Source organism: Ranitomeya imitator, chromosome 10 (genome assembly GCF_032444005.1).
Source record: "Ranitomeya imitator isolate aRanImi1 chromosome 10, aRanImi1.pri, whole genome shotgun sequence".
NCBI classification, from domain to species: Eukaryota; Metazoa; Chordata; class Amphibia; order Anura; family Dendrobatidae; genus Ranitomeya; species Ranitomeya imitator.
This window is the reverse complement of record NC_091291.1, coordinates 21,323,706-21,546,557: the sequence shown is the minus strand read 5'-3', so window position 1 is coordinate 21,546,557 and position 222,852 is coordinate 21,323,706. Positions and strand designations below refer to the sequence as shown.

The following is a 222,852-nucleotide window of genomic DNA, read 5'->3' as shown; positions in this document are numbered from 1 at the left end:
TTCACAAAAAAAAGATTCCTACTCCACACTGATGAGGGGCAAAAACCCCGAAACAGCTGTCTGTGGATGGATACCATGCTTGGCATAGGTGGCTTTCCTTCATAGGATGCTGCCCTTCCCGTGGTTGTTCCTTCCCGGGGAAAGGCCTGGCTATTCACTGCTTGCGTCGAGAAACATGTGATGGTGTCTCCGCAGCTTCTTTACATGCATCTGCATATTTCCCATAAGGGATGGGGGCAGTGTTCTGGAATCACTGCGTTGAGAAACACGTGATGGTGTCTCCGCGGTGTTGGATGTTTTGGTCTCCCCGAGGCCAATCATCTGTGCCTTTATAGCCTTTTTACTAGGCACTGCTCCTAATAGCCAGATTCCTACTCCACACTGATGAGGGGCAAAAACCCCGAAACAGCTGTCTGTGGATGGATACCATGCTTGGCATAGGTGGCTTTCCTTCATAGGATGCTGCCCTTCCCGTGGTTGTTCCTTCCCGGGGAAAGGCCTGGCTATTCACTGCTTGCGTCGAGAAACATGTGATGGTGTCTCCGCAGCTTCTTTACATGCATCTGCATATTTCCCATAAGGGATGGGGGCAGTGTTCTGGAATCACTGCGTTGAGAAACACGTGATGGTGTCTCCGCGGTGTTGGATGTTTTGGTCTCCCCGAGGCCAATCATCTGTGCCTTTATAGCCTTTTTACTAGGCACTGCTCCTAATAGCCAGATTCCTACTCCACACTGATGAGGGGCAAAAACCCCGAAACAGCTGTCTGTGGATGGATACCATGCTTGGCATAGGTGGCTTTCCTTCATAGGATGCTGCCCTTCCCGTGGTTGTTCCTTCCCGGGGAAAGGCCTGGCTATTCACTGCTTGCGTCGAGAAACATGTGATGGTGTCTCCGCAGCTTCTTTACATGCATCTGCATATTTCCCATAAGGGATGGGGGCAGTGTTCTGGAATCACTGCGTTGAGAAACACGTGATGGTGTCTCCGCGGTGTTGGATGTTTTGGTCTCCCCGAGGCCAATCATCTGTGCCTTTATAGCCTTTTTACTAGGCACTGCTCCTAATAGCCAGATTCCTACTCCACACTGATGAGGGGCAAAAACCCCGAAACAGCTGTCTGTGGATGGATACCATGCTTGGCATAGGTGGCTTTCCTTCATAGGATGCTGCCCTTCCCGTGGTTGTTCCTTCCCGGGGAAAGGCCTGGCTATTCACTGCTTGCGTCGAGAAACATGTGATGGTGTCTCCGCAGCTTCTTTACATGCATCTGCATATTTCCCATAAGGGATGGGGGCAGTGTTCTGGAATCACTGCGTTGAGAAACACGTGATGGTGTCTCCGCGGTGTTGGATGTTTTGGTCTCCCCGAGGCCAATCATCTGTGCCTTTATAGCCTTTTTACTAGGCACTGCTCCTAATAGCCAGATTCCTACTCCACACTGATGAGGGGCAAAAACCCCGAAACAGCTGTCTGTGGATGGATACCATGCTTGGCATAGGTGGCTTTCCTTCATAGGATGCTGCCCTTCCCGTGGTTGTTCCTTCCCGGGGAAAGGCCTGGCTATTCACTGCTTGCGTCGAGAAACATGTGATGGTGTCTCCGCAGCTTCTTTACATGCATCTGCATATTTCCCATAAGGGATGGGGGCAGTGTTCTGGAATCACTGCGTTGAGAAACACGTGATGGTGTCTCCGCGGTGTTGGATGTTTTGGTCTCCCCGAGGCCAATCATCTGTGCCTTTATAGCCTTTTTACTAGGCACTGCTCCTAATAGCCAGATTCCTACTCCACACTGATGAGGGGCAAAAACCCCGAAACAGCTGTCTGTGGATGGATACCATGCTTGGCATAGGTGGCTTTCCTTCATAGGATGCTGCCCTTCCCGTGGTTGTTCCTTCCCGGGGAAAGGCCTGGCTATTCACTGCTTGCGTCGAGAAACATGTGATGGTGTCTCCGCAGCTTCTTTACATGCATCTGCATATTTCCCATAAGGGATGGGGGCAGTGTTCTGGAATCACTGCGTTGAGAAACACGTGATGGTGTCTCCGCGGTGTTGGATGTTTTGGTCTCCCCGAGGCCAATCATCTGTGCCTTTATAGCCTTTTTACTAGGCACTGCTCCTAATAGCCAGATTCCTACTCCACACTGATGAGGGGCAAAAACCCCGAAACAGCTGTCTGTGGATGGATACCATGCTTGGCATAGGTGGCTTTCCTTCATAGGATGCTGCCCTTCCCGTGGTTGTTCCTTCCCGGGGAAAGGCCTGGCTATTCACTGCTTGCGTCGAGAAACATGTGATGGTGTCTCCGCAGCTTCTTTACATGCATCTGCATATTTCCCATAAGGGATGGGGGCAGTGTTCTGGAATCACTGCGTTGAGAAACACGTGATGGTGTCTCCGCGGTGTTGGATGTTTTGGTCTCCCCGAGGCCAATCATCTGTGCCTTTATAGCCTTTTTACTAGGCACTGCTCCTAATAGCCAGATTCCTACTCCACACTGATGAGGGGCAAAAACCCCGAAACAGCTGTCTGTGGATGGATACCATGCTTGGCATAGGTGGCTTTCCTTCATAGGATGCTGCCCTTCCCGTGGTTGTTCCTTCCCGGGGAAAGGCCTGGCTATTCACTGCTTGCGTCGAGAAACATGTGATGGTGTCTCCGCAGCTTCTTTACATGCATCTGCATATTTCCCATAAGGGATGGGGGCAGTGTTCTGGAATCACTGCGTTGAGAAACACGTGATGGTGTCTCCGCGGTGTTGGATGTTTTGGTCTCCCCGAGGCCAATCATCTGTGCCTTTATAGCCTTTTTACTAGGCACTGCTCCTAATAGCCAGATTCCTACTCCACACTGATGAGGGGCAAAAACCCCGAAACAGCTGTCTGTGGATGGATACCATGCTTGGCATAGGTGGCTTTCCTTCATAGGATGCTGCCCTTCCCGTGGTTGTTCCTTCCCGGGGAAAGGCCTGGCTATTCACTGCTTGCGTCGAGAAACATGTGATGGTGTCTCCGCAGCTTCTTTACATGCATCTGCATATTTCCCATAAGGGATGGGGGCAGTGTTCTGGAATCACTGCGTTGAGAAACACGTGATGGTGTCTCCGCGGTGTTGGATGTTTTGGTCTCCCCGAGGCCAATCATCTGTGCCTTTATAGCCTTTTTACTAGGCACTGCTCCTAATAGCCAGATTCCTACTCCACACTGATGAGGGGCAAAAACCCCGAAACAGCTGTCTGTGGATGGATACCATGCTTGGCATAGGTGGCTTTCCTTCATAGGATGCTGCCCTTCCCGTGGTTGTTCCTTCCCGGGGAAAGGCCTGGCTATTCACTGCTTGCGTCGAGAAACATGTGATGGTGTCTCCGCAGCTTCTTTACATGCATCTGCATATTTCCCATAAGGGATGGGGGCAGTGTTCTGGAATCACTGCGTTGAGTGATCTGTGCCTTTATATATTTTGACCTTAAAGACCTTGCCGTTTTTTGCAATTCTGACCAGTGTCCCTTTATGAGGTAATAACTCAGGAACGCTTCAACGGATCCTAGCGGTTCTGAGATTGTTTTTTCGTGACATATTGGGCTTCATGTTAGTGGTAAATTTAGGTCAATAAATTATGCGTTTATTTGTGATAAAAACGGAAATTTGGCGAAAATTTTGAAAATTTCGCAATTTTCACATTTTGAATTTTTATTCTGTCAAACCAGAGAGTTATGTGACACAAAATAGTTAATAAATAACATTTCCCACATGTATACTTTACATCAGCACAATTTTGGAAACAAAATTTTTTTTTGCTAGGAAGTTATAAGGGTTAAAATTTGACCAGCGATTTCTCATTTTTACAATGAAATTTACAAAACCATTTTTTTAGGGACCACCTCACATTTGAAGTCAGTTTGAGGGGTCTATATAGCTGAAAATACCCAAAAGTGACACCATTCTAAAAACTGCACCCCTCAAGGTACTCAAAACCACATTCCAGAAGTTTATTAACCCTTCAGGTGCTTCACAGCAGCAGAAGCAACATGGAAGGAAAAAATGAACATTTAACTTTTTAGTCACAAAAATTATCTTTTAGCAACAATTTTTTTATTTTCCCAATGGTAAAAGAAGAAACTGAACCACGTAAGTTATTGTCCAATTTGTCCTGAGTACGCTGATACCTCATGTGTGGGGGTAAACCACTGTTTGGGCGCACGGCAGGGCTTGGAAGGGAAGGAGCGCCATTTGACTTTTTGAATCAAAAATTGGCTCCACTCTTTAGCGGACACCATGTCATGTTTGGAGAGCCCCCGTGTGCCTAAAAATTGGAGCTCCCCCACAAGTAACCCCATTTTGGAAACTAGACGCCCCAGGGAACTTATCTAGATGCATAGTGAGCACTTTGAACCCCCAGGTGCTTCACAAATTGATCCGTAAAAATGAAAAAGTACTTTTTTTTCACAAAAAAATTCTTTTAGCCTCAATTTTTTCATTTTCACATGGGCAACAGGATAAAATGGATCCTAAAATTTGTTGGGAAATTTCTCCTGAGTACACTGATACCTCATATGTGGGGGTAAACCACTGTTTGGGCACATGGTAAGGCTCGGAAGGGAAGGAGCGCCATTTGACTTTTTGAATGAAAAATTATCTCCATCGTTAGCGGACACCATGTCGCGTTTGGAAAACTCCTGTGTGCCTAAACATTGGCGCTCCCCCACAAGTGACCCCATTTTGGAAACTAGACCCCCCCAAGGAACTTATTTAGATGCCTAGTGAGCACTTTAAACCCTCAGGTGCTTCACAAATTGATCTGTAAAAATGAAAAAGTACTTTTTTTTCACAAAAAAATTCTTTTTGCCTCAATTTTTTCATTATCACATGGGCAATAGGATAAAATGGATCACAAAATTTGTTGGGCAATTTCTCCCGAGTACGCTGATACCTCATATGTGGGGGTAAACCACTGTTTGGGCACTCGGCAGGGCTCGGAAGGGAAGGCGCGCCATTTGACTTTTTGAATGGAAAATTAGCTCCAATTGTTAGCGGACACCATGTCGCGTTTGGAGAGCCCCTGTGTGCCTAAACATTGGAGCTCCCCCACAAGTGACCCCATTTTGGAAACTAGACCCCCCAAGGAACTTATCTAGATGCATATTGAGCACTTTAAACCCCCAGGTGCTTCACAGAAGTTTATAACGCAGAGCCATGAAAATAAAAAATAATTTTTCTTTCCTCAAAAATGATTTTTAGCCTGGAATTTCCTATTTTGCCAAGGGTAATAGGAGAAATTGGACCCCAAATGTTGTTGGCCAGTTTGTCCTGAATACGCTGATACCCCATATGTTGGGGTAAACCACTGTTTGGGCGCACGGCAGGGCTCGGAAGGGAAGGCATGCCATTTGGCTTTTTAAATGGAAAATTAGCTCCAATCATTAGCGGACACCATGTCACGTTTGGAGAGCCCCTGTATGCCTAAACATTGGAGATCCCCCACAAATGACCCCATTTTGGAAACTAGTCCACCAAAGGAACTAATCTAGATGTGTGGTGAGGACTTTGAACCCCCAAGTGCTTCACAGAAGTTTATAACGCAGAGCCATGAAAAAAAAAAAAATAATTATTTTCTCAAAAATGATCTTTTAGCCTGCAATTTTTTATTTTCCCAAGGGTATCAGGAGAAATTTGACCCCAAAATTTGTTGTCCAGTTTCTCCTGAGTACGCTGATACCCCATATGTGGGGGTAAATCACTGTTTGGGCACATGCCGGGGCTCGGAAGTGAAGTAGTGACGTTTTGAAATGCAGACTTTGATGGAATGCTCTGTGGGCGTCACGTTGCGTTTGCAGAGCCCCTGATGTGGCTTAACAGTAGAAACCCCCCACAAGTGACCCCATTTTGGAAACTAGACCCCGAAAGGAACTTATCTAGATGTGTGTTGAGCACTTTGAACCCCCAAGTGCTCCACAGAAGTTTATAATGCAGAGCCGTGAAAATAATAAACACGTTTTCTTTCCTCAAAAATAATTATTTAGCCCAGAATTTTTTAATTTTCCCAAGGGTAACAGGAGAAATTTGACCCCAATATTTGTTGTCCAGTTTCTCCTGAGTACGCTGATACCCCATATGTGGGGGTAAACTACTGTTTGGGCACATGCCGGGGCTCGGAATTGAAGTAGTGACGTTTTGAAATGCAGACTTTGATGGAATGCTCTGCGGGCGTCACGTTGCGTTTGCAGAGCCCCTGATGTGGCTAAACAGTAGAAACCCCCCACAAGTGACCCCATTTTGGAAACTAGACCCCGAAAGGAACTTATCTAGATGTGTGGTGAGCACTTTGAACCCCCAAGTGCTTCATAGAAGTATATAATGCAGAGCCGTGAAAATAATAAATACGTTTTCTTTCCTCAAAAATAATTATTTAGCCCAGAATTTTTTAATTTTCCCAAGGGTAACAGGAGAAATTGGACCCCAAAAGTTGTTGTTCAGTTTCTCCTGAGTACGCTGATACCCCATGTGTGGAGGTAAACCACTGTTTGGGCACACGTCGGGGCTCAGAAGGGAAGTAGTGACTTTTGAAATGCAGACTTTGATGGAATTCTTCCGCGCGGTATTTTCCACACCATGGGCACAGCGGATTTGGTTTCCATATGTTTACATGGTACTGTACACCTGATGGAACACTGCTGCGAATCCGCAGCGGCCAATCCACTGCGGATCCGCAGCCAAATCCGCACCGTGTGCACATGGCCTAATTCTAAAGGTATGTGCACACGCTGCGGAAAACGCTGCGGAGCCGCAGCAGTTTCCCATGAGTTTACAGTTCAATGTAAACCTATGGGAAACAAAAATCGCTGTACACATGCTGCGGAAAAACTGCACGGAAACGCAGCGGTTTACATTCCGCAGCATGTCACTTCTTTGTGCGGATTCCGCAGCGGTTTTACAACTGCTCCAATAGAAAATCGCAGTTGTAAAACCGCAGTGAAATGCGCAGAAAAAACGCGGTAAATCCGCCATAAATCCGCAGCGGTTTAGCACTGCGGATTTATCAAATCCGCAGAGGAAAAATCCGCAGAGGACCAGAATACGTGTGCACATACCGAAACCCTAACCCTACCCCTAACCCTACCCCTAACCCTACCCCTAGCCCTAACCCTACCCCTAACCCTAGCCCTAACCCTACCCCTAACCCTACCCCTAACCCTACCCCTAACCCTAACCCTACCCCTAACCCTACCCCTAACCCTACCCCTAACCCTAGCCCTAACCCTACCCCTAACCCTACCCCTAACCCTAACCCTAGCCCTAGCCCTAACCCTACCCCTAACCCTACCCCTAACCCTACCCCTAACCCTACCCCTAACCCTAACCCTATTCTAACATTAGTGGAAAAAAAAATTCTTTATTTTTTTATTGTCTCTACCTATGGGGGTGACAAAGGGGGGGGGGTCATTTATTATTTTTTTTATTTTGATCACTGAGATAGATTATATCTCAGTGATCAAAATGCACTTTGGAATGAATCTGCCGGCCGGCAGATTCGGCGGGCGCACTGCGCATGCGCCCGCCATTTTGGAAGATGGCGGCGCCCGGGGAGAAGACGGACGGAACCCGGCAGGATCGGTAAGTATGATAGGGTGGGGGGAGCACAGGGGGGGGGGGATCGGAGCATGGGGGGGTGAATCGGAGCGCGGGAGGGGTGGAACAGAGCACGGGGGAGGTAGAACGGAGCACGGGGGGTGGAGCGGAGCACGGGGGGGTGGAACGGAGCACGGAGGGGGGTGGATCGGAGTGCAGGGGGGGTGATCGGAGCACGGGGGGGTGATTGAAGCACGGGGGGAGCGGACAAGAGCACGGGGGGGAGCGGAGCACAGGACAGAGGGGAGCCGGAGCAGTGTACCGGACAGATCGGGGGGCTGGGGGGGCGATCGGTGGGGTGGGGTGGGGGCACATTAGTATTTCCAGCCATGGCCGATGATATTGCAGCATCGGCCATGGCTGGATTGTAATATTTCACCCGTTATAATAGGTGAAATATTACAAATCGCTCTGATTGGCAGTTTCACTTTCAACAGCCAATCAGAGCGATCGTAGCCACGAGGGGGTGAAGCCACCCCCCCTGGGCTAAACTACCACTCCCCCTGTCCCTGCAGATCGGGTGAAATGGGAGTTAACCCTTTCACCCGATCTGCAGGGACGCGATCTTTCCATGACGCCACATAGGCGTCATGGGTCGGATTGGCACCGACTTTCATGACGCCTACGTGGCGTCATGGGTCGGAAAGGGGTTAAAAAGCCCTGTACTTCCAGTTTATTAAAGCATATACTTGCTACTCTTATCACCCCGTAATGTAAATTTGCATTTGGTTCACATACAAGCCTAATATGTCCAGTGACAGATCCAATCCACTTGCTCTTTAACTTGCCATCTACAATTCTTGAGAAAACAGTTTCTCTTTATCAGCTGTGATGCAGTGACCCCTGTTACAGCTAGGGGGCGCTGTATGTGCTCCCCAGGACACGCATGGAGGCGTAATGGGGATAGTGAGACAGTGCCCGGCATTGTGGTGAATGGTCGGTATGTGTCTCAGAGGACGAGGTCTTCTGTGATGTAAGCCTCCCTCAATATGGGGAGCTGCTTCCTGCAATGCAACCCGGAGTATTTTGTCTTTGGTGCACATGAGCACTCAGATGTTGTTTAGTGCATCTCTGTCCCGGTTGCGGGTAGCTATGAGAGATGGGAGGGTCTGGCTACCCATATACCTCACCACTGGGTGAGGTGCTCACTGTACCCTTTTTTTTCCTGTGGGAAGAGGGGGTGTTTTTGAGACTTGCAGTGATGTCAGTATCACGTGACCAGCCCATGTGATCCATACCTCATCAAGGTACATAATGTGACCAGGGTTTGGTCACAGGAGGAGAGTGTTTGGTTCCTGTATGCTCTCTGAGTGTGGACCTGAATGGTTCTGTGCTGGAAGGTCCTGGAAGCCTATGTGTTTGGAGTGTTGTCTCCCTGTAGAGCACGTGGTGGGACTCTGGTACTGGTGGCCTGGGGTGTTGGACGGTCCCAGTTGGGGACAGACGTCCTGAATAGCACCCGGACAGGTCACCTGTGGTGAGGACCTTGGACTGACGAGGAGTCGGCCTGTGGAGCAGGAGCTCCTGAGAGGTAACCCCAGGTATGGGGAAAGGACTATGTGCCTTGATAAAGGACAGTTACTGAACTGTGCAGTCACCCATTGACTGGAGAGATACAGGCGTGACTATGTGTAAACTATTGATGTGAATCATGCAACGCTGACAAGCAGGTACCATAATCCAGACTGTGTATGTTTGGCTCCAGAGCGAGCCTGAATATTGGTCTCTAGCAAGTGTGTATGGTCCCAAACCTGATGGAGCAGAGCCATGCTATGAACAATGTTACTTTGTGCTTGGTGCTACTGGAGTTTATGGAGTAATAAAACCCAGTTGAACTCTTTGAAGAAAATACAGTCTGGCTGTGTGTTCAGAACCGTACCCGTGTGCACTTATATCACTGCCAAGCAAGTGTTCCCCAACACGCTAGTGAGTGCTATCTCACACAGCATTCTGACAGCACTAAGAGTGTTGGAACTTCCCTTTAATTGTTACCCAGCATGCATTGCACATGTCATTGTCATTATCAAATAGTTTGCCTACCCTGAACTGAAATGAAAACCTTCTGCTCTTTTATTCCTGCATGCAATTTGATAGATAGGAGAGCAATGGTAGAGATACACAGATCCATCCTTGCAGGCAGGCAAAGCTTCCTGTAGATAAAATACTAAACCTCACTCTTCTACAGAAATAAAGACCTACCCCCATTTCCTACAGAGAGAAAAATCTACACCCATTTCCTGTAAATAGACATAGACCCACCCCAATTCATTGTAGAGAGATAAAGACCCGCCAATTTACTATAAAGAGAGAAAGACAAGCCTCAGTTTCTGCAGAGATGAAAACCCATCCAACTGCTTGAGGAGAGATAATAACCCACCCTGTTGTTTGTAAAGACAGACCCCTGTTTGCAGACAGACAAAGACCTGCCCCAACTTACTGTAGAGAGATATAAACCAACCCTTATTGCCTGTGAAAAATTAGAGATCGCCCATCTTTCTGGTAGAGAAATAAAGATTTGCCCCCTTTGTGCAGTAAGATAAAGATCAGTCTCCACTTCCTGTAGAGAGGTATACAGTCCCACTTCCTTGTAAAGAAAAAAATATCCACCCCCTTCTGGTAGTAACACAAAGATCAGCCCCTAATTTCTGCAGGGATATAAAAGTACACCCCCACTTTCTTGTAAAGATAAAAAGATCTGCCCCCCATCCCATGGGAAGAGAAACACCTGTCCCACTTCGTGTAGAGAGCTAAAGATCCATCCCCACTTCCTGTAGAGAGATAAATATTGTCCCCACTTCCTGTAGAGCGATAAAGTTCTGTCCCCACTTCCTGTAGAGAGATAAAGTTCTGTCCCCACTTCCTGTAGAGAGATTAAGTTCTGTCCCCACTTCCTGTAGAGAGATAAAAATCCATCCACATTTCCATTTACTGAGATAAGGATCCATTCCCACTTTCTGTAGAGCGATAAAGATCAGTCACCACTTCCTGTAGAGATATAAAGATCTGTTTCCCACTTTCTGTAGAAAGAAAAAGATCCGTCCTTACTTCCTATAGAGAGAATAAGATATGTCCCCACTTCCTGTAGAGAGATAAATATTGTCCCCACTTCCTGTAGAGAGATAAAGTTCTGTCCCCACTTCGTGTAGAGATAAAAATCCATCCACATTTCCATTTACTGAGATAAAGATCCATTCCCACTTTCTGTAGAGCGATAAAGATCAGTCACTACTTCCTGTAGAGATATAAAGATCTGTCCCCACTTTCTGTAGAAAGAAAAAGTTAGAGATAAAGATGCATCCCCACATCCTGTAGGGAGATAAAAATCCGTTCCCACTTCCTGTAGAGAGAAATAGATCTGTCAACACTTCCTGTAGAGAGATAAAGATGTATCCCTACTACCTGTAGAGATATACAGATCCATCCATACTTCCTGTAGAGAGATAAAGATCTGTCCCCACTTCCTGCATAGAGATAAATATCCGTTCCCACTTCCTGTAGAGAGATAAGGATCTGTCCCCACTTCCTGTAGAGAGATAAAGATGCATCCCCACTTCCTGCATAGAGATAAATATCCGTTCCTAGTTCCTGTAGAGAAATAAAGATCTGTCCTCACGTCCTGTAGAGAGATACAGATCCATCTGTACTTCCTGTAGAGAGTTAAAGATCTGTCCCCACTTCCTGCAGAGATACAGTTCCGTCCCTACTTCCTGTAGAGAGACAGAGATGCATCCCCACTTCCTGTAGAGAGATAAAGATGCATCCCCACTTCCTGCATAGAGATAAATATCCGTTCCTAGTTCCTGTAGAGAAATAAAGATCTGTCCTCACTTCCTGTAGAGAGATACTGATCCATCTGTACTTCCTGTAGAGAGTTAAAGATCTGTCCCCACTTCCTGCAGAGATACAGTTCCGTCCCTACTTCCTGTAGAGACAGAGATGCATCCCCACTTCCTGTAGAGAGATAAAGATGCATCCCCACTTCCTGCATAGAGATAAATATCCGTTCCCACTTCCTGTAGAGAAATAAAGATCTGTCCTCACTTCCTGTAGAGAGATACAGATCCATCCCTACTTCCTGTAGAGAGTTAAAGATCTGTCCCCACTTCCTGCAGAGATACAGTTCCGTCCCTACTTCCTGTAGAGAGACAAAGATGCATCCCCACTTCCTGTAGAGAGATAATGATGCATCCCCACTTCCTGTAGAGAGACAAAGATGCATCCCCACTTCCTATAGAGAGATAAAGATCCATCCCAACTTCCTCTAGGGAGATAAATATCCAGCCCACACTTCCTATCTGTTGGTATCACAGAAGGAACAGAACATAATTTTAACTTGCCATTGTCTATTTGCTATTTATCAAATGACAAAAAATTATAGGAAAATACAGATATTGTTTAAATTTATGGATGTAAATTCAATTTCTATTTGTTGAATATTTTTAATTTCTAAAAAAAAAATGCATGTTCTTTTATATACTTTGGTAATTGGCATTCCATAAGCGTTGCTTATCCCTTACTGTAGGATCAGTTGGTTACGGATGACTTTTGAAGAAGGTGACGACTACTGATTGTCTCACATGGACTAGTGCTTTCTCTTTAAAAATAAGTAAATTATAGGGCAATCTGATTTGGGCACCTTTGTGTTCATGGCTCCGATAGCAGTCATCTCGAGTGCCTCTATAACAGCATAAAATATACATGTCCATGACTTTACATTGTAAGAATTTTTATACAAACAGTTCTCATACACTTGTATCTATTTTTCAATAAACTAAAATTTATTTAACAATTAGGAAAATTATTTATTTAAATGAAAAAATATCCCTTTCTTAAACTTTGCAAAAAATTGATAATGTAATGCTACAAACATAAAATATTTTTTATAGAAAATAATGATAAACATTGATCTAAATAAATATATAGACAGATTGTGCCTTGTTATATTCAGACAAAAGTTTCAAACACTCAGCTTATTTCCAGTTATAATCTAAATTTTGTATATATATTTTTTTGTTTTTGCGCAATAATATCTTTTGCCCTCAGTTAAAAAAATATCATGGGGAGAGACAAAAGTGTCATTTTACCTATTCCTTTCATCACCATGACTTACATAGAAAAATATTAAGATTTGAGAATCCTTAGTGGTTGATACCTTTTAATGGTTAACTGAAAAGATGGTAACAAATCGCAAGCTTTCGAGTGTACTATGATCTCTTCATCAGGCATAGAATATCACAAACTCTTAAGAGTCACATATATATGCACAACGGGACACAGGACTAATGCAATAGATAAGTGATGTGAAGCAGAACTATCAGTATGGGAGAGGGAAAAACAGTAGTGGGCGTAAATATTGGAACAGTTTATAGATAAAGAGTGTGAAAGTTTTATTGTCCTGTGATTGAGGTCTGGTCCATGAATATGATGCCACCACAAGGTCTGAGGAGCACATTCCTTAGTTGATGTACAAACATATAAATCCATGCAACACATTCATTCCTGCACTGAATGTGTCAAAGATTGTCTTACGCTTATTCTCCCAGACTCTTCCGTCTCTCTGAGATTTGAAGTTACCTTATAATACTAGTAATTTCATCTCCATAGTTCTGCGATCAGGGATACAAAAATGTTTGGCCACAGGTAGATTTATTCTTTTTTCTTTCATTGAGTGGCGATGAGAATTCATCCTTATTCTAAGTTTTTGTCTTGTCTCCTCTACATACAGACCCCCAGTTGGACATTTGGTACATATCGTTAAGTACCCTACACAAGCTTAATTTCAGTAGTAGTTGACTGTTGAGCTGATGGAGGGATGACATTGATTAAACTGTTCATGGAACGTCTTTAGCTGTGGCTCAGACTGCATCCAAATGATTAAAAACATCGTCAATGAAGCTGTAGTAAGTCAGAGACCTGATGAGACATGAGGACAAAACGTCACTTTCAAGCTTGGCCATGAAAAGATTTGGATACTGTGGAGCCAGTTTACTTTCCATTGCTGTACCAGTCTCCTGTTGATATATCTTATCAAATTCAAAGTAATTGTGGGTGAGGATGAATTTTGAAAGTTTCGCCACAGAATCAGCATCAATTCCTATAATTTCCATGAAGACTTTGCAGCCATTTAATCCATCCTGGTGTGGTATATCAGAGTACAAATATTCCACATCCATGGTGGCCAGGATTGTTCCTTCTGGTAGAGGACCTATTGCTGCTAATTTATTCAATAGGTCAGTTGTGTCCTCCTGAATAGTGTTGAGTGAATTTTTCAAAATTCGATCATTGGCCAGTATTGTTTTTGCATTATTCGCCAAACATCATTGGAGTCAATGAGAGTAGAAATTACCAAATATGTTCGGAAACGATCATCAAACATAAATTCGGCACAAATAGGGTACCAATATAGCACAAATATGGCAAATTCAGATTCTGCGACCGACTCCGCACATATTCGCTCAACTCTAGTCCTGAATGTAGTTGGGTGTATACTTGAACAGTGATATAAGAATACCCTCTACCCATCCAGATACCTGCTCAGTAAGGGTGCCCACACATGAAATAATTGGTGTTCCTGGATTTCCAGATTTGTGAATGTAGATTGTCCCTATTCTTGAACTCTCTGGCATCGGGTCGTCAACTCTTATGGATTTGTCAGTCAGACAAGACTCCAACTTGTCTGTTTGCTTCCTGCATGTAGTCTGATGTTTTCATCATGACTATCGCACCACCCTTGTCAGCAGGTTTAATGATGATTTATTTGTTGGTTTTCAAAGGCTGTATGGCCTTTCTCTCCTGGGCTCTGATGTTGGATGCTTGTCTCCTGTTTGTACCTATGATGGTGGATTTTATCAAATGTCTGAAGGAGTCTATATAGTTATCCAAATGAGGGTTGCGTTCAGGTGGAGATGCCAAATTTGACCTCTTCTTGGTCATAGAGATCCTTCTTTCTTCAGTCCAAGTAGGTTCTCAATCTTCCATAACATTGAAATATTCCCTCAGGCGCAGTCTCCTGAAATAAGTTTCCATATCACTGCAGAGTTCTGTTTTATCTAAGGCCCTAGTAGGACAAATGAGAGTCCTCTAAAAAGCACGGCCAGCTCCACTTTGTTGGGTTTATTTTCTGAGAGATTGATGACGTGGTTAGACGCTTTTGTGTCTCGAATGGGGTGGTTGTCCAAGTAGTCAGGTTTTGGCTTTCTTTCCTAACTCCTGAATTGAGGCGCAATCTATGTAGTTTCTTTACCTTGTTATGAATCAGAAGGGTCCGTAGTTTGTTGTAGTATTGTTCTAATTTTTGCTCTGCGTTTTCTGTAAGTGTTTTCCTCAGAGTTTCAAATTGCCCTTGGACTTTACGCTTGAAGTTGTAGAAGACATGCAAGAGGTGGTTCCTTCTCAGAAGTCTTGTGACAAAGGTTTTGTGCCTAATGAGTATTGTAGGTAAGAAGAATTGGGTTTGCAATCCAGTGTCCTTTCTCTTTTTTGCATTTAAATAAGAAAAAAATGTCGCTCTCCAGTTGTCAAGTTACAAAGGAATATTCAGAAGCTCGAGATTATGAAGATAAGATCTACCGTAAAGCCAAAAGATTTCATCATAGATGTCAATAACAGAAGTTGAAGGCAGGATACATTTTGGGGCACACAACAGGTAAAATAAGGCCGATTATTTTATTTAGGCGGAGCTTTCTTTATTTCTGCATATTCCATCTCAATATCTTCTTGGTTTTGAGGAATCTTATGTTTCAATTTGGAGAATTTAACGCTCGAATACTGAACGTCACCTGAATTCACATAGATAGAGTCATCTACTTCACTCCCTCCTTTTTGTAAAGTCTTTTCTGTCGAAGAAACATCCTAGATGAAGTCAAAAGGTGAAACTGTTAACATTTTTCTCGGTATTAGGCTCACTCACACGTCAGTCGATTTTCTCATGCAAGAGATACGGCCCGATTATGCAAATGTGCATATGCGGAAATGTGCACAGGTGCGGAGGATATGGACAAAGTAATTTCTCCATTATTTCCGTCGCCAGTGTCCGCGGTAATTGATATCGCACTCACTGTAGTCGAAGATTTCACATGAACCCGTAGACTTGCATGGGGGCGTGCGATATGATTCTCCAATTCACTTGTAGCATACTGACATTGTTATCTCAGGATGAAACTGCATGAGAAAATAATGGCTGCCCTAAACTGCACCATTGCATAACATTGGGCGCAGTGTTATGCCCCAAAGCTTCAGATAACACTCAGCTGTGTTAGTGTAAGTGAGGCCTTATAGTAGTTATACTGTTGTACATAGGGGCAGTATTATAGTAGTTATGTTCTTGTACATAGAGGCAGTATTATAGTAGTTCTATTCTTGTACATAGGTGCAGTATTATAGTAGTTATATTCTTACACATAGGGGCAGTATTATAGTAGTTATATTCTTGTAGATAGGGGCAGTATTATAGTGGTTATATTCTTGTACATAGGAGCAGTATTATTGTAGTTATATTCTTATACATAAGAGCAGTATTATAGTGGTTATATTCTTGTACATAGGGAGCAGTATTATAGTAGTTATATTCTTATACATAAGAGAAGTATTATAGTAGTTATATTCTTGTACATAGGGGCAGTATTATAGTAGTTATATTCTTATACATAAGAGCAGTATTATAGTAGTTATATTCTTGTACATAGGGGCAGTATTAGAGTAGTTAAATTCTTATACATAAGAGCAGTATTATAGTAGTTATATTCTTGTACATAGGGGGCAGTATTATAGTAGTTATATTCTTGTACATAGGGGGCAGTATTATAGTAGTTATATTCTTGTACATAGGGGCAGTATTATAGTAGTTATATTCTTGTACATAGGAGCAGTATTATAGTAGTTATATTCTTGTACATAGGAGCAGTATTATAGTAGTTATATTCTTGTACATAGGGAGCAGTATTATAGTAGTTATATTCTTATACATAAGAGCAGTATTATAGTAGTTATATTCTTGTACATAGGGGCAGTATTATAGTAGTTATATTCTTGTACATAGGGAGCAGTATTATAGTAGTTATATTCTTGTACGTAGGGAGCAGTATTATAGTAGTTATATTCTTATACATAAGAGCAGTATTATAGTAGTTATATTCTTGTACATAGGGGCAGTATTATAGTAGTTATATTCTTATACATAAGAGCAGTATTATAGTAGTTATATTCTTGTACATAGGGGCAGTATTATAGTAGTTATGTTCTTGTACATAGAGGCAGTATTATAGTAGTTATATTCTTGTACATAGGTGCAGTATTATAGTAGTTATATTCTTACACATAGGGGCAGTATTATAGTAGTTATATTCTTGTACATAGGGGCAGTATTATAGTGGTTATATTCTTGTACATAGGAGCAGTATTATTGTAGTTATATTCTTATACATAAGAGCAGTATTATAGTGGTTATATTCTTGTACATAGGGAGCAGTATTATAGTAGTTATATTCTTATACATAAGAGAAGTATTATAGTAGTTATATTCTTACACATAGGGGCAGTATTATAGTAGTTATATTCTTGTACATAGGGGCAGTATTATAGTGGTTATATTCTTGTACATAGGAGCAGTATTATTGTAGTTATATTCTTATACATAAGAGCAGTATTATAGTGGTTATATTCTTGTACATAGGGAGCAGTATTATAGTAGTTATATTCTTATACATAAGAGAAGTATTATAGTAGTTATATTCTTGTACATAGGGGCAGTATTATAGTAGTTATATTCTTATACATAAGAGCAGTATTATAGTAGTTATATTCTTGTACATAGGGGCAGTATTAGAGTAGTTATATTCTTATACATAAGAGCAGTATTATAGTAGTTATATTCTTGTACATAGGGGGCAGTATTATAGTAGTTATATTCTTGTACATAGGGGGCAGTATTATAGTAGTTATATTCTTGTACATAGGGGCAGTATTATAGTAGTTATATTCTTGTACATAGGAGCAGTATTATAGTAGTTATATTCTTGTACATAGGAGCAGTATTATAGTAGTTATATTCTTATACATAAGAGCAGTATTATAGTAGTTATATTCTTGTACATAGGGGCAGTATTATAGTAGTTATATTCTTGTACATAGGGAGCAGTATTATAGTAGTTATATTCTTGTACATAGGGAGCAGTATTATAGTAGTTATATTCTTATACATAAGAGCAGTATTATAGTAGTTATATTCTTGTACATAGGGGCAGTATTATAGTAGTTATATTCTTATACATAAGAGCAGTATTATAGTAGTTATATTCTTGTACATAGGGGCAGTATTATAGTAGTTATATTCTTATACATAAGAGCAGTATTATAGTAGTTATATTCTTGTACATAGGGGGCAGTATTATAGTAGTTATATTCTTGTACATAGGGGGCAGTATTATAGTAGTTATATTCTTGTACATAGGGGCAGTATTATAGTAGTTATATTCTTGTACATAGGAGCAGTATTATAGTAGTTATATTCTTGTACATAGGGGGCAGTATTATAGTAGTTATATTCTTGTACATAGGGGGCAGTATTATAGTAGTTATATTCTTGTACATAGGGAGCAGTATTATAGTAGTTATATTCTTATACATAAGAGCAGTATTATAGTAGTTATATTCTTGTACATAGGGGCAGTATTATAGTAGTTCTATTCTTGTACATAGGTGCAGTATTATAGTAGTTATATTCTTACACATAGGGGCAGTATTATAGTAGTTATATTCTTGTACATAGGAGCAGTATTATAGTAGTTATATTCTTGTACATAGGAGCAGTATTATAGTAGTTATATTCTTATACATAAGAGCAGTATTATAGTAGTTATATTCTTGTACATAGGGGCAGTATTATAGTAGTTATATTCTTATACATAAGAGCAGTATTATAGTAGTTATATTCTTGTACATAGGGGGCAGTATTATAGTAGTTATATTCTTGTACATAGGGGGCAGTATTATAGTAGTTATATTCTTGTACATAGGGGCAGTATTATAGTAGTTATATTCTTGTACATAGGAGCAGTATTATAGTAGTTATATTCTTGTACATAGGGGGCAGTATTATAGTAGTTATATTCTTGTACATAGGGGGCAGTATTATAGTAGTTATATTCTTGTACATAGGGAGCAGTATTATAGTAGTTATATTCTTATACATAAGAGCAGTATTATAGTAGTTATATTCTTGTACATAGGGGCAGTATTATAGTAGTTCTATTCTTGTACATAGGTGCAGTATTATAGTAGTTATATTCTTACACATAGGGGCAGTATTATAGTAGTTATATTCTTGTACATAGGAGCAGTATTATAGTAGTTATATTCTTGTACATAGGAGCAGTATTATAGTAGTTATATTCTTATACATAAGAGCAGTATTATAGTAGTTATATTCTTGTACATAGGGGCAGTATTATAGTAGTTATATTCTTATACATAAGAGCAGTATTATAGTAGTTATATTCTTGTACATAGGGGCAGTATTATAGTAGTTATATTCTTATACATAAGAGCAGTATTATAGTAGTTATATTCTTGTACATAGGGGCAGTATTATAGTAGTTATATTCTTATACATAAGAGCAGTATTATAGTAGTTATATTCTTGTACATAGGGGGCAGTATTATAGTAGTTATATTCTTGTACATAGGGGGCAGTATTATAGTAGTTATATTCTTGTACATAGGGGCAGTATTATAGTAGTTATATTCTTGTACATAGGAGCAGTATTATAGTAGTTATATTCTTGTACATAGGGGGCAGTATTATAGTAGTTATATTCTTGTACATAGGGGGCAGTATTATAGTAGTTATATTCTTGTACATAGGGAGCAGTATTATAGTAGTTATATTCTTATACATAAGAGCAGTATTATAGTAGTTATATTCTTGTACATAGGGGCAGTATTATAGTAGTTCTATTCTTGTACATAGGTGCAGTATTATAGTAGTTATATTCTTACACATAGGGGCAGTATTATAGCAGTTATATTCTTGTACATAGGGGCAGTATTATAGTGGTTATATTCTTGTACATAGGAGCAGTATTATTGTAGTTATATTCTTATACATAAGAGCAGTATTATAGTGGTTATATTCTTGTACATAGGGAGCAGTATTATAGTAGTTATATTCTTATACATAAGAGAAGTATTATAGTAGTTATATTCTTGTACATAGGGGCAGTATTATAGTAGTTATATTCTTATACATAAGAGCAGTATTATAGTAGTTATATTCTTGTACATAGTGGCAGTATTAGAGTAGTTATATTCTTATACATAAGAGCAGTATTATAGTAGTTATATTCTTGTACATAGGGGGCAGTATTATAGTAGTTATATTCTTGTACATAGGGGGCAGTATTATAGTGGTTATATTCTTGTACATAAGAGCAGTATTATAGTAGTTATATTCTTGTACATAGGGGCAGTATTATAGTAGTTATATTCTTGTACATAGGGAGCAGTATTATAGTAGTTATATTCTTGTACATAGGGAGCAGTATTATAGTAGTTATATTCTTATACATAAGAGCAGTATTATAGTAGTTATATTCTTGTACATAGGGGCAGTATTATAGTAGTTATATTCTTATACATAAGAGCAGTATTATAGTAGTTATATTCTTGTACATAGGGGCAGTATTATAGTAGTTATATTCTTATACATAAGAGCAGTATTATAGTAGTTATATTCTTGTACATAGGGGGCAGTATTATAGTAGTTATATTCTTGTACATAGGGGGCAGTATTATAGTAGTTATATTCTTGTACATAGGGGCAGTATTATAGTAGTTATATTCTTGTACATAGGAGCAGTATTATAGTAGTTATATTCTTGTACATAGGGGCAGTATTATAGTAGTTATATTCTTGTACATAGGGGGCAGTATTATAGTAGTTATATTATTGTACATAGGGAGCAGTATTATAGTAGTTATATTCTTATACATAAGAGCAGTATTATAGTAGTTATATTCTTGTACATAGGGGCAGTATTATAGTAGTTATATTCTTATACATAAGAGCAGTATTATAGTGGTTATATTCTTGTACATAGGGAGCAGTATTATAGTAGTTATATTCTTATACATAAGAGAAGTATTATAGTAGTTATATTCTTGTACATAGGGGCAGTATTATAGTAGTTATATTCGTATACATAAGAGCAGTATTATAGTAGTTATATTCTTGTACATAGGGGCAGTATTATAGTAGTTATATTCTTATACATAAGAGCAGTATTATAGTAGTTATATTCTTGTACATCGGAGCAGTATTATTGTAGTTATATTCTTGTACATAGGAGCAGTATTATAGTAGTTATATTCTTGTACATAGGAGGCAGTATTATAGTAGTTATATTCTTGTACATAGGGGCAGTATTATAGTAGTTATATTCTAGTACATAGGAGCAGAATTATAGTAGTTATATTCTTGTACATAGGAGCAGTATTATAGTAGTTATATTCTTGTACATAGGAGCAGTATTATAGTAGTTATATTCTTGTACATAGGAGGCAGTATTATAGTAGTTATATTCTTGTACATAGGAGCAGTATTATAGTAGTTATATTCTTGTACATAGGGGTAGTATTATAGTAGTTATATTCTTGTACATAGGGGCAGTATTATAGTAGTTATATTCTTGTACATAGGAGCAGAATTATAGTAGTTATATTCTTGTACATAGGAGCAGTATTATAGTAGTTATATTCTTGTACATAGGAGCAGTATTATAGTAGTTATATTCTTGTACATAGGAGCAGTATTATAGTAGTTATATTCTTATACATAGGAGCAGTATTATAGTAATTATATTCTTGTACATAGGGGCAGTATTATAGTAGTTATATTCTTGTACATAGGAGCAGTATTATAGTAGTTATATTCTTGTACATAGGAGTAGTATTATAGTAGTTATATTCTTGTACATAGGGGGCAGTATTATAGTAGTTATATTCTTGTACATAGGAGCAGTATTATAGTAGTTATATTCTTGTACATAGGAGCAGTGTTATAGTAGTTATATTCTTGTACATAGGGGGCAGTATTATAGTAGTTATATTCTTGTACATCGGAGCAGTATTATAGTAGTTATATTCTTGTACATAGGAGCAGTATTATAGTAGTTATATTCTTGTACATAGGAGGCAGTATTATAGTAGTTATATTCTTGTACATAGGAGCAGTATTATAGTAGTTATATTCTTGTACATAGGAGCAGTATTATAGTAGTTATATTCTTATACATAAGAGCAGTATTATAGTAGTTATATTCTTGTACATAGGGGGCAGTATTATAGTAGTTATATTCTTGTACATAGGAGCAGTATTATAGTAGTTATATTCTTGTACATAGGAGCAGTATTATAGTAGTTATATTCTTGTACATAGGAGCAGTATTATAGTAGTTATATTCTTATACATAAGAGCAGTATTATAGTAGTTATATTCTTGTACATAGGGGGCAGTATTATAGTAGTTATATTCTTGTACATCGGAGCAGTATTATAGTAGTTATATTCTTGTACATAGGAGCAGTATTATAGTAGTTATATTCTTGTACATAGGAGGCAGTATTATAGTAGTTATATTCTTGTACATAGGAGCAGTATTATAGTAGTTATATTCTTGTACATAGGAGCAGTATTATAGTAGTTATATTCTTATACATAAGAGCAGTATTATAGTAGATATATCCTTGTACATAGGGGCAGTATTATAGTAGTTATATTCTTGTACATAGGAGCAGTATTATAGTAGTTATATTCTTGTACATAGGGGCAGCATTATAGTAGTTATATTCTTGTACATAGGAGCAGTATTATAGTAGTTATATTCTTGTACATAGGAGCAGTATTATAGTAGTTATATTCTTGTACATAGGAGCAGTATTATAGTAGTTATATTCTTGTACATAGGAGCAGTATTATAGTAGTTATATTCTTGTACATAGGAGCAGTATTATAGTAGTTATATTCTTGTACATAGGAGCAGTATTATAGTAGTTATATTCTTGTACATAGGGGCAGCATTATAGTAGTTATATTCTTGTACATAGGAGGCAGTATTATAGTAGTTATATTCTTGTACATAGGAGCAGTATTATAGTAGTTATATTCTTATACATAAGAGCAGTATTGTAGTGGTTATATTCTTGTACATAGGGAGCAGTGTATAAGAGACAGCACTTGTTTTCTCAGTTACTTACTGGTTTAGTAAATTCTGCATAGCTGTATGTATCATTTGTATGATTTGCACTTGTGTTTTTCAGGTTCTCATCAGCATTTTGTTTTCTTTTCCTGAAAGAGAAATACTGTATATAAGTAATTAAATATATAGTATATGTAAGATTGAAAACAAATACAGAAAAAATAATTTGTAATAAAAAGGTATACATTGTTACATTAATTTGTTCTTTTGATCATGTGTTATTGCTTAAATTTGGCATTTTTCATAGAATTTAGTTATAGATAAAAAAATTTGTAAAACTAATGGCTCAAACATCACATATTCAATTCAAAATGACCCATCACTATCTTTTCTTAGCTGAAAAAGCTGCATTTCTTATTTAAATTTGCATTTTTATTTATTTTTGTACAAGGTTTATTTTTAACACTGTCAACCACCCCTAATGTATGTTTTATTTTCAGTTTGGATGGAAGCATTAGAGTCACTTACTTTCTGAAGAACAAATATAGTAAAACTCCTATTAATATTATCAGCAAAAGCAAAATTACTCCGCTTACTGCACCCGCAATCACAGGGCTATTTTGTGATTTTGCACCTAAAAAGAGAGAACAAAATATTACTGTTTTTCTTGTTTCATTTTTATTTCAGCAGCTATCTTTTATAGAGGAAACCCGGGTAACATTCATTATAATTGTTTTTATATTTAGAAATTTAAACTTTTTATCAACATCAAAAATATATACAGTACAGACCGAAAGTCTGGACAAACCTTCTCATTTAAAGATTTTTCTGTATTTTCAGGACCATGAAAATTGTACATTCACACTGAAGGCATCAAAACTATGAATTAACACATGTGGAATTATATACTTAACAAAAAAGTGTGAAACAACTGAAATTATGTCTTATATTCTAGGTTCTTCAAAGTAGCCACCTTTTGCTTTGATGACTGCTTTGCACACTCTTGGCATTCTCTTGATGAGCTTCAAGAGGTAGTCACCGGGAATGGTCTTCCAACAATCTTGAAGGAGTTCCCAGAGATGCTTAGCACTTGTTGGCCCTTTTGCCTTCCCTCTGCGGTCCAGCTCACCCCAAACCATCTCGATTGGGTTCAGGTCTGGTGACTGTGGAGGCCAGGTCATCTGGTGTAGCACCCCATCACTCTCCTTCTTGGTCAAACAGCCCTTACATAGCCTGGAGGTGTGTTTGGGGTCATTGTCCTGTTGAAAAATAAATGATGGTCCAACTAAACGCAAACTGGATGGAATAGCATGCCGCTGCAAGATGCTGTGGTAGCCATGCTGGTTCAGTATGCCTTCAATTTAGAATAAATCCCCAACAGTGTCACCAGCAAAGCCCCCCCACACCATCACACCTCCTCCTCCATGCTTCACGGTGGGAACCAGGCATGTAGAGTCCATCCTTTCACCTTTTCTGCGTCGCACAAAGACACGGTGGTTGGAACCAAAGATCTCAAATTTGGACTCATCAGACCAAAGCACAGATTTCCACTGGTCTAATGTCCATTCCTTGTGTTCTTTAGCCCAAACAAGTCTCTTCTGCTTGTTGCCTGTCCTTAGCAGTGGTTTCCTAGCAGCTATTTTACCATGAAGGCCTGCTGCACAAAGTCTCCTCTTAACAGTTGTTGCAGAGATGTGTCTGCTGCTAGAACTCTGTGTGGCATTGACCTGGTCTCTAATCTGAGCTGCTGTTAACCTGCGATTTCTGATGCTGGTGACTCGGATAAACTTATCCTCAGAAGCAGAGGTGACTCTTGGTCTTCCTTTCCTGGGGCAGTCCTCATGTGAGCCAGTTTCTTTGTAGCGCTTGATAGTTTTTGCCACTGCACTTGGGGACACTTTCAAAGTTTTCCCAATTTTTCAGACTGACTGACCTTCATTTCTTAAAGTAATGATGGCCATTTGTTTTTCTTTACTTAGCTGCTTTTTTCTTGCCATAATACAAATTCTAACAGTCTATTCAGTAGGACTATCAGCTGTGTATCCACCAGGCTTCTGCACAACACAACTGATGGTCCCAACCCCATTTATAAGGCAAGAAATCCCACTTATTAAACCTGACAGGGCACACCTGTGAAGTGAAAATCATTCCTGGTGACTACCTCTTGAAGCTCATCAAGAGAATGCCAAGAGTGTGGAAAGCAGTCATCAAAGCAACTGGCGGCTACTTTGAAGAACCCAGAATATAAGAGATATTTTCAGTTATTTCACACTTTTTTGTTAAGTATATAATTCCACATGTGTTAATTCATAGTTTTGATGCCTTCAGTGTGAATGTACAATTTTCATAGTCATGAAAATACAGAAAAATCTTTAAATGAGAAGGTGTGTCCAAACTTTTGGTCTGTACCGTATATAAAAAATAAATGATTTTTTTTTAATACCCAGTTTTACCACTAAAAGGCTGCTGCATTCCCTGCCTCAGCTTTTATACAGGCTATGACAGATCCTCCTGATTAATGAGTGATGTGACTGATGCAAAGCATTTTGGGGAATCCTACCAAAGATCTTCTCTCTCATAATCTTCTGCAATGTGTAAAAATGACATCAGCCATTTTTGGTAATTTGCATAAAAGAATGACATAGTGTTTGAATTTGCTGGTTTCAGCTAATTCCTAAAAAAAAGTTAACACAATTTCGATTGAGCTCTGCTTTCCAGAATTTTCCCATACTTCTGGATAATGTTGACCTAAAGTTACATTAGATTTTCACAAAAGTCGACAAAGAGAACGAAAGCAAAGGAATGAGTTGAAAATATTAGATTTTGTAATTTCTAAATAAGGTAGATGATCCATTAACACGTATCTGTGAATAAGAAAAGTATGAGAACTTTTATGAGTCACATTTAAATGGGTTGTCCGGTCACATGCACTGTGAGCTGTGGGGATTTGCCGGTTTGAGACCAGGGACCGGAGGGTATGTATGAGTTATACATTCTCCTGGCCAATGGGCATGGCATTGCTCACCATACACTTGTCTGGAGCGAGGCTGCACCCATTAGTCAGACATGCCCACTGGCCTTCTGCTTCACTAGTTGGGGACTGGTCGTGGCTCTATACAAGTGCGTGGACCGAGGTCACGCCCACTGGCCGGGAGTATGCATAACTCATACATACCCTCCGGTCTTGTGTCTGAAAAACGGTGAATATCCGCACTACACAGTGCACTCTGAGGGGTTTCATAAGTCTACCATCACACAGAGTAATAGAAGACATCAAAACAAATATTATCTTCCGCAGGAGTGGTTGACCCATGAAGATCACTCTAACACTTAGGCCTCAAGTAGCCCTTGAGGACACAAAGAAGTCCAAGGAAACCTGTAAGAAACTAAGACCTCTATCTTGTTAGCTAAGTTTCATGAGCCCACCATCAGGAAGAAACTGAAAAACAATGGTGTACCAGGAGAAAACTACTGTTTTTCAACAAGAGCATTGCTTGTTATCTGCAGTTTGCTAAGGTTCACCTGGACAAGCCAGAAGGCTACTAGAACAAATGAGGCCAATATAAAGCTTTTTGTTTTAAATGAGAAACATTATGTTTGGAGAAAGAAAAACATGGAATTACAGCATAAACACCCCCTACATCTGTGACACATGGCGTTGGTAGTATCATGGCTACCATCGGTGATGGAACAATGAATTCTAAAAGAAGATGTCAGGACATCTGTTCAAGTCCCGAATCTCAAGAGAGCGGAAGTCATGCAGCAAGACAACGACCAAAAGCCACAAGTCATTCTGCAAAAGGAAAGTTACATACAGAAGGATAAACTTGACTTTAATCCCTTACTGACGTTGGACGAGATAGTACGTCCAATGTTAGTACCACCGCTTTGATGTGGGCTCCAGTGGTGAGCTTGCATCAAAGCCGGGACATGTCAGCTGTTTTGAACAGTGACATGTGCCCGCAGTAGACACGGGTGGAATCGCGATCCACCCGCTACTATTATCTAGTTAAATGCTGCTGTCAAACTCTGACAGCAACATTTGATTCGCGCTTCTGGCCATTGGGCTGGAAATACGCGCACTGCTGACCTCCGTCACGTGATCGACAGTCATTGGTTCGTCGGCATAACAACCAGAGGTCTCCTTGAGACCTCTATGGTTGTTGATGCCAGATTGCTATGAGCACCACCTTGTGGTCGGCACTCATAGCAATGCAGTAATTCTGCCACATAGAGGCGATCTGAGCATCGCCTCTACATAGCACAGACGATTGAGCTATGTCAACATCTAGCCTAACATGGAGGCTATTGAAGCATGCCAAAAGTAAAAAAAAAGTTTAAAAAAAAGTAGAAAAAAATAAAAGTTCAAATTACCCATTCAAAATAAAACAATAATAAAAAAAAAGAAACATACACATATTTGGTATCGCCGCATTCAGAATCGCCCGATCTACCAATAAAAAAAAGGATTAACCTGATCGCTAAATAGTGTAGCGAGAAAAAAATTGAAACCCCAGAATTACTTTTTTTGGGTCGCTGCGACATTGAATTAAAATGCAATAATAGGCGATTAAAATAACATATCTGCACAAATGTGGCATCGTTAAAAATGTCAGCTTAGTGCGCAAAAAATGAGCCCCATCCAACCCGAGATCACGAAAAATGGAGACGCTATGGGTCTCAGAAAATTGCACAATTTTTTTTGCAAACTTTGGAATTTTTTTTCCACCACTTAGATAAAAAAGAACCTAGACATATTTGGTGTCTATGAACTCGTAATGACCTGGAGAATCATAATGGTCAGTTTTAGCATTTAGTGAACCCAGCAAAAAAGCCAAACAAAAAACAATTGAGGACTCTCAATTCTAAATTTTTTTCAAACAAAAAACCAGTATGAGATAGCACTTTTTTGCAATTTCACCGCATTTGGAATATTTTTCCTTTTTTCGAGTACATGACATGTTGAAACTAGGCTTGAGCGAAACGGATCGGACAAATTCAAAAGTCGCCGACTTTTGGCAAAGTCGGGTTTCATGAAACCCGACCCGATCCTAGTGTGGGATCGGCCATGCGGTCGGCGATCTTCGCGCCAAAGTCACGTTTCGTATGACGCGCTTGGTGCCATTTTTTCAGCCAATGAAGGAGCGTGGGCAGAGTGATGACATAGGTCTAAGGGGCGTGCACGCCTATCGCCATCTTGTCGCTTGTGCGCTGTAGCGATTTGCAATGTGTAACACCAGCTTGTCTATTCAGGGACGGAGGAGAGAGAGAGAGAGAAAAAAAATATATAAAAAAATATTACCCATTGACTTTGCATTGGGTTTCGTGTTTCGGTCGATCCCCGACTTTTCGCCATAATCGGCCGATTTCACTCGACTCAACTTTTGAGATAGTCGGGTTTCGCGAAACCCAACTCGACCCTAAAAAAGTAAAAGTCGCTCAACCCTAGTTGAAACCAATGGTGTTGTTCAAAAGTACAACTCATCACGCTAAAAATAAGCCCTCACATGGCCATATTGACGGAAAATTAAAAAAGTTAAGGATCTGGAAAGAAAGGGAGGTAAAAACGAAAGCGCAAAATTGAAAAAAGCTCCTGTCAAGAAGGGGTTAATCCTATAAAATATCTTGGAAGGACCAGAAGCAATAATTTAATGGAAGAAACCAAACAATTTCACAGCTTTCTTCATAAGAAGTAATTGGCTAGAACTCCTTCAAGCCGTTGTGCAGAACTAATCAACAATCACTGGAAACTTTTAGATGAAGTTATTGCTACACAAGGCCACCCCAGACACTGGGATCAAAAGTTCACCTACTTTGGCCACTCATAGACATGTGATATTGGATCTATGTTCCTAATTTTAAAAAAAAATTACACAATTTAATATTTTTGACTCATTTGTTTGATTTGCTTCTTTCTATTTTTAGTGCTTGTCTCGAAATCTGATCTTTTTTTGTACAAATTTATGCCGAAATATGAAAAATTCGGAAGTTTTCTCAAATTTTCAAGCACCACTGAGGTTTACTGCACTGCACATAATGAAAAGGTGAAAAGTTCAATTCATTAGTCATCTTTTCTATTCCTATATCTGTAAAATAAGAAGCGATCTCTCAAAACACAAGAAGAATGTTTTCTACTTACCTCGATATATGATTTGAATGCTCCTATTTGTGACCCCATGTTCATTCATTGCAGAACACTGATATCTCCCGGCATCACTTTTGGTAATGTTGATGAGTTGAATGGTGACGGTCTGGTTACTTATGTTGCCATGAACCACCATGTCTTCTTTATACCAAGTGACGGAAGCATTTGGGTTACTGTCTACAATGCACCGAAAAGTTACAGAATCTCCGTCCTCCACAATCAACGAGATCGTATCATTGATATCAACACCTAAGAAAAGATGAAAAGATGAGTTATATAAAGTCCATTTATTATCTATTATCGATCTACAGTTGCGTGAAAAAGTGTTTGCCCCTTCCTGATTTTCTATTCTTTTGCATGTTTGTCACACTTAAATGTTTCAGATCACCAAACACATTTAAATATTAGACAAAGATAACACAAAATGCAGTTTATAAATGAAGGTCTTTATTATTAAGGAAAAAAGAAATCCAAACCTACAGGGTCCTGTGTGAAAAAATGTTTGCCCCTTCCTGATTCTTTTGCATGTTAGTCACACTTAAATGTTTAACAGCAAAAAACAAATTAAGATATTAGACTGAGACAAATAAATACAAAATGTAATTTTGAAATTAAGGTCTTTATTATTAAGGAAAAAAGAAACCCAAATGACAGTGTTCTTTGTGAAAAAGTGATGACCCCCTTCCCTAAAACATAAATTAACTGTGGCTAATCATATCTTTAGGAAGCTGAGTTCGAAGTTGCCAGCTACACGCAGGGCTGATTACTGTTTACATCTGTTTCGAATCAAGAAATCACTTAAGTAGGACCTGCCTGTCAAAGTGAAGTAGACTAAAAGTTCCTCAAAAAAGCTAGACATCATGCTGCAGTCCAAAGGAATTCTGGAACAAATTAGAAACAAAGTACAGGTAATTGAGATCTATCAGTCTGGAAAAGGTTATAAAGGTTATAAAGCCATTTGTAAAGCTTTGGGGCTCCAGCGAACCACAATGAGAGCCATTATCCATAAATTACGAAAACATGGAACAGTGGTGAACCTTTTCCAGGAGTAGCCGACGGACTAAAATTATCCTAAGAGCGCACCGATGACTCATCGAAGAGGTCACAAAAGACCCAATACCAACATCCAAAGAACTGTAGGCCTCTCTTGCTTCAGTTAAGGTCAGTGTTCATGACTTCACCATAAGATAGAGGCTGGGCAAAAATGGCCTACATGGCAGAGTGCCAAGATGAAAACTACTGCTGCTGAGCAATAAGAACATAAAGGCTTGTCTCAGTTTTGCCAGCAAACATATTGGTGATCCCCAAGACTTTTGGGAGAATATTCTGTAGATTGATGAGACAAAAGTTCATCTTTTTGGAAGGTGTATGTCCCATTACATCTAGCGTAGAAGTAACACAGCATTTCAGAAAAGGAACATCATACCAACAGTAAAATATGGTGGTGGTAGTGTGATGGTCTGGGGCTGTTTTGCTGCTTCAGGACCTAGAAGCCTTGCTGTGGTAAATGGAACCATGAATTCTGTTGTCTATAAAAAATATCCTGAAGGAGAATAATTAAGATCGTCATTTAAAAACTGCATTTGTGATTACTTGTGTGATCTTTGCCTAATAATTACATTTGTTTCTTGATCTGAAACTTTTAAGTGTGACAGACATGCAAAATAATAGGAAATCAGGAAATGGGCAAACACTTTTTTCACACAAATGTTTCCATCTATCTATCTATCTATCTATCTATCTATCTATCTATCTATCCATCTATCTATCTATCCATCTATCTATCTATTATCTATCTATTATCTATCTATCTATCTATCTATCTATCTATCTATCTATCTATCTATCATTTATCTATATATTATCTATCTCTAGAAAAACCTACTTATCTAGACAGATAATTGTAGACTTTATAGGATATGTCAACACATTCATTTACCTTCAGTAGTAATAATTATAGATGGAGAATCTGAAAGAAATAAACAAAAAGTATTTAACAAAGATGTTTATAAACTTTATTAACTGCGTGTCACAGTATAATAATGGAAAGCGTGCGTGTCCCATGCAGTACTGATTTCACAGCTGTTTTATTTGCTTAATTTTTTGCACATATACACCACACTAATACGGCTTTATGCAGCCTGTCACCACTCTTATATTTTTTATTATGTACCCAGCTTAAAAAGAATGAGACTGGATGTCCATAGAAAAATGATTTTTATTATATTTTGAAGTCTTCCAATCTGAAAGCATATTAAATGGATGGGCCTGCAAGGGACTAAGAATCACTAAAAAAATAATGCTATGTTAGCCCTTCACTAACCCCCTTACAGCTCCCCACTATCCCTTCCCTGGCTCCCGAGAAGCTTTGGCCTCTACGCTATTTTTTTATGTTTACTTAGAATTTTTTGGTCCCTCTTTTGGGAAGGGGGAATTATGGTTGAAAGAACAAAAGAATAAGAAAAAAATATGATAAATGAGAATGTGGCAGTAGCAATGAACAGGGGACGGTAAAAAAATACAAAAAAACGTATCTGGTAATAAGAAAGTGCAAACTGCAAGTAGCAGCAGCAGGGTGAGGCCCCTGACACATCATTAAGTAGACAAGTTGGACTACCACATACAGGTCACGATTTTCCTTCTTTGCCTGTAAGCGGTGTAATAGAGAGGAATTGGAGAACAATATGGACTTTACGGCACTTCAGTAGTCTAGGTCACAGCAGGGTGATGATACCATTGACTGTGATTACGGATGTGAGATCCCATAGATGTTCGGGTCCAGCGGGTTCAGCTGAACACTTTTAGTAGATTTTACTTCCTTTTGCAAAAAATATGGCCTGTGTGTTGACTCAATGGAGGATAACTAGCTGCTGTTATTTCCCCACTTTACACTCTCATATGGTGGATGCCAAGTGCCTCTAGTTGGAATTTCCTTTGTGTGGCAAGGTGCTCTTTACCATCAACATGTTGCAACTGACAGCAGCAACTACAGCTAGAGAAAGTGTGCATATTTCATGGTGCACTGATTTAATTATTTGAATGGTGATGATGGACCAGCGCAAGCAGAAAATCAGGCTGGCACCTCCAAGGTTGGGCAATAGGTCTGGTTCCAACCCCATGCAGCACTTATTTCCTACCTTCAGTCATTCTTGTAAACTACAGCACTGCCAAGCTGTCTTTTCAGCTTATGAACAGGAAAGACAAAAGTCATATGGAAGAGAAGTTGCTTTTCTACATTGAGCGGTATATGTAAAGCTGGATGGCTTTCCGTCAAGCACAATTGGTAAACTTACTAAGCGACAATGTCAAATAAATCATGACAGTACTGAGTTTGGGGATAAAAACACATTCTCTCTATGTGGCGCACATACTCAGCTTAATAATACAAGAAAAAATTACCGTAACAAATATAACTGTTTTACAAAGGTGGTTATCATGACACGGAGAATGTGGGCAGTTCGGCTGTCCTTATCTGGCAAAGAACATGCTCAAGGATTACAGACATAGAGCAGTGTGATGGAGAACTGCCTAATTTGCGACATTGCAACATGGTGGAATTCAATACTGTATATGTTGGAGCATCTGTATGAGCAACATAAACCAGTGACTGATAATATTATGCAGAGCCTATACATATAGTTATTTCCTGTTCATACGTCTATAATTCCTGTTATTTAATCACCACAGTAGTCACAGTAAGCAACATACAATGTTGATAGGGCAGACAGTGACACCCGAATGGAAGGTCGTTAAAGCACCTGCTTTAAATTCATCATTTACAATATGCATAATTTAACCAGGTTTCGGGTGGAGTACAGGCTTTAAACTATTCAGGTAGACCCCTACATAATACATTTCATTCGTTATCCTTGACCTAGAGGCATCAATAGCACAATTTTCTTGAAGACAAAACATTGGATAATTTTTGGACCTTATTTATATTATTGTATAAAAAGTCTTTAGGGCAATGTGTTCTTTATTAAACAAGCTGTTTCTCTCCACTGGCAGCCTTGTTACCCACGGGCATATATGTTGAGGTCAGTTGGATAATACAAAGGCGGTGTTTGCGTTAAACAACTTGAAAGGGATTAATTAAAGTCTTAGAAGATCTCAGGGTGTTACATGATTTTTTTAAGTGGCAATTGAAGGCTTTGGAGTACTTTAGATTTGTGGTAAACTGAAATTCCTGGGTAAATCTGATGAAGTTATCCAATTTACATTTCGAAAGAGTCTCTTATCCCTACTATATACAAATACTGTAATTAATAATATTGACGAGCCTCAGATAATTGATCATCTGTAGTGAGTGACTCCTTTGGCCATCCATGCACCATCAAGACTTCGATGCTAGTTTGTTAAGGAAAATATAACATTATGATGAGAATGACTTACATTCGACATTCAAAGTTTGCCTCTCCACTGTGGACATGCCTTGATCGAAAGTCACTCTACAGAATAATGGAGAATTGTTCTGTGACTTTCTTGGTGTGAATGTGATGTTGGAGTGGAAGGTCCTGGTGCCATCTCCATAGGTAAAAATATAGTGCATCCGTCTTGTAACATTCATGGCTCCTTCCCATGATATACGTGGCTGTGCTATATTCCGGCATCTACCAGGACTTGTACAAGTCATCGTCACCTCCTTCCCATCCACCAGCCTTGCAGAAGAGATCGTAGGTTTATCTGTGAGCTCTACAAAAATACAAAATAATGGGAAAACTGGTCGGATGGTTAACTTTCAATCTTTTTTTTTCTTCTTTGTTTTTTTTATTAAGCATGACTTCATAGTTTTTTTTCTATTGCGCTGTTGAAGTGGTGCTTTAAATGCAAGTCCCCTGCCCTTGTCTCATGCTCACCCTCATTTTTTTAAAGTGCCGCTCCGGTCTGTTTCCGGCTAAATGCGGACTGTTGGAGCACTCCAGTGTCTGCTGAAGCACGTCGGAGGTCACTTTTCATTACAAGTCAGAAATTGCGCTCCCAAGATGGTGACCATAGTGGGTCCGGCAAAAGGTGAAGCTGCCAAAAGGTGAGTATAAGAACGGGGGCAGGTGGTTCATATTTAAAGTGACACTACGGCGCGCAAACGCTGGAATAATGCTTTAAAAATTGATTTCTATTATAAATGAAATTGATTGTTTACATAACTTTATGTTTGAAAGTATACAGATAATTTACATTTTTGCGTACTGCTTCAGATAAAAAAGACTTATGCAAGAAGAAGGAGGGCATGGGCTTGAATGTTCACTGTCACTTCGTCATACTTAGGAGTAGGGTTGAGCGAAACGGGTCGTTCATTTTCAAAAGTCGCCGACTTTTGGCAAAGTCGGGTTTCATGAATCCCGATCCGACCCCTGTGCGGGGTCGGCCATGCGGTACGCGACTTTCACGCCAAAGTCGCGTTTCAATGACGCGGAAAGTGCCATTTCTCAGCCAATGAAGGTAAACGCAGAGTGTGGGCAGCGTGATGACATAGGTCCTGGTCCCCACCATCTTAGAGAAGGGCATTGCAGTGATTGGCTTGCTGTCCGCGGCGTCACAGGGGCTATAAAGGGGCGTTCCCGCCGACCGCCATGTTACTGCTGCTGATCTGAGCTTAGGGAGAGGTTGCTGCCGCTTCGTCAGAAGCAGGGATAGCGTTAGGCAGGGTCCATTAACCACCAAACCGCTTGTGCTGTAGCGATTTCCACTGCCCAACACCACCTTCGGTGTGCAGGGACAGTGGAAGCTACTTTTTTTTTTTTTTTTTTCCCCTCAGCGCTGTAGCTCATTGGGCTGCCCTAGAAGGCTCCCTGATAGCTGCATTGCTGTGTGTACGCCGCTGTGCAAACCAACTGCTTTTTTCAAAGCACAAATCCTCTTGTTCCTTCCTTTCTGCACAGCTATCTTTTTTGTTTGTCCACACTTTTTATTTAATTTGTGCATCAGTCCACTCCTTATTGCTGCCTGCCATACCTGGCTGAGATTACTGCAGGGAGATAGTAATTGTTGGACACTCCCTGTTTTTTTTTTTTTTGTGGGAGATTAAGATTGACATTTCTGCTAGAGTGCCATCCCTGTGTGTGCCATCTCTCACTCAGTGGGCCATAGAAAGCCTATTTATTTTTTTGCTTGATTTGGGTTCTAAAATCTACCTGAAAAAATCACTACATCAATCAGTGGGAGAAAAATATTGGCCTCAGGGCTTGTGTGCCACTCCTGACTCCTGTGTGCATCATCACTCACTCAGTGGGCCATAGAAAGCCCTTTTTTTTTTTTTTTTTGCTTTATTTGGGTTCTAAATTCTACCTGAAAAAATCAATAAATCAATCAGTGGGAGATTAATATTTGCCTTTGGGCTTGTGTGCCAGTCCTAAGCGTGCCATCTCTCTCTCTCAGATAGTGGGCCATAGAAAGCCTATTTATTATTTTTTTTTATTGGGTTTATAAATTTTCCCTGGAACAAAAAAAAAAAAAGTGGGAGATTAATATTGGCCTCTGGGCTTGTGTGCCAGTCCTGAGCGTGCCATCTCTCTCACAAATAGTGGGCCATAGAAAGCCTATTTATTTATTTTTTTTTGGTTTTATAAATTCTCCCTGAAAAAAAAAAGGGAGATTAATATTGGCCTTTGGGCTTGTGTGCCAGTCCTAAGCGTGCCATCTCTCTCTCTCAGATAGTGGGCCATAGAAAGCCTATTTATTTATTTTTTTATTGGGTTTATAAATTTTCCCTGGAACAAAAAAAAAAAAGTGGGAGATTAATATTGGCCTCTGGGCTTGTGTGCCAGTCCTGAGCATGCCATCTCTCTCACAAATAGTGGGCCATAGAAAGCCTATTTATTTTTTATTTTTTTGGTTTTATAAATTCTCCCTGAAAAAAAAAGGGAGATTAATATTGGCCTTTGGGCTTGTGTGCCAGTCCTAAGCGTGCCATCTCTCTCTCTCTCTCTCAGATAGTGGGCCATAGAAAGCCTATTTATTTTTTTTTTATTGGGTTTATAAATTTTCCCTGAAAAAAAATAAAAAGTGGGAGATTAATATTGGCCTCTGGGCTTGTGTGCCAGTCCTGAGCGTGCCATCTCTCTCACAAATAGTGGGCCATAGAAAGCCTATTTATGTTTTTGGTTGATTTGGGTTCTAAATTCTACCTGAAAAAATCAATAAATCAATCAGTGGGAGATAAATATTGGCCTCTGGGCTTGTGTGCCACTCCTGACTCCTGTGTGCGTCATCTCTCACTCAGTGGGCCATAGAAAGCCTTTTTTTGTTTTATTTGTTTTCTAAATTCTCCCTGAAAAAATCATTTTATTTTATTTGGTTTCTAAATTCTTCCTGAAAAAATCATTTTATTCTATTATTTTTTTTTCCTAAAGTCTCCCTGAAAAAAAAAAAAAAACAAATCAGTGGGAGATTAATATTGCCCTTTCTGCTTGTGTGCCAGTCTTGACTCCTGGGTGTGCCATCTCTCTCTCTCTCTCTCTCCAATTGTGGGCCATAGAAAGCCTATTATTTTTTTAGCTTGATTTGGGTTCCAAAATCTACCTGAAAAAATCACTACATCAATCAGTGGGAGATAAATATTGGCCTCTGGGCTTGTGTGCCACTCCTGACTCCTGTGTGCGTCATCTCTCACTCAGTGGGCCATAGAAAGCCTTTTTTTGTTTTATTTGTTTTCTAAATTCTCCCTGAAAAAATCATTTTATTTTATTTGGTTTCTAAATTCTTCCTGAAAAAATCATTTTATTCTATTATTTTTTTTTCCTAAAGTCTCCCTGAAAAAAAAAAAAAAACAAATCAGTGGGAGATTAATATTGCCCTTTCTGCTTGTGTGCCAGTCTTGACTTCTGGGTGTGCCATCTCTCTCTCTCTTTCTCCAATTGTGGGCCATAGAAAGCCTATTATTTTTTTAGCTTGATTTGGGTTCCAAAATCTACCTGAAAAAATCACTACATCAATCAGTGGGAGATAAATATTGGCCTCTGGGCTTGTGTGCCACTCCTGACTCCTGTGTGCGTCATCTCTCACTCAGTGGGCCATAGAAAGCCTTTTTTTGTTTTATTTGTTTTCTAAATTATAGACTGGACCACGGTGAGTCATTGGACGTGGTATATCTCGATTTTTCCAAAGCGTTTGATACCGTGCCGCACAAGAGGTTGGTACACAAAATGAGAATGCTTGGTCTGGGGGAAAATGTGTGTAAATGGGTTAGTAACTGGCTTAGTGATAGAAAGCAGAGGGTGGTTATAAATGGTATAGTCTCTAACTGGGTCGCTGTGACCAGTGGGGTACCGCAGGGGTCAGTATTGGGACCTGTTCTCTTCAACATATTCATTAATGATCTGGTAGAAGGTTTACACAGTAAAATATCGATATTTGCAGATGATACAAAACTATGTAAAGCAGTTAATACAAGAGAAGATAGTATTCTGCTACAGATGGATCTGGATAAGTTGGAAACTTGGGCTGAAAGGTGGCAGATGAGGTTTAACAATGATAAATGTAAGGTTATACACATGGGAAGAGGGAATCAATATCACCATTACACACTGAACGGGAAACCACTGGGTAAATCTGACAGGGAGAAGGACTTGGGGATCCTAGTTAATGATAAACTTACCTGGAGCAGCCAGTGCCAGGCAGCAGCTGCCAAGGCAAACAGGATCATGGGGTGCATTAAAAGAGGTCTGGATACACATGATGAGAGCATTATACTGCCTCTGTACAAATCCCTAGTTAGACCGCACATGGAGTACTGTGTCCAGTTTTGGGCACCGGTGCTCAGGAAGGATATAATGGAACTAGAGAGAGTACAAAGGAGGGCAACAAAATTAATAAAGGGGATGGGAGAACTACAATACCCAGATAGATTAGCGAAATTAGGATTATTTAGTCTAGAAAAAAGACGACTGAGGGGCGATCTAATAACCATGTATAAGTATATAAGGGGACAATACAAATATCTCGCTGAGGATCTGTTTATACCAAGGAAGGTGACGGGCACAAGGGGGCATTCTTTGCGTCTGGAGGAGAGAAGGTTTTTCCACCAACATAGAAGAGGATTCTTTACTGTTAGGGCAGTGAGAATCTGGAATTGCTTGCCTGAGGAGGTGGTGATGGCGAACTCAGTCGAGGGGTTTAAGAGAGGCCTGGATGTCTTCCTGGAGCAGAACAATATTGTATCATACAATTATTAGGTTCTGTAGAAGGACGTAGATCTGGGTATTTATTATGATGGAATATAGGCTGAACTGGATGGACAAATGTCTTTTTTCGGCCTTACTAACTATGTTACTATGTTACTATGTAAATTCTCCCTGAAAAAATCATTTTATTTTATTTGGTTTCTAAATTCTTCCTGAAAAAATCATTTTATTCTATTATTTTTTTTTCCTAAAGTCTCCCTGAAAAAAAAAAAAAAAAACAAATCAGTGGGAGATTAATATTGCCCTTTCTGCTTGTGTGCCAGTCTTGACTCCTGGGTGTGCCATCTCTCTCTCTCTCTCTCCAATTGTGGGCCATAGAAAGCCTATTATTTTTTTAGCTTGATTTGGGTTCCAAAATCTACCTGAAAAAGTCACTACATCAATCAGTGGGAGATAAATATTGGCTTCTGGGCTTGTGTGCCACTCCTGACTCCTGTGTGCGTCATCTCTCACTCAGTGGGCCATAGAAAGCCTTTTTTTGTTTTATTTGTTTTCTAAATTCTCCCTGAAAAAATCATTTTATTTTATTTGGTTTCTAAATTCTTCCGGAAAAAATCATTTTATTCTATTATTTTTTTTTCCTACAGTCTCCCTGAAAAAAAAAAAAAAACAAATCAGTGGGAGATTAATATTTACATTTGTGCTTCAGTGACAGTCCTGCGTGTGTGGCATCTCTCTCATTTGTTGCCACCAACAACAGAGTGTGTAACATTGTGCCTGATTTTCGTTGTGGTCTCACTCACCTGTACAGGGGTAGCTAAATCATACTGAAGTTATAGCTCACCGTGTAAGTTGTGTGACAGCAACAAATACCGTTAGTTTGTTTACGTTTTTAAAACAATGAGGAAGTCTGGTGGAAGAGGTCGTGGCCGGGGGCGTTCATTGTCAGCTGGTAATGAGGGTAGTGGTAGTGGTGGAGCATCAGCTGGTCGTGGGAAAAAAAATATTGCACCTAAGTCTGGAGCTGTGGAGCCAGGTTCGTCGTCTGGCTACACAAGGCCTCGAACGCTCCCTTTTCTGGGAGTAGGAAAACCGCTTTTAAAGCCGGAGCAGCAAGAGCAAGTTTTGGCTTATCTTGCTGACTCAGCCTCTAGCTCTTTTGCCTCCTCTCGTGAAACTGGTAAATGTCAAAGCAGCGCGTCGTTAGTGGATGTTCACGGTCAGGGACAAGTCGCTTCCTTGTCCTCTTCAGCAAAAACAACAACAGAGAAGAATGCAGCAGGTGACACAACGGGTTACTCCATGGAGCTCTTTACACATACCGTCCCTGGCTTAGAAAGTGAAGCAGTTAACAGTCCATGCCCATTACAAGTTGAATCTGACATGGAGTGCACTGATGCACAGCCACAGCCAGACTACTATGCTGGTCCTTTGACTCAGACCACAACATTGCCCTCGCAGGGTAATGATCAAGAATCAGACCCTGATGAGACTATGTTGCCCCATCACGAACGCTATAACACCGACCGACACGGTGACACAGACGAAGTTGCACACGAGCTACAAGAAGAGGTAATAGATGACCCAGTTCTTGACCCCGATTGGCAGCCATTGGGGGAACAGGGTGCAGGCGGCAGCAGTTCTGAAGCGGAGGAGGAGTGTTATGTTTGCTAATGACAGGTGTTATGAAGGCAATCCAGAAACACAGTGTGCTTAGCGATCAGAGCGCACACAGTGATCTGACAAATACCCAAAAATACAAGAACGAGCTCTGAGACGTGGAAACTCTGTAGACTGCACACCTGATCCTATCCTAAACACAACTAAAAGCGGCTGTGGATTGCGCCTAACAACTACCTAGGCAACTCGGCACAGCCTAAGAAACTAGCTAGCCTGAAGATAGAAAAATAGGCCTGACTTGCCCCAGAGAAATTCCCCAAAGGAAAAGGCAGCCCCCCACATATAATGACTGTGAGTAAGATGAAAAGACAAAACGTAGGGATGAAATAGATTCAGCAAAGTGGGGCCCGATATTCTAGGACAGAGCGAGGACAGTAAAGCGAACTTTGCAGTCTACAAAAAACCCTAAAGCAAAACCACGCAAAGGGGGCAAAAAAAAACCACCGTGCCAAACTAACGGCACGGCGGTACACCCTTTGCGTCTCAGAGCTTCCAGCAAAACAAAAGACAAGCTGGACAGAAAAAAAGCAACAAAAAAGCAAAAAGCACTTAGCTATACAGAGCAGCAGGTCACAGGAACAATCAGGAGAAGCTCAGATCCAACACTGAAACATTGACAAGGAGCAAGGATAGCAGCATCAGGCGGAGTTAAGTAATGAAGCAGTTAACGAGCTCACCAGAACACCTGAAGGAGGAAGCTCAGAAGCTGCAGTACCACTTGTGACCACAGGAGAGAATTCAGCCACAGAATTCACAACAGTACCCCCCCCTTGAGGAGGGGTCACCGAACCCTCACCAGAGCCCCCAGGCCGACCAGGATGAGCTGCATGAAAGGCACGAACAAGATCGGAAGCATGAACATCAGAGGCAAAAACCCAGGAATTATCTTCCTGAGCATAACCCTTCCATTTAACCAGATACTGGAGTTTCCGTCTAGAAACACGAGAATCCAAAATCTTCTCCACAATATACTCCAATTCCCCCTCCACCAAAACCGGGGCAGGAGGCTCAACAGATGGAACCATAGGTGCCATGTATCTCCGCAACAACGACCTATGGAATACATTATGTATGGAAAAGGAGTCTGGGAGGGTCAAACGAAAAGACACAGGATTGAGAACCTCAGAAATCCTATACGGACCAATAAAACGAGGTTTAAATTTAGGAGAGGAAACCTTCATAGGAATATGACGAGAAGATAACCAAACCAGATCCCCAACACGAAGTCGGGGACCCACACGGCGTCTGCGATTAGCGAAAAGTTGAGCTTTCTCCTGGGACAAGATCAAATTGTCCACTACCTGAGTCCAGATCTGCTGCAACCTATCCACCACAGAATCCACACCAGGACAGTCCGAAGACTCAACCTGTCCTGAAGAGAAACGAGGATGGAACCCAGAATTGCAAAAAAATGGAGAAACCAAGGTAGCCGAGCTGGCCCGATTATTAAGGGCGAACTCAGCCAACGGCAAAAAGGACACCCAATCATCCTGGTCTGCAGAAACAAAACATCTCAGATATGTTTCCAAGGTCTGATTGGTTCGTTCGGTCTGGCCATTAGTCTGAGGATGGAACGCCGAGGAAAAGGATAGGTCAATGCCCATCCTACCACAAAAGGCTCGCCAAAACCTTGAAACAAACTGGGAACCTCTGTCAGAAACAATATTCTCAGGAATGCCATGCAACCGAACCACATGCTGAAAGAACAAAGGTACCAAATCAGAGGAGGAAGGCAATTTAGCCAAGGGCACCAGATGGACCATTTTAGAAAAGTGATCACAGACCACCCAAATGACTGACATCTTTTGAGAAACGGGAAGGTCAGAAATGAAATCCATCGAAATATGTGTCCAAGGCCTCTTTGGGACCGGCAAGGGCAAAAGCAACCCACTGGCACGAGAACAGCAGGGCTTAGCCCTAGCACAAATCCCACAGGACTGCACAAAAGTACGTACATCCCGTGACAGAGATGGCCACCAGAAGGATCTAGCCACTAACTCTCTGGTACCAAAGATTCCAGGATGACCAGCCAACACCGAACAATGAAGTTCAGAGATAAGTTTATTAGTCCACCTATCAGGGACGAACAGTTTCTCTGCTGGACAACGATCAGGTTTATTCGCCTGAAATTTTTGCAGCACCCGCCGCAAATCAGGGGAGATGGCAGACACAATGACTCCTTCCTTGAGGATACCCGCTGGTTCAGATAAACCCGGAGAGTCGGGCACAAAACTCCTAGACAGAGCATCCGCCTTCACATTTTTAGAGCCCGGAAGGTACGAAATCACAAAGTCGAAGCGGGCAAAAAATAACGACCAACGGGCCTGTCTAGGATTCAAGCGCTTGGCAGACTCGAGATAAGTCAAGTTCTTATGATCAGTCAATACCACCACGCGATGCTTAGCTCCTTCAAGCCAATGACGCCACTCCTCGAATGCCCACTTCATGGCCAGCAACTCTCGATTGCCCACATCATAATTACGCTCAGCGGGCGAAAACTTCCTGGAAAAGAAAGCACATGGTTTCATCACTGAGCAATCAGAACCTCTCTGTGACAAAACCGCCCCTGCTCCAATCTCAGAAGCATCAACCTCGACCTGGAACGGAAGTGAAACATCTGGCTGACACAACACAGGGGCAGAACAAAAACGACGCTTCAACTCCTGAAAAGCTTCCACAGCAGCAGAAGACCAATTAACCAAATCAGCACCCTTCTTGGTCAAATCGGTCAATGGTTTGGCAATGCTAGAAAAATTACAGATGAAGCGACGATAAAAATTAGCAAAGCCCAGGAACTTTTGCAGACTTTTCAGAGATGTCGGCTGAATCCAATCCTGGATGGCTTGGACCTTAACTGGATCCATCTCGATAGTAGAAGGGGTAAAGATGAACCCCAAAAATGAAACTTTCTGCACACCGAAGAGACACTTTGATCCCTTCACAAACAAAGAGTTAGCACGCAGGACCTGAAAAACCATTCTGACCTGCTTCACATGAGACTCCCAATCATCTGAGAAGATCAAAATGTCATCCAAGTAAACAATCAGGAATTTATCCAGATACTCACGGAAGATGTCATGCATAAAAGACTGAAACACAGATGGAGCATTGGCAAGTCCGAACGGCATCACTAGATACTCAAAATGACCCTCGGGCGTATTGAATGCAGTTTTCCATTCATCTCCTTGCCTGATTCTCACCAGATTATACGCACCACGAAGATCTATCTTAGTGAACCAACTAGCCCCCTTAATCCGAGCAAACAAGTCAGATAACAATGGCAAGGGATACTGAAATTTAACAGTGATCTTATTAAGAAGGCGGTAATCAATACACGGTCTCAGCGAACCATCCTTCTTGGCTACAAAGAAAAACCCTGCTCCCAGTGGTGATGACGATGGGCGAATATGTCCCTTCTCCAGGGATTCCTTCACATAACTGCGCATAGCGGCGTGTTCGGGCACGGATAAATTAAATAATCGACCTTTAGGGAATTTACTACCAGGAATCAAATTGATAGCACAATCACAATCCCTATGCGGAGGTAGAGCATCGGACTTGGGCTCTTCAAATACATCCTGATAATCAGACAAGAACTCTGGGACCTCAGAAGGAGTGGATGACGAAATCGACAAAAATGGAACATCACCATGTACCCCCTGACAACCCCAGCTGGATACCGACATGGAATTCCAATCCAATACTGGATTATGGGTTTGTAGCCATGGCAACCCCAACACGACCACATCATGCAGATTATGCAACACCAGAAAGCGAATAACTTCCTGATGTGCAGGAGCCATGCACATGGTCAGCTGGGCCCAGTATTGAGGTTTATTCTTGGCCAAAGGTGTAGCATCAATTCCTCTCAATGGAATAGGACACCGCAAAGGCTCCAAGAAAAACCCACAACGTTTAGCATAATCCAAATCCATCAGATTCAGGGCAGCGCCCGAATCCACAAACGCCATGACAGAAAACGACGACAAAGAGCATATCAAGGTAATGGACAGAAGGAATTTGGACTGTACAGTACCAATGACGGCAGACCTAGCGGACCGCTTAGTGCGCTTAGGACAATCAGAAATAGCATGAGTGGAATCACCACAGTAGAAACACAGACCATTCAGACGTCTGTATTCCTGCCGTTCAACTCTAGTCATAGTCCTATCGCACTGCATAGGCTCAGGTTTAACCTCAGGCAGTACCGCCAAATGGTGCACAGATTTACGCTCGCGCAAGCGTCGACCGATCTGAATGGCCAAAGACAAAGACTCATTCAAACCAGCAGGCATAGGAAATCCCACCATGACATCCTTAAGAGCCTCAGAGAGACCCTTTCTGAACAAAGCTGCCAGCGCAGATTCATTCCACTGAGTGAGTACTGACCATTTCCTAAATTTCTGACAATATACTTCTATATCATCCTGACCCTGGCACAAAGCCAGCAAATTTTTCTCAGCCTGATCCACTGAATTAGGCTCATCGTACAGCAATCCGAGCGCCAGGAAAAACGCATCGACACTACTTAATGCAGGGTCTCCTGGCGCAAGAGAAAATGCCCAGTCTTGAGGGTCGCCGCGCAAAAAAGAAATAATAATCAAAACCTGTTGAATAGGATTACCAGAAGAATGAGGTTTCAAGGCCAGAAATAGCTTACAATTATTTTTGAAACTTAGAAACTTAGTTCTATCTCCAAAAAACAAATCAGGAATAGGAATTCTTGGTTCTAACATAGATTTCTGATCAATAGTATCTTGAATTTTTTGTACATTTATAACGAGATTATCCATTGAAGAGCACAGACCCTGAATATCCATGTCCACACCTGTGTCCAGAATCACCCAAATGTCTAGGGGAAAAAAAAAAAAAAAAGTGAACACAGAGCAGAAAAAAAAAAAAAAAAGTGATGTCAGAACTTTTTCTTTCCCTCTATTGAGAATCATTAGTGAGGCTCCTTGTACTGTTATGTTTGCTAATGACAGGTGTTATGAAGGCAATCCAGAAACACAGTGTGCTTAGCGATCAGAGCGCACACAGTGATCTGACAAATACCCAAAAATACAAGAACGAGCTCTGAGACGTGGAAACTCTGTAGACTGCACACCTGATCCTATCCTAAACACAACTAAAAGCGGCTGTGGATTGCGCCTAACAACTACCTAGGCAACTCGGCACAGCCTAAGAAACTAGCTAGCCTGAAGATAGAAAAATAGGCCTGACTTGCCCCAGAGAAATTCCCCAAAGGAAAAGGCAGCCCCCCACATATAATGACTGTGAGTAAGATGAAAAGACAAAACGTAGGGATGAAATAGATTCAGCAAAGTGGGGCCCGATATTCTAGGACAGAGCGAGGACAGTAAAGCGAACTTTGCAGTCTACAAAAAACCCTAAAGCAAAACCACGCAAAGGGGGCAAAAAAAAACCACCGTGCCGAACTAACGGCACGGCGGTACACCCTTTGCGTCTCAGAGCTTCCAGCAAAACAAAAGACAAGCTGGACAGAAAAAAAGCAACAAAAAAGCAAAAAGCACTTAGCTATACAGAGCAGCAGGTCACAGGAACAATCAGAAGAAGCTCAGATCCAACACTGAAACATTGACAAGGAGCAAGGATAGCAGCATCAGGCGGAGTTAGGTAATGAAGCAGTTAACGAGCTCACCAGAACACCTGAAGGAGGAAGCTCAGAAGCTGCAGTACCACTTGTGACCACAGGAGTGAATTCAGCCACAGAATTCACAACAGAGGAGGGGCCGCAGCAGGCATCAACATCGCAACAGGTTCCATCTGCCGGGCCCGTATCTTGCCCAAAACTCGTGGCAAAGCCAAAACCTGTTGGAGGACAGCGTGGCCATCCGGTTAAAGCTCAGTCTGCAATGCCTGAAAAGGTATCCGATGCTAGAAAGAGTGCAGTCTGGCATTTTTTTAAACAACATCCAATTGATCAGCGCAAAGTCATCTGTCAAAAATGTTCAACTACCTTAAGCAGAGGACAGAATCTGAAAAGTCTCAATACAAGTTGCATGCATAGACATTTAACCACCATGCATTTGCAAGCCTGGACTAACTACCAAACGTCCCTTAAGGTTGTAGCACCCTCGGCCAATGAAGCTAGTCAGCAACGCAACATCCCTTCCGGCAGTATAGGGCCACCATTTTCCGCACCACCTGCAGTATCTGTGCAGGTTTCTTTGCCAGGCCAAAGCAGTCAGGGTCAGGGAATCACCAGTTTCGTAGTAGGAAACACTGCATCTAGGGCACCGGCGGCAACAATACCATCTCCCACTGTTTCTCAGTCTGCCATGTCCACCGGCACCCCCGCTAGTTCCACGATCTCCAGCTCTCCAGTCCAGCTCACCCTACATGAGACTATGGTTAGAAAAAGGAAGTACTTAGCCTCGCATCCGCGTACACAGGGTTTGAACACCCACATAGCTAGACTAATCTCGTTAGAGATGATGCCCTACCGGTTAGTTGAAAGCGAAGCTTTCAAAGCCCTGATGGACTACGCTGTACCACGCTACGAGCTACCCAGTCGACACTTTTTTTTCCAGAAAAGACATCCCAGCCCTCCACCAGCATGTTAAAGAGCGCATCGTCCATGCACTCAGGCAATCTGTGAGCACAAAGGTGCACCTGACAACAGATGCATGGACCAGTAGGCATGGCCAGGGACGTTACGTGTCCATCACGGCACACTGGGTGAATGTTGTGGATGCAGGGTCCACAGGGGACAGCAAGTTTGGTACAGTTCTGCCTAGCCCACGGTCTAGGAAACAGTTGGCTGTAGCCGTTCGCACCCCCTCCTCCTCCTCTTCGTCCTCCTGCAGAAGCGAGAGCTCGTCCACAGACCGCAGTCGCACAGCCACTCCATCCGCAGCTGCCACTGTTGCACACCAGGTCTCCCATTATGGGGCAGCTACTGGCAAACGTCAGCAGGCTGTATTGGCTATGAAGTGTTTGGGCGACAACAGACACACCGCGGAAGTTCTGTCCGAGTTCTTGCAGAAAGAAACGCAGTCGTGGCTGGGCACTGTAGATCTTGAGGCAGGCAAGGTAGTGAGTGATAACGGAAGGAATTTCATGGCTGCCATCTCCCTTTCCCAACTGAAACACATTCCTTGCCTGGCTCACACCTTAAACCTGGTGGTGCAGTGCTTCCTGAAAAGTTATCCGGGGTTATCCGACCTGCTCCTCAAAGTGCGTGGACTTTGCTCACATATCCGCCGTTCGCCCGTACACTCCAGCCGTATGCAGACCTATCAGCGTTCTTTGAACCTTCCCCAGCATCGCCTAATCATAGACGTTGCAACAAGGTGGAACTCAACACTGCACATGCTTCAGAGACTGTGTGAACAGAGGCGGGCTGTTATGTTTTTGTGGGAGGATACACATACACGGGCAGGCAGTAGGATGGCAGACATGGAGTTGTCAGGTGTGCAGTGGTCGAAGATTCAAGACATGTGTCAAGTCCTTCAGTGTTTTGAGGAATGCACACGGCTGGTTAGTGCAGACAACACCATAATAAGCATGAGCATCCCCCTAATGCGTCTGCTGATGCAAAGTTTGACGCACATAAAGGATCAGGCGTCTGCAGCTGAGGAAGAGGAAAGCCTTGATGACAGTCAGCCATTGTCTGGCCAGGGCAGTGTACAGGACGAGTTAGCGGGCGAAGAGGAGGAGGAGGACGAGGAGGATGATGGGGATGATTATATTTTTAATGAGGAAGCTTTTCCGGGGCCACTGGAAATTGGTGGCGCGGCAAGGCCGGGTTCTGGTTTTTGGAGGGACACAAGTGACGTGGATTTGCCTGAAACTGCCCCTCAACCAAGCACAACCGCAGATTTGAGAACTGGAACTTTGGCCCACATGGCGGATTATGCCTTACGTATCCTCAAAAGGGACACACGCATAACTAAAATGATGAACGATGACGATTACTGGTTGGCCGGCCTCCTTGATCCTCGCTATAAAGGCAAAGTGCAAAATATAATGCCACATGAGAACTTGGAACTAATATTAGCAACCAAACAATCAACTCTTGTTGACCGTTTGCTTCTGGCATTCCCTGCACACAGCGCCCGTGATCGTTCTCACACGAGCTGCAGGGGCCAGCAGACCAGAGGAGTTAGAGGGGCAGAAATCAGAAGTGGCGTTGGCCAGAGGGGTTTTCTGACCAGGTTGTGGAGTGATTTTGCTATGACCGCAGACAGGACAGGTACTGCAGCATCAATTCAAAGTGACAGGAGACAACATTTGTCCAGTATGGTTACAAACTATTTTTCATCCCTTATCGATGTTCTCCCTCAACCGTCATTCTCATTTGATTACTGGGCATCAAAATTAGACACCTGGCCAGAATTGGCAGAATATGCATTGCAGGAGCTTGCTTGCCCGGCAGCTAGTGTCCTATCAGAAAGAGTATTCAGTGCTGCAGGTTCAATACTAACAGAAAAAAGGACTCGTCTGGCTACCCAAAATGTAGATGATCTAACCTTCATTAAAATGAACCACAACTGGATTTCGAAATCTTTTGCCCCACCTTGCCCGGCTGACACCTAGCTTTCCTATGAAAAGGTCTTGCCTGTGGACTATTCTGAATGCCTTTTCCAATCTCGTAATTTTCTGCACCTGATTGTCCAGCATACGACATGTTTACACCTCACTAAATGGCCAAACTCCCCACACGGTTCCGTGGTATCGACACTTGGCGACAGCACCCGTGAGAGTGCTGTTTGTCTGAAGAGGTGGGTGTGCCCGCTTTTGGTCGACGGCACTGCCACTGGGTCCCTCCTAGTACAATAAAGTGTCTCTGGCGGTGGTGGTGCGCACCCAACGTCAGACACACCGTTGTAATATGAGGGGCCCTGGGCCTGTACCGCCGGCCACAAGACAGTTCCCCCCCCCCCAGCTCAAACAGTGCTCTACCACTTGCAAAATTATCTCACAGCTCCACCAATGTTTAGTCTATGCGCTGACATCCTTCAATGCCTGCCACTGACAATACCATTGTATTGACATTTTTGTTATGTTAGGCCTTCGAAGCCTGTCTGCGGTCACTCCTTCCACTATGCCTCCACTGACCACACCACTGCTGCCCGTGTTCCCCTGGAACCAATTTAAAATTGCCTACAGCCATGTGTTATTATTTTAGGCCTTCGATGCCTGTCTGCGGTCACTCCTTCCACTAGGCCTCCACTGACCACACCACTGCTTCCCGTGTACCCCTGGAACCAATTTAAAATTGCCTACAGCCATGTGTTATTATTTTAGGCCTTCGATGCCTGTCTGCGGTCACTCCTTCCACTAGGCCTCCACTGACCACACCACTGCTGCCCGTGTACCCCTGGAACCAATTTAAAATTGCCTACAGCCATGTGTTATTATTTTAGGCCTTCGATGCCGGTCTGCGGTCACTCCTTACAATATGCCTCCACTGACCACACCACTGCTGCCCGTGTACCCCTGGAACCAATTTAAAATTGCCTACAGCCAGCCCAATTTTTTTATTTTAGGCCTTCGATGCCTGTCTGCGGTCACTCCTTCCACTAGGCCTCCACTGACCACACCACTGCTGCCCGTGTACCCCTGGAACCAATTTAAAATTGCCTACAGCCATGTGTTATTATTTTAGGCCTTCGATGCCTGTCTGCGGTTACTCCTTCCACTAGGCCTCCACTGACCACACCACTGCTGCCCGTGTACCCCTGGAACCAATCTAAAATTGCCTACAGCCATGTGTTATTATTTTAGGCCTTCGATGCCTGTCTGCGGTCACTCCTTCCACTAGGCCTCCACTGACCACACCACTGCTTCCCGTGTACCCCTGGAACCAATTTAAAATTGCCTACAGCCATGTGTTATTATTTTAGGCCTTCGATGCCTGTCTGCGGTCACTCCTTCCACTAGGCCTCCACTGACCACACCACTGCTGCCCGTGTACCCCTGGAACCAATCTAAAATTGCCAACAGCAATGTGTTATTAAAAAGCACAAAATATGAACGGCACTAGGTGTTATCGCAGCAGGCGGTGTAGCCGCAGCCTGAGGATTCCACTGCAAGACTCTATAGCACGTATATAGTCTGCAATGTTCGGGTGGTGCTCAGCATAAAAAGCAGTGAACAAATATCCAAGGAGAAATAATGATGAATAAAGGACTTTGATTCGCAATCTACCTGGGTGAGTGCCGCATTTTCCTTTTTCTCCTTGAGCAATGTGTTATTATGTTAGGGCTTCGATGCCTGTTTGCGGTCACTCCTTCCAATAGTTCTCCACTGACCAGACAAATGCTGGCCGTGTACCCCTGGAACCCAGCTGAAAGTGCATGTAGCCTCCTTTTTTTCTTTGTTTTATATTTAGAAAGCCCAGATGAACTACGCTGTGCAACGGTTCAAGCTACCCAGTCGACATTTCTTTTGCGAGAAAAGCCATCCCTGCCCTCCACCGGCATGAAAAAGTCTGCATTGTCATAGCACTCAGGCAATCAAACAGTAGAAAGGTGCACCTGACAAGAGACGCATGGACCAGTAGGCATGTCCACAAAAAGTTACGTGTCCATTACGGCGCACTGGGTTAATGTGTTGGATGCATGGTCCACAGGGGACAGCCTACAAAGTCTGTCTGCAGTCCCTAATTCCAATTTTCCTCCGCTGACCACACCACTGCTGCCCGTGTACCCCTGGAACCAATTTTACAGTGTCTACAGCCTAATTTTGTTATGTTAGGCCTACTACGCCTGTCTGCGGTCCCTCCTTCCAATACTCGTCCACTGACCACAACACTGCTGCCCGTGGACCCCTGGAACCTATTTTTAATTGCATAGAGCATCCTTTTTTTAATAGTAGGCGTACAAAGTCTGTCTGCGGTCCACTATTGAAATTGTCCTCCACTGCCCAGAGCACTGCTGCTTGTGTACCCCTGTAACTTTTTTAAGCTGCAGTGAGCCACATTTTTGGGTTAAGTCCTACTACCTGTGTCTGTTTGCGCCACTCAATTCAGCTGTGTTCCTTTGAAAAAAGCTGAGCGTCAATAGTCTTGTTTTCAGCCTCTTGGAATTTTAAAACTGCATTGGGGGTACAACTTTGGTAGGGCCTACTAACGGTGTCTGCCTCCCCAAGGTGTGCCCCAGGTTTCCTCGCCATTGCTTCGATCTTAATGCTCTCGTTTAGTAGTTGTTGGAAACTACACTGCATTAGGCCTACAAATTGGGTATGGGGTGTAGAGAGATGGTGTGTTCCACTCCAAGGTGTTCTCCAGGTTGCCTTTCCTGAGCTTCGATTTTCAGGCTCTCGTTTAGTAGTTCTTGGAAACTACACTGCATTAGGCCTACAAATTGGGTATGGGGTGTAGAGAGATGGTGTGTTCCACTCCAAGGTGTTCTCCAGGTTGCCTTTCCTGAGCTTCGATCTTCCGGCTCTCGTTTAGTACTTCTTGGAAACTACACTGCATTAGGCCTACAAATTGGGTATGGGGTGTAGAGAGATGGTGTGTTCCACTCCAAGGTGTTCCCCAGGTTGCCTTTCCTGAGCTTCGATCTTCCGGCTCTCGTTTAGTAGTTGTTGGAAACTACACTGCATTAGGCCTACAAATTGGGTATGGGGTGTAGAGAGATGGTGTGTTCCACTCCAAGGTGTTCTCCAGGTTGCCTTTCCTGAGCTTCGATTTTCAGGCTCTCGTTTAGTAGTTCTTGGAAACTACACTGCATTAGGCCTACAAATTGGGTATGGGGTGTAGAGAGATGGTGTGTTCCACTCCAAGGTGTTCTCCAGGTTGCCTTTCCTGAGCTTTGATCTTCCGGCTCTCGTTTAGTAGTTGTTGGAAACTACACTGCATTAGGCCTACAAATTGGGTATGGGGTGTAGAGAGATGGTGTGTTCCACTCCAAGGTGTTCTCCAGGTTGCCTTTCCTGAGCTTCGATCTTCCGGCTCTCATTTAGTAGTTCTTGGAAACTACACTGCATTAGGCCTACACATTTGGTATGGGGTGTAGAGACGGTGTGTTCCACTCCAAGGTGTTCTCCAGGTTGCCTTTCCTGAGCTTCGATCTTCCGGCTCTCGTTTAGTACTTCTTGGAAACTACACTGCATTAGGCCTACAAATTGGGTATGGGGTGTAGAGAGATGGTGTGTTCCACTCCAAGGTGTTCTCCAGGTTGCCTTTCCTGAGCTTCGATCTTCCGGCTCTCGTTTAGTAGTTGTTGGAAACTACACTGCATTAGGCCTACAAATTGGGTATGGGGTGTAGAGAGATGGTGTGTTCCACTCCAAGGTGTTCTCCAGGTTGCCTTTCCTGAGCTTCGATCTTCCGGCTCTCATTTAGTAGTTCTTGGAAACTACACTGCATTAGGCCTACACATTGGGTATGGGGTGTAGAGAGATGGTGTGTTCCACTCCAAGGTGTTCTCCAGGTTGCCTTTCCTGAGCTTCGATCTTCCAGCTCTCGTTTAGTAGTTGTTGGAAACTACACTGCATTAGGCCTACAAATTGGGTATGGGGTGTAGAGAGATGGTGTGTTCCACTCCAAGGTGTTCTCCAGGTTGCCTTTCCTGAGCTTCGATCTTCCGGCTCTCGTTTAGTAGTTGTTGGAAACTACGCTGCATTAGGCCTACAAATTGGGTATGGGGTGTAGAGAGATGGTGTGTTCCACTCCAAGGTGTTCTCCAGGTTGCCTTTCCTGAGCTTCGATCTTCCGGCTCTCGTTTAGTAGTTGTTGGAAACTACGCTGCATTAGGCCTACAAATTGGGTATGGGGTGTAGAGAGATGGTGTGTTACACTCCAAGGTGTTCTCCAGGTTGCCTTTCCTGAACTTCTATCTTCAGGCTCTCATTAAATTGTGGTTAAACGGAACAACTGCATTTGGCGTACTAGTTGGTTTGGGGCCTACTATCGGTGTCTGCCACTCCTTGCTGTTCTCCTGGTTTCCTGTCCTGAAATTCCATTTTCAGGCTCTCGTTAAGTAGTTGTTAATGTTAGACTGCATTTGGCCTACTAGTTGGGTTGGGGCCTACTATCGGTGTCTGCCACTCCTTGCTGTTCTCCTCCACTGAACAAAGCTGTGCCGCCTGTTTACTACGGTTGCAAATTTTGAACTGCATTTCGACTACTTACTGATTTGGGCCTACTCTCTGTGTCAGCCTCTCATTCCAGTTGTCCTCCACTGCAATGCCCCCTGGTTAGTCCTGTGTTACCAATTTTGAACTGCATTTAGCCCACTTTATTCTTTGGGCCTATATCTGTGTTTCCTCCTCATCCTGCCCATTGCCCAGCCAGTGATAGATGAGTCTGCTGGTACATTGACCCATAACGCAAAATTCCCCGTGCACGCTACACAGCAAGATTGTGACCCTGCTGAAAGTCAGGTTCCTCTTCCCGCATACCATACCACCTTACACGGGGACAAAGAGGAAGGTGCAGATGAAAGTGCAGGTTCCTTCATCAGGTGGGGGGAGGAATACTAGTTGGCGACGTCACTGGCACAGGACCTCTCACAGTACGCAAAAGTGTTGCTGCCGGTGGGAGGCGCCCCCGCCATGCAAACACACCGCTGTACTTTGAGGGGCCCTGTGCCAGTGCCAATGCCAGCGAGTGGGCCCCCCCTGCTTGCTCAGGATCACAGCACTTGCAAAGTTGAAATACTTACCTCTCCGTGCTCCACTGCCGTGACATGGTCCAGATTTATTGGGCCCACTAATTACTTGAACCAGCCCTACCCCCCACAACTTTAGCCAAATGACCCCCAATTTCAAATGCCTTCCAATTATTATAAGGTAAATTACGATTGACAAGCTTCTTTAACAAGAATGGATGTTTTTGCCATTAAAATGGGCAGTGTAGGTGTTTTCCTGGCCTCCACTCACTGCCGACTATGCTCCCCCATTGACTTGCATTGGGTTTCGTGTTTCGGGCGATACCCGACTTTTCGCGATAATCGGCCGATTCCACTCGACTCGACTTCTAAGATAGTCGGGTTTCGCGAAACACGGCTCGACTCTAAAAAGGTCAAGGTCGCTCAACCCTACTTAGGAGTATAAGAAACAGTGCAATTTATTTTATTAAAGAAAAATATCTCTTTTTCCATGTAATTGCTACACCTTCTTTGCCTCCATATCCCAAATTCATCATTCACTATTAAATTCATCTCCAATCTGTCTTGACAGATGAGCTTGACTTTTACCCTGCTGTTGTCTTCGGTCAAAAATGACCGACCTTGAACTTCAATATTCTTTAAAATATTCAAGATGCGGCTCTGAAACCCGTGGCCGACCGACCCATCCTCATTTAAGTCAATCAACTACAAGTTTCAGAACCGCATCTTGAACACCCCAAAAAATACCAAAGTTCAAAATCGGTCTCCCCAGACCGAAGACAACAGCAGGGTTAAAGGGAATCTGTCAGCGGGATTTTACACCCAAAACTATTTACATGAGCATAAAGCTCTTTCAATAACATGACTTTTAAATGTCCAGTCCGTTCCTCTATTACTGAGAAGCAAGTATTTTAATTAATATGTTAATGGATATGATAGATGTGTCACTCCAGCTCTATTCCCTACCCAGCCTTGCCTCCTTCTGCTTCACTGACAGTGATTTTGCATTGTGGATGTAAGTCAAGCAGGAGGAGGCAGCGCTGGGTGGGGAATAGAGCTGGAGAGACACAGGCTTCAGATCTTTAAAGAGCGAAATATATTTTTTAATATATTAAAAAAAATGGAAATGTGCCTGGTCCGGAATGGGATAAAATGGCCTGAACCTGTACTGGTTAAGTAACTGAGGACATTTTGAAATGGAGGAGCTATACATGCAGCTGTAGTTTTTGTTTCACAAATGATATTCCAGTTACAAGGACTTTGTACGAACTCTTCTTGATGAGCCAACTACCGAAAGTGGGCAAAAGATATATGAGAAAACAGGAGAGAAGTGTTTGCAGGTAGGGACCTGGAATAAGGATTTGGGTCCACTGCTGTGCGGGGTCGACCTCGTTAGCACGAGGAACTTTCTTTAGTCGGGGTTTAGCGCAGGAACAGATCTCGTCCTCGCTCTCTAATATTGGAGAACATACAAGGAATAACAAAGTGTCTCCTTGGACGTACCCCAATCACAGTAGTGCTCCATTGGACAAGATTTTTGCAGTGTCTCGGATTATGTGCAGTCGGTTTTAGCTGAAAACAATATTTTCTGTTTTTCAATTTTCATCAGTTACATTGATACAAGTTTATACCAGTAGAGGATTTTTATTAAAAAATTGAAAATAATGTTTTTTATTTCTACGTGTTTAGAGAATGTGCGACATGGATTGAAAACTAAAGAACTAGTGAAGAGGACATCAATTATGGCCACTTATGTTATCGTTACACTCACCTGTTACGGCCACATAAGGTTGGATGTTTGTATAGGTGAACTTTGTCTGAGGAGCCTCCAATCTGAATACATGCACACCCTCATCTGTACTCAGGGGTTCTTCTATGTAAAATGAACAGTCTCCTCTGGTCACATCCCCAATTAGGAGGAAACGTCTATTTGTGTAATATTTAGAATCTACTTGGGAAGCCACAACCTGACCCATTTCTCCAATTAATCTGTACCAGAATCCATTGGTATTTCTACTTAGTCTTATATTTGTGGGCACAGTAAATGTGCAGAGAACATGGGCACATAGACCTCTCTGTACTCGCACTTGTGGGTCTGTTCGTATTTCATAGCCAGGTGTTTGACAGTTTATATCTGTATGGGAAAAAAAACATAGACATGGTGTTAAATAAAATATTTCCTTATTAGAATATGAGAAGTTAAATTTACGACTTTGGTAGTTTTGGTCAACAGGAATGTCGTGAGGAGGGTCCAAAAGTGCCTTCTCCCTCATATCACATATAGGGATCCAGGAGCTGATTCATATACATTTAATTACAACTGGACAAAAGTTTGCTGGGTTTTTTGTGGATAATGGTTATGAGTAGTGTTGGGCATTCCGATACCGCAAGTATCGGGTATCGGCCGATATTTGCGGTATCGGAATTCCGATACCGAGTTCCGATATTTTTGCGATATCGGGAATCGGGATCGGGATGAATATTCATGTGTAAAATAAAGAATAAAAATAAAAAATATGGATATACTCACCCTCGGATGCGCCCTGGTTGTAACCGCTGCAACCGGCAGCCTCCGTTCCTAAGAATGAGCGAGTGAAGGACCTGCTTGTGATTGGACGCGTGAGCGGTCACGTGAGCGGTCACGCGACCAATCACAAGCCGCGACGTCATCAAAGGTCCTTCACCCTGCATTCTTAGGAACGGAGGCTGCCGTTTACTCCGCTAAGGTCCAGGGTCCGCCGGAGGGGTGAGTATATCCATATTTTTTATTTTTATTCTTTATTTTTTACATGAATATGGATCCCAGGGCCTGAAGGAGAGTTTCCTCTCCTTCAGACCCTGGGAACCATTCCAGGATACCTTCCAATATTTGTGTCCCATTGACTTGTATTGGTATTGGGTATCGGTATCGGCGATATCCGATATTTTTCGGATATCAGCCGATACAATCCGATACCGATACTTTCAAATATCGGAAGGTATCGCTGAACACTAGTTATGAGACTAACTATCTCAGATCTTTGAAGAGAACAACGATGAACTTTGTGGCCTACACCAGTCGTACATACATGGGACTGACTCAATTCAACTTCACTAGAAGAAGAGAGAAATTTCTCAGCAAGGCTTGCAAGTGATAGCACCACCATAGGTCACCAGTCTAACGTAGGTGGTTATTTTAGATGACGGTGATCTAACGCTTTGGCACTATCATGTATGATGCCTTTACAAGGTCAAGTACAGGTTCAGCCACTATACATTGTAGTGAAACAGCACCACACATCTCATCATCTGGACTCTTGTGAAAATTTTTAGACTTGGACAAGCTCTATAACAGCATCTCCCACAACCGGCAATTTATATTATCTTGCAGTGTCAATCATATTTTTTTTCCACACACTTATGAAGCAACCCTTAGCTTGCTCACATTTCCTCCCATACCCAGATGTAGTTTATTATCATCTTTATAAAATCTAGAAGTCAACTAAGTGATTAATGAAATATAACTGTGCGATCACGGTACTGGTTCCCAGAAAATAAAAATTACATTATGGGTCTATAGCAGTGACATTCACAAGGGAACTTTACGCATCATTTTTTGACTGTTGAAATAATTTTCCGGTGAGACACACACTAGGCCCAAATGTTGTCAAATAATACAATATAATGAGGCCACAATTATATATTTTTTATTTTCTGTGTCTAAATATTACTCTCAAATATTTTTTTTGCATGATAAGGAGTTTTGTTGATTCCTACTCACAACGCCCACATCATGTGTCCTGGTGGTCGCACATGCTCAGTAGCACTCGAGCAGTAGAATGATTCATAGTAATGGACAGGCCAACCAGTGCACTAAAAATGGCTTTTAGCTGACGCTGGATAAATTAGGTGGGAGTTCAATACCAGGTTCCTTAAAGAGACGTCTCATCACACTTAAATCTGATGATATTAAAGCTCATACTTACTGTTGCATAGCTGAGATATAATCAAAATTAACAGCAAACTGTCCACGAAAATCCAATTTCTTGTAAACAACATATTCTGTGCCCTCTATCTTCATTCTATAGGGCCTGTGGCAAAATAAATAGCCCATGTAAGAAAAACGAAAAAAAAAACCACAAGAATTTATCAAGATTGACATTTCATATTTCGGTCTTGTACTCAAAGCTCGTGGAAATAAGATGCAGCAAATTTCTTAAAAGATGCAAGTTTCAGGCCAGATCTAACTGGCTCTATCGGAGATTCCATCTGAAGTGATCTACCATGATTTTGTACCTGCCTGACAGAGACGGACAGAATCAAAACAGAAGCCAGGCAAGCACAAAAGGAACTCCGTCTACCTTAATATGGTAAATGGCTCCACCGGGGATTCTGTCCAAATCTATAGATGAAAGCCTCAAGGAAGCAACAAATTCTTGGTGCAAAATTTAATGTCCACAAAGTCTTAATAAACTTTGCACATCTTCTTGGCTGAACATGTGGCAGAACATGAAATCTATCCTGCCGTGATCACCGATTATGGTTATCTCTTACATGACAAATGTTTGAAGATAGTAACTGTCGGGTAAATTCTGGGGGAAACTAAGAATGGAAGACCAGAAGGTGGCATAGCTATGTTAGTGAGCATGTTCACTGATGTGGTGGCACACTGGCTGAGTGTCCAGACGGTCTGCGGCATAGGAGTAAGGGCAGCATTGAAATAGCTGGCATAGGCAAAGAAGATGTATGGAAAAACATCCTAAGGAGAGAAAGAAATTGCAAGGGAAACACTGAAACAGGAGGGTATTCTCCGGAGAACGAACACCAGGGAGGTTGGAAGCCATTGATGTCCCCAACATCGAAACAGCAAGAGACAAGATGGCAAGGGACATCATTGGAAGAGAAAGGGTTGGGAGGGCACCTGGCGTACCGACGGCACAACTAACATTCAGGTAAGACGATATAGATCACATTTTTTTAACAATATTCACCAAATTTATCCCAAATTGCTTATACAGGATGATTAAGTTGTCAGATCTTCAGACTATCTAGTGTCTGTTTAAACTGCCTAATGGTTGTCTTAATTTTTCGCACAAATTTGGTGCACTATTTTAGCACATTTTTTGGAGCACGGTATTACGTCAAACAAGTTTCCCTCAAATACAATCCCTTTCTACTTGAAACCACCGCTCTTGTCAGATGGACATCATATAGTGCCCGAAAAACTAAATAAATGAGATGTCAAGCATGTAAAACAATTTTTTTTGGCAAGCTAAGAATCCAAACTAAATTACTTAAACAGTACTGCATCTATCAGGAGGTCATTGTGGAGTTTTCTTGTGAAGATTGTGAATGCAAGTATGAGCATTTGCTGAATAAGAAGTTGTAATGTTCTGAATTAATGGAATCAAACAGCTCCTTGAGAGACAATACAGGGAAAACTAATACAATCATTGACTTATCATATCTCAGTAGCTACATTTTCACTTTGCTGTCTTCAAGTCTCCCCTTCATTAAATAGAGAGTGACTAAATACGATATGTACAACCACCTCTCTTCCAGGAATGAGGGATGAGAGACGCCCAATCTCGGCACCAGTTGGGTCAAACATTCTTAAAAACTTTTCAACATTCTCAATGTACTTATGATATCCTTTAAATCCAGGCAAACTCCAACTTTGCTACCTTAGCCCTTTTTCTTATTATCTTAGATCCTTTCCTTGAACTTTGTAGATTTTTCTCCAACACCAAGAACCCGGCACATGCCCCACCAAACCCCCATTAGCGATATGTCCAAATATATGTCTTAAATGTCTATACTTTGAACTCGTTAATTCTTAGCAACTCATTAGATCCTGTCTAATCAACAGTACTTCGATATCCTATGTTCTTGGGAAATTTCTTCTTACCTTGACTTATCCCATGTGGTACATCATCCTAAAATGTCCAACTTTTAATGCCAAACCTTCATTGTTGTCTTTTTTTTGGAACTTGTTCACATCCAGCTCATGCCTCAGCTTTACTGAATCTATTCAGGGACCTGATGGTTCATGTACCGAAAAATGAGAAGTAAATTGCATGAATTTACGAAACTTCCTCTGTCCTTGGTTATTCTCCGAATGCTTGTGACCACAAGGAATTACGCAAATCATATACAGTAAAGCCTTATACTGTAGCTATTTGTTCACAGTCTATAGAGACAGCATCGCTCTACTGTCCATGCCAGCACTATTTAAAGGAATTTGTACGAGAAAGCTTATTTGGCTTTTTCTGGATTTCTCATACACTTGGAGGAAGTGGGACTCATGAATTTTCCATCAAAACTCCAATCACTGTGTCCCCTCCTTAGTAGTGGGAGGGGAACCAAGGATCAAATGACCACTAATCTAACATTAGAATTAGTTGTCAGCATTGCATTCTGTACTACTTATCAATTAACAACTGACCAGGCACCAATAAACTGAAATAATATCATTAGCTAAGAAAGCAGAGTAAAAGTAAGAGAGAGGGAAATAAACATAGAACAAACATAGAGTCAGTGCAGCGGCGCAGAATCAAGACAATTTAATTACAATGTTTACAGTATTAACAGACATTGACATCAGCATCATTACAAACAGACAGGAACAATTGTTATAAATACAGACAAAACAAATGAAAAATCATCACAATTCATAATAAAGCACAAAATAAACCAAATTTTAACAGCACAATCCTATAAAGGTCAAGCTCCCATTCATATAAAATAAGTTTTATTAATCTTATCCATCAACAATACAATCATAGACATTAGGTAAGATTATTATTATTATTTATTGTTATAGCGCCATTTATTCCATGGCGCTTTACATGTGAGGAGGGGTATACATAATAAAAACAGGTACAATAATCTTAAACAATACAAGTCATAACTGGTACAGGAGGAGAGAGGACCCTGCCTGTGAGGGCTCACAATCTACAAGGGATGGGTGAGAATACAGTAGGTGAGGGTAGAGCTGGTCGTGCAGCGGTTTGGTCGATCGGTGGTTACTGCAGGTTGTAGGCTTGTCGGAAGAGGTGGGTCTTCAGGTTATTTTTGAAGGTTTCGATGGTAGGCGAGAGTCTGATATGTTGTGGTAGAGAGTTCCAGAGTAGGGGGGATACGCGAGAGAAATCTTGTATGCGATTGTAGGAAGAGGAGATAAGAGGGGAGTAGAGAAGGAGATCTCGTGAGGATCGGAGGTTGCGTGCAGGAAAGTACCGGGAGACGAGGTCACAGATGTATGGAGGAGACCGGTTGTGGATGGCTTTGTACATCATGGTTAGGGTTTTGTACTGGAATCTCTGGGCAATGGGGAGCCAGTGAAGGGATTGACAGAGGGGAGAGGCCGGGGAATAGCGGGGGGACAGGTGGATTTGTTGGGCAGCAGAGTTTAGAATAGATTGGAGGGGTGCGAGAGTGTTAGAGAGGAGGCCACAGAGCAGGAGGTTACAGTAGTCAAGGCGGGAGATGATGAGGGCATGAACTAGGGTTTTTGCTGATTCCTGGTTGAGGAATGAACGGATTTGTGAAATATTTTTGAGTTGAAGTCGGCAGGAAGTGGAAAGGGCTTGGATATGTGGTTTGAAGGAGAGATCAGCGTCAAGGATTAATATCAATAACTAAGATCAATAACGTATAACAAATTATAACAGATTAAAAAATTCCCCATGTACAATATTTAAAGCATTGTTTACATATATCTAGCGTCTGTCAGAAGAAAAACAGTAGACAGCACTGCCAATTGTCTGGATTAGGGAACCAGACACACCGGATTGCGGCTGAAGCTTGCCTCTGGATCTTGGGTGCTTTGCCGAAAAAACATTGCAATGCAATCCATAAAACGAAGAGAAAAAAATAAGCAGCACTCACCGATCATCTAAAACAGGTTTGCAAGAGCAACAGAATAGCCGGTCTCAGGAGCGCAGAAGGAGAACACAGACACTAGTTAGGGTAAAACCACAACGTGGTTCAACGGCTAGGAGCGGCTTGTAGCCACCATGTCATAATCATTTGATCAATATTGATACTGACTTATTAAGAAATAGATCTTAGTTGAAATCGAAACACAATATGTCTGTTTTGGAAAGGAGGGTTTTTAGAAATACCCTGGTTTAGGGAAAAAGGGGAAAAAAAGAGAAAAAGGTTGGAGGTTGTAACATCATTTTATAGTGCTTATTGTATTGTTTGTTCTTTTTGTTTTTTTGTTTTTTTGCTACCTGATGAAGGCTGCACTGTAAAAATAGCAGCCGAAACGCGTTGTACTGTTTTTTAAAAATATTTTACAAATATATTTTATTTTTTTATTTTGAGAAAATAAATGAATTTTTTAACATTTTTCACTTGAAGTGGATGCATTAAAAAAATCCGTAGGTGCTTAGCGCCACATTTACTTGGAGTTTTTTTTCCCTTGGAAAGGAGGGTCCTTGATGACCTCAACAAGAATGAGAAAATAACGATCAAGTCGGCAGATAAGGGTGGGGCAGTGATCATTAGGGATACATGTAAATATAGAGCGGAGATCTTACGTCAATTGGATGATGAAGCAGTCTACGGGAAATTATCTTGGGACCCTACTGCCCATTTTCAGTCGTCTCAATTGGTCTCCTTGTACAATGGACTCATTGACCAAAAGCTATCTGAATTTTGTGGATGTAAATATGGATTCTCCTGTGGTACCAGTACTATATATCTTTCCAAAGACACAAGTGGTTCTCACTAAATTAGAATATCATCAAAAAGTTAATTTATTTTAGGTCTTCAATACAAAAGGTGAAACTCAAATATTATATAGAGTCATTACAAACAGGGTGATCTATTTCAAGTATTTATTTCTGTTAATGTTGATGATTATGGCCTATAGCCAATGAAACCCAAAAGTCATTATCTCAGTAAATTAGAATACTTTATAACACCAGCTGGAAAAATTAATTCAAAATAAGAAATGTTGTCCTACTGAAATATATGTTCAGGAAATGCACTCAATACTTGGTTGCGGCTCCTTTTGCATCAATTGCTGCATCAGTGCAGCGTGGCATGGAGGTGATCAGGCTGTGGCGCTGATGAGGGGTTATGGAAGCCCAGGTTTATTTAATAGCAGCCTTCAGCTCCTCTGCATTGTTGGGTCTAGTGTCTCTCATCTTGCTCTTGACAATACCCCAGAATCTATGGGGTTAAGGTCAGGTGTTTGCTGCCAATCAAGCCCAGTGATACTGTTGTTTTTACACCAGGTATTGGTACTTTTAGCAGTGTGGACAGGGGCCAAGTTCTGCTGGAGAATGACATGTCCCTCTCCAAAAAGCTTGATGGCAGAGGGAAGCATGAAGTGCTCTAAAATTTCCTGGTAGACGGCTGCACTGACTTTGGTCTTGAGAATACACAGTGGACTTACACCAGCAGATGACATGGCTCCCCAAACCATCACTGATTGTGGACACTTCACACTAGACCTCCAGCAGCTTGGATTGTGGCCTCTCCACTCTTCCTCCAGACTCTGGGACCTTGATTTCCAAATGAAATTCAAAATATACTATCATCTGAAAACAACACCTTGGATCACTGACAACAGTCCAGTTCTTGTTCTCCTTGGCCCAGGTAAGACTCTTCTATTGGTCATGAGCGGCTGACACAAGGAATGTGACACTTGTAGCCCATGTCCTGGATACGTCTGTGTGTGGTGGCTCTTGAAGCAATGACTCCAGCAGCAGTCCACTCTTTGTGAATCTACCCAAATTTTTGAATGGCCTTTTCTTAACAATCCTTTCAAGGCTGCGGTTATTCCAGTTGCTTGTGCACCTTTTTCTACCACACTTTTTCCTTCCACTCCACCTTCCATTAATATGATCGGATACAGCACTCTGTGAGCAGCCGGCTTCTTTAGCAATGACCTTTTCGGGCTTACCCTCCTTGTGGAGTGCGTCAGTGACTGCCTTCTGGACATCTGTCAAATCAGAAGTCTTCCCCATGATTGTTGAGCCTGCTGAAACAGACTAAGCAAACTTTTTAAATGCTTAGGAAGCCTTTGTAGGTTGAAATAGATCACTTTGTTTGTGATGACTCTATATAATATATGGGTTTCACTTTTTGTATTGAACTGAAATAAATTATCTTTTTGATGATATTCTAATTTAGTGAGAAGCACTTGTACGTAAAAACTTTGAGAACCACACAGGATGCCCCATAGTCTCTGAGAGGGGATATTTATTTAGCATAACGGATATCTTCTCTTATAAAATTTTGCATGACTTTGCTACAAATGCTTGTTCATATATTAGAGACACCAGTGACTTTCTAAATAAAATAAAAAATATAAAACTAACCGATTCCACAATTCTAGCGTCATTTGATGTGGTCTCTTTCTGTGCATCAATTGAGCATGAAAAGGGACTCCAGACTGTTGGATGGGTCAACAGGTTTGAACATGGCATCCGAATGTGCATTTCTTATTCAGGCACTGCTCGAGCTCATGCTGAGGATGAATTATTTCCTCTTTGGAGATGATTTCTTCTTGGTTAAATGGGGTCCAATGTAGCATCCACTTTTGCCAACATCTACACTACGGTATTTGAGAGTAAGTATGTGTACAATGGTGCCATGCTCGTGCTTGGTGGAGATATATTTCAAAACCTGACCGGCACATCCAAACATAGACTCAGTGTGAACAGGTGCTGAACCCAGAGTCACCAACTCGTATATAGTTAAATAAATAAGGCAGCACACTGCAGCGCTGAAACATGCAAATATGAAACCCGAAAATTAAACTGCATTACTGCACTAGAAATATGAAAAATGAGCGCATAAAAATGGCCAATTTTATGTGTACCTGGTAGCCATATTAGGGCATCTCTCTTATACCAGGTCCTACGCTTGCCTTACCTCGCTGAGAATAAACGTCTCCATTTGAATAAGATGGTGGAGATATATTGACAATATTTTTTTATATGGCATGGTAATCTTGATGACCTTTTTGCTTTGCCGTATGAGATTAACCATGTGTTTCCTGATTTGCAATTTACACTCACTAATTCCACAGCTGAGCAACAGTTCCTTGATAGCCTTGTTTATAAAGAGAATGGTAAACTAAGGACAGATTTGTTCATTAAATGTTTAGATAGAAAATGTCTTTTGCGTTTTTATAGTAATCATCCAGAAATAATGGTCAGCTCATTACCGTGGAGCCAATTGATTAGGGTTAGGTGGATAGTTTTGAGTGAGGAGAGAGTTAATAAGAGATTTGAAAGATGCGTAAGGACTTGGACTGTATATCTGTTTCTGTTTGCTGTTTGCCCTCAGTTCAGTTACTTTTGCCTTTACCTAAGATGGAGTCATTGGCCTCACGGGGGCCATCTTGTCCCCTGTCAGATTTTCCTTGTTCCTGTCTGTGGTGTATTTAAGGGAGCTCTGTATATATACTCATTGCTTGAGTATCTTGTTCCTGACTTGTGATCAAGCTGGAAGAACTGCTATTTTGCTGGTTTCTTTGTTACTTTGGGATACTCCGTCTGTCTCCGGTTCTACATCTCATCATTGCAAAGACTTGTTTCCCTGGATCTGCTCTGCACTCGCCTCTGCCGCTGAACTGCTCCCTGCTAGGAGGCCTGGTCTGGTCTCCAGGTCTCTGGACTTGACATACTTGGACTTCCATGGTCTGTACACGTGCTTAATGCCTATCCAGCTCTGTCTGCTACTAACCTGCTGTGGCATAGCTGTGCACCTGCATATCATTATAAATATTCTTGAACTCTTAACCTATTGTCTCTCGGCCTCTTTTCTGACCCATGTTACTGATCTCCACTGCACTTAGCACTAAGTTTATTACAAGATGTGCTTTAAATTTATATCTCGGGAATACCTAAGCAATGAAGTTTGTTGAGTTAAACAGAAGGCACTGAGGCTTCATCATGAGGACCTCTTGGGGGGCACATGCCCTAATTAATCTTTCAAAAGAAATCCATTTGTTATCACTTTTTTCTCCTGCTAGTCCATGGATATCAGACATCATAAACAGTCATTGGCCCCTATTACGTAGGGATATCTCCTTGATTGCTGGCTTCAAATATTGGCCTCTTCTCTCTTACAGACGAGGCAGAAATTTTAAAGGCAAATTGGTTTAAGCAAATTTTGGCCCCATTAAATTGTCATTACAAATTACATTGAGCACTCCCAGGATCGGAAATTTTCCTTGCTTGGATTGTACTTTTTGTGGCAACGTGGTTAATGGAGACTCCTTCTGCAGTCCCCTACAGGAAATCGGTATTATCTAAGAGATAGATATAAATGTTGATGAAGTTTTGTGGTGTATGTGGTCTCTTGTCCATGTGGCCTGTTATTAGTGGAGGAGACCACTTTGGCAATACGAGCTCATATTTCCAAACACAAAAGTAAAATTAGGACAGATCTCACTAAATTATTTGTTCCTAAACATTTTCTGGAGAACAGACATTCAGTGAATCAACTGAGATTTAGAGTAATTGATAATGTCCCTGTCACAATATTGTATGAAATGTTATGATTTTGTAGCTTGCCTGTTAGCCCAGTGGAGCTTTCTTCTCAATGCTCTACCCTCCCCCCAAGCCAGGAAGTCTGGTGGCAGTCCAAAGCACCCTCCAGTTGAAACTGGTCGGATAAGACATGCGGCTCTTTTGTTCTGTTATAGTAAGCTATTGGGCCACCGATTGGGGCTAGAAAAATAACAAGGATATATTGTGAATCTCCATCGACGGATTTATCCGCCACTGTAAGCACTAGCCTCTAATTCCACCAGGTAAAAAAGTACAGATTTCTCTGGAACTACATGTCCCAACCAGCCCAAATTTGGTTTCCTTAGAAAGCCAATTTTAAAATAAGCTGAATGAGGGGTGTGCTGGGATTCTGGCATGTTTTGGAGCGGAGATACGAGCATTATAAAACTTTGTGTTAAATTTGGTATGTTTGGAGGAGATGGGAGGGTCCGAGGAAACCAACCCCTTTTGTGAGGTCACAAGGCTGAAGTATATAAGCCCTACACTTAACCCAGCCTGCAGTCTGAGTTTTTTTTGCCTGAGGACTTGAGCCATACTATGCATTGGGACATTTGGGGGTCTGCCTGCAGCACGGGGTTACCTGATATGAACTGAGAACATGTGAGTTTTACCATTCTTCTTTATTCCCTTTTATTTTATAATTACCTTGTAAATATTTCAATTGTCTCATATTGTAACATCTTTATATGCCTTTTTATAAACACTGCCTTCTTTCGGAGTAAAATATATAAATTACTAGTTTTCGTTCTTCCTGCTCTAAGATGTACCCTAAGTCTTCTGAAGGGACTTACGCTACTGTTTTGGGTTAGCTTCGGACCCATTTAATCGAAGCTGGTGGCAGCATACCTTTGTACTGGGTAGTTGGGAGTTATTGTAGCGACTGCGGCGTTGATAATTATTGTTCCTGCCTGATGTCAGTAAGGGGTTAAGATCGGGGGAGCCTTCTCTTGCGTGTTCTAGACCCGTCACAAGGTCACAGTGTAGCGTGCACAGAGGAGGGAGGAGGCGGGAACAAGCAGGGGACTGTGCCACGTGCCAGGGCACTGAGTAAGCCATCGTTCTTGCATGGAGGGAAAAGGGGACACCATGCAGGTGCTACGAGCATAGCGATACAGTCAAAAGCTTGAGACAAAATGGAGAAATATGAAGAGGAGACTAAAAAATAATGACCCGTATGAAAGAAATTAGACAACGCATAAGAGCAGCGCAGAGTCCTAATGTAAGAGAAATTACACTTTGCATTATTTTTGATGTGTACAGGACGTTGCCTTTATGTATCTGCTCCACTCGGAGTTGAGTCACAATCTGATTCGTTGCTCTGCTATTTATTTGTTCATACTGCCACATGACTGCTCTAAACAAAGTTTGTGAAATATGGAAAATTTGGATAAATTTAACACCAGTACATTGAATCCTGTTAGCTTGTTGTTATTTTAGCTCCTCCGTGGTGCGGTAAGTAAAATAATAAGACTTCCGTTGAGGTTTCCATCAACCAATTTGTAGACAGTTTTTATTGCTAATCGGAGAGATGAACGAATCTTCCAAAATTTGATTCAAGCTGATTCTCTTGAATTCGAAGGCTGGAAAAACAGAATTGCATAGAGGCAGAGAAGACCAGGTCAAGAAAAGTGACTACAATATTTTGTTTTACATTTTATTTTAACCTTTTCCAGCCCAAAGAAATCTAGCAATATGGACACGATTAGCCACTCTTTTGCTAGCTTCGAGCAAACAGAGTCCCCCCCCAAAAAAAATTTGATTCTGCAAGAATCAAACTTTTGCGGGACATTCATAGCTACATCAAATTGATTCGCTCACTTCTAGTGATTAGAGAAGGACACCAATGTCCAATAAGTGGAGGTCTGACCACTACAAACCTTGCCAGTCAATAATTGGCATTATGGGGTTCTTCTAAACCAGACATTCCCATTGACGTAACTTGTTCTAATATATTAACGTCTGTGCCTCAGTTCACATTGAGCATGAAGATAGGTCCAGTAACTACACTACTACTTGAGTTTTGAGTTTGGCTTTGGGAACCACCTTTCCGCTTCATTGCCTATAGCTTTCATTTGACTAATTCTCCTAAGTTAGAGGGACTCTTTTGCATTTTGAGTCATCCTTCCTTTTCAAGAAAGTAGAGCAATTTTACACATTTCATGTTTTATAACAGCCCTTAAGAAAATAATTTAAGAAAATAAGACATTCAACAGAGGTCATCCCATCCAGTCAATGCAAATATTTTTTTTCCATACAAAAGTAAATCAATAAATCCAATGTATCAATTAGATGATTTTATTATCATTTTCTTAAAAATGTTGCTAGATGACATTTTCATAAACATGAGCAACACCAGCATCTGATCCTTCATTATCGGTGTGTGCATGAAACTGTAAAATGAAACAGAAATTCATATAAATATGCAAAAAAAATAATAAAAAAAGATGCAAATAAAATGAAGTATAATCACCAGAAAAATAATAGTTACCAAGAACACATTCATGGTTACCTTTAATTGATTGTATGTTTCTGTAATCTCCGATATCTTTAGATCTGTATATGTGTCTTCAGTCTGCAGGAATAAAAATTAGTTGCACTCAAAAGACATTGAAAGAACAATGAGATAACTTTGAAGAATATAGATTGTTTATCGAATTTAGGTTACAAGTATGAACCTGAAAATGGCCTACCATTTTCTGAGAACAATTTTGGATGTCACTCCCATCCCTCCTGGTGAAGAAGGGTATGACAATGGAAGGGATGATGCCCTGCAGGTTTTAGAATGGCAGTGCACCAATGTTTTGAATAAACAGAGAATTTTGGAGTCTTAAAGGTCTTGCTAGTTGGTGAAGCCATCCAAAGGCGTCCTACCAAGACTACATGGTTGACTTAAAAAATAGTTTTGGATCCAGAGAGGATGCCACCGACCTCCTATATAATCTCTCCTACACCTACCAGGACTCTAGTGAAATGCTGTCTGATAACTTGATCAACAGGATAAGCTAAAGCACAGAATAGTATCTGAGGGCAGACATAGCCCTGGACAAGTTGACCAGTGTCATCTGGAACAATAGCTTCATGGAGCTCTGACTTTCAAAGCCATTTAACAGTGACAGAGGGGCAGATCTACTGTTCCTTCCATCAGTTGTGTAAGTAGGTGTGACAGATGGAAGCTATTCTAGCACCCAGAGAGCAGATAATCAAGCAACTAGCTGCTGTTGCCTTAAATCCCAAGCTCAGTCATTAGGAGGAACAGTTCTTGAAGATCATTGAGAAGTAAAGGGAACAACTTGCCCAAATTCTAAACACCCACGCTAGGGAAATGGAGCGGCTAAAACTAACAGTTCAGTCAGCCAATGAAAGACAGCAACAGTCATTGAGGTAGATGAGTGATGGTCAGCTTTGCTTGTGGGAAACCTAATCACATGTCTTATGAGTGCTCTACACAACTTGGTTTAAAATAGTCTCCATCTTTCGCCACGAGATGTCGTATGGATATGAATAGTTCTGTATTGGGCTCCTTTCCAAATCGGAGGTCCCTAGCTCTAAAATTAACGTTGTGTTTCACTGAAACCAAGATAATATCGTTCCATCAGTAGACAATGCTTAATTTTTGGTAGTTTCAGAGGATGCCTCTGCACATTTGTCCTACCCATTGGCTAAGGGGAATACTTTCTCTCTCCCACCATTGATGCAAAGCCAGGTTCAGAAGTCTCAACAGGAAGATCTTTCTGCTGGAGTAGTTCAATGTTTTTTTAAATGGGCTAGAGGCTTAAGGGGAACACCTTGAAGACAGCAGAGGCTAGTTTGCTTACTCACCTGTAGAGTCCCTATTTGTGAGAAATTGATTACAAAGTTGAGAGGTCAAGCGTCAAAATGGGGACATTCACAGACAGTTGGTGCCTCTGCTCTGTTTTGGAAGATGGTCACCAGGGTGCTTCATGATTACCATAGGCAGTTGGGTGTTAAGAGGACCATTAACGTTACAGATGATCTATTCTACCGGCCAAGTATGAGTCCATAAATTTAGGACTATTGTAACTACTACATACGGTGTGTCCCCAAGTAGACTCACCATTGGAGTAGACTTCGAGAATAAGTTGTGAAGTCCAAGAATGGGAGGAGGACCACCAAAACCTATCTTCATCAATTGGTACTGTCTGTAGGATCGAACATCGGTTAACATCAGCCCCATTGCCCATGCTCCCAGTTGGGGAGAGTTCAGGTGACACAGAATTACCAAGTGAAGGCGTGATTATCATAGGACCTGAGCCTGCAAGTCAAGAGCTAGGGTTTGATCAGGGAATTCCTGTAATACAAACTTGGCCCAAATGCGACACTCAGTCTCCCATAATTTTAAACTATGACTAAAAAGGGCATATTACTGAGATTTCCAGAGTAGTACACCCCAATTATAAATATATGTGGCCGTATTTACCCTCTATATTAATATGTCATTGTAGTGATATGCATGCAACTGGTTGTGGTGTTAGTCAGAATGCTTTACCACAAGTTTGTATTTAAGGTGGTAAGTCATCATTTTGAGCTTCTAAGCCTACAGCAACTCACCAGGGAGAGAATTTAACCCGTTAACGACCGCCGATAAGCCTTTTAAAGGCGACAGTTAAGGGAATATATTCCCCAGCGGCACTTTTTAATGGCACTGAGAAACAAGGTAATTGCGCCCCCTAAAGTTAGAAATTCTCCGGGGTCTCAGCTACCTGGGGTAGCTGATACCCCAGAGAACATGATTCAGGATGGTTTTTACGACCCCAGAGTTGAGATTATTATTATTATTTATTTATATAGCACCATTAATTCCATGGTGCTGTACATGTGAAAAGGGGTTACATACCGGGTTATAGATATCGTTAACAGTAAATAAATTTACAGTGACAGACTGGTACAGAGGGGAGAGGACCCTGTCCTTGCGGACTTACATTCTTCAGGATAGTGGGGAGGGGACAGGAGGTTGGTGTGCTGCAGCACTGGTGGTGGTGATGCGGCAGCTCGGGTGGTCATGGCAGCAGCTCGGGTGGTCGTGGCAGCAGCTCGGGTGGTCGTGGCAGCAGCTCGGGTGGTCGGTGATGTGGCAGCAGCTTGGGTGGTCGGTGACGTGGCGGCAGCTCGGGCGGTCGGTGAGGCAGCAGAATGGTTATTGCAGGCTGTAGGCTTTCCTGAAGAGATGGGTTTTCAGGTTCCGTCTGAAGGATCCAAGGGTGGTGGATAATCGGACATGTTGAGGCATGGAATTCCAGAGGATGGGGGATATTCGGGAGAAGTCTTGGAGGCAGTTGTGTGAGGAACGAATGAGTGTGGAGGAGAGTAGGAGGTCTTGGGAGGATTGCAGATTATGTGAGGGAAGATATTGGGAGATTATTTCAGAGATATAGGGAGGGGACAGGTTGTGGATGGCTTTGTAGATCAGTGTTAGTAGTTTGAACTGGATTCATTGGGGAATTGGGAGCCAGTGGAGGGATTTGCAGAGTGGAGAAGCAGGGGAGTAGTGAGGAGAGAGGTGGATTAGCCGAGCAGCAGAGTTGAGGACAGACTGGAGTGGTGCAAGAGAGTTAGCGGGGAGGCCACAGAGGAGGGTGTTGCAGTAATCATGGCAGGAGATGATGAGGGCATGCACAAGAGTTTTAGTAGATTGCAGGCTGAGGAAGGGATGGATTCTGGCAATATTTTTGAGTTGGAGGCGACAGGAGGTGGCAAGAGTTTGAACGTGCGGTTTGAAGGACAGGGCAGAGTCGAGAGTTACCCCGAGGCAGCGGATTTCAGGTGTGGGAGAGAGCGTGATGCCGTTTACTATAATAGATAGTTCAGGTAGGGGGGATATGCGAGATTGGGGAAAGATGATGAGTTCGGTTTTGTCTACATTGAGTTTTAGGAAGTGAGAGTTGAAGAAGGAGGATATGGCTGACAGACACTTCGGGATTCTGGACAGAAGAGAGGCGACATCTGAGCCAGAGAGGTAGATCTGAGTGTCATCCGCATATAGGAGATCACCGTTATTCATGGAATAATGGAGACCGCAAAAAAAAGTCAAATTTCCCATTTAATTTCTCTCTCCTCCGATATGATCTAGCACATCAGAGGAGAGAGAAATGGGGTCACTCAAGACCCCTGATACCTATGGTGTCCCTGGACCCTCCTGCATCCTCTGGTCTTGTCCCCCAGCCATCAGTGTCTTCTTCTGGGAAGAAAATGGCGGGCACATGCGCAGTGCACTCGCCGAGATCTGCCAGCCGTTAGCCAGCAACAATAGGAAATTTTTCCTACTTGTTCATTTTGATCACTGTGATAGTCCCTATCACAGTGATCAAAATAAAAAAATAGTAAATCAAACCTGCTTTTATCACCCCCTTTGGTAAAAATAATAAAATCATTTTTTTTTCAATTTTTCCATTAGGGTTAGAGTTAGGGCTATGGTAGGGTTATGGTTGTGGTTATAGGTAGGGTTACAGCTAGGGTTGGGCTAGGGTTAAGCTTATTGTTTGGGTTGCAAAAAAGAAAAAAAAGAGCATGAACCGCACATCCCAAAATCATACGTTGGTCTAAAGCCGCTAGGCAAAAATTTATATACTGAATATGAGGTTTTCAGTTTAACATTCTGATCAGACTGTATGAAGCCCACTGTCACTTCAAACCTCGTAGTGGGTCCTACCGCCCTAACGGAGCAGAGCCGTGTGGCGCCCACCGCCACAGCGGCAATGCACCAGCAGGGCAGACGGCCTGTTGCCCCACAGCACCCATGCTGCAAGGCTGAGTCCCCATGACTCCAGACCGTGCCACCCCACCAGCACAAAGCCACAGCAACAATGGCCGCCACACAGCACCAACACCAAAATGAAAGGAGCACTTAAACTCACCTTCCTCCAGCTCTTCAGTGAGAGCCAAAATGGGCTAGACCCCTTACTTTGCAGTCTCCTGCTAATTAAAATCACCTGTGCCAAATGGGAGGAGTGCTGGTCCAAGAAGACGATTAGAACATGCTTTGCAAAAAAGAAAAAAAAGAGCGGTTGTCGCCACACGGCTCCGCTCCGTTAGGGCGGTAGGACCCACTATGAGGTTTGCCATGATGTGGGCTTCATACAGTCTGATCAGAATGTTAAACTGAAAACCTCATGTTCAGTATATAAATTTTTGCCTAGCGGCTTTAGATCAACGTATGATTTTGGGATGTGCGGTTCATGCTCTTTTTTTTCTTTTTGTACAAAGCATGTTCTAGTCTTCTTCTTGGACCAGCACTCCTCCCATTTGACACAGGTGATTTTAATTAGCAGGAGACTGCAAAGTAAGGGGTCTAGCCCATTTTGGCTCTCACTGAAGAGCTGGAGGAAGGTGGGTTTCAATGCTCCTTTCATTTTGGTGCTGGTGCTGTGTGGCGGCCATTGTTGCTGTGGCTTTGTGCTGGTGGGGCGGCGTGGTCAGGAGTCATGGTGGCTCAGTCTCGAAGCATGGGTGCTGTGAGGCAACAGGCCATCCGCCCTGCTGGTGCATGGCCGCTGTGGCAGTGGGCGCCGCACAGCTCCACTCCGTTAGGGCGGTAGGACCCACTGTGAGGTTTGCCGTGAAGTGGCAGTGGGCTTCATACAGTCTGATCAGAATGTTAAACTGAAAACCTCATGTTCAGTATATATATTTTTGCCTAGCAGCTTTTTTCAATGTATGATTTTGGGATGTGCGGTTCATGCTCTTTTTTTTTCTTATTGATTGGGTTATAGCTAGGGTTAGGGTTGGGCTACAGTTAGGGTTGGGGCTAGGGTTAAGGCTGGGGTTAGAGCTAGGGTTAGGGTTGGGCTACAGTTAGGGTTGGGGCTAGGGTTAAGGCTGGGGTGAGAGCTAGGGTTAGGGTTGGGCTACGGTTAGGGTTGGGGCTAGGGTTGTGGTTAGAGTTGTGTTGCGGTTAGGGTTCTGGTTAGGGTTATGGTTGTGGTTATGGTTGGAATTATGGTCAGGGTTCGGATTAGGGTTAGGGGTGTGTTAGGGGTAGGGTTGTGGTTAGGGGTGTGTTGGGGTCTCCAAATGTGACATGCGTCCACCATTGATTCCAGCCAATTTTGCATTCAAAAAGTCAAACGGTGCTCCCATCCCTTCTGAGCCCTGCCATGTGCCCAAACAGTGACTTTCCCCACACACGGGGTATTGACATACTCAGGAGAAATTTCACAACAAATTTTGTGGTCGTTTTTCTCTTGATACCTCTGAAAATAAAAAAAAGTGGTTCCAAAGTAATTTTTTTGTGAAAAAAGTAAAATGTTCATTTTTTTCCTTCTACATTGCTTTAGTTCTCACAAAGCACCTGAAGGGTAAATAAACTTCTTGAATGTGGATTTGGGCACCTTGAGGGGTGCCGTTTTTAGCATGGGGCCACTTTTGGGTATTTTCTGTTATATTGATCCCCCAAACTCACTTCAATTGTGAGGTGGTCCCTAAAAAAATTGGTTTTGAAAATGTTGTTGGAAAAATGATAAATCGCTGTTCAGATTTTAACCTTTAAGACGTCCTGACAAAAAAATTATGTTTCCAAAATTGTACTGATGCAAAGTAGACATGTGGGAAATGTTATTTATTAACTATTTTGTGACACCACTCTCTGATAAAAGGGCACAAAAATTAAAAGTTTGAAAATGTCCTTTTTTTAAGAAAATAAACGCAAGATATATTGAAGAAATTTTACCACTAACATGAAGTACAATATGTCATGAAAAAACAGTCTCAGAAACAGTGGGATACGTTGAAGTATTCCAGAGCTATAACTTCATAAAGTGACACTGGTCAGCATTGTAAAAATTGGCTTGGTCATTAAGTACCAAAATGGCTCTGTCACTAAGGGGTTAATGAGAGCTTTGCATGCAGAAATTATTGCTGCTGGGATTACACAGATATTTACAGAAGCAGACATTAGTATTTGTTTTGCCGCACTGCCCGGAACTACAACTCCCATGAGACTCTGCCCCTTTTATTTTTTTAAAGTATGACACTGAGTCACTTCTCATGGACAAGCCACTAGGCAGGATAGTCAAGGAGTCTATGGTCAAAAGCCAGGAGGGTACGCTGTAATCGGATTCAAGACACAAAGGCATAGTCAGATAATAGTCTGAGGTCAAAATACCAGGAAGCTAGCGCATCATAACAAATGGGTTGAAAGGATGGATGGTGGAATCGTGACAGTACCTCCAGGCTTCCCAAGAATTTTTAGTTCGAAGGCCTTGACTAACCGCTCAGCCTTCACATCTCGAGTTGGGACTTGGGTTCTCTCCTCTGGTCCATATCTCCTTCAGTGGATGAAATTTTGTACGTTAAGAGAATCAACCTTCTGAACCTTAAACTCCAAGCCACAGTTGACAGTAACTGGAGGAGGCGGGGATGAAGGAGATACTGCCAAAGAGGCAAACCCATGAATATGGATTTATGGAACACGTTAGGGATATGAAGGGATGGAGAAAGCTTTAGTCTGAATGCCACCGGATTGACCACCTCCAGGATCTCATATGGACCAGTAAACTATGTACCAACCTCACCGACGGCACTTTAAGTTTATTGTTCCTAAATGACAACCAAACCTTTTCCCCAATCTAAACCCCTTGCCGACATCGGACATAATAGTACGCCGATCTCGGAGTCCCTCCCTTTGATGTGGGTTCCGGAGCTGAGCCCACATCTTTCCCAACTTCTGTCAGCTGTTTTGAACATGTGATCCACCCGTGGCTGTTAACCCATTAAATGCCGCTGTCAAACTCTGACAGAGACATTTAACTCACGTTTCCGGCAAGCGGGCCGGAAATTCCGCCCATCGGTGACCCCGTCACATGATTGCAAGTCACTGATGGGTTGGCATGACAACCAGAGGTCTCCAGCAGACCTCTATGGTTGTCACTGCCGGATTGCTCATATCAAGTGAGCAATTCTGCTACAGACAGGCGATCTGATCATCACCTATATGTAGCAGAGCCGATCAGATTATGGCAGCTTCTACTCTCCCATGTAGACTATTGAAGCATGCTAAAAGTAAAAAAAATAATGCTTTAAAAATATTTAAAAAATTTAAAAATATAAAAGTTCAAATCACCCCCCTTTCATCCTATTCAGTATAAAACAATAAAAAAAATCAAACATACACATATTTGGTACAAAATCAATGTCACCAAGTTCGATTTTTTTCTCTTGCAAGAGATAAAAGGTGGAAAGATTTTTGTCATTGTCTAGAAATAAATCTGAAATTAATTTGATGCCTTTCTTATTCCAGTTTTTAAGATTTAAATGGGATATGATTACATGTAAAATCTTGATTGATACTTCAGTTTTTAATCCTACCGTAGTAAATTTCAATGACTTACACGGGGATTTCGAAGCGTAAATATTTGTTGACTTTGTCGGAGATCTTGGGGTGAGAAAATTATTGTCAAACAAGTGAGCAAAGATCAGGGTTTTTAGATATTCTTATTAAAATATGTTTCTAATAATTACCAACTGCTGTACAAATTATTAGCAGTTTAATCAGTGATGTTAAATAATGGGAAGAAATATTCAACACTCCCAGGTCCTATTTTGAAGTCTTTTCTTAGCGACAAGTGAATATTTACTTTTTCCAGTCAAATCTCGATAACTGAGCTTGAAACTTAGAGATCCATATGTGGCACCCCAGGGTCCGGTTGCCACGGTGACATTGCCTTCCTCTAAGGGGTGATGTCATGCCTGGAAGTGAGAAGGAAGGTCCCCATGCCAGGCAGCACAGTGTACATGTCAATTCCTGCTCCAGGCAAGAAAGGGGAGCTTCCTTATAAATTCTGTCCAGCAGGTGGGGTTAGTGAGACAGAAAGAAGTCAGCTCAGAGAGTAAACAGGGGAGTTGTTAGGAAAACAGGAGCCAGCTGGAGCTCTTGACAGGACAGTGAGAAAGGACCATTGGCAGTTGGTCTGTGGAGAGGGAAGGGACAGAAGCAGAGACAAGAGCTCAGGGGAATAAAAACTGGGTATAGCTGACCGGAGCGCAGATAAAAAGGGATGCCAGAGTCCTTGGCTGGGCGGGTGCTGTACACCCTGACAGCCAAATCTGGAGGGCAGGGGACTGCAAGTTCCTTGGTGACACCAAACACCTGAAGGCATGGTAGCAGACCAAGAGCCCGGGGCTGACAGTGAAAAGGACAGTGCCCATGAAATAGGCTCACGCTATCTGCCATACAGGGCCAGGGCCACTGAAATGGATCACAGCCCCGTGACCTCCCCCATAGAACTGTCCGGTCCGATTTTGGGTACCCCACGGCCCTGGTGGGCGTGTCACATACCTTACTAATTAGAAGATGATTCACTCTGAAGATGTACAGTAATTTGGGTAGTAAAAGCATTTTGTGACTTTTGTTTCTCTCCAATCATAAGAGTTCGTGCTTAGATATTTTCAATAAATCTTCTTGTTTAGTCTACAATGTCTAGGTTAACCTCTATCAATTGTTCGGATCTCTTGTAATTTCGATACCCAGATATGAGATAGTTTGCTCCTCCCATTTGTATTCAAACTCATCCTGAATAATTTATTTTAGCTCGTTGTCTCTGTTTAAGTCTAACATTTTGGATTTAGATAAATTTATCTTATAATATCAGTCTTTAGCTCAGTGTTCCCCAACTCCGGTCCTCGAGAGCCACCAACAGGTCATGTTTTCAGGATTTCCTTAGTATTGCACAAGTGATGGAATTATTGCCTGTGCAGATGATGCAATTATCACCTGTGCAATACTAAGGAAATCCTGAAAACATCACCTGTTGGTGGCTCTTGAGGACCGGAGTTGGGGAACACTGCTTTAGCGAATCCTTAGATTTCTTTAGAAATTTCTCTCAAGGATGATAGTGGATTTGTCAACAAAAGAATGCCATCGTTCGCAAAAAAAACTGATTTTATCATTTCTAATTTCAGTAGCCACCCTATTAATAATGCTATTATTTCTAACTCTTTCAGCAAATGGCTCCAGAATTAGAGCCAAAAGAATAGGGGATAAAGCATAGCCTTGTCTGATTCCATTAGAAATTTTAAAATTATCTGATGAGTGGTTGTTGGAAACCACTCTAGCAGATGGATTATTATAAAGTGCAAAGATTCATTTCAATATTGAGCTGTTAAAGCCAAATTTACTAACATTATTTTGTAAAAAAAACCAGTGGATTCTTTTGAACCTCCCTTCAAGATCCCCAAGTCTCCGCATGATGACCTCCACCCCAAGACATTTTGAACTAATACTAGAAAACTCACCAAAATGGTGATGAAAACCAAAATTTCAGACAAATTTGTGGTTCCAGTACACTGATTTACTAAACTGTTAAAGGCAAACTCAACGAGAGGTAAAAACGAAGACCATTCCTCCTGCCGAGCTGCCACAAAGCACCTTAAAATTTGTTCTAAAGATTGATTTGTCCTCTCAGTCTGATTGTTGGTTTCAGGGTGATAAGAAGAGTAAAATGACAAGTTAATCCTGAGTATACGACAAAAATCTCTTGAATTTAGACTCCCCTATCAGACGCAATGTTGAAAATGATCCCATGTAACCTTGCAATATGGTAATAAACCTAGACAGTGTCTCTGCATTAGGTAATCGTTAATGGACGGCCAACAGAAAAATCTAGCAATGGCTTTCCATGTAGCAGTAACCACAGGATGACTGTTACGGACCTGGTGGTTAGGAGCACCAGGAAAGACCTGATGGTTAAACTCACAGGACAAGCTCTGGGAAGTGGGAACTCTGCTGACCGCAATCCCTAATCCTATCACACACACTAGAAATAGCCGTGGAGTGTACCTAACAGGCCTAGACGCCTCGGCACAGCCTAAGAGCTAGCTACCCCTAGAGATAGAAAGAAAAGCCTACCTTGCCTCAGAGAAATACCCCAAAGGAAAAGGGAGCCCCCCACAAATAATGACTGTGAGTTAAGATGAAATACACAAACACAGGAATGAAAGAGGTTTCAGCAAAGGGAGGCCAGACTACCTAAACAGACAGAGGATAGAAAAGGTTACTTTGCGGTCAGCACAAAAACTACAAAAGACCACGCAGAGTGTGCAAAAAGACCCCCGCACCGACTAACGGTGCGGAGGTGCCACTCTGCCTCCCAGAGCTTCCAGCTAGCCAGACAGAATAATATTAGCAAGGTGGACAAGAAAACAAGAACAACAAAATAAACTAGCAGGGACTTAGCTTCTGCTGGCAAAGACGGTCACCAGAAAGATCCAAGAGCGAACTGAATCAGTACTGGAACATTGACAGGTTGCATGGAGTAACGATCTAGGTGGAGTTAAATAGAGCAGCAGCCTAAGAATAAACCAGATCACCTGTGAAAGGAATCTCAGAACCAGCAGCTCCACTCACAGCCACCAGAGGGAGTCCATTGACAGAACTCGCCGAAGTACCATTCATGACCACAGGAGGGAGTTCCAAAACAGAATTCACAACAGATGACCACTCAAGACAGAATCATGAAATTCCTGTAACACCCGCAATCTTAGGCATAAATAATTTGGACCCTCGAGTAGCGAAAGGAGCCAACGACTGGACTTTACGAATCTCCTCTTCCATCTCTTAAGTTACCATAGAAAGCAGTACCCTGAGGAATAATTGAGGATGGAGGTCCTGCATCAACGGTTCCTGTAAGTGCGTCACCATCTGTGGCAACAGAGCCCTAATGTCGGACTTTGCTGCTTTCACTATTGCAGCTATTTATGGTTTACATGTAGTTAGCCATATGGGACGACTCCAATAGTTGACCATTTTGTCTGAAAAATGTCATCTTAAAAATGTTTCACTTTTGTTACTTTGCCTATTTGATCCAATACGACTTTTCCTCTGCACCATGGCATGAAAGGGCCAACCACGTAATAGTTGGATGGGCTGAAAAAAAGCTAGAGCAGAGTTGCTCTTTCTTCACAACTTTTGACTTCTCCACAAGCGATGAACGCAGGGGACCCACTCTAACATTCACATGCCCCAACAAGTCAAATTTTAGTTGGCTGTCTTGATTATCTCAGCAGTTCACATACCTTGATGCTTCTTGAATTCTTCAGTATCTTTCTATAAAAACAGTTAACATGTGACAATTATTACTGCTGTTTAGAAGATAAAAAAGGGATTTTTTTTGCTGAAAGTTCAATTATAAAGTAGTTACAATTTCTAAAATCTTTTCTGGAGAGGATCCTGGCAGCAAGTGTTCAGTTTGCCTGCAGTGCCAGGGTAAACAAAGTATTACACTGTATGCATAAATAAATTATTGGGCTGTTTATGCAAGGTATGTAGATGCCGGAACCTCCAGAAAAAGTGACGCTCTTTGTAGCTGGTCTCCAACTCATAATACCCCAATAAGCCTCATATCGAAGCCCTTGCCTCCTCCTGCCGACTCAAACTCAAAAATATTCTCCAGATCCGTGCATTCCTTGACCATGAAACCTCAAAAACGCTAGTGCATGCCCTTATCATCTCCTGCCTCGATTACTGCAACCTCCTACTACCTACTACTACTACTACTACTCTCTGGCCTCTCCTCTAGGACTCTGGTACCACTGCAATCCATCCTACACTCTGCTGCCCAACTAATCCACCTTTCTCCCCGTTATTCCCCAGCCTCTCCTCTCTGCCAGGCCCTTCACTGGCTTCCTATTGTCCAGAGGCTCCAGTTCAAAACCCTAACTATGACATACAAAGCCATCCATAACCTGTCTTCTACATACATCTGTGGCATGGTCGCCCGGTACTTACCCACACGCAACCTCCGATCCTCTCATGATCTCCTTCTCTACTCCTCTCTCATCTCTTCCTCTCACAACTGCATCCAAGACTTCTCCCGTGCTTCCCCCATACTCTGGAACTCTCTACCCCAACACATCAGACTCTCGCCTACCACGGAAACCTTCAAAAGGAACCTGAAGACTCACCTCTTCCGACAAGCCTACAGCCTGCAGTGATCCTGAACCTACCGAACCACCGTACAACCAGCTCTACCCTTTCCTAGTGTATCCTCACCCATCCTCTGTAGACTGTGAGTCCTCGCGGCAGGGTCCTTTCTCCTTTTCTACTTGTGTGTGCCTTGTTTTGCTCATACTTATTGTGCTTGTCTATAACTGCCCCTTTCACATGTAAACCTATAAAAATGTATAATAATAATAATAATAACGGGTATGGAATTGAGTTTTAAGAACTGGACAATAGATAGAAAGGTTACTAGTGCACAATAATTTGGATTATTAATATACATTACCTGCAAAGAGTAAATGCAAGCAGCAATACAAGCAGCAGTAGGCAGATCAATCCAATTAGTTGTAGAATGAAAATTGCTTTAGATGCTTCATCTGCATGTGAATAGATACATATAAAACAGATAAAAATGTGAACTATACAACCAGAATCATACCCAAGTGCAGTAAACATGGGCTTGTATGTGTTTTGTATAAATGGTTCAACCTTACAGTTTGGATTGTGGGGGTGATTTGAACTTTTATTTATTTTTTTTCTATTTTTTAAAAACTTTTTTTCTATTTTTCACTTGCTTCAATAGTCTCCAACGATGTCTCCTATTGTCCGAACTGCCAATTATTCAGAAGAGCATCACCGCTCTGCAAATAAGGAGTCATGAAGCAGAGGAGCAGTGCACTCCTGAACACATAAAATTAGACAACTTCTTTGAGGATCAAAGTCCTCACATCCAAAACCGACTCTTTTACAATTTGATCGCATATAAGGCAAATATTTTCTACTTACTTCGATATATGATTTGAATGCTCCTATTTGTGACCCCATGTTCATTCATTGCAGAACACTGATATCTCCCGGCATCATTTTCCGTAATTCTGATGAGTTGAATAGTGACAGTCTGGTTACTTATGTTGCGATGAACCATCATGTCTTCTTTATACCAAGTGACGGAAGCATTCGGGTTACTGTCTACAATGCACCGAAGAGTTACAGAATCTCCGTCCTCCATAATCACAGCGGTTGTATCATTGATAACAACACCTGAGAAAGATATTAAATACATTTATCACAGACTGCACATGAGTCAACAGTGTGATGCAGCAGCAGCAGAAAAGGCAGACACAGTTTTAGTATGTATTAACAGAAGCATAGTGTCTAGATCACATGAAGTAATTATCCCCCTCTACTCCTCCTTGGTCAGGCCTCATCTGGAATACTGTGTCCAGTTCTTTGCTCCACATTTTAAAAAAGACAATGAAAAACAGGAGCAAGTTCAGAGAAGAGCAGAGCGACCAGGATGGTGAGCAAACTGCAAATTGTGTCCTTCAAGGAACTTTTAAAGGATCTGGGAATGTTTAGCTGCAAAACAGAAGGCTAAGAGGAGACTTAATAGCTGTCTGCAAATATCTGAAGGACTGACACAGTGTAGAAGGATCATCATTATTCTCATCTACACATGCAAACACGAGAAGCAATGGAATGAAACTGAAAGGGAGAAGATACAGATTAGATATTTAAAAAAAAATTGACAATGAGGGTGATCAATGAGTGGAACAGGCGGCCACGAGAGGTGGTGAGTTCTCCTTCAATGGAAGTCTTCAAACAGAGGCTGGATAGACATCTGTCTGAGACGGTTTAGTGACTCCTGCATTGAGCTGAGGATTGGACCTGATGACCCAGGAGGTCTCTTCACAACTCTAACATTTCTAAAACTAAGTCTGTTTTCTTCTAATGTTCATCTATCTATTATCTATCTATCTATCTATCTATTTTCTATCTATCTATCTATTAATATAAATCTGTGCATCCTTTCTTTCTCTGATGCCACGGTAAGCTGGTAGCTCATCTTGTTTTGACTCTTAGATGTTTTCGTTGTGAATGATGAGCTCAAGAGGTAAAGGCGGGAGAAGAAGTCTGTCATAAGTAGAGATGAGCGGCGCATGTGTTCGGAAAACATTCACCAATCTCAAATTCAGTATGAATGTACCACATTTGGATTTCGTGTTCAGTTTCCCTAGCATTTTTCCTCAAAGTCAGCAAAATTCGGTCACAGTTCGGTAAATGATCACGATTCCAATAATGCTTGTGTTTTGACTTTGTCTAGGATAGTGATGCTGTGTGATGAGCGAGGGGGTTGTGTTTTATGAGGGGAGGGTACAGGGAGAGGTCAGAGAAACGGCAGAGTGTAATCCACAACATCCTGACACAAGGTCTTCTGTAATTGGCTGCTGAAGTCACATGTCCCTGTCCATATAAAAGCGGACATCTTGTTTTGTTGGCACCATTTTCTCAGTGTCACAGTGCAGAGAGTGCTCCTGCGCTAGTGCTGCTGCTGAAAATGAACTTGTTAGCTAGCTAGGATCCGGTACTATGTGAAATCGATCTTCCAGCATCAAACCAGTATCACTCAACCACAACTCTGGCTCTGGCCAGCACTCGTCATGAGTCTATAGTTCACAGGAGCAGCAAGGGTTGCCTAACCTGGGCTTTGTTTCGGACGCAAAGGATAACCCAACTTAAATTATCTGCCAAATTTGTCAAAAAACCTCAGTAGAGGAAACAAATTGCAATAATTTGACAACTACATGTATGTACCGGCACATGTGCGGTCAACATGCATTAGTATGGGAATCTCACTGTGCTAAAATGCCAAATAATGGGCCTCGCCAACCACCAGCCTCCCTATCACCCACATCTGCTGCTTTTACTTTATCCATCACCATGCCAAGTGTTCTTACCCAGTTCTCCAGCCTCAGAAACTCCACTTATTTATCCATTACAGACTGGGTCAGTGAGAGCCCATCAGCTGTCATGGAAGTGGACATGCCTGCTGTTTTTGTGTCATCTAGCACAACAGATCTTTCTCAATCCACTATAACATCTCTGCCTGCACCTACCTCTCAGTCCAACAGTTTGTCCTGTTCACCCTACTCCACCATCTCTGAGCACAACAGCCAGCCCGCATTCCCGCAGATGTGGTCAAGTAAAATAATTTTTCCTCCTACACATGCCAAAGCTAAGAGTCTGAACTCCATGATCTCCAATCTGTTGGCCCCAGAAATGCTGCCTTTATGCCTGGTGGATACAGATGGTTTCCGAAAGTTCATGGCCATCGCAGTCCTCCAGTACCAGTTTCCAAGTAGCCATTATTTCTCTAAGAAAGCAGTGCCTGCACTACACCAGCATGCTGCAGGCAACATCACCCATCCCCTTAAAAAAAATTATGTCTTCCAGGATGCATTTCACAACTGAAACCTGAACGAGCAAACATGGACAGGGGCATTACATCTTGCTGACTGGGGACTGGATGATTCTGGTGGCTGTGGGGGCACGTAGTCAAAGGGCTGCTTCACAAGTCTTGAAATCCCCAAACACTTCATCCACTGCTTCTAGGTCCTTCACCTCCTCTAGGACCTCCACCTCCTCTAGGACCTCCACCTGTGTCCTCAACCACTTTCTTAATGAGACATGTGTTACAAAAATGCAGGGGGAATATCCCCAACATAAATACTGTGCAGCCAAGGCTCACCACAGTCAGTGATAAAAATAATATGCCTTGGAGATTGAAGTCACACAGCTTAAGAGTTGTGGACAGCCAGCCCAGGCTGAGTTAGAGCAATGGTTATCTTCACTGAACCTGGAGCTAGGGAAGGCTGTATGCGATAACGGTACAAACCTGGTGGCAACCCTACACCAGGGTAACCTCACACATGTGCCTTGTATGGCTCACTTTCTCAACCTGGTGGTACAGCAATTTTTCGGCCACTATCCCGGCCTGGATGTGCAGCTACAGAAAGCACGGTCACTATGTGCTCCCTTCCGACGATCCCTCCCTGCAGGTCATCGACTTGCATCACTACATAGGTCTCTCAGTCTACCGGTTAACCATTTGATTAACGATGTTCCATCATGATAGAATTCCACTCTGTACATCTTGCAGCATCTGTGGCAGTAGCAACATGCACTGGTGAAGTATGTCCTTTTACATAGCCTAGGCCAACGCAGTTCGGACATGGTGCAAATCATGCTTGCGGAGTAGGCACAGATGAAGGGCATTTGAATCCCTCTGCACAGTTTCAAAATGGTTACTAAGATGGTTAGCGATGCCGTCATCAGAACTACTATTCCAGTCATCTACATGCTGGACCACACTTTGATAAGTCTGTATGAGGAGCTGGTGGTTCAAGAGGAAGAGGTGGAAGCAGAAGGAGGATGCAGAAAAGACAACAATATCCCTGAGTACCGGACTGTAGGCACATAGGCGGGTACAATGGGAGGGTGAATTACAGCAATCGAGGGAGGCTCATGGTACCAGATAAACTGTTAGTGAAGGTGAAGGAGCCAGGGAACAAATTGAGGAGTAGGAGGAGGAAGAAGTGATGGAGGGGCAACGGTTAGGAGATGAAGTGGGAAATGATCCCCTCTCTGTTGTCCGTGGTTGTCAGGAGGGGATAGAGGTAGCAACCTTGAGTGTTACTCTTCCAATTTTTTTTTTTTTTTGAATTGTGGAGAATCCAAGTTGGGTCTCCTTCATGAGTGTTGCCTGTAGCTGTAGGGCTCCCAGACAGGCAGGTCTGCACTTACTTTCACTCAATTACCTGTGTTACTATCATTACATTTTTCTACCAATAGTACTCTATGAAACTGATGTTTGTGCCAAGCTGTTGCATGAGGTATCAGGGCGACCAGCTAAGAAGGCTTACACCTCTCCCTTAACTACCAGGTCTTAATTGAAACTTAAATTCCAAATTGTAAATGCTGGGCCAGACCCTGATACCTCATGTATGGCCCATGGCTGACTGCTGTAGTGCCATTAGCACATTTCTACCGTGAGTCAATTGATGCCACTTTTCATGGTGTCTGACCCTAATTTTTGCTTTTTGGGAATCTCTTTGTCACCCCTTAACATGCTGTATATACATTTGGTTTGGCCTTCCATTCAATTTAATGGGGTTTGGGTACGTTTGTCGAACTATTCGGCGAATATCAGGACGTTCAGCGAACCGAACCTTATCTCTAGTCATAAGTGTTGAAAGAAGCAGATTTCTTTGATAAGATACACTACAAAGTTTCTTACCTTTTCTGTCTGCTGAGATCACATCTATCTCGAGAATTCGACTCCAGTACCTACTTCTGGGAATAGAGAGATGGCTGCACATGTTTGGTTGTCTCAATTCATTTCAATGGGAGATCTGTAACTACAGACCGCTCTGTCCAATAACCAAATCTATTGGATGCCCTCTACAATTTCCCAAACTCCCAAACACATGAATGGAGGGAGCCAAATCCATGAGCGCCCACTTTACCATTCCCGTCACAGTGCACAGGACCAATTCTAAAGTCTAGCTTGGATCCACATATAGCAGATGCTTAGGTATCTTTGGCAAATCCAGTGAACTTATTATTGTATTTGTTAATAGAATAAGCTAACAACCAAAATGTCCTCTATTACAGTTTCTACTTGAGTTATTATCAAGGTTCATGGATTGTATGAAGACGGCACGTCCGTCGAAACGCGTTGTGGCTAAACTCTATCCTGTGTCAGAGTTTCCTTTCAGTGCTCCTGTGACCGATTCCCATCACCAGATCCTGTTTCCTTCCTCCCTTGGAGGTGTTCGGCTGGAGCTGCGACGGTACTCAACACTTTTTTCATCCTTTGGGCGGCCTCCTCAGCGCTCCTACATGACCGCCATATACTGACTTTGATTCATGGATTGTATATTGGCAGTTATACATCCCTGTTTCCTTATTGAGGCTCTCCTAGACGGACGTGACTCTAAATTCAACATTTTAGTAAAAATTTAATAACAATAATTTACCTTCACTGGTTAGATAGATAGATGGAGAATCTAGGAAAAAATAAACATGAAAATCTTAGCAAATACGTCAGTAAAATGTATTATTTGCAAAAATATGTTGCTTTCCACATAGCATAGGTCAATGGGAGGGATTTCTTAAACAGGAGCATTTTTGTTAATCTTAACCCTGAGCCACAGCTTCACTTAGCCGTTATAATTCCTAAAGGCCTCCAAAAAAAATTAATTGTATGAACCCACTGATTTTGAAAGGTCTGGCAAACGATCTGATGTGTATGGGGCCTATTGAGTCTTCCCTTCTGAAATTATCAATGTAAAATAAAATGCTTACCTCCCGAACTGGAGCCATGTTGACACCACATCTCCCAATGTCATATGACATTGCCAATCTACTTGTCAGTGGTCACTAATGGGCTGCTAAGGTCTCACTTCTTTTGGACAAACCTTGGACGTACAAAGGAAATGAGAGCACACTAGTCCATTAGTGGCCACAGATTGGCTGTAGTGCTTTAGTGGTATAATCATGTCACACAAACCTTGGGAGTCTCGGTGTAGACATCTTTGGAACAGCACCTATACAAGAAGTGAATATATGGTGTTTTAATTTTATATTGGAAAAATAGAATTTAGGAAGGGGTTGTTTGGGTGGTTGACAACCCTTTCAAATTGCTGCTTGGTGAGAAAGACAGGCACAAGTTCCCTCACGAGCGGTGGACGCCGCCTCCAGACACGCCACTGGCGCACTCCACACCTGTCTCCACCTGAAACAAGCACAGGCACCATTCCTCTACCTACCTAGACTTTGACGGATAGATATACTGATCAAGCCTTTATCACATTGAACCTATCGGTTGATTTAACCCAGTAGATGCACTGCTAACGGTAACTGAAGAAGGTCTGAAGTAAGACCGAAACGTTTTGCTACTACAGTGGACAACAATAAACCACCACTTGTTAAAGGGAACCTGTCACCCCGAAAATCACGGGTGAGGTAAGCCCACCGACATCAGGGGCTTATCTACAGCATTCTGTAATGCTGTAGATAAGCCCCCAATGTTACCTGAAAGAGGAGAAAAAGAGGTTATATTATACTCACCCAGGGGCGGTCCCGCTTCTGGTCCGGTCCGATGGGTGTCTCTGGTCCGCTGCGGCGCCTCCCATCTTCATTACAAGACGTCCTCTTCTGATCTTCAGCCACGGCTCCGGCGCAGGCGTACTTTGCTCTGCCCTGTTGAGGGCAGAGTAAAGTACTGTAGTGCGCAGGCGCCGGGCCTCTCTGACCTTTCCGGCGCCTGCGCACTGCAGTACTATCCTCTGCCCTCAACAGGGCAGAGCAAAGTACGCCTGCGCCGGAGCCGTGGCTGAAGATCAGAAGAGGACGTCTTGTAATGAAGATGGGAGGCACCGCAGCGGACCAGAGACACCCGTTTGACAGGACCAGCAGCGGGACCGCCCCTGGGTGAGTATAATATAACGTCTTTTTTTCCTCTTTCAGGTAACATCGGGGGCTTATCTACAGCATTACAGAATGCATTACAGAATGCTGTAGATAAGCCCCTGATGCCGGTGGGATTACCTCACCCGCGATTTTCGGGGTGACAGGTTCCCTTTAACTTAAGTTGAGTGCCGAGTTTTTGGATATATAATGATGTCTTGGGATGACGTCCTGATGTTTTGAGGCATAGTCAGCACAGAGGGGCCAAGTCTACCGGTACATGGAAGGAGAAGACAGTTGAAGACTATAGCGGAGAGCAGAATTTACAGTGGTTGGGCAGCAAGAGGGCCTGGATGAGTGAGTATTATTTGCTTTGTTATTATTTTATTTTAGAATTTTGATGAATCCAGACAAAGCAAATTGCCCAAAATTTAGATTTTTCGGAATGGTAGAATTTTGGGACGTTCCGAATAAATTCAATTCACTCATTTCAAATTCCTGGCTATCGTGTAAATGCTATAACAGTTTCCTATTTCATAATTATGAGGTGGTCTCAGGTAAAAATGTATCCATCCTAAGATGATGACATGATTAAATAAACTGGACCATGAATCTCAATTGAACAGATTATTTTAGTGGCAACAATATTAAGACCAGAATAAAAAATCCACAGTGCATGTAGAAGTCACTTAAAACACACAACGATCTCTTCAGCCCTGGCATTATGGATGATATGAAGATATGTGATGAATATGACTTACATTCGACATTCAGAGTTCGCTTCTCCACTGTGTACAAGCCTTGATTGAAAGTCGCTCTACAGAATAATGTAGAATTGTTGTGGGACTTCTTTGGTGTAAAAGTCATTCTAGAATCGAAGGTTCGTAAGCCACTAACTATATAGGTTGTCTTATAGGTCTTCGGTGTTGAATCAATCGTGACTCCTTCCCATGAAAAATGTGGTGTTGTTATATTACGGCATTTACCAGGACTTATACATTTCAACGTCACCTTCTTCCCATCCACCAGCCTTGTAGAAGAGATTGAAGGTTTATCTTTGAGCTCTACAAAAATGCAAAATAATGCAAGAACTGGTTCAATGGTTGACAATTTCAATGGAAGCTGCCAGCAGTGGATCTTGATGATTTTCTCAAGTCCATCCAGGGGCAGAACATTATTTATACGTCTATTAATAACCTTACTGTTAACAGCCGAGGCTGTATGAGTGAGAATTTCTGCATGTGGATCATACTCCATACTGAATACGTTTTTTTTTTTAAATGTTGTTACTTTTTCCCCATAATTTTCATATCAATACCATGTTTATCCACCCTACAATTTAAAAAATTCCACAACTATTAATTTTTTTTGTTGCAATTTTAAAGTAGAGGAGTGTACAAGTAAAGTCTATAGGGCAGTAATACAGATCAAATTGCACATAATCAGTGTTTGAATACACCTTGGGGCACACAGTGTCTGCTGCTCTCTTTAGCTCATTTATAATGCTGTGATAGCTGCTGGCAACTATTCACATCTCATTTATTCTGTTAGAGGTGATGATCATTTTTTAATTGGATTTGAAGAGAAAAATTCAGGTGAACTTCCAATTTAGATTTTTGGGCAGATTTGCTCATCTTTAATAATTTATGTAATATAACTTGATCTTAGGTTACACTATTGATCTCAAAGGCTCCACGTACTGGTTAGCAGTTTAATTTTTCCCATGTTCCATGCACTTAGTGATGCCTAATGGGAACCAGGGGATTATGACTATGGGCCGGAAAGTTGAGTTGTGAGAATACGAGGTGGGCACTCTACACATTTTGTACTTACAAATACAATAATCACTAAGCATGTAATGCAATGAGTGGCCGAGAGCATGGTCAGTATCTAACACAAAGCTCTCCCATGTATCAAACAACTATATAATATAATCAGGAGTGTCACTCCTAATCCCAAATATGATACACTAGCGAATAAGGGAGCATAGACACTAAAATTTGTAGAAAAATATGCAGATATTTTATTAATAAACAAATATCAAAAGGGTAACATACAAATAAACAACATGACAGAATATATACAAAATTCCACCATGTGGAGAGGAGGAAGACCAGCCAGTACACTAAAGGTAAGGCACACCAATGCAATATGACCTGGGTAAGTATCAAAAGAACAAGGTTACTAGGATACCAGTGTTTCTACAATGAGGGATCGTCTCCCAGGCACCGAGAAGCCCCATATATAGCTAAAGGTCGTACAATCTCATGTACACACATATCACCAAGGTAGTTTGAGCTTACTCATCATAAGTCCGTCTTAGTGTGGCCTTCCCACCACCCCTGACGCGCGTTTCGCGTAGTTGCTTTTTCAAAGGGGGAGTGATAACAGTTTCTCGCTCTTCCTGCACCATTTATAGGAGGTCGACACACCAGTGTAATTGGCGCATGCGCGCCCAAATCCCCACACAAAAAAAGTGCACAATCCATAAGTGTCATGATGCGGCGCGCATGGGGGCGAAAAACACACCCATGGTACCTGATATCCATCTGCGCCGCACCTGTTGTAGACGCCATTAGGATTAGGCAGTGCCGGGTAAGTCAGGCAGCGCATGCGCACCACTCACGCCAATAAACCGGAATCATACGGTATCAAGAGACCGGAACTGAAGGGGACCCAGTCATGATCATATTGCGCCTGCGCAGATCCCCAGTCTCGCATCACTGCATAAGCAATTAGCATCGCCATGGTGCTACATCGCAGTTGTGATTACCATGGTGATGCTAATCGCCTTATACTGACAGTAGAGTTTTAGTGTAGGAATAGACCAGGGCCCAGCTCTATGGTATTGAAAAAAAATCAAGGAGTAATGAAATGTCTGGTTGGACACAGCCCAATTCGTGATGAGCGAGTGTGCTCATTACTGGAGTTTTTCGAGCATGCTCGGGTGTTCGCCACGTATCTTCGGCATGCTCGTAGATTATGTTTGAGTCACCACAGCTGCATGATTTGTGGCTGCTTGACAGCCTGAATGCATGAAGGGATGGCCTGTTTGTTATGGAATCCCGGCATGTATTCAGGCTGTCTAGCAGCCGCAAATCATGCAGCTGCGGAGACACGAACATAACCTATGAGCACACCCAAGATACTCGGAGAAGACCCATGCATGCTCGGAAAACTCGAGTAACGAGCACACTCGCTCATCGCTAATCCTAATCCCAGCCACAACACATTACTTGTCTTTACCTGTAAACCATATTTTCTGTTTTTCTTCAGTTAATTTGATACACATTTATACCAATAAAGGTTTATATTGAAATATTGGAAATAAAAGTGAAGTTTTATTCTACATCTTTACTTTTTAAATGGATTGAAAAGATGAGAACTGGTGAAAGGGTGAAGAGGATGTCTTTGGTCATCACTCACCTGTTACCTGCACATAAGGCTGGATGTTTGTATAGGTGAAATTTATCTCTGGATCCTTGATTATGAAAAAATACACGCCCTCATCTGTACTCAGTGGTTCTTGAATGTACAACGAACAGTCTCCTCTGGTTACATTCCCAATCAGTTCGAAACGTCCATTAGTGTAATGTGTAGAATCTCCTTGGGCAGCCACAAGCTGACCTGTCCGTGAACTGTACCAGGATCCAATGATATTTGTCCTTAGTCTTATATTTGTGGGCACAGTAAATGTGCAGGGAACGTGAGCACATAGACCTCTCTGTACTTGCACGTGTGGATCTATGTGTATTCCATAATCAGGTTCTTGACAGTTTGTGTCTGGATTAAAAAAAACAAAAAACATTTATGTATATGTACTGTATATACTTCAGATGATGTGAGGTTAAAGTTAGGACCTTTGACTCATAGGGGTATTCTGAAGGGGATCAAATGCTCCTCCTACTCCATATTTGGGTACAGGATCTGAGCCATAAAATTGTCCAAAAGTTTGCTAACTTTTTTTGTGGGTATTGCCTTTGAAACAACCTCAGAGCTTTGAGGAACACTTTGGGGAAGCTTGGAGTCGTACACCAGTTGTGTTCCACCATGGATCAATCAATGCTTCAACTTCACAAGTAGAAAAGAGCAATTTCTTGGCTAGAGAGGTAGCAATCGTGCAACCACAATTCACCATTAGACCATAGAATTGTATATTTCAGTGGCAACTTTAGATGTAGAATAGTTAATGCAAATGTCACAATCTTGTACGACCAGGACAATGACTTCTCAATACTTGCTCCATGTTTGTTCTGCAGGTCAAGTACCGTTTATGTAGCCAAACATTGTGGTGACCCTGCAAGCAGCACCAGATATCTCAACGTCTGAACTCTTGAGAAAATTTTCACCCTCGGACAAGTGCTATAAGTTCATCACTCACAATGATGACTTGATATGCTGGGATCTATTGCAGAAGAAATGATTGCCTCACTCCTTTGAAGCAACCCTTATCTTGTACATACTTCTTCCCGTCTCCTTATTTTGTAGCATCATTACAAAAACTACCTTTAAACTAAATAATTGATACTGGTTAGATGAAAACAGGATTTATATTATAACTTTATAGTTGTAATATTCATAAAGGAACTTTTTTTTACCACTTTTGAAATAATTTTCAGGAGAAACATCAACTAGACCAAAACGTTGTCAGGAGGTATAACTTAGGAGAGAGGCACAATGAAATTTGTATGTACTGTGTACTCTGTTGCTGATAAATTTTTCTTATTGAACACTCTATTTTTTTTTATTCCGTCTCAGAATACCCTTTTCTTATCTCCAGCATTAATGGTCACACATGCTCAGTGTGTGACCATCTTATGCACTAGTATACAGGTTCCTCTCCTAACCCCCGGCAATCAGTTCTGATGAAGGTCTGAATACAAGACCGAAAATGTTCAACATTTTGATTGCAATGATAAAAGGAACTTTATTTCACAGTTCTTCAACTCACGTGCCAAGTTTTTTCAAGGCTCAGTAACACTAGCGCAGGCGAGTGACTCCTGCCAATATACAGGACAGACAATAGGGATCGGTATTGTAAGACTGACTCCACAATGTCACCGGGCAAGATAAAAGATGATCAGGATGAAAGCTCATACTTACTGCTCCATAGCTGAGATACCATCAAAATTAAAAGCAAATAGTCCACGAAAATCCAAACTCTAGTAATCAGCATATTCTGTTTTCTGTCTTTGGATTTTCTAGGGTCTGAGACAAAATGAATAGGAGATGTAAGGAAAATTAAGCAGCAAATTCAAGCTGTAAACTATAGTGTGTAAACATTGACTACATGACATTGGAATTGCATTGCTGCAATAATAAGTAAAAATGAAGATACTTAGCTCATAAATTGGCCAATTCACGTGAGACCAACAGCCATCGACAAGGTACATCCACTTTGTTGAGACTTTGACCTAACATCATACCTCTTCCAGGCTAAAAACCTACAATTATACAATTAAGTTAACACTAGTCCTGGAGTCCTGGGTTCAAATCCCACCAAGGACAACATCTGCAAGAAGTTTGTATGTTCTCCACTAGGGTTGAGCGAAACGGATCGTTCATTTTCAAAAGTCGCCGACTTTTGGCAAAGTCGGGTTTCATGAAACCCGACCCGACCCCTGTGCGGGGTCGGCCATGCGGTACGCAACTTTCGCGCCAAAGTCGCGTTTCAATGACGCGAAAAGCGCCATTTCTCAGCCAATGAAGGTGGACGCAGAGTGGTGGCAGCGTGATGACATAGGTCCTGGTCCCCACCATCTTACAGAAGGGCATTGCAGTGATTGGCTTGCTGTCTGCGGCGTCACAGGGGCTATAAAGGGGCGTTCCCGCCGACCGCCATCTTACTGCTGCTGATCTGAGCGTAGGGAGAGGTTGCTTCAGAAGCAGGGATAGCGTTAGACAGGGTCCATTAACCACCAAACCGCTTGTGCTGTAGCGATTTCCACTGCCCAACACCACCTTCGGTGTGCAGGGACAGTGGAAGCTACATTTTTTTTTTTTTCCCCCTCAGCGCTGTAGCTCATTGGGCTGCCCTAGAAGGCTCCCTGATAGCTGCATTGCTGTGTGTACGCCGCTGTGCAAACCAACTGCTTTTTTCAAAGCACAAATCCTCTTGTTCCTTCCTTTCTGCACAGCTATCTTGTTTGTTTGTCCACACTTTTTATTTAATTTGTGCAGCAGTCCACTCCTTATTGCTGCCTGCCATACCTGGCTGAGATTACTGCAGGGAGATAGTAATTGTAGGACAGTCCCTGTTTTTTTTTGTTTTTTTTTTTGTTTTTTTAATTCTCCCTAAAAAAAAAGCTGTGGGAGATTAAGATTGGCATTTCTGCTCGAGTGCCATCCCTGTGTGTGCCATCTCACTTAGTGGGCCATAGAAAGCCTAATTTTTTTTCTGTTTTTTTTGGGGGGGTTTTCTAAATTCTCCCTGAAAAAAAAAAAACAGTGGGAGATTAATATTGGCCTTTGGGCTTGTGTGCCTGTCTTGAGCGTGCCATCTCTCTCTCAAATAGTGGGCCATAGAAAACCTATTTTTTTTTTTTTTATTGGGTTTATAAATTTCCCCTGAAAAAAAAAAACAGTGGGAGATTAATATTGGCCTTTGGGCTTGTGTGCCTGTCCTGAGCGTGCCATCTCTCTCACAAATAGTGGGCCATAGAAAGCCTATTTATTTATTTTTTATTGGGTTTATAAATTTCCCCTGAAAAAAAAAAACAGTGGGAGATTAATATTGGCCTTTGGGCTTGTGTGCCAGTCCTAAGCGTGCCATCTCTCTGTCAAAAAGTGGGCCATAGAAAGCCTATTTATTTATTTTTATTGGGTTTATAAATTTCCCCTGAAAAAAAAAAAAACAGTGGGAGATTAATATTGGCCTTTGGGCTTGTGTGCCAGTCCTAAGCGTGCCATCTCTCTCTCAAATAGTGGGCCATAGAAAGCCTATTTATTTATTTTTTTTTTGGTTTTATAAATTCTCCCTGAAAAAAAAAAACAGTGGGAGATTAATATTGGCCTTTGGGCTTGTGTGCCAGTCCTAAGCGTGCCATCTCTCTCACAAATAGTGGGCCATAGAAAGCCTATTTATTTATTTTTTTTTGGTTTTATAAATTCTCCCTGAAAAAAAAACAGTGGGAGATTAATATTGGCCTTTCGGCTTGTGTGCCAGTCCTAAGCGTGCCATCTCTCTCACAAATAGTGGGCCATAGAAAGCCTATTTATTTATTTTTTATTGGGTTTATAAATTTCCCCTGAAAAAAAAAACAGTGGGAGATTAATATTGGCCTTTCGGCTTGTGTGCCATTCCTGAGCGTGCCATCTCTCTCAGATAGTGGGCCATAGAAAGCCTATTTTTTTTTTTTATTTGGTTTCTAAATTCTCTCTGAAAAAATCACTTTTTTTTATTTGTTTTCTAAATTCTTCTTAAAAAAATCTTTTTTTGGGGGGGGGTTTCTAAATTCTCCCTGAAAAAATTAAAAAAAACAGTGTGAGATTAATATTTATATTTGTGCTTCAGTGACAGTCCTGCGTGTGTGGCATCTCTCTCATTTGGTGCCACCAAAAACAGAGTGTGTAACATTGTGCCTGATTTTCGTTGCGGTCTCACCCACCTGTAAAGGGGTATCTAAATCATACTGAAGTTATAGCTCACCGTGTAAGTTGTTTGACAGCAACAAATACCGTTAGTTTGGTTATGTTTTTAAAACAATGAGGAAGTCTGGTGCAAGAGGTCGTGGCCGTGGGCGTTCATTGTCAGCTGGTAATGAGGGTAGTGGTAGTGGTGGAGCATCAGGTGGTCGTGGGAAAAAAAATATTGCACCTAAGTCTGGAGCTGTGGAGCCAGGTTCGTCGTCTGGCTACAGAAGGCCTCGAACGCTCCCTTTTCTGGGAGTAGGAAAACCGTTTTTAAAGCCGGAGCAGCAAGAGCAAGTTTTGGCTTATCTTGCTGACTCAGCCTCTAGCTCTTTTGCCTCCTCTTTTGAAACTGGTAAATGTAAAAGCAGCGCGTCGTTAGTGGATGTTTACGGTCAAGGACAAGTCGCTTCCTTATCCTCTTCAGCAAAAACAACAACAGAGATGGATACAGCAGGTGACACAATGGGTTACTCCATGGAGCTCTTTACACATACCGTCCCTGGCTTAGAAAGTGAAGCAGTTAACAGGCCATGCCCATTACAAGTTGAATCTGACATGGAGTGCACTGATGCACAGCCACAGCCAGACTACTATGCTGGTCCTTTGACTCAGACCACAACATTGCCCTCGCAGGGTACTGATCCAGAATCAGACCCTGATGAGACTATGTTGCCCCGTCACGAACGCTCTACCACCGACTTACACGGTGACACAGACGGAGTTGCCCACGAGCTAGAAGAGGAGGTTATAGATGACCCAGTTGTTGACCCCGATTGGCAGCCATTGGGGGAACAGGGTGCAGGCGGCAGTAGTTCTGAAGCGGAGGAGGAGGGGCCGCAGCAGGCATCAACATCGCAACAGGTTCCATCTGCCGGGCCCGTAGATGGGAAAAAACACGTGGCAAAGCCAAAACCTGTTGGAGGACAGCGTGGCCATCCGGTTAAAGCTCAGTCTGCAATGCCTGAAAAGGGATCCGATGCTCGAAAGAGTGCAGTCTGGCATTTTTTTAAACAACATCCAATTGATCAGCGCAAAGTCATCTGTCAAAAATGTTCAACTACCTTAAGCAGAGGGCAGAATCTGAAAAGTCTCAATACAAGTTGCATGCATAGACATTTAACCACCATGCATTTGCAAGCCTGGACTAACTACCAAACGTCCCTTAAGGTTGTAGCACCCTCGGCCAATGAAGCTAGTCAGCAACGCAACATCCTTTCCGGCAGTGTAGGGCCACCATTTTGCGCACCACCTGCAGTATCTGTGCAGGTTTCTTTGCCAGGCCAAAGCAGTCAGGGTCAGGGAATCACCAGTTTCGTAGTAGGAAACACTGCATCTAGGGCACCGGCGGCAACAATACCATCTCCCACCGTCTCTCAGTCTGCCATGTCCACCGGCACCCCCGCTAGGTCCACGATCTCCAGCTCTCCAGTCCAGCTCACCCTACATGAGACTATGGTTAGAAAAAGGAAGTACTTAGCCTCGCATCCGCGTACACAGGGTTTGAATGCCCACATAGCTAGACTAATCTCGTTAGAGATGATGCCCTACCGGTTAGTTGAAAGCAAAGCTTTCAAAGCCCTGATGGACTATGCTGTACCACGCTACGAGCTACCCAGTCGACACTTCTTTTCCAGAAAAGCCATCCCAGCCCTCCACCAGCATGTTAAAGAGCGCATCGTCCATGCACTCAGGCAATCTGTGAGCACAAAGGTGCACCTGACAACAGATGCATGGACCAGTAGGCATGGCCAGGGACGTTACGTGTCCATCACGGCACACTGGGTGAATGTGGTGGATGCAGGGTCCACAGGGGACAGCAATTTTGGGACAGTTCTGCCTAGCCCACGGTCTAGGAAACAGTTGGCTGTAGCCGTTCGCACCCCCTCCTCCTCCTCCTCGTCCTCCTGCAGAAGCGAGAGCTCGTCCACAGACCACAGTCGCACAACCACTCCATCCGCAGCTGCCACTGTTGCACACCAGGTCTCCCATTATGGGGCAGCTACTGGCAAACGTCAGCAGACTGTATTGGCTATGAAGTGTTTGGGCGACAACAGACACACCGCGGAAGTTCTCTCCGAGTTCTTGCAGAAAGAAACGCAGTCGTGGCTGGGCACTGTAGATCTTGAGGCAGGCAAGGTAGTGAGTGATAACGGAAGGAATTTCATGGCTGCCATCTCCCTTTCCCAACTGAAACACATTCCTTGCCTGGATCACACCTTAAACCTGGTGGTGCAGTGCTTCCTGAAAAGTTATCCGGGGTTATCCGACCTGCTCCTCAAAGTGCGTGGACTTTGCTCACATATCCGCCGTTCGCCCGTACACTCCAGCCGTATGCAGACCTATCAGCGTTCTTTGAACCTTCCCCAGCATCGCCTAATCATAGACGTTGCAACAAGGTGGAACTCAACACTGCACATGCTTCAGAGACTGTGTGAACAGAGGCGGGCTGTTATGTTTTTGTGGGAGGATACACATACACGGGCAGGCAGTAGGATGGCAGACATGGAGTTGTCAGGTGTGCAGTAGTCGAAGATACAAGACATGTGTCAAGTCCTTCAGTGTTTTGAGGAATGCACACGGCTGGTTAGTGCAGACAACGCCATAATAAGCATGAGCATCCCCCTAATGCGTCTGCTGATGCAAAGTTTGACGCACATAAAGGATCAGGCGTCTGCAGCAGAGGAAGAGGAAAGCCTTGATGACAGTCAGCCATTGTCTGGCCAGGGCAGTGTACAGGACGAGGTAGCGGGCGAAGAGGAGGAGGACGAGGAGGATGATGGGGATGATTGTATTTTTAATGAGGAAGCTTTTCCGGGGCCACTGGAAATTGGTGGCGTGGCAAGGCCGGGTTCTGGTTTTTTGAGGGACACAAGTGACGTAGATTTGCCTGAAACTGCCCCTCAACCAAGCACAATCGCAGATTTGACAACTGGAACTTTGGCCCACATGGCGGATTATGCCTTACGTATCCTCAAAAGGGACACATGCATTACTAAAATGATGAACGATGACGATTACTGGTTGGCCTGCCTCCTTGATCCTCGCTATAAAGGCAAATTGCAAAATATAATGCCACATGAGAACTTGGAACTAATATTAACAACCAAACAATCAACTCTTGTTGACTGTTTGCTTCTGGCATTCCCAGCACACAGCGCCCGTGATCGTTCTCACACGAGCTGCAGGGGCCAGCAGACCAGAGGTGTTAGAGGGGCAGAAATCAGAAGTGGCGTTGGACAGAGGGGTTTTCTGACCAGGATGTGGAGTGATTTTGCTATGACCGCAGACAGGACAGGTACTGCAGCATCAATTCAAAGTGACAGGAGACAACATTTGTCCAGTATGGTTACTAACTATTTTTCATCCCTTATCGACGTTCTCCCTCAACCGTCATTCCCATTTGATTACTGGGCATCCAAATTAGACACCTGGCCAGAATTGGCAGAATATGCATTGCAGGAGCTTGCTTGCCCGGCAGCTAGTGTCCTATCCGAAAGAGTATTCAGAGCTGCAGGTTCAATATTAACCGAAAAAAGGACCCGTCTGGCTACTCAAAATGTAGATGATCTAACCTTCATTAAAATGAACCACAACTGGATTTCGAAATCTTTTGCCCCACCTTGCCCGGTCGACACCTAGCTTTCCTATGAAAAGGTCTTGCCTGTGGACTATTCTGAATGAGTTTTCCAATCTCGTAATTTGCAGCACCTGATTGTCCAGCATATGACATGTTAACACCTCCCTAAATGGCCAAACTCCCCACACGGGGCCGTGGTATCGCCACTTGGCGCCAGCACCCGTGAGAGTGCTGTTTGTCTGAAGAGGTGGGTGTGCCCGCTTTTGGTCGACGGCACTGACACTGGGTCCCTCATAGTACAATAAAGTGTCTCTGGCGGTAATGGTGCGCACCCAACGTCAGACACAATGTTGTAACATGAGGAGCCCTGGGCCTGTCCCGCCGGCCACAAGAGAGTTCCCCCCCAGCTCAAACAGTGCTCTACCACTTGCAAAATTATCTCTCACAGCTCCACCAATGTTTAGTCTATGCGCTGACATCCTTAAATGCCTGGCACTGACAATACCATTGTATTGACATTTTTGTTATGTTAGGCCTTCGAAGCCTGTCTGCGGTCCCTCCTTCCACTAGTCCTCCACTGACCAGACCACTGCTGCCCGTGTACCCCTGGAACCAATTTCAAATTGCCTACAGCCCAATTTTTTATGTTAGGCCTTAGAAGCCTGTCTGCGGTCCCTCCTTCCACTAGGCCTCCACTGACCATTCTACTGCTGCCCGTGTACCCCTGGAACCAATTTTAAATTGCCTACAGCCATTTTTTTTATGTTAGGCCTTAGAAGCCTGTCTGCGGTCCCTCCTTCCACTAGGCCTCCACTGACCATTCTACTGCTGCCTGTGTACCCCTGGAACCAATTTTAAATTGCCTACAGCCCAATTTTTTTATGTTAGGCCTTAGAAGCCTGTCTGCGGTCCCTCCTTCCACTAGTCCTCCACTGACCAGACCACTGCTGCCCGTGTACCCCTGGAACCAATTTTAAATTGCCTACAGCCCAATTTTTTTTATGTTAGGCCTTAGAAGCCTGTTGTGAATTCTGTGGCAGAGCTCCCTCCTGTGGTCACAAGTGGTACTTCGGCTGATTCTCTCTGTGAGCTTCCGTTGGTGGAGGAAAGTGGTACTGCGGCTTCTGAGATTCCTTCCTCAGGTGATGTGGTGGAGTCGTTAGGTGCTGCTCTATTTGACTCCACCTAGTGCTTTGATCCTGGCTTCCAGTCAATGTTCTAGTATTGGACCTGTTTCCTCCTGGATCGTTCCTGTGGCCTGCTGCTCTGCATAGCTAAGTTCCGCTTTTGCTTTTTGTTTGCTGTTTTTTTCTGTCCAGCTTGCTTATTTGTTTTCTCGTGCTTGCTGGAAGCTCTGGGACGCAGAGGGTGTACCTCCGTGCCGTTAGTTCGGTACGGAGGGTCTTTTTTGCCCCCTTTGCGTGGTTGTTTGTAGGGTTTCGTGTTGACCGCAAAGTTACCTTTCCTATCCTCGCTCTGTTAAGAAAGTCGGGCCTCACTTTGCTAAATCTATTTCATCTCTACGTTTGTCTTTTCATCTTACTCACAGTGATTATATGTGGGGGCTGCCTTTCCCTTTGGGGTATTTCTCTGAGGCAAGGTAGGCTTATTTTCTATCTTCAGGCTAGCTAGTTTCTCAGGCTGTACCGAGTTGCATAGGGAGCGTTAGGCGCAATCCACGGCTGCCTCTAGTTGTGTTGGAGAGGATTAGGGATTGCGGTCAGCAGAGTTTCCACGTCTCAGAGCTCGTTCTCTGTTTTTGGGTTATTGTCAGGTCACTGTATGTGCTCTGACTCCTATGTCCATTGTTGTACTGAATTACCAGATCATGACAGTACTGGAAGCCAAAAGTACTAATGATTCTCAATAGAGGGAAAAAAGAAGTTCTGAGACCATTTTTTTTCTCTGCACTGTGTTTTGCCTTTTTTTCCCCTAGACATTTGGGTGGTTCAGGACACAGGTGTGGACATGGACATTCAGGGTCTGTGCTCTTCAATGGATAATCTCGTTATAAATGTACAAAAGATTCAAGATTTGGTGGTTCAGAAGCCTATGTTAGAACCAAGAATTCCTATTCCTGATTTGTTTTATGGTGATAGAGCCAAGTTTGTGAATTTCAAAAATAATTGCAAACTGTTTCTGGCCTTGAAACCTCGCTCCTCTGGTGACCCAGTTCAACAAGTGAGAATTATTATTTCTTTTTTGCGTGGCGACCCTCAAGACTGGGCATTTTCCCTTGCGCCAGGAGATCCTGCATTGAGTAATGTTGATGCGTTTTTCCTGGCGCTCGGATTGCTGTATGATGAGCCTAATTCAGTGGATCAGGCAGAGAAAAATTTGCTGGCTCTGTGTCAGGGTCAGGATGAGATAGAGGTATATTGTCAGAAATTTAGAAAGTGGTCCGTACTCACTCAATGGAATGAAGGTGTGCTCGCAGCTATTTTCAGAAAAGGTCTCTCTGAAGCCCTTAAGGATGTCATGGTGGGATTTCCTATGCCTGGTGGTCTGAATGAGTCTATGTCTTTGGCCATTCAGATCGGTCAACGCTTGCGTGAGCGTAAATCTGTGCACCATTTGGCGGTATTACCTGAGCTTAAACCTGAGCCTATGCAGTGCGATAGGACTTTGACCAGAGTTGAACGGCAAGAACACAGACGTCTGAATGGGCTGTGTTTCTACTGTGGTGATTCCACTCATGCTATCTCTGATTGTCCTAAGCGCACTAAGCGGTTCGCTAGATCTGCCACCATTGGTACGGTACAGTCAAAATTTCTTCTGTCCGTTACCTTGATCTGCTCCTTGTCATCGTATTCTGTCATGGCATTTGTTGATTCAGGCGCTGCCCTGAATTTGATGGACTTGGAGTATGCTAGGCGTTGTGGGTTTTTCTTGGAGCCCTTGCAGTGTCCTATTCCATTGAGAGGAATTGATGCTACGCCTTTGGCCAAGAATAAGCCTCAGTACTGGACCCAGCTGACCATGTGCATGGCTCCTGCACATCAGGAGGTTATTCGCTTTCTGGTGTTGCATAATCTGCATGATGTGGTCGTGTTGTGGTTGCCATGGCTACAAGTCCATAATCCAGTATTAGATTGGAAATCCATGTCTGTGTCCAGCTGGGGTTGTCAGGGGGTACACGGTGATGTCCCTTTTCTGACTATTTCGTCATCCACCCCTTCTGAGGTTCCAGAGTTCTTGTCTGATTACCGGGATGTATTTGATGAGCCCAAGTCCGATACCCTACCTCCGCATAGGGATTGTGATTGTGCTATCGATTTGATTCCTGGTAGTAAATTCCCAAAAGGTCGACTGTTTAATTTATCTGTGCCTGAGCACGCCGCTATGCGCAGTTATGTGAAGGAATCCCTGGAGAAGGGGCATATTCGCCCGTCATCGTCGCCATTAGGAGCAGGGTTCTTTTTTGTAGCCAAGAAGGATGGTTCACTGAGACCTTGTATAGATTACCGCCTTCTAAATAAGATCACGGTTAAAGTTCAATACCCCTCGCCGTTGTTATCTGATTTGTTTGCTCGGATTAAGGGGGCTAGTTGGTTCACCAAGATAGATCTTCGTGGTGCGTATAATCTTGTGCGTATTAAGCGAGGCGATGAATGGAAAACTGCATTTAATACGCCCGAGGGCCATTTTGAGTATCTAGTAATGCCATTCGGACTTGCCAATGCTCCATCAGTGTTTCAGTCCTTTATGCATGACATCGTCCGAGAGTACCTGGATAAATTCCTGATTGTGTACTTGGATGACATTTTGATCTTTTCGGATGATTGGGAATCTCATGTGAAGCAGGTCAGAACGGTGTTCCAGGTCCTGCGTGCTAATTCTTTGTTTGTGAAGGAATCAAAGTGTCTCTTTGGTGTTCAGAAGGTTTCATTTTTGGGGTTCATCTTTTCCCCTTCTACTATCGAGATGGACCCTGTTAAGGTCCAAGCCATCCATGATTGGACTCAGCCGACATCTCTGAAAAGTCTGCAAAAGTATCTGGGCTTTGCTAATTTTTATCGTCGCTTCATCTGCAATTTTTCTAGTATTGCTAAACCATTGACCGATTTAACCAAGAAGGGTGCTGATGTGGTCAATTGGTCTTCTGCTGCTGTGGAAGCTTTTCAAGAGTTGAAGCGTCGTTTTTCTTCTGCCCCTGTGTTGTGTCAACCAGATGTTTCGCTTCCGTTCCAGGTCGAGGTTGATGCTTCTGAGATTGGAGCAGGGGCTGTTTTGTCGCAGAGAAGTTCTGATTGCTCGGTGATGAAACCATGCGCCTTCTTTTCCAGGAAGTTTTCGCCTGCTGAGCGAAATTATGATGTGGGTAATCGAGAGTTGCTGGCCATGAAGTGGGCATTCGAGGAGTGGCGTCATTGGCTTGAAGGAGCTAAGCATCGTGTGGTGGTCTTGACTGATCATAAGAACTTGACTTATCTTGAGTCTGCCAAGCGGTTGAATCCTAGACAGGCTCGTTGGTCGCTGTTTTTTGCCCGTTTTGACTTTGTGATTTCGTACCTTCCGGGCTCTAAAAATGTGAAGGCGGATGCTCTGTCTAGGAGTTTTGTGCCCGACTCTCCGGGTTTATCTGAGCCGGCGGGTATCCTCAAAGAGGGAGTAATTGTGTCTGCCATCTCCCCTGATTTGCGGCGGGTGCTGCAAAAATTTCAGGCTAATAAACCTGATCGTTGCCCAGCGGAGAAACTGTTTGTCCCTGATAGGTGGACGAAGAAAGTTATCTCTGAGGTTCATTGTTCGGTGTTGGCTGGTCATCCTGGAATCTTTGGTACCAGAGAGTTAGTGGCTAGATCCTTTTGGTGGCCATCTCTGTCGCGGGATGTGCGTTCTTTTGTGCAGTCCTGTGGGATTTGTGCTCGGGCTAAGCCCTGCTGTTCTCGTGCCAGTGGGTTGCTTTTGCCCTTGCCGGTCCCGAAGAGGCCTTGGACACATATCTCTATGGATTTTATTTCAGATCTTCCTGTCTCTCAAAAGATGTCAGTCATTTGGGTGGTCTGTGATCGCTTCTCTAAGATGGTCCATTTGGTACCCTTGTCTAAATTACCTTCCTCCTCTGATTTGGTGCCATTGTTCTTCCAGCATGTGGTTCGTTTACATGGCATTCCAGAGAATATCGTTTCTGACAGAGGTTCCCAGTTTGTTTCGAGGTTTTGGCGAGCCTTTTGTGGTAGGATGGGTATTGACTTGTCTTTTTCCTCGGCTTTCCATCCTCAGACTAATGGCCAGACCGAACGAACCAATCAGACCTTGGAAACATATCTGAGATGCTTTGTTTCTGCTGATCAGGATGACTGGGTGTCCTTTTTGCCTTTGGCTGAGTTCGCCCTTAATAATCGGGCCAGCTCGGCTACCTTGGTTTCGCCGTTTTTCTGCAACTCTGGGTTCCATCCTCGTTTCTCTTCAGGGCAGGTTGAGTCTTCGGACTGTCCTGGTGTGGATACTGTGGTGGACAGGTTGCAGCACATTTGGACTCATGTAGTGGACAATTTGACCTTGTCCCAGGAGAAGGCTCAACGTTTCGCTAATCGCAGACGCTGTGTGGGTCCCCGACTTCGTGTTGGGGATTTGGTTTGGTTGTCTTCTCGTCATATTCCTATGAAGGTTTCCTCTCCTAAGTTTAAACCTCGTTTCATTGGTCCGTATAGGATTTCTGAGGTTCTTAATCCTGTGTCTTTTCGTCTGACCCTTCCAGTTTCTTTTTCCATACACAACGTATTCCATAGGTCATTGTTGCGGAGATACGTGGCACCTATGGTTCCATCTGTTGATCCTCCTGCCCCGGTTTTGGTGGAGGGGGAGTTCGAGTATATTGTGGAGAAGATTTTGGATTCTCGTGTTTCAAGACGGAAACTCCAGTATCTGGTTAAGTGGAAGGGTTATGCTCAGGAAGATAATTCCTGGGTCTTTGCCTCTGATGTCCATGCTCCCGATCTTGTTCGTGCCTTTCATATGGCTCATCCTGGTCGTCCTGGGGGCTCTGGTGAGGGTTCGGTGACCCCTCCTCAAGGGGGGGGTACTGTTGTGAATTCTGTGGCAGAGCTCCCTCCTGTGGTCACAAGTGGTACTTCGGCTGATTCTCTCTGTGAGCTTCCGTTGGTGGAGGAAAGTGGTACTGCGGCTTCTGAGATTCCTTCCTCAGGTGATGTGGTGGAGTCGTTAGGTGCTGCTCTATTTGACTCCACCTAGTGCTTTGATCCTGGCTTCCAGTCAATGTTCTAGTATTGGACCTGTTTCCTCCTGGATCGTTCCTGTGGCCTGCTGCTCTACATAGCTAAGTTCCGCTTTTGCTTTTTGTTTGCTGTTTTTTTCTGTCCAGCTTGCTTATTTGTTTTCTCGTGCTTGCTGGAAGCTCTGGGACGCAGAGGGTGTACCTCCGTGCCGTTAGTTCGGTACGGAGGGTCTTTTTTGCCCCCTTTGCGTGGTTGTTTGTAGGGTTTTGTGTTGACCGCAAAGTTACCTTTCCTATCCTCGCTCTGTTCAGAAAGTCGGGCCTCACTTTGCTAAATCTATTTCATCTCTACATTTGTCTTTTCATCTTACTCACAGTCATTATATGTGGGGGCTGCCTTTCCCTTTGGGAGTATTTCTCTGAGGCAAGGTAGGCTTATTTTCTATCTTCAGGCTAGCTAGTTTCTCAGGCTGTGCCGAGTTGCATAGGGAGCGTTAGGCGCAATCCACGGCTGCCTCTAGTTGTGTTGGAGAGGATTAGGGATTGCGGTCAGCAGAGTTTCCACGTCTAAGAGCTCGTTCTATGTTTTTGGGTTATTGTCAGGTCACTGTATGTGCTCTGACTCCTATGTCCATTGTGGTACTGAATTACCAGATCATGACAGAAGCCTGTCTGCGGTCCCTCCTTCCACTAGGCCTCCACTGACCATTCTACTGCTGCCCGTGTACCCCTGGAACCAATTTTAAATTGCCTACAGCCCAATTTTTTTATGTTAGGCCTTAGAAGCCTGTCTGCGGTCCCTCCTTCCACTAGTCCTCCACTGACCAGACCACTGCTGCCCGTGTACCCCTGGAACCAATTTTAAATTGCCTACAGCCCAATTTTTTTTATGTTAGGCCTTAGAAGCCTGTCTGCGGTCCCTCCTGCCACTAGGCCTCCACTGATCATTCTACTGCTGCCCGTGTACCCCTGGAACCAATTTTAAATTGCCTACAGCCCAATTTTTTTTATGTTAGGCCTTAGAAGCCTGTCTGCGGTCCCTTCTTTCTACTACTCCTACACTGACCAGACCACTGCTGCCCGTGTACCCCTTAAAGCAATTTAAAAGTGCCTACAGCCAAATTTTGTTGTGTTTGGCCTTCGAAGCCTGTCTGCGGTCCCTCCTTCCACTAGTCCTCCACTGACCATTCTACTGCTGCCCGTGTACCCCTGGAACCAATTTTAAATTGCCTTCAGCCCAATTTTTTTTATGTTAGGCCTTCGAAGCCTGTCTGTGGTCCCTTCTTTCCACTAGTCCTCCAGTGACCTGGACACTGCCGCCCGTGTACCCCTGGAACCTATTTTAATGTGCATACAACCTACTTTTTCCTTTATATTATAATTATAAAGACCAGATGGACTACGCTGTACCACGGTAAGAGCTACCCAGTCGTCACTTCTTTTGCGAGAAAAGCCATCCCAACCCTCCACCATCATGTAAAAATCCGCATTGTCCATGCGCTAAGGCTATCTAATAGTAGAAAGGTGCACCTGACAACAGATGCATGGACCAGTAGGCATGTCCACGAAAGGTTACATGTCCATTACGGCGTACTGGGTTAATCTTGTGGATGCATGGTCCACAGGGGACAGCCTATTAAGTCTGTCTGCAGTCCCAAATAGAAATTGTCCTCCGCTTACCACACCAATGCTGCCTGTGTACCCCTGGAACATTTTGTAAACTCCATTGACCCAAATTTTTGGTTTAAAGCCTACTACCAGTGTCTGCCGCTCCAAGGTGTTCTCCGGGTTGCCTTTTCTGAGCTTTGATCTTCAGGCTCTCGTTTAGTAGTTTTTTAAATCTAACTGCAGTGGGGCTAGTACTTAGGTTGGGGCCTACCACCAGTGTCTGCCGCTCCAAGGTGTTCTCCGGGTTGCCTTTTCTGAGCTTTGATCTTCAGGCTCTCGTTTAGTAGTTTTTTAAATCTAGCTGCAGTGGGGCTAGTACTTGGGTTGGGGCCTACCACCAGTGTCTGCCGCTCCAAGGTGTTCTCCGGGTTGCCTTTTCTGAGCTTTGATCTTCAGGCTCTCGTTTAGTAGTTTTTTAAATCTAACTGCAGTGGGGCTAGTACTTGGGTTGGGGCCTACCACCAGTGTCTGCCGCTCCAAGGTGTTTTCCGGGTTGCCTTTTCTGAGCTTTGATCTTCAGGCTCTCGTTTAGTAGTCTTTTTAATCTAACTGCAGTGGGGCTAGTACTTGGGTTGGGGCCTACCACCAGTGTCTGCCGCTCCAAGGTGTTCTCCGGGTTGCCTTTTCTGAGCTTTGATCTTCAGGCTCTCGTTTAGTAGTTTTTTAAATCTAACTGCAGTGGGGCTAGTACTTGGGTTGGGGCCTACCACCAGTGTCTGCCGCTCCAAGGTGTTTTCCGGGTTGCCTTTTCTGAGCTTTGATCTTCAGGCTCTCGTTTAGTAGTCTTTTTAATCTAACTGCAGTGGGGCTAGTACTTGGGTTGGGGCCTACCACCAGTGTCTGCCGCTCCAAGGTGATCTCCGGGTTGCCTTTTCTGTTATGAACAGGTAATTCAGTACCACAATGGACATAGAAGTACAGCGCACACAAGTGACCTGACAATGACCAAAAATTAAGGACAAGCTCTGAGACGTGGAAACTCTGCTGACCGCAATCCCTAATCCTAACACACCACACTAGAGGTAGCCGTGGATTGCGCCTAACGCTCCCTATGCAACTCGGCACAGCCTGAGAAACTAACTAGCCCTGAAGACAGAAAAATAAGCCTACCTTGCCTCAGAGAAATTCCCCAAAGGAAAAGGCAGCCCCCCACATATAATGATTGTGAGTAAGATGAAAATACAAACACAGAGATGAAATAGATTTAGCAAAGTGAGGCCCGACTTACTGAATAGACCGAGGATAGGAAAGAGAGCTATGCAGTCAACACAAAAACCTACAAAACAACCACGCAGAGGGGCAAAAAGACCCTCCGCACCGACTAACGGTACGGAGGTGCTCCCTCTGCGTCTCAGAGCTTCCAGCAGGCAAGAAAAACCAATATAGCAAGCTGGACAGAAAAAATAGCAAAACTTAGCTTATGCAGGATAACAGGCCACAGGAACGATCCAGGAGGAAGCAAGACAAACATTAGAACATTGACTGGAGGCCAGGATCAAAGCACCAGGTGGAGTTAAATAGAGCAGCACCTAACGACTTAACCTCATCACCTGAGGAAGGAAACTCAGAAGCCGCAGTACCACTCTCATCCACCAAAGGAAGCTTATAGACAGAACCAGCCGCAGTACCATTCACGACCACAGGAGGGAGCTTGGCCACAGAATTCACAACAGTACCCCCCCTTGAGGAGGGGTCACCGAACCCTCATCAGAGCCCCCAGGCCGACCAGGATGAGCCACATGAAAGGCACGAACCAGATCGGCAGCATGGACATCAGAGGCAAAGACCCAGGAATTATCCTCCTGACCATAACCTTTCCACTTAACCAGATACTGGAGTTTCCGTCTCGAAACACGAGAATCCAAAATCTTCTCCACAATATACTCCAATTCCCCTTCAACCAAAACCGGAGCAGGAGGATCAATAGATGGAACCACAGGTGCCACGTATCTCCGCAACAATGACCTATGGAACACGTTATGGATGGAAAAAGAAGCTGGAAGAGTCAAACGAAAAGACACAGGATTAAGAACCTCAGAAATCCTATATGGACCAATGAAACGAGGCTTAAATTTAGGAGAGGAAACCTTCATAGGAATATAAAGAGATGACAACCAAACCAAATCCCCAACACGAAGTCGGGGACCCACACAGCGCCTGCGGTTAGCAAAACGTTGAGCCTTCTCCTGGGACAAAGTCAGATTGTCCACTACATGAGTCCAAATCTGCTGCAACCTATCCACCACAGTATCCACACCAGGACAGTCCGAAGACTCAACCTGCCCTGAAGAGAAACGAGGGTGGAACCCAGAATTGCAGAAAAACGGCGAAACCAAAGTAGCCGGGCTGGCCCGATTATTAAGGGCGAACTCAGCCAAAGGCAAAAAGGACACCCAATCATCCTGATCAGCAGAAACAAAACATCTCAGATATGTTTCCAAGGTCTGATTGGTTCGTTCAGTCTGGCCATTTGTCTGAGGATGGAAAGCCGAGGAAAAAGACAAATCAATGCCCATCCTAGCACAAAAGGCTCGCCAAAACCTCGAAACAAACTGGGAACCTCTGTCAGAAACGATGTTCTCTGGAATGCCATGTAAACGAACCACATGCTGAAAAAACAATGGCACCAAATCAGAGGAGGAAGGCAATTTAGACAAGGGCACCAAATGGACCATCTTAGAGAAGCGATCACAAACCACCCAAATGACCGACATTCTTTGAGAGGCGGGGAGATCCGAAATAAAATCCATAGAGATATGTGTCCAAGGCCTCTTCGGGACCGGCAAGGGCAAAAGCAACCCACTGGCACGAGAACAGCAGGGCTTAGCCCGAGCACAAATCCCACAGGACTGCACAAAAGAACGCACATCCCGCGACAGAGATGGCCACCAAAAGGATCTAGCCACCAACTCTCTGGTACCAAAGATTCCAGGATGACCAGCCAACACCGAACAATGAACCTCAGAGATAACTTTATTCGTCCACCTATCCGGGACAAACAGTTTCTCCACTGGGCAACGGTCAGGTCTATTGGCCTGAAATTTTTGCAGCACCCGCCGCAAATCAGGGGAGATGGCAGACAAAATTACCCCCTCTTTGAGAACACCCACCGGCTCAGGCAAACCCGGAGAATCGGGCACAAAACTCCTAGACAGGGCATCCGCCTTCACATTTTTAGAGCCCGGAAGGTACGAAACCACAAAGTCAAAACGGGAGAAAAACAGTGACCAACGAGCCTGTCTAGGATTCAACCGTTTGGCAGACTCGAGATAAGTCAAGTTTTTGTGATCAGTCAAGACCACCACGCGATGCTTAGCTCCTTCAAGCCAATGACGCCACTCCTTGAATGCCCACTTCATGGCTAGCAACTCTCGATTGCCAACATCATAATTTCGCTCAGCAGGCGAAAATTTCCTGGAAAAGAAGGCGCATGGTTTCATCACCGAGCAATCAGAACCTCTCTGCGACAAAACAGCCCCTGCTCCAATTTCGGAAGCATCAACCTCGACCTGGAACGGAAGCGAAACATCTGGTTGGCACAACACAGGGGCAGAAGAAAAACGACGCTTCAACTCCTGAAAAGCTTCCACAGCAGCAGAAGACCAATTGACCACATCAGCACCCTTCTTGGTCAAATCAGTCAATGGTTTAGCAATGCTAGAAAAATTAGCGATGAAGCAACGATAAAAATTAGCAAAGCCCAGGAACTTCTGCAGACTCTTCAGAGATGTTGGCTGAGTCCAATCATATATGGCCTGAACTTTAACAGGGTCCATCTCGATAGTAGAAGGAGAAAAAATGAACCCCAAAAATGAAATCTTCTGAACACCAAAGAGACACTTTGACCCCTTCACAAACAAAGAATTAGCACGCAGGACCTGGAACACCATTCTGACCTGCTTCACATGAGACTCCGAATCATCCGAGAAGACCAAAATATCATCCAAGTATACAATCAGGAATTTATCCAGGTACTCTCGGAAGATGTCATGCATAAAGGACTGAAACACTGATGCAGCATTAGAAAGTCCGAATGGCATAACCAGGTACTCAAAATGGCCTTCGGGTGTATTAAATGCTGTTTTCCATTCATCGCCCCGTTTAATACGCACAAGATTATACGCACCACGAAGATCTATCTTGGTGAACCAACTAGCCCCCTTAATCCGAGCAAACAAATCAGACAGTAGCGGCAAGGGGTACTGAAATTTGGCCGTAATTTTATTTAGAAGGCGGTAATCAATACAAGGTCTCAGCGAACCATCCTTCTTGGCCACAAAAAAGAACCCCGCTCCCAATGGCGACGATGACGGGCGAATATGACCCTTCTCCAACGACTCCTTCACGTAACTCCGCATAGCGGCGTGCTCAGGTACAGATAAATTAAACAGTCTACCCTTAGGAAACTTACTACCAGGAATCAAATCGATAGCACAATCACAATCCCTATGCGGAGGTAGGGCATTGGACTTGGGCTCATCGAATACATCCCGGTAATCAGACAAGAACTCTGGGACCTCAGAAGGGGTGGATGATGAGATAGACAGAAATGGAACATCACCATGTACCCCCTGACAACCCCAGCTGGACACAGACATAGATTTCCAATCTAATACTGGGTTATGGACTTGTAGCCATGGCAACCCCAACACGACCACATCATGCAGATTATGCAACACCAGAAAGCGAATATCCTCCTGGTGCGCAGGAGCCATGCACATGGTCAGCTGGGTCCAATACTGAGGCTTATTCTTGGCCAAAGGCGTAGCATCAATTCCTCTCAATAGAATAGGACACTGCAAGGGCTCCAAGACAAACCCACAGCGTCTAGCATACTCCAAGTCCATCAAATTCAGGGCAGCGCCTGAATCCACAAATGCCATGACAGAATAGGAAGACAAAGAGCAGATCAAAGTAACGGACAAAAGAAATTTCGACTGTACCGTACCAATGGTGGCAGACCTAGCGAACCGCTTAGTGCGCTTAGGACAATCGGAGATAGCATGAGTGGAATCACCACAGTAGAAACACAGCCCATTCTGACGTCTGTGTTCTTGCCTTTCAGCTCTGGTCAAAGTCCTATCGCACTGCATAGGCTCAGGTTTATGCTCAGATAATACCGCCAAATGGTGCACAGATTTACGCTCGCGCAAGCGTCGACCGATTTGAATGGCCAAAGACATAGACTCATTCAGACCAGCAGGCATAGGAAATCCCACCATGACATCATTAAGGGCCTCAGAGAGACCCTTTCTGAAAATAGCTGCCAGCGCAGATTCATTCCATTGAGTGAGCACGGACCACTTTCTAAACTTCTGACAATAAATCTCCATCTCATCCTGACCCTGACACAGAGCCAGCAAATTTTTCTCTGCCTGATCCACTGAATTAGGTTCGTCGTACAGCAATCCGAGCGCCAGAAAAAACGCATCAATATTACATAATGCAGGATCTCCTGGCGCAAGGGAAAATGCCCAGTCTTGAGGGTCGCCACGTAATAAAGAAATAATGATTTTAACTTGTTGAACTGGGTCACCAGAGGACCGTGGTTTCAGAGCCAGAAATAATTTACAATTATTTTTAAAATTCAAAAACTTTGCTCTATCGCCAGAAAATAACTCAGGAATTGGAATCTTAGGTTCTAACATAGGATTCTGAACCACTAAATCTTGAATATTCTGTACATTTATAGCGAGATTATCCATCAAAGAGAACAGACCTTGAATGTCCATGTCCACACCTGTGTTCTGAACCACCCTGATGTAAAGGGGAAAAGAGAGACAGAACACAGTGCAAAGAAAAAAAAATGGTCTCAGAACTTCTCTTTTCCCTCTATTGAGAAGCATTAGTACTTTGGGCCTCCAGTACTCTTATGAACAGGTAATTCAGTACCACAATGGACATAGAAGTACAGCGCACACAAGTGACCTGACAATGATCAAAAATTAAGGACAAGCTCTGAGACGTGGAAACTCTGCTGACTGCAATCCCTAATCCTAACACACCACACTAGAGGTAGCCGTGGATTGCGCCTAACGCTCCCTATGCAACTCAGCACAGCCTGAGAAACTAACTAGCCCTGAAGACAGAAAAATAAGCCTACCTTGCCTCAGAGAAATTCCCCAAAGGAAAAGGCAACCCCCCACATATAATGACTGTGAGTAAGATGAAAATACAAACACAGAGATGAAATATATTTAGCAAAGTGAGGCCCGACTTACTGAATAGACCGAGGATAGGAAAGAGAGCTATGCGGTCAACACAAAAACCTACAAAACAACCACGCAGAGGGGCAAAAAGACCCTCCGCACCGACTAACGGTACGGAGGTGCTCCCTCTGCGTCTCAGAGCTTCCAGCAGGCAAGAAAAACCAATATAGCAAGCTGGACAGGAAAAAATAGCAAAACTTAGCTTATGCAGGATAACAGGCCACAGGAACGATCCAGGAGGAAGCAAGACAAACACTAGAACATTGACTGGAGGCCAGGATCAAAGCACCAGGTGGAGTTAAATAGAGCAGCACCTAACGACTTAACCTCATCTCCTGAGGAAGGAAACTCAGAAGCCGCAGTACCACTCTCATCCACCAAAGGAAGCTTATAGACAGAACCAGCCGCAGTACCACTCACGACCACAGGAGGGAGCTTAGCCACAGAATTCACAACACTTTTCTGAGCTTTGATCTTCAGGCTCTCATTTAGTAGTCTTTTTAATCTAACTGCAGTGGGGCTAGTACTTGGGTTGGGGCCTACCACCAGTGTCTGCCGCTCCAAGGTGTTCTCCGGGTTGCCTTTTCTGAGCTTTGATCTTCAGGCTCTCGTTTAGTAGTCTTTTTAATCTAACTGCAGTGGGGCTAGTACTTGGGTTGGGGCCTACCACCAGTGTCTGCCGCTCCAAGGTGTTCTCCGGGTTGCCTTTTCTGAGCTTTGATCTTCAGGCTCTCGTTTAGTAGTCTTTTTAATCTAACTGCAGTGGGGCTAGTACTTGGGTTGGGGCCTACCACCAGTGTCTGCCGCTCCAAGGTGTTCTCCGGGTTGCCTTTTCTGAGCTTTGATCTTCAGGCTCTCGTTTAGTAGTCTTTTTAATCTAACTGCAGTGGGGCTAGTACTTGGGTTGGGGCCTACCACCAGTGTCTGCCGCTCCAAGGTGTTCTCCGGGTTGCCTTTTCTGAGCTTTGATCTTCAGGCTCTCGTTTAGTAGTCTTTTTAATCTAACTGCAGTGGGGCTAGTACTTGGGTTGGGGCCTACCACCAGTGTCTGCCGCTCCAAGGTGTTCTCCAGGTTGCCACATAATCGAAGCTGCATAGAGCCTATTTTGTAATTTTACGCCTACAAAGTCTTTCTACGGTCCCTCCTTCCAATTGTCCTCCACTGAGCACAACAATGCAGAACGTGTACCCATGTAACCTTTTTTAAACCTGCGTCGAGCCAACTTAGTGGTTTAAGGCCTACTTGTAGTGTCTGGCTGCGCCACTCAATACAGCTGTCCTCTTTACAAAAAATGACCTACAATTATCTGGTTTTCAGCCTATCGGGATTTTAAAACTGCAGTGGGCCTATTAGTTGGGTTGGGGCCTTCTATCTGTGTCTGCCGCTCCTTGCTGTTCTCCTACAGTGAACAAAGCTGTGCCGCCTGTTTACTACTCTTGCCAATTTTGAACTGCATTTAGACTACTTACAGATTTGGGCCTACTCTCTGTGTCAGCCTCTCATTCCAGTTGTCCTCCACTGAACAAAACAATGCCCCCTGGTTAGTCCTGTTACCAATTTTGAACTGCATTTAGCCCACTTTATTCTTTGGGCCTATATCTGTGTTTCCTCCTCATCCTGCCCATTGCCCAGCCAGTGATAGATGAGTCTGCTGGTACATTGACCCATAAAGCAACATTCCCCATGCACGCTACACTGCAAGATTGTGACCCTGCTGAAAGTCAGGTCCCCCTTCCCGCATACCATACCACCTTACACGGGGACAAAGAGGAAGGTGCAGATGAAGGTGCAGGTTCCTTCATCAGGTGGGGGGAGGAATACTCGTTGGCGACGTCACTGGCACAGGGCCCCTCATAGTACGCAAAAGTGTCGCTGCCGGTGGGAGGCGCCCCCGCCGTGCAAACACACCGCTGTACTTTGAGGGGCCCTGTGCCAGTGCCAATGCCAAGGAGGGCCCCCCCCTGCTTGCTCAGGATCACAGCACTTGTAAAGTTGAAATACTTATCTCTCCCTGCTCCACTGCCGTGACGTGGTCCAGATTTACTGGGCCCACTAAATACTTGAACCGGCCCTACCCCCCACAACTTTAGCCAAATGACCCCCAATTTCCAATGCCTAACTATTATTATAAGGGAAATTAAGATTGACAAGCTTCATTAAGAAGAATGGATGGTTTTGACATTAAAATGGGCACTCTAGGTGTTTTCCTGGCCCCCACTCACTGCCTACTATGCTGCCCCATTGACTTGCATTGGGTTTCGTGTTTCGGTCGATCCCGACTTTACGTCATAATCGGCCGATTTCACTCGACCCGACTTTTGAGATAGTCGGGTTTTGCGAAACCTGGCTCGACTCTAAAAAGGTCAAGGTCGCTCAACTCTAGCGATAGGTGCTGAAACTGAGCATCTCTGTGACTGAGAGCATTAAATGAATCTGTCAGAGATTGAAAGAAGTATTTAAAGGATTAAACAGCAGCAACTGGAGCAAACTCCAGTCGCTGCTGTTACAGACAGATACAGGCTTTATTGTAGTTGCCATCTGTTTGGAAGAGCACGGGCTCAGCTCCTGAGCCCGCTTGATACATATAGACACAAACACCATGTGATGTTGGGAAGAGGTTAACCCACTAATAAAAGATGAAAGATCATACTTACATTTCCATAGCTGAGATGTAATTAAAATTACAGCCAAATAGTCCAGGAAAATGCAAATTCTTCTGTTCTGTAATTGCATAGTTTAAGGTCTGTGGTAAAACGTGTAGGACATGTAAGCTAAACTAAATAAAACACTGATATGCTGTTTTTACTATGTAAAAACTCTTCAGATGTCTATTTTAGTAAAATTATTCCAATAAAAACAATTCCGTTGATGCCCAGTTTTCTATACATTTTTGGGAGGAACAACAGAAGAAAGGCACAGCGTTAAGTTAAAAATTTGCTCAAGAATTTTGTATTTTTTTTTAAATTATTGTATTCTCTTAAAAAGCACCATTAATTACAGGGCGCTTTACAGACATCATCATCACTGTCTCCTCAGGGGCTCACAATGTAAATTCCCTTTCGGTATGTCTTTGGAGTGTTGGAGGATCGTACATGTGATTACTAAGACAGATCAGGAGAACAAACAATTTAGGGTTGCCTTTCGTTCGTGCGAGTGATATTACGATATAAACAAGACTTCAAGAGAACCTATTGGTCAATTCATGCCGCCCAAACCACCAATATTGTGCCAAAAATGGCTGGCTTTTCGCTCCACCGCTCCAGATGATTGACAGGTCTCTTTCATAGCAAAAGACTAGGAAAACATGGGTAGCAAAGAATTTACTTTGTGGTCTCCAGGTCTCCTATCTATTATGATGGGAAACATTTCATATGCACAACTATCCCTCTCCCGGAAAAAGGGACATCCATTATGGACATCAGCAGGATTCCAGCCAGCAAACAGTCGTATGTTGGATTTTCATCATCTCGAGAAAAGATTTAGCATCCAGAACATGTCCCACCCATCCCTCCCGCTCCGCTCCTGGTCTCTGAGAATTGTTTTCTTACCTTGGGTTATCCTAGGTGGTTCATCCTCTTATGATTCCCTTTTTAATGCCCAACTTCCATTATTATGGACAATATTTTGGGCTTTGTCATTCTTTTTTTAGATCTTTAGGACATTAATCATGTCTGATCTCTACTGAATCTATGCAGGAACTGGATGGTTCTAAGTAAGATAAATGCAGAAGTACAATGGACGAATTACAATATTTCCCTTGTGACCGGCTATTTTGCCAATGATCATAACCACAAAGATTTTCTCAATTATTGCTCCATCAAATACATGTTTTAAAAACATAATATCAGTCAAAAACATACAAGGAGGAATGGGAGACAGACCGTCAGACCGTCCTTTATATAGTTTGGTGGGATCCCAATGGTTAGACATTCCACCAATTACTTGCCTTGTGGCTAGGTGATAAAAATGAAGGGTGGAATACCTTCAAAATATGAAAAGCGGAACATTGTCTCTGCTGACAGTACAAGTCGTGATATTCACCGGAGTGAAGGTTACACAAGGTCTCACGAAGACGTTGGCTTATAATAATAATTTTATTTCTATAGCACCAACATATTCTGCAGCACAACAATTCAGAAGGTGCATGAACAGTACAATTATCTTCAGACAGCACAAAGTAACACAATCCAAGTAAACTTACTTTAGAACTTACCAACAACAGTGGGGAAAATTAGTATCTGCTACACTGCCGATATTGCAAGTTTCCCCACCGACAAAGAATGGAGAGGTCTGTAATTTTTAGCGTAAGTACACTTCACCTGTGAAAGACAGAAGCTAAAAATAAAAAAAACAGAAATCACATTGTATGATTTTTACAGAATTCATTAGCATTTTATTGCATGAAATAAGTATTTGATACAATAGAAAAACAGAATGTAATATTTGGTGCCGAAACCTTTGTCTGCAATTACAGAAGTGAGAGTTTCAGCTCCCGCCAAAAATGTTTCATTGGGTTCAGGTCTGGAGACTGGCTAGGCTACTCCAGGACCTTTAAATGTTTCTTGCGAAGCCACTGCTTAGCTGGCCTGTGTGTTTCTGGTCCTTGTCATGCTGGAAGACCCAGCCACGACCCATCTTCAATGCGCTCAGTGAGGAAAGGAGGTTGTTGGCCAAAATCTTCTGATACATGACCCCATCCATACTCCCTTCAATTCGGTACAGTTGTCCTGCTCCCTTTGCAGAGACGCACCCATAAAATAAAATGTTTCTCCCACCATGCTTCACGGTTGGGACAATGTTCTTGGAGTTGTACTTATCTTTCTTCTTCCCCTGAACTCGGCAAGTGGAGTTGATACCAAAAAGTTCTAGTTTAGTCTCATCTGACCATATGACCTTCTCCCATGTCTCCTCTGGATCATCCAGATGGTCACTGGCGAACTTCAAACAGGCCTGGACATGTGCTGGCGTTAGCTGGGGGACTGTGTGTGCCCTGCAGGATTTTAATCCATGACAGTGTAGTGTGCTACAGTGTAGGGCAGTGTTCCCCAACTCCAGTCCACGAGAGCCACCAACAGGTCATGTTTTCAGGATTTCCTTAGTATTGCACAGGTGATTGAATGCTTGCCTGGCCAGGTGATGCAATTATCACCTGTGCAATACAAAGGAGAACCTGAAACCATGACCTGTTGGTGGCTCTCGAAAACCGGAGTTGGGGAACACTGGTGTAGGGTGATGTTTGAGACTGTGGTCCCATGTCTCTTCAGGTCATTGATCAGATCCCCTTCCATGTAGTTCTGGGCTGATTCCTGATTTGTCTCAGAATCATCCTTACCCCACAAGGCGAGACCTTGCATGGAGACCCAGGCCAAGGAAGACTGACATCCTGTGTTTCTTCCATTTTCTAATAATTGTACCAACAGTTATTGCTTTCTTGTCATGCTGCTTGCCTATTGTCTTGTAGCCCATCTCAGCATTGTGCAGGTCAACAATTTTGTCCCTGGTGTACTTAGACAACTCTTTGGTTTTGGCCATGGTGGAGAGGTCGGAGTGTGATTGAGTGTGTGGACAGGTGTCTTTTATACAGGTAACAAGTTCAAACAGGTGCAATTAATGAGTGCAGAGTAGCAGGCTTCTTAAAGAAAATCTAACAGGACCGTGAGAGCCAGAATTCCAGTTGGTTGGTCGGTGATCAAATACTTATTGCATGCAATAAAATGCAATTTAATTATTTAAAAACAATACAATGTGATTTTCTGTTTTTTTATTTTTACAGTCTGTCTCTCACAGGTGAAGTGTACCTACAATAAAAATTACAGACCTCTCTATTCTTTGTAGGTGGGAAAACTTGCAAAATGAGCAGTGCATCCAACACTTATTTTCCCCACTATATAGACAAAATGCAAAAGTAAAAAGTTCTTCTAGTGTATGGTTCAACCATTTTTGTCCACCATATAATATTATTGTTTGTTTAGTATTCTCTTTTTAACAAATCTTAAATAAAAGTGATGTTTTAATATATTTCAGCATCTGACATTTTGTGGTTAAGTCGGTGATAATATGGTTCAGCCATACTATAAAATTAATTACGGTATTCATGTAAAGCTGTATTAACCAATCAACAGCCGGTATCTACCGTATATATGTCCAGATACAAAGTGCTATTGAGTGCATGGCATTTCTAAAAAATAGTTGATAGAAAGGAACAGATTATGATAAAAAAAATGTTTAAAGGGAGAACTGAGAACAGTTTTATTAGTGAGGCAATATGATAGGCATAATTAAAAAGATGTAATTTTAGGGCATACTTAAAAATAGGACACTGGGAATTAACCGAATTGTCTGGGGGTAATGCATTCTGGAGAATTCGAGGAGCACAAGAAAAGTCTTAGAGATGGGAGTGGGACTTTCGGATTATGTAAGATGTTAGTTTTAGAAGATTAACAGGGTAGAAAATACCGGTAGGGTGGTAGGTGGAGGTGAGGAGAAGAAGAAGTAGGGTGGTGTAGCACAGTGGAGACGATGAATAGGGTGATAAACAGAGCAGAGGAAGGAGATGCAGGGTAGCAAAGCAATAAAGACAGCTTTGTGGGTGAGTTTGATAAGATTCTATTGTATTCGGTGGTGGATGGTTAACAAGTGTAATGACTGGAACAGGGAGGAGGCATCTGTGTAGTGGCTGAACAGAAATGAGTCTGGCTGCTTCATTCAGGATACATTGTAGAGGGGAAGATATTCTGATTAGTAGTGAATTACAGAAGTCAAGTGTCTGTGTCAAGTATAACCCCAAGCTCTAGAGATTAGTTATCACTTGAGAATAAAGCAGACTGTGATTCAACATTTTATGTAGTGAATAATAGGGCGCTAAAGATAACACTCACTTTTATTTACAGAGACGAAAATAAATTAATACAGAATACTTTTTATTTTAGATTGTGATAGATTAGAATCTTTCTTTGTGTATTAGATCATTATTTTCATTGTTTCTATAGGGAGTCAATTAACAGAAATATAAATAATAATAATAAATATAGTTTCATTATTAACGAAGCCCTCCTCCTCGTCCCATCAAAATTTGCTTTCTCCCAATATATTGCAATCATCATATTATAAAGCACTGTGTACTTACAATTGCTCATTTTTCCTTTCTACCCAGATAATTATCTTTTCCAATAGGTCTATGACATCACGTGATTAAAAACTGAAGAGATGAATGCTTCTAAGCTCTATGTAGAAACAGGAGGTCAATTTTCCCTGCATGAGTCATGAGTCACTGCAAAAGTCCCTGGCAGGGGGAGGAAAGAGCAGCTAGGTCAGGAGTTGAAAAGGGGAATACTATTTGCATGCACCAGATTCTACACAGAGCTAAGAAAAGAGAAGAATTATCTGGGTAGAAAGGCAAAATGAGCAATTGTAAGAACAAAGTGCTATATAATATGATGAATGCAATATAATAAAAGGAAAAAAATGATGGGAGGAGGAGAAGGAGGATGAGGAGGAGGACATCACGAGTGGCTTCAGGTTAGGTAAACAGCTGTGACATCACACTTGGATTTCAGACAAGTAATGCGCTGTGACATCATCAACGTGTTTCCATCAGCTAAGTTGTTGAGCCATCAGAAGTTCCCAAAATATAGAATTCAGTGACATCACAAGTTTTAGTCAGGTGACGTTCTGTGACATCATAGCTGTAGATCTCTTGGATAACCTGCTGTGAATCTATGTCCACTTACATTCTGTGACATCATAACTGTAGATTGTTTAGGTAGGCTGTGATGACATCATAACTTTTACTCCAGCCACATTCTGCGACATCACGACCGTAGATCTCTTACATCACAAATGTGTTTACATCCAGCGACATTCTGTGACATCCCTGCAGTAAATCACTTAGGTAGGCTACTGTGAAATCGAAAGTTTAAGTCCAGTCACATTCTGTGACATCTGGACTACAAATCACTTAGGTAGGTTGCCGAGACATCACAAATTATGGTCCGGTGACATTTTGTGACATCACGAATGTAGATCTCTTAGATAACCTGCTGTGACATCACAAATTAGTTTGTGTCAAGTGACATCATGATTGCAGATTATTTAGGTAAGCTGTGGTGACATCACAAGCTTTAGTCTGGTGACATTCTGTGACATCATAGCTGTAGATATCTTAGATAACCTGCTGTGACACCACAACTGTTACTCCAGTCACATTCTGTGACCTCACAATTGTAGATCACTTAGGTAGGCTGCTGTGACATCACAAGCTTTAGTCTGGTGACATTCTGTGACATCATAGCTGTACATATCTTAGATAACCTGCTCTGACATCACAACTGTTACTCCAGTCACATTCTGTGACCTCACGATTGTAGATCACTTAGGTAGGCTGCTGTGACATCACAAGTTTTGGTCCGGTGATATATTGTGACATCACGACTGTAGATCTCTTAGATAAGCTGCTGTGACATCACAATTAGTTTCAGACAGATCGGCTTAAATGCATCACCAAATTAGTTGAGGCCCATTTACTCTTCGTGTAGACGGCCCCTCAGTTTTTGGTATTCTCTATTGTGTAAATGCTACTTTTTTATTTCTGCATATTCAATTTCAATGTTTTTTGGAGTATTCGTAGGTTTCAGCTTTGAAAAATCAATGGTGGCATAATGTATGTCATCAGCGTTCATATATTCGGAGGTGTTGTTGTCCTCTGGTTCTGAATAGACCGAGTTGGTTCCAGTCTCTTTGGTTTGGTTTCCCTACAATAAAAACAAGATTTAATTAAAATTACTCATAAGCCTCTCCATTCAACATCTATCATTGATATGGTTCCTGGTGAGGAACCAGGAAACCCCTTTAGAAGAAACAAATTTAGTACTTATTTTAGTTAATGAAGGAGACGAAGACCTTTGGAGGAGTCATTCTGGTATATTCTGTAAATGGTAGTCTAGGTTGTTGGAGACCTTGTAGGAAAAGGTCGGAATAATCAAGGTGACAAATCACAGTTGGGTAGATTAGGATAGTTCACTAGAAGAGGACGCATTCAGGAAATGTTACGTAGACTCGATGTTTTAAGTAAAGACGGACAGATCAATAAATAGCCAAGCAAACCATCAGGACAAAGATGATTTATTCCCTCAGACACCAGAACTATAAATATATTGTAGCAAACGTAAAGTTACTATTACATCAGCCCTTCTAATCCTGGACTAGGAAGATTTCCACGGAACATAGGAGGAGACAAGCAGGAACATTTTTAGAGAAAACCCAGTCAAAGAATTTGTAAACTCTACTGATCTTCAGAATGAAAGTGTCCCATTCCTCTTCAGAGTGGACATATCTTGACAGAATATTAAAACAATGATTGTCACAATATCTGATGGCCATTCCATAAAATTTTTTTGAGAACTTCTTCAATTATATGGTTTTACAATATATTATCAGCCATCAGGTCTACTTACATAAATGTGCACTTCCGAGTTGGCATAGATTACGCTGGAGTCATCAACATTCATCTCTTTCTTGTCTTCTGATTTCTTTGACAGCTTTTTCCTGAAGACAACATAAGGCCATTAATCTGATGAAACTATCCTAAAGTGAACCAATTTTATGGGGTCATCAAGATTATTTTCCTGTTTTCAAGCATGGATCTACAAAATAAAGAGTGGAACAGCTGGAAGATGATGGCAAGTCTCTTTTATCTTCTTACAATGAAAAGAAAACTGATGTTGGGATCATGGTTTATTTCTTTTGCATCTATCATCAACATATTCCACAGAGTGATTCCCGCTCACAGAAGATAATTGATGATGGTGTCATTGGGAGTCCTGGTGAATGAGTTACACCATCGAGATAAGCTCAAATTTAGCAGCAAATAACATAGAATGGCTGACGTAAACTTTACAAAATACATTTACTAGAACGTTCAGTCATAGTGGATTCATTCTGATTTTTGCAATGATTTCGTACTTGTAGGTTGATTAACTAGTTTTGATGAGAAAACATTTTTCAAAAACAGCGCCACTCCTGTCCATAGACTGAGTCTGGAATATTAATTTAAATGGGTATTCCCATCTCCAAGATCCCAATATGTGGTAGGTGAAATAATAATAATAATTTTCGCAAATACCTTCTATTAGAAATGTAGTATAGTTTTTCTGATTTGCTACATCTTTAGTAATGACAGTCTTTTGGGGGCTACCAATAATAATGTAATACTATCAAATATACACAAAACAAAATTCCAGTATCGTAAATTATGAGACACTTACTTTCTGAAATAATACACGACCAAGGCGCCTGCAATGAGCAACAACACAATGACAACTACACAGCTGACGGCAGTGATTGTCCCAGTGTCGTTTCTTGGTTGAGCTGGGAAAAAATATAAATCATTAGGTACAGTATTGTTTCCAGAAACGGCTGCTTTTGGTATTGTAACTTGTAAGACTCTTAATTTTTTTTCCTAAAGTCTCCTCACTTTCTCATTCCCCATCATTGTGGTGGACAAAAAAAAATCAGCAACAAAGAGAGGAACGTTAGAACCTACCATGTTAAAATCATACCTGCAAATATACTGGAAATCATTTTACATTGGAATACAAATTTTAGAAAAACAAATTTGTCCCTAAATGATGCCCTTTTTATGTAAATATTCTGAGAATTTTGGAAAATTACATTTTCAATTATCTAATATTAGCAAAACAAGTAGATTTTTTTTAAAAGTTATGAGCACGTCCATTCCTGATCACTGGAGGTTTGGCTCCACCAATCTTTAGAATGAAAGATTTGATCGGTTTGTTTTCGAGATCAGTAAGAATTCCAAGAGTCAAACACCCAATTATCAAAATGTTACTACAACTATAGTCGAAATATAATATCTATAGATGAACAAATCTTTCTAAATTTGAATTTGCCACCTTCGGCAAATATTTCCCAAAAAAATGCAACTAATCAATTTTCTTTGAATCTCGAGTATGGCAAAGACTTCAGTTGCCCTGAAAACCCATATATAATACTCTGTGGTCTAAAATAACTGTATCCATTCCATTCCAAGCTCTTGAATACCCAAACAGTCTTAATAATATCTCAGTGACCTCATCATTTATTGCTATGGGTAAAAGGATTTTAGCTTTTTATCACTTCTGTTGTGACACTTGTCCCTACTCATGGACAAATCACGAGTCTGGGTGATCAAAGAGGTCCGAGGTCAAAAGCCAAGAGCGCACATCATAGGGAGAAGGATGATACAAAAGAATAGTCAGGTCACGGGTCCAGAGGTCAAATATAGGAGGGTACATCATAGACAGAGTGATGATACAAAAGAATAGTCAGATCACATTCCATGGGTGAAAATATCAGGCAGGTAGCGGATCAAGCAAATGGTCAAGACAAACGGATGGTCAGAACAAGGTCCAAGGTCAGGCAGCAGTAGATCAGAGCACAGAGCAACAAGTCAAATATACACCAGTGAGCAAGAAGCTACAATTGGCGTTAGTCTGGGGTCAGACAGCTGAAGGTAACCAGGTAATTATCCGAAAAAGAGACACCTGGATGAAGCTAAGCCAAAACCCTAATGTCGATTGGATAGCTAAACTGTCATTCAATACAATGATAGCTCAGCAGGCCCCAATATCCGACTAGGCAGCTGAGCTTTCCATCAAATACTGACAGCTTGGCATACCACTGCTCTAGATTGAACGGCAGACAGCAGTTGACTGCGTTCAGACACACGAAAAGGTGGAATTGTGACAGCTGTGCATTCATACATTATCTGTAATGTTTATTCAATGTTATATGGCTTCCTCTCCTTATCTCTGTCGCAAAGTGGTGAGCTGTCACATCCTCTCACTATATTTCATATTCACTGCAAAAATATCTGCTGCATTCTCTGCCTTGGCTTTTTTGCTGGATATGATAGTCCCAACTGATTGGCTGTGCTACACTAAATGATGAGACAGCTTCAGTTCATTAAGGGGAAATCTTGACGGCCTCACTTCAGGTCACATGAGCATTCACTTGCTCATGCAATCTTTTTCTTGGTGAAAAATGGCAGTGGGCATTTTCATTTCATTCGTGTAAATCTAAATCGGAAATTGTTTGAATTTGTCGGGTCCGGCAAATCTCCTAAAATGAATCATAAATTTGATTCAAATCAATTCAATCATATCTACCAACACCCCTTTAAATCTATACATAATCACAATCATAATAATCACCAAGTACAAAAGAGTCAGTGGCTTTAGTCTTTTCGCAAAATAGAGCTAAATTGAGTAGGATGGGAAAGAAGACAGAAGTGGTTAGAAAACGTTTCTGTCTTGGCTTTCGATTACCTGCTCTTTCTTTCCTTTTCCATATGTGTTCCAGCTAGATAAAATTACAACTTGGGTTGTGTTTTTCACTTTGTCCACTTGCATATTGTATGTGCTGATGTCTCCCTGTTCAACAAAACCCGTCAAGCCTCTACACATGATCCGTCAGACTATAATTCTTGTCCATCGTTTTGAATCAGAAACTTCAACTTCTCTGCATGTCAAACGTTGCTAATTGACACTACCTCTTGGGAGAATCACTGAAGTTTTGCCCTACGCTAAATCCATTGGCTGACCCAGTGGGTCCATATCTCCTTTTTAGCTGATATTACAGATGAATTGGGTTTACTACAATGACTCGTACATTTTTAGGTTTCATGAAGAGCCAGAGACCATAGAAAAGACAAAAGATGGAAGAACTATTTTAATTGGTGACATATAACAAAACATTGTAGCCGATTTATAGAACAATTTAAGTTTACATTGGTCAATGGTATCATGACATCATAGAATTTCTTTCTCCTTACTTACGGGTCACTTTGATGATAACGGAGGAATTAGACGTCCCATAAATATTTCTGGCCACACAAGTGAACTGTCCTTCATCACTGAGAGCTACTTTGTTAAACGTGAGAAAACCGTGAGCAACGGAATACTTAGTATTATTTGATCCAGGCGGTATCCAGGACAATGAAGCTTCCGGGAGGCTTTTTGCGGTGCAGACTAAAGTTGAAGTGGTGTCTTCCTTGATTTTTACGATGTGCTCCTCAAACGTGCTACAATCTGTGATTAAATAAAGAAAAATGAACGTGCAATCAGTCATTTTTAACATTTTTGCTATTTTTTTTATTCCTATTGCCTTGTCGTTGTTTTATTAAAAATAAATTCTTTAGTTGGAAATAGTAGGTTAAGAGAGAGAAAGTCTGGAATATAGCACCAGGTCAGGAAACTTATCAGATGATTCTACAATTAGGCTAATTTCCAAATTGGGGAGAACCCCAAATAAACCCTTACTAGAAGACCATAAAATGTAACTGATATTTCTATTAATTAAAATAAAGAATATACAAAGGGTATAAAACGTTTTGTCCCTAATCTGTCTCAGAAGTCTGCAGCTATTTTAGGCTGGTTTCACATTTGCGTCTGAGCGCGCAGCGTTTGATCCACATACATCCGCATGCATCATGCAAACCTATCTTTAACATGGTATATGCATGGACATGCGTTTGTATGCATTCGCATGCTTTTGCATACGCATGCATTATTCAAACCACAAATGTAATCTAAATAGTAGAAATAATAGAAATACAAAACGCATCTACAGCACAAAAATGTAAAATGCAAAATGAATTAATAGCTCAAGAAAGTCTATAGCACAAAACTAAACTACAGCACAAAAATAATCCAAAACAACTACATTTATCATCTGCACAAAAATAATTTAAAACGCAAAACTACAGATCAACTCTACTTTAAAATACATAATTATTCTACAACACAAAAAAATATACCCCATATTTAACCTTTAGCATAAAAATAATCTAAACCACAAAATTATCTAAACCACAAAATTATCTACAGCATGAAATAATTTTAATCCTAAAAACTAAACTCCAGCACAAAATGAATATATATACAATACTAACCTTCAACAGAAAAATTAAGTATTATACAAAACTACCTGAACACAAAACTAATTTACAGCACAAAAAATATAAAATAAAAGCTAAAAAAATTCTAAATAGTTTAACAAAAAAAATGAATCTATAGCACAAAATTAATATATATAAAATATTAGTCTACAACACAAAAATAACGTAACATTCTACACTAACCTAATACAGAAAAATAACCAATATAACAAAACTAATCTGCAACATAAACATAATCTAAAACACCAAACTAATCCACATAAGAAAAATAATTGAAAACAAAAAAAAAATCACTTAAAACACTAAACTAACACCTCAAAACAGCCGGTAATGCAAAACTAAACTTGAGCAGAAAATAATCTAAAATACAAAAAAAAAATAGCACAAATTAATATAAAATAAATCATCTACAGCACAGAAATTATCTACAACACAGAAACTTAAATTACAAACCAAAATGATTTAAAACAAAACGAATGTAGAACATAAAAATAGACACCAGGCTACTTCAATACACACCAATAATCTGTAACATAAAAACAACCTACAACACGAAGGTAGCCTATAAAACAAAATGATTTTACAGCAATCTAAAATGGAAACATAACAAGACGTAAAATAGTAAAAAACACAAAAATAATTCACTGCGAAAACAGTTATCTATAATACAAAAATAACAGCAGAGCGATAATCGATATAACATATACAGTGGGGCAAAAAAGTATTTAGTCAGTCAGCAATAGTGCAAGTTCCACCACTTAAAAAGATGAGAGGCGTCTGTAATTTACATCATAGGTAGACCTCAACTATGGGAGACAAACTGAGAAAAAAAAATCCAGAAAATCACATTGTCTGTTTTTTTAACATTTTATTTGCATATTATGGTGGAAAATAAGTATTTGGTCAGAAACAAAATTTCATCTCAATACTTTGTAATATATCCTTTGCTGGCAATGACAGAGGTCAAACGTTTTCTGTAAGTCTTCACAAGGTTGCCACACACTGTTGTTGGTATGTTGGCCCATTCCTCCATGCAGATCTCCTCTAGAGCAGTGATGTTTTTGGCTTTTCGCTTGGCAACACGGACTTTCAACTCCCTCCAAAGGTTTTCTATAGGGTTGAGATCTGGAGACTGGCTAGGCCACTCCAGGACCTTGAAATGCTTCTTACGAAGCCACTCCTTCGTTGCCCTGGCGGTGTGCTTTGGATCATTGTCATGTTGAAAGACCCAGCCACGTTTCATCTTCAATGCCCTTGCTGATGGAAGGAGGTTTGCACTCAAAATCTCACGATACATGGCCCCATTCATTCTTTCATGTACCCGGATCAGTCGTCCTGGCCCCTTTGCAGAGAAACAGCCCCAAAGCATGATGTTTCCACCACCATGCTTTACAGTAGGTATGGTGTTTGATGGATGCAACTCAGTATTCTTTTTCCTCCAAACATGACAAGTTGTGTTTCTACCAAACAGTTCCAGTTTGGTTTCATCAGACCATAGGACATTCTCCCAAAACTCCTCTGGATCATCCAAATGCTCTCTAGCAAACTTCAGACGGGCCCGGACATGTACTGGCTTAAGCAGTGGGACACGTCTGGCACTGCAGGATCTGAGTCCATGGTGGCGTAGTGTGTTACTTATGGTAGGCCTTGTTACATTGGTCCCAGCTCTCTGCAGTTCATTCACTAGGTCCCCCCGCGTGGTTCTGGGATTTTTGCTCACCGTTCTTGTGATCATTCTGACCCCACGGGGTGGGATTTTGCGTGGAGCCCCAGATCGAGGGAGATTATCAGTGGTCTTGTATGTCTTCCATTTTCTAATTATTGCTCCCACTGTTGATTTCTTCACTCCAAGCTGGTTGGCTATTGCAGATTCAGTCTTCCCAGCCTGGTGCAGGGCTACAATTTTGTTTCTGGTGTCCTTTGACAGCTCTTTGGTCTTCACCATAGTGGAGTTTGGAGTCAGACTGTTTGAGGGTGTGCACAGGTGTCTTTTTATACTGATAACAAGTTTAAACAGGTGCCATTACTACAGGTAATGAGTGGAGGAAAGAGGAGACTCTTAAAGAAGAAGTTACAGGTCTGTGAGAGCCAGAAATCTTGATTGTTTGTTTCTGACCAAATACTTATTTTCCACCATAATATGCAAATAAAATGTTAAAAAAACAGACAATGTGATTTTCTGGATTTTTTTTTCTCAGTTTGTCTCCCATAGTTGAGGTCTACCTATGATGTAAATTACAGACGCCTCTCATCTTTTTAAGTGGTGGAACTTGCACTATTGCTGACTGACTAAATACTTTTTTGCCCCACTGTATAATATATAAGACAAATACATTTTAAAACACCAAAGAAATAGAGAAATGTCCAAGTAATTAATGAAGCAATTTACATTTGATAATTTTCAAATGTTAATATCATATAGTGAATTTTTCCTTAAATGTAGAATAAAGTAATTACCAAAAATGAAAAATCTGCAGAACATATTTTAGAATACAAAAAATAATCTCCAGCACAAAAAAACTGCACAACATAAAACTAATCAATCACAAAAATAATCTGTAACATAAAACTAATGTACAGCACTGCTTAGAGGTAGAAATATCTAGAGCAATAATTTGTATTTTCGATTTATGTATAGGTAGAACTGCAACATAAAACAAGGAAAGTCATCATTATACCTTCAGTCGTTACACACTTTATATTGGGCGTTCTTGGAGCATCTGAAAAAAATAATAATACATTTTATCAATATTTTCACTAATATCGATTTATACAGTTACATTAACTCTGGAAAAGGTAAAAAAAAAACACTCTCATTGTCAGCGTGTTTGTTCATGTGATTTACTCTATTTTTCAACACAAATCTGCCTCCTCTCTAATTGAATCATACAGTGATTTACCCTCTTGACCAGCCAGTAACTCCCAAAGCAATCAGTAAAAATAGGCAAATTACTGCGTTTGCTCATTTGCACATACCTCACCTTGTCTGTCACTTAACAAGAATCCTTTCCTATACATATTTTAAAGCCATGAATGATAAAGCAATATAGTACCAGAAAATGACATATTTAATTATTGTTGGCTGTTTTTTATATGTCTGTCCATATAAAAAAAATACTAAAATTGTTCAATTTTTACACTGGCAAAAGGAGAATGCAACATAGTTTAACTTTTTCTCTGCAGCTCATTATTGTGCTTTACTGTGTAGACTAGGACAAAGTCAGCAGAGTCGTGTCTTACTTTGATTAGAGAGCAAGTCAGTAGGATCATCTTATATCTTTACAAGGCAATATTATCAGAGTGATCTGTTATAATTAGACGGTGGATGCAGCAGAAAATTCTATTATTACTAGAGTGTGGGGTCATCAGAGCAGAGTCGTGTGCTATTACTAGAGGGTGGAGTCATTTATCATAATGGGTAGGATCAGCAGAGTCATATATTATTACTATAGGGTGGAGTCCTTTATCATAATGGGTAGGATCAGCAGAGTCATATATTATTACTATAGGGTGGAGTCATTTATCATAATGGGTAGGATCAATAGAGTCATATATTATTACTATAGGGTGGAGTCCTTTATCATAATGGGTAGGATCAGCAGAGTCATATATTATTACTATAGGGTGGAGTCATTTATTATAATGGGTAGGATCAGCAGAGTCATATATTATTACTATAGGGTGGAGTCATTTATCATAATGGGTAGGATCAATAGAGTCATATATTATTACTATAGGGTGGAGTCCTTTATCATAATGGGTAGGATCAGCAGAGTCATATATTATTACTATAGGGTGGAGTCATTTATCATAATGGGTAGGATCAGCAGAGTCATATATTATTACTATAGGGTGGAGTCATTTATCATAATGGGTAGGATCAATAGAGTCATATATTATTACTATAGGGTGGAGTCCTTTATCATAATGGGTAGGATCAGCAGAGTCATATATTATTACTATAGGGTGGAGTCATTTATCATAATGGGTAGGATCAGCAGAGTCATATATTATTACTATAGGGTGGAGTCCTTTATTATAATGGGTAGGATCAGCAGAGTCGTGTGCTATTACTAGAGGGTGGAGTCCTTTATTATAATGGGTAGGATCAGCAGAGTCATATATTATTACTATAGGGTGGAGTCATTTATCATAATGGGTAGGATCAATAGAGTCATATATTATTACTATAGGGTGGAGTCCTTTATCATAATGGGTAGGATCAGCAGAGTCATATATTATTACTATAGGGTGGAGTCATTTATCATAATGGGTAGGATCAGCAGAGTCATATATTATTACTATAGGGTGGAGTCATTTATCATAATGGGTAGGATCAATAGAGTCATATATTATTACTATAGGGTGGAGTCCTTTATCATAATGGGTAGGATCAGCAGAGTCATATATTATTACTATAGGGTGGAGTCATTTATCATAATGGGTAGGATCAGCAGAGTCATATATTATTACTATAGGGTGGAGTCCTTTATTATAATGGGTAGGATCAGCAGAGTCGTGTGCTATTACTAGAGGGTGGAGTCCTTTATTATAATGGGTAGGATCAGCAGAGTCATATATTATTACTATAGGGTGGAGTCATTTATCATAATGGGTAGGATCAATAGAGTCATATATTATTACTATAGGGTGGAGTCCTTTATCATAATGGGTAGGATCAGCAGAGTCATATATTATTACTATAGGGTGGAGTCATTTATCATAATGGGTAGGATCAGCAGAGTCATATATTATTACTATAGGGTGGAGTCCTTTATTATAATGGGTAGGATCAGCAGAGTCGTGTGCTATTACTAGAGGGTGGAGTCCTTTATTATAATGGGTAGGATCAGCAGAGTCATATATTATTACTATAGGGTGGAGTCCTTTATTATAATGGGTAGGATCATCAGAGCCATATATTATTACTATAGGGTGGAGTCCTTTATTATAATGGGTAGGATCAGCAGAGTCATATATTATTACTATAGGGTGGAGTCCTTTATTATAATGGGTAGGATCATCAGAGCCATATATTATTACTATAGGGTGGAGTCCTTTATTATAATGGGTAGGATCAGCAGAGTCATATATTATTACTATAGGGTGGAGTCCTTTATTATAATGGGTAGGATCAGCAGAGTCATATATTATTACTATAGGCTGGAGTCTTTTATTATAATGGGTAGGATCAGCAGAGTCATATATTATTACTATAGGGTGGAGTCCTTTATTATAATGGGTAGGATCAGCAGAGTCATATATTATTACTATAGGGTGGAGTCCTTTATTATAATGGGTAGGATCAGCAGAGTCATATATTATTACTATAAGGTGGAGTCCTTTATTATAATGGGTAGGATCAGCAGAGTCATATATTATTACTATAGGCTGGAGTCTTTTATTATAATGGGTAGGATCAGCAGAGTCATATATTATTACTATAGGGTGGAGTCATTAATTATAATGGGTAGGATTAGCAGAGTCATATATTATTACTATAGGGTGGAGTCTTTTATTATAATGGGTAGGATCAGCAGAGTCATATATTATTACTATAGGGTGGAGTCATTTATCATAATGGGTAGGATCAGCAGAGTCATATATTATTACTATAGGGTGGAGTCATTAATTATAATGGGTAGGATTAGCAGAGTCATATATTATTACTACAGGGTGGAGTCCTTTATTATAATGGGTAGGATTAGTAGAGTCATATATCATTACTACAGGGTGGAGTCCTTTATTATAATGGGTAGGATTAGCAGAGTCATATATTATTACTACAGGGTGGAGTCCTTTATTATAATGGGTAGGATTAGTAGAGTCATATATTATTACTACAGGGTGGAGTCCTTTATCATAATGGGTAGGATCAGCAGAGTCATATATTATTACTATAGGGTGGAGTTATCTATTTTTTCAGAAGGTAGAGTCAACAAAATCATCTGTTATTATTATTAGAGGTTGGGGTCAGCAGAACGATCAAAATAAACAACAGTCTTACACACTATACTGTTCACGTCCAGCTACTGCCAGCTCTGCTAGCAGCCGATCAGTGAAGGTGCTGGTAGTTGGTCCCCCACTCACCTGATTTTGACGACTAACCCAATGGATTGGTCAACCATAAACCCCATAAAAGTCCAAATAGTTAATGATCTCTTTGATCTTGGCGGTCTACTCACAATAAACAATTATATCGATGTTTTTTTTGGAGATTCCAAGGTTATTCTTTCCGGTACAAGAGTATTTCCCAGCATCGCTAAGACTAATATTGGTAAGGTTGTAGGTAAGCCATTGTCCATTCAATGCTTCTTTTTTCTCATTTCCCACAAACCAGGTAATTTCGGCTATGGGGTTGCTGTCCACTGTGCAGTTTATCTGTGCGCTGTCTCCTTCTTTAACGGTAAAAGTATTATCTCTAACACCACCTAAAAAAAGAAACAATTGATGTCACAAATAGGAGAAAGAGGTGATCGAGGGTGTCAAACGAGCCATTTTGATGCAAAGACGTAGAGTCACTACTAGTATCAATTCCCTTTGATCATTGTTTATTAGAGTCTGATTTGTGAGTTTCTCCCCATGAACAAAAAAACATTGTAGTGGCTGTATCAGATTCAATATACATTCCATTCTCATTCGAAAATCGTATCATTGTTGGACTGACGTACCGGCAACATTTTCATTGTAGACACTAATGTTTGGCATATCATCACTAAAGTCTTATAAGTTTCCAAAAAAAGAAGGAAACCCCACAAATAAGTCATCTGGTCCATTATCAGCCCATATGTGCCATAAAAAGAGGAATTCGTCTTCATTATTTGATCGTCTAGTAGACCAGTTCAACACTGATTAATAAGATGGTCATTTACAAACTTCTAACAAATAAACAATGCCTCCTTTCTATGAATTTAGTTAAGGATGCCAATTTCTCACAAATTCTAACGACAAACAGTCAACAGGTTACAATTCACACCACAACCACTCATTGTTACGTATCTATGTGCACACAACAAAAACTTCTCCCACCGGAGTATCACAAAATTAGTTTTTATTTTTCATTGCTTGTTTTCATTTTTCAAAGTTGGACATTTTGTGCCACTTTTTTAGAGACATGTCTAGCTAAGAGGAAAGGTGAGAAAGGACACAACTTAAACAAAAACACAGCATGATGACAGTAAGAGTATCCATATAGGTATTTACTGAATATATTAGGATGCAAAAGTTGAGAATATAAGTACTACACAATCGGGAGGCAAGGATCTAGAGGGACACAAATTAAGAACTTTCACACGTCCAACCCCCTGCTCAATTTAGAACTCACTAACCATCTCAGACAATTGTCTGTCCAGCCTTTGTGTGAAGACTTCTATTGATGAAGAACTCACCACCTCTCATGGACGCCTGTTCCACTCATTGATCATCCTCACTGTCAAAAAGTTATTCTAATATCTAATCTGCAGCTTCTCCCTTATTACACGCTGCCTTAAGTTTCAGTATATTGTGGTTCAAGAGGAGCGTCCTACCAGGATGTCATCTTTAGAATACGATATCCCCTGTTTGGGCTGGCGTAATGCACCGAGTAAATATAGAGGTAAATATAGAGGTAGTATAGGTGCATTTTCAGCCCGGGGTCCACCGTGCAGCAGTGGAACCTGCTGCTAGTAAATGGCGGCACTATATGGTGGTACTACTCCTGAATAGACACGGGTTCCGTCACCCGGTCTGTATAGGAACGAACTCTGTTGCTTCACAGTGTCGCCGGGATTAAAGGTAACGCTATGCTCTGTTAACCTCACAGAGGATTGAAGCTCACTAATGGAGCAGGTAGCATAGAGTGGTCATACAGTCAGCAACAGCACTCAAACAACTCCTCTCCAGAGGTGCCGGAATTCTAGTGGCTATACGCCTGCCCTGAATTCATACAAACAAACTCCTCTCCGGAGGTGCCAGAATTCTAGTGGTTATACACTAGCCCTAAATTCACACACACACAAACTCCTCTCCAGAGGTGCCGGAATTCTAGTGGCTATACATTAGCCCTAAATTCACACACACACAAACTCCTCTCCGGAGGTTCCAGAATTCTAACGGCTTACAGCCGACCCTGAGCACATGCTGACACAGAACACAAAGTAGCAAAGCTCATACACTCATGAACATAAGTTGATATTAGCGCATGGCAGTGCGGCCATGTGAACCTTTTATAGAGGAAGCTCTCCAGGACCTTCCTAGTGGTCCAATAGGAACTGCTACAGGACCTGTGCATGTGACCCCCGACCTCCAAGGAGAGATCATCCCTTGGGCATGCTCAGTAGAGTAAAAGCAGGACTTAGTCCCAGGAGCGTCTGCTCATCGCAGAACAGTGCTGGCTACAATGGCTGAGCCTGGAAGATCAGCAGTAACCAAGCCAGGCGCTGGGACCGACATCTCCGCTGAGCAGGCTCCACTGCGGCTGAAGAAAAATGGGAGATCGCAGCGGAGATGGTTCGAGATTCCCCCTGTGCAGCGGCGGGAGCTCGACACCTAGCATCCCCCCTCCCAAATAATAATTTTTTTTATATCACCATGCATATTAGTGTAGAATATTTTTACCTTTAATGGTGATGTTCACATCTGGAGGGTCTGCAAGAAAAATAATGAAAATAAAATCCAATGTTAAATCGGATAACATGAGTTTCTTTTACGTAGTTACATAAATTGAAAAAAGACTCAGGTCCATCAAGTTCAACCTTTTATTACCTTGTTATACATTGGAAAAGGGGATATTTTATAAGAAAATCACCTATTGTTTAACCAGTTTAAGACCAAACTATTTTCCACCTAATTTTTTATGTAATTTTTATAATTTATTTATTATAGTGACTGTAACCTCTGATGAAGCATGCTGTGTGAAACGCTTGCGGTACATACTTGTACATTATTATTTTTGCTGGTATCATTTCCCTTTGATTATTTCACCTTCTTTTAATTTATAATATTTTTTCAACATCTCATCTTTTCTTTATGCGTGTCAATCTGTATTGTGCCATCCCTTGGGACCTTTTACTGACCTGACCATTTTCTTTTTTATCTGTTTTCTAACTTTGTATTGATTCCTTGAACTGTATTTTCTTGTATATTTTTATCTATTTTTCAATAAAATGGTTCACTTTTGCAATAATGCATGGTCTTAGTCATGCTTCTCGTGTTATGGTCTATAATGATATCCTGCATGTGACCTTTACTAATACATAGGACTAGATCAATATCATTAATGGGAAAAAAAAATTAAAACTATTACAAAAAACATTAAAAGTAAATATATATTTTGGGGCATTTTTCCAATTTTATTAAAGGGAATTTATCAAATGAAAATTAATTAAATCAGGTTTGATATGAGTGTTTTTTTAAAACTAGACTTTTATATATTTTTTTCTCAATCTGGCTACTGGGACTAGAACAAGGCTTCTTATCAGCAGAGGTAGGATCACAATGACAGGTAACACTTCTAGACACAGCTAATAACACAGGATTTACCATTCACGAAAGCAGTGGCAGAGCTCACCTCCTTCCCCTCCCTTCACATAGATGTTTGCACATGCTCATTAGATGCATCAGAGTCAATCTATTGCTGCTAATGTGCATGCAAATTTCTTTGGCAGAATGAGTCTAAACTATCCCGAGTGCCCACTTTTGCAAGATTTCTTATTTTTAATACATATTGTAATATAATAAAAAAAATTCCCAACCTTTTTCAACGAATGCAATTAATATAAAACCCTTTTCAACTGTTTGATAATTTTCTGATGACACGTTGCCTTTAAAAAACACAAAGTGCCGCTAAAATACAGTTGGAAATGTGTCGCGCTTTCAGTTACAATTATTTTTTCCGTCTCCCTACTCCTCCTGAATAATCAAGGACATTCTACAACATCCATAGAATTTTATAGTATTTCTGTTATACTGTCTATTGCTGGCTGCAGAATGAGTTAACTGAGGATCTGTCAGTGAACTCTTTCTGAAAGGAAACCTTTAAAATTCTTACCTTCCTTTGTCTGAGGTTTTCTTGGAATATTTATAACCACAGAAAAATTGGGCAGAACTTTCTGATCATTTCTTATTTTTAGGGACTCTATAGCGACAGGGTCTGTTCCGCAGGATTGGCGCATAGCAAATGTGGTGCCAATATTCAAAAAGGGCTCTAAAAGTGAACCTGGAAATTATAGGCCAGTAAGTCTAACCTCTATTGTTGGTAAAATATTTGAAGGGTTTCTGAGGGATGTTATTCTGGATTATCTCAATGAGAATAACTGTTTAACTCCATATCAGCATGGGTTTATGAGAAATCGCTCCTGTCAAACCAATCTAATCAGTTTTTATGAAGAGGTAAGCTATAGGCTGGACCACGGTGAGTCATTGGACGTGGTATATCTCGATTTTTCCAAAGCGTTTGACACCGTGCCGCACAAGAGGTTGGTACACAAAATGAGAATGCTTGGTCTGGGGGAAAATGTGTGTAAATGGGTTAGTAACTGGCTTAGTGATAGAAAGCAGAGGGTGGTTATAAATGGTATAGTCTCTAACTGGGTCGCTGTGACCAGTGGGGTACCGCAGGGGTCAGTATTGGGACCTGTTCTCTTCAACATATTCATTAATGATCTGGTAGAAGGTTTACACAGTAAAATATCGATATTTGCAGATGATACAAAACTATGTAAAGCAGTTAATACAAGAGAAGATAGTATTCTGCTACAGATGGATCTGGATAAGTTGGAAACTTGGGCTGAAAGGTGGCAGATGAGGTTTAACAATGATAAATGTAAGGTTATACACATGGGAAGAAGGAATCAATGTCACCATTACACACTGAATGGGAAACCACTGGGTAAATCTGACAGGGAGAAGGACTTGGGGATCCTAGTTAATGATAAACTTACCTGGAGCAGCCAGTGCCAGGCAGCAGCTGCCAAGGCAAACAGGATCATGGGGTGCATTAAAAGAGGTCTGGATACACATGATGAGAGCATTATACTGCCTCTGTACAAATCCCTAGTTAGACCGCACATGGAGTACTGTGTCCAGTTTTGGGCACCGGTGCTCAGGAAGGATATAATGGAACTAGAGAGAGTACAAAGGAGGGCAACAAAATTAATAAAGGGGATGGGAGAACTACAATACCCAGATAGATTAGCGAAATTAGGATTATTTAGTCTAGAAAAAAGACGACTGAGGGGCGATCTAATAACCATGTATAAGTATATAAGGGGACAATACAAATATCTCGCTGAGGATCTGTTTATACCAAGGAAGGTGACGGGCACAAGGGGGCATTCTTTGCGTCTGGAGGAGAGAAGGTTTTTCCACCAACATAGAAGAGGATTCTTTACTGTTAGGGCAGTGAGAATCTGGAATTGCTTGCCTGAGGAGGTGGTGATGGCGAACTCAGTCGAGGGGTTCAAGAGAGGCCTGGATGTCTTCCTGGAGCAGAACAATATTGTATCATACAATTATTAGGTTCTGTAGAAGGACGTAGATCTGGGTATTTATTATGATGGAATATAGGCTGAACTGGATGGACAAATGTCTTTTTTCGGCCTTACTAACTATGTTACTATGTTACTATGTTACAAGTCAGCTGACAGGGGCACAAAAAAACTCTCCGGTGATATCAAACTCTGTTATCTCATTCTGCAGCCAGCAATAGAAACTGCAACACAGAAGCTATCGGAGGCTCTCGCTGACCTGTTCAGATGTTGACTGTGCATGGTAAGTGGTATAACTCCCCCTGCTGGTTCTTATGCTTTACTACATGTTATGCTGATGTTAACCAGCAGAGGGAGCTATTTCCTATGTATTCTGGAAGCTACGCCTGGCAGGGACTTCAGTTGAGGCTTGCAAGAGACTTTTAGTAAAATAATTCACTATACATAGGATTGATATTCTTTTTTAGAGTAAGTTTACGTTACCAATGATGACACTGGAGTAAAACCTTGTACGGAGACTTACACGTGACATTTAGTGTGATGGTTTCTTGTGTGACCGCTGTGTTAGAGAGGAAGGCGACCTTACACTCTAATGATTTCCCATTGTTGATCCTTGCAGGTGTGAAGGTGAAGTTAGAAAAGTGAATGCTGGTGCGATTTGGGTAAAAATTGTTATAATTCGATGATTCTCCATGTTGTCCAGTCCATGTGAAGCCAGGAGCCGTCCCAGCGCAGACACCAGGACTTTTACAGGTGACAGTTGCTTCTTTACCGGCCTCCAATGTCCCCACAGAGATCTCAGGTTTGTCTGTTAAATCTAAAAAGAATTGGAGAAAAGGTGTTAAGTCATTGGATTTGGGTGTTCAGATAATAATCAACTACATATGAAAACTGCGTGGAGGGAAGCCCAGGGGGCTTTTTTCCCCATACCGAAAAGGAGAATCTATGCGGGGAGAAAGTAGATCACAGCTGTGACGGACTCGACGAGCCCACAGGTCCTTGTGGCTGCACATGAGTAAGTCTGTGCCTACTAGATCCCTACTAAAACTCTGACATTACTACTGCAACACCTCTACTGCTACTAACACAGTGAAGACCACTACTAAGAATATACAGATCACTGCCTGGTCTGTATAAACTGTAAAAAGGGGGTTGAATTAAAAAAAAAAAAGGTTTATGAAATTTGGGACACAAAAAACATTAGTGTTACTACCAGTATTAATACTACCGTGGTGCTAGTATGTCTGTACTACTTCAGTTATAGCAAGTATTTTAATTTTACAGTCACAACATGTACAATACTACTACCTAGGGCCAGGGCGAGGGGTAGGCACTTGGCTAGAGCGCTACATCCTGCCTACCTGAGGGAGCGCACTTTAGGGAAGTGACATGGCTGAATGCCTGCGGCCGCTTGGTACCTTCCTCCAGCCGCAGGCATTCAGCACATTGACAACTGGGATGCGAACACACAGGGGAGCGGTGTCAGTGACTGACACCACTCACCCCTCTCTCTGCCTGTGTCCCGGCCGTCACTTCCTCCGAGCACTCAATTGTATTTGCATCTGTTAGACGGGACTATAATTGCTGAGAGCATCACCTGGGAACGAAGCAAGCTGTAATCAGCTTCTTATTAATTACTATTAATACAAGTACTATACTACTACTACTGCATGTACAATACTACTACATGTAGTACACCACCACCACTACTGCTACTATTACTACATGTACACCACTACTATATTGCACTTTACTAATACTACTACTACCTCTTTTACTACTTCTACTACCCATCAGAGAGCAGCACAATATAGAGGCAGGGACCCCAAGGGTGTCACTTACTAGGCTACTTGCTCTAGTTTTGAAAAAGTCACCGGTTCAGATTTAGCAGTTCTCTAAATGCTGAGCTCTGCGTAACCCCGCCCCACACCACTGATTGGCAGCTTTCTGCTCATGTGCAGTGTACACATAAAGTTGCCAATCAGTGTTGGGGGGGCGGGGTTATACACAGCTAAAGAATATGGAGGACAACCTGACAGCAGGTTTACTAGTTGTCTAAGGATAATTTCCTGCCGGTAAAACTGTGATTGTATCAAAACTGCAGCAAGCAGCCCAGTCAGTGACACATCACTGCAATCAGGATCTCTGTCTCCACATCACGCTGGGCTTAGGTTATGTGACGAAATCCTGATGACAGATCATTCAATAAAGAATTCAGCTCTGTTACATCCTTATGTTGTGATTTAAAGGGGGTTTCTACAATATTCATAGTGTAGCTCATTGGGTCAAGGTGGAATATAACAAAAAGGAAAAAAAAGGAGCTGTATTCATTTCCCCAAGAGCGGCCCTCCTACCCTATTGCGGCAGTATCCCCCGCCAGACTGCTGGTGGAGAACAGCATGTGATGGCTGCATCCAATCAGTGGTCACTGATTGACTGCAGCGGTCATCTCCCACCCTCTACCAATTTCCTTGTACTAAGCCAGTTTCCCCCCTTTACTAGCCATCTAACCAGCCTCATATATATGTAATTATATTGTCATCGTATCTTGACAAACTGGAAAAAAAAATGAATGCAAATTATGGATGGGCGACTCAATGGGTGGATCTAGTCCATCTCTGGTGCCACCATCCAACCTGGAAATCCTGCCCTTTGGTCTGTGAATTCCAGTTTCTTCCACTCACCTGTCACCGTCACCTTGGGTTGAGTAGCATAATTGTAGCTATCTCGGGACATAACAGCTTCCATTCTGAACTGATAATTCGATTCGTCGCTTTTCTCAACATCATTGATCATTAGGGAACAGTCTCCTTTGTTGACATCTCCCGTGAAAAAAATTCGACTTGATGGGTTGTTTTTAGTTGAAGCCACCATTTGTTTGGTTGGGTTAATCCTGGACCAAATACATCTCTCTATAGATACATCACTGGGTTTGGTAAATGTACATGAAATATACGCGCAGAGTCCATCTTGTGCCGTCACAGAGGGGGCATTTATAGTATAGCCTTCAGCTTTACAGCCAACGTCTGCGGAAACAAAAAGTGACACGTGATCAACTATCTACACGATAGTATGGAAGGAGACGCCATTGTCCCTTGTACAAAATCTGTACGCACAACTATTACACTCGTTGCATTTTTGTCCTCCACAGTAACCAACAGTCCAGAATTTGCCGGAATTTTGGGGGGGAAATTTTGGCATTCACCGGTTTAAAAAACGGAGAGATTTAATAAATCCCTCACCAAAATAGGTCAGAATTGGTCAAAGGAGGAACTTGTATGTTTCTATTTTACTTAATGCTCTCAGTGTGAAACACAAGATAGTCTGGTATCATATCTACAAGATTATCTTGTAGAGCATTATTTTTTCAGTTGGCTAACATGGTACCAAACCCCTTTTTTCTCTATTTTACATGTTACGGTATGTGTTAAAGGGGCCCACTAAGACTCTTTCACCCGGGGTCCACGAAAACCTAGAGCCAGACCTGCCCAGCACCCTTGCCGATCAGTTATTATTGGTGTCGGTGTTGGTGGCCACCAGCCGGAAGTACTCGCTTGCGGAGCTGGCCATCTTCTGGTAGTGTCCACCACATGGCACTGCACATCCGTCTCCTATTAAAATCAATAGGAGATGGATGTGCAGTACCCTGGGGTGGCCACAATCAGAAGATGGCCAGCTCTACAAGTAATTACTTCCGGCCGGCTGACACCAACACCAATAATAGCTGATCAATGGGGGTGCCAGGTGTCGGACCCCGGCCGATCAGACATTGATGATCTATGATGACTAGCTCCACAAGTGAGTACTTCCGGCCGGCGGCCACCAACACCAATAATAGCTGATCAATGGGGGTGCCAGGTGTCGGACCCCGGCCAATCAGATATTGATGATCCATGATGACTAGCTCCAAAAGTAAGTACTTCCGGCCGGCGGCCACCAACACCAATAATAGCTGATCAATGGGGGTGCCAGGTGTCGGACCCCGGCCGATCAGACATTGATGATCCATGATGACTAGCTCCACAAGTGAGTACTTCCGGCCGGCGGCCACCAACACCAATAATAGCTGATCAGTGGGGGCGCCAAGTGTCGGACCCCGGACGATCAGACATTGATGATCTATGATGACTAGCTCCACAAGTGAGTACTTCCGGCCGGCGGCCACCAACACCAATAATAGCTGATCAGTGGGGGCGCCAAGTGTCGGACCCCGGACGATCAGACATTGATGTCCTATCATAAGGATAGGTCATCAATGATAAAGTAGTGGACAACATTTCTAAGGTCCAGATGATCTTCTGTCTTTACTGACACATAACCATGTTTTGATCCATATTACAAATCTCAGACCAGACTCCTTATAATAATATGAGGTCATTTGTTTGGGACCTCCAACAATTAGCAGAAAAAAAGAGCAGTAAATGCAATAATGACACCGAAAAATCCATCCACGGGGCTATGTCAGTAACTACAGTTCAACTCTGCTCACTTCAACGAGATGAGCTGCAGTATTATACACAACCACATCTGCTTAGGTGGCGCTGTGTAAATGTTCAGGGTCTTGTTGAGTCCTGTAAGCAATAATTACCCTTTGTTCTACTGATCATATCTGCAGATTTGTTTTTTTTTCCTTCCTTTTGTTGTGTTCTGTAAATGCAAATCTTTTCTCTCCACATTTGCTGAATGGGCAGGCTCCTTCATGTGTGATATCAGAGATGTGCTATGGTTAGATATCTTTCCATGCTGACTGCCTCCACTCTATGATGGAGAAACTGCATCTCCCTCCTGCCTCGCCTACCCATCTCCTATTTACTGTTAACTTAGAACTTTTCCAAACATTAACTGAGAATCCGGGGACAGAGAAAGGAGAAATGTAAGTGCAGGAATATGACACTTTCAACTGAAAAGGTGTATGACAGTTTCATGTATTTATACATGATCTGCACCATAAACAAGCAAATAATTACCCATCAATGGTATTTTTCACATTTATAGACATGGTAAGAGATTTCAACAGAAAACACATAGCGGTATGTCACAAGATATTACAGCGGAATTATAAATGGAGCAAAATATAATATCTTGGCTTATGTAATACTTACAAGAAAACATCTGTGATAGCAGGAAGGTAAGAACCCAACAATACACATGACTGACCCACATCATCCTGACATCCAGTCTTGTTTAGTCGTGATTCACTGAGGCTCCATCGAACACAACGTCACTGCAACAAAATATAGAAATGCAACTCATAATAAAATAGACGCAATATAGAAAAAAAACAATATTAAAAAGTCATTACCCCCTACCATCCACTTGTGTTATATTGCACCCATAGGAAGTCCCAAATAAGGACCAAGGATGGCACAACAACCAGATGTTTCATTATTAAAGGGTTAAAATTGCAAAGTGCTTATGTAAGTATCCTCTCAGTTCCCAAAATCTTCATTTGATCAATTTTGAAGCTTACTGCTTGTTTCCAAGGTTACCAGCCACCTCTGCAGTCAGAGTTGTGGACGTTTCCTAGGCAAGAAGTTTATGTTTGCAGTCAATTTGCCATAAAGCTTGTGAGTGCTGCCCTGAAGTTGACCAGATTGCTCTCCTCTGATGCTGCAGAGACAGATCTACCTCTAATAGCAGCACAGTTTGGACCAGCGGCACAGCATTAAAAGAGCACTAGCCGTTAACATCTCCTCATCAGTTCTCCTCTCCCCTGCTCTTCCCCGGCTGCTCAATTGGCAGTGGAGTCAGGCACAGATAACGTCACAGACAACAGCTTCTGTCTCCATTGCCATTCAAGCAGCTGGGGCAGTACAGGTATGGGAAATAAATAAGAGGAGCTGTGGACTGCAAGTGCACCTTCAATCCAAAGTGCACTTGCAGTCTAATTTAAGTGCCACATTCTGGGGTGTCTAAAGTGAGTGGAGACCAAAGGGAAGATATAGCGAGATCCGGAGCAGAAGTCATTGAGAGACAGAGTGATTTGCCGGAGACGGGTCCTGGAAGAGGATGCCAAGACGCAAGGCCCAGAGTTTATAACTCTTGAAGGTAACGGGCTTAGATAGGACTGAGAACATGAGATGAGTAGAATGTCCCAGGCAGGAGTTCCAGAGCATTAGTAGAAGAAGAGATAAGGACAGGCCATATTGGCACCCCGAGGGGAACGAAGATGTGGAACCTCAGATCGAGTAAATGACTCTTGATAAACAGGACTGTAGAGTCAAGCTGGGTTGTGGGAAAGTAGTGAGAAACAGAGCAGATAGAGGACGAGTAGAAGGAGTAAAGAGGAAAGGAGAATATAGAGAAAAGAAGGAAGGAAACTGTGTGGAAAATTCTTTGAGTTGTAAAGGAAACTTTCGTAAGACTTTGCACCAGCTGTCTCTTGTGTATATTCCCTACCAAGTTCCCATTCAATTAAAAGTTAATTTTTGACTGGTGGCCTCCCTAATTGAACTGTGAAACATCTGGTCCTGGCAAACCAGCAACATCGGTGGCCTGCATGGGCCTAGCACCCATCGTAGCCCAAGGCGACCTTCATGTAACGTGCCGGAGAGCAAGAAATAAGTACCTCGCCCACAGCTACTGCCTCGTGCCAAGAGTGTAATAAGTTTCTGAGCAAACAAATGAAAAAAGGATAGGTTGGCATTACTAGTAATTACAATCAGATGGATGGAGTAAGATATGGAGATAAATATCACTGTAAAGTTATCAGTAAGTCATAATATAGTGACATATGGTGCACAGGGGACAGGCAATAGCCAAAATAGGAGCAGAGAAAAAACGTGCACTCACCCTGTAGATAAAAAGTTATTCCTTTATTCCATACCGGGTGGAGGATACGGAGACAGGAAAAAGAGCAACGGCCGTTTCGCACTGCCAAGCGCTTCATCTAGGTCTTATACAGTCTTTTTTCTTAAATGTTAAAATGCATGAAAAAAATATATTATAAAACACCAACAGGTTTTACATTTTTTTATGTTGTTTTTGGTGAGATTTTTTTTACTTAGTATATTTTATACTTGTTTTTTTCCTGCTACTTTTAAAGTCTTATAGGGAAGCCTGTGAAAAAAAAACACCGGGAAAAATGCCAACTCACTAACAATAGGATGAGTTTGAAGAAAATAGGGTATCAAAGTATTACTTTGTCTAACGTTCTCATTAAGCACTGTGGGTACAATTTGTCTAAGGGGATGTGCACACAACGTCTGTTAGATGCAGGAGACGTTTCGGGGAAACGCCAGAGGTTTATTTTCTAACATGTCTTTACTGATATCTTTTATCGATAGCTTTTATTATTTTTTCTCAAATTCCTTATATGACACAGGGATGGCTTCCAAGCAAAAGCTACCAGAAAAATTGTGTATTTGCAGTTTCATAGTGGTTAAAATGATGCATTATGGACATCCCTTGCAGTGATTCTTTTTAGAGCTTTTTCAGGTGGATTCTGCCTGGAAAAGAGGATGATTAGAAGCCCTGTAACTGGGGATAACACATCAGGGCAAGTTACAGGGGAAATCAACTGTATATATATATTTTTTTTATTGTTTGTTAAATTTCACGGTAAAATACCTTCCAAAGTTCCACAAAAAAAACCATATCTCCTACTGCGTGTAATCATAATTGTGACAATATAGGAACAGACGCACAGAATAATAATCGTGCCCTTAAAAAAATTGAACAACAAGCACATATTTACTTTTTTTACTATCTTCCCTAATATATATTTTTTTACTTTACTACTGAAAAAGGATGCGTCATGATGGTAAAAGCAAATAATATTTGAAAAATCGAACAACAAGAAAAGCTCTGAAAAAATAAAAATGTGCATGGTTAAGAACAATCGAAACTGGTCTAGGCTTGAACTGGTTGTAAAGAATAAATAATGCATTTTATCCCTGGGTCTGTGGGGTGCTGAGACTCTCCTGAATAGGGCGCAGTCTGACATTTGTATAAATCAGACTGGGATCGGACGGCAATTCTTGGACTGACCAGTCCGTGCATTTCGTTCCGATCCCCTTCCGATTTATATGGTCATCTGACTGCAGCCATAGAGTGATCCTTTTCTCCAGTACTGGAGATGAGCCCAAGAGAAAGTTTACGTAGATGTCTTCATTCTCGGTGGAGAGTAGAGCTTAACCGAGCACTTTTACTCTTGTTGGTAGAAATCGATGGGTTTCCCAGAATCCAGATCCCATTAAATTAAACTTTTCAGATGTCTCCATATAGAAGTACAGTTGTACTTTAAGAAATCATAACGAGGAACAATTACTTTGCACTTATGATAATCAATTAAATCCTTTAAGGAATGTTATGGCTTGTGTGGAGACTGGTCAGTCGGCAAACAAAACTGGTTTGTAAGTTTACTTGATACATGACATGTTGAAAGTTCTGATTCACATGCAGCCAAGCAGGAAGCCTGGAAATAATGCAATAAAGGCTCACGTGTACTGAACTGACGCTAATACTGCCTACCAGGAAATTCTAGAAAAAGAAACCACTTACTTGATGTTACAAGAAGTTCCGAAACCCAACCAAAACTTTTGCGTCACCTTTGAAGATTGCGTATATTTTAGTTCTGTTTTTTTTGGTACACTATATAAAAAAAAAGTTCAACTCGGACTGGATTCTAAAAGTAGGAGACCACTCTACAAAATGGGCTTCTGCTCTGTTACAAAGTCAATAATCTACTTTAATGGCATGCAAAAACTGAAAAAAATGTGAAAAAAAAATTGCTAAAAGAAAAAGGGAAAAAATCCAATTCAGAAAATGCTGGAAATTTTTCAAAAAAATTAAAAAAAGATGTAAAAATGCTCAAAAAATATTCCAAAAAATGTGCAAAAAAAGACAAGAAATGCCTAGGTATGCCATACTGGGCACAAATGTGGAGTAAGTCCGAAGATAAACACCACAGTCCATGTGTTTCATACTAATTAGTATCCTAAATACCTGTATGTCTCCTGAGTTGTAGTCTTCATAGAGGTCCTTACGTCGCTGTGCTTCTTCCGCCTGCTCTCAGCAACACTGCTAAAAGTCTTACCTCTGATTAAATTATATGCACACAGTATGTAACAAGATACAAAAGCAGAAGTTCTAAGACTTAATCTGTTGCTCAACGTCTAAGCTTAAATTTCAGTGTTTTCCCTTCTGACCCTTTTTTCTGCTTACAAAGCAAATCAATATATTCCTTATACAGCTAAACCAGTCTTCTACCAAAGTTTTCAAAATAATAAATTATATTCCTACATATAGAGGTAAGTATTATAGTAGTTATATTCTTGTACATAGAAGCAGTATTATAGTAGTCATATTCGTGTACATAGGAGGCAGTATTATAGTAGTTATATACTTGTACATAGGAGCAGTATTATAGTAGTTATATTCTTGTACATAGGGGCAGTATTATAGTAGTTATATTCTTGTACATAGGAGCAGTATTATAGTAGTTATATACTTGTACATAGGGGCAGTATTATAGTAGTTATATTCTTGTACATAGGAGCAGTATTATAGTAGTTATATACTTGTACATAGGGGCAGTATTATAGTAGTTATATTCTTGTACATAGGAGCAGTATTATAGTAGTTATATTCTTGTATATAGGAGCAGTATTATAGTAGTTATATTCTTGTATATAGGAGCAGTATTATAGTAGTTATATTCTTGTACATAGGGGCAGTATTATAGTAGTTATATTCTTGTACATAGGGGCAGTATTATAGTAATTATATTCTTGTACATAGGAGCAGTATTATAGAAGTTATATACTTGTACATAGGGGCAGTATTATAGTAGTTATATTCTTGTACATAGGGGCAGTATTATAGTAGTTATATTCTTGTACATAGGGGCAGTATTATAGTAGTTATATTCTTGTACATAGGGGCAGTATTATAGTAGTTATATTCTTGTACATAGGGGCAGTATTCTAGTAGTTATATTCTTGTACATAGGAGCAGTATTATAGTAGTTATATCCTTGTACATAGGAGCAGTATTATAGTAGTTATATTCCTGTACATAGGGGCAGTATTTTAGTAATTATATTCTTGTACATAGGAGCAGTATTATAGTAGTTATATTCTTGTACATAGGGGCAGTATTATAGTAGTTATATTCTTGTACATAGGGGCAGTATTATAGTAGTTATATTCTTGTACATAGGGGCAGTATTATAGTAATTATATTCTTGTACATAGGGGCAGTATTATAGTAGTTATATTCTTGTACATAGGGGCAGTATTATAGTAGTTATATTCTTGTACATAGGGGCAGTATTATAGTAGTTATATTCTTGTACATAGGAGCAGTATTATAGTAGTTATATTCTTGTACATAGGAGCAGTATTATAGTAGTTATATCCTTGTACATAGGAGCAGTATTATAGTAGTTATATTCCTGTACATAGGGGCAGTATTTTAGTAATTATATTCTTGTGCATAGGAGCAGTATTATAGTAGTTATATTCTTGTACATAGGGGCAGTATTATAGTAGTTATATTCTTGTACATAGGGGCAGTATTATAGTAGTTATATTCTTGTACATAGGGGCAGTATTATAGTAATTATATTCTTGTACATAGGGGCAGTATTATAGTAGTTATATTCTTGTATATAGCAGCAGTATTATAGTAGTTATATTCTTGTACATAGGGGCGGTATTATAGTAGTTATATTCTTGTACATAGGGGCAGTATTATAGTAGTTATATTCTTGTACATAGGAGCAGTATTATAGTAATTATATTCTTGTACATAGGAGCAGTATTATAGTAGTTATATTCTTGTACATAGGGGCAGTATTATAGTAGTTATATTCTTGTACATAGGGGCAGTATTATAGTAGTTATATTCTTGTACATAGGGGCAGTATTATAGTAATTATATTCTTGTACATAGGGGCAGTATTATAGTAGTTATATTCTTGTATATAGGAGCAGTATTATAGTAGTTATATTCTTGTACATAGGGGCGGTATTATAGTAGTTATATTCTTGTACATAGGGGCAGTATTATAGTAGTTATATTCTTGTACATAGGGGCAGTATTATAGTAATTATATTCTTGTACATAGGGGCAGTATTATAGTAGTTATATTCTTGTACATAGGGGCAGTATTATAGTAGTTATATTCTTGTACATAGGAGCAGTATTATAGTAGTTATATTCTTGTACATAGGGGCAGTATTATAGTAGTTATATTCTTGTACATAGAAGCAGTATTATAGTAGTTATATTCTTGTATATAGGGGCAGTATTATAGTAGTTATATTCTTGTAGATAGGGGCAGTATTATAGTAGTTATATTCTTGTATATAGGGGCAGTATTATAGTAGTTATATTCTTGTACATAGGGGCAGTATTATAGTAGTTATATTCTTGTACATAGGGGCAGTATTATAGTAGTTATATTCTTGTACATAGGAGGCAGTATTATAGTAGTTATATTCTTGTACATAGGGAGCAGTATTATAGTAGTTATATTCTTGTACATAGGGGCAGTATTATAGTAGTAATATTCTTGTACATAGGAGGCAGTATTATAGTAGTTATATTCTTGTACATAGGGAGCAGTATTATAGTAGTTATATTCTTGTACATAGGGGCAGTATTATAGTAGTTATATTCTTGTATATAGGGACAGTATTATAGTAGTTATATTCTTGTACATAGGGGCAGTATTATAGTAGCTATATTCTTGTACATAGGGGCAGTATTATAGTAGTTATATTCTTGTACATAGGGACAGTATTATAGTAGCTATATTCTTGTACATAGGGGCAGTATTATAGTAGTTATATTCTTGTACATAGGGGCATTATTATAGTAGTTATATTCTTGTATATAAAGGCAGTATTATAGTAGTTATATTCTTGTACATAGGGGCAGTATTATAGTAGTTATATTCTTGTACATAGGGAGCAGTATTATAGTAGTTATATTCTTGTACATAGGGGCAGTATTATAGTAGTTATATTCTTGTACATAGCGGAGGAATTATAGTAATTATATTCTTGTACATAGGGACAGTATTGTAGTAGTTATATTCTTATACATAGGAGCAGTATTATAGTAGTTATATTCTTGTACATAGGGGCATTATTATAGTAGTTATATTCTTGTATATAAAGGCAGTATTATAGTAGTTATATTCTTGTACATAGGGGCAGTATTATAGTAGTTATATTCTTGTACATAGGGAGCAGTATTATAGTAGTTATATTTTTGAACATAGGAGCAGTATTATAGTAGTTATATTCTTGTACATAGGAGCAGAATTATAGAAGTTATATTCTTGTACATTGGAGCATTATTATAGTAGTTATATTCTTGTACATTGGAGCAGCATTATAGTAGTTATATTCTTGCACATAGGGGCAGTATTATAGTAGTTATATTCTTGTACATAGGAGCAGTATTATAGTAGTTATATTCTTGTACATAGGGGCAGCATTATAGTAGTTATATTCTTGTACATAGGGGCAGTATTATAGTAGTTATATTCTTGTACATAGGGGCAGTATTATAGTAGTTATATTCTTGTACATAGGGGCAGTATTATAGTAGTTATATTCTTGTACATAGGGGCAGTATTATAGTAGTTATATTTTTGTACATAGGGGCAGTATTATAGTAGTTATATTCTTGTACATAGGGGCAGTATTATAGTAGTTATATTCTTGTACATAGAAGCAGTATTATAGTAGTTATATTCTTGTACATAGGAGCAGTATTTTAGTAGTTATATTCTTGTACATAGGTGCAGTATTATAGTAGTTATATTCTTGTACATAGGAGCAGTATTATAGTAGTTATATTCTTGTACATAGGGACAGTATTATAGTAGCTATATTCTTGTACATAGGGACAGTATTATAGTAGTTATATTTTTGTACATAGGAGAAGTATTATGGTAGTTATGTTCTTGCACATAGGGGCAGTATTATAGTAGTTACTAGATGGTGGCCCAATTCTAACGCATCGTGTGTTCTAGAATATACATGTCCACGTAGTGTATAGTACAGTCACGTAGTATATTGCACAGGTCACGTGGTATGTTGCTCAGCCCATGTAGTATATTGCACAGCCCACGTAGTATATACTCACCTTCCATCCGCAGCTGTCACCGCCGCATGTGCTGCGCTGTTTCCTGCTGTCGCGGCCGTCATCAATGACCGCGGCCATCATCACTGACCGCGGCCACTAATTTAGTCCCTGGCTTTTGGCCGTGGTAGGCCCAACAGCGCCCATGGTCCAGGCCGGGTCCGCCCTCCTCATGGCGACTTCGCCCTTTGCCGCGCTTCTGGCCGGGCCTTACGGAGTGGGCGGGACTCGCTCTGCATACTTCCTGGCCTCCCCTGCCCTTTTGTCTATGCCCACTGGCTGGCTACGACTAATGAATATCCTTGACAGACAGACGGAGGTGACCCTTAGACAATATATAGTAGATGTTCTTGTACATAGGGGCAGTATTATTGTTAAGCGCCAAGGAATAAATGGTGCTATGATAATAAATAATAATAATAACAAATAATTTACATGTAATATCATAGCCTATAGATATGGGTTTTCTTGGGATTTACTTTTCAGGAATACATGCATGACTAAAGTAATTCTGTCAATCCCTATGCTGACAGAAGCTTGATTTCTGTTCCTGTCTCTTAATGTCAATGTTTCATTCTATTTTTCTTACTGCTAATCTTAGATGGTTTATCTTCTAGTTCCCCTTTTTTGGCAAAATTGCTTTTGTTCAGTTTGGCTGGTGGCACCTGTTTATTTTAGAAGATAAGCTGTGATATCATCATTTCACTTATCTGGTACCAGGAATGTGAAGTCTCTATTTGTCTCATTTGGTAATTTATAGAGAATTGTCCTATTATAAATTATCACTGCTTGGCATCAAGCAGAACTGTGGCTGGCATGGACGGGTTATGCTGATGAAGACACTGTGGTTACAGTATAGCAATCATTGTAAGGGGCAGCAGTGTGGCTGGCATTGTTGGGGGTACGTTTCATGGCACTGGGTTACAAAATGCATGGGATAGCCAGGAAAACAATGCATCTACCATTGTTGAGAGGCACAGTTGAAGTCACTATGGATATACTATGGCACTGAGCATATGGTTGACATTTTCTGGGGGACAGTATGGGAAGCATAGTTGTAGGCACTTTGGTTACACTAGGGATCTAGGGCTCCAAAACACAGTGTATGTACTTCAGTAGATGGGAGACCTAAATTTAAATCTACTAAGATAATGAACCATATATAGTGGGAACAACGGACACCAATGAGATAAAACATAGTAACATAGTAACATAGTTAGTAAGGCCGAAAAAAGACATTTGTCCATCCAGTTCAGCCTATATTCCATCATAATAAATCCCCAGATCTACGTCCTTCTACAGAACCTAATAATTGTATGATACAATATTGTTCTGCTCCAGGAAGACATCCAGGCCTCTCTTGAACCCCTCGACTGAGTTCGCCATCACCACCTCCTCAGGCAAGCAATTCCAGATTCTCACTGCCCTAACAGTAAAGAATCCTCTTCTATGTTGGTGGAAAAACCTTCTCTCCTCCAGACGCAAAGAATGCCCCCTTGTGCCCGTCACCTTCCTTGGTATAAACAGATCCTCAGCGAGATATTTGTATTGTCCCCTTATATACTTATACATGGTTATTAGATCGCCCCTCAGTCGTCTTTTTTCTAGACTAAATAATCCTAATTTCGCTAATCTATCTGGGTATTGTAGTTCTCCCATCCCCTTTATTAATTTTGTTGCCCTCCTTTGTACTCTCTCTAGTTCCATTATATCCTTCCTGAGCACCGGTGCCCAAAACTGGACACAGTACTCCATGTGCGGTCTAACTAGGGATTTGTACAGAGGCAGTATAATGCTCTCATCATGTGTATCCAGACCTCTTTTAATGCACCCCATGATCCTGTTTGCCTTGGCAGCTGCTGCCTGGCACTGGCTGCTCCAGGTAAGTTTATCATTAACTAGGATCCCCAAGTCCTTCTCCCTGTCAGATTTACCCAGTGGTTTCCCATTCAGTGTGTAATGGTGATATTGATTCCCTCTTCCCATGTGTATAACCTTACATTTATCATTGTTAAACCTCATCTGCCACCTTTCAGCCCAAGTTTCCAACTTATCCAGATCCATCTGTAGCAGAATACTATCTTCTCTTGTATTAACTGCTTTACATAGTTTTGTATCATCTGCAAATATCGATATTTTACTGTGTAAACCTTCTACCAGATCATTAATGAATATGTTGAAGAGAACAGGTCCCAATACTGACCCCTGCGGTACCCCACTGGTCACAGCGACCCAGTTAGAGACTATACCATTTATAACCACCCTCTGCTTTCTATCACTAAGCCAGTTACTAACCCATTTACACACATTTTCCCCCAGACCAAGCATTCTCATTTTGTGTACCAACCTCTTGTGCGGCACGGTATCAAACGCTTTGGAAAAATCGAGATATACCACGTCCAATGACTCACCGTGGTCCAGTCTATAGCTTACCTCTTCATAAAAACTGATTAGATTGGTTTGACAGGAGCGATTTCTCATAAACCCATGCTGATATGGAGTTAAACAGTTATTCTCATTGAGATAATCCAGAATAACATCCCTCAGAAACCCTTCAAATATTTTACCAACAATAGAGGTTAGACTTACTGGCCTATAATTTCCAGGTTCACTTTTAGAGCCCTTTTTGAATATTGGCACCACATTTGCTATGCGCCAGTCCTGCGGAACAGACCCTGTCGCTATAGAGTCCCTAAAAATAAGAAATAATGGTTTATCTATTACATTACTTAGTTCTCTTAGTACTCGTGGGTGTATGCCATCCGGACCCGGAGATTTATCTATTTTAATCTTATTTAACTGGTTTCGCACCTCTTCTTGGGTTAGATTGGTGACCCTTAATATAGGGTTTTCATTGTTTCTTGGGATTTCACCTAGCATTTCATTTTCCACCGTGAATACCGTGGAGAAGAAGGTGTTTAATATGTTAGCTTTTTCCTCGTCATCTACAACCATTCTTTCCTCACTATTTTTTAAGGGGCCTACATTTTCAGTTTTTATTCTTTTACTATTGATATAGTTGAAGAACAGTTTGGGATTAGTTTTACTCTCCTTAGCAATGTGCTTCTCTGTTTCCTTTTTGGCAGCTTTAATTAGTTTTTTAGATAAAGTATTTTTCTCCCTATAGTTTTTTAGAGCTTCAATGGTGCCATCCTGCTTTAGTAGTGCAAATGCTTTCTTTTTACTGTTAATTGCCTGTCTTACTTCTTTGTTTAGCCACATTGGGTTTTTTCTATTTCTAGTCCTTTTATTCCCACAAGGTATAAACCGCTTACACTGCCTATTTAGGATGTTCTTAAACATTTCCCATTTATTATCTGTATTCTTATTTCTGAGGATATTGTCCCAGTCTACCAGATTAAGGGCATCTCTAAGCTGTTCAAACTTTGCCTTCCTAAAGTTCAATGTTTTTGTGACTCCCTGACAAGTCCCCCTAGTGAAAGACAGGTGAAACTGCACAATATTGTGGTCGCTATTTCCTAAATGCCCAACCACCTGCAGATTTGTTATTCTGTCAGGTCTATTAGATAGTATTAGGTCTAAAAGTGCTGCTCCTCTGGTTGGATTCTGCACCAATTGTGAAAGATAATTTTTCTTGGTTATTAGCAGAAACCTGTTGCCTTTATGGGTTTCACAGGTTTCTGTTTCCCAGTTAATATCCGGGTAGTTAAAGTCCCCCATAACCAGGACCTCATTATGGGTTGCAGCTTCATCTATCTGCTTTAGAAGTAGACTTTCCATGCTTTCTGTTATATTTGGGGGTTTGTAACAGACCCCAATGAGAATTTTGTTACCATTTTTCCCTCCATGAATTTCAACCCATATGGACTCGACATCCTCATTCCCTTCGCTAATATCCTCCCTTAAAGTGGACTTTAGACAAGACTTTACATAGAGACAAACCCCTCCTCCTCTCCGATTTTTACGATCCTTTCTAAACAGACTGTAACCCTGTAAGTTAACTGCCCAGTCATAGCTTTCATCTAACCATGTCTCGGTTATTCCCACTATGTCAAAGTTACCTGTAGATATTTCTGCTTCTAGTTCTTCCATCTTGTTTGTCAGGCTTCTGGCGTTTGCGAGCATGCAGTTTAGAGGATTTTGTTTTGTTCCAATCTCCTCGCTGTGGATTGTTTTAGAAATGTTCTTACCTCCCATCTGAGTATGTTTTCCTGGGTCTTCTTTGTTCAAGTCTAATGTTTTTCTTCCCATCCCCTCTTCTTCTAGTTTAACGCCCTCCTGATGATAGCATAGCATAGAGAGCATCTATCAAGGAGTCTGCATATACACTATGTTCCAAATTATTATGCAGATGACACTTTTCTCGGATTTTCCTAAATGGTCAGTGCAAATGACAGTCAGTCTAATAAAAGTCATGTAATGGTATTTTGGCAGCTGCTCTCTTAATCCAATGAATTTGGCAGAAACCTTCCTCATTATGCTTTTATCTGCATGAACTCTGTCTGTGCTCTGTTTCAGTCACAAATCTCTTCACAGTATGATGATCTCAAAGTTTTTGTGAAGTATCTAATTTTTTCATACCTTGTCCAAGGCATTGCACTATTTAACGCTTTTCAGCAGCAGAGAGATCCTTTTTATCTCTCATATTGCTTGAAACCTTTGGCCTGCTTAATATTGTTGAACATCATTTTTAAGTAGTTTTCCTTTAATTAGAATCACCTGGAAAACTAATTATCACATGTGTTTAAGATTGATTTCAGTTATCTATTGAGCCCTGAGACACAATACCATCCACAAGTTTATTTGAAAAACAAAACAATTACATCTTTATGACACTTAAATCCAATTTGCATAATAATTTGGAGCACAGTTTAATCCAATGCATAGAAAATCTATCAAGTTCTGCACTTGATACTGCTCCCATCAGCCGGCGTCTGCTGCTGATAATAACAGTGAGAGCAGGAGCAGCTGAAGAGAGTATTCATGAGCCGGCTGCTGCATTGTAAATAAATAATTAAAAAAAAGTAGTGTGGGTTCCTCTATATTTTAGATAACCAGCCAGGTAAAACTCACAGCCGGGGACTGTAACCCTCAGCTGTCAGCTTCAGCAGGTCTGGTTATCAAGAATGAAGTGGTCTAAATGCCATATTTTTTAATTATTTAAATACATAATTTTAAATAGCTGTGCTGTGCCCCTCCCCCCATTTTTTGACAACCAGCCAAGCTAAAGCAGGCATCTTGGGGCTGGTATTCTCAGGCTGGTAAGGGGCCATGGATATTGGGCCCTCAAGTCTAAAAATAGCAGCGCGTAGTTGCCCAGAAAAGGCACATCTATTGGATGCGCCAATTCTGGCGCTTTGCCCTGCTCTTCCTACTTGCCCTGTAGCAGTGGCAAGTAGGGTTCATTTTTGTACTGTCAGGTGACATCAAGCCCACGGCTTAGTAATGGAGAAGAGTCTATAAGACACCCATCCATTACTAATCCTATAGTTATATTGTAAATAAATACACAGCCAGACTAAAGTCTTTTATTTGAAATAAAACAAAACACACTTTCCCATTGATATTTATAAATAGCAAACACAGTTATACTCACCTAATGACTTATTCCACCGAAGCCCTTGTGATAGTGTGATATGCTATGTGGGTATCATTTTTGTGTATATTTCTATTTTACTAATTTTCATGGTGTTCTCTTGTAGAAGGAGATATTTGCTAATTGATGAATGGCTGTTGCTGCCATCTGATATCAGCCACACAGTCCTGTATTGTTTGCTAATATGCTAATGACATGTTGACCTAGCTTGTTGAAACAATGAGCCCCTGAGACCTTCCTCCTCCTGACCTGTGAATGAGGAGGGAGACTTAAAATATCAGGGAGGTGAGACAGAGATCAGTCCTGTGTGGAATGATGATGTGTTCACAGCATCTCGGAGAGAAAGAAGAGTATATGGACTATGCTATCTTCTGTCTGCTGGATTGTTGGACTTTTATCCTTTTACTGAACTGCATTCATGTTCTGGACTATTTTATCCTTTGTGTGGTGGATCATATATGGACCTTTCGTATTTTTGCCTAAATAAAGGTCTTGGAGTTGCTCACTATTCTTTTGCTCTGTTAATTGTGTGATACTGGAGAAGGACCCCGTGACAACCTCATCTCCTGTAATAAAACAAAAATAAAAAACAACAATATCCCTCACCCATCGGTTGTTCTGGCCCATGCTGTAATCCATGTCTGGTCAACAAACAGTTTTCAACCTGGACAGTGCCAAGATGCGAACGTCCAGGCTGAGAGCCTTTGGAAGAGCACTTCTCAGCACCTACCACTTCCTACACTAGGAGAAGCAAATGATGACAGGAAACATGAGGGATATTTTCAGTTCTCATCACGCCTGGCTCCTGATTAGACTAGAAGATGGCAACTCAGACCTAAACTGCCTTAACCCTGCTGTTGTCTTCGGTCTGGGGAGACTGATTTTGAACTTTGGTATTTTTTGGAGTGTTCAAGATGCGGTTCTGAAACTTGTGGTTGATTGACTTAAATGAGGATGGGTTGGTCGGCCACGGGTTTCAGAGCCGCATCTTGAATATTTTAAAGAATACTGAAGTTCAAGGTCAGTCGTTTTTGACCGAAGACAACAGCAGGGCTAAAGGCCTTCAAGTTGCTTCACGTTCCTCCTAAAGAAGAGGAGGGCAGAATTATCTGCAAAAGTAAAGGTATGATGTAAAGGGAAAGATCCCAAAGGGAGTAGAAAAAAAAACAAGAAATATAAAGTAAAGTATAAAGTAAGTAGTCTTAGATAATATGCCACCTACGTCCTAACAAACAACAGAAGATAGGTGCAGAGTAAATTACAGAAACAGCAGAGAGAAAACCCTTAGCGGGAATTTCCCTGACTGGGACAGAATGTCAGAACATCTATATGAAAACTATCACCAGCAGAGAACACAGGTAAGGGGAGGTTTAAATAGAAGAACCTGCAGTGTGATAGGACAGGCTAGATAGCAAATGGAAAACATCTGCTCTCCGAAAGGAATGGATGAAGAGCAAAAAAAAAGGTAATCAACAGGTGGACAATGACAGAATCTGCTATAGCTCAGCGGAGAGAGATGCTGACAGAATAGCACAGGACTGCCGGATCTAATCCCGAGGCATGACAGATGCCTTCTGTTATGCCAGATACAGTTGCTCCCATTCCTTCCACCGAATTCCCTATTTTTGCCATCTGCTATAATGCTGGCCTTGATATCCCTTCAGTGCAGTTTTAATGCCCTTTTATACTGCCAACCATAGTTGCCCAAATTCTTGTCCCTTGTTTTCTCTATAGTGCAAGACATAAATCCCCATACATCCTTCTAAAGATGCGCCATTTTAGCCATACATGCTGTATAGAGCCACATACAATTTGTAGAGTTCAAGTACAGATGCTCATTATGTGGAGAGTACGGTCACAGCTGTCCATCATTTGAAGGGTGAAGATATAGATGCCAATTATGTGATGGCTACAAGCACAGTTGACTATCATCTGGAATCTACAGCTGCCCATTATATGGAGGGTACCGGTACAGATGCCCATCACGTGCAGGGTACAAGTACAACTGGCCGTCATGTGGAGGTGCACATTGTGTGGAGGGAACAGGCTTAGGCCAAGCTGAAAATAAGAATAAGTTACAGCAAAGAGCCAATGGACAGCCCACACAATGGAAAGTTTGCATACAGTCTTTATCTGGAGGAATTGAGAAGATGAGGAACTTGCGGTCATATATTTACATTGTCAAAAAAGAGAAAAATCAGATAAGAAAGGAAATCCTATAATAATCGAGCACTGAACGCTCTCAAAAAATAAAATCTAACAATAATGAAACATAAGAAGGAAGTTACGGAGGGAGGAAAGGAAATACTGAAACTTTCAAAGAATGTCTCAAGAGTTACTGTGGGATGCCTGATACAAGATCTGTCACTTATTAATTTGCACCATGTTTGACAACTTTTTATAATCAATTTAACTAATACCAAATGTGGATCTGTCCAGTCTTCCATGTTACCCTATCTGAGCGCATGTACGATAGAGGGAGAAGTGGAAGAGGAGATGATATGTGTCACGAAGATTGCTTTCTTCCGTGATCTAGAAACCTCTCCAGCATGCTAGGTGCTGAAGGAGTTAATCAGTCATGTTATGGGACAGGTTTGTAGGTGAGTAGGTAAGAGATGGATGAGACGCCTACTCACTAAATCTCCACCTCAAGGGTGTGGCTGGGATGTTAAATGTGCAACCACTGGTTTTTTTTCTGTGTTGTGGTTTGGAGAGGAGAGACTCCAGGTGGAGCTGAAGACACGTGGTGGTCTGAGCGGGCAAACCTCTCAGACATATGCAGTTTACTATACGTTATCTTTTTGTTTTGCCATTATGCCAGAAAGGCCATGTTTACTTTGCTGAACCCTGCAATGGTCTATGCTGTTCTATAATAATCCAGCAGGTGCTTTACCTGAAGAAGGGTTCCTGTGTCCACCTTCGGACGCAGTTGAGTGACTCAACCCCTCACAATGTACTGAAGAAAGTTCTCTTTAGTGGTGGCTTCCAGCAATCTTTTACAGCAAACCTATCTGTCGAATTCTTGAAAAAAGATTCAATATATCTTGGAATTTATCAATATACAATGGGGACAAAATTATTTAGTCAGCAACCAATTGTGCAAGTTCTCCCACTTAAAATGATGAGAGGCCTGCACGTGTTCTCTGTGGGGAACATGGAGTCAACCTGGGCATACACATGAGATATCTGTCAGTTGAACATTTGTCAGACAGCTCTCCCTGACTCTCTCATAGATGTGATTGATTGGCTCAGTCAAATATTTGTGTTTTCAATGGGATGAGGTGAGAAAGTCGATGTTGGATACCTCTGGCCTCCCCTGAAAACAAAAGGGTCGGTCACTGAAATTGCATCTGCCCGATCTGTCTCTTTCCTGACACAATGAGTCATGAGACCCCATAGGCACCATGTGGATGACCTATCCCACCAAAATCAGCAGTTTTGCCCGACTTCCATCTAATCTATGATGGACATCTCTGTTAGTGGCTTATCTACCTGGAGAACAAAATGATTGGGTGTGTGACTTCACACTGACTGCCCCTTATCTCACCCAACGTCATCTGTTGGAGCAACGTCGGAAAGCCCTCTTACATAGATGGGATAGTCTATGAAATTATCCTTTTTCCCCAACTTTAGACAAATCTTTATTGAGGCATGATGGCTTCCATGGTATGTTCACTTCGGACAATCGATCGTAAAGTATCCTGCTGTTGAGACCTTCAGCAATCATCCGAGATCTGGCAGAAAGTATGAAGTAATTCCTTCACATTGTCATCACAGAAGAAATAAGGCATTACAACATTCCCTTTCGAAGACAAAGGACAAGGACATGCCATACTATGGTTTTATTGTCAAAAGACAGCCTCTAAAGCTTGTGGTTTGCAGCGCAACAGGTATCTTTCTTCAGGTTTTCATTAGGCTTCACAATACGCTGCTGTGGTTAAGTGAAATGTAACGGTGACCCAACTGCAATGTTTTGGTCAGTCAAATTCAACAGAAGTGTTGTTCCTGCCTTTCAACTTCTCCGGAGACACTAAAGATGAGCATAGCATTGCATGATGTTATTTTTGTATGGTGCTCCAGCCATTTTTCTTCTCACTCTTCTACTTCTAGACAAACTTAATTCCCCATTTACCAATGCAGGACTCTACTAAGATTTAAGAAATAAAAGTATAAGAAGCTAAAGGCAGCCGTGGACTGATCGTTCTTGGTTCCAGCTAAATAGCTCTTCAAGCCTCCAAGGACTGATCATACCAAATATCATCAACTTTCCTCAACGCTTTTGGAGGAGCGTGGAGTGTGACTACAGATTATACTGGCAGGAGATATGAAATCAGTGGGCCAACTAAAAGTCGGGAGATAGTGAGTGTCGCCTGGTATGGGGGCAGTGGCACTAGCAGGTCCAGGGAGGGGATCTTGTGAACTGGGGACATTATATTTTGGCCATAAACCCGGAGTTATTGTAAAACCATGGCCATAAGGAATAAAAAATAGTTGCATCGACCTGCCTAGGTGTTTATTACAACCCACAACCTCAGATCTTCACTAACCGGTACCCTGTAAAAAAGAACAGAAAATAGTAAACAACAAAAATACTTACCCAATGCCCATTCCATTGAAGCTCCAATCTCCTGTAAAAAAAATAAAGATAAAAAATAACAACATTCCTCACCTGTCTGACATACATTCCCCTTCTGTAATTCATGTCTTCAACCTAGACTGTGCCAAGATGCGATTGCTCGGGCTGAAAACCACAGGAAAATGAGCCACTGCGAGCGCAGAGTCAGTGGTTAGCGGTGACAGAATCAATGTTACAACAGGTCACTGAGGCTGCGTTCCCAGCTCACTTCAGTGTGAGTCGGACCAATGAACTGTGGTGACCTCGGTGAGATCACTGCTAGAACTGGGGTTATGGCAGCTTGACATCTTATACCCACAATTTGTTTTTTGATGCATGTGTGGTACAATTGCAGCATTGGGCATCTTAATATGTTGCCAGATCAAACTTTTAACCCCTTTCTGAGATTTGTCGTAACAATACATCCCTGTGCCCTGGGCCTATTTGACCTGGGATAAATTATTACCTCCTGTATTATACTCCAGGGCTGCACTCACTCTTCTGCTGGTGCAGTCACTGTGTACATACATTACATTACTGATCCCGAGTTACCTCCTGTATTATACTCCAGAGCTGCACTCACTATTCTGCTGGTTCAGTCACTGTGTACATACATTATATTACTGATCCCGAGTTACATCCTGTATTATTCTCCAGAGCTGCACTCACTATTCTGCTGGTGCAGTCACTCTGCACATACATTACATTACTGATCCTGAGTTACATCCTGTGTTATTCTCCAGAGCTGCACTCACTCTTCTGCTGGTGCAGTCACTGTGTACATACATTACATTACTGATCCTGAGTTACATCCTGTATTATACTCCAGAGCTGCACTCACTATTCTGCTGGTGCAGTCACTGTGTACATACATTACATTACTGATCCTGAGTTACAGCCTGTATTATACTTCAGAGCTGCACTCACTCTTCTGCTGGTGCAGTCACTGTGTACATATATTACATTACTGATCCTGAGTTACATCCTGTATTATACCCCAGAGCTGCACTCACTATTCTGCTGGTGCAGTCACTGTGTACATACATTACATTACTGATCCTGAGTTACATCCTGTATTATACCCCAGAGCTGCACTCACTATTCTGCTGGTGGAGTTGCTGTGTACATACATTACATTACTGATCCTGAGTTACATCCTGTATTATTCCCCAGAGCTGCACTCACTATTCTGCTGGTGCAGTCACTGTATACATACATTACATTACTGATCCTGAGTTACATCCTGCATTATACCCCAGAGCTGCACTCACTATTCTGCTGGTGCAGTCACTGTGTACATACATTACATTACTGATCCTGAGTTACATCCTGTATTATTCTCCAGAGCTGCACTCACTATTCTGCTGGTGCAGTCACTGTGTACATACATTACATTACTGATCCTGAGTTACATCCTGTATTATACCCCAGAGCTGCACTCACTATTCTGCTGGTGGAGTTGCTGTGTATACTGCATTAATCATCACTTGAGAATAAAGCAGACTGTGACTGAACTTTTTATGTTGATTTTTTTTTTCACAGTGAATAGTAGGGCACTAAAGAGAACATCTTCTTTTATTTACAGAGAATGAAAATAAATGTATACAAAATATTAATTTTTTATTGTGTATTGTGATAGATTAAAATTGTTCTTTTTGTATTAGAATGTTATTTACACTGTTTCTGTAGGGAGTCAATTAAAAATAGAAATAAAAATCATCAAAAGAATAATTAATAAATAGAGTTTCATTCTTCACAGGCACGAGTAGCTGATTTCTATGTGGAAGAAGGTGAAGACCTATAACAGGTGACCTAGTGACATAAACTAAAATAAAAGTGTTTCCTTCCCTCAATTAATACTTACATGTCCATTTTCTGTTGTGCGGTAATTAAGATGATCTGTGACATCACAATTGTGTTTCCTTAACCCCTTCACCCCCGGAGCTTTTTTCGTTTTCGTTTTTCGCTCCCCTCCTTCCCAGAGCCATAACTTTTTTATTTTCCGTCAATATGTCCATGTAGAGGCTTATTTTTTGCGGGACGAGTTGTACTTTTGAACGCTTCCCTTGGTTTTACCATCTCGTGTAACAGAAAACGGGAAAAAAATTCCAAGTGCGATGAAATTGAAAAAAAAAGCGCAATCCCACACTTGTTTTTTGTTTGGCTTTTTTGCTAGGTCGACTAAATGCTAAAACTGACCTGCCATTATGATTCTCCAGGGCATTACGAGTTCATAGACACCTAATATGTCTAGGTTCTCTAAGTGGTAAGAAAAATTCCAAAATTGGTTAAAAAAAAAAAAGTTTGCGAAATTTTCCGATACCGGTAGAGTCTCCATTTTTTGTGATCTCGGGTCGATTGAGGGCTTATTTTTTGAACGTCGAGCTGTCGTTTTTAATTATACCATTTTGTTGCAGGTACATTCTTTTGATCGCCCGTTATTGCATTTTAATTCAATGTCGCGGCAACCAAAAAACGTAACTTTGGCATTTTGATTTTTTCTCGCTATGCCATTTAGCGATCAAGTTGATCCCTTTTTTTTTATTGATAGATTGGGCGATACTGAACACGGTGATACCAAATATGTGTAGGTTTGTTTTTTTACTGTTTATTTTGATTGGGGCGAAACGGGGGTGATTTGAACTTTTTTATTTATTTTTTTTATATTTTTAACACATTTTTTAAAAAATTTTGGCATGCTTCAATAGTCTCCATGGGAGGCTGGAAGCATGCACTAGTCAATCACCTCTATGCAGCAGAATTACAGGCTTGCTATGAGCGCCGACCACAGGGTGGTGCTCACAGCAATCTGCCATCAACAACCATAGAGGTCGTCAATAGACCTCCGGTTGTGAAGGCAACGCACCGATGACCCCCGATCATGTGATGGAGGGTCAGCGGTACGAGTTTTTCCGGATGAGCGGCCGGAAGTGCTAGACAGCAGCATTTAACTAGTTAATGGGCGCGGGCAGATCGCGATTCCGCTCACGCCCATTGTGCGCACATGTCAGCTGTTAAAAACATATCAGCATTTCAGACATAACGGCTTAAATGTATCACTAAATTAGTTGAGGCCAATTTACTGTTCTTGTAGACGGCCCCCCCCCCAGTTTTTGGTATTCAGTCTTGTGTAAATGCTACGTTTTTATTTCTGCAAATTCAATTTCAATGTTTTTTGGAGCATTTCTAGGTTTCAGCTTTGAAAAATCAATGGTGGCATAATGTATGTCCTCAACGTTCATATATACGGAGGAGTTGTTGTCCTTTGGTTCTGAATAGACCGAGTTGGTTTCATTATCGTTGCTTTGGTATCCCTACAATAAAAACAAGATATAATAAAAAAATTAGTCATAAGACGGTCCATTTAACATCTACCATTGATATGGTTCCGGTCTAAGAACCATAAAACCACTTTAAGATTTTATGAGGACTTTAGGACACATAAATGTAAGCACTGGGGACATCTCTTCCTTAGGGTGAAGGAGCAGTAGAATGAGTGTGACTCTGTATTAATAATTTGTATCCCCCATAAGAATCATAACCACATGAGTGGACCAATTGCGACCAACTTCTTTAAAGGAAAATTTATCAGTGGTTTTGACCCTACAACACTGTTGATAGAGATAAATAAAACACTGTCATGATTCATTTTTGGTTTCGTGGCAGCTCTGGTTCTGCTATAATTTAAATGTGGCTTTTTTTCCTTTTTGGGCCAGCAAGGGTTAATGTCAATTTCCTTGCTGGCAGTTGTTTTGTTGCTGCTCAGCTGATTATGGGTGGTGAGGTGACCACTCCCTCCAGCCTTTAAATAGTCACATGATGCATCAGCTGACTGTTGGTAATAGAGTTTTTTTTTATGAAGACCAGACGTAGAGTTTGGAGCTCTCTGGTGCCAACGGTTTATTATAAATATTATTTATTGTTATAGCGCCATTTATTCCATGGCGCTTTACATGTGAGGAGGGGTATACATAGTAAAAACAAGTACAATAATCTTAAACAATACAAGTCATAACTGGTGCAGTAGGAGAGAGGACCCTGCCCGCGAGGGCTCACAATCTACAAGGGATGGGTGAGGATACAGTAGGTGAGGATAGAGCTGGTCATGCAGCGGTTTGGTCGATCAGTGGTTACTGCAGGTTGTAGGCTTGTCGGAAGAGGTGGGTCTTCAGGTTCTTTTTGAAGGTTTCGATGGTAGGTGAGAGTCTGATGTGTTGTGGTAGAGGGTTCCAGAGTAGGGGGGATACGCGAGAGAAATCTTGTATACGATTGTGGGAAGAGGAGATAAGAGGGGAGTAGAGAAGGAGATCTTGTGAGGATCGGAGGTTGCGTGTAGGTAAGTACCGGGAGACGAGGTCACAGATGTATGGAGGAGACAGGTTGTGGATGGCTTTGTACGTCATGGTTAGGGTTTTGTAGTGGAGTCTCTGGGTGATGGGGAGCCAGTGCAGGGATTGACAGAGGGGAGAGGCTGGGGAATAGTGGGGGGACAGGTGGATTAGTCGGGCAGCAGAGTTTAGAATAGATTGGAGGGGTGCGAGAGTGTTAGAGGGGAGGCCACAGAGCAGGAAGTTGCAGTAGTCGAGGCTGGAGATGATGAGGGCATGGACTAGGGTTTTTGCAGATTCTTGGTTGAGGAATGAACGGATTCGTGAAATATTTTTGAGTTGAAGTCGGCAGGAAGCTACTTCTGTTGAGTTCGGTCTCCTGATTCCAGGTCCTCTGCTGTGTGGAGATTGGCAGCGGTGGCTGGAGCTAAGTTTCTTGTTCCCTTTCCTTATCTGATTCTTGCTTGTCACTACCCCCTGGGTTTATACCATCTGCAGTGATGAGGCTAGTGAGGTGTCAGCTAGGGACTAGGCATGTGACTGTGGCAGGGGGAAGGACCCATGTAGGACCTTAGGGGAGCTTAGGGATAGGCACAGGCTGTGGTTAAGAGGTGCCCCATCCCTCGCTCTCTGCTGTTAGGGCCATCCTCACCACTTTTCCATCTATTATTGGTGTTTGTTTTGCCGTCTACTGTACTTACCTGTGTCGGTCATGACAGACACATAGAGACCTATTTATTTATAGCCTCTTGCACTCTTCTTCTTGAACAATGAATGGAGAAATCAAGCTTTTTTTTCAGCAAGTGTTTTTTAGGATCTTCCCTAAATGCTGCAATGCTCTCCAGTTTCTGCATTAAGGTCTCAATAACTCCTTCTTGTTGGCTCTTGATTGACAGCTCCAAATGCGTTCATTACAGTATCATTTGCTTAGTGTTGGTCAACCCCTTTAAGTGCTCTCCCAAACATTAGGAAAAATTGCTTAAGATGGTAATTAAACTAGACTGTTTTTGGTTCGTCAGCGGAAACCTAAAAATTCTAGGTAGACTCGCCAGTTGCGTTTCTGGTTCAGTGGTAAGCGCAGGCTACTTTCGAAATCTAACATCATGTATTTCTATTTTATTAGTGGTGTAAATTCTTTCTCCTAAACTACTTTATTAGACTACTCAAACAAAATAAAACCACTCCACATTTATGGCAATTTGTACAGTTCCCTGAGATTTCAATGAAGTGAGGCACAGACATATGCCAGTAGCCCTTTCCATATTCATCTCTCACTGGCTTAAATTGCTAAAAAGAGGTCATGAGACCCCTATTCTAATAAGTGACAGGTGGGAGTCTCAACTATAAGACATTTATGTCATATTTTATGAAGTGTAAATGTCTCTTTTATCAAAATATCTCTTATATGGGTTCCTGTAAACACACAACAAACTACGAGTGGTATCTAATAAAAGTTTCTGAAACTATTTAAAGGGAACCTGTCACCCCCAAAATCGATGGTGAGGTGAGCTCACCTGTTGTGAATTCTGTTGTCGGGCTCCCTCCTGTGGTCATGAATGGTACTTTGGCTGGTTCTGTCCATGGACTTCCTCTGGTGGGTGTTTCTGAGTTTCCTTCCACAGGTGACGAGGTTAATTCGTTAGCTGGCTGCTCTATTTAACTCCACTTAGATCTTTGCTCCATGCCACCTGTCAATGTTCCAGTATTGGTCTAGTTCACTCCTGGATCGTTCTTGTGGCCTGTCTTCCCAGCAGAAGCTAAGTTCCAGCTTGTATTTCTTTGGTTTGCTATTTTTCTGTCCAGCTTGCTATTTTTTTGTTGTCTTGCTTGCTGGAAGCTCAGGGACGCAGAGGGAGCGCCTCCGCACCGTGAGTCGGTGCGGAGGGTCTTCTTTGCGCCCTCTGCGTGGTCTTTTTGTAGGGTTTTGTGCTGACCGCAAAGTAACCTTTCCTATCCTCAGTCTGTTCGGTATGTCGGGCCTCACTTTGCTAAATCTATTTCATCTCTGTGTTTGTATTTTCATCTTTACTCACCGTCATTATATGTGGGGGGCTGCCTTTTCCTTTGGGGAATTTCTCTGAGGCAAGGTAGGCTTTATTTTTCTATCTTCAGGGCTAGCTAGTTCCTTAGGCTGTGCCGAGTTGCATAGGGAGCGTTAGGCGCAATCCACGGCTATTTCTAGTGTGTTTGATAGGATTAGGGATTGCGGTCAGCAGAGTTCCCACGTCCCAGAGCTCGTCCTTTATTATCAGTAACTATCAGGTCATTCCGTGTGCTCTTAACCACCAGGTCCATTATTGTCCTGACCACCAGGTCATAACACTCACCGTCATCAGGGGCTTATCTACAGCATTCTGTAATGCTGTAGATAAGCCCCCGATGTTACCTGAAAGATGAGAAAAAAGAGGTTAGATTATACTCACACAGGGGCGGTCCCGCTGCGGTCCGGTCAAATTGGTGTCTCAGGTCAGCTCCGGCGCCTCCTATCTTCATTCCATGACGTCCTCTTCTTATCTTCACGCTGCGGCACATGCGTACTTTGTCTGCCCTGTTGAGGGCAGAGCAAAGTACTGCAGTGCGCAGGCGCCGGGCCTCTCTGACCTTTCTGGTGCCTGCGCACTGCAGTACTTTGCTCTGCCCTCAACAGGGCAGACAAAGTACGCCTGCGCCGGAGCTGCGACGTGAAGACCAGAAGACGTCATGGAATGAAGATGGGAGGCGCTGTTCCGGACCTGAGACACCCATCAGAGCAGGACCACCCCTGGGTGAGTATAATCTAACCTCTTTTTCTCCTCTTTCAGGTTTTCAGGTAACATCGGCAGCTTATCTACAGCATTACAGAATGCTGTAGATAAGCCCCCTGATGACGGTGAGCTTACCTCACCATCGATTTTGGGGGTGACAGGTTCCCTTTAAATTTTTTAAAAGTTGAACCAAGGGTGAGCATATTCCAGAGCATGTGGGCTCCCAGTGCAAATTCCATGGATAAAGGAAGATGAGGAGAGAAGAGAAGGGAATGGTTGGAAGAGAAGAGAAAAATAGAAAAGAGAGAAGAAAACAGATGAGAGAGAAGATAAGAGAATTCAGAAGAGAGAGAAGAGAATCAGCAAGGGAGTGAAAAAAGCATTACGGACATTATTTGAAAATAATAGAAATGTCAGTGGGCACCAGTTGAGAAAAAATAAGGAGGTGTCATGCTACTGGGTTCAAACCCTTAAGGCAATGTTTTGTTGTCAGTTTCTCTGTCTGCCGAGCCACAGCAGACACACCTTTTCTCCAAGTATTTAGGTTCTGTTATTCTGGCTGTTTAGCATAACACAGATGTTTTCATTTGTCTGCCTATCACCTTTTGGGTGCGGCTTTATATTCTTTATATTCTTTCCCCCTGCTTGCATTTCTTGCTGGTGATAGACTCATTTTGAATGTACAGATATTCTGTTGTAGGTTAAAGCCAGTCAGTGAACTACCAGATAGGGTTTAACTCTTCGCTGTTTGTGTTTTTACTAAGCTCCTATTTTCTGTTCCTTATTAGATAGTCGTGGCACATTACCTAACAGTACGTATTTTATTTATTTTGTGTTCCGTGGTTTGTTTAACTCACTCTGGGATCTTTCCATTTTTTCACACACTTTCCCTCTTATATTTAGTTTGCACTCTGCTCTGTCATGTGCTGCTATGCTTTATAACTGCCATCAGAGTGCTGAATGGGAAAGTCCCACAGTGGGACTAAATTAAAAGTAAAAAAAAAAATTGTAAAAATATGAAAAAAAAAAATAGATCACAAAAAATAAAACAATAATTACAAATATATTGTACTCATTAAAAGATATTTTTCTGAATTAAAAAAAAAAAGAGCGCATATTTGGTATTGCTGAGTCCAGAACAACCCAACCTATAAAACTGTTCCACTAGTTAACTCCTTCAGTGAACATCGTAAAAAATAAATAAAAAAACAAGGCAAAAAAACTTTGCTTTATCATCATAACGCAGACCAAAAAGTGAAATAAACCGCAATAAAAAAAATAAATGCAACTAAAAATGGTATCTCTAAAAACATCATCTTGTCCCCAAAAAAAAGCAAGCCACCATACAGCTCTGTCAGCAGAAAAATATAAAAGTTATAGCTCTTAAAATAATGTGATGCAAAAATAATTATTTTTTCTCTAAAATAGTTTTTATTGTTTAAAAGCTGCAAAACATTAAGAAAAAGATATAAATATGGTATCACTGTAATCATACTGGCCTGAAGAATAAAGCTGCCTTATCAATTTTAACACACGCAAAACAGCATAAAAACAGTTCCTGAATCGCTGTTTATTGTTCATTCTGCCTCTCAAAAATCAGAACAGAAAGTTATAGAAAAATATCATGAGCCCGAAAATAGTATCGATAAAAACATCAATTTGTCCCGTAAAAAACAAGTCCTCACATAACTGTCAGCAGAAATATAAAAAATTTATAGCTCTCAAAATAGCTTTTACAAAAAAAGAGCATCTTTAAGTGTGTGATTGCAGCCAAACATAAAAAAACACAAAAATCTGGTATCGCTATAATCACACCAACCTGAAGAATAAAGTCATCTAATGTCTTATACAGCATGAGGAACAACGTAAAACGTAAATAAAACCAATTCTTGATCTGCTGTTGATTTGTTCATTCTGCTTCCCAAAAATCACAGAATTGCTCTGTTCACATTTATCCTGTGCTCTGCGTTGGGCACTAACATCAGGGTTTCTTTGAAATACGTGATTCAGATGGTTTTCTGTATTGTGCGATGCTAACTAGACCACTGTCAATGATCCCTCATAGGTTCACATCCAAAAAACAAAAAAATTAATTTGCGATACATGATGTTCATGCGTAAAACGCAAATTAAATGTATTTAGATTAAGATACAAAAAAAAATGTCAATTTTGTCCTTTGTGTGAAACCGGATTAGTGACATACAATTATTCACTTGCTTTAGTATCAATGCATCCAATGTGAACCACCTCTGCTAACAGGGATTTAGGTTTGTCTTGAAATTGTGCTGTGGGATTCAATGAGAGTTTTATGGGTTTTTTTACATCAGTATGTAATAAATGGAAGTTCATTGATTCATATAAACCCACATTCATTAATACTACTGCTCCCCCCTTGTCTGCAAGGCGAACAATAAGGTCCTTATTGCTTTCAAGAATTTCCAAACCTACGAACATCCCAAAAGGAGAACTCATACGAACAAAGAGAAACTGTACTAATGGTCAAGAATCCAGGAATAAAACTACCATTATTTGTTGCAGGTTAAAAAAAAGAGTATATAATAAGGCTATTCTCAATAGAGCGGTTAATCAAGTCTTATCCTTGAATAGAAAAGATCTATTGGACTCGCATAATAGCACCCATATAGCAAGTCCTACGAGTCATCGTGGTTGAACGTTCGGCATGATCTGATCCTATAATATACAGTGGGGCAAAAAAGTATTTAGTCAGTCAGCAATAGTGCAAGTTCCACCACTTAAAAAGATGAGAGGCGTCTGTAATTTACATCATAGGTAGACCTCAACTATGGGAGACAAACTGAGAAAAAAAAATCCAGAAAATCACATTGTCTGTTTTTTTAACATTTTATTTGCATATTATGGTGGAAAATAAGTATTTGGTCAGAAACAAAATTTCATCTCAATACTTTGTAATATATCCTTTGTTGGCAATGACAGAGGTCAAACGTTTTCTGTAAGTCTTCACAAGGTTGCCACACACTGTTGTTGGTATGTTGGCCCATTCCTCCATGCAGATCTGCTCTAGAGCAGTGATGTTTTTGGCTTTTCGCTTGGCAACACGGACTTTTAACTCCCTCCAAAGGTTTTCTATAGGGTTGAGATCTGGAGACTGGCTAGGCCACTCCAGGACCTTGAAATGCTTCTTACGAAGCCACTCCTTCGTTGCCCTGGCGGTGTGCTTTGGATCATTGTCATGTTGAAAGACCCAGCCACGTTTCATCTTCAATGCCCTTGCTGATGGAAGGAGGTTTGCACTCAAAATCTCACGATACATGGCCCCATTCATTCTTTCATGTACCCGGATCAGTCGTCCTGGCCCCTTTGCAGAGAAACAGCCCCAAAGCATGATGTTTCCACCACCATGCTTTACAGTAGGTATGGTGTTTGATGGATGCAACTCAGTATTCTTTTTCCTCCAAACACGACAAGTTGTGTTTCTACCAAACAGTTCCAGTTTGGTTTCATCAGACCATAGGACATTCTCCCAAAACTCCTCTGGATCATCCAAATGCTCTCTAGAAAACTTCAGACGGGCCCGGACATGTACTGGCTTAAGCAGTGGGACACGTCTGGCACTGCAGGATCTGAGTCCATGGTGGCGTAGTGTGTTACTTATGGTAGGCCTTGTTACATTGGTCCCAGCTCTCTGCAGTTCATTCACTAGGTCCCCCCGCGTGGTTCTGGGATTTTTGCTCACCGTTCTTGTGATCATTCTGACCCCACGGGGTGGGATTTTGCGTGGAGCCCCAGATCAAGGGAGATTATCAGTGGTCTTGTATGTCTTCCATTTTCTAATTATTGCTCCCACTGTTGATTTCTTCACTCCAAGCTGGTTGGCTATTGCAGATTCAGTCTTCCCAGCCTGGTGCAGGGCTACAATTTTGTTTCTGGTGTCCTTTGACAGCTCTTTGGTCTTCACCATAGTGGAGTTTGGAGTCAGACTGTTTGAGGGTGTGCACAGGTGTCTTTTTATACTGATAACAAGTTTAAACAGGTGCCATTACTACAGGTAATGAGTGGAGGAAAGAGGAGACTCTTAAAGAAGAAGTTACAGGTCTGTGAGAGCCAGAAATCTTGATTGTTTGTTTCTGACCAAATACTTATTTTCCACCATAATATGCAAATAAAATGTTAAAAAAACAGACAATGTGATTTTCTGGATTTTTTGTTCTCAGTTTGTCTCCCATAGTTGAGGTCTACCTATGATGTAAATTACAGACGCCTCTCATCTTTTTAAGTGGTGGAACTTGCACCATTGCTGACTGACTAAATACTTTTTTGCCCCACTGTACGTAATATTGCCTCATCTTGTCTTATCCCCTCCTTTATGCTTTATGATATCTCTGTGTATGGTATCAGATTATTTGTATTGAAATCTGTTCACATTTCTCTTCGTGTTTTTTCGTTTCATTGGTTTTATGTAATATATTTGGCTAGCACCCTAACACGTGGGTTCATTAGGCTCCACGGTAACTGGTATTTTAAACAAGTCTACAATACATTTTTGGATTTTATTTTAAGACCCTGCTACCACACTGGATTTCTGCTATTGTTCTACACCTCTAGTTAATTTCCTTGAGGATTCACTGGTAGGGGGTTTCCACTGTTTAGGCACTGTTTAGGCACATCAGGGGCTCTCCAAACGCTACATGGCGTCTGCTAAGGATTTCAGCTGATTTTGCGTTCAAAAAGTCAAATGGTGCTCCTTCCCTTCCGAGCCCTGCTGTGCGCCCAAACAGTAGTTTTCCCCCTCATGTGGAGTATCGGAGAACTCAGGAGAAATTGCACAACAAATTGCATGGTTCAATTTCTCCTATTACCCTTGTAAGATTCAAAAAATTAGCGCTAAATAACATTTTTATGGAATTTTATTTTCTATTTTTACAGCTTAAACGTAATAAACTTCTGTGAAATAGCTGGGGGTTCAAGGTGTTTCTAAAATATGGTCACTTGTGGGGGGTTTCCACTGTTTAGGTACACCAGGGGCTCTCAAAACGCAATCACACTAATGATTTCAGCAAATTTTGAGTTAAAAAAAGTGAAATTATGTCACTTATGGTGGGTTTCTACTGTAATGGCACCTCAGGGGCTCTGCCAATGTGACATAGCACCATCAAACCTTTAGAGCAAAATCTGAACTCCACAATGGCACATTTTCCCTTCTGAATTTTGCACTGTGCCTCAAAAGTAGTTTTCGACCATAAATAATGTATTGGCGCACTCAGGAGAAATTGCACAACAAAATTGGGCTGTGTGTTGTGAGTTCTGGTTTTGGGCTCCCTCTGGTGGTTACTGATGGTACTGGGTGATTTGTGTTCTGCTTTCTCTGGTGTCCACCTGTTCTATTAGGATTTGGGAGTTTCCTATTTAACCGGGCTTTCTTGTCATTTCCCCGCCGGCTATCAAGGTTATCAGAGTGTTTTGTTACCTCAGCTTCTGGCTTCAGTAATCTTCAGGACAAGCTAAGTTTTTGATTTTCTTGTTCCACGTTTTGCTTTATTTTTGTCTTGTCCAGCTTGCATATAATTGTTTCTTTGCTGCTGGTTGCTCTAGTGGGCTGTAATTGCTCCTCATGTTCCATGAGTTGGAACATGAGTTAAAGTAATTGCAGGATGGTTTTTTGAAGGGTTTTTTGCTGACCGCGCAGTTTACTTTTGTATCCTCTGCTATCTAGTTTTAGCGGGCCTCATTTTGCTGAATCTGTTTTCATACTGTGTATGTGCCTTCCTCTCATTTCACCGTCATTATATGTGTGGGGCTGCTATTTCTGTGGGGTATTTCTCTGGAGGCAAGAGAGGTCTGTGTTTCTTCTAATAGGGGAAGTTAGATCTTCGGCTGGTGCGAGACGTCTAGGATCAACGTAGGCACGTTCCCCGGCTATTGTTATTTGTGTGTTCAGGTTTAGGGTCGCGGTCAGCTCAGGTTCCATCACCCTAGAGCTCGTTGGTGCTTGTCCTTTTGTGATTCCCTGCCATTGGAATCATGACAGTATAGCCGGCCCAAATGTTTGGGCTGAAGTAGGAGGAAAAGTAGTCTGAGGAAGTTTTTTTTTTTTTTCTCTCCTCTGAGGTTGCTGCCTAGCCTTAATTGCAGCCGGGCTGATTTTTTTTTTTCTTTCCTCCTCTTAATCCTTGAATGGCTCTGACCTTAGCTGTTTATCATGGACGTCCAGAGTTTAGCTTCCAGCTTGAATAATCTTGCTGCTAAGGTTCAAAATATACAAGATTTTGTTGTACATGCTCCTATGTCTGAACCTAGAATTCCTATTCCAGAGTTCTTTGCTGGAGATAGATCTAGTTTTCTGAATTTTAGGAACAATTGCAAGCTGTTCCTTTCTTTGAAATCTCGCTCTTCTGGAGACCCTGCTCAGCAGGTTAAGATTATTATATCTTTCCTGCGGGGTGACCCTCAAAATTGGGCATTTGCATTGATCCTGCGTTGCTTAATGTGGATGCGTTTTTTCTGGCATTGGGTTTGCTCTATGAGGAACCTAACCAGGAGATTCAGGCTGAAAAAGCTTTATTAGCTCTCTCTCAGGGGCAAGATGAAGCAGAAATATATTGTCAAAAATTTCGGAAATGGTCAGTGCTTACTCAGTGGAATGAGTGCGCCCTGGCTGCAAAGTTCAGAGATGGCCTTTCTGAGGCCATTAAAGATGTTATGGTGGGGTTCCCTGCGCCTACGGGTCTGAATGAGTCTATGACTATGGCTATTCAGATTGATCGGCGTTTACGGGAGCGCAAACCTGTGCACTAGAGTTGAGCGACCTTGACCTTTTTAGAGTCGAGCCGGGTTTCGCGAAACCCGACTATCTCAAAAGTCGGGTCGAGTGAAATCGGCCGATTATGACGTAAAGTCGGGATCGACCGAAACACGAAACCCAATGCAAGTCAATGGGGCAGCATAGTCGGCAGTGAGTGGGGGCCAGGAAAACACCTAGAGTGCCCATTTTAATGTCAAAACCATCCATTCTTCTTAATGAAGCTTGTCAAGCGTAATTTACCTTATAATAATTGGAAGGCATTTGAAATTGGGGGTCATTTGGCTAAAGTTGTGGTGGGTAGGGCTGGTTCAAGTAATTAGTGGGCCCAGGAAATCTGGACCACGTCACGGCAGTGGAGCAGGGAGAGGTAAGTATTTCAACTTTGCAAGTGCTGTGAACCTGAGCAAGCAGGGGGGGCCCACTCGTTGGCATTGGCACTGGCACAGGGCCCCTCAAAGTACAGCGGTGTGTTTGCACGGCGGGGGCGCCTCCCACCGGCAGCAACACTTTTGCGTACCATGAGAGGCCCTGTGCCAGTGACGTCGCCAACTAGTATTCCTCCCCTTACCTGATGAAGGAACCTGCACTTTCATCTGCACCTTCCTGTTTGTCCCCGTGTAAGGTGGTATGGTATGCGGGAAGGGGGACCTGACTTTCAGCAGGGTCACAATCTTGCAGTGTAGCGTGCACGGGAAATGTTGCGTTATGGGTCAATGTACCAGCAGACTCATCTATCACTGGCTGGGCAATGGGCAGGATGAGGAGGAAACACAGATATAGGCCCAAAGAATAAAGTGGGCTAAATGCAGTTCAAAATTGGTAACACAGGACTAATCAGGGGGCATTGCAGTGGAGGACAACTGGAATGAGAGGCTGACACAGAGAGTAGGCCCAAATCAGTAAGTAGTCGAAATGCAGTTCAAAATTGGCAACAGTAGTAAACAGGCGGCACAGCTTTGTTCAGTGGAGGAGAACAGCAAGGAGTGTCAGACACCGATAGTAGGCCCCAACCCAACTAGTAGGCCAAATGCAGTCTAACATTAACAACTACTTAACGAGCGCCTGAAAACGGAATTTCAGGACAGGAAACCAGGAGAACAGCAAGGAGCGGCAGACACCGATAGTAGGCCCCAAACCAACTAGTACGCCAAATGCAGTTGTTCCGTTTAACCACAATTTAATGAGAGCCTGAAGATAGAAGTTCAGGAAAGGCAACCTGGAGAACACCTTGGAGTGGAACACACCATCTCTCTACACCCCATACCCAATTTGTAGGTCTAATGCAGCGTAGTTTCCAACAACTACTAAACGAGAGCATGATGATCGAATCATTGGCGAGGAAACCTGGGGAACACCTTGGAGTGGAACACACCATCTCTCTACACCCCATACCCAATTTGTAGGCCTAATGCAGCGTAGTTTCCAACAACTACTAAACGAGAGCCAGAAGATCGAAGCAATGGAGAGGAAACCTGGGGAACACCTTGGAGTGTAACACACCATCTCTCTACACCCCATACCCAATTTGTAGGCCTAATGCAGCGTAGTTTCCAACAACTACTAAACGAGAGCCGGAAGATCGAAGCTCAGGAAAGGCAACCTGGAGAACACCTTGGAGTGGAACACACCATCTCTCTACACCCCATACCCAATTTGTAGGCCCAATGCAGCGTAGTTTCCAACAACTACTAAACGAGAGCCGGAAGATCGAAGCAATGGAGAGGAAACCTGGGGAACACCTTGGAGTGTAACACACCATCTCTCTACACCCCATACCCAATTTGTAGGCCTAATGCAGCGTAGTTTCCAACAACTACTAAACGAGAGCCGGAAGATCGAAGCAATGGAGAGGAAACCTGGGGAACACCTTGGAGTGTAACACACCATCTCTCTACACCCCATACCCAATTTGTAGGCCTAATGCAGCGTAGTTTCCAACAACTACTAAACGAGAGCCGGAAGATCGAAGCAATGGAGAGGAAACCTGGGGAACACCTTGGAGTGTAACACACCATCTCTCTACACCCCATACCCAATTTGTAGGCCTAATGCAGCGTAGTTTCCAACAACTACTAAACGAGAGCATGAAGATCGAAGCAATGGAGAGGAAACCTGGGGAACACCTTGGAGTGGAACACACCATCTCTCTACACCCCATACCCAATTTGTAGGCCTAATGCAGCGTAGTTTCCAACAACTACTAAACGAGAGCATGATGATCGAAGCATTGGCGAGGAAACCTGGGGAACACCTTGGAGTGGAACACACCATCTCTCTACACCCCATACCCAATTTGTAGGCCTAATGCAGCGTAGTTTCCAACAACTACTAAACGAGAGCCGGAAGATCGAAGCTCAGGAAAGGCAACCTGGGGAACACCTTGGAGTGGAACACACCATCTCTCTACACCCCATACCCAATTTGTAGGCCCAATGCAGCGTAGTTTCCAACAACTACTAAACGAGAGCCGGAAGATCGAAGCTCAGGAAAGGCAACCTGGGGAACACCTTGGAGTGTAACAAACCCTCTCTCTACACCACGGAAGGGCTGATTCTTAGGAAGGAAGGCTGTTGGAAAGAAGCAGGGCGCGTCCGAGGGTGATTATATTCTTATTAGGTATATACTCACCCTCGGACGCGCCCTGCTTCTTTATTTGTAATGAATGTTTATTTGCAATGTGGTTTTGACTTACTCTATTTTTTTGGTAAATAATGATTTTATTATTTTCATTGTTTTGCATCTTCTTGGCAATAATATAAAGAAGACGCGACAGGACAACACTCGGTGGATGCCATATCTGTGTTTAAAATTGAAAAAACCTTTCAGTTAACTACTTGCAGGAGAAAGTTATTGTAGCTGGTGGCCATTTTTAGTACTGTACCAGATTTTTGTTGTATGTGTTTGTTTTTAATGTTAAAATGTCTGCATTTGATATCTCTCCAGTATTTTCTTTTTTATAAGCAAAATACTTATTTTTATATTTTCTGATGTTGGTTCCAGGGGTACACGGGCAGCAGTGGTGTGGTCAGTGGAGGCCTAGTGGAAGGAGTGACCGCAGACAGGCATCGAAGGCCTAAAATAATAACACATGGCTGTAGGCAATTTTAAATTGGTTCCAGGGGTACACGGGCAGCAGTGGTGTGGTCAGTGGAGGCCTAGTGGAAGGAGTGACCGCAGACAGGCATCGAAGGCCTAAAATAATAACACATGGCTGTAGGCAATTTTAAATTGGTTCCAGGGGTACACGGGCAGCAGTGGTGTGGTCAGTGGAGGCCTAGTGGAAGGAGTGACCGCAGACAGGCATCGAAGGCCTAAAATAATAACACATGGCTGTAGGCAATTTTAAATTGGTTCCAGGGGTACACGGGCAGCAGTGGTGTGGTCAGTGGAGGCCTAGTGGAAGGAGTGACCACAGACAGGCATCGAAGGCCTAACATAACAAAAATGTCAATACAATGGTATTGTCAGTGGCAGGCATTGAAGGATGTCAGCGCATAGACTAAACATTGGTGGAGCTGTGAGATAATTTTGCAAGTGGTAGAGCACTGTTTGAGCTGGGGTGGGGGGAAACTGTCTTGTGGCCGGCGGTACAGGCCCAGGGCCCCTCATATTACAACGGTGTGTCTGACGTTGGGTGCGCACCACCACCGCCAGAGACACTTTATTGTACTAGGAGAACCCAGTGGCAGTGCCGTCGACCAAAAGCGGGCTCACCCACCTCTTCAGACAAACTGCACTCTCACGGGTGCTGTCGCCAAGTGTCGATACCACGGCCCCGTGTGGGGAGTTTGGCCATTTAGTGAGGTGTAAACATGTCGTATGCTGGACAATCAGGTGCAGAAAATTACGAGATTGGAAAAGGCATTCAGAATAGTCCACAGGCAAGACCTTTTCATAGGAAAGCTAGGTGTCAGCCGGGCAAGGTGGGGCAAAAGATTTCGAAATCCAGTTGTGGTTCATTTTAATGAAGGTTAGATCATCTACATTTTGGGTAGCCAGACGAGTCCTTTTTTCTGTTAGTATTGAACCTGCAGCACTGAATACTCTTTCTGATAGGACACTAGCTGCCGGGCAAGCAAGCTCCTGCAATGCATATTCTGCCAATTCTGGCCAGGTGTCTAATTTTGATGCCCAGTAATCAAATGGGAATGACGGTTGAGGGAGAACATCGATAAGGGATGAAAAATAGTTTGTAACCATACTGGACAAATGTTGTCTCCTGTCACTTTGAATTGATGCTGCAGTACCTGTCCTGTCTGCGGTCATAGCAAAATCACTCCACAACCTGGTCAGAAAACCCCTCTGGCCAACGCCACTTCTGATTTCTGCCCCTCTAACTCCTCTGGTCTGCTGGCCCCTGCAGCTCGTGTGAGAACGATCATGGGCGCTGTGTGCAGGGAATGCCAGAAGCAAACGGTCAACAAGAGTTGATTGTTTGGTTGCTAATATTAGTTCCAAGTTCTCATGTGGCATTATATTTTGCAATTTGCCTTTATAGCGAGGATCAAGGAGGCAGGCCAACCAGTAATCGTCATCATTCATCATTTTAGTTATGCGTGTGTCCCTTTTGAGGATACGTAAGGCATAATCCGCCATGTGGGCCAAAGTTCCAGTTCTCAAATCTGCGGTTGTGCTTGGTTGAGGGGCAGTTTCAGGCAAATCCACATCACTTGTGTCCCTCAAAAAACCAGAACCCGGCCTTGCCGCGCCACCAATTTCCAGTGGCCCCGGAAAAGCTTCCTCATTAAAAATATAATCATCCCCATCATCCTCCTCGTCCTCCTCCTCCTCTTCGCCCGCTACCTCGTCCTGTACACTGCCCTGGCCAGACAATGGCTGACTGTCATCAAGGCTTTCCTCTTCCTCAGCTGCAGACGCCTGATCCTTTATGTGCGTCAAACTTTGCATCAGCAAACGCATTAGGGGGATGCTCATGCTTATTATGGCGTTGTCTGCACTAACCAGCCGTGTGCATTCCTCAAAACACTGAAGGACTTGACACATGTCTTGAATCTTCGACCACTGCACACCTGACAACTCCATGTCTGCCATCCTACTGCCTGCCCGTGTATGTGTATCCTCCCACAAAAACATAACAGCCCGCCTCTGTTCACACAGTCTCTGAAGCATGTGCAGTGTTGAGTTCCACCTTGTTGCAACGTCTATGATTAGGCGATGCTGGGGAAGGTTCAAAGAACGCTGATAGGTCTGCATACGGCTGGAGTGTACGGGCGAACGGCGGATATGTGAGCAAAGTCCACGTACTTTGAGGAGCAGGTCGGATAACCCCGGATAACTTTTCAGGAAGCACTGCACCACCAGGTTTAAGGTGTGAGCCAGGCAAGGAATGTGTTTCAGTTGGGAAAGGGAGATGGCAGCCATGAAATTCCTTCCGTTATCACTCACTACCTTGCCTGCCTCAAGATCTACAGTGCCCAGCCACGACTGCGTTTCTTTCTGCAAGAACTCGGACAGAACTTCCGCGGTGTGTCTGTTGTCGCCCAAACACTTCATAGCCAATACAGCCTGCTGACGTTTGCCAGTAGCTGCCCCATAATGGGAGACCTGGTGTGCAACAGTGGCAGCTGCGGATGGAGTGGTTGTGCGACTGCGGTCTGTGGACGAGCTCTCGCTTCTGCAGGAGGACGAAGAGGAGGAGGAGGGGGTGCGAACGGCTACAGCCAATTGTTTCCTAGACCGTGGGCTAGGCAGAACTGTCCCAAACTTGCTGTCCCCTGTGGACCCTGCATCCACCACATTTACCCAGTGTGCCGTGATGGACACGTAACGTCCCTGGCCATGCCTACTGGTCCATGCATCTGTTGTCAGGTGCACCTTTGTGCTCACAGATTGCCTGAGTGCATGGACGATGCGCTCTTTAACATGCTGGTGGAGGGCTGGGATGGCTTTTCTGGAAAAAAAGTGTCGACTGGGTAGCTCGTAGCGTGGTACAGCGTAGTCCATCAGGGCTTTGAAAGCTTCGCTTTCAACTAACCGGTAGGGCATCATCTCTAACGAGATTAGTCTAGCTATGTGTGCGTTCAAACCCTGTGTACGCGGATGCGAGGCTAAGTACTTCCTTTTTCTAACCATAGTCTCATGTAGGGTGAGCTGGACTGGAGAGCTGGAGATCGTGGAACTAGCGGGGGTGCCGGTGGACATGGCAGACTGAGAGACGGTGGGAGATGGTATTGTTGCCACCGGTGCCCTAGATGCAGTGTTTCCTACTACGAAACTGGTGATTCCCTGACCCTGACTGCTTTGGCCTGGCAAAGAAACCTGCACAGATACTGCAGGTGGTGCGGAAAATGGTGGCCCTACACTGCCGGAAGGGATATTGCGTTGCTGACTAGCTTCATTGGCCGAGGGTGCTACAACCTTAAGGGACGTTTGGTAGTTAGTCCAGGCTTGCAAATGCATGGTGGTTAAATGTCTATGCATGCAACTTGTATTGAGACTTTTCAGATTCTGTCCTCTGCTTAAGGTAGTTGAACATTTTTGACCAATGACTTTGCGCTGATCAATTGGATGTTGTTTAAAAAAATGCCAGACTGCACTCTTTCTAGCATCGGATACCTTTTCAGGCATTGCAGACTGAGCTTTAACCGGATGGCCACGCTGTCCTCCAACAGGTTTTGGCTTTGCCACGCGTTTTGGGCAAGATACGGGCCCGGCAGATGGAACCTGTTGCGATGTTGATGCCTGCTGCGGCCCCTCCTCCTCCGCTTCAGAACTGCTGCCGCCTGCACCCTGTTCCCCCAATGGCTGCCAATCGGGGTCAAGAACTGGGTCATCTATTACCTCTTCTTGTAGCTCGTGTGCAACTTCGTCTGTGTCACCGTGTCGGTCGGTGGTATAGCGTTCGTGATGGGGCAACATAGTCTCATCAGGGTCTGATTCTTGATCAGCACCCTGCGAGGGCAATGTTGTGGTCTGAGTCAAAGGACCAGCATAGTAGTCTGGCTGTGGCTGTGCATCAGTGCACTCCATGTCAGATTCAACTTGTAATAGGCATGGACTGTTAACTGCTTCACTTTCTAAGCCAGGGACGGTATGTGTAAAGAGCTCCATGGAGTAACCCGTTGTGTCGCCTGCTGCATTCTTCTCTGTTGTTGTTTTTGCTGAAGAGGACAAGGAAGCGACTTGTCCCTGACCGTGAACATCCACTAACGACGCGCTGCTTTGACATTTACCAGTTTCACGAGAGGAGGCAAAAGAGCTAGAGGCTGAGTCAGCAAGATAAGCCAAAACTTGCTCTTGCTGCTCCGGCTTTAAAAGCGGTTTTCCTACTCCCAGAAAAGGGAGCGTTCGAGGCCTTGTGTAGCCAGACGACGAACCTGGCTCCACAGCTCCAGACTTAGGTGCAATATTTTTTTTCCCATGACCAGCTGATGCTCCACCACTACCACTACCCTCATTACCAGCTGACAATGAACGCCCCCGGCCACGACCTCTTCCACCATACTTCCTCATTGTTTTAAAAACGTAAACAAACTAACGGTATTTGTTGCTGTCACACAAATTACACGGTGAGCTATAACTTCAGTATGATTTAGCTACCCCTTTACAGGTGAGTGAGACCACAACGAAAATCAGGCACAATGTTACACACTCTGTTGTTGGTGGCAACAAATGAGAGAGATGCCACACACGCAGGACTGTCACTGAAGCACAAATGTAAATATTAATCTCCCACTGATTTGATTTTTTTTTTTTTTTAAGGGAGACTTTAGGAAAAAAAATAATAGAATAAAATGATTTTTTCAGGAAGAATTTAGAAACCAAATAAAATAAAATGATTTTTTCAGGGAGAATTTAGAAAACAAATAAAACAAAAAAAGGCTTTCTATGGCCCACTAAGTGAGAGATGACTCACACAGGAGTCAGGAGTGGCACACAAGCCCAGAGGCCAATATTTATCTCCCACTGATTGATGTAGTGATTTTTTCAGGTAGATTTTGGAACCCAAATCAAGCTAAAAAAAATAATAGGCTTTCTATGGCCCACAATTGGAGAGAGAGAGAGAGATGGCACACCCAGGAGTCAAGACTGGCACACAAGCAGAAAGGGCAATATTAATCTCCCACTGATTTGTTTTTTTTTGTTTTTTTCAGGGAGACTTTAGGAAAAAAAAAATAGAATAAAATGATTTTTTCAGGAAGAATTTAGAAACCAAATAAAATAAAATGATTTTTTCATGGAGAATTTAGAAAACAAATAAAACAAAAAAAGGCTTTCTATGGCCCACTGAGTGAGAGATGACGCACACAGGAGTCAGGAGTGGCACACAAGCCCAGAGTTCAATATTTATCTCCCACTGATTGATGTAGTGATTTTTTCAGGTAGATTTTGGAACCCAAATCAAGCTAAAAAAAATAATAGGCTTTCTATGGCCCACAATTGGAGAGAGAGAGAGAGATGGCACACCCAGGAGTCAAGACTGGCACACAAGCAGAAAGGGCAATATTAATCTCCCACTGATTTGTTTTTTTTTGTTTTTTTTCAGGGAGACTTTAGGAAAAAAAAAATAGAATAAAATGATTTTTTCAGGAAGAATTTAGAAACCAAATAAAATAAAATGATTTTTTCAGGGAGAATTTAGAAAACAAATAAAACAAAAAAAGGCTTTCTATGGCCCACTGAGTGAGAGATGACGCACACAGGAGTCAGGAGTGGCACACAAGCCCAGAGGCCAATATTTATCTCCCACTGATTGATGTAGTGATTTTTTCAGGTAGATTTTGGAACCCAAATCAAGCTAAAAAAATAATAGGCTTTCTATGGCCCACAATTGGAGAGAGAGAGAGAGATGGCACACCCAGGAGTCAAGACTGGCACACAAGCAGAAAGGGCAATATTAATCTCCCACTGATTTGTTTTTTTTTGTTTTTTTTTTCAGGGAGACTTTAGGAAAAAAAAAATATAGAATAAAATGATTTTTTCAGGAAGAATTTAGAAACCAAAGAAAATAAAATGATTTTTTCAGGGAGAATTTAGAAAACAAATAAAACAAAAAAAGGCTTTCTATGGCCCACTGAGTGAGAGATGACGCACACAGGAGTCAGGAGTGGCACACAAGCCCAGAGGCCAATATTTATCTCCCACTGATTGATGTAGTGATTTTTTCAGGTAGATTTTGGAACCCAAATCAAGCTAAAAAAAATAATAGGCTTTCTATGGCCCACAATTGGAGAGAGAGAGAGAGATGGCACACCCAGGATTCAAGACTGGCACACAAGCAGAAAGGGCAATATTAATCTCCCACTGATTTGTTTTTTTTTTTTTTTTTTTCAGGGAGATTTTAGGTAAAAAAAAATAAATAAATAAAATGATTTTTTCAGGAAGAATTTAGAAACCAAATAAAATAAAATGATTTTTTCAGGGAGAATTTAGAAAACAAATAAAACAAAAAAAGGCTTTCTATGGCCCACTGAGTGAGAGATGATGCACACAGGAGTCAGGAGTGGCACACAAGCCCAGAGGCCAATATTTATCTCCCACTGATTGATGTAGTGATTTTTTCAGGTAGATTTTGGAACCCAAATCAAGCTAAAAAAAATAATAGGCTTTCTATGGCCCACAATTGGAGAGAGAGATGGCACACCCAGGAGTCAAGACTGGCACACAAGCAGAAAGGGCAATATTAATCTCCCACTGATTTGTTTTTTTTTTTTTTTTCCAGGGAAAATTTATAAACCCAATAAAAAAAATAAAAAATAAATAGGCTTTCTATGGCCCACTATCTGAGAGAGAGAGATGGCACGCTTAGGACTGGCACACAAGCCCAAAGGCCAATATTAATCTCCCACTGATTGATTTATTGATTTTTTCAGGTAGAATTTAGAACCCAAATAAAGCAAAAAAAAAAAAAAATGGGCTTTCTATGGCCCACTGAGTGAGTGATGATGCACACATGAGTCAGGAGTGGCACACAAGCCCTGAGGCCAATATTTTTCTCCCACTGATTGATGTAGTGATTTTTTCAGGTAGATTTTAGAACCAAAATCAAGCAAAAAAATAATAGGCTTTCTATGGCCCACAATTGGAGAGAGAGAGAGAGATGGCACACCCAGGAGTCAAGACTGGCACACAAGCAGAAAGGGCAATATTAATCTCCCACTGATTTGTTTTTTTTTTGTTTTTTTTTTCAGGGAGACTTTAGGAAAAAAAAAAATAGAATAAAATGATTTTTTCAGGAATAATTTAGAAACCAAAGAAAGTAAAATGATTTTTTCAGGGAGAATTTAGAAAACAAATAAAACAAAAAAAGGCTTTCTATGGCCCACTGAGTGAGAGATGACGCACACAGGAGTCAGGAGTGGCACACAAGCCCAGAGGCCAATATTTATCTCCCACTTTTTTTTTTGGGTTCCAGGGAAAATTTATAAACCCAATAAAAAAAATAATAAATAGGCTTTCTATGGCCCACTATCTGAGAGACAGAGAGAGATGGCACGCTTAGGACTGGCACACAAGCCCAAAGGCCAATATTAATCTCACTTTTTTTTTTAAGGGAGAATTTATAAAACCAAAAAAAAATAAATAAATAGGCTTTCTATGGCCCACTATTTGTGAGAGAGATGGCACGCTCAGGACTGGCACACAAGCCCAGAGGCCAATATTAATCTCCCACTTTTTTTTTTTTTCCAGGGAAAATTTATAAACCCAATAAAAAAAAATAAAAAATAAATAGGCTTTCTATGGCCCACTATCTGAGAGAGAGAGATGGCACGCTTAGGACTGGCACACAAGCCCTGAGGCCAATATTTTTCTCCCACTGATTGATGTAGTGATTTTTTCAGGTAGATTTTAGAACCAAAATCAAGCAAAAAAATAAATAGGCTTTCTATGGCCCACTGAGTGAGAGATGACACAGACAGGGATGGCACTCTAGCAGAAATGTCAATCTTAATCTCCCACAAAAAAAAAAAAAAAAAACAGGGAGTGTCCTTCAATTACTATCTCCCTGCAGTAATCTCAGCCAGGTATGGCAGGCAGCAATGAGGAGTGGACTGATGCACAAATTAAAGGGACTCTGTCACCTGAATTTGGCGGGACTGGTTTTGGGTCATATGGGCGGAGTTTTCGGGTGTTTGATTCACCCTTTCCTTACCCGCTGGCTGCATGCTGGCTGCAATATTGGATTGAAGTTCATTCTCTGTCCTCCATAGTACACGCCTGCGCAAGGCAATCTTGCCTTATGCAGGCGTGTACTATGGAGGACAGATAATGAACTTCAAACCAATATTGCAGCCAGCATGCAGCCAGCGGGTAAGGAAAGGGTGAATCAAACACCCGAAAACTCCGCCCATATGACCCAAAACCAGTCCCGCCAAATTCAGGTGACAGGTTCCCTTTAAATAAAAAGTGTGTACAAACCAAAAAGATAGCTGTGCAGAAAGGAAGGAACAAGAGGATTTGTGCTTTGAAAAAAGCAGTTGGTTTGCACAGCGGCGTACACACAGCAATGCAGCTATCAGGGAGCCTTCTAGGGCAGGGCGCTGAGGGGGAAAAAAAAAAAATGTAGCTTCCACTGTCCCTGCACACCAAAGGTGGTGTTGGGCAGTGGAAATCGCTACAGCACAAGCGGTTTGGTGGTTAATGGACCCTGCCTAACGCTATCCCTGCTTCTGACGAAGCGGCAGCAACCTCTCCCTAAGCTCAGATCAGCAGCAGTAAGATGGCGGTCGGCGGGAACGCCCCTTTATAGCCCCTGTGACGCCGCAGACAGCAAGCCAATCACTGCAATGCCCTTCTCTAAGATGGTGGGGACCAGGACCTATGTCATCACGCTGCCCACACTCTGCGTTTACCTTCATTGGCTGAGAAATGGCGCTTTTCGCGTCATTGAAACGCGACTTTGGCGCGAAAGTCGCGTACCGCATGGCCGACCCCGCACAGGGGTCGGATCGGGTTTCATGAAACCCGACTTTGCCAAAAGTCGGCGACTTTTGAAAATGAACGACCCGTTTCGCTCAACCCTACTGTGCACCATTTGGCGGTGTCTTCTGAACAGGCACTTGAGACAATGCAATGTGATAGAGTTCAGTCTAGAAGTGAACGGCAAAACTATAGGCGGAAAAATGGGTTGTGCTTTTATTGTGGTGATTCAGCTCATGTTATATCAGCATGCTCTAAACGCACAAAAAAGGTTGATAAGTCTGTTGCCATTAGTACGTTACAGTCTAAGTTCATTCTGTCTGTGACTCTGATTTGCTCATTATCATCCATTTCCGTCGATGCCTATGTAGATTCAGGCGCTGCCCTGAGTCTTATGGATTGGTCATTTGCCAAGCGATGTGGGTTTAGTCTTGAGCCTCTGGAAGTCCCTATTCCTTTGAAGGGAATTGACTCTACACCTTTAGCTATGAATAAACCTCAGTACTGGACACAAGTGACCATGCGTATGACTCCCGTTCATCAGGAGGTGATTCGCTTCCTGGTACTGTATAATTTGCATGATGTTCTAGTACTTGGTCTGCCATGGTTACAAACTCATAATCCAGTGCTTGACTGGAAAACAATGTCTGTGTTAAGCTGGGGATGTCAGGGGGTTCATGATGATGCACCTCCGATTTCTATCGCTTCATCTACTCCTTCTGAGGTTCCTGTATTTTTGTCTGATTATCGGGATGTTTTTGAGGAGCCTAAGCTCAGTTTGCTTCCTCCTCACAGGGATTGCGATTGTGCTATAGATTTAATTCCTGGTAGTAAATTTCCTAAAGGTCGTTTGTTTAATCTGTCAGTGCCAGAGCATACTGCTATGCGGGATTATGTTAAGGAGTCCTTGGAAAAGGGACATATCCGTCCATCTTCGTCCCCTTTGGGAGCAGGTTTTTTTTTCGTGGCCAAAAAAGATGGGTCCTTGAGGCCTTGTATAGATTATCGTCTTTTGAATAAGATTACCGTAAAATATCAGTATCCTTTGCCTTTGTTGACTGATTTGTTTGCTCGCATTAAGGGGGCTAAATGGTTCACTAAGATTGATCTTCGGGGTGCGTATAATCTTATACGAATAAAGCAAGGTGATGAGTGGAAAACCGCATTTAATACGCCTGAGGGCCATTTTGAGTATTTGGTAATGCCTTTCGGACTTTCTAATGCTCCTTCAGTCTTCCAGTCCTTTATGCACGATATTTTCCGTGAATATCTGGATAAATTTATGATTGTGTATTTGGATGATATTTTGGTTTTTTCTGATGACTGGGAGTCTCATGTTCAGCATGTCAGGAAGGTGTTTCAGGTCCTGCGGGCTAATTCCTTGTTTGTAAAGGGCTCAAAGTGTCTCTTTGGAGTCCAGAAGATTTCTTTCTTGGGGTATATTTTTTCCCCTTCTACTATTGAGATGGATCCCGTCAAGGTTCGGGCTATTTGTGACTGGACGCAGCCTGCATCTCTTAAGAGTCTGCAGAAGTTCTTGGGCTTTGCTAATTTCTATCGTCGTTTTATAACTAATTTTTCTAGTGTTGTTAAGCCTTTGACGGATTTGACTAAGAAGGGTGCTGATGTTGCTGATTGGTCTCCTGCGGCTGTGGAGGCCTTTCAGGAACTTAAACGCCGGTTTTCTTCTGCTCCTGTGTTGCGTCAGCCTGATGTTTCGCTTCCTTTCCAAGTTGAGGTTGATGCTTCCGAGATTGGAGCGGGGGCGGTTTTGTCACAGAGAAGCTCCGATTGCTCAGTGATGAAGCCATGTGCGTTCTTTTCTAGAAAATTTTCGCCCGCTGAGCAGAATTATGATGTGGTTAATCGGGAACTTTTGGCCATGAAGTGGGCATTTGAGGAGTGGCGTCATTGGCTGGAGGGTGCTAGACATCGTGTGGTGGTCTTGACTGATCACAAAAATCTGATATACCTTGAGTCTGCCAGGCGTCTGAATCCTAGACAGGCTCGTTGGTCACTGTTTTTCTCTCGTTTCAATTTTGTGGTTTCATACCTGCCAGGTTCAAAGAATGTGAAGGCGGATGCTCTTTCTAGGAGTTTTGTGCCTGACTCCCCTGGAAATTCTGAGCCCACTGGTATCCTTAGGGATGGGGTGATTTTGTCGGCCGTCTTCCCAGACTTGCGACGTGCTTTGCAGGAGTTTCAGGCGGGTAAACCTGATCGTTGTCCGCCTGAGAGACTGTTTGTTCCGGATAGTTGGACCAGTAGAGTCATCTCCGAGGTCCATTCTTCTGCGTTGGCAGGTCATCCTGGAATATTTGGTACTAGAGACTTGGTGGCCAGGTCTTTTTGGTGGCCTTCCTTGTCGAGGGATGTGCGTTCTTTTGTGCAGTCTTGTGAGGTTTGTGCTCGGGCTAAGCCTTGCTGTTCTCGAGCCAGTGGATTGTTGTCACCTTTGCCTATCCCGAAGAGGCCTTGGACGCACATTTCCATGGACTTTATTTCGGATCTCCCTGTCTCTCAAAAAATGTCTGTCATCTGGGTTGTGTGTGACCGCTTTTCTAAAATGGTTCATCTTGTACCCTTGCCTAAGTTGCCTTCCTCCTCTGAGTTGGTCCCTCTGTTTTTCCAGAACGTGGTTCGTTTGCATGGGATTCCGGAGAACATCGTTTCTGACAGGGGATCCCAGTTTGTGTCTAGATTTTGGCGGACGTTCTGTGCTAAGATGGGCATTGATTTGTCCTTTTCGTCTGCATTCCATCCTCAGATGAATGGCCAGACGGAGCGAACTAATCAGACCTTGGAAACTTATTTGAGGTGTTTTGTTTCTGCTGATCAGGATGACTGGGTTACCTTTTTGCCGCTGGCCGAGTTTGCCCTTAATAATCGGGCTAGTTCTGCTACCTTGGTTTCTCCTTTCTTTTGTAATTCGGGGTTTCAGCCTCGTTTTTCCTCTGGTCAGGTGGAGCCTTCTGATTGTCCTGGAGTGGACATGGTGGTGGATGGGTTGCATCGGATTTGGAGTCATGTGGTGGACAATTTGAAGTTGTCCCAGGAGAAGGCTCAGCAGTTTGCTAATCGCCGTTGCCGCGTGGGTCCTCGACTTCGTGTTGGGGACTTGGTGTGGTTGTCTTCTCGTTTTGTTCCTATGAAGGTCTCTTCTCCTAAGTTCAAGCCTCGGTTCATCGGTCCTTATAGGATCTTGGAAATTCTTAACCCTGTGTCGTTTCGTTTGGATCTCCCAGCAGCGTTTGCTATTCATAATGTGTTCCATCGGTCGTTGTTGCGGAGGTATGAGGTACCTGTTGTTCCTTCGCTTGAGCCTCCTGCTCCGGTGCTGGTGGAGGGAGAATTGGAGTATGTTGTGGAGAAGATCTTGGATTCTCGTGTTTCCAGACGGAAACTCCAATATTTGGTCAAGTGGAAGGGTTATGGTCAGGAGGATAATTCTTGGGTGGTTGCCTCTGATGTTCATGCTGATGATTTGGTCCGCGCTTTTCATAGGGCTCATCCTGGTCGCCCTGGTGGTTCTCGTGAGGGTTCGGTGACCCCTCCTCAAGGGGGGGGTACTGTTGTGAGTTCTGTTTTTGGGCTCCCTCTGGTGGTTACTGATGGTACTGGGTGATTTGTGTTCTGCTTTCTCTGGTGTCCACCTGTTCTATTAGGATTTGGGAGTTTCCTATTTAACCGGGCTTTCTTGTCATTTCCCCGCCGGCTATCAAGGTTATCAGAGTGTTTTGTTACCTCAGCTTCTGGCTTCAGTAATCTTCAGGACAAGCTAAGTTTTTGATTTTCTTGTTCCACGTTTTGCTTTATTTTTGTCTTGTCCAGCTTGCATATAATTGTTTCTTTGCTGCTGGTTGCTCTAGTGGGCTGTAATTGCTCCTCATGTTCCATGAGTTGGAACATGAGTTAAAGTAATTGCAGGATGGTTTTTTGAAGGGTTTTTTGCTGACCGCGCAGTTTACTTTTGTATCCTCTGCTATCTAGTTTTAGCGGGCCTCATTTTGCTGAATCTGTTTTCATACTGTGTATGTGCCTTCCTCTCATTTCACCGTCATTATATGTGGGGGGCTGCTATTTCTGTGGGGTATTTCTCTGGAGGCAAGAGAGGTCTGTGTTTCTTCTAATAGGGGAAGTTAGATCTTCGGCTGGTGCGAGACGTCTAGGATCAACGTAGGCACGTTCCCCGGCTATTGTTATTTGTGTGTTCAGGTTTAGGGTCGCGGTCAGCTCAGGTTCCATCACCCTAGAGCTCGTTGGTGCTTGTCCTTTTGTGATTCCCTGCCATTGGAATCATGACAGCTGTGCATTTTCTCCTGTTGCCCTTGTGAAAATTTAAAAAAAATAGGAGAAAAAGAACATTTTTGAGGAAAACCTGTGATTTTTTTTTCACAGCTCAACGCTATAAATTTCTGTGAAGCACATAGGGGTTTAAAGGTGCTCACCACAAATCTAGATAAGTTCCTTGAGGAGTCTAGTTTCCAAAATGGGGTCACTTATGGGGGGTTTGCACTGTTTAGGTACATAAGGGGCTCTCCAAATGCAACATGACGTCCGCTCTTGATTCCAGACAATTTTGCGTTCTAAAAGTCAAACGCTGCTCCTTCCCTTCCGAGGTCTACCATGACCCCAAACAGTATATTACACTTTGCCACTGATTGTTCCACTCCTGATATTGGTTTCCAAATACTGATGTAAAATACTGACCAAATACTGAACATGTGAATGTGGCCTTAAGGGCATGAAAATTTTCTCCAAATTTTTGATTTTTTTTTAGTGTATGTTCACACTATGCGGTTTTTACTGCGGAACCGCCGCGATTTTGCCGCTGCGGGTCCGCAGCTGTTTTCCATGCAGGGTACAGTACAATGTTACCCTATGGAAAACAAAAACCGCTGTGCCCACATTGCGGAAAATCCCGAAAAAAACCGCGCTGAATTGCTGCGGAAAAAAAGAAGGACCATGTCACTTCTTTGTGCAGAATCGCAGCGATTCTGCACCCATAGAAATGCATTGATCCGCTTACTTCCCGCATGGGGCTGTGCACACCATGCGGGAAGTAAGCGGATAATGTGCGTATATACCCGGGGTGGAGGAGAGGAGACTCTCCTCCAGGCCCCGGGAACCATATTTGAGTAAAAAAAAAAGAATTAAAATAAAAAAATAATGCTATACTCACCTCTGAAGTCTCAGCGCTGCACGCGGCCATCCGGTCTCAGGTTTGCTATGCGACCAGGACCTGCGGTGACGTCGCAGTCACATGACCGTGACGTCATGAAGGTCCTGGTCGCACAGCATCTTTGGAACCGGACCGCTGCCTGCAGCGCCGAGGAGATCGGGACGTCGGAGGGTGAGTATATAATTATTTTATTATTTTTAACATTACTATTGATGCTGCATATTGCTGCATATGCAGCATCAATAGTAGGGGTAAATCCCGCAGCGGAACCCGCAGGACAAACCGCGATAAATCTGCATGGATAACCGCAGCGGGTTTGCCCTGCAGATTTATCAAATCCGCTGCGGGAGAACCCGCAGGACAGGACGCAACGTGTGAATGTGGCCTTAAATAAATGCAAGTCTTATCAAACAAATTTTACCAATATGTACAATACAATATGATCAGCGTGATTAATTGAAGCATTCCAGAGTTAATACCACATAAAGTGACAATGGTCAGAATTGTAAAATTTGGCCTAGTCATGAAGGTGGAAACAGGCATGGGGTAAAGGGATAAAAGCATCACACACCAAACAGAGACAAAAACACTGTTAGGGTTGGCGGGTCGCACTAAATATAAATAAAAATAAAGTGCGATCGCAACCCGGGGTCCACCATGTGGAGAAATTTAAAACCGCAGCCAGTGAACAATGGCGGAAGCGTGCGGCACACGATCTAGAAAGCACACAGGGTTAAATGACACCCAGTGTGAGCCGAAAGTAATTACTAAGCTCTGTTAGCTTCACAGAGGGGTAGAAACAGTAAGGCGCAGCTAGATGCCACGCTGGTGGAAAAAGTACTATGTGAAATCCCCTGTTAGGCTACTTTCCCACTAGCGTCGTGTGACGGATGTCGCAATGGGTCGTTTTGGTGAAAAAAGGCATCCTGCAAATGTGCCTGCAGGATGCTTTTTTTCTCCATACACTTGTATTACCGATGCATTGCGACGTATGGCCACACATCGCATCTGTCGTGCGACAGATGCGTCGTGTTTTGGCAGGCCGTTGGCACAAAAAACGTTGCATGTAACTTTTTTTTGTGCGTCGAGTCCGCCATTTCTGACCGCGCATGCGTGGGTGAAACTCCGCCCCCTCCTCCCTGGATATTACAATGGGGCAGCGGATGCATTGTAAAACTGCATCCGCTGCCCACGTTGTGGTAATCAATCACACTGTCCGTCGGTACATCGAGCCAACGGTTTGCGACTGCCCATACCGACGGACTAGTGTGAAAGTAGCCTAACTTCACAGGAGAGTGCTACCATCAAAGGGGAAAGGGAACAGGTAGTGGACACAGTCACAGCGTATGCACTCACACAAACTCCTCTACGGAAGAGCTGGAATTTTAAAGGATATACGCCCGCCCTTAGCACACACAAAAACTCCTTTCCAGAGAAGCCAGAATTCGAAAGGCTATACGCCTGCCCTGAGCACACGCAAACAAGCCCACACTACCGTTGAGTTCCACACATGCATGTAACATAAATGATCTTAGCGTACCGACGGGCACACCAAAGATCCTTTTATAGTTTGTGCCATTCAGACAGGACCTTGCTCGCGGGCCAATCCGGAGCTGGCACAGGACCTTAGCAGCTGACGGCCGGTCACCAATGCGAGTTCGCCTCACGAACATGCTCAGTGGAGTGATTTCTGAAATTAGACCCAGGAACATCTGCTCGCTGCCGATTATTGCTAGTTATTATAGCTGTAACTAGAGAGCCAACAGTAACTAGATGAACAGCACGAGTCTGAGCAAGACACTGAGACCGACGTCTCTGCTGAGCAGGCTCCACTGTGGTCAAAGAAAAATGGGAGACCACAGAGGGAGACAAGGCTTGGGATCCACCTCAAGCAGTAGGAGAATCCCAGCGCCTAAGAAACGCACACAAAAATGCAATGAAAAAAGCAATTAACCTAACTTACATAATAGGTGGAGAAATTATGCTGAAATTCTCAAACGTCAAAAACTCACCAAATATTGATTGCGGGAATGTACTTTTAGAGAAAAACCTGTAAAAGATTTTGTAATCCTATTCCCAACTGATCTTGAGAACAAAGGTGCCACATCTTGGACAGAGCATTGTAAGGTGCCCTTCATAATATCTGCTGGTCATTCCGTAAATATTTTTTGAGAACTTCTTTAGCTATTTGGTTCCATAATATTTTATCAGCCATCAGGTCTACTTACAATAATTTGCACATCAGAGGTGGCATAGATTACGCTGGAGTCATCAGCATTCATCTCTTTCTTGTCTTCTGATTTCATTGACAGCTTTTTCCTAAAAAAATATACAAGGACATTAACCTGATTAACTTAAATTGAACCAATTTTTCAGGGTCATCAATATTTTTCACATTTTTAGGCATGGATCTACAGATCAGAAAGAACAGCTCGAAGATGATGGCAATTTCCTTCCCTATTTTTGCAATGAACAGAAAAACTGATGTTGGGATCACGATTTATTCTTTTCGCTTCTATCATCAACATCTTTCATATAGTGATTCCCACTTGCAGAAAATAATTGATGATGGTGTCACTGAGAACCCTGGTGAATGATTTACGCCATCGAGATATGCTCAAATTTAGCAACAGGAAATAGAACGAAGGATGTAAACTTTTACAAAAGACGCTTGTTTGAGGTTGCAGCCATAGTGGACCCATTCTGAATTTTGCTACTGGCCTCCTCTTGCATGTTGAATAACTAGTTTTGATGAGAAAACATTTTCCTAAAACAGTGCCACTCTTGTACATGGGCTGAATCTGGTATATTAACTCAACTCCATCTACTTAGATGAGGATAGTCTGCAATACCACATATTGGTCGCTGGCGTAAGTGGTGCAGATTCTGTTTCTAGCCCTCGACAACTCCTTTAATAACAACAAATTTTGACTGGTACCAATAGTAATGCGATGTCACCAAATTTACATAAACAAAAACATAAGAAACTTACTTCCTGAAAAAGTGCACGACTAAGACGCCTCCAATGAGCAAAAACACAATGACGACTACACAGCTGACGGCAGTGATTGTCCCAGTGTCGCTTCTTGGTTGAGCTGGGAAAAAATATAAATCATTAGGTACAGTATTGTTTCCAGAAACGGCTGCTTTTGGTATTGTAACTCGTAAGACATTTGATTTTTTTTTCCCTAAAGTCTCATATTTTTCTCATTCTCTATGATAGCGTTGGATAAAAAGATTCAGCAACAAAGAGGAACGTTAGAACACACCACACCTGCAAATATCCTGGAAATCATTTTACACTGGAATACAAATTTAAGAAAAAGAAAATTGTCCTTAAATGATGCTGATTTTTTTTATCCGAACATTTTGAGGATTTTTTTAACGATATTTACAATACTCTAATAGTAGCAAAACAATAGAAGCTTTTAGATTTTTTTTTTTAAAAGATATCAATATACAGATAAAGAGAAACTGAATTTGTCATTTAACGGGGCACATCCATTCTTGATCACTGGCTCCACCAATCTTTAGAATGAAAGATCTTGATCGGTTTGCTTTCGAGATACATGATTGTCCTTTCTGATTGGCTGCGCTATACCATGTGATTTTACGGAGAAGTCCGCACAACCTCCCTTGAGGTCATGTAAGCCTTCACTGGCTCATTCAATCTTTTTCTTTGTTAAAAATAGAAGTGGGCTTTTCCATGTCATTTGTACAAATCTAATCTCATTTGCCGGGTCCAGCAAATCTCCTAAAATTAAATCTGAATTTGATTCAAATCAATTCAATCCACTCATCTCTAAGAACACCCCGTTAAATCTATATATAACCACAATCATAATAATCGCCAAATACAAAATAATCAGTGACTTTACTCTGTTCACGACAAAGAGCTCATTGAGTATTATGTAGGATGGGATAGAAGACAGAAGTGGTTAGAAACAGCTTCTGTCTTCTCCTTCTTTCTTCCTCCATATATTTTCCAGCTTGATACAGTTACAACCCGGGTTTTGTTTTTCACTTTCTGCACTTGTATGTTGTATGTTCTGATGTCATCCTGCTCAACAAAATCCAGCAAGCCTCTACCCATCATCCGCCTGACTATAACTCCTGTCCTTTGTTTTGAATCTGAAACTTCAACTTCTTGACATATCGGATGTCGCTAATTGATACTACTTCTTGGGTAATGATTGAGAGATTCCCTGAATTTGTTTCCTATGCCAAATCCATTGGCTGACCCACTAGGTCCACATCTCCTTTTGGCTGATAATATAGGATAATTAACTTTACTACAACGACTCTTTCATTTTTAGGTTTATAGTGGAGTCAAAGACCACGAAAAAGAGACCAGATGGAAGTATTGTATATATTGGTAGTCAATATAACAAAACAAAATAGCTGGACCAAAGTATTACGACATCATAAATTTCTCTCTCTTTACTTACGGGTCACCTTGATGATGATGGAGGAATTGGACATCCCATAGATATTACTGGCCACACAAGTGAACTGTCCTTCATCACTGAGAGATACTTTGTTAAAGGAGAGATGACCTTGGGCAACGGAATACTTAGTATTATTTGAACAAGGCGGTATCCAGGTCAACGAAGCTTCCGGGAGGCTTTTTGTGGTGCAGGCTAAAGTTAAAGTGCTGTCTTCCATGATGAATATCATGTGCTCCTCACCTATTCTACAATCTGTGATTACATAACGAAAAATGCAATTAGTCATTTTTTACATTTTTTTCTATTTCGTTGTTATCTAATTTAAAATAAGATATGTAGTTAAACATAATATGTTAATAGTGAGAAAGTGTGGAACATAGCAAAAGGTCAGGAACCTTATCAGAAGATTCGACCTTTAGGATTCCTAATTCTGTAAAAAGAGGTATCACTTTAAACCAGTGCAAAAACTGTAACAACCCGATCGCCACCATTTTTAGCAATCATGTCTTCATATGCAGCAAACAAGCATTTTTTCCTCCTTAGCATAGGACTTAGATGAGAAATAAAAAGACATTTATTATGATAAAAATATAAGGAGAAGCAAAAATAAAAATTTACAGCCCAAAAATAATCCCCAGTATAAAAAATTATCCATGGCACTAAACTAATCTACAGCACAAAAAAAAATTCTAAAATACTAAAGTAATTCACATCAAAAAGGAATTTGCAGCACAAAATATAATTTAATAAAATGTATCAACAACACAAAATTATCTACATCAAAAATCTAATCTATAGCAAAAAAGATAATCTAAATGCAAAACTAATCTACGGCACATATCATGCAAAACTAATCTATAGAAGCTATAGCACATAACGACAAAACTAATTTATAGCGCAAACAATCTAAAACATGAAATTTATCAACATCGCAAAAATAATTTAAAATACAAAAGTACAGATCAAATATAATTTTAAAATACAAAACTATTCAACAACACAAAAAAATAAACCACAAAATAATCTAAATCCCAAAACTAAATTGCTGCACAAAATTAATATTCTGCATAAAATACAATGAAACATAAAAATGATTCTATATCACAAAAATAAATTATGGCAGAAAACAAATCTACAGTAGAATCAATACCTAGAATATAATAAAAATGTACAGCATAAAATAATTTAGCATAAAAAGTAACCTACAGCACAAAAAAGTAAACCAGAAAAGTATTCTAAAGCATAAAAATAATCAAATTCCAAAATCTACAGCACAAAAATAATCTAAATTACAAATTCTGGTTTACAGCAAAAAATACAAAAATAGTCAAAAACGCAAAAACTAATCTACAGCACAAAAATAATCTCAATCACAAAAGGAATCTACAAAACCAAAATAATCTAACTATAAAGCTAATGTACAAGATAAAAAAAATTCTATAACACAATTTATCTGCAGCACAAAAATTGTCTAACTCAAAGAATAATCCTACAATCCAAAAATTATCTAAACCACAAAATTAACCTATAGTACAATATTAATATGTATACAAAACTTATCTACAGCAGAGAAATTTAGTATTATATAAAACTACCTTAACAAAAACCTTACAGCCCAGGAATGTCTAATACAAAAACTAATTTACGCCTGAAAAAAATCTAAAAAAAAAAATGAATCTATTGCACAAAATTGATATAATATATTAATCTACAAAATAAAAATAATCTAAACCACAAAACTAACCTACAGTACAATATTAATATGTATGCAAAGCTAATATACAGCAGAAAAATATCTAAAACAAAAAAACATCTGAGAAAAATCTAAAAAAAATAATCAAACACAAAACATGAAACTATACCACAAAATTAAGGTAGATAAAATATTAATCTACAGCACAAAAATAATCTAAAATTCTAATCTAACCTACAACAGTAAAATAATTTATAGCATAAAACTAATCTACAACACATAATCTATAACACCCAACGAATTTGCACGAGAAAAATTGAAAAAAAAAATCTTTGAAACTCTAAACAACCCCCCCAAATTAACCTAAAATACAAAACTAATTTTGAGCACAAAAATAATCAAAAACACAAAAGTAATATATAGCGCAAAAATAATCTAAAATAAATTATCTACGGCACAAAAAAATAAACTAAAGCACAAAATGTTCTAAAAACACAAAACTAACGTACTGTGGAGCATAAAAATAGACACAAAGCTCGTTCAACACATAATAAAAAACTACAACATAAAAAAACAACCTACAACATGAAAATAACCTATTATTACAAATATAATCTACAGCTTAATCAAAAACGCAAACATAATGTAAAATAATTCATTTTGCAAATAATATTCTGTAGCACAAAAATAAAAAAAATTATCTGCAGCACAGAAACAATCTATAACATACACACTATAAAAGATAAATGTATTTAAAAAACAAACAAAACAAATCTGCAGCTCAAAAAACCAAGTAATTAATGAAGAAGTTTACGTTTGCTAATTTATAAATGTTAATATCATATAGTGAAGTGTTACTTTCAAGTGTCTAATAAAACTACAGTAATTAGCAAAAATGAAAAATCTGCGTAGAACCATGTTTTAGAATACACAAATAATCTGCAACACAAAAATAAATACAGCACAAATATCATCTACAACATGAAACTATTCGCAAAAATAATTTGTAACATAAAACTAATGTATAGCACTACCTAGAGGTATACACTTCTAGCCCAGTGCTTTGCATTTTCTATTTGTGTATAGATAGAACGACAAGGAAAGTTATTGCTATACCTTCCGTCGTTACACACTTTATGTTGGGTGTTCTTGGGGCATCTGAAAAAAATAATACATTTTATAAATATTTTTATAAATATAGATTCATAAAGTTACATTAATGGTGGAAGGGTTAAACAAAGATACTCTTATTACTCCTTATCCGAGCACATTTGCTCATGTCTCATCTTGTCTGCCACTTAACAAGGAGCCTTTCCTATATATATTATAAAGTGATGAATGATGAAGAAATACAGTATCAGAAAATGAAATATTTAATTCAGGTTGTTTTTTTTGTATATGTTCATATTAAAAATAAAATCTTAAAATTGTTAATTTTATACGCTGGCAAAAGAAGAAGACAATGTAACTTGACATTTGTTTCTGCAACTCATTATTCTGCTTTACTGTATAGACTGGTACAAAGTAAGCAGTGTCATGTCTTACTTTAATTAGAGGGTGGATCAGTAGAGTCATCTTGTATCATTTCAAAGCAACACAATCAGATTTATCTATTATTACTAGAGAGTGGGGTCATCAGAGCAGAGTTGTATATTGCTTCTAGAGGATGGAGTCAGCAGAGTCAGTTATTATTGTAATTGGGTGGAGTTAGCAGAATAAATTATAATTATCAAGGGTTGGGGTCAGCAGAATATTAGTCCTAGAGTGTGGGGCCATCAGAGCAGAGTTGTATATAGCTTCTAGAGGATGGAGTCAGCAGTCAGTTATTATAATTAGAGTTTGGGATTAGAAGGGTAATTTATTATTCCTAAGGGGTGGAGTCAACAGAGTAATTTATTATTATAATAGGGTGGAGTCAGCAGAATAATTTATAATTATCAAGGGTTGGGGTCAGCAGAATATTATTCCTAGAGTGTGGGGCCATCAGAGCAGAGTTGTATATAGCTTCTAGAGGATGGAGTCAGCAGTCAGTTATTATAATTAGAGTTTGGGATTAGAAGGGTAATGTGTTATTCCTAAGGGGTGGAGTCAGCAGAGTAATTTATTATTATAATAGGGTGGAGTCAGCAGAATAATTTAGAATTATCAAGGGTTAGGGTCAGCAGAATATTATTCCGAGAGTGTGGGGTAATGAGAGCAGAGTTGTATATTGCTTCTAGAGGATGGAGTCAGCAGTCAGTTATTAAAATTAGAGTTTGGGATTAGAAGGGTAATGTATTATTCCTAAGGTGTGGAGTCAGCAGAGTAATTTATTATCATAATAGGGTGGAGTCAGCAGAATAATTTATAATTATCAAAGGTTGGGGTCAGCAGAATATTATTCCGAGAGTGTGGGGTAATGAGAGCAGAGTTGCATATTGCTTCTAGAGGATGGAGTCAGCAGTCAGTTATTATAATTAGAGTTTGGGATTAGAAGGGTAATGTATTATTCCTAAGGAGTGGAGTCAGCAGAGTAATTTATTATTATTATAGGGTGGAGTCAGCAGAATAATTTATAATTATCAAGTGTTAGGGTCAGCAGAATATTATTTCTAGAGTGCGGGGTCATCAGAGCAGAGTTCCATATTATTGCTAGATACTAGAGACAACAGAGTAATTCATTATTCTTAGAAGTTCTGATCATGAGAGTCATGTGTTTTTATCAGGGGGTGGAGTCAGAAGAGCCATCTATTATTATTAGAGGGTGGAGTCAGAGGAGTCATCTATTATTATTATTAGAAGGCGGAGTCAGAAGAATCATCTAGGGTTATTACTAGTGGGTGGAGTCAGCAGAATAATCTATTATTATTATAAGAGGGTGTGGTTAGAGTCATTTATTATAATTAGAATGTGAAATCAGAAGAGTGATTTATTATAATTAGAAGGAGGAATCAGGAGAGTAATCCAAACACTGTAATGAAGCGGAGGTGTTACTCTCTGTTAAAAAGATCTGATACCAATGGCCAATCCATTGATCATTCATCAATATATTATTAGAAAACCTTTTTAAGCTTTAGTTAAATAAGTCGAGATAATTACTTATCCTTAGGTCTTTGCGGTCTACTCACAGTGAACAACTATATCGATGTTTTTTTTGAAGCTCCCAAGGTTATTCTTTCCCTTGCACAAGTATTTCCCAGCATCACTAGGACTAATATTGGTAAGATTGTAGATAAGCCATTGTCCGGTAATTGCTTCTTTTTTCTCATTTTCCACTAGCCATGTAATTTCGGCTATAGGGTTACTGTCCACTGTGCAGTTTATCTGTGCACTGTCTCCTTCTTTGGCTATAAAAGTATTATTACTAACACCACCTAAAAGAAACAAGCAAAAAGACAATGAAAGTCACAAATAGGAGAAAGATGTGATGGAATGTGACACACAAGTCATTTTGTGATGTAGTATTTTAAACCAAAGCAAGAATTAGATTCAGTATTAATCCCTTTGGTCATGTGTTTATTAGACTCTTCTTTGTTAGTAGCTCCTGTAAAGGAGCAGTACTGGACTGAAGGTGTAGATCACTGAGGTGGCAGGCCTCGGTGATATAAATCCTGGAATTGGAGGCTTCATTAACCGTGGATTACTGAGAGTTTTTTAACTAGATTTAGGGTTCAGGATTTAGGAATGACCAAAGAGCCTGGGTGGGAATGGTTGCTCCCATAATATTCAGTCCAAGTCTTTCTGGTCTTAAAAAAGGCAATTGAGTTGGCTCATGAGTGTCTGAGGTGGTTGTGCTGGAGTGAGAGCTCTAATGGTGGACAGACCATGCCTAAAGCCGTTGCATTAGCCAACTTACCCGAAAAACAAAACTGTGCAATTCTATGGTGCCTACCCTAAGAAATGACAGGTTTTATTTTTTTATTGAATGCTTTCTTTTTGCCTAAGAAAAGCTGCCGTGTTTACTTTTGAAGTTTATGAGAGATGAAAAACCTAAGACTAGAGCCAAGTGCTTGTGTGTACCCCTCACCGCTGCTAGAAAGCTTGCATCCCTACGTTCCCCATGAAAAAAAAAACATTTTGCACTGTAATCTTGCATGCTTCCTCTACATTGAAGATCTGCTAATGATCTGGACATGCTCAAAAGATGATCTACTCACCTTCCACAATAACTTTAATAAGTACCACCCAGCCATCAAGCTCTCCCTCAAATTTTCAAAGACCCAAACACATTTTCTGGACAAGACCATATACATCAAGGACAATGCCATACAAGCATCAATTTACAGTAGCCCACCAGACGTCCGGCTTATCTTAGATGGAACAGCTTTCATCCAAGACACACAAAAAAATCCATCATCTACAGTCAGGTTCTGAGGTATATTCGGATCTGTTCAGACAGCAAAGACAGGGAACTAAAGCTGCGATCACTGAGGAACACATTCCTACAACAAGGATACCATCCACTGGTAATAGATGAGCAGATCCACAGGGCTACAAGGATCCCAAGAAACAGCCTCCTGGATTACAAACTGAGAGAGGATAACAACAGGGCACCCCCAAATACTTGGTTGCAAACATATTATTTTCTGGTTAGGCAATAAAGGTATCACTCCTAGAATACCTCTTCCTCTCTGAAAAGACAATTTGCATATTTCCCAGAGGAGCATTGCGGCTTTAACTCTTCTCACCTCGACATGCTTAACATGTCACTCTCCACAAGGAGAAATGAAACTTCTTGCATCCCGTTCAGATGCCTCTCAATCAGCCAAACCAGATCTCCACTTTGCACTGACGAGGGGCAATACCCCGAAACACAGTGTCTGCAAATTGAGATTCTGGTTTGGCTTTTATCCTAAGTCATGCGACAAGGCTCGTTAAAGTGTTGACATTGACTGTTAAAATTGCTACTTCCAATAGGTGGCACTAGAGTTCTAGTCCTCTTCCTCTCTAAAGAGACAATTTGCATATTTCCCAGAGGAGCATTGCGGCTTTAAGTCTCCTCACCTCGACATGCTTAGCATGTCACTCTCCGCAAGGAGAAACGATAGTTCTTGCATCTAGAATACTTTAGTCATTATTGGGCAGAAAAGTATTCACATCAATTTTTCTGGCTAACACGGTACCACAATACAATTTGTTATTGTGCATCATGTCCTGTAATCTGTAATTTTCACCGGCTGTCTCAGATTCATCAATTCATCATAGTTAAATTCACATTCCAAACTAGTCATCCAGATTCACCTTCATTGTAGGAACGAATGATTGACATGCCATCACCAATGACTAATAAGTCTCCTCCCATCAAAAAAAAGAAACAGACCCTTGAAAAAAGTCATCTGGTCCACTATCAGCCCAGTTGTCTCATAAAGAAAAGAGTTCATCTTCAATATTTGATTGTCTAGTAGACCAGTCCAACACTGATTAATAAGATGGTCATTTACAAAGTTCTAACAAAAATAATGACATCTTTTCATTAATTTGTTTAAGAATGTCCGACAAATTCTAGAGACATGATAGCAAAGCATTCAACAGTCTCTGGTTTTCTCTTCAAAACCATTTATTGTCCACATATAGACGCATAACAGCATAAACTTCTCCCTCCAGAGTATCACAAAATCATATTTTAATTTTCATTTACCGGTATTTATTTCCTCATTTTTCAAAGTTGGACATTTTTCACCACTTATTTGAGGATAAGTGGAGCCAAAAGCAATAGTAAGAAATGAAACAACTTTATTAAAAATGTAATGACAATGTAATGACAGTAAGAGTACCCCTATAGATATTTAGTGAACATTTTTGGATAAACAAGTTATATATATATAGGTTAAATTGGTTCATCAGGATACCTGAAGATTTTCCTATGGGCCAAGACTCTGATACAACAATGGGTTCCAAAGGTCCAGCAGAATAGCAGAGCTATTTTTGATGCAAACACTTACAGCTATGTTCTACCTCTTATGAGATGATGCTGTAATAACGTATTAGATCTTATTGTAGTGCACAGGAATAACAACAAAGACTGCAATGCAATTTGAGGTTGGTTATAATAGTGCAAGAGTAACCGTAAAAAAAAATTGATTTTTTTTTTTTAATCTGAAGAAACTCATACAGATTATATTTCTATGAAATGTTAAGTGATGAAAATGACAGTGAAAACAGTGTCTTTATATCAGAATTATAGGCTGCAGACCTGTATAACTTATAATCATAATTATTTATTATGGTTTTCCAAAGTGTCCATAAAAAAATATTGTCTGCAATTGATTTTTTGATAAACTGTCTATAAAAAATGACAAGTCAAGTTGGCATCTCTGGTGGCACTAGAGGGGAAATGTTTTAGTACAGAATGGTTTAAATAGAACCTTTCACCAAAGTGGAATGAGATATTTTGTCTTTGTATTATGCTTCTCTGTGGCAGAGATATTAGCAATTAAAGTATTTGATATTTAAACAGTTAGCTTTTTAAAGTCTAAGTAGGCATTACCAGAGAGATTTCACTGGGGGCGTGTACTTCTTCCTCTTTTTGATGCTGACCAATCATAAGCAGGCAGCAGCCCACTGAAGAAAGAACACTCCCCCACAATAGCATAGAACAGACTCAATGTGAAACGTGAATTGACGAACAGTCTGCTTTACTCATTGCAGAATGTTGATGTGCTGGAGCGCAGCAGACCTGAGTGTGGACAATTTACCAGACAGATTTCACTGGCGGCGTGTACTTCTGAATTGACGAACAGTCTGCTTTACTAATTGCAGAATGTTGATGTGCTGGAGCGCAGCAGACCTGAGTGTGGACAATTTAACAGACAGATTTCACTGGGGGCGTGTACTTCTTCCTCTTTTTGATGCTGACCAATCATAAGCAGGCAGCAGCTCACTGGAGAAAGAACACTCCCCCACAATAGCCTAGAACAGGCTCTAATGTGAAACATGAATGTTGATGTGCTGGAGCACAGCAGACCTGAGTGTAGACAATTTACCAGAGAGATTCCACTGGGGGCGTGTACTTCTTCCTCTTTTTGATGCTGACCAATCATAAGCAGGCAGCAGCTCACTGGAGAAAGAACACTCCCCCACAATAGCATAGAACAGGCTCAATGTGAAACATGAATTGACGAACAGTCTGCTTTACTCATTGCAGAATGTTGATGTGCTGGTGCGCAGCAGACCTGAGTGTAGACAATTTACCAGAGAGATTTCACTGGGGGCGTGTACTTCTTCCTCTTTTTGATGCTGACCAATCATAAGCAGACAGCAGCTCACTTGAGAAAGAAGAACACTCCCCCCACAATAGCGTAAAACAGGCTCAATGTGAAACATGAATTGATGAACAGTCTGCTTTACTCATTGCAGAATGTTGATGTGCTGGTGCGCAGCAGACCTGAGTGTAGACAATTTACCAGAGAGATTTCACTGGGGGCGTGTACTTTTTCCTCTTTTTGATGCTGACCAATCATAAGCAGACAGCAGCTCACTTGAGAAAGAAGAACACTCCCCCCACAATAGCGTAAAACAGGCTCAATGTGAGACATGAATTGACGAACAGTCTGCTTTACTCATTGCAGAATGTTGATGTGCTGGTGCGCAGCAGACCTGAGTGTAGACAATTTACCAGAGAGATTTCACTGGGGGCGTGTACTTCTTCCTCTTTTTGATGCTGACCAATCATAAGCAGACAGCAGCTCACTTGAGAAAGAAGAACACTCCCCCCACAATAGCGTAAAACAGGCTCAATGTGAGACATGAATTGACGAACAGTCTGCTTTACTCATTGCAGAATGTTGATGTGCTGGAGCGCAGCAGACCTGAGTGTGGACAATTTACCAGAGAGATTTCACTGGGGGCGTGTACTTCTTACTCTTTTTGATGCTGACCAATCATAAGCAGGCAGCAGCTCACTGGAGAAAGAACACTCCCCCACAATAGCATAGAACAGGCTCTAATGTGAAACATGAATGTTGATGTGCTGGAGCACAGCAGACCTGAGTGTAGACAATTTACCAGAGAGATTTCACTGGGGGCGTGTACTTCTTCCTCTTTTTGATGCTGACCAATCATAAGCAGGCAGCAGCTCACTTGAGAAAGAAGAACACTCCCCCACAATAGCGTAAAACAGGCTCAATGTGAAACATGAATTGACTAACAGTCTGCTTTACTCATTGCAGAATGTTGATGTGCTGGAGCGCAGCAGACCTGAGTGTGGACAATTTACCAGAGAGATTTCACTGGGGGCGTGTACTTCTTCCTCTTTTTGATGCTGGCCAATCATAAGCAGGCAGCAGGCTCACTTGAGAAAGAAGAACACTCCCCCACAATAGCGTAAAACAAGCTCAATGTGAGCCATGAATTGACTAACAGTCTGCTTTACTCATTGCAGAATGTTGATATGTGCTGGAGAACAGCATACCTGAGTGTGGACAAACACAAAATTTGGTGAAAGGTCCTCTTTTAAATTGATTTTATACATTAGCTCTCCACCTAGAATACAGAAGAAGGCCGTTCTAGGATGGAACATATAGGAAAAAAAATATCCACTCTACAACACACACAAATTGCTATTGTTCTTGATATGACCGCATACTGTATATTAGTGTAACATGTTGTTACCTTTAGTGGTGATGGTCACATTGGGAGGGTCTGCAATTGAAAAACATGAAAATATTTTTTGTAAGATTGGAAAAAAAATGTATCCTTTACATCATTACACATTGTTAAAAAAAATAGTATCACCTATTGCTTCACCGGTTGATTAATATTTTCCATCCTGCATAACCAGAAACATTTAACTTTTTCTTATCCCAACATTTTTTAAGACATCTACATATTTTTGTCATTTGCTTATTCAAATAATTATTGTCTCTTGTTGCCATGATATGTTGGCTCGAATTTTAATGCCATTTTTATATCAATAATTTTTTTGTTTTATTGTGGGAGAAAAAAAATATAAAAAAACATTGCCTAAACAGTGGACATCCCCAGCAAGTGATGCCATTTTGGAAACTATACCACTCAAGGAATGTATCTAGAATGGAACCCCAGGTGCTTCACACAAGTTTATAATGTTGAGATGTAAAAATAAAGAATCAAAATCTTGCCAGAAAAATGTTAATTTAGCAACAATTTATTTTATTTTCACAAGGGTTACAGGAGAAACTACACCACAGTTTGTTGTGCAATTTCTCCTAAGTATGGTGATACCACATATGTGGTGGAAAACTACAGTTTGGGTGCAGGGCAGTGCTGGGAAGCAAAATTTGCTGGAATCATTAGTGGACACCATGTTCCGTTTGGAGAGACCCATATGTGCCTAAACGGTGGAAACTTCCCACAAGTAAACCTACTTTGGAAACTAGATCCATCAAGAATGTAGCATCCACCAGCACCTCCACATGGTTCCCCTCTTCCTTCTATGTGGGGACGATGGCTTACTCCCTGCCCCAGCCCCGGTGTGGTCCTCGCGTGCTGCTTCCACCTTCTTCTCTTTGCAGACTGCACTGTGTTCTGGCAGTGTGCCTAGTGTGCACATGCGTCCACTCCCCTGTTCTTAAAGGAGCAGTGTGCGAACATGTTAAAATTCCCCCAGGCATTTAGTTAATGTGTGCACGTGCAACGTGTCTCCGAGCCAATAGCTTGTATATAAGATCCTCCCCAATGGGGAGGTGACTGAGCAAGAGCACCCCCTATAGTTACTGGTAGGTGGTTTAGTGTTTGAAACGGTATATTGTTAGGTCCTCCATCCCTACTCTGTTAATGTTTCCCATATCGTGTTTCCCGTGATATCCTGTTTTACATTTTCTAAGGGCTAATAGGAAAAAATGGACCTTAGTTTGTTGAAATTATTTTTTCCTGAGTGCGCCCATACCCTACATGTAATAGGGAAATATTTTAGAGGCACAATGCAAAGCTCAGAAGGGAAGGAGCTCCATATTATAGTGCAGATTTTACTGTTATAGTTTGCGGGTGCCGTGACCTATGGAGAGAGCCCCAGAGGTGTCAGAACAGTGGAACGTCCCATAAGTGACCCCATTTTACAAGCTACATCTCTCATTGATTTCATCTAGGGGTGCAGTGATCATATTGACACCATGGGTGCGTCAATGAATTTTATACCATGGGCAGTGAAAAAAAAATTACATTTTTAATCACCAAAATTTTGTTTTAGCCATAGATCTTACATTTTCAGACAGGGAAAAATGGCACCAAAATGTTTCCAACAATTTCTCCTGCACGTGGAAATACCCCATATGTGGCTGTTCAGAAATGCTCAGCGATGCGGCGAAACTCGGGAGAGATGGAGCGCTATTTAGCTACTGGAGCGCAAATTTCCCTAGAATAGTTTGCAGACTCCATATACAGAACCTCTAAATGCTAGAAGAACAGAATACCCATTTAGGAAATTTTACCCCTTTAAGAATTTATCTACAGATGTAGTGATGATTTTATCTCCATGGGTGTTTTCCGGAAACAAGCACATAGCAATTTGGATCATATTTATCCGGTGCTGTACATTGAGCACTTACATTGAGGTTTCCATTTAAATCTCCAAGTGACTTAATTCAGAGGAAAAACCAAAAGGATCCATTCACTATATAAAGGCAGTAGACTTACTCTGGACTTCGTCTGGCCTCTCTTCAGCTTTGTCCTTTTTTTCTGAGGTGCACAAAACTGGCCAATGGCTCTTTTATGTACATGAAAAAAGACATACACCGATGGATCATAGGCCAGACGGTGTCCACAGTGCACCCATCTGCCTCATTATAGCTAATTCTCTGCTGGGGTTCTGTCTGAATTATATATTTCAGAGATTGGTACGGAAATCTCAGGGTAAGCGCTCAGTGCAGGACACAGGATAAATGTGATCCAAGCCATACTACAGTCTTTGGGAGGCAGAATGAACAAATCAACAGTAGGTAAAGAATTGGTTATATTTATTTTTTACACTGTTACATATGTAAGTGATTGGGCGACTTTATTCTTCGGATTGGTGAGTTTACAGCAATACCAAATGTATATAGATTTTCTTATGTTTGGTTGCCGTTACACACTAAAAGATGCATTTTACTGCAGAAACTAGTTTTTGCATCTCCATATTTGAGAGCTGTAATATTTCCATATTTAGGCTGACAGAGTCGTTTGTGAGTTTGTTTTTGCGGGCCGAGTTTAAATTTGTATTTTTACTATCTTTGGGCACATGACATTTTTTGAACGCTTTCTGTTACAATTTTTGGGAGGCAGAATGAACAAAAACAAGCAATTCAAGAAAATGTTATTCTTTTTATGCCATTCCACGTGTGGTAAAATTGCTAAGGCAGTTTTATTCTTCGGGCCAGTATAATTACAGCGATACCCAATTTACATCTTTTTTTATGTTTTGGCGCTTTTACACAATAAAAACTATTTTGTAGTAAAATAATTATTTTTGCATCACTTTCCTCTGAAAGTGATAACTTTTTTATTTTTCCGCTGATGGAGCTGTATGGTGGCTTATTTTGTGCAGGACAAGAGGACGTTTTTAGCTATACCATTTATATTTACATTCATCTTTTTGATCACGTTTTACTACACTTTTTGTTCAGCGGTATGGTGCTAATGCATCATTTTTTGCTTATTTATTTTTTTACGGTGTTCATTCAAGGGGTTAACTAGTGTGACAGTTTTATTGGGCTGGTTTTATTAAAATATTTATTTATGGGTACAATATATTTTTAATAGTTGTAATTATTTTGATGAGGTTTTTGTTTCTATAAATTTGTATATTTGTATATTTTTCCCTTTTTTTACTTTTTTACTTAGTTCCGCTATGGGACGTTCACTTTTATAGCTTTGATCGCAGTTATAAAGCATAGAACTGTAGGAGCGTTGCTATGCTTTATAACCTGTCAGTGCTGCAGACACGATAGCTAGATCATACACTGTGCATGATGTAACTAACTTGCTAGAGCCTGGTGAACCGGATGTCATCGGGTCACCGTGGCAATAACCGGCCTCTCTCGATGACGTCTCGGGGCACCAACTGGAGAGAGCAGAGGGGGCTCCCTCCTTCTACCTGCTTTCTAAATGCTGTGACCGATATTGATCACAGCAATTAGAAGGTTAATCTTCCAGGAGTAGTGAAGATACCACTCCTGGCAGTGAGTGGCGGGTGTCAGCTGTCAAAATCGCTGAGCACCCGTCGGCGATCGTATGGTCAAAGCTTTTGTGCCAACAAAATCGCCATGACATATCCATACGTCCAAGGTCATGAAGGGATTAACAAGTCTGGTATTAATCAGAGGCAGGACAACAATGGCAGATAACACCTCTATATATAGCTGATAACAAAGGATCCACTAATCACAATAGGTGATATCACGACTCACCTCTCTCTCCTGTACAATAACTTATATACAATAGATAACACAGGATCTTCCATTCACAATAGGTGATGTCACAGCTCACCTCCTCCTCCTGTACAATGACTGATAACCTCTATATACAGTAAATAACACAGGATCCACCATTCACAATAGGTGATGTCACAGCTCACCTCCTCCTCCTGTACAATGACTGATAACATCTCTATATACAGTAGATAACACAGGATCCACCATTCACAATAGGTGATGTCACAGCTCACCTCCTCTCCCTCCTGTACAATGACTGATAACATCTCTATATACAGTAGATAACAGAGGATCTACCATTCACAATAGGTGATGTCACAGCTCACCTCCTCCTCCTGTACAATGACTGATGACCTCTATATACAGTAAATAACACAGGATCCACCATTCACAATAGGTGATGTCACAGCTCACCTCCTCCTCCTGTACAATGACTGATAACCAAGGTTATTAGAGGACTGGGGGGTCTGCAATACCAAGATAGGTTATTACACTTGGGGCTATTTAGTTTGGAAAAACGAAGACTAAGCGGTGATCTTATGTTAATGTATAAATATATGAGGGGACAGTACAAAGACCTTTCTGGTGATCTTTTTAATCATAGACCTGAAACCGGGACAAGGGGGCATCCTCTGCGTTTGGAGGAAAAAAGGTTTAAGCATAATAACAGACGCGGGTTCTTTACTGTAAGAGCAGTGAGACTATGGAACTCTCTGCCGTGTGATGTTGTAATGAGTGATTCATTACTTACATTTAAGAGGGGACTGGATGCCTTTCTGGAAAAGTATAATGTTACAGGGTATATACACTAGATTCCTTGATAGGGCGTTGATCCAGGGAACTAGTCTGATTGCCGTATGTGGAGTCGGGAAGGAATTTTTTTCCCCAATGTGGAGCTTACTCTTTGCCACATGGGGTTTTTTTGCCTTCCTCTGGATCAACATGTTAGGGCATGTTAGGTTAGGCTATGGGGAGAACTAGATGGACTTAAAGTCTTCCTTCAACCTTAATAACTATAACTATAACTAATAACTATAACTATAACACCTCTATATACAGTAGATAACACAGGATACACCATTCACAATAGGTGATGTCACAGCTCACCTCCTCCTCCTCCTCCTCCTGTATAATTACTGATAACAACTCTATATACAATAGATAACACAGGATCCACCATTCACAATAGGTGATGTCACAGGTCACCTCCTCCTCCTGTACAATGACTGAAAACACCTCTATATACAGTAGATAACACAGGATCCACCATTCACAATAGGTGATGTCACAGCTCACCTCCTCCTCCTGTACAATGACTTATAACACCTCTATATACAGTAGATAACACAGAATCCACCATTCACAATAGATGATGTCACAGCTCACCTCCTCCTCCTCCTGTACAATGACTGATAACACCTCTATATACAGTAGATAACACAGGATCCACCATTCACAATAGGTGATGTCACAGCTCACCTCCTCCTCCTCCTGTACAATGACTGATAACACCTCTATATACAGTAGATAATACAGGATCCACCATTCACAATAGGTGATATCACAACTCACCCCCTCCTCCTCCTGTATAATGACTGATAACAACTCTATATACAGTAGATAACACAGGATCCACCATTTACAATGGGTGATGTCACAGGTCACCTCCTCCTCCTGTACAATGACTGAAAACACCTCTATATACAGTAGATAACACAGGATCCACCATTCACAATAGATGTTATCACAACTCACCTCCTCCTCCTGTACAATGACTGATAACACCTCTATATACAGTAGATAGCACAGGATCCACCATTCACAATAGGTGATGTCACAGCTCACCTCCTCCTCCTGTACAATGACTGATAGCACCTCTATATACAGTAGATAACACAGGATCCACCATTCACAATAGATGATGTCACAGCTCACCTCCTCCTCCTGTATAATGACTGATAGCACCTCTATATACAGTAGATAACACAGGATCCACCATTCACAATAGATGATGTCACAGCTCACCTCCTCCTCCTCCTGTACAATGACTGATAGCACCTCTATATACAGTAGATAACACAGGATCCACCATTCACAATAGGATGTCACAGCTCACCTCCTCCTCCTGTACAATGAAACAACCACAGCAACCATAACATGGAACGCCAAAGGAGTGAACCCACACACAGGATGAATATCAAGTAGTCTTTATTAAAGTAGAGTGGCAACAAAATTATATAAAATTTCCTCTTTTTTGAAGAGATAATAAAAAACAACAAGTACGCGATTCTTATAGCAGGACATTAAAAAAAAAATATATAGTTTTCGTAATACATATATGTTGGTGACCACCAATATTAGTTGATGCAGATAGAAACTAATTAAAAACCAGTATATAAAAAATAATGAAATAAATGATTTTTTGTACCAATAAAAACTTGTGCAATAATACAAATGTGCAAATCTAAAAAGTATCACAGCAAAAAATTGCGGGCTCCAGAGAAGTAAATAATGTGCACAGTACAAGAGTGTACCCTATGCTGAAATATTAATGTGCAGAGCCACAGCACATAAAAAGGCCAAGCTATCGGCTCACAAAAACCAAATAAAGTGCATTTGTGCAAAGACTAGCTAGTGCCAAAAAAATGAGCAAAACCATATACAAAATGACAAAAATTAATATTATATGTGTACAAAAATCCGAAAAAAAGGGGGAACACACACGATAACGAGCTCAAAGTAACCAAATTATAGTGCAAAATATAGGAAATATATCCTTGTGCCACATATATCAGTGTGCAGAGCCACAGAATAAAAAGGCACACAGCTATAAAGTGCAGTGTGTGAAGGGTATAAATTGCTCAAAGGCACTCAATGAGTGCAATGCCACAGATAAAAGCAGCACACCGCTGAAGGCTCAGAAGGTACACCAATAAAGTGCAAAGTGCAAAAGACGTGAAATAGGATTACTATCTGCAAAGTACCTGTAAGGGGAGTCACCAAGTCCTGACACCGCGCACCCCGACGCGCGTTTCGGAAACACGTTCCTTCGTCAGGAGACCCCGAGATGCAAACTCGGCTTTGGGAAAATGGCCGCCGCGATCTCTTCTGCGCACGCGCGGCATCCCGCGGCCATTTTCCTGAAGCCCCGTGCAGCAGAGCACTCCATCTGCGCACGCGCGGCCCCAGGAAGATGGCCGCCCCCACCGATGACAGGGGGTGATAGCGCAGATCGCACGCTGCTTCTTCACGTGCGCGCAGTGGATTCGTCACTGCGACATGCGCACACCACTACGCCACCAATGGAACGCTGGGGAAGAAAAGAGCAATGTCACCACGCCCACCTGACCTGACCAGACCAGCCTAATTGACAGGCGAAAACGGCGACTTTGGTAATGTATTTCTCAGCATACATGGGGAATCAGGGTACACTACATACACTATAGTAACGCACAGCGCAGGCCCTATTTAACAGTATTTATAGCTCAATCTGAAAAAACGGGGTGACAGGTTCCCTTTAATAAAGACTACTTGATATTCATCCTGTGTGTGGGTTCACTCCTTTGGCGTTCCATGTTATGGTTGCTGTGGTTGTTTCATACTTTAGTGTTTAGTCACTATCCTTTCACAGAGCACTGATATTATTCATTTTAGATCTATATTTATAATTTTCCTTATATATTATCTTATAATTGTTTTTAGTGCATCTGTGTTCCTTATCCTCCTGTACAATGACTGATAACACCTCTATATACAGCAGATAACACAGGATCCACCATTCACAATAGGTGATGTCACAGCTCACCTCCTCCTCCTGTACAATGACTGATAACACCTCTATATACAGCAGATAACACAGGATCAACCATTCACAATAGGTGATGTCACAGCTCACCTCCTCCTCCTGTACAATGACTGATAACACCTCTATATACAGCAGATAACACAGGATCCACCATTCACAATAGGTGATGTCACAGCTCACCTCCTCCTCCTGTACAATGACTGATAACACCTCTATATACAGCAGATAACACAGGATCCACCATTCACAATAGGTGATGTCACAGCTCACCTCTTCCTCCTGTACAATGACTGATAACACCTCTATATACAGCAGATAACACAGGATCAACCATTCACAATAGGTGATGTCACAGCTCACCTCCTCCTCCTGTACAATGACTGATAACACCTCTATATACAGCAGATAACACAGGATCCACCATATACAATAGGAGAAAGCACAGCTCACCTCCTCCTCCTGTACAATGACTGATGACACCTCTATATACAGCAGATAACACAGGATCCACCATTCACAATAGGTGATTTCACAGCTCACCTCCTCCTCCTGTACAATGACTGATAACACCTCTATATACAGCAGATAACACAGGATCAACCATTCACAATAGGTGATGTCACAGCTCACCTCCTCCTCCTGTACAATGACTGATAACACCTCTATATACAGCAGATAACACAGGATCCACCATTCACAATAGGTGATGTCACAGCTCACCTCCTCCTCCTGTACAATGACTGATAACACCTCTATATACAGCAGATAACACAGGATCCACCATTCACAATAGGTGATGTCACAGCTCACCTCTTCCTCCTGTACAATGACTGATAACACCTCTATATACAGTAGATAACACAGGATCCACCATTCACAATAGGTGATGTCACAGCTCACCTCCTCCTCCTGTACAATGACTGATAACACCTCTATATACAGCAGATAACACAGGATCCACCATTCACAATAGGTGATGTCACAGCTCACCTCCTCCTCCTGTACAATGACTGATGACACCTCTATATACAGTAGATAACACAGGATCAACCATTCACAATAGGTGATGTCACAGCTCACCTCCTCCTCCTGTACAATGACTGATAACACCTCTATATACAGCAGATAACACAGGATCCACCATTCACAATAGGTGATGTCACAGCTCACCTCCTCCTCCTGTACAATGACTGATAACACCTCTATATACAGCAGATAACACAGGATCCACCATTCACAATAGGTGATGTCACAGCTCACCTCCTCCTCCTGTACAATGACTGATAACACCTCTATATACAGTAGATAACACAGGATCCACCATTCACAATAGGTGATGTCACAGCTCACCTCCTCCTCCTGTACAATGACTGATAACACCTCTATATACAGCAGATAACACAGGATACACCATTCACAATAGGTGATGTCACAGCTCACCTCCTCCTCCTGTACAATGACTGATAACACCTCTGTATACAGTAGATAACACAGGATCCACCATTCACAGTAGGTGAAAACTGCAAAATTCCTAATTGATAAGACAGGTGGCGATGTAAAAAAAAAATCCCCTTTTTTAATGGAATTAACTTAAAAACGTTTTAAGCTGTTTGGTCTTTTTCTGATGACACATTGCCTTTAAGAACACCGAGCGCAATTAAAGTACATTTGGAGATGGATTTCCCTTTCCACTATACATAGGACTGATGCTCTTTATTAGGCCAGGATCACACATGCGAGAAATATGGCCAAGTCTCGCATGTTCATACCCGGCGCTGTCGCCGGCTCTCAGAAGCGGAGCATGCGGTCGCATAGCAATACATACAGCCACACGCTCTGCTCCCGAGTGCCAGAAATTAACATGCGAGACTCGGCCTGTGTTTCTCGCATGTGTGATCCCGGCCTTAGAGTAAGTTTACTTTAAGAATGAAGACACTGGAGTAAAACCTTGTACAGAGACTTACACTCGACATTTAGTGTGATGGTTTCTTGTGTGACCGCTTTGCTAGACTGGAAGGCGACCTTACACCCCAGTGATTTCCCATTGTCGCTCCTTGCAGGTGTGAAGGTGAAGTTAGAGAAGTGAATGCTGGTGCGATTTGGGTAAGAATCGTTATAATTCGATGATTCTCCATGTTGTCCAGTCCATGTGAAGCTAGGAGCCGTCCCAGCGCAGACACCAGGACTTTTACAGGTGACATTGGCTTCTTTCCCGGCCTCCAACGTCCCCACAGAGATCTCAGGTTTGTCTGTTAAATCTAAAAAGAATTGGAGAAAAGGTGTTAAGTCATTGGAATTTGCCAATAAATAAAGTGGTAGCACTGCCTCACTAGTAATGTGTCTAAGGGGAAAAATGGCGCTGCTGATACCGGACTTTACTGGTACTGGTGTAACGATGTGACAGAGAATGTGGTGTTCCTGCTCCTGAAATAAGAATTGTGTAAAGTTAATAGTGTCAGGTGTTTTGGTACATGTATTGTGATATGTGAAGTGTGAACTATGTCAGGTGTAGCTAAGAATATAATGCATAGTGTGTAGGCAATGCTGCTGATGTACAAGTACTGTGAACGTGAGTAACGTACAGTGCAGAGTAAGTGTAGGTAGAACACAGAGTAAGGTTTAGGATACAGGATGGTAACTGCAGTTAGATGATGGCAATGGAGCAAGGTAGAATCTAAGTACTGTAGTACCCTCTATTACCACTATTACTACTACCACCACTACTTGTACTCTGCTAATACTACAGCTACTGTCACGCCCGCACATACTTACCCGGCTTCTCCCATCCCTCGGCGCGCTCACGATCCTGTCCCGCGCCGCTCTGCCTCCTCCTTCGCCGGCTCTCGGCGTCTGGTCTCTTCGCGCATGCGCGGTCGCGTCTCCCCCGTCGCTGAGCCTTCTGGGAGGTCGCGACCCGGTGGCTCCGCCCCAACATGGCGGCGCCCATCGGGTATTTCTTCCCGGCATCTTCCTAGGTAAGACGCCTTTGCTTTGTAGGTGCACTGTCTGCCGTCAGTGTCCCTATGCCCTAGGCTCCCCTGTACCAGTGTCTTTTCTCAGCCCAGTCCTTGCTTTGTCTCTGTATCCTGCCTGTCCGTGTTCCTGCTGTATCCCGCCAGTCCGTGTTCCTGTTGTATCCTGCCAGTCCGTGTTCCTGCTGTATCCTCCCAGTCCGTGTTCCTGTTGTATCCTGCCAGTCCGTGTTCCTGCTGTATCCTCCCAGTCCGTGTTCCTGCTGTATTCTGCCAGTCCGTGTTCCTGCTGTATTCTGCCAGTCCGTGTTCCTGCTGTATCCTGCCAGTCCGTGTTCCTGCTGTGTCCTGCCAGTCCGTGTTCCTGCTGTGTCCTGCCAGCCCGTGTTCCTGCTGTGTCCTGCCTGTCCGTGTTCCTGCTGTATTCTGCCAGTCCGTGTTCCTGCTGTATCCTGCCAGTCCGTGTTCCTGCTGTATCCTGCTAGTCCGTGTTCCTGCTGTGTCCTGCCAGCCCGTGTTCCTGCTGTGTCCTGCCAGTCCGTGTTCCTGCTGTGTCCTGCCAGCCCGTGTTCCTGCTGTGTCCTGCCAGCCCGTGTTCCTGCTGTGTCCTGCCAGCCCGTGTTCCTGCTGTATCCTGCCTGTCCGTGTTCCTGCTGTGTCCTGCCAGCCCGTGTTCCTGCTGTGTCCTGCCAGTCCGTGTTCCTGCTGTGTCCTGCCAGCCCGTGTTCCTGCTGTATCCTGCCTGTCCGTGTTCCTGCTGTGTCCTGCCAGCCCGTGTTCCTGCTGTGTCCTGCCAGTCCGTGTTCCTGCTGTGTCCTGCCAGCCCGTGTTCCTGCTGTGTCCTGCCAGCCCGTGTTCCTGCTGTATCCTGCCTGTCCGTGTTCCTGCTGTATTCTGCCAGTCCGTGTTCCTGTTGTATCCTGCCAGCCCGTGTTCCTGCTGTATCCTGCCTGTCCGTGTTCCTGCTGTATTCTGCCAGTCCGTGTTCCTGTTGTATCCTGCCAGCCCGTGTTCCTGCTGTATCCTGCCTGTCCGTGTTCCTGCTGTATCCCGCCAGTCCGTGTTCCTGTTGTATCCTGCCGGTCCATGTTCCTGCTGAGTCCTGCCAGCCCGTGTTCCTGCTGTATCCTGCCTGTCCGTGTTCCTGCTGTATCCCGCCAGTCCGTGTTCCTGTTGTATCCTGCCAGCCCGTGTTCCTGCTGTATCCTGCCGGTCCGTGTTCCTGCTGTATCCCGCCAGTCCGTGTTCCTGTTGTATCCTGCCGGTCCGTGTTCCTGCTGAGTCCTGCCGTTCCGTGTTCCAGACATTCTTTCAGCTAAGTCTTGTTTTCCTATTATTCCCTGCCATCCTTATAGCCTGTGGTTTCCTTCTTTATTTTGGGTCGTCCCTTTGGCTCTAGCTGTTGTGTCTCCATTCCCCCGAGGTCCTGCTCCTAACACTCCCTGTATAGGGGGTGGTTCCATCTGGTCCGCTCGACCCCGGGGGCTCTAGAGTCACGACCCAGAGGGTCCACTCTCGGATTTCTGTCCGAATACTTACAGCTACTACTATTACTACCACTGATTCTACAATTAATACCGTCACTAGTACTACCACCACTGCTTGTACTCTACTAATACTACAACCATTACTCCTACAATTGCCTCTGCACCGCACTCATACTCTTTCCTATTACTACCTCTTATATTGCCACTAATGCATGTACTTATGATTACTAGTATTCCTACCACTATTACTACATGTACTTTATTACTACTAGCACTACTACTATCACCAATACTACAACTACTACTACCTTACAGTTACTCCTACAGCTACTAACCCCACTACTACTATTACTACCACCTATAGTGTCACTACCGAAGGCATTTATGATTACCACTATACCTACCACTATTGCTATGTGTACTTTATTACTACTACTACCAATACTGTTACTGCTACAGCTACTACCCCACTACTACTACTATTACTACACTGTATATTGCCACTACTACATGCATTTCTGACTACTACTACTATACCTACCACTATTGCTATGTGTACTTTACTACTACTACTACCAATGCTACATCTACTACTACCAATACTGTTACTCATACCCCAGCTACTATTACTACCCCTTATATTGCCACTACTACATGCATTTCTGACTACTCCTATTCCTACCACTATTACTCTGTGTACTTTACTACTACTACTAGCACAAATACTACAACTACTACCAATGCTGTTGCTCCTACTACCACTACCTCCACTACTACTATTACTACCTCCCATATCGCCACTACTACATTACAAGCCAATTTAATATTTTGCATAGCTGATACAAATGGAAGTAGAAGGGCCCCATTGATTATTCTGGGATCAGTCGAGGTTCTATTTTGTGCCAGTTTTTTAGAATAGAAGAAACAATTCGGCCTACAGAACTTTTTCTTCTGTTGGTGTCCACCATCATTTTGATTGTTCTGCTTCTACGATGGAACCCAACAATGGACATGAACAACGCAGATGTGATCATGACCCAAAATGAGAGTAATGCAGTCCTGCCACTTTCTCTGCTCATCCTTCAATTTCTTACAGGGATCCTGTCAGCAGGATTGTGCACAGTAACCTACACTCAGTGTCCGGTTGGAGCTGTTATACTGATTACACTGATACATGGTGATGAAATCTGTCTTGTGGTTCTTGTTTGATCTTTATTTTCTGTTTTGAGTTAATGATATGCTCATGCTCCGGGGCGGCCTGTGGGGGGGTCTTCATGTGGTGCTCTGATTAGCTATTCATAATGCAGCCTGCTGACAGGTCACTGATCCCTCTGACCTGCCCCTAGTTTACATAATGAATATTACATTTATCTGATGAAAAAAAAACCTTCAGCAGGCAGGGGCCGGTGGTGGTGGTGTCTGCGCTGCAGCCTGAGCACTGGCTGTTATCAGTGATCTTGTAGCTGCTACGGCAAAGGTGCCGGCGGTGCCATCTAGCTAGAGAAAAAAAAAATCCTCTTCCAAGATGGCGCCGCCGGTCCTTGCGCAATAGCGGCTATCATTGATCACCTGCTATTGTGCAGGCGCCGGCGCCGCCATCTTGGATGGGGAAATTTCTTCCTGTGCACAATCCTGATGGCAGGTTCCCTTTAATATCCTCCATGATATCTACATCATATTACGTTGGTGGTAAAGGAGTTTTACAAATCTGGCTCATCACATTTTACGTAAAGGGATTTCACCAGGATACAATGTTTCGGATGTGTCTATTAGTTGGCCGTTATCATTGGATTTCCATAGGACTGCCGGTAAACCTAATTATAGGTGACTTCACAATACACATAAGAGACAGATCAATGAACAATTCACCTATGAATCATCATTTAAAAACCGGATTCTGCAATTTACCTGTTACAGTCAGGCTCGACATATTAGTTTTATAACTGAATTGTTTCTTTCCTTCAAATCTGAAAAAATAAATGTTTTGATCACTTTTTAGAACATCGTTAATTAAAAGGGAACAGTCTCTATCGGAGATTTTTCCAGTAAAGAACATTCGTCCTGATGGTTTGTCAGTAGAGGCCACAGTAGTTTCTGAACGGTCATTTATTTTCCACAATCCTTTGTCCGATGGGCCTATTATTGTATTACGTTCTATGGTAAATGTACATGGGATGTAAACGCAGAGTCCAACTTGTGCCGTCACTTTAGGCGGTGTAGTTAGGGTATAATGTGGATTACAGCCAATGTCTGTAGAGAAAACATATATATGATAAGTTATGTAGAATATAAAGGTAAGGGGAGTAATTAGGGTCCTGGGGCAAAATCTAATACCCCACATCACATTGTCCACCATAGTTGCCAACAGTTCTGAATTTACCAGAAAAGTCCTGAATTCTAGTAAACAAGTAAAGAAAATTCTCACATTCGCGGTTCTGAAAAGGATGGGATTTACTAAACCCGGAACAAAAGGTGGCAATTAATCTTCAGTTGTGGGCGCTCCCAGAGAGGTCCTGGGATAAAACATCTACGTATCTATTTTGACCACATTGTGTTTTTTTTTTTTTTTTTTCAGGTAATTTTTTCTCGCTTTGGTGCCAGATAAGTTACTGGGGTCCTGATATAACTGCACCCCCTGCATAATGGGCAGAGCTTTATGAGTGGCCAAACTTCTACAAATGCTACGTCTTATCATGCGGAAATGAAACTCCATGAAATTCTACCATTTGTGCCATGCGTCAACCCCAAAAAAGTTTCTAAGAAAGTCAGGATTTATGAGTGCAAAAGTCCAAAAATGGACTTGGGAAATGGTTCATCTACACTTGACACCTGCAAGAAAACCCTTCTTCCTGCCATTTGATATCCTCGCCCTCAAGCTTTTCCTAGGGGCTGTTGCAGGCCCTTGTTGTCCACCCAAAATCCAGATGCTTCCTGTTTGATACTTGAGAGCCATCCTATGATCCTTACCCACTGCACCACTTCATCCTGCTCTACAGCCTTCCACTGCAGGCGTTGGAGTCAAGTTTATCATTCCCACCTCGTGGTCAAGGGGGTTGTGATAGAAAAGGAGCAAGGAAACTTGGCAGGAGTTATAAAACTTAAAATAGATTTTTTTAATTTTCTCCTTCCTCTTGCTGCCTT

The 222,852-nt window shown here is 41.9% G+C and overlaps 3 protein-coding genes across 3 annotated transcripts; all 3 read right to left on the bottom strand.

The window, feature by feature from the left end:
• Positions 1–12,769: 12,769 nt before the first annotated feature.
• On the bottom strand, positions 12,770–117,029 carry LOC138652169 (uncharacterized). The gene is made up of 19 exons (XM_069742937.1): positions 116,883–117,029; positions 115,989–116,077; positions 93,170–93,274; positions 91,493–91,849; positions 88,828–89,130; positions 86,635–86,664; positions 81,602–81,856; positions 81,102–81,192; positions 79,891–79,921; positions 68,375–68,437; positions 68,188–68,255; positions 57,881–58,050; positions 55,119–55,481; positions 33,355–33,654; positions 30,902–30,931; positions 28,957–29,211; positions 23,346–23,451; positions 22,876–22,966; positions 12,770–15,478 (listed from the first exon to the last, which is right to left on the bottom strand). Exons 2-19 carry the CDS (start codon positions 116,065–116,067, stop codon positions 15,293–15,295), a joined length of 2,883 nt encoding a protein of 960 aa, XP_069599038.1. The 5' UTR covers positions 116,068–116,077; positions 116,883–117,029; the 3' UTR covers positions 12,770–15,292.
• A 3,142-nt stretch (positions 117,030–120,171) lies between these two features.
• LOC138651109 (sialic acid-binding Ig-like lectin 13) lies at positions 120,172–147,779 on the bottom strand. The gene is made up of 11 exons (XM_069741105.1): positions 147,700–147,779; positions 143,856–143,977; positions 141,438–141,779; positions 139,277–139,570; positions 135,884–135,913; positions 133,474–133,719; positions 129,967–130,008; positions 126,168–126,419; positions 123,597–123,699; positions 122,787–122,877; positions 120,172–122,084 (listed from the first exon to the last, which is right to left on the bottom strand). Exons 2-11 carry the CDS (start codon positions 143,917–143,919, stop codon positions 121,908–121,910), a joined length of 1,641 nt encoding a protein of 546 aa, XP_069597206.1. The 5' UTR covers positions 143,920–143,977; positions 147,700–147,779; the 3' UTR covers positions 120,172–121,907.
• Positions 147,780–195,929: 48,150 nt separating this feature from the next.
• Positions 195,930–221,955, bottom strand: LOC138652168 (sialic acid-binding Ig-like lectin 10). The gene is made up of 9 exons (XM_069742936.1): positions 221,620–221,955; positions 217,217–217,510; positions 207,672–207,701; positions 207,472–207,542; positions 204,382–204,508; positions 202,190–202,435; positions 200,199–200,240; positions 197,390–197,641; positions 195,930–196,036 (listed from the first exon to the last, which is right to left on the bottom strand). Exons 1-9 carry the CDS (start codon positions 221,765–221,767, stop codon positions 195,930–195,932), a joined length of 1,317 nt encoding a protein of 438 aa, XP_069599037.1. The 5' UTR covers positions 221,768–221,955.
• Positions 221,956–222,852: the final 897 nt, after the last annotated feature.

Bases quoted from the DNA above. Each gene is read 5' to 3' on its own strand.
- LOC138652169 (XM_069742937.1), bottom strand. From the start codon at position 116,067: ATGCAATTACAGAACAGAAGAATTTGCATTTTCCTGGACTATTTGGCT. The intron at 68,438-79,890 runs GTATGTGAACTG...TTATTCCTGCAG, and splicing joins AGAATTCAAGAAGCATCAAG to ACTGAAGACACATATACAGA. The intron at 33,655-55,118 runs GTGAGTGTAACG...GTATTTTTGTAG, and splicing joins ACCTTATGTGGCCGTAACAG to AGCTCACAGATAAACCTACG.
- LOC138651109 (XM_069741105.1), bottom strand. From the start codon at position 143,919: ATGATGTGGGTCAGTCATGTGTATTGTTGGGTTCTTACCTTCCTGCTA. The intron at 141,780-143,855 runs GTAAGTATTACA...TTGTTTCCGCAG, and splicing joins GCTATCACAGATGTTTTCTT to ACGTTGGCTGTAAAGCTGAA. The intron at 130,009-133,473 runs GTGAGTAGACCG...TATTTTTTTCAG, and splicing joins CATCGATATAATTGTTTATT to ATGCTCCAAGAACGCCCAAT.
- LOC138652168 (XM_069742936.1), bottom strand. From the start codon at position 221,767: ATGTTCTTTACTGGAAAAATCTCCGATAGAGACTGTTCCCTTTTAATT. The intron at 207,543-207,671 runs GTAACAACATGT...TCTGTATTCTAG, and splicing joins TGTGACCATCACCACTAAAG to GTGGAGAGCTAATGTATAAA. The intron at 197,642-200,198 runs GTATAGCAATAA...ATGTAATCACAG, and splicing joins AAAGTGTGTAACGACGGAAG to ATTGTAGAATAGGTGAGGAG.